Genomic DNA, 288,358 nt, shown 5'->3' with positions numbered 1-288,358 from the left:
CAGGAGTTTTGCCTCCAGGATTAACCCTTCCTCCATAGAAACCCCACCCACCTGTAGGGTAGAACAAGCATCAAACTCCAGACAACCCCACCTAACTGATAAGAAAGGAAGCTGAGAAACTTTTGAACTCCAATGGAAACAACTGTTCAATTTTTCAAGAACTTTTCCTTCTTTTTTCCCTCTCACATTTTTTACAATTTTTTAAACCAATTATTTTTCATGTATCAGTTTATTTAAGACTAAGATGTCTAAATACATTTCAGTTTTGTATACTTTTATTTATACTTTTTTCTATTTTTAATTTTTATTTTATATATATTTTCTCTCATTTATCTATTTTCCTTGATTCTCTTTATTTTCTTCTTTTAATAGCCAACTTCTATTATTCCATTTTTCACTCTTTCTATAATTTTTTACTTCTATATTCTTTCCTCCTTCCTCATAAACATCATATCCTACACCATTTCTTTGTCCACCATTTGAAATTGTAAACTCTTTTGCAAACTTACTGTTTTTATTGTAGGCAATAACTGAACACATCATTTCTGCTTATTACAACAAAAGTGTAGATGTCATAGTAGGAGCTACTTGGTTTAAGACTGTATATTGTTTGCTTTGGTTGCTGTTATTATTTCTCTCCCCCTTAAAGGTGAGGGAATGGAAGCCTTCAGGGACACTATAAGTCTACAGGGTAGAAACTCTACTGCCTCAAATCCATACAGCTACATGGGTAGACACACAAACAACATGAAAAAACAAGGGGGAAAAATCACCCAAAACAAATCAAGATGCACAGTAATAGAACCCATTGACACCACACTGGAAGAAATGTCAGAGAAGTTTAGAATATACATAGCTAAACTGATCCATGATGTAAGGTGTGAATAGAGATAAAAATTCAGGAGGTTAAAGATCACTTCAATAAAGAGGTAGAGATTCTGAAAAGAAATTAAGCAAAAAATCCTAAAAATAAAGGAATTAATAAACCAAATTTAAAATTCAATTCAAAGCATCACCAATAGACTAGAGCACTTGGAAGACAGAACTCCAGGCAATGAAGACAAAATATATAATCTTGGAAATAAAGTTGACAATGGAAAGAAGATGTTAAGAGAACATAAACAGAATTTCTAATAAATATGGAATAAAATGAAATGATCAAATTTAAGATTTATCAGTATAGATGAAGGCACAGAGACATAAACCAAAGGAATGCACAATCTTTTCAATGAAATAATATCAGAAAATTTCCCAACCCTTAAAAATGAAATGGAAAATCAAACATAGGAGTCTTATAGAACCCTGAATGTACAAAATTACAACACATCCACACCAATGCACATTATTATGAAAATGCCTAACATACAGAATAAGGAAGGAATTTTTAAAGGCTGCCAGAGAAAATAGCCAGATTACATTTAGGGGGAACCAAGCTTGATCTCAGCTGATTTCTCAACCCAGACCCTCAAAGCTAGGAGGTCTTAGAATAATATATTCCAAGCTCTAAAAGAAAATAGATGCCAACCAATAATTCTATACCCAGCAAAATTAAGCTTCAGATTTGAGGATGAAATAAAAACTTTCCATGAAAAGCTAAAGTTAAAAGAATTCACAACTAGAAAGCCTGTACCACAAAACATTCTCAGCAAAATATTCCATGAAGTTGGAATGAAAAAAAAAGTGAAAACAAGCAAAGGGAGGAACTACACTAAAGAAATAGTCAACCAAAGAAGAAGTTACAACAAATTAAAAACCATAAATAAATCAAAATGACTGGGAATACAAATCACATCTCAATAATAACCTTGAACAAAAATGGTCTAAACTCATCAATCAAAAGACAGACTGGCAGAATGGATTAAAAAATAAGACCCAACTATATACTGCCTCTAAGAGACTTACCTCATACGCAAAGAGATCCACAGACTAAAGGTGAAAGGATGGGGGAAAAAAACAAACATATCACTCATCTGGATATTTATGCCCCAAACAATGGAGCATCTATATATATTAAATCCTTTTCAATTTCAAGGATCAAATAGCCAACAACACAATAATATTGGTCCCTGGGTCCTGCCAGATCTGATATAAGTTCAGCACCCAACAAGGCCCTTTGAGTGACTTTAACACACCTCTCTTACCACAGGATAGATCCTCCAAACAGCAACTAAACAAATAAATTATAGAACTAAATAATACAATCAATAATTTAGACTTAACAGACATATATAGAGTATTTCATCCATCAATGATTGAATACACTTTTTACTCAGAAGCACGCAGATCATTCCCTAAAGTAGACCATATCTTATGCCACAAAGTAATTCTTAGCAAATGCAAAAAAAAAAATAGAGATACTACCCTGCATTCTATCAGATCAAAATGGAATGAAATTATAAATCAATGATAAAATAAAAAATAGAAGATACTCTAACATTTGGAGACTAAATAATACGCTACTGAATGACCAATAAATAGCAGAAGAAATTAAGGATGAAATAAAAAAAAATACTTAGAGGCAAATGAGAATAGTGATACAACACATCAAAATCTCTGGGACATATATGAAGGCAGTGCTAATAAGAAAGTTCATTGCACTGAGCTTATTCATTAAAAGAATAGAAAATAACCAAATAAGTAACCTAACAGTATACCTCAAAGTCCTAGAAAAAGAACAAATCAATACCAAAAGCAGAAGACAGAAAATAATTAAAATCAGAGCTTAAATTAATGAAATTGAACCAAAAGAAAGAATTCAAAAATTGACAAAACAAAAAGTTGGTTGTTTTAAAAAAAAATGAAATTTATAAACCCTTAGCCCTAATGAAGAGAGAAAGAAAACTCAAATTACTAAAATTTGCGATGAAAAAGGACATTACTGAAATACAGATGATAATTAGAAACTATTTTGAAAATTTATACTGCAACAAAACAGAAAATCTTGAAGACATCAGCAATTTTCTAGAGACATATGACCTACCCAAACTGAATCAAGAGGACATACACAATTTAAACAGATCAATATCAAGCAATGAAATAGAAGACACCATCAAAAGTCTAACAACCAAGAAAAGCTCAGGACCAGATGGATTCTCAGCTGAGTTCACAAGACCTTCAAAACAGAACTAACACCAATACTCCTCAATTATTCCCTGAAATAGAAAAGGAGGGAACCATTCCTAACTCATTCTATGAAGCTAGTATTACCCCAATACCAAAACCAGACAAAGAAACATCAAGGAAAGAAAACTTCAGACCAATATCCCTGATGAACATAAATGCAAAAATTCTCAATACAATTCTAGCGAATCACATACAAAAACATATTAAAAAGATAGAGCACTGTGATCGAGTAAGGTTCATCCCAGGGATGCAAGTTTGGTTCAACATATGGAAATCAATAGAAGTAATTCATCACATCAATAGACTTAAAGACAAGAATCATATAATTATCTCAATAGATGCAGAAAAAGCATTTGAGAAAATATAGCACCCCTTCATGCTCAAAACACTAGAAAAATTAGGGATAGTAGGAACATACCTCAACATTGTAAAAGCTATCTATGCTAAGCCCAACGTCAACATCATTTTAAATAGAGAAAAATTGAAAGCATTCCCTCTAAAAATGGGAACAAGACAGGAATGCCCTCTTTCACAACTTTTATTCAACACCGTCCTTGAAACTCTAGCCAGAGCAGTTATACATAAGAAAGAAATTACAAGGAAAAGGAAAACTCAAATTATCCCTATTTGCTGATGACATTAATCTAAATTTAAAAGACTGAAAAGTTTCTAACAGGAAACTTCTAGAGCTCATAAATAAATTCAGCAAAGTAACAGGATAACACCCATAAATCAAATGTGTTCCTATACATCAGTGATGAATCTACTGAAAAATAATTAGGAAAACTACCCCATTCACAATAGCTTAAAAAATATATTTGAAAAATCAATCTAACAAAAGAGGTGAAATACCTCTACAATGAAAACTACAGAACACTAAAGAAAGAAGTTGAAGACCTTGGAAGGTGAAAAGATCTCTCATGCTCTTGGATAGAAAGAATTAACATTATCAAAATGGCCATACTACCAAAAGGGCTATATAGATTTAATTCAATTTCTATTAAAATCCCAATGACATTCTTAATAGAAATAGAAAAAGCAGTCATTAAATTCATTTGGAAAAATAAAAGACCCAGAATAGTCAAAGTGATCCTTAGCAAGAAAAGTGAAGCAGGAGGCATCACACTACCAGACCTTAAATTATACTATAGAGCTAAACAAAATGGCATGGTATTGGCACCAAAACAGACACCTAGACCAATGGTTCAAAATAAAGGACACAGAGACAAACCCACATGAATAGTTATTGCATACTAGACAAAGGTGCCAAAAACATTCATTAGGGAAGACATAGCCTCTTCAACAAATAGTGCCAGGAAAACTAGAAACCCATACGTAGCAAAATTAAATTAAAGCTCCATTTCTCTTCCTGCACAAAACTCAATTCAAAGTGGATCAAAGACTTAGGCAATAGAACAGAGAACCTGCATCAACTAGAAGAAAAAGTAGGCCTAAATCTATATCATATTGGCTTAGGAACTGACTTCCTTAACAAGACTCTGAAAGCACAATAAGTAAAATCAAGAATTAATAAATGGAAAGAAATCAAACTAAAAAGCTTCTTCACAGCAAAGGAAACAATCCAGAACATGAAGAGAGAACCTACAGAATGAGAGAAAATCTTTGCACCTGCACCTCAGATAGAGCATAAATCTCCAGGATATATAAAGAACTCAAAAATCTAAACACCAAAAAGGAAAAAAAAGAAAAACCCAAAAGAACAAACAAACAAACAAAATAACTCAATCAATAAATGAGCAAAGGAACTGAACAAGTACTTCACAGAAGAAGAAATATGATCAATCAACAAATATATGAAAAAATGTTCAACATCACTGGCAATTAGAGAAATGCAGATTAAAACTACACTTAGATTTCATCTCACTCCAGTCAGAAGGGCAATTATCAAGAATACAAGTAACAATAATTGTTAGTGAGGATGTGGGGGAAAATGTTCACTCATATATTGCTGGTGGAACTGCAAATTGGCACAACAACTCTAGAAAGCAGTATGGAGATTCCTGAGAAAACTTGGAATAAAACCACCATTTGACTCAGTTATTCCATTCCTTGGTTTATATCCAAAGGACTTAAAAGCAGCATACTACAGTGATACAGACACATCAATGTTTATAGCAGCTCAACTTTAACAATAGCTAACCTATGGAATCAACCTAGGTGCCCTTCAACAGATGAATTCATAAAGAAAATGTGGTATATATATACAATAAAATATTACTCAGCCATAAAGAAGAACAAAATTATGGCATTTTGCCAGTAAGAATAACATGTTAAGTGAAATAAACTAATCCCCCCAAACCCAAAAGCCAAATGTTTTCTCTGATATGCAGATGCTAATTCACAATGGTGAGTGTAGAGAAGGATGGAATTACTTAGGATTAGTCAAAGAGGAATAAAGCAAAAGGAGGGGGAATGTGAGTAAGAAAGACAGTAGAATGAATTGAACATTTCTATCCTATGTGCATATATGATTACATGACCAATGTAATTCTACATCATGTACAACCAGAAGAATGAAAAATTATACACCATATATGTGTAATATGTCAAAATACATTCTACTATCATGTATAACTAATTAGAACAAATAAAAAAATTTTAAAAAGAAAACATCTGCTCATATGAGCCCTTGTACATGAAAGATCACAGTAGCCAGAACCTGGAAACTATCAAGTATCCATCATCTGGCAACTAGACCAACATATCATGTAGTATACACATAAACTGGAAACTGATTCAGCAATTTAAAAAAGGAAGGAATGTCATGAAACATCAATATATGCTTCAACATAGATAAACCTCAGTTTGTGCTAAGCTGAAGGAACCATGTGACTTCATTCATATGAAATATTCAGATCATTCAAATTTGTGGAAACCAAGCAGATATGTGGTTGCCTGTGCCTGCAGTGGAAGAAAACGTTAACTGAAAACAGCTTAAGGGACTTTGGGACTTATTCTAAAACTGGATTTTAGTGATGATGGCACCACTTTGTAGATGGCTAAAAATCACTGTACGAGACACTTTGTATGGATGAATTTTATGATATGTAAACTATACATTAATAAAGCTACAAATAAAAGGTTATGTATACTCGTGAGGAAGTATCATTGCTTACACATATTAAATATAATTTTAAATCATTAACTATTCTGATGGCTGCTTAATAGATTTAGCTATTTTGAAATCTTCCTGGTGGGCAGGCATTTGTATAATTTTGTGGAGCATTCTTATAAAGAGCTGAGAAGCAACAGCCCTCTATTATCACATTCATCCTCTAAGAAAAGCAACTTTGTTGCTATTTAGACTTGAGCCCTCTCCTCTGGGATAACAGCCTACTGTGAACATAATAACTAACTGAGTTCTGATCTCATTTACATATATTAGTTGTTTTCTTTTTCTTTCACAGCAACCTCTTAAGAACTTTCTATATCTAAATCTATCACAGAAATATTCACTTTAACTATCCTTGATTGTTGATGGAATTTCCTCTCAATGTTTGGATCTTCACCATTTAGATTGGTGCCAGCTATATTTATGTCTTCTTGGAATCATAACATCCCAGACAGAAGGATGAAGAGGTTTGGTTACTTGACAGAAAGCCTATAGCATAGAAACAATCATTTCTAGGCTGGAGACAATAAACCAGGGAGTAAATTGCATTCTCATACAACTAATTTATGATGAGTTTCATTTTTAAGAATATATATATATAAATCTTTTTTAAATTGTTGCTTTATTTCTCAATTGAAACACTGACCAACTTGGATCATAAATAATACACTCTTTCATTAACAAATATTGTTAAAACTTAAATCTTGTCTTCTATTTTCAGCAGAATCTCTTCATATACAACTTTAAGTTAACTGAATTGAGTCATAAAGCTTTAACAAAATAATAATTTTTAAAACTTAGAGTACTGTAAAAATATTCTTATGTATTAATGATACCTCCAGTTACCTTAATGAGTCTTGCTTCCCCCAGTGCTGTTCAGGCCAGTGTAGAGTAGAAAGTAAGAGGCCTTATTTAAAGGATAGTAGAACAGACTTCTCCCCTGGAGGAAGAAGGGGATCCTAAAGGTGAAAGGCAGAATCCACGGGTTGAGGAAGTCCCATCCCTTTTATATCTGAAGTTTTCTTTGTCCCTCTACATTCCTCTCCTTTATCTTGTTTATTTCCCTTCATCCTGCATGTGATGGGGGATGCAGGTGGGAAGGCCAAAAGCTGGGAAACAGGTGGGCTGATGGTGTGAGGAAGGAGTGATCTCAGGCAGGAAGTGGGTCCAGGGCAAGTTAATTAGCAATTCTCCATTTGCTAGGAGTTGCTCCATTAATAGTTCTTTAGGATGGGCAGAATAGGCCTGGCTTTGGAAACACTAACATTTCAATCTCCCAAATGCAGTTTCTGATTTCCCAGACTCAAATCATACTCAATTTTCTGTATTAAACCTGATATCAGACCTGATTTATCTAACTACCTATCTTTAAAGCTGGCTTCATTGATATACTTTACATTATCAGAGACATTTCACATGTGTATAGATGTGTATCTTTATGGATGTATTCCTCCTTCACGGACAATAGATTTTTTAAGCGTAATTTGGTTCTCTGTGTTCTGGGTTTTTTTCTTGCCTCAGCCACTGAAGAGTCTAGCCCCAAACACAGAGCAGAGACACAGCAAGGGCACATGACCAGGAAACCCTCCTCTGATTCCCCCTTCCCAAAGGGTCTCTGCGCACCAGTGCCCATTGGTCTTCTGCCACACGACCACCTCCCTAGGGGGCAGTCATTTCCTTCACACCTGCCTCCTCCTTATCCATGTTTTATTCATCCACATATCCCCAAGGCCTGCAGCAACTCTGGAACTCAATAAATATGGCCCTTGAATAGCAACTAGTCAGAATTCAGATTGTTTTAGGTCAACATTTATTGAACATCTGCTATTCAATAAATGTTCAGGTCAAGTATGGAACACAAAATAAGTGGACACAGCTCCACCGACCACAGGAACTTAAGTGTATCCCAATTTAAATAATGAAGAATGATCTTTTTTTTTTAAGAATGATCTTTTGTGGTTAGAAGATTTTTATGTTTTAACTCACCATCTCTAAGTAAATTGTGAATAACTTAGAAACTAAAAAATCTAAGTACCTATTTGTAATGCTTATTATGTGATTATATTTCTATAGTTCTGAAATATTAATAGTTTCTAACTCTTACCTGGGACCATCATAAGCACTTAACATATAATACTGTGCCATTTATACATAACAATTTTCATATACTACCATATATACACTATATACATATATGAGTTATGGATAATACTTTACCTACACTACTATATATAGCATTTACTCTCCACATCAATACTACTCTTTCCCCCATTTTATAGATGAGGAAAGTTAAGTAACTTGTACAGGGAACAACTTAGAAGATCACAGAGTCAGAATCTGAACTCACTCATTTTCTCCCCTGAGTTTTAGCATTAAATTTTTAGCTAATCTACAGTTAAAACCTCCACACCAGTACATGTTTAATGTCATCAAGTTCACTTGTGTCTAAATTCAGAAAAATCCATTTGTTCTGAATAGTGTAAATAGTAACACAAAGGCTTATAGCACAGTCTGATCCCACGCAATAATTGTGGTTACAAGGGATTTGCTGATAGCTGTCAAAATTGAATTGCAGCTTCCTATTGAAAAAGAGAAGTCCTCCAACAATCAGATTCAAAGCTGGGATCAAGCTCCGCAGTCAGCCTAGGTCGACAGCTTCTTTCATCCAAACATAAAATTACCAGACAATTACTGTGGGTTCCATGAACTCACCACATACTCATTCAAGCAAATGAGGTCACTGTTTACAGGTGTGAATAAAAAGTGGAATTCGTCCAAATAAATTCACATTTATGTAGTAGATTATGAAATAGATTAAGATGGTGAATAAGTACTCACATGGGGGAGCAAATTAAATGTGCCTTTGGTGTAAGCTCCAAGTTTTCCCCCATGTGGATAATTGTTTGTATTAGTGATGCAATGATCATTTTTACTTTACCTGCTTTCCATAAGCAATTGAGAAAATTGCCTCAAGTGTATTTATGTTCATGTGTGTGAGTATATATACACACACACACATATATATACACACATATCTATATATGAATGTGTATTCTGTATATATAGTGTATATACATTCTTATGTATCTATTCTGTGTAAATATATTTGTGTGTGTATATATATACATATGTTATATAGTATGTGTGTGTATATATATATGTATATGTGTGTGTGTGTGTATATATATATATATATATATATATATATATATATATATATATATTTTGCAAGAACCAGAAAGAGGAGGGAGAAATTTATATCAGTAAACACTGAGAAGGTAGGTTAATGCAATTCAGAGGTACATTTGGCATTGACCTTTTATTAGGTAATCAGGACTAAACGAGAAACATTATAAATTACATAGTTTGTATTATTTGATACAATAATGTAGTGTATTCTTTATGACCCACAATGGTTTTGCTAACATTACATTCTAACAGGAACTTCTTCCCAGAATATATCAGTAAGGAACAATAGTAAATTAACAGATGGATAGAAGTCTTATTAAAAAATGAACTTACAGACATGGCGGCTCCGCTGGGTGGTATGTTCTCCGGGCAGCCGCCGGGCCCCCCGCAACCCGCGCCGGGACTCCCGGGCCAGGCTTTGCTTCTTCAGGCAGCGCCCGGCGCGCCGAGGACTTCTGGCAGCACCTTGGTGGACGAGCTGGAGTCGTCGTTCGAGGCTTGCTTTGCTTCTCTCGTGAGTCAAGATTATGTCAATGGCACCGATCAGGAAGAAATTCGAACTGGTGTTGATCAGTGTATCCAGAAGTTTCTGGATATTGCAAGACAGACAGAATGCTTTTTTCTACAAAAAAGATTGCAGTTGTCTGTTCAGAAACCTGAGCAAGTTATAAAAGAGGACGTCTCAGAACTAAGAAATGAGTTGCAGCGGAAAGATGCGCTGGTGCAGAAGCACTTGACAAAGCTGAGGCATTGGCAGCAGGTGCTGGAGGACATCAATGTGCAGCACAAAAAGCCAGCTGAGGTCCCTCAGGGCTCCTTGGCCTACCTGGAGCAGGCATCTGCCAACATCCCTGCGCCTATGAAGCAGACCTGAGAGAGGTCTGGCCTACAAGGTAGCCTCCTGCAGACAGTTCCTCCAGACCTCTCTGTGTGGACGTGGCATTTTAGAACAGCTATTTGCTAGAGAATGAGTTGGTGTTAATTTTACCTCCACCTAAAAATTTCCCCAATTTTTATGAGCTGTTAATTACTTAGTACTTTATAAAGTGCTTGGTAGACAAAGTGAGGTTTCATTTTGTTTGTTTTGTCTGTAGCAAAGTTTAGACTATTAGTTTTCCACAGATTTTTTTTTCTTGGCTTTTTGCTTGTTTTAAAAATTTTATGTAGTTTATATATAGTTTTTTCCCCCCAGTTGTTAGTTTGCTATGATCCGAGGGGGAAAATTAAAGTACTCCTAGAATGAGGGGAGAAGGAATTTGGTTTTTGGTCTTTTATGATTACTACACATCCATGGTAGTACAGAAAAATACGTAAATTTGCTATCTCAAGACTTTGAACTACCTCAAGAAGAGGAATCTAATGCAACATTTGTAATGCTTCCATAGCAGTACAGAGTGCAGATATTTTGTAAATATGTCAGAAAAAAGGGTTCAAGTATGCTAGGTTAGCAGAGATCCTTAAGTTGATGCTGCCTTTTGTTTGGGTGAGTGTATGTGTTATGCGGTGTTTGCTGTGTTGAGGGAGCTGTGTTGGGAGCATGACATGCTGGAGGCCTCATAGTAATGAACCAGTGTGAGTAACAGCAGACCCAGTCTCCCTAGCATGACACTGGGACACAAGTGATGGACAAGGGGTCAAAGCTTGGTCTGATTCTTTTTCTTTTGAGTTTTGTTTGCTTGTGTTTTTATTTTACTTTTTGGAGAAAAGGCAGTTTACATGAAGGAAGGTTCTTGTTCAGTGGATTTGATTCCAAGAACCTAGGGCTTTGGGGTGGAGGTGACCTGCAGAGTGATCCCCAGCTCCTTCACCTCCACCGAGAGCATGTGGATCCTCTGTGGGGAAGGTATTTTGCCCTCTTGTCAGAAGAGGTTTTCTATTTTCTGTTTTACGCAACTCTTAGATTATATCCCTCAGGCAGTACAAACACTCCTCTGTCTTCTGAATAGTCAGTAGGTCTGTGGCTGTGTCTTGGTTCATTTTGTCCTTTCCAACCCTGAAGATCCCTTCCCATGCGCCTTGATATCCACTCATGTTCCTGGTGTGGCCTGGATGCCACCTGGTCCACAAAGCCTCCACTCCATTCCAGGGCACAGGGCTTTTTTTCCTTCCACTGTCTTGTGGGTTAGTGAATGGTATCTTTTTTTTGTGCTCCTTGCTGCATTGTATGCTCATGGGAAATGGGCATTACTCCCCTGGAATATACAGGAACATGTATTTTGTACTCATTTTGTGTATACATATTACTCATTTTGTTTGTGACCTGTGAGGATGATACTTGGTTTGTGGACCTATGACCTGTGATGACTAGCCTGAGGCCAGTGTATCTCCCCTTGGTTGGAGTGTATAAGTCAAAACTTAAAAGTTATTTTTTACTCTTAGGGTTTTAACCTGGTCATCTCATGCCAGATAGAAGCTCTGATTGGCAGTTTTAGGTTTCTTGATTAAAAACCTAAATAAACGCCCAGTGTGATGGTTATGATTACATACCTGTAATCCCAGTGGCTCAGGAGGCTGAGGCAGGAGGATTGCAAGTTCAAAGCCAGCTTCAGCAAAAGCCAGGTGCTAAGCAATTCAGTGAGATCCTGTCTCTAAATAAAATACAAAATAGGGCTGGGGATGTGGCTTGAATGTCCCTGAGTTCAATCCTTGGTATCCCTGCCCCCCCCATCCCCCACAAAATAAACTAAGTTTGAGGCAATCTTTCAATGATAAAAGTGTTTTTGGTGAAAAGATCAGAAACTATTCTACTTGGTGCTTAATGAAAATGTTTTGAATGAATGTAAATACAAGTTACTGTCATTTCTTTATATTAATTCAGAAGTTATCCGTCAAATAAATAATGATTTTCCAATATTGAAAAAAAAATGAACTTACACTTTTTTTTCTTCTGAATTATTCCCCTTTGCCCCACATATTTGCTTGCATTTTTGTAGAATTGGACCCCTCTCCTCACAAAGAGTCCAATATGACCATTGCATAGTGTCCAATAATTAGGGAAGGTTTTTCCTCCTACAGAATTACCTCAAAAATCATATGAATAGAATCTAAGCCAGATCTACATTTCTGTTCCCATGTTTAAGGTAAGTGAAATTTCTAAATGAGTAGAGTTTAGAATGCCATTGGTATTTCAAGGAAAAGGACTCAGTCGTGACTGATGTCCCAAATAAATAAATGCACATGAAACCAAAATTTTCCAAAAAACGTTGTGCTGACTGCTAGGGGAACTACTTTTTAGACTTTAGAATTTTATGGAGGAATGTAATTCCTCACATTTGGGGAAATTAATATAGACTTGATGATTTTTCAACTTCAACAAGTAAAGATTTCAGAAAACCCTACAATCTATTTTTACTATAATTCTAAAAGAAGCATGTTGACTCAATGAGAGTATAAAGAGCTCAAAATAAAAGGGCAGTCCTCTAATTAGAATGTGTTGGCTCTTTAAAAACCTGGCTATGTAACCTTTTGCTGTAGGCTGGTGACAGCATTGCTCATAGCCTGTCACCAGTGCTCTAGAGACACTACCACAGAGAATGTGCAGAAGTACAAGGACATAGCTCTGACTTCAAGTGGTCCTACAATCAGCTGGGGAGAATAAAATATACACATTGAAAAGCTAATGATAACCATAAATGATGATACAACATTATGAGAGATCCTAGAGTATAAATTGTTCATTGTATGAAGGGGAGATCTCCAGGGGCTAGGGAGCTCACTGCAGGGCTTCGTGGAAGCATAGTGGCCTGTGTCACATTTTGAAACCAGAAAGAGACTGGAAGCTTTAGAGGAGGAATATCAGAAGTATCATGTATAGTAGAGAAAACACAAATGCAGTGGATCTGCTGGGTCAGTGGCATAAGAAGCTCAAAATTTCTAGGTGGTAGTAATATTGTCCTGTCCAATGGTGGGAATATTCCCTGCTTCTCCCCACACTCACCCATGGAGACTAAGACCTCTAAAAGAGTAAAAGCTCAAAGTTGCTAGGATAAGCAGAATTTCTGTGAGTGAGTTATTAGGTGTAAAAAGAGAAGAGCCACATCTACTTCTATCCCTTGATTCCTGGACCCCTGTATTCTGATGATAAGGACAACAGTATATAAAGGTTCTTGAGTCAAGGGGTACTCTGTGTCCTATATAATAGAACCCTTCTTTTCTGTTGTTATCAGCTGCATCATGACTGAGTCTTCGCTAAGCTATTCTTCCTTTTAATTGGCTAGCTGCTTCTGGGAATGTGGGATATGTAATAAGGAAATTATTCAATGAACATGAAGCCAGGGCACTTTTTTTTCAATAAATGAGTCTTTGATCAGATTTGATTCTGTGCAGAATAACATGATGGTGGATGAGACATTCTGAGAGTCTCAGATGGGCTGCTGGCAGAAGCACTGCAAACAGGGAAGGCAAAAATCATACCCAGAATATTTGTGATTCCTGGAGAGATGAATCTGACACCTCCATGATAGAAGAGGTCTAATGGAATCAACCTGCCACCAGGGGGCTGTCCAGTTCCCACAGGGAATTGGAGACCTGTGTAGGACTCCACCTTGGTATCTCTGCTCTTGGCAGATTAGGTACTCAACAATAACATTAAGCAGGTCACTCTTCATCAAGGGAAGTTCGTGTTGTCCAGCCCATGTAGAGCCTCCCTCCCTGCCACCATAACCACCTTATTTGTGGTCTCATTAAGCACTGGGTATAGAGGGCAGCAGCTGACACTAAAGAGAAAGATATTTTGTCCCTAAAGATTATTTTTAAGAGTCTCCTTTTCAGAGGATGCCTTTTGATGAGCATTCATATGGACACAGTTTGTGTCCATTCAGAGAGATCCAACAACATTATTCTTCTACTGACTTTCTCTTCACCAACATTACAATTCCATTCAATGCCCTCCGTGGACTTCAATGTGAACTTCAAGGGCAAAACATTTTTTTTTTCTTAGAGAGAGAGAGAGAGAATTTTTTTTTAATATTTATTTTTTTTAGTTTTCGGCAGACACAACATCTTTGTTTGTATCTGGTGCTGAGGATTGAACCAGGGCCGCACGCATGCCAGGCAAGCGCGCTACCGCTTGAGCCACATCCCCAGCTGGGGCAAAACATTTTAAAGGGCTCAAATTCAATTACATAGAACAGGCAAACAGGAAAGATTCAACAAATGTATGACCAGCATATTATCCTATCTATATGCCCTTCCCTCCATGCATCATCTCCTTCTTATCCTTCCATTGCCCTTTGAACCCATCAGGTAGGTGCCTGACTCAAGGTATTTGCCTTGCTCTTCTTTTGCCCAGAATGCTCCTCTCCCAGGGAGACACACCCTTCACATGCTTCAGGTCTTTGCTCTCAAATTCCACCCTCTTACTGATAGCACCCTGGCTACCCACACTCTCTGTTCCTTTCTCTGCCTTATTTTACTCTATAACATAATGCACTATGCCTTTTTCTTTATTATCTTTATTTTTTGTGCCCTCTCTAGAAAGTAACCTCCACAAAAACAGAGAATCTAACTATATTGTTCATTATCTTATCCTTGGCATTTAGAACAGTGCTTAGTTCAGAGCAGGAACTTGAACTTGAAAAATATGCATTTAGTGAATGGTCCTTAAAATAATTGTGTTATTTGTGCCCACTTAAGTCAAAAGTGATAAGAAAGAGTATAGTTTAAAAAAAAATGTAAGCATATGTACAGAAAATGCTTTTACAATAATATTTATTACTTCATTCACAATAGCTAAAAACTACAAACTCTCCACCAATGGGAGAATTAATGTATATTTTTTTATTAAAATACTATTCATCAATAAAAAGGTATTAACTGATAAGCTCAGCAACATAGGTAACTCTGGAAAACATGTTGAGCAAAAGAAACTCATTACAAAATGTGTATACTCTATGATTCCATTTATATAAAGTTCCAGAACTGGTAAAACTAATTTGTTTTGTTAGGGATAAAAATAATGTTTGCGTAAATGAAATCAGCAAATCAACGAGATGCTTGCATTCTCATGTTTATTGCAGTACTATTTCCAATTGCCAAGACATGGAATCAACTAAGACATCCTCTAGCAGATGAATGGATAAAGAAAATGTGATGTAAGTATATATACTTATCCATAAAAAGAATGAAATTCTATCATTTGTGCAAAAGGGGTCATTATGTTAAGTGAATTAAGCCAGACATAGATAAATGCTGTATGTATTCTCTCATATGTAGAAGCGAAAGATGTTGATCTCAAAAAAAGAGTATAATTGCGACTTGTGGAGGCTGGGAAGGGTGAGGCCAGAAGGGGTAGAAGAAAGCTTAATAACAGTTGCAAAAACATAGATAGAAAGGGTTTTAGTGTTCTATAGCACAGTCAACATATATATATTTTATGAAGAACTGGAAGAGAGGAGTTTGAAGACTCCAAAGAACTGATAAAGAGGTAAAAATGCCAATTATCCTGATTTGATCATTATACATTATTTACATGGATTGCATTGTTACACTATATCACAAAATTCTGTACAATTATTATGTGTCAATCAAAACAGAAAATAAAATTTTAAAGAATAGTTTTTGTATATGGAGAGAAGACAGGAACTAAGGGTGTTTTCCAAGGTGGTAGAAATGTTCTAACTTGGAGAGAAGGAAGATGGCGGCGAGGGGAGTGCATTGCCCCCGTGTGCTGCTTCACTGTGTGGGAGTATGACAAGTCAGGACGGCTAAAGGATATCTTGTTAGGAATTTCCAGCAATAGTGGGGTGCTCCGGAACCTGGAGGAAGGATTTCCATCACACGAGGATCGGCTACGGGGACTCAAACGCTAGAGGTTTGTCGCACAGAGGGTAACACTGCTTATTCAGCAAATCGCCCCGCGGCTAGAGTCTGCAGCGCGCGCTGGGAAACGAGGAGATAGCGACGCAGGGATACAGCGCTGCAGTTTCTGCCAGCCGTGCAAGCACCGTACTCAGGGCTGAATTCTGGGTTCAAGACGGGGGAAGGAAGCAGTCCATCTCGGTTCTCCACACCGGTCAGACCACAGAGGAGGCCAGCAGCCACCATATTGGAAAGCTGACGTCACCATCCCTGTTTTCGACTGACCGCAGCTCATTCAGCCATAGAACAGGTAATTTTAGGCTGCCATTCGCCTGCGGCTTGCAGACAGATTGCTAGGGTTCAGTGCCTGGGTGCTTCTTAGAACCTGATCTTATCGGAGCGAACACCGAGAGCGGGGCGGCCGAGTTCCGGCTCCCGGAACCGTCCCGGACCCGTCCCGGAACCATCCCGGAACCACCCTAGCCCAGGGCTGCGGAGCTTGCAGAGGCTGCTTCTTGGACCCTGCTCCTATCAGAGCATACACCAAGCACTAAGCGGCCGAATTCCGGCTCCCGGAACTGAGTCCGCGGGGACTGCTTCTTGGAGCCTACACTTATAGGAGCTTACACCGAGCACGGAGCGGCCGAGTTCCGGCTCCCGGAACTTCCCTGGCCCGGGGCTAGGAGCCCGCGGAAACTGCTTCTCGGTCCGGGTCCTGCTGAGGGCCGGTCAGGACTTACCCGTTGCTTTGGTTGCCCGGCAAGGGGAACGAAATGCTGCCATTCGCATAGGATATCAACATGGCAGAGATCTGATGTCATCAGAAAGCGGCGGAGGAGAGAACTTCATCAATACCAGCGGCAACATAAACAGTTGGTCTCCTGGTAGGGGGGGTGAGGCACAGACACCCGAGTCTCCTCAATTTGTCGTCGAGCCAGAGGGGAGGAGACGGGCCGCCGCCAGCGCCTGGAGCAGGCCCAGCGGCTCGCCAGCGTGGTGACCACGTGACCCAATTGGAGAGGGGGCAGAGCGGAGCCGCCACCCGCACCCGCAAGGTGGGCAGACCCGCGACCCAGTGGTACATGGGCGTGGTAGGAGGGGCAGGGCAGAGCCGCCGTTCACGCTTGCAAGGTAAACAGACCTGTGACAGCCTGGCGGGTCAGGCCCAGTGGCCTGCCAGTGTGGTACACACGTCACCCCAACTTGAGTAGGGGCAGAGCAGATCCTTCTCCCACGCCCGGATCAGGCCCTGCCGGTGTGGTGGTCACGTGACCCCAATTGGAGTGGGGGCGGAGCGGAACCGCCACCCGTGCCCGCAGGGTGAGCAGACCTGTGACCAACCTGCAGATCAGGCCCAGGGGTCCGCAGGCATGGTAGGAGGGGCAGGGCAGATCCGCCGCCCGCGCCTCCAAGGTAGGCAGACCTGCAACAGACCGGCGGATCAGGCCCAGGAGGCTGCCGGCGTGGTACACACACCACCCTAATTGGAGTAGGGGCAGAGCAGAGTCGCCGCCCGTGCCAGGAACAGGCCCAGCGTCCTGCAGGCGGGGTAGTCACGACACCCCAATTGGAGTAGGGGCAGAGCAGAGCCTCCACCCGTGCCCGAAAGGTGGGCACATCTGCGACTGACCAGCGGGACAGGCCCAGTGGCCTGCCGGTACGACAGACACGTCACCCCATTTGGAGTAGGGGCAGAGTAGAGCCGCCGCCCGCGCCTGCAGGGTAGGCAAACCTGCAACCGACCGGCGGATCAGGCCCAGTGGCCTGCCGGCGTGGAACACTTGTCACCCCAATTGGAGTAGCAGCAGAACAGAGCCGCTGCCAGCGCCCAGAACAGGCCCAGTGACCTGCCGGCGTGGTAGCCACGACACCCCAATTGGAATAAGGAGAGAGCAGAGCCGCCGCCCGCACCTGCAGGAAAGATACGCAAGCAGTATGAAAAGACAAGGAAAGAAAGGACCACAAGCAATGCAGGTCAACGCAACTTTAGAAGAGGTAACAGCTGCAGCAGATGGAATGTCAGATAAAGAATTCAGGATATACATGCTTCAGATGATCTGGAGTATCAAGGAAGACATTAAACAGCAAAATCAGACAATGAAAGATCACTTCGACAATGAATTACGCAAACAAATCCAGGAAGCAAAGGATCAACTATACAGGGAGATAAAGGTTATAAAAAACAAACAAACAGAAATCCTAGAAATGCAGGAAGCAATAAACCAACTTAAAAACTCAATGGAGAATACTACCAGCAGAGTAGAACACTTAGAAGATAGAATGTCAGACAATGAAGACAAAGTATTTCAACTGGAAAAGAACATAGACAGCTCAGCAAGACTGTTAAGAAACCATGAGCAGAACATCCAAGAAATATGGGATAACATTAAGAGACCAAACTTAAGAGTCATTGGGATACAGGAAGGTACAGAGATCCAAACCAAAGGAATGAGCACTCTATTCAATGAAATAATACGAGAAAACTTCCCAGACTTGAAGAATGAGACAGAATCCCAAATCCTAGAAGCCTACAGGACGCCAAATGTGCAAAATCATAAGAGATCCACACCTAGACACATTATAATGAAGATGCCCAACATACAGAATAAGGAGAGAATTTTAAAAGCTAAAAGAGAAAGGAAGCAGATTACATTTAGGGGTAAGCCAATCAGGATAACAGCTGATCTTTCAACACAGACTCTGAAAGCTAGAAGATCCTGGAATAACATATTTCAAACACTGAAAGAAAATGGGTTCCAACCAAGAATTGTGTATCCAGCGAAATTAAGCTTCAGGATGGAAGATGAAATTAAAACCTTCCACGATAAACAAAAGTTTAAAGAATTCGCAGCTAGAAAACCATCTCTTCAAAACATCCTCGCCAAAGCATTACAGGAAGAGGAAATGGAAAATAACAATGAAAACCAACAGTGGGAGGTAGGACAGTAAAGGGGGGGAAAATAATCAAAGAGGAAAACAAACCATGTTTAGTAACAGAAATAAACAAATATGGCTGGAAGAACAACCCATATCTCAATAATAACCCTAAATGTTAATGGCTTAAACTCACCAATTAAGAGACACAGGCTAGTAGAATGGATCACAAAACAAGACCCAACAATATGCTGCCTACAGGAGACGCATTTGATAGGAAAAGACATACATAGGCTGAAGGTGAAAGGTTGGGAAAAATCATATCACTCATATGGACTTCGGAAACAAGCAGGAGTGTCCATACTCATATCAAATAAAATAGATTTCAAGCCAAAGTTAATCAAAAGGGATAAAGAGGGACACTACATACTGCTTAAGGGAACCATACACCAACAAGACATAACAATCATAAATATTTATGCCCCAAACAATGGTGCAGCTATGTTCGTCAAACAAACTCTTCTCAATTTCAAGAGTCTAATAGACCACCATACCATTATCATGGGAGACTTCAACACACCTCTCTCGCCACTGGACAGATCTTCCAAACAAACGGTGAATAAGGAAACTATACAACTCAATAACACAATTAATAACCTAGACCTAATTGACATATATAGAGTATACCACCCAACATCAAGCAGTTACACTTTTTTCTCAGCAGCACATGGATCCTTCTCAAAAATAGATCATATATTATGTCACAGGGCAACTCTTAGACAATATAAAGGAGTAGAGATAATACCATGCATCTTATCTGATCATAATGGAATGAAACTGAAAATCAATGATAAAAGAAGGAAGGAAAAAGCATACATCACTTGGAGAATGAACGATAGGTTACTGAATGATCAATGGGTTATAGAAGACATCAAGGAGGAAATTAAAAAATTCTTAGAGATAAATGAAAACACAGACACAGCATATCGGAATCTATGGGACACATTGAAAGCAGTTTTAAGAGGAAAATTCATTGCTTGGAGTTCATTCCTTAAAAAAAGAAAAAAACAACAAATAAATGATCTCATACTTCATCTCAAAATCCTTGAAAAAGAAGAGCAAAACAACAGCAAAAGAAGTAGAAGGCAAGAAATAATTAAAATCAGAGCTGAAATTAATGAAATCGAAACAAAAGAAACAATTGAAAAAAATTGACAAAACTAAAAGTTGGTTCTTTGAAAAAATAAACGAAATCGACAGACCCTTAGCCATGCTAGCGAAGAGAAGAAGAGAGAGAACTCAAATTAGTAGCATACGGGATGAAAAAGGCAATATCACAACAGTTCATAGCAGCACAGTTCACAATAGCAAGACTGTGGAACCAACCTAGATGCCCTTCAATAGACGAATGGATAAAAAAAATGTGGCATTTATACACAATGGAGTATTACTCTGCATTAAAAAATTACAAAATCATAGAATTTACAGGGAAATGGATGGCATTAGAGCAGATTATGCTAAGTGAAGCTAGCCAATCCCTAAAAAACAAATGCCAAATGTCTTCTTTGATATAAGGAGAGTAACTAAGATCAGAGTAGGGACGAAGAGCAGGAGAAGAAGATTAACATTTAACAGGGATGAGAGGTGGGAGGGAAAGGGAGAGAGAAGGGAAATTGCATGGCAATGGAAGGAGACCCTCAGGGTTATACAGTGGAGGGGGTAGAGAGAGAGGAGGGGAGGGGAGGGGAGAGGTGGGGAGGGGGGAGGGGGGAGGATGGGAAAGGCAGCGGAGCACAACAGATACTAGTATGGCAATATGTAAATCAATGGATGTGTAACTGATGTGATTCTGCAATCTGTGTATGGGGTGAAGGTGGGAGTTCATAACCCACTTGAATCAAAGTGTGGAATATGATATGTCAAGAAATTTGTAATGTTTTGAACAACCCACAATAAAAAATTAAAAATATAAAAAAAAAGAAAGAAATGTTCTAACTCTTAACTGGGATGGAGGTTACACAGTGATATACATTTATGAAGGCTCATTGGACAACACACTGAATATTAGTACATTTTATCATGTGTAAATTTGGCCTCAATGAAAAACTTGTAATAATTTTGATACAAAATAAATGTAAAGTCTAGAAAACCATCTGCAATTCCAATTTGATGATAATCTGCTCATTAAACCAGGGCAACAATTCATGTCTTTCTCATTCACCAAAAAGACTAAAGTAAAAAACACAAGTTTTGACCATATGGACAGGAGGATTTGAGCTAATTCCCCAGAAATAAGGCAAAAAGGAGAAAAGAAAAAGAAAAGTTCATCTATAGTTAAACAGAGACCTGGGAAGTTCAATTCAAAATTAAAAGGGCTATAGATATTTTTTCCTTTTCAGTATGTCTCTTTTAGTTTTGTTATTCTTGATGATGGCTACTGCTGTTCAAGGCTGGGAACTGGTTTAATTCTAGAAAGAATTATAGGTGTAATGATAGTAAATGATTGCAGGAAACTACCTAGGGAAGTTGTAGTGTTTACCTCCATTATTTCTGAGGAAAGGCTGCATAGCTGTAGCATAGAGACTACAGCTAACCTATATGGAGACTAATAAGTAAGGGTCCTGGAATTGCAAATCCCAACTCTCTTTTAGGTTCCCATGACTTGGGGTCCCATGATTTTGCCATTTAGAAGATGACATACTACATACTACAATTTCTTGTAATTATTGCTAGATTCCTGCTGTGTTTTGGAAACCGAAGGGAAAACTTTCACCAAATGTATTCCTAAATTCCTGATCTTTCTTCATCAATTTTAACCAGGCTGGACTTCAACTCATACTTCTTTCAGACAACTGTGATTATTGTTCATCTCTTATACAAAAAAAGTGTGATTCTGCTTGAGTTATTTTATCAATCCACTACACAACTGAGTGTTTCAGGTAGTTTCAAAAATAAAGGGAGAAATAGAATCCATACCATACTGGCCTAATAGCATTACCTGGGTAGGGAAGGAAGCACTGTGCCATCACACCCATGGAAATATCTCTATCTCTGAGCATGATGTAAAAACAGAAATGGCAACAAGAAAGAGGAAAATTTAGATGGCAGTCCTCAGATAATTGATGATGAAATAAACAGGTGAGGCTCTTTGAAATCAATAAGAAGTCTGCACTTATTTGCACCACCTATTTGGCATAAGACAGTAGTTCTGAATGTAGGCTTTAATCTCTTTTTCTTTCACGCATCAGGAAAAGATGAAATAGATATAGGCTTGGTTGTTACTAAGTCTGTATTTGACCAGTGTAGAAATCCTACACTAAATGTCATGTTTACTTTCATTTACCTCTATATTTCCAAGCTTAGTGGACCATTGATATTTTTTGTATTTTTTTAACATCCTGATGAATTAGTATTGCACAGAACTCACTCTGGAAATTTCCACACAACAAGCCTGGGATGACCATTTTAACCAAATCTGTTATTAAGCACTTGTTTGAATGACTCATACTGAGCCTAAACAAGTGTGAAAAGGGTCTGTGTATAGAATGATAATGTTCCTCTGACACAAATTGGAGTAGCTAATAGTTTAACTCTGATGGCATAGATTTGAGGCTGCCTATTTAACTTCTAAATGGTACAGAGTTTCTGGTTACAGCTGGAATATTTTCGTCACGTGAACAACATCCCTGACCCTGCTTTCGCACTTCAGCAATGGATTGTGACAGTGAGTGAGACAGGGCAGACAGGCATAGGTAGGATCTAAATCTCACTGCTAAAAATTGAATTTCAAACAAAAAAAAGAAAACAAAACAAATATCTGAGTGCCGCTGGATCAACAATGTTATCTGTTCCATTATGCTAGAATATTTTTAGTTTGGTATGTATCACGGGCAAAATGTTTGCTTCTAGAATTGCTAACATTTTTATTGTGTACATTTTTCTATTCTAATTTTAGCAAGAAAGAGCAATTATGATTTGAATGGCGTATCTCGTCTCTAAATGGTTTCTTTATTTGGAAATCAATAACTTTGTTTCAGAAGGAAAATAAATATTTGGCATGTTGATGGTTGGAGATTTTTTTTTCCTTGCTACCAGAAGTCTTTGTCTCTTTCTTTTCCATTTTTTGTCTTGTGAACCACTGAATAAATTTTAAGACAATATTATGTCTTCTTAATTAGAAATCATTTTAGAAATTCAGTTGGGGAAATTAAAAAAAATCTATGAATCAAATGTAATTGTGAATCTAATGACATTTGTAGCATGACAATTGTTTAAGCTGATTTGATTTCAAGTTTATTTGGGGACATTCTTGAAAAAGCATGTTTATTTTTTTCTCCACATTTCAACATAACTTAGAAGTAGCTTTATATTATGGTCTAGTAAAAGGGAGGCATTTTAGAGAGAAAGGATAGTTAGAGAGTAAGAGGAGTGGAGAATTTTTAAATAAGCAATAAAAACAATGGATTTGCTTTTAACTCAGACATGCGGGAAACACGCATGACAAGGAGGCCATGAGTGGGTCCCCTCCCCAGCCATCCAGACTAGAATACATTAGTATATTTTGTGCACTAACTATAGCCGGTGACCATAATCCTTGAGTCAGTGGTTTGAATGGCAGTGACCCCTCCAGAGTTCAAGGTGAAGCTTAGTCCCCAGGGCAACAATATTAGGAGAAGTGACCTGTGGGAGGTGGGTAAGTCATGAGGACTCCACCTTCACAAATGATTAAGCACCCTTATAAGTTGGCTGAAGTTGAAAGGAGCATTCTCCTGCGCTCTGTTACTTCCACCATGTAAAGACCCTGCAATGGTCTCCAGGGGATATAGCAATAAGATGCCATCTTAGAAGCAGAAAGCAGCCCTCACCAGGTACCAGTCTTATCAGCACTTAACTTGTGGACAATCCAGCTGTGACAAATAAATATCTATTGTTTATAAATTACCAAGTCTCAGGTATCATGTAACAGCAGCACTAACAAATTGAGCTAATCAGGCAAATGCCATTCCTTCAATATCCTCTCCTAGGTGCCTTAGCTAATGGGCAATGCTGAATCTTTGGAGTATAATGTCCACTAAGGAAAGGGCAGGAGTCTGGAATCTACCAGATGACTCAGCACACTGTAGAGCTTCTCAAATTATCCTTGTGGGGTCCTGCTGTCCACTAGAGTGGATGATTCCTGGGCGACTGGACAGTTTCATTTCATCCTGAGATACCCTAATATAGTTGGGAGTTCAAGTTTCAAATGAATGATTTCTAAGAGTCAGCTTTCTGGCTTGTAAAAGGTTGCTACATTGTTGTGAGAATCCAGTGAACCAATGCATGTCAAATTCAGCACCAAATCTCATAGCAAATAAACTCATAGATCATGTTATTATAAAAATACATTAATTAATATAAAAGACCTCAGATGCTTGAGGAATTCTCAAAATAAACTTACTTTTTCTGGGGCAATGACATATCAGAAACAAAACACAATATGCCCCAGAGAAGTGCCTTAGAACTTTGCTTGAAAGCTATAAGAAAGACTCCTCCATCATAGACCTTCTCTCTCATCACTCATCTGCCACATCCCCTGGTTCAATCTTACTCCAAGTAAGATTAAAAAAAAAAGAAAAGAAAGAAAAAGAAAGATAGATAGATAGATTGAGACTGTATAAAATCTATATTCTGAGAAATCTGAATCGTAAGAAATAAAAAGGAAAAGAATAATTATACTAACAGAATTAAAGAAAAAATGTTATAATTTTCTTTTAAAAAGAGGAAAAAGGAAAAAAGACCTGAGTTTTCTAATGGTCAAAACAAAGTAGTAAAAATTGAAGATTTCTCTACTTACCAGGCATTGACCAAATCAACAGTAGAATCAGCATTTTCCTGATTTTATAAAACAGGAGATTCAGCCGGGCACAGTGACACACTCCTGTAATACCAGCAGCTCTGCAGGCTGAGGCAGGAGGATCTTGAGTTCAAGATCAGCCTCAGCAAAAGTGAATCAGTGAGAACCTGTCTCTAAATAAAAGTCAAAATAGGGTTGGGGATGTGGCTCAGTGGTCAAACACCCCTGAGTAAAATCCCTGATACAAAAAAAAAAGGAGGTTCACTTAGGAGGAAAATGTCTAAATAAGAAAATATTGAGCACAAGATATATCGGCCCTCACTATCAACTTTGTTGTTTCTTTTTTCGTAATGAAATGATATTCTTCATTGGACATATAACCCTTTCTTTCCCTATTCAGTCCTCATTAAAAGCAAAATACAATGTCATAAATTTTAATTCTATAATATTAGTATTAGAGATGGGTTTCAGATTCAGAAGCAGATGGTAAAAAAAAAAAGAGCAGGAGTTCATGGTCTTGCAGAAGACAAAGCTGTTTAGGACTAAGGTAATTAAAATAGCATTAAAGAATTATGAAGCCAAGGGATTGGAGAGGCCATCAATTTGAAAGATGAAATATCTTACCAATTTTTGAGTGTTTGCAACATGCCAGACCCTCTGCTAAATGCTCTTTACTAAATGAATCATTTAATCTTCACGATCACCCAAGATAGTCTTCTCATCTCTCATTGGAGGGGGCCAGTGTCAGGCACTTCTATGCTCCAAACTACTCTCTTTTCCTCTTTAGGTGAGCCATGTAAGGGACTCCAACAGCATGTACAGGAGGAGAGCTATAAGGAAGCAAAGATGACCAAGAATTTTGCAAATTCTCATCTTCTATGAGTTTCAGTATATGAAGAAGCATAAGCTCTACTATGACAGTTTTACAGAAAAGTCAGATTTCAGTTCTTGTGAAGAGACCAAAAGAGTCTGAGAAAAGGGTTAAGGATGAAAAAAAAAAAGAGTAGGTAAAGAACATGGGGTAAGGGATCAGGCAGTGAGGGGATTAGTTGGCAGTGGAGGGTTGCTGGTGTTCATTCGTGATCTAGGCAGGCAATTGCTGGATTTGTTAAATAGATAGCAAATACAACTTTGGGATGGAGCAGCAGACCCTTCCCTTTCCTCACCTTCCTGTCATCCAACAGTAAAGCATCTGGTAGTGAGTGACCTGCCACAGATATACCCCTTTAGGTAATCCACTATCTTATAAGAGTTGTTCATTCTTTAAAATGTTTTGCAGCCATTCAATCTGTCCACTTCAACCATATTTTAACTTGTTTTTAAAACTTGGTTGGGAAAACTATGGACAGAAACAGGATATGATTTACCCAGTCCCAATATGAATCTAGATATGAGCCCCTTTTGTTCACGACTTTACATCAAAATCACTATGCAAACAACCCCATTTTCTACTTTGAAAAAATATTTAGTTTGTACCATTTGAACTTTTTGTACATCAAAATATAATCATTATATTATTAAAAGATAGTGATAGTTATCATAAAACAAGCTGGGATTATTAAAAATTAACTTTTGCTGCTTTTGTCATGAAGTCTCTCAGGAGGACAGTTGGACAGCGGAAGGGCAGGTACATGTGGGAATTATTCAGATGAGACTTAGACTGCAGGAGAAAAAAGGGCATCAGCTGGTGGAAAGAGTCTAGATTTGTATTGTTCATGGATGATTCCAGAATTTCTGGCATCCTCTAGGGAAGGATGCTTAACCATCAACAGGACATTTTAAAGTAGACGGCTTCTGTTCACCAAGCTAATAAGCAGGAAGGATATCTCTAAGGGACAGGAGTGAGAAACTAAAAAAAATCCTCCTATTCCCTTGCCTGTAAAGACAGCAATTTAAGAGGAGCTTTTGATTTGTCCATTTGTTGTTGAGGGTGGGGAGAGATAAAGGGAAGGAAAACAAAAACACCACTTAAACATGAAGGTAGAAAGTAAGCCTTAGTTTACAGACATGTCCAGAAATGTCAAAATGAACAAAAATAGACATCTTAGAATAAGGAAATATGGTAATAAAACTAACAAGACCATTTTGAAATTACAACTTGTATTTATTCTTTCTTCATGGTCATTTGAATCCATCAAACAAGGAAACAAAGTTCCAGTAACTTTTTAGCAACGTGGATTAGCAATCTCAGGAAGAAAGCATTCATTTGAATTTAAAGAGTTTCTAAAATGTTCATCCAAGACACCTTAGGTCTACAGCAATGGCACAGTGGGGCGTGGAAGTAAACCACTAACTTGACTAAAATCTTGAACCTGATTATAGTTTCCTATACTAATCTGGTCCAGGTGCATCGTGGGACCAGACAGAAGAAAGCTGATGCAGAGTCCACTCCTCATTCAACCCACACAACTCATTGACTGTGGTGTGTGTGTCTGTGTCCCTCAGCTTGTGGTTTTGTGATGAATTAGAAAGATGAAAAAAGTTGCCCTGTGTGTTAACAAAATGGCATGAGACTGAGTTTAGGGAGTGAGAAGTCTTTGTCCAATTTCGCAGACCTCTGGATGCCAAGAGAAAGAACAGAAAAAGGAGAGAATCAAGAAGAGGAAAGCTGAGAAAAAGTGAGAAGAAAGAACGGCTCCTAGGATTCACATAGAGAACCAGGAGAGGATTTGCAGGGGACCACACTCCCAGGGGTTCCACCGTCTGCTTAGATCTCTCTCCACCCTTGCTGGGGTCAGAATGTTTATGTTTGCTTTGCATTCAAGGCAGGTATTTTTCTCTTAATAATTTCCCACTCTCTGAGCATTTAAATTATTCATTCAAAGTCATGTGAGTATTTAATAGAAATATTTCAATAAAAATAATGAGAAAAAAATAACAAAAACAATGGAGGCAATTCAGACTTCAATGGGCAGACGTCTGGAGAGATTTCTAGGCAGAAGACCAGCCAGAATCACCTTTGGGAGTTTTTCCATGTGCCTCTCCCAGGAGGGTCTCTGCCCAAGATTAAGTTTGCTTCTTAAAAATACGGATTGTTCAGACATCGTGATTACCATGAGCAAAATAACGACTTTATCAGCTGCCTATGCAAAGAAATGATCCGTCCTAGTGCAAGAGACAAAATCTGGTTGTTCTGCATTTATTGTGGACAGGATGTGAGACTCCAGCTGGGCAAGTTTCACCTTCTATGCTGAATTTAGATCCTACACCCTGAACCAGATGAGTCTACACACGTATCACACCACAGCCTAGCTTGTACCCTAGTTAGGAACGTGTCCACAGCCCTCCAGTAAGGTACAAGCTTTTTATTCACAGGGACCCTTTGTTCCCTGCCTGGGTCTGGTCTGTTCCTACCTGGCACTTAGTTGGCACTTACTGAGAATTCATAAATTTACATTTCAGGCAAAATAAAAGCAGAGACTCTAATGCTAGATCTTGAATTTTCTATTGCAATAAAAGACATTATTGACACAATGAACAAGGACTATTAGATAATGGAGTTGAAATGATGTTAATTTTCTGACTGAAAAATTGCACTGTGGCTATGTAGAAAATTCTTTAATTTCAGAAAACACACATTGAAATGTTTAGAAGTAAAAAGACATTGGGCCTGTATCTTGGCTTAGAGAGTTCAGAAAAAAGTGTATATATGTTAATACATACACACCACACACACGTACACACACCCACACACCCACATATACATACATACACACAAATATCAGCACTTGGGCAATCTTGATAAAGTATTCAGATATTCTCTGTCTTTGTACTATTCTTGCAACTTTTATGTAAATCTAATGAAATGAAAAAGAAAAAAGTCATAAGGAGCAGAAGTTCTTTTGGAGACTGAGCAAGCATATGCCTGAGGTCCCCATCCTACCCTTTCCTTAGTCTCAATATATCAGAAAGCTTTTCAAATGGAACTTCTCAAGTAAAATGAACACAAAACCCAAAAGCAAGGAAACCCTAATGTGGGCAGCTACCATGGATTTGGATTATGATTGGCCTAAAAATTCTGTCAGGTTTCTTTCTCATCTATGTCCATGAATACAGGTTCCTCCAAGGTAACCTTCAATTTTCTCAACTTCTTTCTAAGAGAATTCCAGAAGATCTGAAGGATAGCAGTAACAATAATGACAACTAATATTTATTGACTGCTTACCATGTGCCAGGAGTAGAATTTTTATCTTCTATAATTTTTCATCCATGATCCAGTTTTATCCTCATAAAACTTAAATGCTATTATTTTACTCTTGTTACTGTTGAGGTAGTCCATATTTTTAAAGATGAAATAACTCATCCAAGCTAAGGAGTGGTATGATAGTCCAGGTCTTCTAAGAATGAGATACCAAGAAGAAACTAACTGTATGTATTAGTCCATTTTCCATTGCTACAAAAAAATGCATGGTGCTAGGCACTTCATAAAGAAAAGAAGTTTATTTAGTTCTAGAGGTTTTGAAGAGCATGGCACTAGCATCTGCTCGGTTCTGGGGAGGTCCTCATGGCAGATGGCATCTGAATGGCAGGAGCACAAGCAGGAGAAATCATGTGGCAACACAGGAAACCAGAGAGATTCAGGGGCTCTTACAACAACTTGCTCACACAAGAACAACTCACTCAGAGAGAAGAGCATTAATCTCTTCCAATGCCCCAATGACCTAATGACCTTGCACTAGGCTCGCCTCCCCATTTCCACCACACCTTAATACCAACACATTGGGGACCAAGCCTCCTGCACATGAACCCTCAGAGGGCAACCACATCCAAACCATAGCAAAGTGGAAGAGATTTTGTTGGAGGTAATTTCTGTAAAAAGAAAAGGGAAGAGAAACAGGAATGGGCAGGGTGAGCCTTCAGACTGTGATGCACCTCTGACTCTTTTTTTTTTAAGAGAGAAAGAGAGAGAGAGAGAGAATTTTTTAATATTTATTTTTCAGTTTTCAGCAGACACAACATCTTTGTTTGTATGTGGTGCTGAGGATCAACCCGGGCCGCACGCATGCCAGGCGAGCGCGCTACCACTTGAGCCACACACATCCCCAGCCCAAACACCTCTGAATCTTGAGAAAGAGAAAACAGCCCCCCCCCCCCCCCGCTCCTCCAATTAGTGGAGAAAGATTCTGTGAATGTGAATGATGTAAATTAAACAAGCTTTTAATTTTACTGAATTAAGGAACTAGTATGTGATGGTACCCTTCCTCAAACTGGTGAGCACCCCCTTCTATCCTGCATTGCAGTTCTTACAAATAACACTTTTTTTTTAATTTTACCTTGTGGTCTTAATTTCTTTAAGTCTATATTATCATATAATTTCATAGATACTGCAAAGTGGGCCGTAGATTAGCAGATTATCTAATTAATCAGCCCTGAAATTCTTCCTATCCAATTCCTCAATGCTATAAGCATCAATCTTAAATCATAACTTTGGGATAAACAGTATCATTCCATCAATGATATATCTTTCAATCCTCATGAGACTACACACACACACACACACACAAATAAAAACAAACAAAAAAAACAGGCATCTGGTGGGGGCTTGGGGTAGAGGTGATGAGACCAGAATAAGTAATGATCCCTGAAAGAAGAAATTTTACATAAAGCTCTCATGGACTTTAGTCAAGGAATACTTTTCATAAAAACTCAAATGTTTGCCTCTCATCAATATATATATATATATATATTTTAATCTCAGTCAATACTTTCTAGTCTGTAGGTGACAAGCCTTTGAAGAGTCTATAAGTTAATTTGCAGGCCAAACATCATTGGCATAGATGTCCCTTGTACTTTGCATGCTACTGCTGTAATGATTGAATAGCAAGCAAATGTATCTTAAAGCATTGCTAGACTCAGAACAGTTGTGATCATTAGGTTATTTCTCAATCAATAGATACTTATAGTACATCTCCCAGCATACAGCTACTGATGATACATGACTCGAGTTACAAAATGGGTGTTATGTTCCAAAAGTTTGGGAGCCTGCTACAGAAATGATCCCGTGTACCATTAAGGTCATTAATGGTCATTAGACACTAAAATAAAGTCTCCCAGCATCTTAGGCTGGTGTTTCCTTAAAGTTGATATCACATTCTCAATATGTTTTGGGGGTTACTTACAAGTCTATACCCAAAATACAAAAAGTAAATCCATTAATAATCTGTAAGATGAATGGCAATATGGAGTATCATTATCTGTATGCTAATTAATGAAACAAAACAAAGTGACTATTTATTTGTATATTCTAGATGCAGAATCTAGATTACAAATTCTCAGATCAAATTTCATTTTGGGAATCAAACTTGATCTCCTTCCTGCACCCCAGATTTATCTCCATTCTTTTCTGTTTCCCAGTTCTCAATTTGACCTGTACAGTAAAAATTAGAACCACTCCGAGAGATACACAAGTGTGAGCAGTTGACTTGGTCTTTTCCACACCAATTTGTCTACAATAGCAAATGCAAAAAAAAATGTATTTCCAAAGCAAGCCAAAACTGTTCAGAGAGTACCAAATATTTAAATGAATAGAAGAATTTTTCAAAAAATATAACATTTTCAAAAAATTATTTTGATTACTCATTGAAGACCTCTTTATAGAAACATGAGACTGGGGTATAAAGTATGCCAGCTTTCTTAATGTTGCAGAAAGCATAATGCCATATATAAGTTTTTTTATGGGATATAGTGAGACCGAGTAGATTTGCGAGCAAAAGTAGGTTGACCTCGCATGATTTGAAGAATTCAAGCCTTCTTCTGTTTCATATGGATCTCAGCATATGCACATATGCACACACACACACACACACATGCAGAATCCTGAGTTACCTTTACCACCGCAGTCTGGCTGGGCACAATTCAGGAGCCACTTGTCAAAAGAAACGAACTTTATTTTTAGAACCACACACCCCAAACAAAACAGCTCCTCAGGAAAAACCCTCAGAGCCCAACTGCCACCACTGGCTTCCCACAAGCCTCTCAACCTCCCCCACTCCTCCTGCTCTTGAGGCCAATTGGCTGGGTCGTGTGGGCGGAGCCAAAAAAGTCCCCCAATGAGCAGCTCCATGGTCTGAAAGGGCAGGGAAACAGCCCAATGAGCATCACCGCAGAGGAGCCAATCAGCTAGAAGTTGCTGGGGCCGCTGTGAGCCAATCATCAGCTGGCAGTCTGAAAGTTTGCTGGGGCCCCTTCGGCTGTGGCTCTCAACACTTTACCATTAATTCACTGTCTCATATATCATCCTGATGATAGTTAAGAAATAGTTTTTTTTTCTGTTATACATCACTTATAAAGTCCTTTGCTCTTTATTTTGAAGTAAATTTTAGGTCATAGCAGGTTCATCACATGAAGATGAAGTCCTTCCCAGATTAGAAATTCTGATTCTCTGCTTTCTTCTCCAGCTAAATTAGGACTGGTGAGAACATGGAGCCCCTTATAGGATATCATGAATCACTTAACAATGGAGTCATGCTCTAAGAAATAGTGTCATTAAGTGATTTTGTTGTGTGCACATAATAGAACGTGCCTACACAAACCTAGATGGTACACACCAGTCTCAACATGGCCTCTTTGTTACACTCCAGGGATGTGGTAAATGCAAGATGTACGAGTTGCTGGCGTGACACAAAACTGTTTTATAATTGCTTTGTTCGTTTCTATTGGAAATACTTATTTTAAAAATAGAAAGAATTCTCTAAAATAACAAAAAGTACAGTATAGTAAATATATACACCAGTAACATAGTCATTTGCTATCATCAAATATTATATACTTCTCATAATGATACATGCTATGCTTTTATATTACCAGTAGCACAGTAGGTCTGTTTACATCACAGGAAATTTTTAGCTCCATTATAACTCTAAGATCACTATCATACACACAGTCCATTGTTGATCAAAACATTAAATGACATGCAACTACACACACACACACACACTAATATTTATCTAATAATTACTTTATCTAAATTCAACCTACTTTTTATTGGCTATTTATCCATTGTCAGTTTGAAATGGTCAGGCTAAAACCAACACAAGTGGGGTTCTCAGGCATAATTCATTATAGTTGTTCTGCCACTTCTATGGATGCATTTATGGAATGATATAAGCCAGCACACTGAAGCAGAGATTAAGAGTGATGCTAACCATCCTTTTGATATATTAAGCCTCAGAAAGCACGGTGTTTCCTGGACTATTATTTTGAGACTATGTAATTTGAACATCTACAATGTAAGGGAGCTGCTGCTCCTCCAAACTCTGTACATCAGATGTGAAATTGTTATAATGCTGCTCATCACAAACTACTCCAAATGATTGCATTTGCTCATTTTCATTCATTCACTCCAAAATACTTATTGTGTGTCACTATGCTAAATGCTGGTGGTAACATTATGGTGTAGCAGAGATAGGTAGCTGCCACTAAAAAGTCATGGTCTCCCTTTCACAGTGTTGAATTGCCCCTAGGAAGTATGCCCAGCCAGAGGTGACACTCCCCAAACCCCCTTGCATCTTAGGTGGGCCTTGTGAATAATTCTTGCCATCAGAATGCATTTGAAGATGATGTATATCAGTGCCAGTCAAGGAGATTAGGAATGGGTGCTGTCTCTATTTCCTTTTTGTCCTGTTGGAGGACCCTGAAGTCCAAGGGGATAGTAGAACTACAAAGCCCAAAGAGCTTGGTCTCTGAACAATCATGTGGAGGAAAACCACTTACCAACCAGGTCAGGATGAGGAGAATTTAACAATGCCAAGAAGAGGAAGAAAGACAGAAGGGAAGAGCACACACAGAGTATTTCCAGAAAGAAAGTGCATTCATAAGGAACTAGGAGACCAGCATGATTCTGTTGATTGCAGCAGCTGGTCACCATAACCATACAAGTCTGAGAAAAGTCATCAAAGCATTGGGAAATAACATATTCTGATTAAGATTTTTTAAAAATGAATAATATCACCTATCTCAATATGGAAGTTAAGGGAAACACTGTGTTTCATTGCCCGTTACATTAGACACCAGTGCTGTGTATATTTCATGTTTTATGATCCAGCATATTTTTATGAACTTAAGATGTTGAAAAACAAATTGTTCAAAAGTAGATATTTATCCTGAGAGATACATAAGCTCCTAATTGTTTATAAAATGTTTGAATCCATATATATATATATATATATATATATATACACACACACACATGTATATACATGTATATACATATATACATAAATGGTGTGTGTGTGTCAGAAAAAGTATCAAATGTGTTATCTTTCCTTTAATTTAGGAGTCTGTTAATCTCCTGAAACTTCAGGCAAATATTTTTGGTTTTATGCATAGATGAATTTTTCTAGGGATAAGTTCTGCAACATATCTCTGATCCTACAAATGAAGAATTAAATGAATTAGTGTCTAGAAATACTTTTAAAAGGAAATAAGAGAATTGAGCACCCTAAATGATGCAAAAATATTAATAAAGTGCTGAATTTTAAGTGAACTGGTAATAAAACAAGAATGGATTTTAGGAAAAATTTCCCAGAGCTCATGCAATGAACTCAGTATCTTTCCAGTTATTATTTCATTAGCACAAGCAATATATCCCCAAAGGTCATATTTTATTTTTCATAATGGAGTCAAAGAAGAAGAAATGAAAGTGAAAAAAAATTAAGTGCTGTATTCAGAATTTTCAGGAGAATCCCAAGGACCTCTTGAGTCACTATTTTTTTTCTCTCTTAATCATCTGATTATTCCCCTAAAATTGAAATGGGTTACAAGAGGGCTCTTACTCTCAGAATTTATACCTCTTCTGTGTGTTAGGGCCCAATGTTTTCAGTGACTAACTTAATAGGAAAGTTCTTTCAGATTAGCTAAAATCTATAATTCTGCTCTACCTTCAGAAGGAGCAAACATTTTTTATAACCCCCAAATTGCAAGCCAATCAGTCTGAGGAATAGTCTTTTGGAATTTTCTGAGTTTCATTTTCAGCAATTTCAGAACCACATTTTCCATCTGCTTATCTGACATAAAGAGAAAGAAGTTTTCACATTTGGTCTTTCTAATGTTCATCACAGATATGCTTTATTATTATTTTCTGTTAGAAATTACAGTATCACTTGCAAGATTTTTTTGGGGGGTGGGTGGGTACCAGGATTGAACCCAGAGGTGCTTAAACACTGAGCAACATCCACTGAATTAGACTATACAAGCCTGGAAAAAGGTTGCTGACTATACAAGGGATGCCTAATATCTAAATGTTGACAGTACTTTAGCAAGAATGCCATAAAAAAATATATCAAATCATAGTAGGTCAAGAAACTGTCATTTTTATCCAGCACAAAGTGGGTTCAAGAAGACTGGTTTATCATGAAGAGTATGATAGGGTATGAGATTGATTTTGATTATTTTCCTTAATCAATATAACTGCCAGATAAATTGATAGATTTATATCTGTTGATTAGCACATTCCAAGTTTCTAAGGAAAGCTAAATGACTACTCCGGGTTGTTTGGTGAGCAACAAGGGGGGTTGGATGATTTTGATAGCTTGAGGTAATCAAATGATAGTTGCTCTATGAGCTTCTATAATTCAGAGGTGCTCTGGCAACACATAGCCCCTGTATGAGGAAGACCAATCTCTCTCCCACCCTGAACCCCTAACTGCCTTCTGCCTCCCTCTTTGGGATAGTGTTAGTTGTTAACCCAAACACCCATTCTTCATCTTTCCTAAGTTCAGAATACTGGTTTTCAGTAGAGTACATTACAATTCATGGGGGAAAAAAATATTTTCCCTGGGTGAGGTATGACCAAATAGTTAAGTCTGGACAATGAAATATTGGTAGGTATGATGATGGCTTACAGTTGACCAACTTCCCCACTGAGAACAGTTAGAAAAGCCAAATAAAAACACAGAACAAGTGAACAACAAGTATATTTAAAGTCATTCAAGAACTGCTAAAGCAGACAGAGCTAGAGAACTCTTTTAGTCCTCAGGCTGCTGTAACACAACAACAGAGTAGCTTGTAAACAACAGAAATTCCTCTTGGTTTTGGAGTTTGAGAATTTCAAGATCCAGGCACTGCAGAGTCAGTGTCTGGTGAGGGCCCTATTCCTTGTTGGTGGAAATGACACCTCCCTGAGTCCTTACATGGTTTAAGGGGATAGCCAACTCTTAATGGTCCCATGACGAGACACGTATCTCATTCATGAGGGATCCACTCTCATGGCCTAATTACATCCCAAAGGTCCCACCTCCAAATACTACCATTCTGGGAAGTAAGCGTCAACCCATAAATTTGGGAGGGGATGGGGAGTGGGGACCAGGATTTTGGAAATGGAAACAACAGAAAAGTGAACTGATTATTTGCAACTGCTTTTTATTCTGAGCCAGGGTTAGAGGCTGGGAGTCCAGGCTTTGCACATCCAGAGGGCTTATTCCAGGGCACAAGGAAACCAGCAGAGATTTTGATGCTTTCATGGGACTTAGAGAGTCAAAAATCAGAGATATCTTGGACCAAGACCATAAATCTGACAAGTAGCTGGTTTTTCCTTTAACCATTTAACAAATTCTGAAACTACAAAGATCATGTAGCTAAAAAGCCAAGTAGAACATTCTGATAAACAGAAGAGTTTTCAGCAGGGAGGCAAGGATTAGAGGTTTGGATTTTGCAGGTAGAGGAGCTCAGAGAATAATACATTGGGCTCTTGGTTGGAAGCCCTGTAAAGGTATACCCTGCAAGGAGCAGAGGACAGAGATAGGCAGAGACTTAATAAAACTGCACAGATAAGTAGAAAGAGAATGAGTTAGCATAGTGGGATATGTGGGTGCACCCTCTTTCTTCTTGGTTACAAAGGTGTGTACTGCTGATGATCTTTGAGACTCATGTCCAGCTGTGACTATTAGAGCTGATCAGTTCTTTGTGTTCTTAATGTAGTTCCTATTTTTTTCTGAAACTGTTTGGCTTAATTATAGTTCCCTGTGTTCTTTCTTATTTAACACATACTTTTTTAAAAAACTAGATTTTTAAAAAGACAATTTATTAATAGATTAAATAAAATACCTCCATATATGAACCTCATTTGCTCCATCAAGTGACTCAGTCTCATGCGCTGAGGTCCCTCTATTCTGACCATCCAAATTTCCTGTGGCTGGGAATCTACTATTTGAGATACTACCTTGCCTAGGCCTTCTTTAGAATGTTGTCCTTATGCAAGACTCAATTTCTCCTTGTTGCATCCTAGGGTTCTAGCCAGCAGTCTAGGCTCTACGCCCCAGAGACTAGATCAAAGTTTCTTAGTCTGTAAAATATTCCACAGGCTGTTGATTGGTATGCTAAGAATAATCTTCAACCAAGTATGTAAGTTTTTAAAATACTTAACATTTGAAATTTTTTATTTTCTTTTTACTCAATTACATCTCATAGCATTTAACCTGTTCCTATGTGGTAGGAAAATTCAACGGGGTTGGAATATTATTACATTTCGATCTGCAATATCTGCCAAACACTCATATGGTGAAAGCATTAATCTCAATGCAATGAGGTTTAGAGGTGGGCCTTTTAGGCAACAATTGGATCTTGGGGGCTCTGACCTGATCAAATGATAGAAGGATGAACTACTGGGAGATGAAATTTTGTTGGAAAAAGAGGTCAGTGGGAGGATGGCTGGAAGGATCTCTCGGTTGGTTGGTCTCTCTCTCTCTCTCTCTCTCTCTCTCTTTCTTTTCTAGCTGTCATAAGCTGAACAGCTTTCCTCCACCATGTCCTTCCACCATGATGTTTCTGCCTTGAAGCAAGCTGACAATGAACCAAATCCTCTGAAACTGTGAGCCAAAATAAATCTTCCCTGCTTTTTGGTCATAGCAACAAAAAGCCAACTAACGCGTGGGTGTATTGCCTTGTTTTCTAAATAGATTGATGATGGATTTTTTTTTTCAACTATAGTGATGTTAGGTCTTTAGGCCAATGTAACTCCATTTTGAAAATCAGCACCCACCATTTTAAGAAGCCCACCCAGGAATGACCTTCTCATTAAGCCCACCCCAAAGAGTCCCTAACTATCAATCAAAACCACAACAAAGACACCAAGTAATAATCACAAGACCAGATGGTTAACTACAAGATTGAACATGACGATACAATTACGAAGTTTTTCCAGGCTGCTGCTGCGTCTTGCAGAAGGGCAGTCTGGCAGATATTCTCTGTCAATAAACGTTTGCTTGACTCAGAGAGATGTGTCTCTCATGGATATTTGCACCAGCTACCCTAACAAGAGCGGTATAAAGAAGGGGAGGCTAACCCATCAATCATTCCACTACCCAGATAACTCCTGCATATATTTTTTTTAAATTGAAGTAACACACATTCATAATTAGAAAGTTAATAGCAAAAGAACAAAACAAACATGGAAAGATATATTTGTTAATCAGTTTGTAAATATGTAACCAGGGATCTTGACTAGACCAGATGTGAGACTCGGATGCTCCAGTCTTGGATACTGAGGCAAGGGCCCATCCTGAATAAGTTTTCATTGTGGTCTAGACAGAATAGCCTTCTTAAATAATCATAAAATGCTAATTCCCCACACTTTTATTTAAAAAAAAAGAAAACCCTTTTGTTCTTACACTGTTAATCAAAATCAAAATGAAGTATTTTTCAGGTAAATGACAGCAATTTCTTTCATGTAATATAAAGTGGGTGTTATGGTTTTGATATTAGGCATCCCCAAGAGCTCATGCATAGTTTAGAGGTGAAATGATTGAGTTATGAGTCCTTAACCTAATAAGTGCATTAATCCTCTGACAGGGACTAACTCTAGGCAGAAGGGATGTGGCTGGAGGAGGTGGGTCATTAGGGGCTTGCTTTGGGGGGTTATATGTCCCTGGTGAGGAGAACACATTCTCTCTCTCTCTCTCTCTCTCTCTCTCTCTCTCTCTCTCTCTCTCTCTCTCTCTCTCTCTCCTTCCTGGTGCCATGTTCTCAGCTGTTTTCCTTCACCACATTATTCTGCCACGATGCCTTACCTTGGGCCCCTAGCAATAGAGTCAGCCATTTATGGAGTGAAACCATGAGCCCCAAAATAAACTTTTTCTCCTCTAAAATTTTTCTTGTCAGGTCTTTTGTTCTCAGTAGCAATAAAGCTGACTAAAACAGTGGGTTCTAATTTTATTACTTACATTCTTTTTAAGCAGAATCCATACATATCTTTTAAAGTATCAGAGAGAAAATACTGCGGTAAACTCAAGTACTTCTTTGTCATCTGGTAATGCTGACACAATCATGGTAGTTTTATTTCAGGCACCTTCCAGCACAATCTATACTTAACTACAAGGAACAGTGGCTAGTTCTTAGGAGACTGAAACAAGATCTGGAAAGAACCCATGCAAATCATTCAGTCTAACTCCTGATCTATGGGAGTCCTTGGGAAACAGTACCCAAATTTGAGTTGCCCCCACAATGCCTTACTTTTAGAACTTGTTCTATAATTGTTCTCTGAATTGACTAACACTCAGAAGGGATAATTTATACCTTAAAGATTTTTCAAATAGATCAGCATTCTTTTTCCTCATCACAAAAACAAAACAAAACAAAACAAAAAACAAACAAACATAACGGGAAGGTCCTGAGCCTCTGACTGAACAAACTAAGAATCCGAGTCACACACAATGTTGGAACTGATGTAATGTAGTCCTTCAACAAAGGAACTCAGAATACTTTTCAATTTCACAGGGCAGTAGTTTTGTTTAAAGTAAATTCTACCCAGAAGCTATGAAGTACAAGAAGAGGTGGGGGGACCCTCTGCAGTTTGAAATGACAGACTTCCTCCAATTGCAATTAGCATTTAAAAGACTTTCATATCCATTTTTATTCAAATATACCGCCTTTGTAGTCATAGTAACCCTTTTATATTTAGATTTGGTTGCAGCTACACATCTACTTGAACCATTCATTTTATGCTTCTTCTAATAGGTACCTGTTTTCTTTTCCCTTTGGTCTTTCTAACAAAATCCACTGTGGTACTTTTTCTTCTACAATTTAGTTCTTGCTAAAGGATGTGAGAAAAAGCAAAGTAAGTAATCATATTGAATAACAAAACTCGGAAACTGTCTCTGCTACAGGAGGAGTTCCCAGAGAGGGGAACTTGACTCAGGACAAGTGCAGTCCTTGGAAAATAATTTCAGCATGCACCAGTCAGAGACACAGATTTGTGGAAGCAGATACATCTTTGAAGGAGAATGTAGACTATCTGGAGAGTGAGAAGCTTTGGGGGTAAAGCAAGAAATACACATTCAAGGGAGAATGCTGTTTGTCTCCTGCAAGAGAGACAGAAACACCTTGGTCTGGGGTTTGAATACTTACAGAGGGACAGTAGAAAGGGGCTGAACTTGAGCGGAGTTACACAGTCTTGGATGTCTTTCCCTCTTCTTGCTCAGTTGCCCTCATATCCTGTTACCCAATGAAAGACTAGGACTTGGGCTAAGGACCTGGGCTGGGCTGGGCTGCTCCTGAGTTGCTTGTTTTGCATTTCAAAGGTTCCTGGCATTTCCTGTGTGTCCATGGCTCCTGGATGTTTCTCTGTTGAGACTCTCAGTGTCTTTCCTTTTCTATATCCCCAAATTCCTATTCATCTCCTGCACTGTAAGGGAAGGAAGGACATTGTTGTGTTCAGACATATGACAGAAGCAAAGCTCTTACATAAATTTCTAATCAATGCTTCCTTTTTGATCTCCCTTACCATAATAATATACCACTTTACTGACTTAAGTTCTTGGGATCTTTAAAGGATCCCACTGGGGTTATAAAATTCAAGGGTCAGGTCAGCAAGATTGCTTCCTAAAAAAGAACAGGCTCCAAACATGGGAGAGAATTTAAATTCATGTTCTGTTTCTTTTTATTTATAAAGGAAAATCTCAAATGAGATATATAAGACATAATATCAAATTTGCATTTTCTCCTATGTTTTCTCTTTTAGTGTCTGTTTCGACATCTGATTTTTTGATTACAGACATGAGTTTTTAAATCCATTCTATTTAGAACTTCAGAGCAGAAGGAATTTCAGAGTTTGTCTAGTCCGAAGCTCTTTCCCCCCCCCCCCAAGTGAGAAAACTGAGACTGCAAGGAAATGAGAGACCTGATCTGCTCACATGTCTAGTTAATGGCTAGAAGTCTAACTCCTGATCCCGGAGCACATTGTTTTTTTTATGATTTTCTTCAAGCCATGCTGGTTCCACCAAGCAGGAGCAGAAGGAATGTCACCTTTTCTTACCTGGCATCAGAATTCACAGTTGACACTTGTAACAAAAGACAGGTGAAGAAGAAGAAAGCATAGCAAATGAATTTAATCATAATTTTACATGACATGGGAGCTTTCATAATGAAAAGCCAAAAACCCAGGTAAAACTTTCTATACTTAGGTTGGATGAAGAATGGTGTTATGCCAGATTCGTGGGACCCCAATAGACCTCCAGGAGCCGAGTCCGATGCAATCACACAAGAGTCTTTATTGCAAAGTGGAGCCTGGACTCACAACCGTTCCCGACGCAGCAGTCCCAGGGAATGAGTCCCGGTCCTTTGTTCAGTGAGATCTTATAGGTTATGGGGGGATACTCTATGCGTCACAACATCACACAGCAAATCATTCCATACCGCAGGAAAGTCAAACAACTCTTAACATTGATTAGCACATTCAATGGCGGGAACAAATTGGGTAGGGGTGATTGATTAGTACAAAAGGGGGATTTGTTTGAACTGATTGGTTTAGGCCACGAGGGGTGTACTTGCTAAACTACATGGTTTCCCAACATGTTATCAACCACCATAAACTATTTGGGGGTCCTCTGGCATTCCAGGTATTTTCCCTGTCTCATGCTGATTGGAGGTTGCTGGGGGGTTGCTATGGGTCCTCACCTAGCCTAACTGAGTCAGGGACACCTGGCGCCTCAGACCTCTCCTGTTATTTACAGACAAACAGCTCAGCAGGGTGGGTATGTGCTTAGGAGTGCTCTGTGGGTTTTTCCAAGGACAAGGGTCATGCCCCCTTCTTTAGGACAGGCCTTGAGGTAGAAACTGCTGTTATTCATTTATTTTTTAAAATGGAGTCACATTAGTTTCTCAATGGATGGCCATGTGGAAATATGATTTGACAAAAGGGTACTACCTTGAGCTGGGAAAGCCTATCCAGATTCTTATCAGCCTCTCTGTGTAGCTTTCCTCTTTCCTGGGTAGGAAGCAGGACCCCTCTGGAGTGAAGGTCTTAGAGGGAGAAGGGAGAGAGTGACTTTTCTAGGTTTGACAGATTGCTTTGGGAGAGGAAGAGAAGGAGGAGTCAGAGGACAGAGGAAGATTAGAGACCATGCTTTTGAGGCCTTTCCAAGCTCTGTTCAAAGCACTCAGCATACCAACGTACTGTTATGGCAGAAGAAATGTCTCCAAAGAAAGGTCCAAGGAGTTCCTGGAGGGGAAAGGGGAACTTGACTCAGGAACAGTGGAGGCCTTAGTTTATGTGCAGAGAATAATTTCAGCACTAGCCAGACAGAGACATAGGTAGAAGTTCATATAGGAATCATCTAGCTGATTGGCTCCTCTGCGGTGATGCTCATTGGGCTGTTTCCCCGCCCTTTCAGACTACGGAGCTGCTCATTGGGGGACTTTTTTGGCTCCGCCCACGAGACCCAGCCAATCGGCCTCAAGAGCAGGAGGAGTGGGGGAGGTGGAGAGGCTTGTGGGAAGCCGGTGGTGGCAGTTGGGCTCTGAGGGTTTTTCCTGAGGAGCTGTTCTGTTTGGCGTGTGTGGTTCTAAAAATAAAGTTCGTTTCTTTTGACAAGTGGCTCCTGAATTGTGCCCAGCCAGACTGTGGCAGTAGAGAACACTGGGAAGTTCCCTAAATTATAGGTTTCTCAAAATATCATCTCTGTCTTTGCTTCATTTGTCTATTGGGGGATTAATGAACAGTGCACAGGACAATTTATAAATTATCTAGGACTTTTAGAGTCACTGTACTGAGAAAAAAAAACTGGCTTAGGGAATGACAGGCCTGGAAAAGTATGAGGGACTTTTGAATTAAAATATTATTTCCTTGTAGTTTATCTTAGGTCTCCTTTCTACCTAATTCTTATTTATTATATCATACCTCAATACCATATTTTTAGGTATCATGTTTTGAGCTCCAACAACTATATCCCTTATAACCTTAAATTTCTGGATTTTATTCTAGACCATAATTTTCCAAGCAATTAAATTTTTAAAATAAAATTAAATAACACTCTTTAGTCTGAATTATCTGAATCCTTGAGTAATAGTGTGCTTATTCAAATTTCTTCTGGTTTAGGATGCATACTGTTGAATGTAAAAAGCTTTGCTGTAAATTTTAGGAGGAAAAGCAATTTCATTCATTCATTTATTCAACATGCATTAATCCACAGTGACATTTTACTAGGGAGGTAATAAAGCTTAAGACTCAGGCCCTTTCTATTAAACTGCATTCTTTTAGTTAGGCCTACAAAAGTGTTTGAACTTCATTCCACACAAATGAAATTCATCTAAGAGTAGAAAAAAATTGTCAAGACTCTCACCAGGATGCATCTGAAGGCATGGGTTCACCAAAAACTAATCATGGCAACTTTTAATTTCTTTCTGTTTTGACTGTTTACTAGGCTAGTACACCAAGGGGTTGGTTGAATTCATTCAATCATGTAACAAATGTTTGCTAAGAGCCTCTCTGTGGCAGACACTATTCAAGGGTTTGGAGCTACCACACTGACATAGTACCTATATTCTCAGAGCATGATCCTATGGAATCAACCACAAATATCTTCATTTTGAGTAAGTCTCCTAAGATGAATTTTGAAAGATGAGATAATGTTGCTCTGTTTAATAGTATTGTTAGGTGGACTTGTTTTTAGATGAATAAACAAAAAATAAAGCTTGATTAATGGATTGATGTCAACCTGGACAATAGTCCCTGGAAGAATGCTATGAGAAAGGTCTATCTACAGCATTACCTTGTCCAATTAGTATACTAACAACCCAAGTGTCAAATGCGATCATCCTGGTCTGGATCTGAAATGTCCCCTCAAATTTTATGTGTTAAAGACAGAGTCCCTAATAAAGCATTGTCCAGAGGTTGGTCTTTGGGAAGCAATTGGGTGAGATGGCTATAATCTCATCATAAGATTAGACCATTTGATAGATTAATAATCTGAATGGACTACTGAGAAGAGGTAGAAACTATATGCAGAAGGAGCATGGTTGGAAAAACTGGGCTACAGGGGGACATGCCCTTGGGGACTATATTTTGTTTCTGACTTTTCTCCCCCGCCTCACTTTGTTTCTGTCTGTGTCTCTCTCCTTTCCAGTGGCAATTAGGGGAGAGGTGAGCAGCTTTCCTCCCATACTCTCTTCTGCCATGATGTTCTGCCTCACCTCACAGTGGAGCTGGTCATGGTCTGAAACCTCTGAAATCATGAGTCAAAATAAATCTTTCCTCCTGTAAGTTGTTCTTATCAGATATTTTAGTCACAGGGACAAAAAGATAACTAACATATATTCTTACTAAACATACAGCTAAAAGAGAAAGTCAATATTACACATCACAAAGTCAAGACTCAACAATATTTTTTATGAATCGTAGGTGGGCTTTCATGTAAGTCTACTCCATTATTAACACAATTATATCACATATCATGTTGTGTTGACATGTGTTGAGAATATGTTAGTATCACCTGTTCAATCACTATGATAGCTTTGCCAAATTAATATGTCAGCTTTAATAATGAAATTTCTTTCTTATAAAGTTTAAAGAAAGTACAGACATCTTTGATAACACACCACTTATTAAAACTAAATCTCCAAACATCTGAATTAATATTCCATATTATTAGAAAAAAAAGGACAAAAACTGCAGGATCACCTTGATATGTGCAGAAAAAGCATTGACAAAATTAAATGTTTTCGTGATAAAAATATTCAATAACCTAGAAATAAGAGGGAACTTCCTCAACCTGACAAAAGCCATCTATGAAAAATTTACAAGCATTATCGTACTTAATAGAAGATCAAACGTTTTCCTTCCTGAACAAAAAGAAAATTAAGTAAAAGTTACCCTCATCAGGAAGAACTAAACTCTCTATTTACAAATGGTATGGTCTCCTACATAGGAAATCCTAAGAAACCCTCTAGAATGTATTAGAATAAATAAATGCTAAATAAATAAATGCTAAACTGCAAGGTTGCACAATGTAAGATAATATACAAAAACCAATTGCTTTTCTGTATGTTAGCAATGGGCTATCCAAAAAAGAAAATTAAGAAAGGCATTCCATTTACAATAGCTTTGAAAAGAAGAAAATACTTAGGATTATATTTTGCAAAGAGGTACAAAATATATACTTTGGAAAGCAACAAAATATTATTGAAAGAAACTAAAGAAGACCTAAATAAATTGAAAAATTCCTTTGCTTGTGGATTGAAAGGTTATATATTGTTAAGGTATCAATTCTCCCCAAATTGATCTACCAGTTTAACACAATCCCTACCAAAATTCCAGCCAGTTTCTTTGCAGAATTAGAGAAGCTGGTCTTATATTTCATATGGAAATGTAAAAGGCCCAGAATGGCCAAATCAATATTGCAAAACAGGACTGTTGGAGAAGTCACTCCATCAGAAGATTTTTTTTTTCACATCAGAAGATTTTACAGACCAAAGTTCATTGTCAATATCATATATTCTTCACTAAATCTTATTTCTTCTCCATAAAAAACAATTCAATTTATGAATTTAATGGTGTGTAATTTATCTTAATATTTTAATACCTTAGTTCTCTAAAAAAGTTTCCTTCTCAAACTATCTTCTTTTATGATTTTTAATAATAGCATGATTTCCAAACTGCTCTGTAAACTGCCAAGTAAGGTCCAAATACAGTATTTCTCTATTTTTTTCATTTCTCATATCTTCAGAAATATTGGGTAATTTTCTCTTATGCTTATTTGATGAATAGCAGTAAATATTAAGTTATCAAGAAAACTTGTATATTTTATGTATTTGTTGCATCATCTAGAAGTGATTCAATCTGATGGTTTTGGTGGTGGTGAAATAAAATATTCAGAACTTTTAAAGTCATAGGTAAAACTCCAAACTTTCTGTCATATCTATATAAAATTCAGTGAAGTTTTTTATGTCAATATATTTCACTGAAACCATTTTACTCACGAATCACCAACAAAAATCCGTACATCAATTCAGTTCTTATTGATGTCAGCTTCCCAAGATTAAAGAGAAAAAAACTTCCAACTCTCTTCAAAGTATTGAATTTTTTATTTAAGGGAAATTATTCCAGATATTTACACAGAGAAGTTGAAGTCTCATCAATAATTATTGGAATTTTACTGTCTTGATTCATGCTTTCTAAAAGTAGCATTTGCATTTCAGTAGATATGTTTTTTTAACAAGCCAAGACTACAAATACAGATTATAATTACATGTCCATATTGATATTATTCTCTTTTTGAGGTTCTATTAAATATTCATGCCTAGAGCTGTTCACTGTTCTCACAGATTTTCAAGTACCTTCACTTCTTTTTTCAAGAACTTGATTTGCAAACTTTTGAACATTTTTATTATTTCATTCATTCTTGATGGCTTTAAATGTTTTCCCTCACTAATTATATTTATGTTCCCATGGTCAAGACATGAAACTTTGAAGAACATGATTCCTAATCTAATTAAATGTTTATGTTTAATATTTTATCTTTTAATGATATAATTTTGTTATCATTTCTTCTTTATATTCTCACAGATGAAAATGATTCCTGTTTATTATATATAGTAAATGTTTAGAAATACCTCCAAACTTTATGATTCCTTCATTCTAGGTGTTTGTAATTAATATTTTGTTATAAATTCTTATGTTGTGAAATATTTAAATGTATACTTATATAAGAATTCTACCATAATAACTTAAAATTTTATGTCAAAACCCAAACTACTTAGATGCAATAGCAATTTAAAACTATAGGATGGAAATAAACTAGTAATTCACCCAAAGGATAAAATTTATAAAAAATTCACAGCACATCTGCACTGCTTAGTAGACACTGACTAACTAGCCACAGAGCTGTGACTTATCTTAGATGTCGTGTGACAGGTGGCTTGTTTATCAGGGGTTATTAAGATATTCTTTGTCATCTCACTTAAATCACTGAATTATAATACAGTTTATATGTATATATTATGTATTAATTTTATTATTTTTTACTATTATAATGAATTTCATCAAGTGGTATAGAAATATTTCAATACACGAACAACAAATCTGTATGTGAACTATTAGCCCTAAGTCGTGTGGATCTCTCCTTATATAACATATGAGAATTATTCTTAATAAAAGACTGTCTTATATTTTGATGTGTGCTTGGTTTATGGAGAACTAAAAGACAAGAAATACTTAAGGAAACAGCAACTCTTCCTCTGTACTTCTGTTAAGGTCTTTTACCAAGATAAAGCTGGAGGCCCATTGGTCCTTACTATGGATTAACAGTAAGGTGGACTCACTGGTGGTTATTGAAAGAAGTGGATCAAACCATGAAGAACATTGACAGTGAAGACTCTTCCTGCCTACCACACTCACGAAAGAGACACATGTAGATTCCCAGATCATTTCAAGCAGCAAGAAACAAACCTCAAGGCAAACAAGAGAGTCTTTCCAATCAGGTTATATGTACAATAATGTTCACTGCAGTATTGTTTGTAATTGAAAAGCAATAATAAGGTAATAAAGGAATTGTTAAATGAATTATGATCCACTTATATGATGGAATATTATGTAATCCTTAAAAATTAGTCTTTCAGCAAAGGCAATAGTATCATTCATCTCGTTTAAATGCCTCCAAATCAACAATCAACAAAATGACAACATTATATGGTGAAGGCAAATCCATCTAGAATAAACTCAGGAAATAGTCCTATCTCAAACTGATAATGACAAAGAATTTTTGCAAAATATAGTGTTATTTGGACAAATTAAGGGTGAATACAAAAAAATACTAATAGATACTATCCTAGAGTTCAATGTTATTCCCTCAAAATAAGTGATAAGATGTAAGAAATCTATTCTCTTGCTTAGAAAAATAAAAACTGAAGATGTAGGCTAACAGAGGAGATACACCTTGGGGCCTCAAGTTTCTCATCACAGATTGACAGGGATACAGGTTCAGAATGTGAGCAACCTTACTAGTTTTTCAACCTTGGCTTCCACCTGCACGTGCAGAATAATGTCCTTGAATTTGTGCCCACCTGCACTTCAGAATGTGATTTTTTTTTGGAAATAATGTCTGCAAAAAATTAGTTCAGTATCATTCCAGATTTTGAATGGACTCCAAAACCAGAGACTGATGTCTTTTAAAAAGAAGAGACAATAAAGAGACACCCACAGAAAAGAAAGTCACGAGGAAGTAGACAGAGATCAGAATAATGCAGTCTCAAAGAATGCCCAGCTGGAACATGCTAGAAGCCAAGAAGAATCAATGAAAAGTTCTCCTTGGAGCCTTTACCATGCCAATATCTTGATTTCAGATTTCTAGCTTCCATAACCGTGAAAGAATAAATTTTGGGTGTTTCAAATCATCAAATTTGTGGTAATTTGTTATGGCACCTGAGAAAATTAATATACCCCTCTGCCCACACACACAACTTAAGTGTGATTCAGGAGAATGGAGTATTATACAATTTTATAGGGCTGGGTAAAGTGGACTGCAAAGAAATAAACAGCAATTTACTAAGCAAAAAATACCTATATTTATTATCCTTTGTTATTAGCCACAAAGGGCTACTGAACCCAGAGTTCACCTAAATGAGCTTCCCACTGCAATTAAGAAAGTCAAAATGTCATGGAGATAGGTGGCTCAGGAAAATACATGTTCTTAAGTTGATTTTAAGCTTCCCGGTATCTCAGATGATGACTCTTCTGTCCTCACCTCCTATACCTCCCCCATGACACACATAAAGATTTATTACAAAGATTAATAATGAATAAAGAATACAACATGGACTCTATCATATACATACGTGTAGATGCTTGGAAAGGGGGAGTCATCCCATGCAAAAGGCAGATGAGTAATATACAGAAGAATTACTTTAAGAAACAAATATAATGCAAATATTTATCATACTCTCAAAGAAGTAAACATTGCAAGTTCTTTTTCTAAATGGATAAAAGAAATAAAGCTAAAAGTATGGGTAAAAGAGCAAATTGGAGAAATAAGATAATAGAAGATAAAAACATGAGGTAGAAGAGTTGAGAAAATGATCAAATATTTAAAAAAAACAATAGAAAGATTAGAAATAAAAGTCATAGAAGTAGGGAGAAGCAAAATCTACCAAAAAAAAAAATCAGTGAAATAGTAAAGGGGCTTTTTAAAAATCTTAGTTTGTTTTCTATTGATAATGAATCAATACTACAGACTGGATAAGTTAAGAAGAGCAGTTAGTTTGGCTCATGCTTCTGGAGGTCCAGTGTCAACGGGCTGCATCTGGTGATGGCCTTCTTACTGGCAGAGTCCCCAAGTAGTGCAGGACATCACATGGTAAGAGAGAGGGAGTGCCCAAGAGTCCTAGCACAACTGGCTATTGTAAAAGAGCCACTCTAGAAATAACCCATTAGTCCATTAATCCATTCATGAGGGCAGAGTCCCATTCACTTCTTCAAGGTCCCACCTGGCCCCACCTCTTAGTACCTCCTAATGGGGATTCAATCTCAATGTGAATTTCAGAGTTTCATACTCAAACCCTTGTTGCTTTTTTTTTTTTTGAGACTAAAATGCAACATAAAGACAAAAGGGAAGGAGGGGATAGTAGAGACAGAAGGCCAGAAACAATATGTACAAGTTGTAATTGTCGCCAAAGATGACAAGATGAGGAACAGAAAAATAATAAAATATATTTTTAACAAGAAATGAACACTTAAAAACAAAAGGCATATCTTATTACAGAAATGTGTGTGTGTGTGTGTGTGTGTGTATGTGAAAGAGAGAGAGAGACAGAGAAAGACAGAGAGAGAGGAGAGACAAAGAACGCACTGTAGCTACAAATCCTCACTGAGACTTGTCACATAAAAACAATGAGCGATCTGTGTTTCTCTATAGTAGCTACACTGGATGACAGAAAGGGGCGGTGGAGCAGTGTCTACAGGTAGGTAGTGTGTGTGTGTGCATGTGTGAGAAAAAGGATTTGATCAAATTTACTGTTTATTTATAAAGGCAACAAAAAGATTCATCAGGATAGAAGGCCTTACCATATGCTGTCCTTGAAAAAATGACTGGATAACTAAATCTAACATAAAAGTCATAGAAATAGAAAGTCATATTGTGAAAGGATTAGATGGAACATGCAACTTATTTGGCATAAAACTAAGGCTAAATATGGCTTTAGGAATCACTTTATTCTATTCAGTGGGGAAAAAAGTATGTGGAAATTTACATTTATAAATGTCCTTGTGTTTTTAACAACAAATCAATACTATCAAGCTGACAAATCAACAAATACAAATGTAATCATATTATATAAAAATAATACAAAAGAACTTGAGGAAATATTAAAAACAAATACATAATATCAAATGAAATGTCAAATTGAAAAACAAAACATTCCAAACAACCATAAGTGAAATGGATAAACGGAAATTTAATCTCAGATTGGATTTAAAAATAAAAGCTATTTATATGCTGTATAAATAAGACACAGTCTCAAGGAAAGATCTAGTATATATGGGACTTCTGACTTCCAGAACTGTAAGAACATAAATTCATGTTATTATAGGACACAAAGTTAGTAATAATTTGTTGCAGTTGTGATTGAAAACTAATAGAGAGCAATAGTGCAGGATGGAGCTGGAAATAGGAAGTTTGATTGAAAGTCTCAAATGAACAATTGAATCTCCAAGTAAATACCTTTCCCCATTCTGTGACACCCTGCCAGAAGACTGGACACTGTCTGACGAAGCTATACCAGAGTATTCCTGGGACATCCAGCAACGCTGAACCAGGGGTAAACTATCTTAAAATCTGCAAACTGAACAATAAAAATTTCTCAGTCTCTTTCGCTCAACTCCCATAATGCTGGCAGCCAAGCACAAATACTTCAGGCAGGAGTTGGAGCACATATCTCTGGGGAAACTGATCAACCTAAGAAAAATTATGTACAAAAGCTGACACTTATACTTTTGGGAGTGTAATGGTGAAGCCCTCACTCACCTAATTACCCTGTAGTAAAGGTCCCATCCAAGCAAGAGCTTTCCATTAGCATTTTGAGTGCCTCATTCTTAATTATTAACAGATACTAAAGATGACTAGGCACTTCAGAAAGTGCTGTGATATGAGCAACCAGGAAAACAGGAAAAAGGAATTTGTAGGAAATAGAAACTTCTGGGAGCAGAAGAAAATGTGTGATAAATAGTAAACATTCTCATTCATTCAAAGATATATATTGAACATTTACTATCCTAGGCACTCAGTGTTTTAGTGTAGAACATAAAGTAATGAATAAAGTGGATAAGGTCCATAGTTTTATGAAGCTTATTGTCTCAGAGACATAGAGAAGCTGCTAGACCTATGAAATAAAAAATTTGAAATTCTATATTGAAAATATGCAAAGAAGAACAAGACAGAGCATCTAAAAAATTAAGCCAATTCACCCAATTTGATCATTACTCTCTCTCTTTCTCTATATAAAATATTACATATTTATACAATATGTATTTAAAATTATATATAATACATAGAGCTATATTATATAATTTTAAATAGAAAAGCAAAAATTGTGATATCTGGAACTTTTTGTCACTAGAAATATTAGGTGATAAAGTTGAGAAACTCTCTCAAGAGATGGAAAGTGGAGAAAAAATAATCTTAATTGGGGAATTAGGGAAGCAAAATTGATATAAAAATAATAGAGATTCCAGAAATGAAAGAGAAAGTGAAGAAAATTATTTTTAAATACACAAAAATTTAATAATAAATCCCCAGAAACAAATGAATTTCCAGGACCGAAAATAATGAATGAGAAAACAGCCACTCCAAGACCCTCGAAGTTTTCACACACTCTGAATAAGAAAAGAAGATCTAAAAGTCTTCTTAAAAGAAAAATCTGGCACTGGGATGTTGGCTCAGCAGTGGAGCGCTTGCCTAGCACGGGCGAGGACGCAGGTTCGATCCTCAGCACCACATAAAAAAATAAAGGCATTGTGTTGTGTCCATCTACACCTAAATATTAAAAAAAAAAAAAAGGAAAAGAAAAATCTGATCCTATGGAAAAGGACCAGGAATCCATGTGGTAGCACACTTCTGCGCAGAAACAATGAAACATTAGAGTGAAGAAAGAGATACATTCAACATTTCAAGGGAAGAGGATTCTAACCCAGAAGTTTACGGGAAGCCAGATTTTGAATAGAGTAGGGGAGTAGAATAAAAATATTTAAGATTCATAAGGATTAAAATTTTCTCTTCTTACCCACTTTCTGAGGTTGACACTGGAAGCCTGCTCCAATAAACAAGGAAGAGTAGTTATTAAAAAGGAGGATTCAGGAAATAGAAGCTTTCAACAAATGAGTCCTCAAATGAGGACCATGTAGCCAACCTTGAGAGGTGCCAGTCAACATGGCAGCAGGACAGTTGGGGCTCCTGGAGAAACATCTTCTAAGAGGGAAACAAGAAACTGGTTGGTGGACAGATGTGTTTGAGAACAACCAGAAGAAATATGCAATCCAGTCAGAGAATTTGCGGTGAATACATAGCTGTATACTATGCAGCTCAACTCATGACTATATTTGCATAACTAAAAGAAGTAAGCAATGAATATTAATTTATTCAAATGGTACTATAACTATGTTGGACGGAGAGAGCCAGGAAGAGAAGCAGGGTATTGCACTCCTCTTCTATAATAGGAATTAAATAGTTAACATCCAAATCAGAAAAATCAAGAGAGAACAAAATAACCTTGGTATTTTGAAAACTGTGATAAATAACAGGAAACCAAAAAAGACTAAAAACTAAAAATAGCTATAAATTTTGAATATGGTTACTTCTACAGACCTGGAAGCAGGAATTATGGGGAAAAGAAATTGCAGTTTTTCAACAGAAGCATGTAATAATGTTTGGAGTATTTGAGAACCTTATTATGTATCACCTATCTTTCCAACTTGGTCTCCAATAAACTGAGAGACAGGCAGGAAGATTGGTAGGTAGAAGAGAAGCAAAGACTACTTGCGGGAGAGGATGAATTAAACACCAAACAGCCTCATTAATTGATCCCAAGGTTGAGTCAAGGAAAGCTGCTCACAGGGCATCGGGATGTTGAGACTCGCCCCCAATCACATCCCACACAGGGGTGGGAGGAGGGTGGCTCCAGTGTGGGACTTGACACCCTCCAGCTGGGAAAAATGATTAGGGATACATTCATTTCATTTTATGAACTGAAAAAAATGCTATTTTATTTCAGTAAGCAAAAACCAAAGACATACCCAGGTGTAGTAGTGCACTCCTATAATCCCAGTGGCTCAGGAGGCTGAGGCAGAAGGATCACAAGTTCAAAGCCAGCCTCAGCAAAAGTGAGGCACTAAGCAACTCAGTGAGACCCTGTCTCTAAATAAAATACAAAATAGGGCTGGGGATGTGGCCCTCAGTTCAATCCTTGGTATGCGCATCCCCCCCCCCCCACAAAAAAGACACAGTAGCATACTCCTGCTGGCTTGTCCTACATTTGAAATTCAAGGTGTGTGACTCCTTCCCAGTACTGTAAAATTTTGTGCTGAAATTCGGAACCAGAGTTGGGGAAAGAGAGAGTGTAGCCTATGAAAGAAGGCAACAGAAGCATGGCTTTTTTAAGCTCCCTGAAGGAAGTGCTTCTTGCTAGCCTTGCTGGAACTCTGCCCTCCACTCCAGAGCCTCCTTTGACCACTATTATTTATCCCTATTTCCATGCTGATGTGGCTCTGAGAGACAAAGGGGCACTCCTGTTGGAATCAGGAAGACAGGCAAGGTTTTAGCCTCCAAGTCCCTTGATGAAATCAATAAACCATGCTCTGCCCACCTCTGAGCCCTCACCTCAGCACTGTGCCCTATCTTGGCACTCAGGAGCAATGAGGCTGAGCTGATATTGCAAGGAGGAGCTTAAGATTTGTGCTTCCTGGGCATTAAAGTCCAAAGAAATTCCTGTTCCTAGTGTAAAAATAATAGATATTCATTGCTTCTCATCTTATAAATAGATAAGAAAAAGAAAAAAGCAATAATTTGTGTATGTGGCTTTAAGTACTGTTTGAAAAACCACTGTCAAGAGCAAAGAAAGCCTGTACTTATTGTCCCTCAGCCTCACAGATTTTTTTTTCTGCTTTTATGCTTCTTATTGAACTGGAAGGAAAAAGCCACTGTCCAAAAGGAATGAGCCAAATGCAAGAGAAAATAATGTCAGCCCAGGTTTGGAAGCCTGTGAAGAACATTTTTATAGAACCCCAGAATTTTATTTTGATATTTACACTTGTGGTTTTTAAATAAGCAAAGCAGTTGCTTTTAGGAAGAGTTATTCTAGGTGTAGATCAGCTACCAGTAGAAGCAAGTCATAGGAACCACCTAAGAATGTAATCTCAATAGCAAAATGCAACTAGTAATTAGGGAGGGAGTAAATACCTCAATCAAATTTGGTGAGAAATAATATAAAGAATCCAGGGTTTGGAACCAATCCTGGGTTCTAGTGAGAGCTGTCTCGTATTGGGCAAGCTACTTAACCTCTCAGAGCCCCAGTTCCTCATCTGGAAGATGGGAATAATCAAATAATTGTGGAAAAAGCTCATGACATTGAAAAGAGAAAAGTGAAATCTTTTTTCCTAGTGAAAAATTCTTTAGTTCCCTTTTCTTCTTTTGTTGCTCATTGTGGTAGTCATTGGTGTTGGCCACCAGATCTTTCCATTCTTCTCCCAAGCACAAAAGCAGTTGCATTTTTACTCCCTTAAATATAGACGTGGTCATGTGATTTGTTTCAGCCAATGAGAGCTAAGCTACAGTGATGCCTCGCTTCCAAGCTGAACTTTAAAAGCATACAAGATTTGCTCCATACTTGTATAATTTTATCAAAACAGATTCTACTGTCATGTATAACTAAGAAGAACCAATTAAAAAAAAAACTCAGATTAGATAAAAATATAATACCCAACTATATGTTGAATATAAGAAATACACCTAAAATGTAAGATACACATAGATGAAAGCCAAAAAAAAAATTATAGACAATGCTAGCTTTACTCAAATTCAAACTGAAATAGCTATAAATAGTATTAAAATTTTAAATTTTAGGCCAAATAACCTTTCCAGGAATAATATTACAGGAATTACAGTGCTAAATGTATTAATTTATCATTTCTGTTACAGGTTCAAATATTGAACTATCTTAGTGTCTTACACATACCTGTACCTTTACATTGTAGTACATATGATATCTCTTTATAAAATTAATTTTATTTATCTTTTAAATTAAGTATATACCTATGGATTTCATTTCATTAAAGAAATAGAGCTGGACAAAGTTTGGTATGGGCATAAGAACATGTATGAGTCTCCATGATATTATGCTAAAGAAAAAAAGTTGTGCCTCCTTCCAGAACAGAATATCACCTCATGATTTCATTTACACAAAATTCTAGAAAAGAGAAAAAGTATTATAGTGAAAGAAAGCAGATCAGAGGAACTTGGGAAAACAGATGTCAGAATGAACTGCAGTGAAGCAATAGGCAACTTTTTTAACCATTGCAAATAAAAATCTTTTTCTTCTTCTGGTGATTTGAAAGATATATACATATATTTGTCAAAAATCATTCAAATAAAAGTTTAAAATACTTTCATTTTCTTGTGGTTAATTACATCTCAATAAAATTTATTAAAACTTTTTTAAAGAAAAAATATTTGCTATGTACCTTTTATATGATGGTAACTAGAAATGTTCCAAATAATAACCAGCTTGGAGTCCAGAGTGAGAATACCAACAATATTCACGAAGGACAGGAAGTATAAGAAAGAAACAGAACTCTTTATTGTTTAAACCACTGTGACTTTTCAGCTTTCTATTACCACAGACTAACCTACAGACTCCCGATTGACTTTAAGTAACATTTGCTAGCATCTTATTAATTCATTAATTTTATTTATCTTTTAAATTAAGTATATACCTATGGATTTCATTTCATTAAAGAAATAGAGCTGGATAAAGTTTGGTATGGGCATAAGAACATGTAGGGCCAAGCATTGTGCCAAATGCTGAAAATGCATGTACTTCTTCTTGACATCAAGGTGCTCATAACAGGAAGAGTTAGGGTTGTGGTCAGGACTATTAAAAAATATCCCCATTTGGTTCACAAATTTAGCTAGCATCAAGGTTGACAACTAGTACTTTCATACATACTGAATGCTTTGCATGTATCCTGATTGCCTGCAGATTTTGATAACAGAGAGGCTAGAGACTAATATGAAAGACAGAAAGAAAGGTGATATATCCACATATATGAATGAAGAAAGAGGTGGTTAAACTGAAAAAGTAAAATCTGAACACTTCATCTTGTTCCTAAATTGCCCACAACATCCTGATTCAGCTGACTCTCTTTTACCTTCCCCTCGTCATAATTTACTAGTTTGCCTTTTCTTTTAGACCAACTGTCAAATCAAAAGCAATAAAAAATTGCTAATCATTATTATAACTCTTTATTAGCTTAAGTGTGATCCCATGATTTTTAAAGCTATTGAGTTTTGAAAATCCTCTCCAGAATTATGGAAAGAGCCTAGCATTCTTAACTGATAATTACCAATAACTCTCATAAACTCTAAGTTCAAACAAATCATCCATTTTATAGAAGGTAAGTATAATGCTACTAATGTTGATACTCATACAGCAACCTTATTTAGAAAAAAGCTAAAGAGGTGGCTCTTTAATAATTCATACAAAGAGGCCCAATGCTTGCACCATTGAATCTGTTAGGGAGGAGTTGGTCACTGTTACTGTTTTACTCATCTGTGGTGTTAGCAAATTTTCCCATGAAGTTCCCTTTTCTTCATGATCAGGCCATAAGTTCTGTGGATCTGGGAGACCTATATCAGCTACTCAGTTGTTCTTCCATGGCATGTGAGTTGGGTAGATGCCAAGCCATGTGTCTCTCCTTTACTACAGGGATGATCGCTCCAACCCTCTCAACAGTCATGGAAGTTGATTGCCAAGTTCTTGATCAACTGCAAAATCTTCAGTCCATTGTAGATCTCACTGAGATGCTTTGAAACTGTATGAATAATATTAGTTGCTCATTCAACATTTATTTCTCCCTTCTCTGTGATTAAGAGAACTTTAATTTTCTAGAAGGTGACTATAAGCAGCCAAGTGCAAATTCCAACCAATACAACCTGCAGATTCATGAGGTCTTTACTGGGTCTCATTCTCTTTTCCACAAAATGATGCAGAGTCATCTCAGGGCAGTGGTGGGAATGAGCAGAATGACATTCATAAAGATCTTGGTAAGAGAAGGTTTGATGTAGTTGAGAACAACAACAACAACAACAACAAAACCCATGAAAATATATAATAATAGTTGTATTTTAAGCAGAACCTGGTACAATATACCTCCACTCTTTCCCTATGTATTCAGAAGCATCTATTGCCTTAAAGGATTAGGATTGTTAAACCAGGAAAGGAAAGACAGAGGAAGGGTAACTTAAGTAAAACCTAATTGATTGCCCTCAAGTCTAGTTTGTATACAAAAGGCAGAATAAATGCCTGATTTGTTTTCTTTTTTCTGAAACCAATGAGTTGGTTCCTTCTTCACCATTAACAGTTATCAATCTGTTGAGTTGTTTGGGGGAAAACTATGAACTTATAAGATTTGATGTGTTTGAAACGATTGTAATTATCTTTGATGCTTGAATTGGCCCATCTTTGATCAATGGGAGCCTAGTTGGATGGTTTCTTTTTGATACACTGCTAATAGTAGTTGATAGCTCTGGTGCTTTCCATAAATATTTGACGTCTTTCAGTAAAATAATGACGTCTGAGATTTGTTTCAAGGTGTTGGCACAGGGATAGGTATAAAATACAGTCGACCACGAGTTGATAATTTTGCAAGGTTACCATGGCCCCATAAAGGTTCATTATATTTTCTAATATTTGAATAAGTTCGAAATTTTCCAAACTAAAGATACAAAAGTTTGGCCTATGACTTCTAGGATTTTGAAATCCATTGCAAAACCATACTATTGAATGCTTAATCTCAAGTTCTAAGTTTCTAAGGCTTCCCTCGATTTAGCAAGCCCACAGGTCTGAGGATAGTGGTAGTGAGTTTGGGGATTTTAACTGATGTCACCTCAGCCTGAGCTGAGCCCCCTAAAGAAACCTACTTTGATGTGAGTAGAAGGACGGAGGGCAAAGACAGTGGGCACAGTGCACAGAAGCCTCAAAATCTTCAGGCAGTGAGCATTACTTCCCAGGGCTGGGTAAAAGGGGTTTCCCTCAGCAGCAGGTGTGTATCATGCTCTACCACTCTTTGGCCCAAATTCCTGCCTCTAATCCCCAGCAAGACAGACTCAAGGGGATCTTGCTGTCCAGACAGGGCAGGAAAGAGCACTAGGCTGGGAGTCCAGAGGCAAAATCTGAACCCTCTCAGTGACTCAAAATGACACCATGTCTTGCCTCTTAGTCTCATCATGCACGTAATAAAGACCTTTCAGTGTCCCAACTATCCAAACCTAAGCCTCCAGACAACCTGGACCCAAATATCCTGCACTACAGCCTCTGTGCTTTTTTAATGGGCATCTTTCCCACCATTACATATTACATCGCCTCCTAAAGACAGACCCGACTCGTATCATATTTTTGCAGATAACTGGAGAGGAGGTGCCCAGCACAGATGACCCCAAAGTTGACAGCACTTTCAGGCTTTGGGAATCAGGCGCGCGTCACCGACCAAATGATCTCTCCTCTTTGCCCTTGCTTGCCTGCTAATCCTGACCCCCGTCCCCACTGCGGAGAAATCTCCTAAGAGACGGCTGCGGGCGTCGCCTCTGCGCCCAGGAGGCGTGGAGCAGGGACTCGGGAGGGAGCTGAGCGCGCTGAGGCCCGGCTCCAGCCGCACGGCCGAGAGGGAGGGGCCGCAGGGGGCCGGCAGTGCCAGACGCCTAGCGCCCGGCTCGCCGCGGCTCAGTCTCGTCGCGAGGCCAGCCACGGCTGCCAAGAGCGGCTACCAGAGCGAGCTGGAGCCCGGGCCTCGGAGAGGCTAGGTGGAGGACCAGAAGAGGCGGCGGACCGGTGAGGCGGGCCGCGCGCTCTGCCCCCGGCTTGTGGGAGTGCTCCAAACCGATCCCGGTAAGTGCGGGCGGCAGCGCCCTGCCAGCCTCCAGCCGCGGTGGCCGCGGTGGTGGTCCCCGGATCCCCATTGCGCGCATCCCTCTGCCTCGCCGCGGGCTCACAGGTGGCTCTGCGGTGGATGTGGGCGCCCCAGGCCCGGCTAGGAGTTAGCCAACTCTCTCCGCTCCGGGGCGTGGTTTCCGAGCCCCCTGCTTTTCCCATCCTCTGATTCCAGTTGGGGGCACCTGGTAGGGCCTGCCTTGGGGGAAAATGCGCAAAGGGACGCTCCTGCTTCCCATCCACCCACAAACAACCCGGAGAGATGCGGGTCAGGAGCCACTCCAAAATGCATCTCCCGGTTTGCAAGTGGAGCGTCTGCCCTTTAGTTTTATTTTCCTATTAACCCACCAGGGAAAGTTTGGGACCATGCAAGGCAAAGTTGGGGCACGGCTGGGGGCTCACTTCGCCTGTGGATAGATCCCAGCGAGCTGAGCGGTGGGTTTGCAGGGAAAGCCCAGAGAGGCTAGAGCTGATCGTGCGCCCCTGGAGTTGAGTCAGTCTCTGCCGGTAGCCCGGGCCGGGTATTGTGACAATCCCTGAAGCGCTGTGAGTCGCTTAATCATTGGTGCTAAGCATCCACAACCGCAGCTAGCCTGGAATCTGACGGGTTCGGGTTATCTCAGGAGGAGCAGCAAGTCAACCTGGATTGACTTGTACTTTTGCTCTGCTTTAAAAATCTGAGCTCCAGCTAATCCCAGTGTTTATGTGGCGTGTGTTTAATTATCTTATTTTACACCTGAGATGATCTCAGGGAATACCTCTAAAATTAAATCGTTGATGAGGGGTGGGGGTACTGCTTTTTAAAATAAAGAGGAACCTTCAGTATATTAGTGATTGTATCCAGGTATTTTACCCATCTCTTTAGTGGAATAGAGAATACAAACTCTTGAGTCGGATATCTAACCTATTACAGGGTCGGTGTTGGAATTATTTGTGGCAGATTTTTTTGGATGGAGGTATTGCTGCAACTTGCATGTTGTTTATGAAACACACATTTGGTCTCTCAAAATAGCCTACTTGTTATTTCACTGCGTTGGGATTTGTTTGATTAGGCTATTTTAAATACCACTAAAGGTTGCTTTTAAAAAAAAAAAAGAAAGCTTTATCTGTAAACCATATCTAGACGTTTTAAGAAAACAGCTTGTTCATGTCACCAAAACATTGCTTAAAATCTTAAAGGGCTACTTTTCTATATCTGATATAGAAGAGACTTTTCGTGAAAAACAAGATCCTGTGATCATTATGTATGCACGAAAAGAGTATTACCTTCTCCCAAACACAACCCTCTCCAGATGATAGATTAAATCAGGAAATGTACCTATAAGAGGGAATTATGTAATTGGACTAGAAGAAAATACAGTGAATAATTGTCAGTTGACAAGAACCTAGATAGTTCTGAAAGAAGTCTGATCTTTTTACTATTAGATGTTATTTGTTACATGATTTAAGGTGAATAAATTAATTTCCATGTATAAAATGTTTATACTTCTGTCTCCATTTTATACTTATGTCTCCTAACAACCGATTTACCAAAATGTTTATTTGGGTTCATGCTTACATAAACCCAAATAAGTGCCTACTATGTGACACTTTCTATTCTAAGTGCTATGTATTTTTTTAACTCTTCCTAAAGCAATCCCATGGGGCTGGGGATGTAGCTCAGTGTTAGAGCACTGGCCTAGCATATAGGAGGTCCTGGCTTTCCTCCCAAGCATCACAAAAAAAATAATAATAAATAAATAAATAAAAATAAAAACCATTACGAGTTATTGAAGCTATAATTATAATGAGGAAACTAAGGCACAGAGGAATTAGTAATTTATCCATGATCATATACTGCCAGACAGGGTTTTATCAGATCTGCAAAGTTCTTTTTTTTTTAAGACAAGGTTTTATAATATACTTATCTTTTTTTTTTAATTTAAGCATAAATGATGAAAACTTCTTGTGAAACCTAAGACTCCCTGATTGTGGAAGTGCCCCACAAGTACCATTAACTATAAAAGTAAAGAAAAGTATGACAAACATCTGGGAGAGTTTAAAGTTTTGAAGACCACCACATCCACCAGAAGACCCAGGATGGATTTGCACCAAAGCACCACTGTCACACTCCTTGAGAAATGGTGTTCCAACCAATCACCATCTGGCTACAGGAGACATTATAACGTCAGGAAAAAACTGAAGTTAATTCGAATTGTAGGCCTCCTCATGGGCCTGGTGGCCATTAGCACTGTCCCATTTTCAATCAGTGCCTTTTCTGAGACAGACACACAGAGCACAGGGGAAGCCAGTGTTGTCAGTGGCCCAAGGGTAGCACACAGTTACCCTCAAAGAACTCTCTTAGATTTAAATGACAAGATTCAGGATTACACTCCACAGCCACCTCTTTCTCAGGAAGGCACATCTGAGAACAGCACAGACCATGCCCAAGGAGACTACCCGAGAGACATCTTCTCCCTTGAGGATCGGAGAAAAGGCGCCATCATTCTCCACGTCATAGGAATGATCTACATGTTCATAGCCTTAGCCATTGTCTGTGATGAGTTCTTTGTTCCTTCTTTGACCGTCATCACCGAGAAGCTGGGCATCTCCGATGATGTGGCTGGAGCCACCTTTATGGCTGCAGGCGGTTCAGCCCCAGAACTTTTCACTTCTCTCATAGGGGTGTTCATTGCTCACAGCAATGTTGGCATAGGCACGATTGTAGGTTCAGCAGTGTTCAATATCCTCTTCGTTATTGGCATGTGTGCTCTGTTTTCTAGAGAAATCCTAAACCTGACATGGTGGCCGCTCTTTCGGGATGTGTCCTTCTACATCGTTGACTTGATCATGCTGATTATATTTTTTCTGGATAATTTTATCATGTGGTGGGAAAGCTTGCTCCTCTTGACAGCTTATTTTGGCTATGTGGTTTTCATGAAATTCAACGTCCAAGTGGAAACATGGGTGAAGCAAATGATAAATCGCAATAAAGTCGTCAAGGTGACAGCACCAGAGGCCCAAGCAAAGGTTGGTAATGGGATTTATTTAATGCTTTTCTTGACCATAATTATGTCTTTGAGATCTGCAACTTTTTTAATGTGATGGTGTTTGTGGTTGCAGTGGATCGCAGATTGCATTCTGCATTTTTGTGATATCCAGACTACCAGTGGCGTAAGAAAAAATAACTTGGCATTCTTCTAAATGTCTACCAAGTTCCTAAGCTACTTGCTTCACAGCAAAAACACTTGAACATATAGGTTAAGTAAGCATCCCATAGCCAGCTCAGCGTTTACTTGTCTTCTATTTTTAGGAAACTAGGCTTAATGATTTTGTGAGCGATTTAATTTTCATAGGAAAGTGTATACGTTCCTAACAAATTGTAGGGCTCTTGATTTTTAAATGGACAGGTGATATTCATCAAGAAGCATCTCTTTGAAAATGTTTAGGGCAGAAAGTTTGCTTCATCAAAGTTGTACCTTCAAATCAGCAGCCTGGGGCCCAGCAAGTATAGTCACTAGAGGGGTCATGGCTGTTTTTTTTTTTTCTTTTTAAATTTTATTTTTATTTTGTAGTGCTGGGGTTAAACCCAAGGCCTGCACGTGCTAGGCAAGCACTTTCCCATTGAACCCATCCCCAAACCCGTTATTTTTCTTGATCCATAGATAATATTTCAGATCACTTGATGGGGATCTGATCAGCATTCACCATCCAGAGAGCAAATAGACAGCCCTGCCCTGTGTCTGTATTGCAATGACCCTTTTTTGTATACCACAAGAAATGTGACTCAACATATTTTTACAGAATTTGAGGAAGTTTTAATGATGACAGTGCCAATCCTACTGCTTAGTTGGAAAGCAGATTGGTAAAGTGCTTAAGAAATTGATTATCAAAAATGTAAAATTAAAAAAAATAATGAATAAGCAGAGTCAATAAAATTTTATGTAGTGTTATAATGAAGCTTTGATTCATTTCCTAACAAAGAATGTCATCTCTGAACATGATTTTAAACAGAAAAACCCAGATTCATACACAGATTCTTTCTTACTAGCATCTGGGAAAATTCCCCTTTATGTACAAAACAGATACTTGCGTAAGAGGTAAGATATTTTTCCAAAAAGAAATTTTTAAAAATATATCATTATTTTAGCTAAATTTATATAATAGTCACTTTTAATGACCACCATTTTTGTAGCAGCTATGAAATGGAAGCAAAGTGCTGGAAATAAAACAAACAAGAACATGTAGGGAGAAATTATAGAAAGAAATAATATGGAAGTTATTTCTGTTTATTACATGCAAAGGAGACATGTTTTGTACTAACATTTTTTTCTAACATCTCAAATATTTAGCAAAATATCTGGCAAATATGCATTCAGATGTGCCATAAGGACATAAGATAGGGCCATCCCTGGGGCCTCTTTCCTCTCTCTATCTTGGTAACCAAGAGGAAGATCCCTCAAACCCTCTCCTAAAGCCCATTTAACTGGTTTGCAGAAGTAGTCTGGTTTTTTTTTTTCCAATCAGAGTACTGAACAGCTGTCAAAGAAAGGTATGTACTTTAGAGGCAAGGACATGATTTGGTGTATTATAAATGTCTTGGGCACATCAACAGTAGAAAGTCTTTTTGAGATCTCAGTACTTTTTTTGTTTTATTACACTACAGTGGAATTTCTTTTTTTTTTTTTTTTTTTTTTTTTTAATATTTGCCAACATTATTTATTTATTAACTACAGTGGAATTTCATTAACTTATATTAGCAACATTTGTGAGGAAGAAATTTGCAGAGCAATCCAGTGGTGTATACAGGATTGCAGGATTTTATGTTTTGTTTTTAGTAGAAGTGGGAGTGGGGAGCCAGTTTCATGAATTTGGGAAATAACTTTTTAAATAGAGGTTACAGGCTGTATTTAATCAATTCTATGTCATTCTTTAAAGTAGTTCTGGCAAGATCTTTAACTATTCAATTAGGTTGCTGTAGAGTCATTTTTCTGATAATTTACTCAGCAATTCAGACTGACATTCCTTAGCAGTTATACACAATCCATAATTTTCCACTATGCTCAATACTGTTTGTTTTTTAATTTGGAAATTTTGGACATCCCTAATCAAAAAAGAAAGCATGTTATATTCATAACTATTTCTCCTATTTATGCTTCCTCACCACCACCAGATGTGTTCACTATATTATTTCCCTTTCAGCCCCAAGTACTTGTTGTATAGTGTATATGGTGGAGAGACTCTGGAGCTTCAACTCAGGGAGGAAAGGATTTTAAGCCTAGCCATATAATAAGCCCAGAGGCCTTGGAGAAATCATTTGAACTGTCTGAGCCTCAATCTCCTAATATAGAAAATGAGAGTAATAATACCTACTTTATATGTTTGGGGAAACTATTAAATGAAGAGACATTATTGTTAAGTGTTTAACAAAGTCCTTGGCAAATATGGATTGTTCAATAAATATTAGTTCCTTACCTTTTATGTTCTGTTCTTAAATGAAAATGAATCAGAATCAATTACTTTAGATTTGAGATTATAAATCATTCCTTAAAGATTGAATTTACTGCAACAAATCACTGAGTTAAGCAGGCTGTCATACCCCATAGAGACATAAAATATCTGTCATATTACAATATTCACATGCCCTAGTTTACATGTGGTGAATATATGCAGTTTAAGTATTATTGTAAACTCCCAAGAAATCTCCAAATGACTTTTTTTGGTCCTGAAAGTTTTTTGTAGAATTTTACATGAAATAAGGAGGACATTGACTGGGGTTTAATAATATCTGTACTAATAGACTTGTTTTCAGGGTAGTTTATAAATGACTAGGACCCTCTTCTTAAAATCTATTATAGCTAACTAGGAATAAACTTGCATCTTGCAGGATGTAAAGCAGTTGAATTTCAGGACAGCCAAGCACATTTTGCTGAGTGCCTGGCCTGACTGCTGGGATCCCGTTGATCTGCTACCGTGCAAGGCTGTCATTGGCCTAGAAAGCAGCTGTCCATGGTATTTAACCTTGTAGACTTGGCACTGTAATCTGACAGCAAGTCGGCCAGGTTCTAATAAAGGGAATGATCTAAATAAAGATGCTAAAGCTGGATAGTTGGAGAAGCAGACTCCTTGGCAATTTAGGTGAACCTTTACTCAGTGTGTATGCTTAAAAAGTTGTAAACAGTTTTTGTGGTTTAAATTGTTATTGATATTCTTGAGAAAATCAGAATTAAAACAACCTAAATACTCCTTATATAAGTATTTAATGTATTAAATCATAAATAATGTTATAAATGCCCATGTGCAGCCCAAAGCTGGCTTAAGGTTCAAAATCTTATAAAACTCACCCCCAAGCCTAATTAATTAGTAAAATTAATGTTCAAACTTCAAGGAAGGCAAGATTGTCCTTATGAAAATAAGAGGATATGCTTGTTGATGAATGTGGAAACTAATTTCCTATCCTCAAAAGAAAGAGAATTTAGGCATTAAAATGCTTCACTGACTAGATGCCTATGAATATGATGTTTTTTTACATAGAGTTGCAGCATGGTGGTATTTTTCTTATTTTCTTTTCCTCTACTAACCCATCAGTTACTACATGTGTTTCAGAGGGTAAGTGAAGCATTTTAAGACCCAAAAGAGCCTAGGAGTTTTCAGGACATTAAATTCAAATTGCCTCTGGCTGTTCCCCTTACCGCTGAGGTTTCCTGTGGCAGGAGAGGACCTAAACTTGGTCAGTCCTTCAGGCAAGGGAGAAAAGCAGACACCACATCCTCCCTGTCAACTCTCCTCCCTCCCCTTTTCCTCTCCTCTCCTTACCTTTCCCTTCTACCCTCCCACCCCCAACCCCTGACGTACTGAGGTGTGTGTGTGTGTGTGTGTGTGTGTGTGTGTGTGTGTACAAATTATTTCAAATTTAGCAAAGATGGGATTGTTATATTAAGCTTCTCTCTGGCTACTGGGAACACAAGTACCTTTACAGTGTGAATTCGGCAGGTTTTATTTTTTTATTTTTAAAAAAAATTTCAACCTTCTTTTTAGGTAAATCTCTGGTGAACAGAATATACCTGAACTTTGTTTGAAATGTCAGATTGTCAGTCTCACAATCATTTTCTTTTAACTAGATTGTTTAGTTTGCTGATTGTGATTATTGTTATACTTGGATTCTTTTCTATCACTCTCTTTTTATGCTTTCAGTTTGTTCTTTCTGTTTATTTTTTATAGTTTTCCTTGTCTTTTTTTGTTGCTTTTTTTTCCCTAAATCTGTTTCTCTCTATAATATTTTAGAAATTAGACATTATATTCTTTTTAAAGTATTTACATTAGAAAATGTAATATTTATATTTAACTTAACACAGGACAAAATTAGTGTCTTTACATGTTAGCTAAGCAACCTGGTACTCTTAAAGTGTTTTAACTCAACCACCTCTTTTCTCTTATATAAGATTCAAAGTCCAGGATTTATGTTTTACCTTGATGTTTTGTGGTAGTTTTATTGAGGTATAGCTTTAATTTTTTTTTTAAATCCACAAATTCGGCATTGACACTATGTTGTCAATATGTTTAGATTTCCCCACAGTTTTACCAGTTTCCCTCCTCATTGCTTTTTTGTATATCAGATTTTTTCCTAATTTTTCCCTCTATTCCCGATGCATATTCTTTATAAATTCCTTAATCAAGATTCTATTAATAGTAAATGTCCCTAGTTTTTATTTGCTTAGAAATGTATTTTGCTTTTGTTCTTGAAAGGTAGTTTTGATGGGTAAAAAAATGATGTTCTCTTCCCATTTTGAAAAAAAACATTTCACTATGTATGAATTCCATTTTTACTGTTGAAAAGATAACTGTCGGGGTGAATTGTGATTCCTGGTAAGACTTTGTTTTCCTTGTTCAGCATTTTCCTTAAGCCATGTCAGGCATGTTTGCCTCACTTCTGGGTCCCCTACTTGTGACTCACTGGGCTTCCTGACTCTGAGGCTTCGTGTCTCTACCCTCTTGTTCTCACTGTGTTACCTTCTTGAATTCCCATTAGGTATTCCTGGGACCATCCTGAATGTTTTTCATTCATTTTCACTGTTCAACCTTTTGCTATCTCTGATCTTCATTCTAGTCATTTCTTTCTGTCTTCCAATTTCCCATTTTCTCTTCAGTTTTGTCTAACCTGCTGAAGTTCATCTATTGATTTTCATCATCATATTTTTTTATTTCTACAAATTCTTTGTGGCTCTTTTTCAAAGTGGCCAAATTGATTTTCATTGTTTCTTACTCTCATTTTGCTCTTAATGCCTACTTTCATTCCTCTAAACATATTAAATATACTTATTTTCTATTTCATGTTTGATAATTTCAGTGTCAATACAATCATGGGTCTAGTTTTTTGTTTTATTGAGTCTTGACTGTGTGGGGGTTGCTTCCTTATATTAAGTGATTTATTTTAAGACTCAATGATTTGATCTGGGACAAATGTTCATTACAACTTTACTTGTGGGAATTTATTGACAGGTTTTTAAGTGCATTCCTTCAGAGGTATTGCTCTTCTGCTAAGGGCCTGGGATTATTACTAACTTGGAACCATTCTAATATAAATGTTTGACTTTTTTCCTACCCAGGTAGTAGGTGAATCAGATCTCAAACCCACACAAATAAGCCTGTGTCTAGAAATTCTTAAGGAAGAGTCCCCCTTGCCAAAACCAAAATAGGCACATCCCACCAAAATAGGCAAATCCTACCTTTGCTAAGTAGATTTTCCTCCTTATCCACCCATCAAGAGTATGGCCCTCAACATTCCCAGCTTCCAGGGAAAGGATATCTTTGAACTATCTCCCCTCATCAGATCTCATGCTGGTAGCTTCTAATAGCCTATCTCTAGGCCACTGGGAAATGGCAGATACCTGGGAGTCAAAGCAACACAACAGATGCCTCTGGATTTATGCTTACAGTGTGTTCTGGAATTAGGGAATTAGATCCCTAATTCCTCACTAACATAATTGGGTATTTTAAAAGTATATTAAAACTATAACATCCAACATTTCAGGAAGTAATATATTGAAAAAGGCATCATGTTGCCAAAAATATATGTTTCAGACCATTGATTTATCAAAAGGTAATACATACAACAATGGCACTGACCTGAAAATTTGCTGCTATATGCTCAAAATGATTAACACAGTCTGACCATGGTAGTAACACTCCTCAACAAAAATCCTACCAACAGCAAAAATCTTAGTCAAATCAATTCTGAGGCAATTCTAATAAGAAATTTTTTATATGGGGCCACTTTAAATTTTAGATTTGCCTTTTAAATAACATTTTTTAATCCAGATATTAGGGCAATGTATTCATTGCACAAGATTATAAAAACATCAAAACTTTAAAAAGAAAATCTTAAATAGCTTATAATCTCTACATTGCACCATCCAAAAATAACTGTGCACCATCCAAAGACAACTCTTGCATATATTTTCCAGACTTCTCATATACACACATATACACATGTTTATATACATGTATCTATAACTATTTATTTCAATAAATTGAAGGTAGTATTGGATATGCACAATTTTAAAGTTATATAGAATATTTACAATTTTAATACAGTTTTTAAAAAATCTTAGCCTGTGATGAACATGTCATATGTCATTAAGAATTCTAGGGGCTGGGAATAGGCTCAAGTAGTAGCATGCTCGCCTGGCATGTGTGAGCTACTGGGTTCGATCTTCAGAACCACATAAAAATAAAATAAAGATATTGTGTCTACCTAAAGCTAAAAAATAAATATTTTAAAAAATGAAGGCTTTAAAAAAATTCTAAAATGTTATATGCTGTTTAGAATTATAATACAGAGAGCCTTTTTTGTGTTGTCATGTATTGTAATATTTTAGTGCCATAAGAAGTGCTACAATAAATTACCTTATACACGAATTTCTGATTTTGTAGAAGCAGAAATTCTAGACTAAAGTTTATGAGCTCTTTTAAGTTTCTGCCACTTTGCTACATACTTGATAGTGTTGAATATTATAATTTTCAATGTTTTCCAATTTGAAAGGTGAAATGTAGCATTTTAATTAGTTTCAATTTACATTTCTCTGATTAATTTGGGGGTTGAGCTTTGAAACATATGTTTATGACAAATTAAGTTTTTCTTTTATAGATTGCCTGTTTCCTATGTGTCTTTTGTGTCAATTTTAAAGTTCCCTGTGATGACTCATACAAAGATCTCTTACAAATCTATACTGAGACTCACTAACTTTAGTTCTCATCCTTCCCCACATTTCCCACCTAAATAAAACAGTTTTTGTTTTTGTTTTAATTGGTGAATTATTCTGAAGAGAAGGCCTGTAACAAAGGAGTTGGGAGATGCCCCAGGAACTGGGATCTGCTCCCTTGCTATATGACCTTGGGAAATTTTCTACCTCCCAGGATGCCAATATGCTCATCTGGAAAAAGGAGCTTTGACCTACATGACCTAATAGATTAAGAAGATCTAATACATTTGAGATGACCTAATATACTGAGATTTCAGTTTGTCATTTCTATACTCAGAAGCTCTAATACTTAATCTGTGAAATATCCCAACTGGGCCAAAATAGCAATCTAATATATTTACTCTAACAGAAGACCAGAGACTAGCCTTAACTTTTCTTTAATTGGTTTACAGGTAATATTTTCATTAAAATGCTTTAATTAATTAAATTAAAGCATTTTAATTAATTAAAGCATTTTATCAAACTATCATTTTAGCTTAAGCATGCTGTGCGAGATAGCTCTTCCAGACAGATGGGAAAACAATATGCATGGGGGAATGTCATTTAAAGTTTACTGCAGAACCCTAGACCTTCTCAGCATTTGTGGCTTCTGGCAGTGAAAACCTTCCTTGACGCTGCATGTGTGTCCCTAACCTGCTGGTGATTTTTGGACTCTGCTTGTCTCCCATAAGTCAAGAGCAGAAAGGGATCTGAAAACCAGGCATAGTGCCACACCAGGTACTTATTATGTCCACACTCTGAAAATGATATTATTATCTCTACCTGCAGATGAGGAATCTGAGGATCAGGAAACCAACGATTACCCAAGGCCCAGATTTAGTGGTATTTAAATTGCACTTGAACTTGAATCTGGCTGACTCCCAAAATGCATCTAATTAATTCTATATTAGTGCTTCTCATTGGGCAGTTCAGAGTAAAAACAAAGCAAGCCTTCAAATTAGATTCACTTTTTATATCAAGCTCTCTTTTAGTCAGTGGATTTCAAGTATTTTTGACCATGATCCACACTAAGAAATATATGTTACACTATTGGTAGAAGGGAGATGAATAAATAGAGGAGGAGAATCCAGAAGGAGGGAGAAGGAAGGGCATGGGAAGTTCTGAGAAACCATATCTACCAAATTATGCTATGTTCATGTTTGAATATACCTCAATGAATCATATATAATATGTACATATGTACACAAATATGCATGTATGTAATAAAGTATAATATATGTATGTTATATATTAATATATATATATAATATATTTTGTAATGTATAAAATTTTAATGCACTAATTGAAATAATAAAAATAATAATAGAAGGGAGATGAGTAGAGTAAGTTAATCAGGGGAGGAAAATGGAAGGCACTGAGGAATGAGATTGAGTAAATCATGTTATATGCATTTTGTGAATATGGTATAATGAATCTCATTATTATGAATAATTATAATGCACCAATTGAAAAAGAGAAAAATATTTTACATCTCAATCCAAAAGATATATGTGCATAGACCTCACTTACATATGTACATATTAGATATACATATAAAAGTAAAATCTAAGTGCAAGGCACTTATAGCTTTCTTACATTTTCCATTAATTAAAAATATTTTAACCTTCTAAAATAATTTTATGACCTTCCAATGGGTCATAATCCTAGTTTTTGAAAGTACATGTTAGGAAATTTCTTTTTTCTCATACTTCCTCTCAGCAGGGCTACCCTACCCAAGCTGTGCTAGAAGTATATTGCTCAAGGGTATCCATCTGATCAAAGGGATGAGTAGGAGCAGAAATGCAGTGTGCTTTGGTATGGGACTGTGGCTACCTAGAGGAAGGGCCACCTTTTCTTATTTAATTAAGGTGCCCTTTGGGCTGGTGCTACCCTTGTTTCTTATCTTCAACTTCTTTTTATAGTTTAGAGTTTCAGAGCCATGAAACCCAAGGGACTTTTAAGTACATGTAATTGGGACTCTTTCAGTTATTTAGAACTGGATCTACGTGTCATTGCAGCTTCCTCCCCAAGCATACAAACTATTTGTGTCCGGTTGAGTAACTCTGGCTCTCTGGCCAATGTAGATGCCTGTGGAGTTCTGAGAGGCTGACATGCACCAAACTTTGTATTGCCATCTTGCTTTGAAATAGGCTGATTGCAGGGTAAGGAGAGTATAGATTGCAGCATGAGTTTGCTAAGCCTCAACATATCCATGGTTCCCAGTGAGCTTGTCATCAGGTGGAAAATAAACGTGGGTGAAGAGAAAGGTTATGAAATCACAGAGAACAGAACCTCAACAGGAAGGCTGAAGCTGCATTTCAATTAGATTGGTTTCCTTTTTATGAAGTGTTGGATTTGTAAACCAAATGATATAGACATGATTTTAATACTGGTAAAATTGGTGGTTTTGGAAAAGGTCTGGGCATGAGGCCATATTTAATGCTGTGTTCACAGCTTTAAAGGATGCACTCAGAATTGTGCATTGGCAGGGACTAAACCTGGATAAATGGAGTTTCTTTTATCCAACAAAATGGCTGCATATCGATGGACCAAGCATGTAAACCAGTTTATATCTAAGGTCCCCAGACCTGGTAACTCTGTACTTCTGATAACTCTGTACTTCTCTATGAATGGGAAAGAAACAATTATAGTCATGCCTCTGTATCCATGGAGAATCAGTTCCATTGACCCACAAGGGTACCAAAATCTGAGGATGCTCAGGTCCCCTACATAAAATGGTCTAGTATTGCAAATAACCTATATATCTCCTCCTATATATTTTAAATTTTCTCTAGATTACCTGTATCTAACACAGCATATGCTGCATTGGTAGGCTGTATTGTTTAGAAAATAATAACAAGGAAAAATACTGTATGAATGTATGTATGTTCAATACAGACACAATTTCTTTTTTAATATTTTCACTCCACCATTGGTTGAATCCATGGGCACAAAGGGCCAACTGTATACTTGTGTGTAATGATGGATTGACAATTCATTACCTAGCCAAGCCCTGAATTTACCTTGATAGGAGGAGTGTTTTTCAACTAAGAATTCTAATTAAAGAAAATAAGTTCCTTTGGAAAGGTGAGCTAGTGGTGTTCTTCAAGTAGCTTTCTCTTTTACTGCTTGATGGACATGGAACTGGGCAAGCCCACTGCAGGAAGAACTGCAGGCTCATCTTGGGCTCCTCTTCTTCTCACTCACTACCTGTTATCTGTTGCACCAACACTCAAGAAGGCTCATTTGAACTTAGGTTCATTTTTCTCTGCAACTGATAACAATCAAGTTATGTGTTGAACTACTTCTATTATTTTTAGCCTGTGGAGAGCACTGACCATTGGTATATTCTAGAAAGCTATTACTTTGTTTTCTGAGAAGAAGTGTGCTGGTTAAGCATTAACACCGTGGAATTGTGTGTTATTGATAGAATGGAGCTTCCTAGTTGTGTGATTTTTGACCTATTACTTAACCCTCTTTGGGCTTATATTATTAGCTTATCCCTAAGTTAAGAAAATACTAGAATTTTCTTCATAGGCAAACTGTGAATTTTGAGTTAGATTGAATAGGAAAAATATTTACCAGCACCCCTCCATACCCCCACCACCATCACCATCACCATCCAAGATGTTCTACTTAAGATGTTCTACTCCCAGCCTCTTTTGCTCTGATTTTCTTCCCTCTCTGATCTGGTGTGCTCTCAGTCTTGTCTCTCTCCCCACAATGTTTTCCTCCCAACATTTCAGGCCCTTGCTTTATTTTGCATGCTCCCCATCTCTGCCCCTCCTTTGAAGTCATATGAATATGCAGTTCCCTCAACTAACCCCTGCTAGTCAAACCCTCAATGTTTGGACCTCAACTTGCTCTCCCTTTACTCTTGCACAGGATTAAGAGAGTAGCAGTTTTCCTATCTGTGAAACTGAACCTCTCTCAACCATGAAATTATCTTGAGCCCTCCTATTGCTGCCCTAAAATTGTATTTACTTTTTTTCTTATATATGTCATCAGTATTTAATCTTAGTTATTCACATGTTCATCTCATCATCGCTATACTTTGTGTTGGTTTGCTAGCATCTGTGTTTTCTGTCTCAGATTGAACCTCCCCTTGATTTGGTAACTAACTGGGCCCCTGCAGTAGAGGGTGCTGGGCTCACTGTCATGGGTAGAAGAGCAAAGAGCATTTAATGCTTCAAGAAGTTGATCATGGTAGTGATGAAATGATAAATGTCTGGAGGGATCAGTCATAAAATGTTGTGGCGTATGTATTAAAGTCAAATGCAAATAATAAATTCCTATTTAAAAAGAAAAAAACAGAAGGGATTAGAAATACTCCAGTGCTCTCAGGTTTTAAATTGGGTGTGAGGGAAGATAAGGGCCTTCAATTTCCAAAAGCCAGATTATTCCAGCTGTGGTCCTAAATAGTTTTCCTTGTCTTCTAGCATTATATAGTGTTTCTCTATTAGTTTTTCTATAAGAGCTCTTTTGAGATTTAATTCATTTACTACAACATTCACCTCAGGTATACAGTACAGTGCTTTTTTAGTATATTCAAAATTATATAACTATCACCACTAATTTTAGAACATTTTAATCATCCTTCAAAGAAACCTGATACCCACTAGGAGTCCCTCCCCCATCCTCCCTCTCCCCGTTCCCCAGTAGCCACTAATCTACTTTGTCACTAAAGATTTGTCTATTCTGCGCATGTCATCTAAATAAAACCTCATAATATTTGACTTTTTTGTGTTTGGCTTCTTTTATTTAGCATAAAACTTTTGAGGTTTACTCATGTTATACCTTTTTATAGTCAAATAGTATCCCATTACATGGATATAAACATTTTAATCCATTTATCGGTTGAGGGCCATTTGGATTGTTTATCCTATTGTATCATTGTAAATAATGTTGCAATGGGTATTTGTTTAAAATCTCTTGTGTGGATATATATTTTCAATATTCTTTGTTATATACTTAGGAATAGAAATGCTGGGCCATATGCTAACTCCGAGTTTAACATTTTAAGGAACTGCCAAACTGTTTTCTCAAAGTCCCAGCGCCATTTTGCATTCCCACCAATGGTATATGAGAGTTCCAATTTCTCTATATTTTTGCTAACATTTCATATTATCTTTTTTGGCTCCTCTCATCCTTATGGGTATGAAGTGGCACCTCAGTGTGATTTTGATTTGCATTTCCCTGATGGATGAATGATGTCAAGCATCTTTTTATGAGCATTTGGAGAAAAGTCTATTCAAATCCTTTGGCTATTTTTAAATTGGGCTATTTGCTTTAGTGTTGAGTTTTAGAATTCTTTATATATTCTGGTTACCAGTCCCTTATCAGATATATGACTTACAAATACTTCCTGCCATTCTGTGGGCTTTTAGAAAAGATGCTCTACTGATGGAGCAGCTCCAAGGCTGGGAACCTTTAGGGATCTAAGCTGATTCATATTACGCTAGAGACATATTTAGATCAACCCTGAAGTTCCCTCCTCCCTGGGAGCTTTGGGGGAAAGTTGGTCATGGGGGAAAAAATGAACCCCTTGAAGCTAAGGACTGGGGGAGGATCCCAGAGTCACTTGGCATCCAGGACCACCTGATTATGGAGAGCCCAGAAATGCAAATCTACTTGCACACTGAACCCAGGATGTTGGTCATCTGGTTGCCGTATCACCCTTCTTTGCCCACTTGTTGTTTTCTCTGTCTCATCTAAGAATTTCTTACCATCAAATCTCCCTTCCCTATTTCTTGTCCAGAAGCCCTCTCAATAGAGCAATTGGCTACAGTTCTTCACTCCTCAGTGTGAACTTGGCCTAATTTGCCGTCTGACATTGGTACTTAACTTTATACATCTGGGTCATAGGCCAATCTGTTTGCCTACCTATTCTCTCCAAATACATACAACCCCTCCCATTCCAGGCCCTAGGAACATTTGCATTCATCTTGTACAAAGCTTTGTAAATGTATGGAGCTATATACTGTAAATAATAACAATACTAGTAATGATCTACTCCATCATTGTCTAGTATGAACACTAATCCTGCGAACCTGATTAATGTGCACATTCTGAGGGTAAACAGATGATTACGCTTTTAATGCACAATTGGTTCAAAGCTCTGGTGGTTTCCAAAGGGCCCAGGAAATATCCACTCCATTGCTTCTGGCTTGCATCAGCTGCATAGTAACTGGTGGCCTGGTGGATGGAATTTTGTGGCCCTGATCAAGAGGCTGATTTATTTAAATGGCATTCAGATGAGCTAGACTGCTTTTTTTATGCTTACGAAGAAGGACCATTACAAATCCACTATTTTCTGCTGCCTTTTATTTTAAGTCCAATTAAGTGGATAGCCACAAATAGCTCTGACCTTGAAAGTCTAAGTGAAGGTGAGATGTGAGAACAGGCTTAGGAAACATATGTTTTGATGTGCTAATGCTCTGCAAGTCACACATACTTAAGGAAAATAAATAGAACAAGACAAGATAGTGTTGTGCTGTAGGAGGAAGAATTTAGTGCTTTGGGAAGTAGCACCACATGCTCTACTGGTGGAAAATCATAAACTGGGCTAAAAATTAATCCAACTGTATCTCCACTTCACTAGTTGTTTCTGGGAGACTAGCCCCAAATAAGGGGTATTGCCAGCAACCTTCAGTCACCTCAGACTAGCACCTCTGCCCCATAACATGACCGAGCCATGCCCCCTTTGTCTCAGTGACCCCAATACATGCTTTTGGCTTTGTATTTTTAGTAAAACAACACCTAGAGTACATACCACCATTTCGGTTCAGTCTCTTAAAAAATGAGGAGCACAGGATGAACCTTCAGTAGTTGAACAGTTTGTTTGCTCTCTTTTTAACCTAATCAGTCCTGAGAAATAAATCCCTGTCTGAGAACTGTACTGATTCATTGAATGGTCAGGTTTTTAGTTTCTATATGTCATATTTTAAGATTATTTTTATATTTTTCCTATTTCATTAAAAGCTAAAAACATTTCATGTGTTATTTATTTATTGATATGTCTCCAGTTTTCTACATCAAGAAATCAGAGTGGATATTTTCCCCTTGCTTCGCAGAACAGTGGGATAATTCATGAAGCAATAGGAGTGAATCTCCAGCTAGGCAATGTTAGACCTAAACTGCAGACACCGAGACAGACCGGGTGCTAAGGGGGGATACTAGGAAATAGGATTAGAATGACTTCAATCACATTTTAGTGTAGGGTTCAAGTAGTCTTTATAGAAAAGGTTGCTCTGATATGAATATGCTTTTTAAAAGGTTGGGTAATGATCTTGAGAAATTAATATATTTGGGTATAATTTCAAGCCCATAAACTTCCATTTCTCTAGTAGTTTCTTATCCAGAATCAAGATCCCAAGCAAAAGAGATTCTTGAAGAGCAAGATTGAAAACATAGATGCTTAACCACTGAGCCACATCCCAGACCATATTTTAAAATTTTTATATTGATACAGGGTCTTAGTGAGTTTCTTAGGTCCTTGCTAATTTGATGAGACTGGCTTTGAACTTGCAATCCTCCTGCCTCAGTCTCCCGAGCCGCTGGGATTACAGGCATGGGCACCCAACAGCTACATCACTCCTTAGGCCTCTTTGTTAGTGTCTGTTTACTTTCATCATATCCAGAATTCAAACAAGTTAGTTTGCTTGGCTTTCCAGCCAATAAGGAATCTTAAGTAGTAAATGCAGTTTGTATGGGGTGGGAATTGGAAGGGTATTGAGACAAGTAGACTTCTTCATGCACATTGAGAGCCAGGCCTGCTACTGAACTCTTCAGTTTCTTCAAACAGACTTTAAAAGCCACCTGTTCTGAGCAGTCCAATTAGACACACCCACAAGTGTAGACAGACATGTAAGTGCAGGACATGACGGGCATCTAGCATCTTTGTGCAAAGAGAAAGGAACCCTCTCCTCTGGATAAGCAGATGCAGTGTCCACAGTGGCTCACAGCTTAGAGTGTAGAACATGAGGTTTTCTCCATCCTTAACCATGTACCCATGGGCCTCACATATGCCACAGCTATGCTGTCCCCATCAGTAGGACAGCCCATGGAAACAAGAATCAGAAGAACTTTAACAATACACAGAAATATATCTGTCTGGGGTCAGAAAGTATAAAATCAAGTCATAGTACTTTATTTTTTCACGGTACCTGTGGCATGAGAGTGATATATAGTCATTAATGCTGGTAATACCCACAGAAACTTTGAGAAAATCTGAATCATGTTCAGTGTGGCCTGTATTAGAGACAGTTAAGCTGTTGAGACAGCCCATAATGTTAAGGGCAGCAGCAGAGAGACTCTCTTATTCAGACACAGGTGCCATCATCTAGGGACTGATGATGGTGGCCTGGCCAGGGTGGTGCCAACAGAGGCAAAGAGAAGTGGTCAAATTCTGGACATATCTTGAAAGTAGAGTTAACAGCATCTACCAGTGGATTAGATGTGTTAGGTATAGAGGGCAACAAAAAGACAGAAATCAGGATGACACTAAGTTTTTTGGGCCATGTAACAAGACAAATGGAATTGTTGTTAATTGAGATAGAGAAGACTCCAGGACAAGTAGGTTTCCAGTGGGAGATAAGCTTGTTCAATTTTGGCTTTAAGTTGGAGATCTCAATGGTTAAATATTTAAATGGAGATACAGTGTAGGAATATCCTGAATTCAAACCAAAATGACTCAGGAGTAACCTTAAAGGAAAACTGAAAAATGATTGCAATGATTCAATAAAAATATAATTGTCTCCATTGTACTCTGTTATGGAAATACAGTGTGACACCATGGCTGGAACTATAGCAAGAGTCAGACTTGGCCAAGTCAGCTCATGGGTAGAGGAAACCCTGGCTGAGCAAATGCTCCTTTCTCCTCAGTGAGGTCATCCTTGCTGTGGGTAAGAATCTGTCGAGCTATTTTAGCAAAGTCACACTTCTTAAGTCCATCAAAATGCCATCATTTGGCTCCCCATTTTTTCATCCAGAATAAAAATTAAAAAAAAATCTCAACATGCTGGTCAGACCTGTCAACTTGACAGTTTAATTTCTTGTAAATTAATAGATTGTCATCCTGATTATCATAATATTGCTTCCCACGTACTTGCCTACAGACATATAAGACACTGATATTAGTTTTCCATTCAGTTTTAGAGATGTAGCTATTATTGTGTTTTAATGGGTCCTAATTGGATTTGTATTAATATATAGCAGTCATAATGAGCTTGGTTAATAGAAGTCCATCTCTAAGAGAATCTCTTTCCAGTGAGCCACAGCACAGGCTTTTGATCCCACTGGGCTGAGAGCCAGGCTTCTGACCATGGCAAAGTCACCAAGTTGCCTGCTACCTGCCTTCAGTGCTCTATGTGACCATATTTAACCTTCAGACTTGAGTATCCAAACTGTACACAATGATCTGTTTTTGTGTCTGTGAATTCTTGATGTGCAGTGAGCATTTTTTAGTCTGATTTTACCTCCTAATGCCCAACTGAGTGCCAGACACATACATAGTTGATATATAATAAATATTTGATGAAGGAATCCATAAACAAATGGATGTGTCCTTTTGCAGAGGAGTTAAAAAAAACTGTAGAAACAAAGAGGAAAATGAAACAATTCCAAAGGGACTCCAAAAAGAGGTGAACAATAGGCTTAAATATTCTATGATGATTCTTGAAAAATACTCAAAGCTTAACTATTGGCATTCTAACATTTTGGGATAGTTTTTTTATACATTGGTATCATTGATGCATGAGTTTTTAATTGCAGCTCTAACATATCACTACTAACCTTGAAGCTTATAACAACATCCATTTATTTTTTTTACAGTTTCCATAGGTAAGAAGTTCAGGCACTGCATGGCTCAGCATGGTGTGTGCTTGGATAATCATGTTATATGACAACTAATTCAGCCTTGGAAGGCTCTAAAGATTATCTTAGAGTTCCAGATTATTCTGGAACTAAAACCCCACATTTTATCTGGTCCTGTTTCTGGGTAGATTCTTTGAAAGGAATCTTAAGTCTGTTCACTTCGCTCAGGAAAAGATCACATTTCTGTAGTCCTTCTAGTAAATGCACAAATTCAGGGAAGATTATAGGAGGTAAGGGTGTGTGTGTGTGTGTAATCTGGGATATATAAAACTAGAGCTTGGAATCCATGTTCCAGGCTTCTACTGTAGCTTCTTAAAAACAGAAATGTCTACTTGAAAATTATAGAGTCATTTCATTCAATTTTCCAACTCATAATTGAAACAACTCATTGGCTGAATGATGCCAGATTATAAATTCCTTGAGGGGAAGGGCACATCTTTCTTATCTCTGAACCTCAAGAGCTGAGCATGGGGTATGTCATGTATTGAGCATAATGAATGTGTGAGATATTTGAGAGTTTTGGATAAAAATAAACATGGCAGTAAAACACAGGACTGTATAAAAACAATTGTTAATAATTAAAAATGTCACTGGTTCATGCTTATTTGAAAAAAAGAAAGAAAAAATTTAAAGCAATTCATTTTATTGTATGTTTGCCCTTTTTTTCTCTTCTCCTTTCTCCTTTTGCTTTAAATAATGTTAACCTAAAATGCTAGGAGGTTATTTTTTTTCCTTTGTTAGCAAAAAAAAAAAATGTGAAATAGAACTATTGCCTCAATTGTTATAAAGTAGCTTAAGGAAAAAGTTAAACCCAGAATTGAAATTAAAAACAAATCTCAAATATTCACAATGTGTCAATAGAATTTCCTAGATTTTGAAATACATGCAATTTAGTTAATATCTTGACAAAGATCTGGACATACCAATAGATAGACTGAAGAGATTTGACCATTGAGTCTATGTTAGGATAATCTTAATGTCAAGCAAGAAACTTATAGAGCATGAAGGAAAATAACTTGTGACCTGTGTGAACTACTCTGGTGAAGAAGACCAACACAAGAGGATCCATGGACCCCTAGATTCCCTTCCTATCACTCTTCTTTGCTTGTCTGCCTAAATAAGTCTTCAGCCCTCCTCTGGAAGAGGGAGGAAGACACACCCATAAATAACCTGTTTGTGGGGTCAGAAAATTGCACTTTACAATTGGAATCATTCCTTATGGATTTTTGACCTTTCCTTGTTTGCTTCCATTACGACTTTAATTTAAAAGCACACATAAGATTTAGAACAGAAGGTCGAAAATAAATTCCTCTTGCTATAAAGGAACAAGAGCTCATGGTTTCCTTCTGTTTGCCCACAGAACCAGGAAGTCTCACAGGAGAAGTGTATATCGTACAGGCTATTAAATGGGGTTAGGTTGTGCAGGTGAGAGGGCCCAAGGGGAGGAGGACCTTGCCAAGTTTGGCTTGTTTTTTAATAAGGCTGATTCCTTTAAACAGCACTAAATCCAACACCTTAATTAAAGAAGTTCGTTTACTCCAAATTCATCACTGGTGTCTGTCAATAACTCCTGCTAAACAGGTAAGCTGGGGCTAAAATCCGCCCTGTCCTTCTTCTAAGGAAAAGTCACCTGTCCTCCTTGACTCAGGAGCTCATCCCATACCGCAATGCACCTCTCCTGAGGCTCTGAGAGAGTGCAAAAGTGCTTGCACAGCCCTTGTGTGGGAAGATGGCACAGCAGTGTGCAGCGTATGGATCGATGTGAGGACATTCCTTGCCAAGCAAAGGAAAATAAAGAACAATTAGCTTACTCCGGGATCCTGCTGTTTACAAAGAAGATCAAACAAAAGACAATGACAAAGAGGCCCCTAGACCCGGAATACAAAGCATAGCACTTCTACTTAGCTTCTGATTGCCATATGGTAGCAAGTTGGCATAACTTAAATACCAGAGGACCTTGTTTTGAATCTCCATAACCATATCTGGTCTCTCAGTGTAGGTGTCCAACTCACCAGCAGATGGTGGCCGGCATTTTACCCATTAAACATTATGATCTCCATCACCATTTAATAATGAGATTGGGCCAGATAAGATTAGAGAGCCGATTTAGATTCTGCACAGCGATTCTGCCAGCTTTTCAACTACAAAGTGAATTTATGGATTGAAGCCTCTGAAATTATCCCATAAAAGCAGAGCCATAAGCAATATTCTTTAGTCACTTCACAGGAACAAAGTGTTTGGAGGAAAATGGCAGCACTGTGGCCATATGGACACTTTTGCTTAAATGGTGAAAAATTGAGAATTTAGAAACAGATCATTTAAAATAATTTCTGTATCCTTTTAAGTGAAGCATACTCTGGTTTCCCTTGGCTTTGATGTCAATCATTCAATAATTATCTACCGAGCACCTATTACTTTGCACATACTCTTAGGCATTAGGGATTCATGTGTGAATCAAAAGAAATTTCTGCCCTGATGACTGTTGTACTTCAGTAACTTCTATGTTTCTACGATAAACCACGTATTGCCTAACAGAGGCTCCTGAGGGAGTGAGGGAGTCATCCTTTAGGTCTATCAACCTGCATATAAATGCTTTGCTATATCCTATGGTCTTTTTTTTAACAAAGTAAGTTAATATCATTCTGCTTCTTGGCTTCCCAAAATGTATAGATTTTTTTGCAACTCAATCTGACCCATGTAACTTTATTTTGATGAATGTTGGTATGATTGACAGATGAGTTTTATTATTCATCAATCATTTTTCAAGTTTGGGGAATCTGTTGCTTCCTATTTTAATGAGAAAATAGAAATAAAAAGGACCTCCACAAGTCCCACCGATGCACACACCACTGACCTGCAGCTCTGAAGTTACCAGGCTTTCCTCCTCCTGTGCAGTGCTCACCAGGCCCAGCCCCTCTACTTGTGTGTGGGATCTCCCACCCTCCCCACTTACTCAAGAACACTGTGCCAGCAATTCACCCTTCAACCTCTGCATGGATGAATCTCCTTCTACTCTCTTCAGTCCCATTCCTACATAGATGTGTTATTATTTTTTCCACTTAAAAAAAAAAATCTCTAGACCTTCTGTTTTCTCCCAGCTTCTAGGATTTGATTGTTCCCCCTCTATAAATGCCTCCTATTATTCTTGAACTGGCCTCACCAGTGTTTCACCCCATCACTTCACCAATATTGTTTTTGCCAAGTTACCAATGACCTCCTCATTCAAACGCTAAATCCAGGGCACAATTTTCTGTCCTCATCCTCATTAGTCACCACTTGATACAATCACTTGCTTTTCTTTGAGATACTTTCTTCCTTCGGTTTCCTCATCCATTCCATTGGGTCTCTCCTTCCTCGGTAGCGGCTGCTGGCCAGGTTCCTTTGCTAGCCCCTCCTTGTTTCCCTGTCACAGTGCTGTGAGCCTCACAAGCCAGTTTTTAACCTCTTTACTAGCTCCTGGGTGATTGTATTCAGGTCCATGGCTTGATGGACTACCTGTGGTTCCTAGATTTATATACTATCTCATAATTTCTGAAGTTGTATTTTTATTCTGAATCCCAGACTTACATCCCACTGCATCTCCATTTAAATGTTTAACCATTGAGATCTCCAACTTAAAGCCAAAATTGAACAAGCTTATCTTCCACTGGAAACCTACTTGTCCTGGAGTCTTCTCCATCTCAATTAACAACAATTCCATTTGTCTAGGTACATGGCCCAAAAAACTTAGTGTCATCCTTATTTCTGTCTTTTTGTTGCCCTCTATACCTAACACATCTAATCCACTGGTAGATGCTGTTAACTCTACTTTCAAGATATGTCCAGAATCTGACCACTTCTCTTTGCCTCTGTTGGCACCACCCTGGCCAGGCCACCATCATCAGTCCCTAGATGATGGCACCTGTGTCTGAATAAGAGAGTCTCTCTGTTGCTGCCCTTAACATATGGGCTGTCTCAACAGCCTAACTGTCTCTAATACAGGCCACACTGAACATGATTCAGATTTTCTCAAAGTTTCTGTGGGTATTACCAGTATTAATGACTATATATCACTCTCATGCCACAGGTACCGTGAGAAGATGAAGTACTGTGATTTGACTTTATACTTTCTGACCCCAGACAGATATATTCCTGTGTATTGTTAAAGTTCTTCTGATTCTTGTTTCCATGGGCTGTCCTACTGATGGGGACAGCATAGCTGTGGCATATGTGAGGCCCATGGGTACATGGTTAAGGATGGAGAAAACCTCATGTTCTACACTCTAAGCTGTGAGCCACTGTGGACACTGCATCTGCTCATCCAGAGGAGAGGGTTTCTTTCTCTTTGCACAAAGATGCTAGATGCCCATCATGTCCTGCACTTACATGTCTGTCTACACTTGTGTGTGTGTGTCTAATTGGACTGCTCGGAACAGGGGGGATTTTTAAAGTCTGTTTGAAGAAACTGAAGAGTTCAGTAGCAGGCCTGGCTCTCATTGTACATGAAGAAGCCTACCTATCTCAATACCCTTCCAAGTCCCACGCCATACAAACTGCTAGTTATGATTTCTTATTGGCTGGAAAGCCAAGCAAACTAACTTGTTTGAATTCTGGATATGATAAAAGTAAACAGACACTAACAAAGAGGCCTAAGGAGTGATGTAACTGTTGGGTGCCCATGCCTGTAATCCCAGCGGCTTTGGAGGATGAGGCAGGAGCATTTTTTACTTGCACATTACAGACAGGGTTTGTGCTCACAGAAGACCAATGGATACAATATGACATACAGTACTGTAACAGAAGTATTCAGAGCCTCTGTGAGAACTAACATTTATTGAATTCATACTAGGAACCAAGCATTGGGATGAGGATTCTCCATATATTATCTCATGTAATCCTATAATAACCCCATCATGTAGGAACCAGAGATTAAAGAACTTGCCCAGGGTTACAAAGCAAGAAAAAGGCAGGACCAGGATTTAAGCCCAGGCCATCTGAGCCCAGAGCTTATGTTCTTAACTGCTTTGCTCTGCTGCCTCTCCTGAGTCTTTTGGTCCTTATACCCACTCTGAAGAATGGAGATGTGTATCAGTCTAGACTCAGTTTCAGAAAATAAAAAGCTTTCTTTAAAATAAGAGAGAAAGAGGCTTAATAAGGAACTGCAAACTTGAAAACTCATTGGGAGATTTTGAGACCATTCTGTAAGACTGGCCTTCCTGAAGGGCTGTTGCTTCTGCCTTAGTCAGGAATGTTAGGAATCAGGAAGTTTCCATTGGAACAATTGCATTCTGGAACAAACCATCAGTACCTTGCTTCTCAGTGTTTATGATCCTAATTAGTAAGTGCAATAGATTAACAAAATTTTAAGAATAAAATAAACTCTTTCCCATGATTTCCAGAAGAAAGAGCATAAACACTACCCTGATTCCTTCTTCTAAAACTACCTTGAAAGTATAAAATGACTAAACCTACATAATACCTTATGCCCTAGCTGCAAGGGAGGCTGGAAAATGCCATGTATAGTTAGTTTTTCATTACCGTAATGAAATACCTGACATAGGAGAGTTCAAAGAAAAGAGGTTTATTTACCTCAGTTTTGGAGGTTCATGGGCATGGCACTTGAACCAGATAAATTCCAGTGAAGGTACATGCCAGATGGTGGATGGTGGAACACATGTTGGAACAAGCAAGTGATTATAACTTGAACTAGGAGCACAGAGAAAGAGACTTGGGTCCTACAGTCTCTTCCAAGGACACACTTGAAGTGAACTAGTTTCTGCCATCTCCAAATAGCACCACTCTGAAGACCAAGCCTTTAATTGCAGTAGAGCCTTGAGAATCGCAAATCATATTTAAACCATATTCATCTATTCAAGGAGTAGATGCTGAACACCAGTTTGTCTTTCACTGAAGAGGAGGTCAAGGTTTGGAGGCTGAAATGCCCAAGGCTGGGCTGACCCAGTTTCTGGGACAGGATTGAGCTCTTTGTCCCTTCATGAATCCCCATCATTGTCCCACATGATTCTTCCTAAAACTTATTTAGTAATGCACCTTTCCTAGGTATTTTACATCTTCCATGAAAAACATACTTCCAATTTTTCCCCATCCAGGATCAAGTACTTATTCTCTCTGCATCTAGTCTCTCCAGTTTCTGTTCTTGCTTCTTCTTCCTCCCTGAAAAAGCAGCTAGCATTGCTGCCACATAAGCAAATGCCTGTCAGACACTCATCAAGTGAGCATTTTTAAGGTCAAATGCTGGCATTTGACAACTTTTTGACTACATGGAAAGTGGTTACTGTGCTATTCTTTCTAACTTAGGGGAGGAAATAGATTTCTTTTTTTTTTTGCAAAGAAGCAGCTGGTGCACAGAGAGGAGCAGGACCTGTTCTGTCTCTGGAGAAGATTAGGAGGAAACAATCTATGTGCTCAGAAATGTCTAATTCAGCCTGAGCCTCCCTCTGCCTCCCAGGTTAGAAAGGAGCTATCTCCACCTCACTTCCAACAGCTGGTGCTGAAGCCCAAGTGTGGGATAGGGGAAGCTCTGAGATCCTATCTGCAGTGTTCAGAGGGAGACAGAGTGGCATGTCCTGAATGCCTGGCACACTGCTCTCTACAGGGTCTCCTGCTTGATGGGACCTGAAGGACCATGGTTGCAAAGCTCCTGAACTCTTAGCTGCCAGTGTTTGGGTCTCTTTTTACACTCCCATCCCACCCCACCTAAGTTCTCTAGATCCTTTTTTCCCCTCTTCTGAACAAGTTGAAGTTTCTTAAAAGGAAATAAGTAGACCTGTGGTTCTCAACACTAGGTGCACATGAAAACCCCCTGGAAAGTTTTCATAAGATCCTCTAGGTCCCAGCCCACCAGAGTTTCTCTTTCAGTGGTTCCTGAGCAGACCTGAGTCCATATTTTTTAAAAAAGTATCTCTGGTACTTCTACGTTGTAGCTGAGTTGAAAACAGCAGTTTGCTAGCTGTGTTATTTGCCCAATCCTTCACATTTTTCCCTCTTTTTTTTTTCTGCTGTCAAATGGAGATAATAATAGCCCTGGACTCATAAGGTTGTTGCCAATATTATAGAGTCAAAATGGAAAAAGGGCTGTAGAAAATTGCCCAGCACAGAAGCACTTGGCCAGTATTTGCCATAATTTTTATTGCTATAATTATTGCAGTCGATGCTTATGTAGAGCCCTGAAGATGAAGGTGAGTAAATCATAGTCTCCACCTCAAGCTCATAATCCCATGGAGTCACAGACTCAGTATGAAGTGGTAAGCCCCGTTGTGGAGGCAGGGACAGTGTACTGTGGGGATAAACCAGGGAGTGGCTGCATCTCCATTGGAGAAAGAAGTACAGGGCTGACCCTTTAAAAAAAAAAAAACATTTTTAGTGTAGATGGACACAATACTTTTATTTATTTATTTGTATGGTGCTGAGGATCAAACCCAGTGCCTCACATGTGCTAGGCAAGCACTCTACTATTGAGCTACAACCCCAGCCCTAGGGCTGACTCTTGTGCAGGCTCTTGAATTTAGTTTGCCAGACACAGACTGAGTAGGTGGAGGGCATCCCAGCTAAAGAAAAGGTCTGTGCAAAGTTATCAAGACCCTGAGATCATCAGATGGCAGACAACCAGCTGATAGTTTGGCGCTGTCTATAGTTGGGAAAAGTAATGGTCAGGGGGCTGGAAAGAAAGACTAAAACCAAACCTTGAAGGACCTGTGTACTTTCCCAGAGGCAATTTGGATTTTATCCTCTAAGCAAAAGCTGCTTTGGTTTTTAATAATTGGAAAAACATTCCCAAATTGCATTTTAGAAAGGTATCTCATGTGGTAACGAAAAGAGTAGTTAGAAAAGGAAATGGATGGGCAGTGGGATCTCAGTCCAGACCCTCTTGCCACTATAGAAGTCAAAGAGGTTGCCACCTTCAGCTAAGAAAGGGGCAGGCTCAAAAGAAACTGGCATTTGATTTCTTGCCAGGATGACTATAGGCTTCCAGCCTGAGCTGTTGGAGTCTGTGTAACTGAGGCAGGATTATAGGAGAAGAGCAGGTGGGCGAGAAAAAGAAGAAATTAAGGGATGAATATGTTGAGTTTGAGATCCCTAATGCCTGTGAAGGTGGAGGATGTTTAGGTTAAGATGTTCCTTAAGCAGATAGGGAGAACAAAGGGATGGCTATGCCCCTAGGTCTTCCCAGTGAATCTTCCTGCATTCTGGACCTTGGTGAAACATTATTCTTCAACCAGCCTCACATGCAAGAAATTCGTTGGTGCTGCATAACCTTGAACCCCACAGTTCCCTCACTAATTAAGATTGCTGAAAAAGTTTGAATTTCTAATAAACACTGAGTATATTTTTAGTATGTCTCAAATATTGCATGGGACAAACATACTAAAAAATGGTTCATTGTTTTTCCATAACGCAAACTTAACTGAGCATCTTGAATCTTTGTTTACTAAATCTGGCTACCCTAAACATTAACTATCTTGACCCTTTCATGTAATGCATAGAATCTCTTCTGTTTTGCACTGGAAGACCATAAACCATAAACTGGGAGGCCAGCTGCATTAGTTCCCTGAATGATGTGGCTCTGACAATCTCTCATCCTACAAGGAATAAACTCATCTTTGCTGGTCTCCTTCTCCTCCTCCTCCCCCTCCTCCCCCTCCTCCTCCCCTCCTCCCCCTCCTCCTCCCCCTCCTCCTCCCCCTCCTCCTCCCCCTCCTCCTCCTCCCCCTCCTCCTCCTCCTCCTCCTCCTCCTCCTCCTCCTCTTCCTTCTCTTCTTTCTCCTCCTCTGCTTCTTCTATGTCCTTCTTCTCTCTTTTTAAATCTCTGGTGGTATTTATTTTATCCTTCAAAAATACAGATATACCATTAAAAATGGATGAACGGTGCATGCCTGTAATCCCGGGAGGCTGAGGCAGGAGGATTGCCAGTTCAGAACTAGCCTCAGCAATGGCAAAATACTAAGCAACTCAGTGAGATCCTGTCTCTAAATAAAATGCAAAATAGGGCTGGGGATGTGGCTCAGTGGTCAAGTGCCCCTGAGTTCAACCCCCAGTACCACCCACCCAGTAGATCTGTGTTAGCTTTCCAAATACCTGAGAAAAATCAACTTAAAGGAGAAAAGTTTGATTTTGACTCCTGGTTCCAGTCCATGGCAGCTGGTCTCGGTTGCCTTTGGGCCTGTGGCAGCAGAGTATATCATGTCAGGGAACTTGTGGGATTGAAGTACTCTTCTCATGGCAGTGGAGAAGCAAAGAGAGAGACAACAAGCAGCCAAAGGCCCCATATTTCCCTCAAGGGACTTAATTTCCTTCTACTAGACGCCACCTCTTAGAGTTTCCAATACTTCCCAGTCACACCTCAGGCTGGTGACCTTTAACACATGAGCCTTTTGGGGCAGGGGGCATTTCCAAACCATAATAGAACATCTAACTCAATGTGAAAATACAACCAACAAAGATTTTGGGTGGTTTCTTAACATTCATACAGGAAACAGGCCAAAAGATATGTGTCCTGTGTGCCTCTTTTACTATGAATTAGTGAATACTTGTGGCTTGTTGAAGATTTGGGGGATCTGGAGTATGAACCTTTTCACTGTTCATTCTACCATTTCTCACTTAAGCAACCTGAGCTGAGAAAAACAAAGTAAGGTGACCTGGGTCAGTGTCTGTAAAGCACACATCGATTTTGCTGATTCATGGGAATTTAGAGGCTTATTGATGGCATCTGGAAATAGCTCTAGAAGTCGGTTGTGCTGATCAGATATGTTTTATCCTGTACCTCAAGGTCTCTAGAGAGACGGACATTGCATAATCTGGTGCAGCAACCTGCTTGAGATAGGAGCAGAATCTTGTTATTTCTAATTTAAACAAACCCATTTCCTCCTGGGCTCTCTCCACTGAAAATGGAGAAGGGTTTTTATAGTCCTCTCCTGGGGCTGAACTAAACCTTGTGATTCACCTTTCCTTCTGCACCTAGAGATAATTTGTCCCCTCTGGTCAGGCCAGTGCTATCGGGAAGCTGGGAGGATTTCTTGAACTATATTGTAAAAACTAAGTAAAAACATGAACAACAAAAAAATAATTGAACCTAGTCTAGCTAGATGAAAGTTTCTGTCCAGTATGGATGAACATTTATTATCTGGTTCAGTTACAAAGATGGTAATTTTGACACTATCTAGCCACATCCTACAAAATCCTTCACTCATCATCTGTGGCTACACAGAAGTTTAATTAAACCTACTCACCAAGGTACCACAATAATTTTTTTCATCACTTACCCACTGTATCAATGGAAAGCCAGTCCTAGAACTTCTCATGTCATTTCCTGCTATAATTTCAAAGGAAAGAGGTTGTTTTGCTATTTTATTGAGCATAAAGAAACCAGCCTGGTGGTAAAGAGGGAAACAGGTCTGCTAGCTTAGAGGTACTAATGGGATTCGGATAACTGTACCTGTGGATCTGCTGTCTTGCACAATATCTTCATATCTGCTCCATCTGAGCTGAGTATGAGCCACTGTCCGATGCAAATGGATTTTAGGCATTTGTTTTTAGTAAATAATTCAGTAAGTACATGGGAACCCAACGTGATATTTACTGTCCTATATCTCTTTTATGAATTTGTAGCTTTTGCAAAACCAGAAAAAAGAAAAACCTGTATAGGCAAAGAGGTCGAGAGGCAGCAAGTGTCAGTCTAGGCTTGGGCTCAGCAGCAAGATGACTTGCACCAAGCATCCTGTTGTGACACCCCTCGTTAGCTTTGTGATCTTGGGCAATTTATTAGTCTCTTTGTGCCTCAGTTTCCTCATCTCTAAAATAGAAATAAAAATACTCACCTCATAGAGTTGAATGAAATGGTGTAACAGAGCAGTTTTAGTGAGATTCTGGCACGCAGACTTTGTGTGTGTTATGTGCATGTGTGTGTCTGTGCCATCACAAGGGTCCCAGTAGTCTATGGTGCTATACTCACATTTGGTGACTATACTTGAACTTATCAAAGACAGTCAAAGTGAAAGTGACTTCTAGATAAGGCAAGAAGAAATCCCTTTGGCAAATCTCTTGAAAGGCAGAGTGATGTGTCAGATGGTAACTTTCAGAGTGGCAAAGGAAGGGAGAGCAGGGAATGGGATGGACAGGGAGCCACAAAGGAGTTTCAACTTTATTAGTAATATTTCTTTCAAATAAATGTTATTACTGGGAAATGTTAAAATTTGAAGGTCAGGCCATAGTTTCAAAGTTGATTATTATATTCTTTTCTATATCTTTTTGAATGTTTAAAATATTGAATAATTTTTTTTTGACTGGTGCACTGGCACATACCTATAATCCCAGCAGCTCAGGAGGCTGAGGCAGGAGGATTCAAAGTTCAAAGCCAGTCTCAGCAATTTAGGCCCTAAGCAACTTAGCAATACCCTGTCTCAAAAAATAAAAAGGACTTGGGATGTATAGGTTAAGTGCTCCTGGGTTCAAACCATGGTACCAAAATAAAATAAAATATTTCATAATTGTAGAAAGAGGTCATTTCATAGTGCTTTGGAGAGCCCCAACATGTATGTACTGGCACATAATTGACACTCAACAAAAGGAATTGTTCTTATTAGTGGAATTTCCCCCATCTAAACAGTACTGTAAAGTAAAACTGTTTATTTTGGTCTTGGAACTGCATTTGAAGAGAAGATCCAGCAGATTACAATAAAACAAAAAGAACTCAGGACACCCATGGGAATGATCTTGCCAGTAGTTAGGTAAAACAACTAGACAGACAAGTGTGGCTAAAAGTAAGCATCTGTAAGTACACTCAAGTAATGTTATTTGTCAGAAACAGCACTCAGCTGGGCCTTCCAGTGAATTTTACTTAGGCTCTTCAGCCTTAGCTTTTTAAATATGTGAGTTAATGAAGTGAGAAAAGCAATACTGGATTTTAGAGTAATGCCAGAATCAAGGAAAAATAATTCTCTCGATCAATAAATAAAAATTAAAAGCTTCCATTGCTTGCCCTTGGATGTATTTTATATATTTTTTTCTCTTATTCTGGAAGAAGTATCAGTTTTATTGACACACTATTTTGGTAATGGAAGTTTATTATTATTATTGAATTCTATTACAGCTAGTCATATTAAACATACACATGCTATCTGCAGTTCTTTCAGGCATCCCTCATACTGTAAGAGATATTGAATATTTTCCTATCAGATTTAGCAATTTCTCTTGTCGGTCATGGCTACCAGAAAAGTAGGCAAAGCTGATTTCATTTTATTTAGATTTCACATCTACTTTTAGAGTTACTTCAAAACTTGATGAACAAAAGATAATTAAATACTAACATTTCTCAAGTATGGTCCCAGGGGGAAGTCAACATAGGCTCTGAGAACAAGGAAGCTGTTTACCTCCTGAAAATGTTGTGTTATGCAATTGAAAAAAGGATTGCACCTACACTAGTGTGCATTCCTGCATTAAAAAAAAAAAAGGAAATCCATAATAATGGATGGTGGAATTTTGAATGATTTCTATTTGCTTTCTTCTGTAGTCTTTTCTATATTTTCAGCTTTTTTTGCAACTAATATAATTGATTCCTACAAGTTGGAAAAATACTGTTTCTAAAACGAAATACTTATGTCAGGAAATCAGGTTGATATTTATTCTGAGACTTTGATAACTACTTAATCTCTTATTGCTGATTTTCACATTTATAAGATGGTCAGAATGGAGGAAATAAACTTTTTACTGTTTGCCTAATATTTGGATTTTTATATGCAAAAATCAGTAATAAAATAGGAAAACCCAGGCTGAGGTTGTGGCTCAGTGGTAGAGCGCTAGCCTAAAAATGTATGGGGCCCTGGATTTGATCCTCAGGACCACGTAAAAATAAATAAACAAAATAAAGGTATTTGCCCATCTACAACTAATAATAATAATAATAATAATAGGAAAACCCTTCAACAAAAAGTGCTACATGAATCCATCCTTTCCCTAGGATACAAGAGAAGTACTGAAGTTGTAGGGCGAAATCCAGAGAAGTAGCTTAGTTCCTTTCAGACAGAAGTTCCACTCCCCAAACTCCTTGTGTTCTCACAAGCAGGGTTTTTTTTTGGGGGGGTGGGGGGGTGGGGGGAGTGAGGTACTAGGGATTGAACTCAGGGGCACTCAGCCACTGAGCCACATCGACAGCCCTATTTTGTATTTTATTTAGAGACAGGGTCTGACTGAGTTACTTAGTGCCTCACTAAGTTGCTGAGGCTGGCTTTGAAATTGGGATCCTCCCTGTCTCAGCCTCTGGAGCCACTGGGATTACTGGGGTGTGCCACGGCACCTGGCCCACAAGCAGGTTTATTTAGGGAAGTGATTATCAGACTTGCAGCCATCAAAATTTCCTGGAGGGCTTGTCAACACATAGCTTGCTGGGTCCACCCCAGTATGATTTGGTAGGTCTTGGGAGGGGTATAAAACTCTGTAGAACTAGGAGATTCCCAGGCTGCCCATCTTGCTCCTACTGGGATCATTCCAGGTGTGCGCCACCGAATACCTCTGAGCTTCATTTTATTGCTGGTTTATTTTAAAGGAGGGCAGCAGTTAAATAATTTACCTAAAGAATAATTCAAAATTTTTTTATGTTATACAAACAAGATCATATTATGGAATGCAGAATACCTCTGTCTCTGTTGACTACAAAATCAGGTACAAAGAAATTGTACTTCCCAGCCACTACTTTGGCCTGTACAGCCCTGCCGTGCCCCCAATGTCATACCTACTCTGTCCTTTGCCCCAGGACAATAGCAATTTGAGAAGTGACACTAAAGGAAGATATTCATTCTTCAAAGTTAAACTTACAGTGCAATAAAATAATCATTGTTTTAAAAATGCAGAAAATCAGGCCAGCTGTATTTAAGAGTTTCACTCAAAAGTAGCTTATTAAAATGCTGTATAATTTATAAGTTGAATTACAAATGAGTACATGATCAAGTTCGCTATGAACAGAAGTGATAAACTGATTGACCTATAACATAACCTCAGCAGTAATTATCTAGCCCAGACATAACTACTTCCTTAGCCTAACCCCTTAATGCTGGACGGAGGAATGGGAAACCAATTTTTACTTTTTAAATTTTTACAGGCTGTTGTTTCATGAAAGAATTGTTGAGCACAACTCAAAATTCCTCTATTGCTCAAAAGAAATTTTTTTCAGACTTTAGGAAAAAAATGAGACATTTAAATGATTTAAGTCTTTCATTGAAGACTCTTATGTTAGTGAACATAAGAGTACTCTGATTTTAATGGGAAATTCTCCTTTCCCTTTGAGATTTTCATCTGTTGGTAAATGGTCTCCCTGTTTCTCTCCAAACAAGTCAATGTGGTTCCATCAGCTGTCATGCATTCCCAAGGCAGTGCCACTTCCTCACGGGTATATTTGTAACCCACGGAAGCCAATTGATTCCTGAGACATCCTGAGGACAGGTGTGTGGGGAGATGGGAGATAAGTTTATTGATTCTCTTCATAGGTCCCTTTTTAATTGGTCTTGCTCCTAAAGGAGACACATTCTTATGCTGGCCAGAGAGTCTTTATGGAAGAAGGTCTAGGCTACAAATCTGAAGACCAGGATCTAGCCCCTCTTTTGCCACTTATTATATAAACTTGAACTTCCTATACTTAAAAAAAAACAAAACAGTGAATACGAGGGAGATAGTGTGGAGAAAGGTAGTGATAATCCAGCTGTATTCCATAAGAGTGATGCGTAAATCCAATGGGGTCATACTAGTGAATGCTCCTTGGGGAGGAATCTTGCTATATATAAATATCATCTATTATTTAGTAGAATAACAAAAATGTCTGTATTTAGACTTTTATTCAGAGAGAATTTGTTTTAATGTGATTACACCAAGATCTAATGAAAACAAAGAAATGGGTTTTCCTCCCTAAAGTTTCTAACTTAAGGGAATAGATATCCATTGGTTTAAGACTCTAGAATAATTTGCACACTATTGGGGGCCTCATTTCTTGTCTTCACACCTTCTGAAAGGATGGGCCCATAAGAATAGTCTGCTAACATGAAAGAGATGAGCTAACAATATCTTGCCTTTAATCTAATCCAGGTGAATTCATTAGCATTTATTGAATCTTGTTCTGAGGACAATAATTACCCATCTTTCCCACAGCACATTTTAGCTAAATTCCCAAGATGGAGCTCGTTGTTTGGGGCAGTATTCATTCATGTAATATGCAACTTCTGCTCATCTGCTTTGAAATTAAGCAGCTACCTCATAGCTTCAATATACTTAATGACATCCACATTTTCATGGAAACTGTTTCTGAGATGGTGTTATGGTTTGGATATGAGGTGTCCCTCTCCCAAAACTCGTGTGTTAATGTAGAATATTCAGAAGTGAAATGTTTGGATTGTGAGAACTATAACCTGTTCAGTCCTTCCTAGTTTGTACTGACTGGGTGATAACTGTAGGCAGATGGGACATATCTGGAGAAGATGGGATTCTGGGGGAAGAGGGTGCCCTGGAAGAGTGTATCTTCCCTGTGGCCCCTTTTCCCTTCGTTCTCTCTCCCTTGCATGCATTCATTTTCTCTCTCTCTCTCTCTCTCTCTCTCTCTCTCTCTCTCTCTCTCTCTCTCTCTCTCTCCTTCCCAACTGCCATGAGGAAAGCAGGTTCACTCTGCCATGCCCTTTCCCCCATGATACACTGATTTTAATGGGAAATTAAAATCACTTGATTTGTCTCACTTGATCTCAAAGCCATGAGTCAGAAGTCTATAGACTGAGACCACTGAAACCATGAGCCCCCAATAAACTTTTCTTCCTCTAAGTTGTTCTTATCAGGTATTTTGGTCACAGAAATGTAAAAACTGACTTACAACAGATGAAATGTGGCTTTTTGATCTCTGAATTTCAAATATTGCCCTATCAATCTTACTCACAATGGGAAGCTTAAAGAGAAATAGTGAAAATGTGAAAGATGTGTGGCTTAGAGCTCAGATGACTTTGTCAAAATTTCTCCCACTACATACCATGCTAAAGATCACACTTAATGATTTAATTTTCAATACATCATTTTTAAAAATACAAATTGAGATAGTTGAATTTCCCAATAGATGAAATTGTTGTTCTTCTTGCCTGGGGTGAGTGCAGGAAGGAGACAAGGGCATTGACTTTTTACCCAAATGTGTGCCCAGTATGAGAAAATAATCCATAATTTGATGACAAGTCACAGAAGTAGCAAGGACAGGCTCTTGAAGTTCCTGTCGGTCAGGATCCAATCAGGAGGCAGCAATTAAACCTCATATTTGAACAGAACATGTTTAATATAAAGAATTGTTAACTATGTAGAAAGGTGTTAATTACCTAAAGTGTAAAGAACTTTCAGGTATCAAGAAGGTAGAATTGTAGGGGAACAGCTGCCACTCCAGGGACTCAAGAGAAGAGGCTAGAATTATTAAATCTTAGAAATTTAGAGAAGGGAGTTTCTCAGCTGGTGCTTAGAATAGAGGGTGAAGCAAGTGTTTAGGAGTGTTGCAAAAGGGGTATTCAATTCAGGTGCTGTGAAGAGAAGGCACTGTCACCCCTGGGGTGGAACTCAAAGGATCTGGAAACAGAAAATGCACAAGAAGTAAAAAGAAAAAAGCCGATCTCTTCTTCTTACAGCTTCCTGTCTCCCTCAAAATTCCCTTTGTCACAGATCCGAAAGACCAAACAACAAATTGGAAACAAGGTTTGCTGAGTCCTCTCCAATTTCCCAGAATATGGAAGGACAAACATGGGGCTGAGAGGCAATCGCCTGGTGGGTGGCACAGAAGGTTTCAGGCTCTGTTAACATGGCAGCAGCAGAGACCAACCTGTGAGCGCCTGTGAAGGGTGAGACAGCATCCTGGTGCCAGGAAGAGCCCACAGAATGTGGCAGCATCTTAATCAGTGTCCTCAAATGACATTCCATCTTCACAGTATTTATTTACCTTCAAATAAAGCCAGTGTAACTGTGATTCAGTAAAAGAGGGCGGTAAAAAACATCACAAGGCTCTCATAGGTCTCTGTGAATAGTTTTTTTTTTTGAGGGGGCGGGGAGGGGTCTGTTATCTAATGGAAATTTTCAAATGTACATGAAATAGAAAGAATAGTACAGTGAACCCTCATGTCCTGTAACCCAGCTGGAACAAGCATTTGGTCATGCTTGTTTTCCTAATGTCCCCACATCTCCTACCTATCCTTCCAGCTTCTCATTGAACTAGATAATTTCACTCAAAAAACAATTCAGTGTGTTTCGTTATGGCTCAATTAATTTTCACAAAGCAAACATGCTCATGTAAAGCCCACTAGATTAGGAAATGCAATACTGCAAGCACCTGGAGTCCCCTTTATAGAACTGTCTTAAGTCCTCCTGATATTCTCTCAGAGGAGTAACCACTTCACTTGTTGTGAATTTTGGATATATAGACTCACAGAGTATGTGCTTTCTTGACTTCGGCTTCATTTGCTCAACATTGTTGATGAGATTTATCTGTGTTGCATGTAGCCTTAATTCATTTCTTCCCATTGCGCTATAGTAGTTTAGTGTATGGACATGCTACAATTTATCATTCATTGTACCATTGAAAGTTTAGTTGTTTTCTTATTGTTTTAGCTACCACACAAAAAAAAATGCTTCTCTGAACATTCTTATACATGTATTTTGGTACACACTTCTATGGATCTCTTTTGGGTATCAAGAAAAGTATTACTGTGCGTTAAAATATGACTATATTCAACTTTAATACTGCAAGGTAGTTACACCAGTTTACCTTCCATTGATTCCATTTGTATGTCAACACTTAACACTACATTTTTAATTTTAACTATTCTAATAGGTGTGTCATGATTTCTCATTTTCAAGTTATTTTGCATTTCCTTGATGAGTACATTTTTCTGATGCTTAATTGACTATTTGGATATATTTTGAAACTGTTCAAGTCTTTTGCATGTTTTTATAACATTGTATTTTCTTACTGATTTGTAGAAGTTCTTCATATATTTTGAGTATTATTCCTTTTTCAGACATAAACATTGCAGATATCTTCTTGCATACCAACTCATCCTTTTATTCTTTTAATGGAACTTTGATTTTTAAAAAAGTTAGTAATTTTAATATAATCCAGTTTGTCAGATCTTTTCTTTGTAAATATAGTCTTGCTTAAGAAAATTTTGCCTACCCCAGTGTCATAAAAATATTCTCTTATGTTCTAGAAGCTTTTTTTTTTTTCAATCTTTCACATTTAGGTCTGAAATTCACCTGCAGTTGAACTTTCTGAGATGAGATAGGGGTCAAGATTCTTTTCTATTTCCCACATGGGAAAAAAACTACCCGGTATTAAAAAGACTGTCATTTCCTCGTCACATTATAGTTTCACCTTCATCATAAATCAAGTGATGATATGAGTCTCTTTTTGGTTTCTATATTTGTACACCTTTGTTTGAATACCAGATTATGTTAATTGTAGTAAGAATTGACATATCGAACAGTGTGCATTCTTTTTTTATTGTTTTTTTTTTTGAACTGGGGATTGAATCCAGGGGTGCTTAACCACTAAGCCACATCCACAGACCTTTTTTAAATATTCTGTTTAGACACAGGTTCTCACTAAATTGCTTAGGGCCTTGCTAAATTGCTGAGGCTGGCTTTGAGCTCACAATCTCCTATCTCAGCCTCCTGAGTCACAGGAATTATAGGCATGCACCACCACCACGCCCAGCTCTGACAGTATATATTCCTAAGATTTGTTTTATCTTCAGAACTTTCTTGACCTTTTTCATTTTCATTAAAATTTTAAATTAGCTTATCATTTTTAAAATTACCTAATAGAACTTATTAGGGCTGAGATTATGGCTGAGTGGTAGAGTACTTGCCTACCATGTGTGAGGCACTGGGTTCAATTCTCAGCACTGCATATAAATAAATAAATAAATAAGTCCATTGACAACTAAAAAAAATTTTTAAAAAAAGAATTTATTAGAATTTCTTTCAACCTACAATTTAAATAGAAATGACTTCTTTGTAATATAGAATCATTCTGTCCATAAAACTTTTTTCTTTTTTGTTTTCCCACAAAATTTTTATTGGTGCATTACAGTTGGACATAATGGTGGGATTTATTGTTACATATTAGTACATGCACACAATATAACAATATAATTTGACCAACATTTGCCCTTTCATTGATGTAGACTTCTTTATTTCAGTCAGTAATGGAATTTTCTTTGCAGAGATCACAAAAGAAATCCACTCTTAAATTGAGTTTATTTCTATATTTGTGATTTTTATGCTATTTTAAAAGGAATAACTTTAAACATTTTTTGCTAGCATATGGAAATATAATTTATTAGCTAAATTTCGTTATTAATTCAAATGGTTTATTTGAAAATAATTTTATTTTTTTATATACTCAATCACGTTTTCTACAAAATATAACATTTTATTTCTGCCTGTCCAGTCCTTTTACCTTTCATTTCTCTCTTTTTTTATTGCATTGATAAAAATCAATACCACTTTGAGACCTGCACATCACAAATGCACATACTGACCACAAAAAATTCATTAAAGAACATGTGGACATTCTCACTTGGGAGCTATTATTCCGAATGCACATTTTTGTACTAACATCATCCAACCTCCAGAAAAAAATGGTTTCCCATATCTGTCTCCCTACATCTTTGAAATAAAAGGTAATGGCATCCAGATTCCAAGACAGTTTGTGAGTTGTGTTTTCATATTGGTAGTGGAGACAAACACTGCTTTTCAGTGAAGGGAGATCATAATGGCAGAAGCACTAAGATAAAAGACAAATTAACTTGATACCTATTATCCTAGAGAGCATGAATGCGCACATTCCTTACATCATGTCTACAACATGTGACTTGTGATAATTTCTGCCTTTCCAACCCTTATATTTCACATTTCTTTCTCTTATTTTATTGAACTAGTTAAAACCAATTGTTTCCCAGTGGATCTGAAATTGTATTTTCTTACTTGTCCTTGTGACATTACTTTTAATTCAGGATCAGTACATTATTTATAAATTAGAAATATATTTGCAGTTGTTATGCACTCCAGCTGAGAAACATTTTACAGTACAAAACAATTCATATTTCTCTTAAATTTGCATATGTTTAGGGTCTAGACCTATCATACTAATTATTTTCATTCCTATATAGAGGGACATTGCATGCTAGAATTGACAATATTTCATTTTTTATAAACATATTAAATTGATTAAATTTTCAGAAATTAAATTTAAAATGTAAGGTTTACTTAAACAATTTTGATCTAAAATTTTGAGACTCATAAATTCATTTGTATCTTGATTTTAATTTTATTATTGAGTCTTTGAGAAGGAAGAAATCACATTTTTAAAATCACAAAAAAGCTTTTTTGATATTTTATATTTTTTAAAAGAATAAATCAAAACTTGGCTGGGCAAAATGGTGTATACCTGTACTCCCAGATACTCAGGAGGCTGAGACAGAAGAATCACAAGTTCAAGGCCAGACTTCAACATCATGAAACTCATCTCAAAATAAAAAATAAAAAGGGCTGGAATTTAGCTCTTAGTACAGTGCTTGTCTAGTATGCACAAGGCCCTGGGTTCAATCCCAGCAACTACCCTGCCCACACGCCAAAATATAAACTTATATACTCTGAATGCTGTGCATTTTATTTTTTAAATCTTTTATTATTATCCATAGTTACAGATTATATGAAAATCTTTTTAACATGAGAAGTTTGCTAAAATAGAAGCATTAAAAAATTTATGGAATAAATATATAATTATTGTTGGATCATTTCTTCATTTTGTGATTTATTCAAACATGGCTGGCCCATCAACAGAACACCTGGAGGGGTACCATTAATAATTCAATGTAATCGTGTTTCATATTTGCCAATTTTTAGTCACATATAAATGATAGTTTTTTACTTTAATTTATCATAAAAAAGGTATATTTGTCAGTGTAGGAGAGAAGAACATATTTCAAGAGTTTCTTACCTTGATTTATTATGTTAACATAGTTAGATATGTAGAACACAGACCTCCATTCGTCTTCTCTGTCCTCACAATGAGGCTGGGTGAGTCTGGCACAGATTTTGACGCAGTGTTGTCACAAGGAGAAAAATATATGGGACATCCTTTTTCATCACGTTATTTAAATGTTCAGTTAGTTTAATGATGATTCCTTTTTTCTTTTTTGTCTGCTTTCTCAATTTCTGGAAGAAGTGTATTATAATCTCCCATTAGAATTATAGATTGTCTATTCCACCATTTACTTTTGCTAATTTTTGCTTTGTGTACGTATGAATATATATATATATATATATATATATATATATATATATATATATATATACATTTAATTGATATACTACTGACAATAATGATTTAAAAGATTAAGAAGCAAAACACAGGCATTTGAGGTGTATAAGTTTTCATATATGCATATGAAAATATATATACATATGTATGTATAAATACATACAAACATATACATCCATGTATATGTGTCTGTGTATATATATTTACAAAATTGTGAAATGGCCTCTTGGTTTCCAGTAATTCTTCTGGCTTTAAAGTATACTTTTTAATATTGCAAAACCTCTCTTCTTTTGGTTAATGTTTGTCTCGAATTTTCTACCCTTTATTTTCGACTTTTTCATGCCCTTATATTCAAACATTTTTCTTATAAGCTATGTATAAGTTTTGTTTACAATATTTTTCTTTAAGTGAAGTATTTAGTCCTCTTACATTTGATGTAGTTATGGGTATCTGTGGGGTTTAAATCCATCATCTTATTTGTTTTCGAGGTGTTTTTATTGAGTCTTGTTCTTCTCTCCTTCTTTCCCTGTATTTTTTGAATTAATCAAGTATTATTTCATTTTTTTCTTTCTTTATTTTATTATTCTTCTATTAAAGTTGTAGAGACTATGCAATGCATGGTTAACTTACTAAAGTCCAATATTAAGGAGTATTTTTACCACTTTCTAGGCAACAGGTACTAAAAACATAGGATATTTCAATTTATTTAATCCCCTCCACTTTTTAATCTACCATTACCAGATATTTTATTTCTAATAGCATCTTTTCATGACTTAAACTGGTCTCTGCTTGATTGTTTCTTCCTCAGAGAGCCTTGCCTGTCTTAATTCTAATAACCTCATCTCTACCTCTTTCCTCTCCCACCTCCTTATTCTGTTTTGTTTTCCTCCATGGATTTATCACATGAAATAGGAGTGTTTTGTTTGTTTGCTTGCTTGTTTGTTTCCAGCTCTCCCTTAGAATGTAATCTTCATGAGGGCAGGCTTTTGTCTACCTTGTTCACAAGGGTGTGGCCCAGCAGGCACTTGGAAAATATTTGTTAAATCACAAATGTAGGTCAGTGGTGCCAAAAAAAGAGAACACAATCACTAATTCTCCAGAATTAGGGAAATCAGGGACACATATGGCATTGGAGATGCTGCAAGTGGGAGGATTCTTATGTCAAGAAAACTTGGGAGGGATACTGAGATGGCTCCAGAAATAACTAAGTGGGCAGATTTCCTCTATTCATGCCTTTGCATTCATTCAACACTTCCTGAACACCTGTGCAGATATGGGCTCTGAGCGAGCTGCTGGTGCCATGCTAGACTTCATGCTGCCATCTCTGTAAGGGTCCCTCACAGGTCACCCTGGAAACAACACCTGGCTAATGTGTGCCATGTGAGGAGGGCATGAGCTGGATGACTAAAGAGAACATTGTAATAAAAGGAATGGAAATCATCGTGCTGGTGAGGCATTCTTGGGCCAAAGGAAATCTGGTGCCTTTTGGTCATCAGTGTTGAGACAGTCTCAAAATGATTTTAAGGAGCATTCACACAGAAAGATGCTAAGAACGGGGCTGGGGTTGTGGCTCGGTGGTAGAGCGCTTGCCTAGCAAGTGTGAGGCCCTGGGTTCGATCCTCAGCATCACATAAAAATAAATAAATAAGTAAAATAAAGGTATTGTGTCCAACTACAACTAAAAAATAAATAATAAAAAAAGAAAGATGCTAAGAACGAATCTAAGAAAATTCCAAATCCAGAACCCTGGATTTATATTGAGTGTGCTGTTTTCCTCATTGCTAAGCCAGAGGTCACCATCCTTGCAAACTTGAACCAGGGCATTATCCAAAGATTAGCTCAGAGTTTGCTTGGAGCCATATTAGCCTTTAGGGGGAAAAGCAAAACAGTAACAACAAAAATAACAACATAAAACCTTCCAGTCACATCTTAAAACTTCCAAATGTTCTGTCCTTATGTGAAGTCACTATTTTCTTCCCTTGCAGCGGTTGGCTCAGATACTTCCCTCTGGCTTTAGTCAACTTCTGAAATAATAAAACAGAAAGGTCACAGGTTAATTCCTAGGTTCCATTCGCAGGATAGCAATTGAAAATTTGGGATTTCTTTCTTTATTTTTTTTTTACCTTAGGGATGCAGACAGATGGAAGAGCAGCTGGCTCTGCAATAAAAAGTGACCCTGGCAGCCAGTGTCTGTTTCTTGCTCTGCCCTGAGAGAGTTGGGCCTGGGGTCTACATATGGACTGTGATTGGCAGAGTGACAGCAGAAGAATCAGCACGGCTATGGGGAAGAAGTAGCCCTGGGGTTGTAGTGTGTGCAGCCTGGAGAGACTCCCGCCCTGATGGAGGTGCCTGGATGGTTATGCTCATGTTATATAACAGCCAGTATTTCTAGCATTCCTAAGAGGGGTGGTCTCAATGTGCTGTGTCATTCCAAGATGTAGCTCTGAGTTGTAACTTGGAGTTTTCCCTGAAAGCTAATCAAACTGTGGAAGTTAATCTTACATCCTTTGCCTTTTTGATGTCAGCAAATGGGGCTTAACCACTTGGAACGTTTAGGCAGTGGACATAAATGACTGAGTGTCCATGAGGCCTCAGGTTCTGGGCTAAGTGTAGCCAAGAAACAATCGACGCCTGCCTTCTTTTGGATATATCTAGAAAAGAGTTTTTCTTTTTTACCTAGCAAAGAACTCCTTAAGGTTTTATATTGGACATTTATAAAAGTGTGATAATAGGTATCACACTGAGTACCTTCAGTGTGCCAACACTACCTCAGTGTTTTTCTTTCATGTTTTCAAAACCCCACAATCCTGGTAGACACTGTTCTACCCATTTCATAGACCAGAGAGATAACGTCTGCTCAAATAGTTGAAGAAACTGATTTACGTGGTATGGGTTGCAAAACTCAGGTTCCTATCCAAGTCATTTAGGGACATAATGCACCTTTGAAAACTCTGTGTACGTGACAGTATCCATCACAGTTCCCCTTACTATTAATTTATGCTGCTATCTCTATAAGCAGTTATACAGTCAGGGTTTCCATATCTCTGGCCAGCTGAGGATGCAACTTGTATAAAGGGATCACCCCCCATCAGAACCTTCTCTCTCCTCTTTATATGTTATCACTCAAGCAATGTCAAGGTGATGATCAGTTTTCTTCTCAATAATACTCTCCTTCTCTTCAAAGCAAAAGATATAGAGTGCTAACACAATCACTTCAGCTAAGAGATGAATTTTCAGTCCTGTAGTTCCTCATTTTGAATAGGTACAGTAGCCAGGGACTTTAGTGTCCACTTATATCAAAAGCAATTTCATTTGAATAGATTGGTATCAACAATCCACAATCTTTTTTCTAGTTGTTATCACCATTATTACTATTTTTGGTAACATTTTTATTATTGTTATGAATTATATTAGCAATCAAATTATATCATTCTTATAAATATATTTTGAAAAGAATAAAAAGTATAGTTGTGATGTAGGAATATTATAATAAATATATCAATTCTAAGCATACAGGCAGTACTCACTTTGTATTTTTCTGAAGTAGCTTCTAGGCAAAGTGAGGACACAGTTCTAATATGCATGAGGTTCCACAAACAGGTTGCTATGCAAAGGATGGAATGCCCATATTCACCATTTATTTCGTGTCCTGTGTACCTGGTACTGTACTTGGTGTTTTGTCCATGATATATGTCTTAGCTCATATATGTGTCTCTGCTCTAAGAAACATACCACAGCCTGGGTAGCTTACACAACAGAAATGTCTTTCTCACAGTTCTAGTGGTTGGAAGTCCAAGATCAAGGTGCCAGTTGATTCAATGTCTTTTTGGCTTACAGGTGACCAGATTGCTATGTCTTTATGCAGGGGGTGGTGGGTGGGGAGAATATCTCTAGTATTTTTTGTATATTTAGATTAGGGTCCACCTTTATGATTTCATTTAATCTTAATCGCTTCCTTATAGTTCATATTTCCAAATACAGTCAGATTGTAGGGTAAGCTTCAATGGGTGAATTTGGGGAGTACACAAACATTCAGTCAATAATCCTTAAAGGAAACACATTTTGCAGATAGAGAAACTGAAGCTCAGAGAAGGTCAATCATATTGGTAGCTCCTGTCAGAAATAGGATACTGAGATCCAATTCCAAAATTTATACCTCTTCCACCAGCTAGACCACTTCCTAAACTTTACTTAGTGGCTTGATATCAAGACACTATAAATGAGGATAATAGTTAAACTTGATTTATCAGTTGACATACTCTGCTGGTTTGTTTTGTGCTGGCTTGTTTTGAAAGATGTACTCAATACAAATCAATATCACTTAGCATCCAAACAAAGTGACTATAAAGCAAAATGAACTGGAGAGTGTGACAGCTTTAAGTAAGATCAAGTGCTTGGAAAGCAAGTTATTTTTTTTCCATCACATAAAAAATAACCTATGAACTATAAAGTTTAAGTATAGAAAGGAGTAGGAGTGATGGTTTAAAACACTATTGAATGAGAAGAGCTAGGTACAGAGGTGCACACCTGTAATACCAGCAACTCGGGAGGCTCAGGCAGAAGGAATGCAAGTACAAAGCCAGCCTCAGCAACTTAGAGAGGCACTAAGTAACTTAGCGAGACCTTGTCTTAAATAAAAAAAATAAAAAAGGACTGGAGATGTGACTCAGTGGTTAAGCATCCCTGGGTTCAATCATTGGTATTAAAAAAAAAAAAACACTATTATAAATGTGAAATTAAATGTACTCATGGATGCTAAGAAAAGATATGCACCAAGTAATTTTTTATAAAAATCTTTAGGTGTACTTAACATTTAATGCAAAAGTGATATATTTATATGTTAGCCAATTCAAGCAATAGATAATTATAAAACCCAATATTAATACATGTATGTGTATTTTTAAACAAAAACTCTTAAAATAGACATTATATTCTGCAACTTGCCTTTTTTCTTTAATATTTAAGTTGGATACACTTTCATATTGCCTCTATGTATATTTGCCCCATTTTGTGAAATAGTGGTCCAGCATTCATCATTAGTTTAACTGTTCCCCTATTGGTGGACATTTAGGTATTTTCCTACAGTCGCAAAAGTGCGTATTCAAACATCTCTGTACTTTTACATATATATAAATAAACATAAATTCTGCAGAGTATACAATTATATTTATACAGCTATATATTCTACAATGTAATGATATAACTTATCTGTGAAATAAATGCAATTACTGCACCAAAAGCATGCACCTGCTAATGTTGCCAAATTACCTCTAAGTAAACTTTCACATTTACTATTTTCCAAAGACTTGTTCTACACTGAATGTGATAAGACATAGTCAAGGTCCTCACTGTATTCTTTCCCTTCTTATTGGTGATACTTGATGAGAGGCCTGAAGGAAGTAAGGAAGACAGCCATCTAGCTATTGTATGTGCTAGCAAAACCAGTAGCCCATTAAATTTACCTGTAGGCTGGTGTAAGGTAAACTGACATTGTTAAATATTGCCACAAATTCTTCACAGCAACTCCCATTAAGGATCTGGACTGACAGCATACTAGATATGATGCATGCATACTCATGTTTATAGCAGCACAATTCCCAGTAGTCAAGTTATGGAACCAGCCTAAGTATCCATCAGCAGATGAATAGATGAAGAAAATGTGATATATATATACACACACACATACACCATAGAGTTTTATTCAGCTATAAAGAAGAATGGAAATTATGTCATTTGCTGGAAAATGGATGGAACTATAGAACATAATGCTGAATGAAATAAGCCAAACTCAGAAAAAAAAAGTACTTCCCACTTCTCATTCTTCCAATTCACCCAGAAAACATGCACTAAGTCTTATTATACAGAAGTCAAGTGGTGGGTGCTAAGATTATTCCAGATGTAAGGCAAAGATGGCCACTCTTGTCCTTTATTTTTCTGTTTTGGTAGGTCATTATTTTATTTTTTTAACTTGCAGATAGTAAAATTTACTCATTTTAGTGTACTTCCTTTGTTTTAAATCCAAGCCTCAACTCAAGTAAAAATAACTGGTATTGAATATACTCTTTATCCTGTCAGTGAGTCAAATCAGCTAACCTAGAGTTCTTTGGGACTGTGGCTATGCAACCATCAAGAAGCTTTCCAATATCTGGAGTGTCCTAAAGCAAGAATCTCTATAATTTAATTTATTTTATATGTTTATTTTCTAAGTAAAATGTTGGTGACGGCTGTTAATTTTGTGGAAGTAAGCAGTATATGGTCTTTGAAAATCATACCTGCCTGTTCTGACCCTTTTCCCCCACAGTGGAAACATCCTACCATCATTACATGTGTGACAACTTTAAGATTTTTTTTTCATTATAACAAAGCATAAAGAATATGAGTCTTAATGAAAGGTGTGCTCTCCTGAGCTCAATTCACAGGACTGAACTGAAGCCCCAGAAAATGCTAATACTCAATATATTAAAAGAACAGCCAGCTTAGCCCCCTTAATGCCCATTGCCTGAATTTATGAGATATCATTCTTTTTCATTTTGGCATTTTTTGAAATTATTCAGCTGGGAATGAGTCAGGTTTTTTTTTTCTGTCACTAATTCATTAAAAATGCCAGCCACACAATGCAACTCAGGAGAGACCAGCTGCTTTTCTAAAAACCTCAACTACCCAAAGAACAAGAGGGATATCACTCCTCAGAACTGGGCTGGGACTGAGGTACTTAGGGCACAGCCTCTGCCCCCACACCCCTACCCTGCTCACAACTGCCCACTTCCTCACCTGGCCAACAGTTGAACCACTCTGAGCCTCAGCTGTTTCACTTGAAAAAAAAAAATCACTGACCTTCCCCCACCTTCCCCACCATCACCCTCCTGAGTTGTCAGGCCCTCAGGGCTAAGCCTCTTGTTCTTCTGAAGGCCTAGAGGCTTGCCATGAATACTGGAAGCAGCCCCTTTAGCCTCTGAGAAACAGATGGGAATGATCTGGGTTTACTGGTTTCTTATTTTTCTTATTCTTAATAGTAAATGACTGTGTTTTGAAGTAAATGTAAAATAAATAAGATCTTTGTCTAAAAGGATGTAAGGTAAATTATTATGGGGTATTTTTCCAGATAGTCTTCCATTCCATACTTACAATAAATATTTTTTTAAAAAATATTTTTTCTAGAAAAGGGTTTACAGCAAAATTAATTGAATACTTGAAAAAATAGTTAGAGAAGGAGTGAAAGATGCAGAATCCATCCATTCAACGAATAGGTACAAGAATCTACTAGAAGGAGCTCTCGTTCTAAGTGCTTGGGCTCCTGCAGGGAACACAACTAGCCGACATCCCTGCATCTTGAGCTTTTCTGTCTGTAGATGAGACAGACAATAAAAGATAACAAGCAGAAAGATGGCAACATGCTGTAGAGAAAGAACAGGGAAAGGATGGGGGAATCATAATTCAAACTCTAATGCAAAATGATCACATACCTAATGTGATGTACTTTATTGAAGGCCACTTTTCAAAACTTGAATGATATCAAATGCATTTTTGTTTTGTGAGGGATGGCAAAAATGTCACTATATAAAGATCTCACTTATTCTTTGGTTCCAAATTAAAATGTATAGTACTTATGCTAACCTAGGCTGAGACCATAGCATGAAATCTCAACAGATTTTCTTGATAAGAAGAATCTAGAAGTGATACAGAATTGCTGTTTTTATTTTCCTTTATAAATGAGGTGACACAATCTTTATTTCCTTATGGATGACAAATTTATATCCCAAATTATTTAGGTGCCTGAATGAAATGCGAACAAACAGTAAATCTGGGATTGACTTCATAGCAGCATTCGACACTGTGATGATCTGCCACATACTACCGAGCAATAAATAAATGCCATCATTCTGACATGGAAGGAAAGAAAGCAAATGTACCCAGGAGCATTTATTGTAACTTTAAAGTTAACTTTAAAACTTTTTTTTTAAGAAAAGCTCTCTATATCACATCGAGTTTACCTTGAGGTAAACAGATCAATTCTAGGGTGCAAAAATATTCTATAGAACATTTGGTAAACTGCAGATGAATTTAGCTGTGATAACCGTATGTGAAGAACGTCATCCTGTAATGATCCGAAGTGAGTCATCTGCATGGCAAGTAGAAGATATTTCATGCCAAATGGTTATATTAACCAACAGGCATTTGGTCATCTTTCTTAGAAAACACCCATTTCCACACTGTATGTACGGATGGGAGGGGGTTGCTCAGGTCTCTGAGGACTAAACATAGCCTTCTCCTGGGTCTCCCTTGCTGTTTTAGGGGCAGTGCTGTGACTTCTAATACTCTTTGGAACCACACTGCAATTTCATTTGCTTTCATATTAAAACAAAACAAGATGAACAAAACCAATGTACACAAAAATTAGCACAAATTTCCACTCATACATATAGGAAGATTATACCCTTGGCTATGGAACCGGATTTTGCCTTTTCCTTCTACCTTTCTGGTTGAATATAAGATATTTTTGAAGTTATATTATCTTCCAGGCAATTAGAATATAGTTTCTTTAACAAAGAGACTGACTGTTGAGAGGAAGTGGAATCCTAAGCAGTGTTTAACGGGAAATGTTCCTCTGCTGTGTAAAGGTCTCGACAAGGGTGGATGACTCCAACAGGATGAGTGTTTGAAGAGCTCCGACCCTGGAGAGAGAAATCTTGATCAGGGCACAAGGTCTTAACTCTACTCCTGTTTCTTGGGGAGAATGTGGCCTCCCTAGAGCTGAGTTTTCTTTAAGAAATTGGTGATCACAGTGTTTGTAGATATTCCTTATTAAGAAGCATGTATAGTGGATGCAAAAATTTTTTCCTCAGTGCCTATCTATGTCTGAATAAAGGGCCAGTACATAGTAGAAAGTGGACTTCTCTTTCAAGTCTGACACAGAGTAATATAGGCAGTGACTGTGTCCTGGGGATAAGAGAAATCTGCTCCAGAATATGCTATTTGCTGATTTGTGGATAACACTATCCCTATTCAGCTCTGCATTCAGGGCTGTGGAGTTCATGTAATCTATTTCCATGAAATTCTCACTATTGAAATGCTATAGTCACAGTAGCCTTCATATGTATTTTTAATGCTATACTCTTTATTCATAACCATCTCAACATATTCTTGTATTTCTTTTAAAACAGCAAAAAAAGTACCTAAAATAAAATATTGTAAAGAAAATAATAAAATAAAATGCTGTAGTGAGTATAAGTGAAGACCTGAGAAGATAGCTTATTTTGTAGACAGTTTACCTCTAAGTCTGAGTAATTTTATCAAAACATTCAACAGAAATTGTACATATTTCATCCCAAGCCAAAATAGAGTAAAAATAAAATGTTGAGTCAAATTCTCCTACCTAAACTGTTTACCCATTTTGAAAGAGGCACATTTGAATTGGCATTAGCTCTTTTAGCTCCTGAAAAAAACAACTGATTGAGTGTTGTAATTACAATGTTTAATATGAAGTAATCTACTTACCACATGTACAATGAACAAGGTATACACCGTGGTTTCTCAACCGGTCCCATTTCTCTGTTAGAGAGAACTATCCTAAGTACCTTAGCAGCATCCCTGGCTTCAACCCAGCAGATACGAATAGCACAATCACCCTCCAGGTGGGACAATGTCTCCAGACATTGCCTCCTAGTGGGCAAAATCACCCCACTGGTACACACCATAGTGGGTAAATATAACTACAGTTTAAAACAGAGGTTTTAAATGGTGCCGTCCAGGACTGTAAGAGTTGTGAAGTTGGACCATCTTCTCCAATAGGGAATCTTGGGGAGGCTATAGGGAAGCCTGTAGCTGACTGGCTCTCCAAGCACACATAGAATTTTGGATTAAACTGTAATTTGCTTATTTTCCTTCCTTTTAATCATATCTAATCCAACTGGTGTTTGAAACAAGCCCTGTTGGTTTTAAAGGTGTTAAAATTTGTAACTATGCCCACATTATTATTTTGTACATGAATCAGAAATTGGAAAAAATTAAATTATTTTTATCTCCCTTTTTAAACTAACAATAAATTATCTCTGAACTTAATATTGTGTGTCTTTTGGTATTAAAGATAATTGGATTGGGCATAGACTCAATGCTCTCCATTTATAAATGCCACGGAGACATTTGGCATTGTTTTACTGAAAAGGAAATAATATGTCCACTATTTCATTAGTAATGTTAGTGGCAGGACCTCCTCCTAACCTCTATACTACCTCTTAAAAAAAACCCAAATGCATATCATGTTGTTTAAGTATTCTATCCTATTCTAAACTCATCTTTTATAGATCAAAATTGTACACAGTTGTCTTTAGAACATTTGCCAAATCTTAAATTTGTTATTAACTTTGAATATATCACCTTTATCAAAGGAAGTGACTTGCTCAAATTTTGCCTTGTTTAAAAATCAGATATTGCTGTGTAGGAGTGTCGTTCTCTTCCTCTTCACCACAGTCAGCGATGCATTTAACCACATGTGTGATATTAATCATGATTCCATGTCCACCAAACTTTGTGGCTCTGAATTATTCAAAAAAGGGGTATTCTAGGAAGACACACTCTTAAATTCTTCTTTAATGTTTTCTTATTCTCTCCCAGGTGTGATAATTATTTCAAGTATTAATATGACTATGTAGTAAATTACATGAAAAGATTGTGGCAGAAGTTGCTTTGGGTACTGCCCTTACTATGGATCTACCATAAATTAGTTTATATCATAAATTAAGTAGAATTATAAATTTCAGCTACCTAAATATCAAATGTATCCAAATAACCATGAATTTGTGAATTGAAAATACTCAGTATGAGAAAAATACATCAGAGATGTACCTTGTACAGGACCCAATGTCTAGCAGACTTTTCATAATGTTTATTAAATTAAGCAATTTATGTTAATATAATGTCCATCCTGAAATACAAATAGAGAACACTTTCTAAACTGTGAATTTTGCCACAATGGTTTGTTCTCTGTTTGACTCTGACCCTGGACTTCTATTATTAATTATTAACAGAAATTCCCTTGAAGTTAGGTTTCAAGGAAAATTCCATGAATAGGAGAGTAAATGGCTGGTCTCTGCCTGACTCAACTCTATTGAGAGATAGATAATAGCCTCAAAAATGTCTTGGGGTCCCTTCTAGTGTTATAATAGACCTAAAGTCATATTGCAAAAACTTCTTATTTCAGAGAGACTATGTAAAAGTCACTATGAGATGAAAGATGCAATTTATGACATTACATGGAGCTTAAGGGGTACACCTTGACTGAATTAAATGCAAGGTAATATGACGTTTGAAATTAAAATACCTTTATTAAATATTATTTTAAATAATATTATTTTAAAATGAGCACCAGATGTTCTGTAGCTTATTCTTTTCAGGGGAGGTATTTTGTTTTTCTGTGTTGTTAGCTGAAATATGAAATAAGTTAAAACTCCTTCACATCTATAAAACAAAAACAGAGTAAGAAAGCAAAGTGACGTGGCTGCTAGATAAAGCACTATCTAAAATAATTGCATAAGCTATTTGGAGATTTATTGTGAATTAGATTGCAGGGATGTGCATGATAAAAGTGGCATCTGTCATTTTTAAAAACAATATAATTTATTTAAAAATGGATCCTTGAGCACTGCTTGGATTGACAGGTCTTTAAATTTTGATGATAATTTTATCACTTCCACCCCCAAGCCCCAGTATTTTATGTGCCGTTTGCTTTGGGATTTTCCTTGAATTAAAAATTGAACAATCTTATTGCAGTGCAGAAAGGATTTCATTACTTTCAGAGGTGACCTCCCATATTCTATTAGGACAAGAAAATAGCCTTTAACAATGTCACTCAAAACCTGTCTTCCCATTCGAGTTTTGCTTGATTCTAGCACCTCAAAATGCTCTAGAAACTCTTCCTTTGCATTTCTCCTTCTCCTTGCCCTTCCCAGCCTGAGTAATAGATATGTGTGAGGTTGTTTGGGAGTCAGCTTCTCTTTTGATCTGTTTGTATGATTCTGATACTTAAATTTTTGTTCCTCGGGCTCTTCAAGATGAGAGTTGGTCCCTTGAAGTGCTTTAAAGATAGGAATTGAATATCCCATTTTTTTTCATTACTTCTCAGAAATCCTAATTCACTTCCATGTACTTAATGGACATTGGTAATTTTATAATTTTTTTTTCTAATGAAATACTCCATGATTCCTTTAAAGACTATCTTAATTTATCTGTATTTTTAAGTATTTCCCAAGAAATACAGACTAAATATTTATAACTAGTTGCAACTTTAAAAGATATAATAGTGTTCTAAAGATGTAATAGTACCAAAGAAAGCAGGTATTGTTATTCACATTACTATATAACAAGTAATATTTTTTTAAATACCAAAATGTATGTTGAACCCAGCATTCTCAGCTCAGTGCAATTAGCTCCTATAAGGAGTTCTGTGTTTCATTGCTTCAAAAAGCAATAAATAAATATAAGGAATTATATTTTTAAATGTTTCAAAAGAGTCCCTACCTTCATAATCTTTTTCCAGGGAACATTCTTTCACCTGCTTCAAGATTCCTTAATTCAGATTAAAAAAAAATTTTCAGCTACAGAATCCACTCATACCTGCTGCCTACCATACATAAAACAAATACTGTTCTCTATAATTTCCATTTCAATTTAAGAATGACTGTTAAAGTAACAAGTACAAAAACTATAATAGCAGCTGATAGGCAGTTTCTGGAAGGCTTTCTCCTCTCACGAAAGATGATGTCACAAAGGGGGTATGAGGAATGTGGAAAAGTAACAGGGAAGACTAACCATATATTAGAATATGGAAAATAAAAGGTTCACGAAGTGAACCTATTTATCTGAAAAAAGTCATGAATTTTCTCCATGTTTAGTTACATGGAGAATAATGATCGATGTTTTATCTACAAATATGCGGACATCAAGGTGTAACAAAAATAAAATAAACTTGATATGATAAAGATTAAGTTCAAATGGGATGAAAATGTCCTCAAACTGAAAGCTGCTCAGCGTTGGAATGATTAATTCAGAAGGACTGTGGGATCACTGCGTTAGGAAATGATCAGAATGAAGAAGACACACGAGGGTCTCAGATGATGGGGATTAAACGACATTTTAAAGGGCCTCCTCTTTTAATGGGTTTTAAGATTTCTTCCCATTTATTATTTAATTTCTTTATTAACTTCTTTGATTTTGTCAGATTTATCATAATTTCATTATTAAAGCTTTTTTTAAAATTTCATGTGAAAAAGGGAGATGGCATTAATGTTTGGTTACTCTATTGGAACATATATTTTGGTCCTTTTTCTCTGTGTTTTTCTTATTTTGTTGATGGTGCTAGCTACACACACTACACACACACACACACACACACACACACCACTCCATATATATGCAAATGGTTTCAGAACTATAGAGAGGAAATCAAGAACATGAGTGTCTATTTAAGGGTTTGCTATTGCTTCACAGTTACAACGGATCCTCTTGGGCCACATTCAAGCGACTCCTTGGAATATTTTTGCTAGTTTCTTCTTGTTGCTGTTTTTAACATACATGTTGGATGTACAGGATCTCTGTACCACAGACTTTGAGCAGAGGCTCCAACCCCAAGGAGCCCTTGAGCACCCCAGGTGTCCAGTGTGCTTATTTTCTGCAGATCTAAAGTTTCATAACATGCAGGGCCAGTTAAGGATTCGTTCAGGGCTTATAATTCATGTGTTCTCTGTGAAATCCCACCCTTGAATTTTCCCACAAGGCTCTCTCAAGACAGCAGTTCATCTTCGCCCTGTTGTTGAACAGTTTGTGTAACATCTTCCCCACGTCCTTTCACTGTACCTGGTCCCTTACTGTAGATTCCCAGAATAAGTCAAATTGATGTTCCAAAAGCCCCTCATCCACCTGGGTTTGGTTTTATGCAGTACACCCAGAGGTTTTTAATATAGAAAATAGTATAGGTTTAATATAGCAAAGGTTGTATATAGGTTGTATTTCTGAGAATTCTTTATAATGTGTAAAACATATTATAAAGCTCTAAGAGGATCCAGAGGGACTTTAGGGTTGTCTCAGATAAAGACCAAGACCCTAAAGGCTGATGTAGCTTGCTTGAAATCACATAGCAGTGTAAATATTTCGTGAATGTATTGCTAACACAGTTTCTAGGTGTGATCAACTCGATTAAATGCATTAATGGAACCTAGAGAAAGAGCATAATCCAAAAAAGATAGATAACAACATAAGATAAAACCTTCTTAGTCATTGAGGTGGTTAGATGCAGTTTAGCTAAGTTTGAAATTTACTTCATCACTGAACTTGCTGATTTTCTTCTAAGTACTCAAGATTTGACCTTAATTGATAAATGAAACTTTCCATGAATGGCTAAACTCTACCAATCCATTCCTTCTTTCTCTGCTCTTCTTCTCATCTTCTGGATCCTTTCTCTTCTGCTATCAATGAGAGTTTTATGTGCAAACCTTCGAGCAACCCACTACTGTCATTTCTCAGCCTCAGCTCTCACCCTGAAGAGCCATGATCTAGAAAGCAAGATGGTTAAAGGCAGAACTCTCTTTGCCTAAGAGCATTATAATGAACTCAGGAAAAAAATAATAATAATAAAGTGGAACAGTCTAGGTGAGACATGAAAAAGAATCATAGTGTTAAAGAAACTAATACTGGGAAGTTAATTGTCTACAATGTTTTAGGCTCTTAAACACACTTCCTGATCCATTTTTGGAGACCAGAATGTGGCAGCAAGCCTCTGAAAAAATAGTGAGACTCCCTTACTCAAAGCTCTCCATGCCAGGAACCAAGGAAAAGAATATCTTGTTAAGTATGAGCAGCAGGCTAGCAAATGATGCCCCTGAAAACTCCTTCAGACCATAAAAATCTTAGTAGTTTATGCCCAGAAGGAAGATGCATTTGGAGCCTTCGCATTTGGGGTATTTTATGAAGTGTAGGCGGAAGAGAGTTGGGCAAGACCCACTTTGTGAAGGACTTTATTACTTTCTGCCAATATTCAGTTTAACAGTTTATTGCAGATGGGTCTCTCTTTCTCATGTAGTTTGAAATATGTCATGGGAAATGTGTCCCATTTTCTCAAACCAACTCTAAATTTTCAAAAGGCTAGAAGCCAATATATATTCCGAGAGTCATGGGGGAAATAAGTTGACACCACACTCTAAAGTTCTCAAAGTTGAAGAGGAGTGAAAATGGGTCACCTTTTGATGAACTAATAGAAAGGCATTCCTACAGCAGGAACTGTTGATCCAAGCTTTGCAATATGCAAGTGATCCATCGCCAGGTCTAGTCACTCCATGTTCTGGCTGGCAGCAAGGGTCACAGAGGCCTCCCCAAGAAACAGTGCTGCTGTAGCCATGTGAGGTCATCCGGCTGTCATCCTTGTCTTCAGGAATCCCAATCCATTTAGATCTTAACACATGCATGCATTTTCATCTTGTAGCTAAAGTTTTGAATGGAATTTTTATTTAATTGAGTCACTGAAAAGTTAATCTTTTGATGACTCTTTTATGGAAAAATCTACACCAGTCTAAGCACTGCAAGGGCCTTCAAAATTTCTTAATCATAGAAAAAGAGGTGAAGCTGCATAAGATAACTAAGAAAATAATTTAGTTATAATAATTATTCTAAAATAATTTAGAATTCAGAATCTCAAGCAAAATAGTGGTCCAGATCAGGTGGACATTATATATCTTTATGTTGAGTAATCTAATATCCAAATGCTTAGTGTAGACTCTTATTCTTCTTGAATCCAAACAAAAATCACACAGGTAGGGTTTTTTTGTTATGAAAATGTTCATAATGACCTCTGAGACCAATATTTTGACAGTAGCTTTTTATTTATAAGTGTATTTTGTGAATGAATGTGGCATACACATACACAATGGAATTTCACTCAGGATTAAAAAAGAACAAAATTATGGCATTTGCAGGTAAATGGATGGCGTTGGAGAAGATAATACTAAGTGAAATTAGCCAATCCCAAAAAAACAAATGCTGAATATTTTCTCTGTTATAAGGAGGTTGACTCATAGTGGGGTAGGGAGGGAGAGCATGGGAGGATTAGATGAATTCTAGATAGGGAAGAGGGGTAGAAGGGGAGGAGAGGGGGCAGGGGATTAGCAAGGATGGTGGAATGTGATGGACATCATTATACAAAGTACATGTATAAAGACTTGAATTGCATGTCAACATACTTTACATACAAACAGATATAAAAATTGTAGTATATATGTATATTAAGAATTGTAATGCGAAAAAAACAAAATACATGTATAAAGGCATAAATTGGCATGAACATACTTTATATACAGAGATATGAAAAATTGTGCTCTATATGTTTTATAAGAATTGTAATGCATTCCACTGCTGTCGTGTATTTTAAAAAATAAAATCAATAAAAGATAATAAAAAAGAAAAAAGAAATTGGAAAAAAAATGGAAATCCATATTCTGGGCATAGGACCATTTCTTAGTCAATAAAAGAATTAAATTGACCTAACCATTTCATTTCACCTCCATTTAGAAACAAACTGCTGTATACTGGGATACTCGTGCAGCATCTTTTTATCCCATGGAAGCTTATGTATCTCTTTGTGATTTAACAGTCCCATTTTCTTTTCTGAAACTGGAGAACCAGCGAGGCATCTTGAAAAGTTCAGGGTTTCAGGGAAATATACTGAGAAGCTCAGAGCTCTTTGGCCTGTTTTCTAGGGTGCTAGTCATTAGTTCTAATTCTGCCATTGCGTTTTATCAAATGATGTGAGTCACTGGTGTTTCAGGCGATGCTCTCACTGTCTCTGGCAAAGGGCACTGGAGTAGTTCATCCATCATCCAGAGCTCAGATATCAGATTGCAACAACTTCAAGCATCTGGAATATCACCAAACCAAGTTTGATGGGGGGGAAAATGGACAAGGGTGGAATAATAAAATTGGGGTATTTTAGTATAACTTTTTTTTTTTGAGATGGGATCTTGCTATGTTGCTCAGGCTGCACTCTCAATCCTCCACCTTGCAGTTTGACTTAGATACATGCCACGACACACAGTTAAATGTGTGTTTAAAGAATTCTTTGCATAGACTTTGAGCAAACAAAAATAACAATAGCATCTAGCAAGAATTTGATATCCAGGGGTCATAGTAGGACCACTGGCTGTCTGGATAGACTAAAAGCATGAAGACATGTCCAAGGCAAAAGAAGGAAGGCAACGGAAGCAGGGGATATGTGGCCAACAGAGGGCTAGGAAAAGAAGGGGCTCTGGAAGTAGCTATAAGCTGCAGAGGCTGATAGCCTGTAAGAAATGAACTACCAGGAAGGGAGGTGGGTCCAGCTATTGTAGAACTGAGTAGTCTCTCAAGACAAGGTCAAAAGCAGAATCAGATATCAGCCCTTACATAACACTACTGTAGTGGGGAGGGTTATAGTTAATGTAAAAATAAATAAAAAATCACCCCCAGGGTCACACAGGGGTGTCATAGTGTAAAAAATTTACTGAAGGCCTTCAGGCATGTAATTAACTAGTGATTATAAGCCCCAGGAAGCCAAAGACCTTGTTCTATCACTAGGACCTACACATGGGCTGCCACAAGAGCTATCCTGGATAAAATGATAAGTAAGCCATCATCATTGTCAGGTGGTGGAGCCTTTGGCTGTAGAATAACATAAACACATGCAGTTGAACGTGGAGGGGGTAGGTGTGTTGTACACAGTATCTTGCAGTACAGGTTGAGAAAGGGAATGGAGACAAGCTGAAGAACAGGAAACCCAAGGGTAATATAAAATGGGCAAGTCTGGAAAACTCAGTCTGATAAGTGTATTATTAATTTTCATATGTTCTGTAATAACTTGGCTAAAAAAATATGCTCTATTTAAAGCCCTCTGATTCTATAAGTTTTGATGTTGTAAAAGCTGCTGTTTAGCTAAATGAGTACATCTTTTGTCTGACTATTTCTCAATAAAAAGAGTACGTTTCCTTCCCCTTTTCCCCAATGACCTGCACCTTTAAACTGCTTGAAAAGACGAATTTTAAAGAATAAATTAGAAAAGTAATTGATTCTTAAGATTTGAATAACACACAGGTATTTTCTGCTAGGTGCTTTAACTCGTTTTAACTTTTGTAAGTAGCTAGCATACAATGCAGCTATATAAGAATTGTTAGTTGCTCCTTCCTTTCAAGAATTCATTTGTAAATTCTCTCCTACTCTCTGAGAAGTACATAAATATGTGTTTAGTCACATTTGCCAGCTTCCCTATGGACTGGGTTCAAACAAAATGAGGGCAGATTGACTATGCCTATGGGGACTGATCATGTAGATTCCTGAAAAATAAATAAGCCCTTTAATTTTTAAGAAAAAAAAATCTTTAGCACAGAGTTATCAGAGGAGTTATGGTGTTGAATCCAGAGGACAAGCTAATGCACAGAAGGATGCAGTATACTTCCCTAGAGGTTCCATCATCTTTGGGTACCTTCAGGGAAAGATTATTTCAGACCTGAGTCCTATGAGAGGATGCTCAGCTTCTCTCCAGGTAGGTGATTATGGGTCTAATCTGTAAGAGGTAGGGTTACTCTCTTTGATCATCTTTCTGCCTATTGGTGTATCAGCTGAGATTATGCAGAGAGCAAAATACAAGAGGTATTTAATATGTCCTTAAAATACTATGTAACATAACCAAACTCATTATCCATTAAAATGCATTTTATAGATCTGGGGAAATGCTTTGAGAACAATTGTAGTCTGGGATCATATGTCTGGAAGCCATTCTGTTCTGATGATAGTGATGATGTGGTGGTGGTGCTCATGGTGTTAGGCAGAGGCATCTTGAAGCAGATTTTCCACACTTCTTCTCATGTAAATTCTTGGACCACTTGGTATCCTTTGACCTACATTTCCCTATCTCCTCCCTCCTCACCTTCACCCATAAGCATCGTTTATTCTCTGTCTTCAATGATATCATACCTCATGAAATCATGCTATAAACCTTAAATATATATACAATACAATTTACTTTCTAAAAATCCTTGGAGCAATAATGAGAACTGTTCCTCCTCCATTCATAGAGTGAAAGGGTAAGAGATGGGAGCTGGAAGTTGCTAAAAGGACTATGAAAATCAGAAACAAGGTTTGAAGTTACTGAGAAGTTGATAAGACCAAAAAGTAGAAAAAAGAAGAAGTTGATACTAAAAAAAAAAAACTCGATAACACCAGGTGGGAAGGTGGGGTACTTCTCAGCCTTTGACTCAGAAGTCAGTTTCGTATCAGGCATCCGTGGCATAGTCTGGGTGGCTCTGTGTGTGTTGCACCTCTGAGAGGAGGCAGGTGTTAGGGTCACTCTTTGGGTCCTAATCCTGAGTCTGCACTCATCCTTAGTTGTGTTAATGTGCAGCTTCACAGGATGATCCTATGTCTTTAGCACATTTCTCACACACACACACACACACAGTTCCAGATATTCTATTAAGACAGAAAAAAAGAAGTATTATCTTGCTGTAGAAAAAGTTTCACCATTGAAAATTTGGAAAATGTGAAAACAGAATTGCTTAATCTTCAAAAGTTCTATTTAATGTATTCAGAAGTTCTTATTCCCTGGAGAGTCTCAGGAACTGAGGTGTTATGGAACTTCCTTTAATAGCTAGCTACATTCAGGTTTTATGAGCGTACTCGGACCACGCACAAGATCTGCCAACAGTTAAGAGATGCCCTTAACTTCATTTCCAAAGTGTGCAATTTACTTGGCATTTATAATTTCTCTTGAAGATTTGCTCTTCTTTCCAGAAAAAAAAAAAGCATCTTAGAAATGAAATTAGTCTTAGCACATTCAGAAAGACTGTATCAAATCTTCAAGGGGGAGAAAAACCTCAATTTTATAATTAAGTAAGGATTTTATTTCATGAAAACATTTACGAGGACTGAGTCCAGATGATAGTTACTGACTTAGTAGGATTATACAACAAGCCTAATAAAAACCATCAGAAACACATTTTCAACATATAAGCATAGAAGGAAATTTGAAGATCTTTAATCAGATGCTTTTCTAATTCTCAAAATGATTTTTGCTCAATAGCAAGCAGACATCAATGTTAAGATTGGATGAGAATGTCGTTTCTTTTTTTTTTAATTTTTTATTGTGGGTTGTTCAAAACATTACAAATTTCTTGACATATCATATTCCACACTTTGATTCAAGTGGGTTATGAACTCCCACCTTCACCCCATACACAGATTGCAGAATCACATCAGTTACACATCCATTGATTTACATTTTGCCATACTAGTGTCTGTTGTGCTCCGCTGCCTTTCCCATCCTCCACCCTTCCCCCTCCCCACCTCTCCCCTCCCCTCCCCTCCTCTCTCTCTACCCCCTCCACTGTATAACCCTGAGGGTCTCCTTCCATTACCATGCAATTTCCCTTCTCTCTCCCTTTCCCTCCCACCTCTCATCCCTGTTAAATGTTAATCTTCTTCTCCTGCTCTTCGTCCCTACTCTGATCTTAGTTACTCTCCTTATATCAAAGAAGACATTTGGCATTTGTTTTTTAGGGATTGGCTAGCTTCACTTAGCATAATCTGCTCTAATGCCATCCATTTCCCTGTAAATTCTATGATTTTGTCATTTTTTAATGCAGAGTAATACTCCATTGTGTATAAATGCCACATTTTTTTTATCCATTCGTCTATTGAAGGGCACCTAGGTTGGTTCCACAGTCTTGCTATTGTGAACTGTGCTGCTATGAACATCGATGTAGCAGTGTCCCTGTAGCATGCTCTTTTTAGGTCTTTAGGGAATAGACCAAGAAGGGGAATAGCTGGGTCAAATGGTGGCTCCATTCCCAGCTTTCCAAGAAATCTCCATACTGCTTTCCAAATTGGCTGCACCAATCTGCAGTCCCACCAGCAATGTACAAGTGTACCCTTTTCCCCACATCCTCGCCAGCACTTGTTGTTGTTTGACTTCATAATGGCTGCCAATCTTACTGGAGTGAGATGGTATCTTAGGGTGGTTTTGATTTGCATTTCTCTGACAGCTAGAGCTGGTGAGCATTTTTTCATGTACTTGTTGATTGACTGTATGTCCTCCTCTGAGAAGTGTCTGTTCAGGTCCTTGGCTCATTTGTTGATAGGGTTGTTTGTTCTCTTATTGTCTAATTTTTTGAGTTCTTTGTATACTCTGGATATTAGGGCTCTATCTGAAGTGTGAGGAGTAAAGATTTGTTCCCAGGGTGTAGGCTCCCTATTTACCTCTCTTATTGTTTCTTTTGCTGAGAAAAAACTTTTTAGTTTGAGTAAGTCCCATTTGTTGATTCTAGTTATTAACTTTTGTGCTATGGGTGTCCTATTGAGGAATTTGGAGCCCGACCCCACCAACTTTTTTTGGTCGTAGCCAACTTTTTCTTCTATCAGACGGCGTGTCTCTGATTTGATATCCAGCTCCTTGATCCATTTTGAATTAACTTTTGTGCATGGCGAGAGAAAGGGATTCAGTTTCATTTTGTTGCATATGGATTTCCAGTTTTCCCAGCACCATTTGTTGAAGATGCTATCCTTCCTCCATTGCATGCTTTTAGCCCCTTTATCAAATATAAGATAGTTGTAGTTTTGTGGATTGGTTTCTGTGTCCTCTATTCTGTACCATTGGTCCACCCGCCTGTTTTGGTACCAGTACCATGCTGTTTTTGTTACTATTGCTCTGTAGTATAGTTTGAAGTCTGGTATCGCTATACCACCTGATTCACACTTCCTGCTTAGAGTTGTTTTTGCTATTCTGGGTCTTTTGTTTTTCCATATGAATTTCATGATTGCTTTCTCTATTTCTACAAGAAATGCCGTTGGGATTTTGATTGGCATTGCATTAAACCTATAGAGAACTTTTGGTAATATCGCCATTTTGATGATGTTAGTTCTGCCTATCCATGAACAGGGTATATTTTTCCATCTTCTAAGATCTTCTTCTATTTCTCTCTTTAGGGTTCTGTAGTTTTCATTGTATAAGTCTTTCACCTCTTTTGTTAGGTTGATTCCCAACTATTTTATTTTTTTTGAAGATGTTTTGAATGGAGTGGTTGTCCTCATTTCCATTTCAGAGGATTTGTCGCTGATATACAGGAATGCCTTTGATTTATGCGTGTTGATTTTATATCCTGCCACTTTGCTGAATTCATTTATTAGCTCTAATAGTTTCTTTGTAGAGCCTTTTGGGTCTGCTAGGTATAGAGTCATATCATCTGCAAATAGTGATAAATTAAGTTCTTCTTTTCCTATTTTTATGCCTTTAATTTCTTTTGTCTGTCTAATTGCTCTGGCCAGTGTTTCGAGAACTATGTTGAACAGAAGTGGAGAGAGAGGGCATCCCTGTCTTGTTCCAGATTTTAGAGGGAATGCCTTCAGTTTTTCTCCATTCAGAATGATGCTAGCCTGAGGCTTAGCATAGATTGCTTTTACAATATTGAGGTATGTTCCTGTTATCCCTAGTTTTTCTAGAGTTTTGAACATAAAGGGATGCTGTACTTTGTCGAATGCTTTTTCCGCATCTATCGAGATGATCATATGGTTCTTATTTTTAAGTCTATTGATGTGGTGAATAACATTTATTGATTTCCGTATATTGAACCAGCCTTGCATCCCAGGGATGAATCCTACTTGATCATGGTGTACAATTTTTTTGATATGTTTTTGTATCCGATTCGCCAGAATTTTATTGAGGATTTTTGCATCTAGGTTCATTAGAGATATTGGTCTGTAGTTTTCTTTCTTTGAAGTGTCTTTGTCTGGTTTAGTTATCAGGGTGATGTTGGCCTCATAGAATGAATTTGGAAGTTCTCCCTCTTTTTCTATTTCCTGAAGTAGCTTGAAAAGTATTGGTATTAGTTCTTCTTTAAAGGTTTTGTAAAATTCTGCTGTATACCCATCCGGTCCTGGGCTTTTCTTAGTTGGTAGTCTTTTGATGGTTTCTTCTATTTCCTCAATTGATATTGGTCTGTTTAGGTTTTCTATATCCTCCTGACTCAATCTGGGCAGATCATATGACTTAAGAAATTTATCAATGCCTTCACTATCTTCTAATTTATTGGAGTATAAGGATTCAAAATAGTTTTTGATTATCTTCTGTATTTCTGAAGTGTCTGTTGTGATATTGCCTTTTTCATCCCGTATGCTAGTAATTTGAGTTCTCTCTCTTCTTCTCTTCGCTAGCATGGCTAAGGGTCTGTCGATTTTGTTTATTTTTTCAAAGAACCAACTTTTAGTTTTGTCAATTTTTTCAATTGTTTCTTTTGTTTCGATTTCATTAATTTCAGCTCTGATTTTCATTATTTCTTGCCTTCTACTTCTTTTGCTGTTGTTTTGCTCTTCTTTTTCAAGGATTTTGAGATGAAGCATGAGCTCATTTATTTGTTGGTTTTTTCTTTTTTTAAGGAATGAACTCCAAGCTATGAATTTTCCTCTTAGAACTGCTTTCAATGTGTCCCATAGATTCCGATATGTTGTGTCTGTGTTTTCATTTATCTCTAAGAATTTTTTAATTTCCTCCTTGATGTCTTCTATAACCCATTGATCATTCAGTAACCTATTGTTCATTCTCCAAGTGATGTATGCTTTTTCCTTCCTTCTTTTATCGTTGATTTTCAGTTTCATTCCATTATGATCAGATAAGATGCATGGTATTATCTCTACTCCTTTATATTGTCTAAGAGTTGCCCTGTGACATAATATATGATCTATTTTTGAGAAGGATCCATGTGCTGCTGAGAAAAAAGTGTAACTGCTTGATGTTGGGTGGTATACTCTATATATGTCAATTAGGTCTAGGTTATTAATTGTGTTATTGAGTTCTATAGTTTCCTTATTCAACTTTTGTTTGGAAGATCTGTCCAGTGGCGAGAGAGGTGTGTTGAAGTCTCCCATGATTATGGTATGGTGGTCTATTAGACTCTTGAACTTGAGAAGAGTTTGTTTGAGGAACATAGCTGCACCATTGTTTGGGGCATAAATATTTATGATTGTTATGTCTTGTTGGTGTATGGTTCCCTTAAGCAGTATGTAGTGTCCCTCTTTATCCCTTTTGATTAACTTTGGCTTGAAATCTATTTTATTTGATATGAGTATGGACACTCCTGCTTGTTTCCGAAGTCCATATGAGTGATATGATTTTTCCCAACCTTTCACCTTCAGCCTATGTATGTCTTTTCCTATCAAATGCGTCTCCTGTAGGCAGCATATTGTTGGGTCTTGTTTTGTGATCCATTCTACTAGCCTGTGTCTCTTAATTGGTGAGTTTAAGCCATTAACATTTAGGGTTATTATTGAGATATGGGTTGTTCTTCCAGCCATATTTGTTTATTTCTGTTACTAAACATGGTTTGTTTTCCTCTTTGATTATTTTCCCCCCCTTTACTGTCCTACCTCCCACTGTTGGTTTTCATTGTTATTTTACATTTCCTCTTCCTGTAATGTTTTGGCGAGGATGTTTTGAAGAGATGGTTTTCTAGCTGCGAATTCTTTAAACTTTTGTTTATCGTGGAAGGTTTTAATTTCATCTTCCATCCTGAAGCTTAATTTCGCTGGATACACAATTCTTGGTTGGAACCCATTTTCTTTCAGTGTTTGAAATATGTTATTCCAGGATCTTCTAGCTTTCAGAGTCTGTGTTGAAAGATCAGCTGTTATCCTGATTGGCTTACCCCTAAATGTAATCTGCTTCCTTTCTCTTGTAGCTTTTAAAATTCTCTCCTTATTCTGTATGTTGGGCATCTTCATTATAATGTGTCTAGGTGTGGATCTCTTATGATTTTGCACATTCGGCGTCCTGTAGGCTTCTAGGATTTGGGATTCTGTCTCATTCTTCAAGTCTGGGAAGTTTTCTCGTATTATTTCATTGAATAGACTGCTCATTCCTTTGGTTTGGAGCTCTGTACCTTCCTGTATCCCAATGACTCTTAAGTTTGGTCTCTTAATGTTATCCCATATTTCTTGGATGTTCTGCTCATGGTTTCTTAACAGTCTTGCTGAGCTGTCTATGTTCTTTTCCAGTTGAAATACTTTGTCTTCATTGTCTGATGTTCTATCTTCTAAGTGTTCTACTCTGCTGGTAGTATTCTCCATTGAGTTTTTAAGTTGGTTTATTGCTTCCTGCATTTCTAGGATTTCTGTTTGTTTGTTTTTTATAACCTTTATCTCCCTGTATAGTTGATCCTTTGCTTCCTGGATTTGTTTGCGTAATTCATTGTCGAAGTGATCTTTCATTGTCTGATTTTGCTGTTTAATGTCTTCCTTGATACTCCAGATCGTCTGAAGCATGTATATCCTGAATTCTTTATCTGACATTCCATCTGCTGCAGCTGTTACCTCTTCTAAAGTTGCGTTGACCTGCATTGCTTGTGGTCCTTTCTTTCTTTGTCTTTTCATACTGCTTGTGTATCTTTCCTGCAGGCGCGGGCGGCGGCTCTGCTCTCTCCTTATTCCAATTGGGGTGTCGTGGCTACCACACCCGCAGGTCACTGGGCCTGTTCTGGGCGCTGGCGGCGGCTCTGTTCTGCCCCTACTCCAATTGGGGTGACGAGTGTACCATGCCGGCAGGCCACCAGGCCTGATCCGCAGGTGGGTTGCAGGTTTGCCTACCCTGCAGGTGCGGGCGGCGGCTCTACTCTGCCCCTACTCCCAATGGGGTGACGTGTCTGTCGTACCGGCAGGCCCTTGGGCCTGTCCCGCTGGTCGGTCGCAGATCTGCCCACCTTTCAGGCACAGGTGGAGGCTCTGCTCTGCCCCTACTCCAATTGGGGTGTCGTGACTACCCCGCCTGCAGGACGCTGGGCCTGTTCCTGGCACGGGCGGCGACTCTGCTCTGCCCCTACTCCAATTAGGGTGGTGTGTGTACCACGCCGCCAGGCTCCTGGGCCTGATCCGCCGGTCTGTTGCAGGTCTGCCTACCTTGGAGGCGCGCGCGGCGGATCTGCCCTGCCCCTCCTACCACGCCTGTGGACCCCTGGGCCTGATCTGCAGGTTGGTCACAGGTCTGCTCACCCTGCGGGCATGGGTGGCGGTTCCGCTCTGCCCCCACTCCAATTGGGGTCACGTGGCCACCACACCGGCAGGGCCTGATCCGGGCGTGGGAGAAGGATCTGCTCTGCCCCTACTCCAGTTGGAGTGACGTGTGTACCACACTGGCAGGCCACTGGGCCTGACCCGCCAGGCTGTCACAGGTCTGTTTACCTTGCAAGCGCGAACAGCGGCTCTGCCCTGCCCCTCCTACCACGCCCATGTACCACTGGGTCGCGGGTCTGCCCACCTTGTGGGTGCAGGTGGCGGCTCCGCTCTGCCCCCTCTCCAATTGGGGTCACGCGGTCACCACGCTGGCAAGCCGCTGGGCCTGCTCCGGGCGCTGGCGGCGGCCCGGCTCCTCCCCTCTGGCTCGATGACAAATTGAGGAGACTCGGGTGTCTGTGCCTCACCCCCCCTACCAGGAGACCAACTGTTTCTGTCGCCGCTGGTATTGATGAAGTTCTCTCCTCCGCCGCTTTCTGATGACATCAGATCTCTGCCATGTTGGTATCCTATGCGAATGGCAGCATTTCGTTCCCCTTGCCGGGCAACCAAAGCAACGGGTGAGTCCTGACCGGCCCTCAGCAGGACCCGGACAGAGAAGCAGTTTCCGCGGGCTCCTAGCCCCGGGCCAGGGAAGTTCCGGGAGCCGGAACTCGGCCGCCCCGCGCTCGGTGTTCGCTCCGATAAGATCAGGTTCTAAGAAGCACCCATGCACTGAACCCTAGCAATCTGTTTGCAAGCCGCAGGCGAATGGCAGCCTGAAATTACCTGTTCTATGGCTGAATGAGCTGCGGTCAGTCGAAAACAGGGATGGTGACGTCAGCTTTCCAACATGGTGGCTGCTGGCCTCCTCTGTGGTCTGACTGGTGTGGAGAACCGAGATGGACCGCTTCCTTCCCCCGTCTCGAACCCAGAATTCAGCGCTGAGTACGGTGCTTGCACGGCTGGCAGAAACTGCAGCGCTGTATCCCTGCGTCGCTATCTCCTCGTTTCCCAGCACGCGCTGCAGACTCTAGCCGCGGGGCGATTTGCTGAATAAGCAGTGTTACCCTCCGTGTGACAAACCTCTCGCGTTTGAGTCCCTGTAGCCGATCCTCGTGTGATGGAAATCCTTCCTCCAGGTTCCGGAGCACCCCACTATTGCTGGAAATTCCTAACAAGATATCCTTTAGCCGTCCTGACTTGTCATACTCCCACACAGTGAAGCAGCACACGGGGGCAATGCACTCCCCTCGCCGCCATCTTCCCTCCAACCTTTGAGAATGTCGTTTCTTGATGATAGGAAATGACGACAATTTGAGGTCTCCAAAGTGCATACCATTCATAAGTATAACTGGAAATGGGTTTAAAATTTATAATTTATTTCTACATTCAAAGTATCATTTTAGAAAAGGTGAGTAAAGTGTGTCCCCATTATTAGAAAATTCCCTAAAACCTTTTCATTGTTATGTATAACCACCACTACCATAAATCCAGGGGAAGCCTTTCTGTTGGTGCCAGGTCTCCATCCCCCTACAAATGGGAACTTCCTGTCTCTCTTCTGATTTTCTTTTTTTTTTTTTTTTTTGTTTCTTGCATGATTTATTACATTATAAATCAATCACCTTAAGATATATAGAACCCCACCCCCACAGGTCAAGTATTTCAAAATTATTTTTTTTTATTATTTTTTTAATTGGTTGTTCAAAACATTACAAAGCTCATGACATATCATCTTCCATACATTTGATTCAAGTGGGTTATGAACTCCCATTTTTTACCCCAAATACAAGTTGCAGATTCACATCGGTTACTCATCCACATTTTTACATAATACCATATTAGTGACTGTTGTATTCTGCTACCTTTCCTATCCCCTACTATCCCCCCTCCCCTTCCCTCTCATCTTCCCTCTCTACCCCATCTGCTGTTGTTTAATTCTCTCCCTTGTTTTTTTTCCCCTTTCCCCTCACAAACTCTTATATGTAATTTTGTGTAACAATGAGGGTCTCCTTCCATTTCATAGTTTCCCTTCTCTCTCCCTTTCTCTCCCCCCACTCCTCTCTGTTTAATGTTAATCTTTTCCTCATGCTCTTCTTCCCTGTTCTGATCTTAGTTGCTCTCTTTATATCAAAGAAGACATTTGGCATTTGTTTTTTAGGGATTGGCTAGCTTCACTTAGCATAATCTGCTCTAATGCCATCCATTTCCCTGCAAAATCCATGATTTTGTCATTTTTAGTGCTGCGTAATACTCCATTGTGTATAAATGCCACAGTTTTTTAATCCATTCATCTATTGAAGGGCATCTGGGTTGATTCCAAAGTCTAGCTATTGTGAATTGTGCTGCCATGATCATTGATGTGGCAGTATCCCTATAGTATGCTCTTTTAAGGTCCTCAGGGAATAGACCGAGAAGGGCAATAGCTGGGTCAAATGGTGGTTCCATTCCCAGCTTTCCCAGGAATCTCCATACTGCTTTCCATATTGGCCGCACCAGTTTGCAGTTCCACCAGCAATGTACAAGTGTACCCTTTTCCCCACATCCTCGCCAGCACTTATTGTTGCTTGACTACATAATGGCTGCCAATCTTACTGGAGTGAGATGGTATCTTAGGGTGGTTTTGATTTGCATTTCTCTGACTGCTAGAGATGGTGAGCATTTTTTCATGTACTTATTGATAGATTGTATGTCCTCCTCTGAGAAGTGTCTGTTCAGGTCCTTGGCCCATTTGTTGATAGGGTTGTTTGTTATCTTGTTGTTTAATTTTTTGAATTCTTTGTATATTCTGGATATTAGGGCTCTATCTGAAGTGTGAGGAGTAAAGATTTGTTCCCAGGATGTAGATTTCCTATTTACCTCTCTTATTGTTTCTCTTGCTGAGAAAAAACTTTTTAGTTTGAGTAAGTCCCATTTGTTGATTCTAGTTATTAACTTTTGTGCTATGGGTGTCCTATTAAGGAATTTGGAGCCCGACCCCACAGTATGTAGATCGTAGCCAACTTTTTCTTCTATCAGGTGCAGAGTCTCAGATTTGATATCTAGCTCCTTGATCCATTTTGAATTAACTTTTGTGCATGGCGAGAGAAAGGGATTCAGTTTCATTTTGTTGCATATGGATTTACAGTTTTCCCAGCACCATTTGTTGAAGATGCTATCCTTCCTCCATTGCATGCTTTTAGCGTCTTTATCAAATATAAGAAAGTTGTAATTTTGTGGATTGGTCTCTGTGTCCTCTATTCTCTCTTCTGATTTTCTAAAGCATGAGTGCCTCGTTCCTCCAAATATTTATAAGGCATCTACCAACTGTCTAGGTACTAAACACTAGAAGTACAGCCATGAACAAAACAGATAAATACAAAATAAAAAGTACCCCATATAATGTTAGCTCATGATTAAAAGTATGAGGAAAAAATAAGAGGAAAGGGGACAGAGAGAGACAGGTTTCTGTTTTAGACTGGGTTCTGAAAAAGTTTCCCTAGAGGTGACATTTGAGTACAAGACCTAAATTAAGTGCGGGAGTGAATCATGCAGATATCTAGGGCAGTGATTCTTAACCAGGGGTTACTTTGCCTCTCAAGGGACATATGGCATCTGGAGACATTTTTAACTGTCACAACTAGGGGTGGGAGTGCTACTGGCATCTGGTGGTGGAGGCCAGGGATGCTGCTAAAAACATCTTAAATACACTGGATGAGCCGCTGTAACAAAGAATTATTCATCCCCAAATGTCAGTAGCACCGAAGCTAAGAAATCCTGGTCTGGGGAAAGAGCGTTTCAGCTAAAAAGATAGAAAATACAGGACAGGCCTGAGATGGAAGCCCGCTTGGCGTGTTCGAGGAGGACCTAAGAGGCTTATGTGGCGGGAACACAATGACAAGGAGAAACACATCAGGAAACAGATTTGAAAGATAGCTCAGGCCTAGGTCATGTGGGGTAACAGTCAAGACCTCTGCCTCTCCGCTCTGCTCAGCTTCCCACTTGATTGAAGCTCCTACCCCACATCTCTAGTTGGCTTTGCCAGTGGACATCCTAGGAAGCTGACTCCAGGTTTTTGTGGGAGACAAGGGTTTCACTTGCTGGTTTATGTAAAGAGTGAATTCATACCCATCTTGCCCAGTGATGAGGATCTGAGTTGGCTCTGAAAAGATTAGGAAGATCATTTCGCTGATGTTCTGGAATAGAGTTCTGCAATAGTCTATTGGCTATTTGAATTTAAATTTTAAAAAATGAAACAAAAATTCAGTTCTTCAGATATAGTAGCCCCATTTTATTCCTAACATCCATGAATCCTAGCCTTCAGACTTGAACGTTAGTGCCCTTTTTCTCCAGGACGGTGTTCTATATTGTCCTTATTCTTTTTTTTTTATTGGTTGTTCAAAACATTACAAAGCTCTTGACATATCATATTTCATACATTAGATTCAAGTGGGTTATGAACTCCCATTTTTACCCCAAATACAGATTGCAGAATCACATCGAGGAAAGGTAGCAGAATACAACAGTTACTAATATGGCATTATGTAAAAATGTGGATGTGTAACCGATGTGTATATTGTCCTTATTCTGACCTTCCTCAGATTTTTCATGTTGAGATATCCAATGGCCTCTTGGTAAGCAGACACCAAAGTGTCGCTCAGGGACACAATAAAGTTTCCTCTACTGTCTCCAGACCATTTGGGATGCTGTGCAGGTTTGTGCTTGCTTATCTAGCTTGCTGCCCATGATTTTTCTTTTCTTTTTTTTTTTTAAGAATGATTCACAAGGGATCCTAAAGTCCTTCCAGGTTGGGAACTTGAGCTTAAGAGCTCCCATTCCGAGTCTCGTTTACATCATTTCTCCTCTCTGTGTTATTTTCCACTTGCCCACACTGCAGCTTCTATTTTGCTTTTCTTCCCACACAACAGAGATCTTTCTCTAAGCTATGAGTGTTACTCAGTGCCTCTGTTTTCTAACTTTAAAAATAAATTTAAAGAACAAAGCATCTTCAGAATCGCAGCTATAGATTTCATATTTGTACTTACTACACTGTATGTATGTATATGCTGTGATTTTTTTTTTAGTTAGATGTGATCTTCTATAAATGAAATCCCTAGCATTATCCTTGTACTGTGCAGGCAACAGCTCTGATTTGAAAGGACAACAAAACTCAGATAAGAATTGGCCCCTTCCATCAGTCGAGTTTACCCTCACACGTTCTCTACCCTACAGGTAGTGGCTGCCTTCAAAAGGCCTTTAAATGTTTATGGCCTTGGCTATCAAATGGTGTGGCCTCAGGTACCCTTACCCACTTCAATACTGAGACCCCCAAAAAAGCTTATGTTCATGGGGGTTATAGCTTTCCATTTTTACCATATTCAAATTAAGACAGACTGGGAAACATTTAAAGCTCAAGAAAATCCAAGCTCAGTGAGTATCAGCCATCAGAGCAATTGTGGCATCACACATCATGTGGCCTTTGGAAAATTCCACTGTGTGCTTCTGAAAGACTAAAAGCCAAAAAAGGCAAATATAGTTGTCCCTTGATATCTGAAGGATGTTGGGTTCCAGAACCCCCAAGGATACCAAAATCCTCAGATGCTCAAATCCTTTCTATAAAATGGTGTAGTATTTGTATATAACCTATGTACATTCTCCCATGTACTTTAAATCTTCTCTGTATTACTAATAACAGCTAATGCAATGTAAATTCTATATAAATATTTTGTAGACCGCATTGTTTGGAGAAGAATGACAAGAAAGAAATCTGTACATGTTCAGTATAGATGCAATTTTTTCCTAAATACTTTGGATCCTCATTTGGTTGAATCTATAGGTATGGACCATGGATATAAGGGGTGATGGTAATATTTTAGTATTATGAAAATAGTTTTGACTTCACACACTTCTTTCATGAAAGTGTAGTGACCCAAGAGGATCATTAGACCTTACATTGAGAAGTACCAAGGAGAGATGGGGCATTTTCTATTACCTCTGGGTTAACTTTCCCTTGGCCTAAAATTGTCAATAAATGCCCATGAAGAGAAAAGGATGGAAATTATCATGTATTGAGCACATAAGTAGTGCCTGTTCCATCATCTGCCTTCTTCTAGTCAGTCTCCAGTCGCATTCCATATACAGGCATTCCATATACAGGATCACCTCTCACCTGTGTTTGTGCAGCATTCTCCTATCTCTGATCCTCCTATTCTGCCTCTAGTCCTTTCTCCACACTGTGGCCAGAGGAATCTTTCTAAAACCCCAAGTAGAACACATCTGATGCTTGACCCTTCCCTTTGCTCTTTGGACATAGTTAATGATGAGGCACTTCTGACCCTTCCAGTATTGTTCTTCCTCTTTCTATTGCCCCCAGCTCTACTCCAAACTCATATCTGGTTTTGAGTTAGCTGAACCCCTGAACATTTCTGTTCTTTCTCACATTTGAGCCTTTCAGAATGTCAGTCCCACTATCTGGAGCCTTCTAACCACTCCTGAGCAACACCTGGCTCACCAGATCTCAGTTTAGAGGCTATTTTTTCCATTTGTTCTCTTTACCACCACTGCACTCAAGGTGATATCATTTGTCCCCAAGATACCTGGACCCCTCTCTGTTGTGGCATTTCTTGTGCTTCAGGATAGTTGTGTTTTTCTCCCTTATTTGAAAACAGTCGATGGGAAAGAATTTGTTTGGCATTGTTTGCATCCATATTCTGGCAAGGCATGAACACATGACCATAGCTGTTGAACGAGGAATGAATAAGTCAGTCAGTCAACTTCTTAACCACTTCCTTTTTGCTCCATTATAAATGCTATATGTGTGTTATTTCACTTAATCCTCTTAACTAAAGTAGACACAGCTTCTCCAATTTAAAGGAGTGTGAGGCCTTTACTTCCATTGCTTAAACATTCTAGCAGCCAGAAAATATTTAAGCTGGGATTCGAATCTCTTTTCTACCATCAGATGCTTTAGAAAGAAAAAAAGTTCACAAAATGAGGGACAACTGAAACACTAACATTTAAGGTAAATTTTCAAGGGAGGATGCAGGCAAAGAATCATTCCAACAAAGCAACTGGGTCCTTTTTTAAATTCTGAGTGACATTGTAGGAATACTCCCAACCAGACCTCAGAGTAAAGCCACTGAAAATACCTGTTAAGGGAAACTGAGTTGTTTCATCATAAAAGTACTTTCTCAGCTTGCGGTCTTGAAACTAGGCTCTGGAGCTTTATAGCTTTGCTTAAAAAAAAGTTTGAGATATACATATATAGAGAGATATATAGTATACATATATATGTGTAAGATATATATATATATATATATATATATATATATATATATATGCTTGATGGAGATAGATAGATACACAGATACACACACACACACACACACTTCAAGAGCTCCAGGGACATGAAGGTTACACAAACTTATTTCACACCTAGGGGAAAATTCTTATAATGGTTTCTTGCTATACTGATGAAACCCCTGTGAGTTATTTCCTTGTTGGTTAATGTTTATTTTTCTAGAAAGATCTCAGTGAAATTTGGAAAACAGAAAAATAATCTCAAATATGATTTTATAAACCTTTATTTCTTAAAGAGGCACGCTCATAGTAGAAAATACAGATAAGCAAGCAGAAAAAATGGAAATGATTTTTTATATTCAACCATTATTGGTATTTCAGTATGTATTCTTCTGTCTGTCTCATTCACTCTTTCTCTCATGTATGAGTTTATACAATTTCAAAATTTTACCAGTATAGCATCATAAAAATGAAGTCTTGTGAAACCAGCCCATTTTATTTAGATGCAAATATTTCTCCATGCAAATCTACTCCTCTACCTCTCCAAATCAAACTTTAATGCATGTGTGAAGCACTGGGGACCTTGTTAGAGATGCATAATGTAAGACCTTTTTCCAGACAACCACATTAGAAACTGCATTTTAAGAAGTTCCCAGCAAAAGTAATGATATTGGTCCAAGGGCCACATTTCAATTGCAAAGGTTGATATCTTTTATGATAAATGCAGCGCATCCTGGTGTTGATGTAGTTAAATGGTCAAGCCTTGGAATTCTTTCTAATTTCTATTTCAAGATGGGGCACTTCCTTGTACATATTAGCACACACCTATATCATCAGTTCCTTAAAATCAAAAACCTGTAAGGAGTTTGCTAGGTTATACATATTTTAAGGGAAGTAATGTATTAGTAAAGAATCCAATCCAAGTAGTTATTAACTTCACTTCATAACTTATAAGACAGTAAATGTAGCTGTGATATTTCCTGTCATATGTCTACTTCTTCCTCTATTTGCAGTGACCCAAAAAGAGTTTTCTTTGCTATGTTTGTTAATAGTGATCACAGTGTTGTTTTACTTAAAATGCTTTTCCCTCTGTCTTCATTTCATCTATTTTATCCACCCTGCAACATGCACTTTTAATCTCACTCTTCCAGAAGGTCACCTCCACAGTCCAATTTACAGTGAGCTCACTAGCAAAATATTACCATTATTCTCTGAGCCAACCATCTCAAAACACACTTACATACTTTACCTTGATGCCATTAGATACATCACTTGATGTATCTAAACATGAGCTAAGTTTTAGACATTTCATCCTCCTCTCACTTCCTTGACCTGATTATAAGTGTTTGAGGGAGGGATCCATCCCTTGGCATTTCATTAAGGTCCTCTACAACATCACTCAATATTGGTTTTGGAGTTATGATGGTGATGTGAAGTTAATTTTTTAAATAATCTTATTTAAGTAAAAAGAGACAGAAAAATTTAAATCACAAAGCTTGGTAAACAGTAAAGCATAAATTATAAAATTATGGCAAAATATCTTGCTGACATTATTAAAACAACTGAAGTTGGAGAAACATTTGCCTATAGGAAACCATCTGTAAAATCATATTCAGATATCAGTTGTTATTTTAGCTATTATCATGTAAACTACTGCAAGACCAGATCTATTGGTTGTTCTCCAGCAGAGCCCTGGACATCATAGATTCTCAATAAAAATTATCCAAGTGTGATTAAAGGTAGACCAAAAAGTCAAGAGTTCTGAGATTTGACAAGTGACTATCCATTATATCATCTTGCAGATATATCCAACATGCATAAAGAAGATAGTTTGGTTTTGATAAAGAAGTTAGATGTAAATGAGGTAAAGCTCTTTTATTAAAGTAACTAGGGTGGCTCAACATACACTGGTTCCAATTGGGAGAAAGTGGTGAATAGATGAGTTGACAACAAGATAGCTCTTTTCATTATCAAAAACAACAATTATTTGAGGAGCACCAATTGTACAGAGGATTATTTTCTGGGAAAGATTTGACTAAAACTTGCATTCATGGAAAAAACAAAAGGTTTACTGTGCTCCAAATCAACACAATTACCACTACTGTATTAGAACTCAAAGATGTTCACAGAGTTTCCATTTAACCCTATGAAATCTCCCAAAGAAGGGGCGTGTTTTAGTAATTCTACCTCCTCATGAAGAAATGAAGTCAGATTAAGTGATTGGTCTAAGATCGTATGGTTATTTATAGCCAGAATGATAAACAAGAGATTCTTTTTTATGCACTTTGTAATTCATTGACTCTCCCCGGCCCCTGACCCCAGCACAGGCTTCTGGAACTTAACTCTTCCTATCAGGGAGTGTTAGATGATTTAATTCAAGGGTTCTAGACTTGGGATGTGCAATGTGGGATTAAATTAAGTTGGGAGAATAAATTAAACTAAGTGAGATTACGATCATGCTTAATATTGTTTGTTTGAAGATAGTGGAGAGAAATGAGACTTTGCTTTGAAACTTGACTAAACTTCTGACACAAGTAGACCAAGCTGTGGATAACTTGTTTTCGTGAATTCTAAAGAAGGCTTCTTGAATTCCTCTTCTCTTAACCATCAAACCAAAGCAGAAGAATGTTGGGGGCAAAGTTTTCCGGCTCAGAGTTGCATCAGCTCAATTCCAAATCTGACTTCTACCATTGTCTATGGGATACTGGACAAGTTATTTAACCCCTCTGGATTTTTAGTTCAACTATTAAATGAGAATAGTAATACCCCATAGGATTATAATGAGGATTCAAAATGATCAAACAAAGAATGTGTTTGGAGCAGTGCCAGCCTATGATATGTAAAGTGCTCATGATCAAGATGAACACATGTTGTTGTTTTTTTTCTGAAAGGAAAACATGAGCTAAGTTTTAGACATTCCATGCTCCTATAGGACTTACAGTCCTGCCTCTGGAATAGAAATCATTCTCCTTCCTTCAAATGATAGCAGTATCCTTTATTTTTGGTTCTTTTTATTTATAAGCAATGCCATTTAGATATCATGTTTGTTTCATTAACAAACAGCTATTATATTTTTTTATTAAAAAAAGTTCTAAGTACGACCTTTTCCAACCCTCAGAGCCTCTGCCCATAAGAGACACTCTACTCCTCTAAGCACTATTTCAACTCTCTTTTCCAGTGGCCCCCCCAACTAAAATGGAACTCAATGCCATCTCCTCACAATCAGATTCCTTCGTAGCCTCCCATTGTTTCCTTATCCCACAATGGCCCAACCATATTTCTAGACTTCTTCCTCTCTCTAACATGGGCTTCTCCCCTTCACAAAGCTTGTCTCATGTGGTGTCCCAGAAACAGATCCTGAGACAAGGCTTTGAGCATAAGTGGTTTGCTTGATGGGCCCAGAAAACACAAGCAGGAGAGCTGAGAAGTAAGCAAAGAGGAGAAAGCAGACAAATAAACGTGAGATGCAAATCTACTGCCACTGGGGGTGACGAGTTTCCTTGGAAGGAAACTCTAGGAAACAGCATAAAATACCTATTCACTGGCCAAGGGAAGATATCCATGTCCTAATCCTTAGAGTCTGTGAACATGTTGCCTTGTTACTATTAAATTAAGGACCATGAGATGGGAAGATTATCTTGGGCTATCCAAGTAAACCCAAAGTAGTCTCAAGGGTCTATACTTATAAGGAAGAGACAACAGGTCAGACACAGAGAGGTTCAAAGTACTCCACTGTTCCCTTTGAAGATGAAGGAAGGGTCAAGAGCCAAGGAACATAGGCAACATCTAGATTCTGGAAAGACAAGGAAATAGATTCTCCCCGGAGTCTCCAAACAAAGGACAGCACTACCAATGCCTTGACGTAAGCCCAGTAAACCCATTTCAAATTCATGCCCTCCAGAACTATTAGACAATAAAATAGTTTCTTTAGCTCTCAGATTGGTGGTCATTTCCTACAGCAGTGATGAGAAACTTTTACAACACATCTCAGGGTTCTTGCACCCAAAGGACCAGGGAGCTGGCATGTTTACATATTGGCTCCTACTAGTCATTGGCTGAGAGCTGCTGGGCATGCGGGGGGGGGGTGCCAATTTCTTGGCACTGAGCTGGCTATTAGAAGCCAGCCAGGGGACACTGAAGATCCAGGACCCCAGGGAAATAGACTGGGCTCCAACAGAATCTGCTGCAATGTGCCCTTCATCTGCTGCTGCTCTTTTAATCTGTCCTCATAATCGCCTCACTTGCAGAACATCCTCTCCAGTCAACCACGGGCACGTACCGGGTTAATCTTCCCCAACCAGGGAGGGTCTTAAGTAGGTTGCTCCCCTTCTCAAAATTCTCCAATGCCCCTCCAGCCCTACAAAAGGTGTCCAGTCATTCAAGTGAGGACTGAATTCCCTGACAGGCTGAATCTTGATCTTTGAATATTTGACTTTGGGTATGCAGAAGGGACAGCGGATGTGCTGAGCTATCTATTTGTATACAAATTTCCAAGCTTGGCATATGAACCTTCAGAGCCTTGAAATGCTGGTCCCTTAGGTCTGCATTCCTTAGAATAGCAGTAACACCATGAGGAAGTGAGAAAATTGATTTGAAAATGAAGAAGGTTAATTAAAGGAAACATTTAAGACATGTGGTTGTCAATTGACACTAGAGAACAGAGCCTGAGAAATTCTGAGTTCTGCACATTTACAGAACATCACATGTATATTTAGGAGATCTAATAGCTGAAATATCATCAGCCCAGCAATGCCAGGGCATTCACAGAGCGAGGACCTTCACCTTCCCACTCTGCTCATCCTAATGGGAAGTACTTAACATTTCACAGCCATCATGTAGAAGATTTTCCAGGCTCAAATGACCCCTTCAAATTTGTCCACAGTCTTCACACTAATTTTCCCAAACTGTGCTGACTTTGTGCTTGCTATTGGTCCAAAACATAAAAGAAGAGAGAAATGAAAAAGAGAGTCTGCACATTTTTTAATGTATCAAAAAATTAAAACAAATATGCTTTAAAATTAAAACAGAAAGTGTGATGCTAGAGGGGTTTTTGTTTGTTCTGTTTGTTTGTTTTAATCCTTGTTTCAGAGTAAGGTGGAGCCATAAAAGGCAGAATATAAGATAAGAAGCAAACTGATGTTTACCAACACTGCATAAGGGGTTTAGTTATGCAATAATGCAGTAATAAACAGAGGCCCTCTAAAAAGGTCTTCTGCTTAGCAAATTACAAGGCTGAATTTCAACGAAGTTATGCAATTTGTTTGGTGTCATAAAACTAGGAAGTTAGACATTTTATATTGGAGCCTCTATTTGTTTCAGGAGCTCACATTCTCTTAGCTATCTCCTGTTTAAGATATACCTTTTATAGCAGTTTTCAAAGCATTTTTCTAAAGCTCTTTTTATTTCATCTGGGGGAAAAATATCAATGGCCACATTTTGCAGATTTAATTACAAAGGCTCAGAACTGTTTTGCCAAAGAGACACAGTCAGTAAGCAGTGAGACAAGCCCAGGTCATGGGGCTTAGGTCTCATGACCTTTCCTGCACACAGTCATGTCCAAACTGGAAGGGGCTGAGTCACCAGTCAGTAGAAAGCATTTCATTTGAGAAAATCATTCTGATAAGAAAAAAAAAATTGATAAAGATTCTCTAGGTTTCTTTCTTAATTATTAAAGGAGACTCCTTGCAAGCAATTTGGATATAAAAAGAGAGAAAACAAAAATCACTTGTATTATCACCATCCAAGAATAATCACAAGTATTAATTTGATACATTTCTTTCCAGTGCTTGTAATACAGACTTATATGCATGTTGTAATTTTAGAAAAGTAGGATCATGCTGTATATAGTTTGATGTGTTGGTTTTCTAATAACATTAGAGGATGAGTGTTTTTGCACACCATTAAATCATCTTAACAAACTGCCTCACATCCCATCAGATTGCAGGAATGCAAACTCAATTTATTGAAATCTTCACTTACTATTGGACATAATCATTCCTGGTTGTAAGCTATTACACACGATGCTGCAATTTTAGTATCTGAACATAAAAATTTACATTCCCAAAAGCAGCAGTTGAGAGGGCCAATTTCTCCATTTTAAATGATGTCATTTAAAACCTTTGCAAGATTGAAAGGTGAAAACAAATTCTTCAAATTCACATTTTATTAATTACAGTTTAACTGAATTTGTTCCCCATGTCTGCTTTCCAAGGTGTTCTGGTCCCCACACAATCCCAGAATTGTTTATGTGTTGCCAAAGTCCTCAGAGACCCAGCAGTGGGTACCAAGATTATCAAATGTTACAATAATTCCCAGAACTCCCAACCAGCCACTGCCAAGACCAGAGCATGAGCATCTCTGGGCCAGAACTGGGTCATTCATTATTCTTGTCACCATTCCTGGCTTTGAACCAAACACGTGGCAGGTTATCAATACACTTGTTGAAAACATTACAATAGGCCATATGTTCTGATTTTGGCCTTCTAAGTTGCTCTGTGACTTCCAACAAATTAGATCGCCTCTCTGTGTCTTCATGTCTTCAATTATAAATGAATAGAAACTTAGAGAACAAAGTGCTAAAAAAAAAAAAGGTACAACTTCCATTAAAAAAGGTCTTTATGTGTGTACATCACTTAGGCAGGATTTCCTTCCTTCCCCAATGCAGAGTGGAGAACTCCATGTGTCTTAAAGACTCGGGTTTGTCCCCTCCCACTTTTCAAGCTCATGTCCTATTTCTGGAGCAGATTCCATTTTGTTTCTTTTTTGCCTGCAACTGGCACAGTTCATGGCCCATAGAAAGTTCTTATAAGGAAGAAAGAATGAAACAAAGTCATTAATGATAAAAGGATGGATAATTAATCAGAGAGGAGGTCGCTCTTATAAAACTCATTTTAGGGGTTATTGATTGTCTGGGATGTTCTTTTCTTTCTGTAAACACAGCTATTCTGTGAGAACAAAGACACACCCTGCAAAAAGGGGAAATATGTAAATGAATTGTAGCTGCACCTGTATTTTTGATATTCTTAAGTCATTTCTTTCTACATTGGCTTGGATTCTGAGCCAAATCTTAGGTCCATGATGATTATAAACCAAGAATATATAAATCACCTTTTCTTATTCCTCTACATGACAAGAGGATCTTTTAAAACCCTTCTGGCATGCTTTTCTTAGAATAAAAGATGTCTTAGATTAAAAAAAAAAAACACAGCTATATTAGCATTTTCATCTTACAGGCACTTGCTGGAATAAAATTATTTAAATAAAATTAATTCCAATAACTAGCCAGGGAATTTAATTTAAAAAATGTATTTGAAAAAAACATTTTGTTCATTTTTGCTTTGCTTGTTTTCTTATTGGCCATGGCCTTAATACATATTTATAGATATTTAGAAGTATAGAGTTTTCACTTTTAGAGGAAGCACACCATGTAGGAATGATTATATTATAAATTTATCTTTTCCTGATGAACTTTGTTACCATATAAAAACAAATTGTAAAGTTACTTCAGTTTTCAAAGTTAAGTTATCTAGATTTGTGCTTATAAACCTAGTAGAAAATGGAAAGTATAAATTGCATCATCTTTGAGAATCTTTTTCTCCGACATAAAGAGCACGAATATTTTAACCTACAACGTATGTGTACTTTTTAAAGTTTCGCTACCTGGTATAATTATACAGTATTTTTAACTAGACAAAATGATAATTTTAGCTAAGCCAGTGTAAGGAGATTAAAATGTTTACTTATATAACACAACTTTTTGCATATCCCTGGCTTATAAAATTTAAAATGACAGAACTTTCATGCTTTTCTCAAATCCCAAGTGAGTTCTCTAGTCAGAGCAAATTCGTGCCAAAGAAAAAGGTACTTATTAAATAATCGCAGAAGTAGCAATATTTTATCTTTCTGAAGATGTTAAAGAGAAAGATTATTTAATATAATTTAAAACATACTCAAAATACGAAAGAACACTATAACAAGGACCAGTAAGCCCAAAATGTAGTATAAGAAATGCAATATGTTGCAGTTGAAGTTCTCTTATACCCCTGTCCTAGTCACATTTTCAAGTCAGCCTCCCAGAAGTAACTTCCTTCCTGACTTGCAGAGAGTGGGGATGCATTGTTTTGCAGACTTGGTAGATAGATATGAATCCTTAAAGGATATGTATTGAAGTTTCTGCAATATTCCTAAACTTTACATAAATTATATCTTCATCAATGTGATCTTCTGTGATCTCCTCCACCTCCTCCTGCTCCTTCCTATTTAGGACTACATTGTAACATTTCAATACAGGTATGCTTTTTAAATTCAACATTTTGTCTGTGAAGTTTATCTGTATTGAAATACTTAGCTCCTAAGCCAAAAAAGCAATGCTGGAGGTATCACAACACCTGACTTCAAATTATACTACAGAGCTATAGTAACAAAACTGCATGGTACTGGCATAAAAATAGACACATAAATTAGTGGTAAAGGATAGATGATACAGAGACAAATACACAAAGATTCAGAAATCTGATCCTTGATAAAGGAGCCAAAAACATATTGGAGAAAAGACAGACTTTTTAACAAATGGTGTTAGAAAAATTGGTAATCCATATATAGAAGAATGAGACTAGATCCTTATCTCTCATCCTGCACAAAAGTCAACTCAAAATGGATCAAAGATCTAGGAATTATACCAGAAACTTTGCAGCTCTAGAAGAAAACTTAAGGTCAACACTCCAACATGTAGGCACAGTCAACCACTTTCTCAGTAAGACTCCTAAAAGTTCAGGAAATAATGCCAAGAGTTAATAAATGGGATGGCATCAAACTAAAAACTTCTGTGCAGCAAAGAAAATAATTAGGAATGTGAAGAGGGAACTTAAAAAATGGGAGAAAAATCTTTGCTAGCTACTCTAGTGACAGAGGATTAATATCCAGAATATATGAAGAAATTTTAAAAACCCAATTAATAAATGGGCAAAATAATGAAACATACACTTCTCAAAAGAATAAATACAAATGGCCAACAAAAATATGAAATAAATATTTAACATCATTAGCATTTAGGGAAATGCAAATCAAAACCACACCGGGATTTCATCTCACTCCAGTCAGAATGGCAGTCTTGAAGAATACAAACAGTAATAAATGCTGAAAAGGATGGGGAGGATGTGGAGAAAAAGGAACACTTTTACACTGTTGGTGGGATTGTAAATTAGTACAATCACTATGGAAATCAGTATAAACTTTCCTCAGAAGACTAGGAATGGAACCATATGATTAAGCTACACCACTCCTCAGAATTTATTCTAAGGAATTAAAGTTAGCATACTATAGCAATACATGCATACCCATGTTTATAGTAGCACAATTCACAACAGCCAAATTATGGGACCAGCTTTGGTGTCTATCAATAGATGAATGGATAAAGAAAATGTGGTATATATACACAAAACAGTTTTATTCAGCCATAAAGAAAAATGAAATTTTGGCATTTGCAGGAAAATGGAGAAAACTTGAAAACATTATGTTAAGTGAAATAAGCTAAACTCAGAAAGTCAAGGGTTATATGTTTTCTGTCATAGGTGGAAGTGAAAAAGGAAAAGGGAAATGAAAGGTGAGGGGTCTCATGAAAATCAAAGGGAGATCCATAGAGTAGAGGAAAGTGGGGGAGGGCAGGGAAAGGGGAAACACTGGGGAATGATGGTAGCCAAATTCTATTGTTATATTGTGTGCACCTACAATTAGGTAGCAACAAATCCCACGGTTATGTACAACTATAATGTACCAATTTTAAAAAATATGGAAAAAAAATAGATAAAGGGATGGGGGGAAAGAGAGGTACTTAGTTCTATGTCATTTTAAGTGATTTATGGAATTGATTATATGAGTAGACTACAATTAATCTTTGCATTCTCTTTTTTTGGTGAACAATTAGATTGTTTCTAGGAGGGTTTTTTCTTTTGTTTTCCCTACTAACAATGCTGCTTTGAATGATCAGTACATGTCTCCTAGCATCGTGTGCAAAAATTTGAGATGAATCCCTTGTCTAGAATGCCTGAGATACAGGGTTGGTGTTTTTTTTTTTCAACTTTAAGCTTACTAGGCATTGCCAAATCACATTTCAGGTTTAGTTGTACCAATTAGAGTTTCCTTTTAAGTTTTTTCATGATCTCTGTTTCCTTCAATTCTTTTTTTTAATTCAGTTGTTTATCTTGGTAGGTTGTTTTAGTCTCTGACTCATTATAATGGCTTTCCTCAAATATTTGGTGGAAGGCCAGGAATTCATACTTAAGAGTGGAGCCCAAAAGAGCCTTTTGAAGTCCTGTGGGGAGGCGGGGACAAGGATAAGTGTTTGCTGTGGGCTACACTCTAAGACAAAGTTTCTTACAGTAGCACTTTTGGCTTAGGGACTGGATAATTCATGTTGCAGGGGCTGTTTAAGAGCCTACCTGGCCTCTGCCTATTGGATTCTGGCAACACTCCTCCCCGCAATCATGGCAACCAAAAATATCCACAAGTGTCTTCTGGAACCACCCCAGACCCCCACTTCCACTTGAGAGCCGCTGCTCTAGGATAAGTCTGTGTCTGGCTAACCATTTTATTTGCCCCAAATGTAAGACTCCAGAGCCTTCTCTTCAGATAAGTTCTTCCATCTCTTTTCCTTGGTGGAGGGAGAACAGGGAAGTCGACTTGATGAAGGAACTGATGTGGCTGTTCATCCAGGTCCTCTGTTTGCGCTCCATACTCCATATTGTCCTTCACTGTGTTTGGCATGCCTGACTCCAAAGTCTCAGGGGTTATTTTCTCTCCACCACCCAGCCTCCTGACTCCATAGAAGAATCCCCCGTGCCTGAATGGGGTGGGAAACATAGATAAGAATTTTTTTTACCTCTGTAACCAACATTGGCATGTCCTTTTATAGCATATCTTTATGCATATTTGAATTCTTTATGATAAATTCCTTAAAGTGGTATTTAAAAAACCTGTGCAATTTAAAATGTATTTCTCCTATACACATTTCAACCCCTGGTGCACACTGTGTGGGTTCATCTAATCACGGCTTTTGTTCTTTCCTTTGAATGGAGCATTGAGTTTTACCGTCTTTAGCCTATTACTTTCCCTGTAGCCCTCTCTAGCAGAGAATAAAATTAAAATAAATTGTAAGTCCTTGGGAGAATGAATATTAGAACATACATTCCCCAACCCCCATAACAAATCTGTTCTTTAGGGAAGCTATCAAAATAGAAGGAAAGTTCTCTACTGGTGAGGGGAACACATACTCGTGTAAATGTAATCTGTAAAAATCTGTCTATTGTAGTCCTTCCCTCATATAAAACATCTCTATCGACACATTTAAATTGAGTAGAAAGTGATTAGATCAATTGCTAAAATAACTTTCTGTAAGAATACTTATAATTTCCTGGTCGAAATTTCATCATTTATTATTTTCTTGTGCAAATATGCCATTATTTTCCTAATGTTTTAAAAAAAACTTTTTTAGAATGAACATTGAAATGATTCACATATATTTTTTAGAGTATCCTGGTTTACCCTGTTTTAATTGGCACCTCTGTTATAATTCAGCCATTTGTCTTAGTGGTGAGAAGTTGAAAATTCTAATTTGAAGAGGATTTATCTTTTGCATTCATGCATTCATCTTTTAGGAAAGGTTGTATTAACTATTTTTTTCCTCTTCCAATCTACCTATTTTTATATATTTATCTTAAGTGAGAAAGAAACAAAAGCATAAATTTAATTCTAGTTAAAACCACTCAAGGGAAAAAAAAAAGGAAGAAAAGAGGGAAGGAAGACGAGAGGGTGAGAAAGAGGAAGGGAGGTTAGTCTGAAAAAAACAGGAGTGCCTTGGAAATCACCTTTCTAAAAATCAAGTTCCTCCTCTCCATTCTGTACATGGGAAGCACCATAAAAACAGAATTGACCTTTCAGGAGGAACAAAAAACGAAGACTTTGGTGCTTATCCGTCTTGTCAATGCCCTGTTATTATTTTTGCCCTCTAAATGTACTTGACTGGTGAGAACACTGTGTTTTTAAACCTCTTCATCTTGTAGATATAGAAAGGGTAAGAGTTTAGATATATAAATGCTATGTTTTCACTTATTGATGTATTGTCCTTGGTTTAGTCGGGACATCAACAACTGGAAAACAACTAATTACATTCTGTACCAAAATGAGAGTAAAAAATGAATGAAGGGATTAGTAGCCATAGAGTGACTGCTATGGTTAGGTCCTGCATCAAAGGTTTCATTCACACACAGGTCTACAGATGGGTAGATACCTGGTTGCTTCTACAGAGAGGCATAAATGTTACCTCATTTTGTTCTTTCAAATGCTCTGTAAGTTGATGGTGTCCACCGCCCCCATTTCCACAGACAGAAAAAACAAACTGTTAGAGCTTATGTGATTGAACTACTTGTAACAAAGGTCAAATGGCTAAAACGTTTGTCTTTAGCAGATCTGGGAACCAGTGCATAGAGCTTGAAAAATGAGAGGATTTGCTCATTGTAAGTATCTAGTTATGGATCAACATTCATTCATTCAACAAGCTTTTATTGAGCACTACTTACTAGCTATCTTGCTAGATGCTGGGGAGACAATCCAATTCAATGTGTTAGGTGATGTCCACCTACCATTAGAAGAGCCTATCTGCATTACTTAATCCACCAATTCAAATGATAATCTTTTGCAGAAACACCCTCACAGACACCCAGAAATAATGTTTAACCAAATATCTGGTTGACACATAAAATCAACCAACTAAAAAGATCTTTCTAGACATTTGAGCTGCTGTTTCCAAAGACAAGGAGGGGTGGATGCTCCACACAGACTCAGCATAGAGAGAGCAGGCAGAGCCAGAAGTGGAAGCCATTGCTTATGGTGATCATGTTAGCTGTGCCACTGACAAGCCCTTCCCCAATTGTGTCACCTGGCCTGTGGCGTTTACTCCCTGAAAACCAGAATGAACATGATGTCATATATTACAATGCCCTACTTGGGGAAAGAATGAATATTCTGAGCATTAGTCAGATATGTTGAAGGAAGTGCCCAATAGTCCTTTCATCTAAAACTCTTTCACTAGCTTTCCTTACTAGTGAGGATATTAAATCATTCATCAGAGCTATTTCAAGCATACTGAAACTAAATTGAGAAAACTAAGTCGGCAAAATTGTAGAATAAATGGCTGATTTCATCGCTCTTTTTTCCTCTTTTGGGACTCATTACTGCACTTTCTTCTTTGGAGAAGGACACTGGCAAAGGAGCCAGGGAATCTATGCCATTTATGACATAAGCCACTTAAGTAGGCTTCACTGGGCCTTACCTACCTCATCTGTAAGGATCCATCATTGGCAATGATGATTTTTTAAAGTAGATTGTATTGAGTATGATGAAGTGATGTAAGTAAAACAACTAGGAAATAGCTGAAATTGAGGCAGTATATAAATATCAGGTCTTTTTCTCTCATTTCAATAGGGTATCTTTCATTATAAATTTCTAGTTTTGATAAAAGAACATTAATTTGTTTCATAGGATTTAAGATCTCAAATGTGTACAATATTTGTTTATTAAAACTCAGTGGTAGTAGTAACAATTTAAGCTTAATACTATGAGACTATGTATTGATTCAACTAAAAGACCAAAAGAATTTAAGAATTTAATGTCCTGTATGCTTCAGGACATGATTTGAGTAGATATACAAAATTAGAAATATTCTTCTGGCTTAGAGCAGACATGCTTGTTGGGAACAGATAAGAAACCCAGAATCATTGAAATGATAAAAATTTCTGCAGATGTATTCCTAGTGTAATTATTAAATGAAAGCTATTCACCAAGAACACATCTGATTTGCATTCTTAAGGTGAAGATAAGAACAAAACTCATTTTAAGGAAATATGATGCACTACTTGGAATCCTTTTTAAGAATTGCCTTCAATTTAGATTAACACAAATGTAATAAGTCTATCAAAGGGTCCCATGCATTTTATCAGCAAAATTTTCATGCATTCTCTCATTTTGCTTTTGCCATAATATTGAAAGGGAGATGTCATTCCACCATTTTGTAGTCAAAGAAACTTAGGTTCCAGAGAAGTTTTGTGATTTATCTGAAGCCATGCAGTCAGTAATCCATGAAGCCAGGATTATCAAGCCCTGATTTACCCTGCTTTAAATCCAGGGCTTTTTTCACAGAGTATTAGTAGCATACCCTAAACTAAATTTTTTTTATTTTGCACATTTAATAGCACCTTTTTTCATCAAGATTTCTACAAGCTGAACAAATTGATTTGTGAGTTATTTTTAGAAATCATTTCACCCATCACTGAGAGCAGCCTTTTCAGAGCTTTTCAAAAACCATACAAAAATATTGCCTGGCAGTTTAATGAAATTAAGAAAGGAGAGAGAGAAATTATTGAAAACTACAGAGTATTTATGCATAAACAGTTGAAGACATACAGGGGGCCAGAAGGATGATTCCCCACTGGCCTGTTTTGGTTGAATAAGTAACATTTAAGTAACATAAGCTTTATTGGTTATTGCCTGGGTTCTCTGGAGGGATCAGGGTACTGACTAGAACATTTGTCACTCAAGTTACAGGGTCCAAAATCAATCCTATAATTTGGGTGCTATTCAAGACAGCTGAAAGTATTATCTGGTGGGAACCTAAGTCAGACTCAGTGAGAGAAGCAAAGTTCAAAGTCAGAGAGCAAGTACCAAGGACAGGTGCAAGAGGTAAGGTAAAACCCCAAGCAGGAAAGCAAATCATGAGATCTAAAAGAAGCTCAGAAGAAACTGAGAAGCCCGGACTGGAACACACTGAAACAACTATTTTAGAATGCAGAATGTGAACTCCTTAAGGAAGTCAAAAGACCTTTATCTGTAACACCCACTGCCTGAGCTATAAAGGCCACCCAAGTGGGCTAAAGGAACTTATTTTTCTATGTGTTCACTAATTGATTCTACTTTCAAGTCTACCACATGAATTCCTAGTTTCATAACAGCTTATACAACTTACATAACATTAGGATTATCTATGCACAGAGCATAAATAACATGCCATTTTACATATTGTATACCCAAAACACAACACAATAAATTTGCTAATCACCCATCCAGGGGCCAGGTTACAAGTCAGCACTGCAAATGCTGCTATCTTGTATTATTCTGCAATGAGTCGACGGGCTTCCCGGGTTCTTTTATACCCACTCTCCTCATAATTGGACTTTCATAACAGAAAAACCTATATTCCAGAAATCAACAGTCCTAGAAGAAATTCACCACCATGAAGCCCCCAAAATGTTTGAAGGTCACCTTCACCTGTGAAATAAACTAGGATGTCTTATTTCTTAGTTACATGGCACAGTCATGCTCAGCTGTAGTGTGTGGGTCCACAAAGCACTATTACTCCAGCTACATATATGAACTGCTTCAGAAAAACACAGCATCTCTCCTTGGTCATCATGGAAACTGTTTTTGATTCTTTTGGCCAAACTGTTTTTGGTCAGAAAAGGCATTGCTAGACTTTCTGCACAGGAGTTTGCTCTAAAATGTTACTCTGGTGCTAGAAGAACTTCTTTGGGGAGGAGAGAGGATTCCTCCAGGGCAGCCTTCTACTTTCTATTGCAGAAAGGGCTCTCTGCCTCTTGTAGCACAAACCACATGGTCCAAGGATGAATCTCTACCTCTCTCCAGAAGATGAAAATTTAAAGGAAATGACACTCAAAACAGGAAGAGATGATTGGAGCTGATTGAAGAGATTGCCTTTCCATTCCTGCTACCTGCATTTCCAGAGAGCCCTATGCGTATTGCTTCAATTCAAAGAGTTCCCCCCTTTCTTTCCAACAGGTTCACTTTTCCATGTAAAAAGAGACCATTTCTGGCTGGGTTGTGGCTCAGTGGTGGAGTGTGCGCCTAGTGGGTGTGAGGCCCTGGTTCAATCCTCATCACCACCTAACTAAAAAATAGATATTATAAAAGAAAAGAAATTTATTTTAAAGAGAGAGAGAGAGAGAGAGAGAGAGAGAGAGACCAATTCTTTTGCTTATAACCTTAGAGTTCTCAGGGCTGCTCCCTAAGAGCGGAAATGGTGAGGAGCAAGAGACAAGTAGAAGAACTGTCAAAAAGGGAACAAACAAAAAAGGGTGTGGAGCTCTGTGCCCAAGACTGGTGGCTCCAAACCAGGTGTCCTGGACATCAGATCACATTTTTAAGTGTGTCTCCCCACCCCCACCCCCACCCCCGCCCCACCCCCAAAAAAAGTTTTAAAAATATCCACTCTAAACACAGGAAAGCTTCCTGGCTGCATAAAAATGTCAGATTTTATGCATAAAAGAGCTAGATTTTCCCCTCTCAGTGGAGTGGTCCTCACTAAACCAAAAGCTTTGGTTGAAGTTTCAGTTCAAAGAATTGAGAACATGAACTAAACATTGTTTAGTTATTGAAGTTTTTTGGTCATATCTGTCATAAAAAAGTAAAATGACATTTCTGGATGATTAAAAAAAACAAAAGTTAAGGGCATAATTTTCAGGCAGGATTCTGCTTCTAAGTATGAAATGCAGGCAGGTCCCTGGAACAGAATGGCTGCTGGTGGCCAGAACAAATGCCTGTCACTTTCTTCACACCTTGCCACCTCTAAAAGGACAGTGAACCCCTCCGCACCCTTCGAGATGCAGCTCACGTTCATGTTATCTCCCTGACCTATACCGAGGCTACCTGGCTATAGCTCCTTGCCCTTGCTCCAGCAGCTCTGCCAATGGAGCCCTGTATTTCCGGTTGCAGCTTTTGTAATTGCTCAGGTTCACCCATCTCTCCCACCAGCCTGCAATCTCCTAGCCTGTGGGGGCTTTGCCCTCGCTGTTTTACTGGAGCACGTATGCATGCATCTGGCACGCAGTGAGCACTCGGTAGTTAATTTACTGTCCTTTAAAAGGACTTTATAGTAAACCTTGCTGTCTCCTTCTTTGGCAAAAGCTCTGCACTAGAATTTTACATTATGCTAGGAATGAAGTTTGGAGCTGAATTTACATTCTGGGTTCAGAGATTTATTGCAATCTTAATTTGTACTGTTTTTTTACTATAAACCTTTCTTTTTTTCTTCCTCTTTTTTTTTTTTTGTTTTGGAAACAGGTACTTCCGGTTTTGTTTTTGTTTTCAATCAGTACAGCCAATTAATTGTGTAAAGTAAAAAGAATGTAAAGTGGACGTAAGCCATGACTTTTCCCCACAGACCCTCCTTCAGAACTCTTCCACATCTTTCACTTGCTTAGAATAAGTACAAATTAGTTTTGACAATTACACATTTTCAGATCAGCTATAAATGCATGTTTGGTCCCAAGTTAAAGATGCCATGCTATTTCTTATGGTGCACCCACGTGTTTAGAGGTGCTGAAGCTTATGATGTGCATCTCCTGCTCCCTGAATTGCTGTGTCACATTGTATAATGCAGTAGTTACACTTTGCCATGGAAACAGACCCTTCCTTTGGGGCTTTGTGCATTCCATGGCCACAGAGATTGAGTCTGTTCCACTTCTGCAGTTTGCTATTGATGCCCCCGCTTCACCATTTTAGTTAAAATTTATAAGAGGGAAATATCTCTAAGGGAGATGTTTTATTGCAGGAAACTGACATCTTTATTCCTGTTAGTATTCATTAGCAACTTAATTTCAGGTAACGTTTCTCCTAATTGGGTTTACAGAATGGTGCAGGTTTTGCACTCAGTAATCTCCATTCTATATGCAACTATCTACTATCAGCACCAAAAGGAATAATTAAATATAATTTCAGGTGTGCTGCCTTAGACACTGAAAATCTGAGTCCTGGCTCAGTGAACACTTCTGGATATTCATCACTGCAAGAAAGCATTGTTATAATTAGAATCTCACCCATGTCTAGTAAATGTTCACATAGAGCTCATCCATGATGCAGGATAATGAGTTTCAGAGGCCCTTATCTAATTCCCAGTTCCAATTAACCTGCGACAGAGAGAACTGCATGAGAAGTGTCAACAGCAAAATCAGGCTGGTGGATTTGGGCAGAAGAAATGATGATAAATCACCCTGATGGAACCCATCAGTCAGAGCCTATTTCCTTTCCATAAAGGAGTTGTTTTTGCAAACTCGTATTTGTCACTCCTCTCTCAAATATTCTGCAAATATAATACACTGATTTCCAGATGAAGGTTGACTGAATGAGTCCCTGGAGAATAAAAAGCAAATCAACTCCCTACTCATTAATTTACAGATCCTGGATATGTGTCTGAAATGCTCCTGTTAACTGAAAACAAAGATAACAGCCAACCCTGCTAATATTAGTAGGCTCTTTTATTGCCCATTGCTTGCTTGCTTGCTTGCTTTATTTATTTATTTATTCATTTATTTAATGATTGTGCTACTTATAAAGTATCTTGCCTCTAAAACTTTTGTTAGCTGAACAATAAAGTCCAGGGAAAACAAGATATGGAGTTACCACAATTCCAGAGAGACTCAGTTTTGCAGGAACACAGGTAGTTTGCTTTGTGCACTGCCTACCCCCAAACCTCAACTGGGTCAAGCTAGGGGAGGGATGCAGCAGTGAACAAAAGAGACAATAATCTAGACCCCTGCAGAGATTACATTCTAGAGGAGAGAGCCAGACAAGAAGCAAAATAAAATAAGTGAATTAGAACGATGCTAGAAGATGAGAAGGGCTATGGAGAAGCATGAAGCAGAGAAGGAAGAAATGTATGGAGCAGAGAAGCTATACTTTAAACCCAGTGTTCAGGGAAGGCCATCTAGGTGGGGGGAGCTTTGTTCTTCTAATTTTATAAATAAGGCAAATAAAGTACATAGGGGCAAGGTAATATTTGAGCACAAATCAGAAGGCAAGGAGGGAGATCTTTCTAGATACCTGGGGTAAGAAGTTTACAGGGAGGAATACCAAAGTATCTTGAGGTATAGCTGAATGTGAGCAATGCAGGTGGGTGGAGGGGAGCTGGAGAGCTGGAATTCTGCAAGGGCTTCCATTTCTGCTCTGAGGTAGGGGTTTTCAGAGGGCCATGTTCTGACATTTTGTACAGGGCCACTCTGGCTGCTGTGTTGAGAGTCTGTGTCTGTTCATTATCAAGAGGTCTTTTAGATATCTTCTCAACCTGCTATGGTAGAGCCTGTGACTTTCTTTGGGGTCTGTTCTCTGCAAGTAATAAACTTGCAGAAGTGAGGACAATGAAAAGATCCTACAAGGCTTTATTTCTATTAAATAAATATAAAGTGTCACACAAGATCACTAGAGAGAAATCAAAAGGTAGGTGCTTGATTTTTCTGCCTCCATCATAGAATTCCCAGCCCAGGTTGCTTAGGAGGCATGGAACCCCACAAATGCAAGTCAATGCATACTCCAATTTGGAAATCCTCCTGCTGGTGAGGTAGTTGCAGAATGGGGTGCAAATCTTCTTACTGGGTATAAATATAGGAGAGAGTACTGAGAGCTATGTAAATTAGAGCCTTGGGTGGTGTGGCAGAAAGAACACAGAAGCTGATGTCAGAATAACAAAGGAAAGCAGCAGCCATGATAGGTGCTCAATACTTAGTACCTACTGTGTGCTGGGCTTGCTACTGAATCATCTCAGAAGACTTCCTGGAAGAAGTATTATCAAAACTAGTGATAAGCATAAGGATCATTTTCTAGGGTTCTAAGGTGGAGAAAAACATTTCCAGACAGAAGGAGCCGCAAAATATGGTTGAGAGGCCGCGGGCAGCTCGGAACAGCTAGAATATCAAGTACAGGTTGGAGCAGGGAGGAGCTAAGCATGTGGCTCTGCAGGAAGACAATATTATTCTGGCAAGCCTGTCAGCTATTCCAAGGATCTAGCATTCTAGTCTGTAGGTCTTGCAGCTAGAGTTTCACCCAGGGAGAAGAGCCATTTAGAAAGCTTTCTGGGGTCACAATGGAAAATTCTGGAAGAACTTCAAGATTAGAGGCAAGAAGACCTCTACAGGCTCTTATGAAATTGCACGATTGCTGGTCCAGGAGTAAACATGGGGAAGGAGGGAAGGAAGGAGGTGACACAATGTTCAGGAAGTGGAACCATCAGGATACAGTGACCTATAGCACTTGGGTAGTGAGAATGAAAGTGTTCAGGACTCCAGGACTCAGGTCAGTCACTACTATGAGGGGAAATGTGGGAGGAAGAACAGATCTAGGTGGGAGAGTAGAAAGGATAAACCACAGTTCATTCACATTTGAATATTTATCTTGGGACATCTAAAAAATTAAGTGGAGAAAATTAAGGGGGAAATAACCAGGTTGAAACAGGAAGCGCTTTGGCAAGATTTCTATCATTGTTTTAGCAACTTCTCTCTTTCGTTATTATAATTTTAACTCAAGACTTTATTTTTTCTTTTAATATAATAAATCATTTAAGTTATGTTTTTAAATGACAAGGAAATTGAATTACTTCTAATAGTGGCATCTAGATTTATTAGTATCTCAACTGAAAGAACAGACCCCAATTATACAAATATGATAGTGCCTGATCTTCATTAATTTGTACTGAGTGTTTTATCTTAAACATTTCAAGAGAAGAGTGAGAGTTATTGTTTGTGTAGCTCTGAGAATGTGCACATAAATAGCACCTGTCACGATGGACACACTGTGCTGTAGAAAAGATAAAATATCCTGGATAAAGAACAGAGTTCTGCTCAGGAAGCAGTTTACTGTCTGAAACCATGAAAAGCACCAAGTACTATACCCTCAGGGAAAAGGACAAGATGTCCTGCATTGAACAAAACCTAATGGTTTTAGTAGCCCTTCAGAGGGTGGGGGGAAATCTGCTAGGAAAGAGAAAGCACTATTTTATGCCTGGTACATGCTGTTCTCGTGAATTGTTGGAAATAAAGAATGTATATTCTACACTGCTGGCCTTCAATTCACTTACATTCCATTTCTACTCAAAAATTTAAAACTCTGCAAAATATGATGATACTGTACATTCGGACAAACAGAGTTAGAAAATAAATTTTATTTTCTTCAAACATTACAGAGAGCTAGCCGTGATCTTGAACCACTGAATACCAGTCTCCCACATTTTTCTCACATTTAATAGAGAAAATAAAAAGAAATTTCTCTCTACCTCATTTGGAAATAAAAATAATCAGTAGATGCATCATCAAAGGTTCTAGGAAGAATTAGATTGGTTATACAATATTTTATAAAAGCTAACCATTGATTATTTGATCGTCATGTGCTCTTTACATATATTAACTTGTATTATCTTCACTTTTAAAGATGAAGGCCCTGAAACCCTGTGAGTTCAATGATTTGCCCAGTTGCAATATTAAGGGTCATTCCTACTTTGGTCTAATTTGAAAGCCTGCTCCCTTAAAACTCTGCAACTAAACCATTTAAATTAAAGTCTATCAGGTTTAGATCAACCATAATAAACTGTTCTCTTGTGCTCACAATGTCATAACCCACTTCGGATAAATCATCTCGTTCTCCTGCCTAATACCTTTCACTGGCTTTCCTTAGAAGCAAGCAGATCAGGTATTGGCAAGAATGAGGGCTTATGTTGTCAGAAACCAACCGCGCACCAGGCAGCCTAGATATTCTATGAGGAGGAGGATGGACCATTAGAAACAATGGTTTTTGAATCCCAGATGTCCTAGTGCTAGGGCTGCCATGATAAACTCCCACAAATATGTGGCTTAAGATAACAGAAATGTTTTCTCTCCTGGAGGCTAGAAGCCTAAAGTCAAGATGGCAGCAGGGCCATGCTCCCTCTGAAGGAGGTAGGGGAAACTCCCTCCCTGCCTAATCCTAGCATCTAGTGGTCGCTGGCAATCTTTGGTGTCCTTTGGCTGGCAGCTGTATCTTTCTATCTGCCTCCATCATCTCATGTGGCCTTCTTCTCTGTGTGTACCCTCTGTGCCTAAGTCTCTCTCTCTCTGTCCTTGTAAGGACATGAGTCCCTAAATTTAGTGCCCACCCAGGTTCAGTATGAGCTCATCTTCACTTGACTAAATCTGCAAAAAAATTAAATAATAAGTAAATCTGCAAACACCCTGTACCAAATAAGGTCACATTCACAAGTACCAGGAGCTGGGACTTCAATATATCTTTTGAGGGGACACAATTGAGCCCACTTCACCAGGTTTGCCCCATGACTCTGTACTCCTTTAAACCTTGGACTTCTCATTAATATAAGAGGAATGCTAATATTCCATTTCCAGGGTTACTGTGAGCAATAATTGAGTTAATGCATGCAAAGTGTTTATCCCCAGGCCTGTCTCACAGAAACCACTCAGTAAATGGCAGCTTTGACTTCCTGTCAGACTTTTTCCTTTAAAAAAATAATCTGTAAGCTAACCTCTATTCTAAATGCACCGTTACCATTTAAAGAAACTCTGCCCCAACTCTCTCTTGAAACAAAGCAAATATGTGTCCCTAATTTATGTTTTCATTCTGATTTCTATATGCTGAGTCTCCGAATAGTAGGATACTTACATAGACTGTCATAAAACCAATCAAAATCCAAACTCGGAAGTTAAATTTACCCAAGGATGCTAATTTGGATTAAGCTCACAGAGAAACCCATCCATCATCCCTCAGGGTCACCACCATTTTTTTTTTTTGTAGCAGGGATTGAACCCAGGGGTACTTAACCACTAAGCCACATCCCCAGCCCTTTTTATTTTTTTATTTTGAAACAAGTTCTCACTATGTTGCTTGGGGTCTTGCTAAATTGCTGAGGCTGGCTTTGAACTTGTGATCCTCAATCTCCCAGGGTCACAACCATTTCAAGGGGAGGTACCAGGAGGTACCACAGCACTGAGATGGCAGGCACATCCAAGGGCAGCCCTGCCAATCTCTTCTGCTTCCAGATGTCCAGCTGCTTATCACCTGGAAAGAGGAGAGATATGAAGGAAAGTCTTTCCTGTTGGCAAATTCAGATCCTTACCCTGGTGCCCTGCCACCACCAGGTTTGTTATCAGCCGTCTTAGCAGATATTGTCGGTCTTCGCAGACCGGGGATCCAGGTGATGGCATCAACCACAGATCAACCACAGTCCAGGAACACTTAATCAGTTACATTAGGTGATGGCTAGGCACCCTCCAGTAGGGAGTGGTGAAAGTGCTTAATGAGAGAGGAAACGAGGGCCTCCTTGAATAACCAACATAACACAGCAAAGATTTTCTTGTACTCAGAAGCTGGTGTTGACCTCTGCTTTCTGACAGCCTGAGTGCCTGTGTTATGTGGATCTAGGAGTTTACAGCTGTTTTGATTCATCTCATGTCTCCAAGACTCTATTCTCTTGCCAGTTCAGGAAGCACCTCTGTTACTACCTTTTGTGATTGACAGTATGGCGGGCAGAGAGGTCTGTGGCTGTGAATTATGCTGTCCACTATATAAAGAAACCCCTCAACTAGGGTTTGTTTGAAGCAATCAGAGACTTCTTCTCTAGAACTTTGTTGAAACTGGACCCTCTACACAAAGATTGACTTTAGAGACCAAAAATCTGGAACTCTCGTTTCTTTTGCGGCACTCACTAGCTGTGTGGCCTTGAACAAGTCTCTTGAGGTCTCTGAGACCCTTTTTCCTCATATGTGAAATGGAGTAATGATACCTCCTTTGCAGGGTTGTCATGAGGCTTAAAAAAGTTCTAGCTTTCCATTTCTCATTCCCAAGAATGAATGGCCAATATATTGAACATTTGGCCACTTATATATTTACAGATGATAAATACAGAATATATTTTGTCATAAACTTTGTTTTCAAAATTACGATGACCAGTGTTTTACTTAGCATATACAATGTTCTGTTGTTGCTGGATTAATTTTACAGGTTTGGTGTCAGCTATTAGTGGTCTGAAACCAGAAAAATATGGAAAACACACATTCTCTCTCTCTCTCTCTCTCTCTCTCTCTCTCTCTCTCTCTCACACACACACACACACACACACACACACACACACACCAGGCAAGGAACAAGACCAATAAACAAATTAATTTTGATAGTACAACATATTCAGAAAGCAGACGGTAAATTAAATTGAGAGGGTACAGGAGACCAGGTGCTTTTTGAGAATAAATATTTGTTAAAGAGAAGCAGAGAGAATATTCCAAGCAGAAATAAGAACATACCCCAAGCAAGGAGGTCAGGAGTTCCACTAGGGTGGTAGTACTCATGTACTTTCTGCAGGACCTCTCTGGGGAATCTGAGCACAACCCTTATCTCCAATGCATTTGGCTACTGAGCCCTTGAAACTCAGCTAGTCCAAACTGAGATGTGCTTTAATAAAATGTGTTCTGGTTTTCAAAAAGTTGATGTAAAATAGCAAATATAAATCATCACTAAGTTGTATATGACTCACATAGATGAAATTATAATAATGTGCATATATTGGGTCAAGTAAAATATATGATGAAAACTAGTTTCACCATTTTCTTTAAATTTTTTAATGTGGCTACTGAAAAATTCACAGTGACATGTGTAGCTCACATTCTATTTCTGTTGGGCAGTAGGGTGGGTTTAGAGATCTAAATGTCTTGGCCTGCCGTGGCAAAGGACAGGGAGCTTGAACACTGTTGTGGAGAATGAGTAGGACTCAGGTGACAGAGGGAGAGGAAGGATTTGCCAGGAGACAGAATGATGAGTGTAAGCCCCAAGGCAGAATATGCACGATGTATTTAGGAAATCAAAAGTAGTCTGTCAGGATGGAATAAAAAAGTAGAAATCTCTCAGTGGTGTTTTGACAAAATAGCATATTTCAAGAATCTACACTCAAATATGTTATATGCTTCATGTGATCAGTAGACAGAAATGTCCATCACTGGCAGCAAAAGTAAAAGATTACAGAAAGAGGCTCCCTAACTTTACATTTTTGTTGATTTTGTAGTCATGGACTTCCTTAGACCAGTGGGATAACCAGAGGGATGACCAATGGGATAATAACACTGCCCACAAGAAGAAAAATGCTCTCTCGTAATTAAAGTTTTGATAAAATAAAGTTTGCTGATTCTTGTTATGCTTTATTTGGACTTCCTCAACCCAGTGACTTCTTGGAACTTTAAGTATATACGTGTGCCAGAAAGATTGGATGAAGGAACAGGTGGCAGATGCCCCATGAAATGAACGCCAGCCCTCTGTAAGCAAGAAATATTGAACCAAATTGTTCTAACATGATTTTTTTTTTATTTTTGTTTTTAAAGTACTTAGAAGAAAGATATCCCTTCACATGATTTACAGTTAATTCTGATTTTTCCTTGTCGGTCCAAAGGATGATAAAGCAAGACTCTATCTGGATACTGTGTTGGATCCTTTATGTAGTAATTCATATGGAACTGTCCCTGTCCATGGTATTTAGGGATTCACATTCTGCAATAGGCAACGGCAAGCGCTGATCTTTAGGGGTGTTTCATTTGAAACAAATACACAAAAATGCAAGTGTGTGTGATATAAATGTAAGTGTGTGTGTGTGTGTATTGGGTAAACTGTTGTGTTAGATAAGGAGAAATTACAAGAAAGGTTAAATCTAAGTGTTGGAGTTTCTCACAACAGAAGAAAGCAATACATTCCATATGGGAAGATCTGTAAAAATGTTCAAAAACTAGCTCTTGCAGCAGAATCTCTTGCTGTGGGCTCTGGTGTACTAGACACAGCTTACTGGACCAGAATTACTAGCTATCTTATCTCAGAGAGACCAGAGTTGCAAGCTTGACCTTGCCCTTTATTAGTACGCTACCCTTTCTTTTCTTTAAAATGAGATAATAACACTGCCCACAAGTGTCATGAAGATTACCTGAGATCATCCATGAAACCCTCTGCCCAGAGCTGGGGTATGTGCCCTTGTGGTGGAACTGGCTGGGCTGGGGATGCTACATGAGTTTTCCTTTGACAAGAGGAGACAGAAGCTCAAGATTTGTCCTTTCCCAGGGCTTCCCTGGCTACTCCAGAGGACAGCATCAGCATTCACAGGCAGAACCTCCTCTGTCTTTCTCTCACTCTCTCACTTCCAGTCCCTGCTGTCTCATTTCCGAGGAAGACTTGACCCCTTATGCTTCCTTACTTCCTCTTTCTTGCTCTCACTCTTACCTTTTTTAGAACTTTCCCATTCCCAAATCTCTGAATGGAGAACACGTTAAATTCTTTCAAAGGGAAATTTCTGTTTGCTTCAAGAGAAAGGATAGAAGGGATAGAGTATGAGGATGAGTGGGAGTGCACAGAAACATGGGGGGTTAAGTCATCACTAGGAAGCTCCTCCCCTATCCTCTGGGTGCCTACTTATATGAATGAGTCACTCCTACTAAAAATAGTGACATCCTTAAGAAAACATGGTAGAGCAATAATTACTCCAACAGCAGTTTCCTCTACCTGCCCGCCTGGGCAGGCAGTGGGATCCTAAAGACAGAGGCGCAGAGATGGTCCAGAGGGGAGAACAATCAGAAGGATGCTTTGTAGCAGAGAAAAACTTTCAGATCTATACCTTTCATCTGTTTCCTTTTTATTCCTTTTTCATCTGAAAGAATTGCAAGTTGCTGAGTAGCCAGCCTATTTGCATTTAAAAGGGGCCCCGGTTTCCTCACAATTTCCTGCCTGTTCACCTTAAAAATGAGGATACCATCCTGTAATTTCAAGCTTTGATGGTCATAGGGGTGGGATGACTACGGCATTCATGAGAAGCAAGCTCTGCAGCGTATTTGAAAGCCCTGACCCATGTGGACTCTGCTTCCACTTGAGCCATTCTTTGTGTTCGTGCCTCTTCAGGAAATTGGCTTTCTCAGGTGCTCACTCTTCCCTGAAGCTCTGCCAAGTTAACACAGACCCACCTGATTTGAGAACAAAAACAACAACAACCAAAGCAAGCAGGTCATCAACTTTGAATATATATATCTGCAATGCTTGTGCTCAGGCCAGATGGCTCAGGCAGTTAATATAAGCATGATATAAAATTTCCTATAGTCTCTTTAAATATTATTATAGAGAAGCACTTGAGTTTTTGCTAGATTCAGTTCCTGGGGACCCAGTGGAAAATATGCAGCACACTCAAAAGAATACTGAAGAGAATTAATGAAGGGATGGAACTATTGCAGGTGAGAGTACCTCTCCCACCACCCAGGGCTGCTGTAACAAAGGACCACACATAGAATGGCTTAAGGCAGTGCAAATTCATTGTCTCCTGCTGTTAGAGACTAATGTGAAATCAAGGTGCTAGAAGGGTTATGCTTCCTCTGAAGCTGGTGGGAACATCCTTCCTTGCCTCCTCTTTGATTCCAAGGTCCTAGCTATCTTTGGCCTTCCTGGCTTGCTGGTGATAATGAATCTGTGCCTTCATTTTCCCTCTGTGTATCTTTTTTATTTCCTTGTGGGGGAAGGGGGGCATCTTTTTTGTTGTTGTTTTACTTTCATTTTTCATTGACACATAATTGCACATATTTATAGAATGCAATATGATGTTTTAATCCATGTATACATTGTATAATGATCAAATCAAGATAATTAACATACCCTTATTATATGTTATATTTGTTGTGAGAACGCAAAAATCCTCTGCCAGCTATTTTGACATATATGTTGCATTGTTGTTAGCTGTGGTCACCCTGCTGCACAGTGGAACCTCTTTCTCCTATGTAATTGTAGCACTGTAACCATTGACCAATCTCTCCCCTCATTCCTCTTCCCCCATACATGTCATCTTCTTAAAAGGACACCAGTAATATTGCATTAGGACCTCCATACTCCTTATTTTAACTGGTTATATCTGCAATAACTCTGTTTCCAAATAAGGTCATATTTTGAGTTATTGTGGATTAGAATTTCAGCATATCTTTCTTGAATAGACCTAATCCAACCCCTAACAGTAGGGTTTAAGGAAACCAACAAGGATCCATGGTACACTTGTGTCCTTCTGTTGTTTGCAAGTACAAGGTGCAGAGCCTTATTGAAACCCTGTGTTACCCCTTGGCTGTAGAGCAGAAGCTGTGGCCTTGGGGAGAGAAACACAGCCACTGGTGATCCATCGAGGAGGGAGCCAGGGAAAGCAATGCTCTTATCTCTCTCCTCCTCACCTCAGATCTCCTGCTTGTGCCTCCCTTTGAGTCTGACAGAAAACTCAAGGGCTCATTGACACGGCATCTGAAAACTGGCCTCCTGAAGTATAGAGCCGGATAGAAGAGTAGTACTGGATATGGACAGGCAAACAGAATGAGGAGCATACCCTGTTAGCTTCTGTAAGCGTCAGTTTCCCTGGCTGTAAATTGGAGAGAATTTTTAATATTTATTTTTCAGTTCTCGGCGGACACAACATCTTTGTTTGTATGTGGTGCTGAGGATCGAACCCGGGCCGCACGCATGCCAGGCGAGCGCGCTACCACTTGAGCCACATCCCCAGCCCTTAAATTGGAGATAATAACAGTGCCTGTCTCAGGGTTGTTAGCTTGGTGCCTCACACATAGTAAAGATAAATGTTAACCATTATTTTGAGTTTTAGTTCTCTTCAAATGACCCAGCTTCCCTGCCATTACCTTATGGACCTGTTGCATGTGAGAGGAACAGATGTCATTTTTGTAAATGGACACAAGGATGTGCTCTGTCCATCTTTGTTCTCAGCTATGTTCTCTACTTTTTTTTTTTTTGGCAGGAGGGGAGGTGGGGTGGCAGTACTGGGTATTGAACTCAAGGCACTCAACCACTGAGCCACATCCCCAGCCCTATTTTGTATTTTATTGTAAGACTCTTCTTACTTAGTTGCTTAGGGCCTCACCTTTGCGGAGGCTGGCTTTAAACTTGCAATCCTCCTGCCTCAGCCTCCCAGGGCCACTGGGATTACAGGTATGTACCACCTTGCCTAGCCATTCTCTACTTTTTGACTAACCAACTCAAGTGAATATTCTTCAACATCTGGACAGAGGCAACTTGGGCAAAGACTGAGCAGTTTCTTCATAAGAATAAGAGTAACACAGTGCCTGATGTACATTGTATTGGGAGTGGGGATGTTATTGTTGGTGACTTCAGAAGCTCACAGTCTAGCAGGACACAAATAACTCTCACAACAAGTAGAAATCAGTGAAATTCTTAAGATTGAATAAGAAGACTGATAGTTCTGCAGTGGGACATCTGAGAGGGTTCTGTGGAAAAGGCCTTTAAAAGTAGGATTGGGGCACATGGAGATTGTGGGTAAGGGGAAATCTACAGCCAAAGCAATGACTTCAAAATGGGACTGTACAGAAAATGCCTGGGAACTGTGAGTAGATCTGATGGTATAACTGAGATTGTGAGATACAAGGCATGAGCCAACAAATAGGCTTATAGGGGAAGGAACACATAAAGCCATAATAGTGAAGGATCAGGAAGGCCTGGCTGAGTTTTCACCTCAAGCTCAACCCTCAATATATGATAGATACTATTCTCTAGGTCAGAGCAGTACATCTTTCATGTTCCACATGTAAACCGACTCCACTTTTCCTCTCCTGATTGCCCCATTTAAATATTTGTGGTTCTTTAAAGTCTCTTCTGTGACTGACTTGACATTGTAGCCTGGGATTTGAGAGGAGGCAATTCTTGCAATCCAGAGGTGGGCAGTTATTTGGCCACTGCAAAGGAAGGAGGCTTGAAGCCACCAGCCAACGAACTGCCAACATACCAAACACAGGCACTCAGGACAGAGGGAGAGTCACCCCGGTAGAAGGAAGCCTGGGGAGCAAAGATCCTCCCACAGACTGGTGTGGCCAGATCCTGAGAGGGGAGGGGATGGATGGCAGGAGGGATTCAGCTTCACCTGGTGGGTTAGGAACCAAGAGAATTGGACACCCAGAAGGTGGGGAGGGGGAGCAAAAGAGAATCTGAGGCATGTCAACTGTCATGGTTACAAAAGATGTAGGAAGAGAAGAGGGTGTGGGGCATAGGAAGCCACAGCTGTGCATCAGATTTCAAAAAAGGCAAAGGATCTGGGGGGGAATGTGGGGAGACAAGAACATGGAACAGGAATGGTGTGAATCTGGTCTGTGGGCTTCAAAGGTGGGGAATAAAAAAACCATGAATTTTCTAAACAGACAAAGTAAGAATCTGGGAAAGAGATTGAGGAAACTCAGTACATTAGGAGGAGTGGTAGGAAATGGAATTTAAAAAGGTGTCTGGAATCAAGAGCTAATAAGATGCATGAAAAAAGAGGGACTTGGGATTAAAGGGGATACGTTATAATAAAGATCATTAGATCATCCAAACGTAAAAGATAATCCTAGAATTCTGAAGGTCAAAATAAATATAGGTTTGATTGCTGCAGATAATAAGGGATAAAAATCAGACTGGGATAAATTCAACAGAATTAACCACGTATGGCAATCCAAACATCCCAGGTCTGAGTTTCTAGTATTTCTATTTTCATTTTTTTATACTGGTTGTAGTCTTGGCAACCACAAAGACTTTGTATTCTGTTCATTGTGGCATCTTACATAGCAATTTAACTTAAATGAAAGCTCTCTCTATGGAAATGATCCATTCCCTAGTTTCAGAGAGAAACACAATCTCGTTGACAGTATTGAAGCCGACAGTCTGAGGTCTTGCACAAACAATTCTGAAAGGGTCCACTTGTGGTAATTACTGACTAAGTTTCAGGAACCCAACCAGGAGAAAGTGATTCAGGCTCTGCAGGGGCAGTTAGAACTTGTAGTCACCTGTGATCGTTTTTCACAATCAAGTATGTCACCTTTGGACTGGGATGTTAAATGTGGTTTTCAAGCCACTATGCCCTCCCACCATGCCACTGGAAGACCTCACTTGTCAGCCTCAGCAGCCTCTCCCACTGAGCCCAGCCAGCTATGAACTCAGAATTGTTCTCAGCACAGCACTTCAGCCAACCTCCACCCACCAACTGTAATTGGCAAGGGAGCTGAAATCCATTTGCCACCAGCCTTCAGAGAGTCTTTCATGTGCTTTCTTAGAGAAACTTCATGTGACTGGAATTTATAATACTGGGCAACTCTAAAAATCCGTCACAAAGAAAATCCTTCACTTAGAAGTAAAGGATTACTAAGACTTATTTATCCAGGCTCATCATCAAATAAGAATTATAAATGGGTGAATTTCCAGAAAACTGAAACTTGTTCGCTTCAAGTGCCATTTGTGATGGAAGTCTAAGAGTACTCATTATATACTTCCCTGCTTGGGAAATGGAGTGTATTAGGCATAATTTAACCTTCTCTTGATTTAGCCCTTCATTTTCAACATACTTGAAAATGTTTTGTGCACTTGTAAAGATGTCTCTGAAGACATCATCCTTGCTTCCAATTAGCTTCTCCATCTTTAGATGTCTGTAGACTACCAATGGGTCAGCTTCTGGTGGTCTCATCACCTCTTGCTCTTCTGTCTGGAGCTCCTTAAGCATGAGGAAATGTTACCAAAGACCTCAGGTAAATAAAACTATTAAATATCATCTCATTTTCTACATCAAAGTGACAGGTGAAAGGGTTCGGTGAAGAATATATTCATTCTATGGTGTTGGGCATTCTTTTATGTACTTCTGAATTTCAGGCTGTGTTACAAATGTGAGAGTTCCTATACTTATAATTTCAAGGTTAATGGGATAGTTGGACCTTGCTTGAAAATGGTTTTCTTCTATTTTATCTACATTACTTCTTTGTCTAAAACAAAGTCATAGATTTTAACTACATGGCAGACCATAAACAATGACTATCCACAGGAGAGTGGCCTTTCTAAACATAAGCCTGAGGAAAATGAGGGAACCACCATTCATCTGCAAGTTACAGAGATGGTCCCTAAGACCTCTCTCATTGTCTGCAGAGTGAAACCTCCTCCTTGTAGTACAGTGAGTCCAGACAAGTCTTGGCTGAGAAAAGCAATTAGACAGTAGAATCCTGGAACTTGGATGACAAGTCAGGTTGAGACAGTGAGGGCAGATCCAAAGGGTTCTCATAAGTAAATTAGAAAGGACATCTAGCCTCCAAGAACTCACAAAGAAGAGCAGGCAGCACAAAGTTCTCAGACTGCCAAGCAGATATTATTAGAAAAACAATTAATAACCATGTTTTGTCATGCCTTATTCCTTTACCTGGAATGAAATTCACAGAAAATATGTCCAAAGGAGAGGGAGATAGAAGATAACCTCTCAGTTCCTCCCTGGGACCACTGAGCAGGCAGAGAAGGAGCAAGTTTTCCAGGTGGTCAGCAGTTGTGGTCTCACACAGGATAAAAGGCCATGGTTTAGGAAAACCCATCTTCCTGAGAGCACACAGGTGCTGAAGGACAAAGCAGCCAGGTCAAATGTCAAGGATACACTAAGGTCAACAGCCTAGGCAAGACAGAGGATAAACTCCTGCACATGCAGAGAGCAGAACAGACATATCCAGAAACATGTGAAACAGCCAGACATCAAATACTTTATTCTATATGGTCTTATTATGTGAATATCTGGAAAAGGCAAAACTGTAGTAACCAAAAGCAGACACCTGGTGGCTTGGGACCAGGGATTGGGGAGGGACTTGACTACACAGAGGCATGAGGAAGCTTTTTGAAGTAATGGAAATGTTCTATATTGTGAAGGTGGTAGTTACATGGCCTTATCATTTGCCAAAGTTCATTGAACATAGATGGATTGTGTTGTATATAAATTATGTCTCAGTAGAGTTATTGAGGAAAATTAGGCATATCGTCTGACACAGAAGTGGAATCCCTCACAAAACACCTTGACACTGAGCCTGTATCTCTGAGGACCAACAGGAGAGGCTGAGGACAAGGCATCTGGGAGATCACAGCACCGGTGCCATGCCAACTGTTGGCCTGGGATATATGTTGTATACTTATTATGTGCTGGGCACATAGGCCCCAGGTATATGACGATGATAGTGGAAAAACAAAGTTTAAGTTGGAACTCCAAATAAAGGTCTAAACTCCAAGATTCTACTAATATTCTATCATTTTATATCAAGCTTGTCAGGAAGGAGATCAACTTTTCATATGGGAACAAATCTTTCAGAATGAATACCATTAATCAGTGTTGCTAAGTCATGTGAATATGGGTGCACATGACTTAGGCAGGGATCTTTATCCTCAGTGAGTACTCGCTTGTTGACATACTCATTCTGCTCACCTTTTGAACATTTGATAGAGCTCAAGCATCAAAGATGCACATGTGAATGAGTCTTCATTTTAAAGGGATTATTAGCAAGTGGCAGAAGACCATCTCACTACTCTGACCATAATCAAAGATGACGTGTGGACAAATGTCCTAAGAGCACATCAATGTGCTGCCATGATCAGGAGTGTGAACTCACTTCCTTGCCAGGCTGTTGAAATTTCAGTGATGACTCTTGTTTGCTCTGGTCTCTGTTATCTCAGGCTGGGTTCTGAGAGTAAAAGACCTCTATCCTTAAAGGAAGCAAGTTTACAACTTAGCCACATGTGTCCAAGATCTGGGGGTAGGCAGTGAGGCAGCATGAAGGGGTGCAGTTTATGATTAGACATATTTGACATCACAAATTGGTATACTGGAGGTGAACCAGAGCCAGATAAGGCGCCCTGTAAGATGGCTTGCCTTTTATCTGGCAGATATGGATCAGGACATAAATGACAGTGAGAAAAAGGCTGAAAAATGCCGGTCATGTCGTTCTGGTCACATAATCATGGTGCATGACACATTCTAGGAGCTTAGTAAATATTAGTGAAATTAAAGGATAAATGTTTATTGAATCTGGAAGAATAAACTATAAAGGAAACATTGAAATCAAGGGCACTAGTTTTGAACAAGCATAAAAATCTGAACTAGGGTGGTAGTTTTAGATTCCAATTGCTACTGCAACAAATTACCACAAATATTGCGGCTTAAGTCAACACATATTTAGTATGTTAAAATTCCAGAGTTCAGAAGTCTAAAATCAAGGTGTTGGCAAGGCTGTATTTCTTCTGGAAGCTTCAGAAGGAATCCTTTTGCCTTTTTCAATCTTCTCCAGGTGAGCTGCATTTTTTTGTTTGTTTGTTTGTTTGTGGTTCCTTCCTTTTTAATCTTCAAAGTGCTTCACTCAGACGTCTGGTTCCATGGTTACCTTCCTCTTGTCTCTAACTCCATTTATTCCCTTTTCCAAGGACCCTTGGATTACATTGGGCCCAATCAGATAATCCAGCATTCTTTCTCCCATTTTGAGATCCTTAATCATATCCAAAAAGTTCCTTTTGCCATATAAAGTAACATACTCAAAGGTTCCTGGAATTAGAGAAGGACATGGCAATCTTGGGGCGGGGGGGCTATTATTCTGTCTACCATGGTGATACAAGTCTAAATCTCTTCATTCACCAAAAATAGCCAAGGCCTAGAGGAAGTACCCTATCTCCAAAACAAACACAGGAAAGGAAGAGTATAGTAACCAACAACCTCTAACACCATACAGATGAAATGGAAAGAACTACCAGTTAGATTTAGCATGGGAGATTCAATTCTAGAAAGATTTGGAATTCCTCCATAAGCAGGAGGACATTTGGTGAATTTAATCCTAGGGAACACAGTATTGTGGGTATCTCCTATAATCAAGCAGTTTACTTGAGTAAGGGTTTGCTGACACCTCACAGAAGACTGACACCCGACATGGAAAGAAGGAAGGAGATGGGCAAGGGTAGGAACCCTGGCTGTCTTTAAAAAGAAATCACTGTAGCCAAGAATGAAAATTGAGTTGGAAGAATGCAGCTGAAGCCTGTGGATCACATCCTAGAAACCTGTAAGAACTAGGAGGGTGTAGGTAGTGCTGCAGCATACACTGTCATCAGTTTGAGGACCCAATAATTTTTGGACTCCTCAGTACTCATCTTAGATCCCTTGGTCTCAGCTACAAAATAAAGGTGTTGGTTAGATCATCTTCGGGGTTTCTGACAGCTCTGAACTTTTGTTTTGCTTTTTGACCTAGTTTTACAAAATAGTAGAAGTTTGCTTACTTGCCCTCATAAAGTAACACTCTAGGGAGAAAATGGAGGAAAACCTGCAGACTGGAGGTGGAGAAAGATTTCTCAGGAACAGAGTGTTTCTCAGTGCCTGTGTCAACTCTTCCCAGGAGCTTCAATGGCCACACTACACACTGGTGTATGATTTGTGGCTTCTGAGTTAGACTGCCTCCTCTTCGTCCTCACTCTGCTCATCGGGGACCTTCACAAGCTACCCAGTTTCTCTCTGTTTCATGTTTTGGGCCTATACAATAGGAATGCTAATTTTACCTTCGCCATTAGGTTGTTGCAAGATTAAACTAGGCACATATGTGTAGGTCCTTAAAACAGTGAGTAGGACCCAATAAGTACGTCTGTAAGTATTATAATTAGGTGCTATTATTGCTGACATGGCTCCTAGATGGAGCATTATAGCTCTACAAAGAGCATTTATTTTATATCATATTTTAATACAAAGGAGGTAATCCGGGCTTCAGATCTGTGCTACCTAATGCCATTAGGTCCCCATCTGAGATTGTTTCTGTTTTTCAATTTTCAAATTTTAGAAGGCAGCACATCATGTATCTATGAGACATACAGACATTCTGTCAATGCAAATTGAACACTTAGCTATGACATTTCTTCAAATGTAAACTACAGTGATAGTTCTCCACTTCAAAATCATCTCAACCCTGCCAATAAAACTGGCTTCTGCTGGCAAGTGGAGCCCAGCAGCTCAGGAGTCTGAGGCAGGAGGATCATGAGCTCAAAGAGAGCCTCAGCAATTTAGCAAGACCTTGTGTCAAAATAAAAATGGCTGGAAATGTGGCTTAGTGGTTAAGCACCCCTAGGCTCAATCCCTGGTTCCAAAAATAAAACTGACCTCATCGGAGGCTCTTGGATGCTGGCATGTAATGTACACACACACACACACACACACACACACACACACATAGGCACAGGCACACATACGAAATAAAAGCTGATTTGCAAAAATACCTGTGAATTAATTTTAAGTTTCATTTTGAATCTTGGTTGCTTGTTTGTTTATTTTTATGTGTCAATGTGTGCATGCCATGTTTTGTTTTTTTCTGCAGATGGCCTGGCTGTCTGTGAAAAAATGGTCCACCCAAGGACATTGCTGACTGTTTTTAATGAGGCCAAGGTCACAGCTTCAGTTCCCATTTGGCCACTTAGCTTTGCTCATAGCCACAGGCTAGGCTGCTCCCTAATTATTACATCCAAGCTGTCTCTGTGGGCTGGGAGGGTGGCGGGTAAAGCAGATTACCAGGGCTGGTATACAACTGCAGGTCAGGCATATGGTCAACCAGAGGCCTCGGGAAATGGTAGCTGTAGCCACTTACTGGCTTGACCCTCTTCATCTTCATGTGATGACTATTTACATTTCTTTGTTCCAGGTCCCTGCAGAAATCCATTTTGGGCTCTGTTTCTTGTCTCCAATAGACTAGATCATGTTAACATCCATCATGTCAACATCTCTTCTCTTTATTGTCAGTATGGAGTCCTGGAACCCAAAGAGTATCATTATTATTATTGTCTTCTGAAGTTATTTTGTTCTTGATTTCTTACATTTTTCAGTTCTCGAGTCTGCCCCCCAAAAATCTACTAATAACTTAAGACTTACTGCATACTTTAACCAGGTACCAAAACCCTCTATGTGAATTACTTCCCTTAATCTTCGAATCAGCTTATCTTCCTTTTTTCCTATGAAGACCAAGATTTAGAGCAGTTATGATGCCAAATGTTCTCAGAAGAGTCAGGGTTCAGCTGTGCATCCTACTTCCAGATCCATGCTCCTTAGCCTTGATCTACAAGACTTGCCCATGAACCCAACATGTTGGACAGAGTAGCTAGGGTGATAAGTACAGATTTGCCCTGCTTTGAATTCATACCTAATTTGGGGGGTGTTCCTATATTGTATCAGTCTTTTTGGAGCAAGATCTAAAATGACCACCTTGCAAACCGTGCTAATTGGACAAGCTCTTTCAACGCCAGTAGTTAAATCTTATTGCTATGCTCTGTCCACTTTTGCCACTGGGAACAAGTGGACAATTGCCTAGACCTAAGAAGCTTTTGATGGTACAGAGGTGCTTGAACATATGAGCCTTGGTCACCAAATGAAACTTGTGCTTGGGGAAATCGTTGATCCTGTTGTACTCTCTCCAAATGTCAGTGAGTACTAGACCATATTTTTAGCAGTGATTTTCAAAGGCTGAAAGGAAACCCACATCGAAGTCCAAACATTGTATTCTCACCAGCCCCTTTCCCCACGCCTTATCATAAGCATATGGTTCTAGCAGCTTAAAAATATCAGTATGGTTTACATCAGTGCTTTCTTTTGAAAACTGCACCAGTATTGCCTATCTTGCTTTCAATTTTGAAATACCCAACATGTTTTGCCCATGATTCAAGCCACACATCAACATATATTGCCTGGGGATAAAAAAAAAACAAATGAAAGAAAAGTTTGCTATTTCTCAATGTTTATTATAAAAGTAAATACAAATAAAATTGCCCCATCTCAAGAAACAAAGCTTTTTAATACCTTGATTATTAAAGCTAATTTTGTTTTAGCTCCAAATCTCTGAATACTTATAATCTTTACAAGCTGGCTCCAATATAAAATGGATTCTTTTCTAGTTTTTAAATTGGTCTGACTGATCCTTGACCTTGAACTTTTCTAAAACAGCTCCACATTTTCCATCACCCACATCTTCTGAGGAATTACTGGATTTTTGTTTTTAATTGACAATATAGAAATTGCTAAGCTCTCTTATTTTCGAATTAATATGTCTAGCCCCAGACAATTTATGTGAAATTAGCTTTATTGAATAACTTTGAGTCATTGCCTTCCCTGCTCTAGGGTTCCCAGCCTGCCAACACATGTAGATGATACACAGTCTGTGAAAATGAATACAGGTTGGCCCATTTTTAGATTATCTTACTTACATAAAACCCAATAATCTTAAAAATACCCTCTTTTATTAGATGTCCCTCCTTGCAGTGAAACAATGTCTACCTCAGTTCCTCTCTGCCTAAAAGAATTAAATAATGCTTTCCCTATTGCAACTAATTCCTGTTTAAAGATTATCTCCTATGCTAGGGTTTATTTCTACATGTGAATTCTATTTTCTTTACTTCTCCTTAATCGACCTAATTTAGTTTCCTGTTTTGTAGCATTGTGTGATGTTGATCCAGGTTCTAGTTGTAGCCCATCTCATTCTTTCTCTTTTTGAAATTTTCTCCATAAGTGGCATCTAACTTATTTGAGTGAATGGATTTTTTTTTAGATTTTGTTTTATTCAATTTCTTTATCGATTTTCCTGCTAGTTCTCTGAATTCATTCATTGTTTGTTTCCCCTTTGGGGATTAATACAAAAATTTTCTTCTTTGGTATTGGTATATGTTCATGTCATTCTGCTCTTAAATTGCCTTTGATCCCCCATGGCATTCATGAGCCAGTCATGTTGTTCTGGGCAATGCTTGCTGCTCCACCTTGTCTCAGAAACACCTGTCACTTGAAAACACAGCCGTGAACAGCCACATCATTCTCTTCCTTCTCTGCACTCCTTACTTATTCAGTTTTAGAGACTTATAGTCTTGTCTGCTTTGGCTGAATTTTCCAATAAAGACAATTTAGGAAACTCTAATACAGACCATCTGTAAGTTCCCTAAGATCAAAAAGATGGCTTTGAGAAGAGTTTTGACAGCTAAATTTTCCTGTAAAGATCTTTACTAAATATTAGTTTCTATGGGAGTTAGGAAGATGACCAGGACTCATGCCTTATCAAGAGAGAGTTCACAACAAAGGGGGAAAACAGGAATAAAAGTAAGTTTCTAATCAAGGGTATGAACACTGTGACTATAGAGGATTCTTTATGGTAAGAAGGAACAGGAAATTAATTCTACCTTGGAAGACATGAGAAGTCTTTGTGAAAGAGGTGAGAATTAAAGGACAGATGGAAATTTGACTGACTACTATAGGGAAATGAGTAAAAGAAAATATTCCAGAAAAGGAATCAACTATGTAAGCAGTGACCCCTTTTCCTCAGTGTGCAGGTGTAGGAGTGTGTGTGCCTGTGTGTGTGTACATGGGCTTGCATGCACATATTTGTGTTTGAGGATGAAGGAGGAACTGTGGTGGGAAACATCTGCCTGGAGAGATTTGTTTTAGCTGTATTTTTATGGCTGTAAAAGCCACAGAAACTTATTTTCACTCTAAACATGCCAAAGAAATAAGATTGTGGAGGTAGCAGATCGGGAAATGGTGTGTTTGTATTTTATCACTATCTGATTAAGCACACTCTGGAAAGAGGAAAGCTTGTTATTATCTATCAGCATCTTTCTGATGGACGGAGTGTCTGCTGATCTTATCCCACCCATTTTGAGTCCCTCTCACAGAGCCATCCCTCACAGCCGTGACCTTTCTTTGAAAGGCAAACCTGGCCTGAAATCACTGAATTTTTTTTTTAATCCAGCATTCAGAGCTTTAGAGGAATTTCTTTCTGAAGGAAAGAAAGTGTGTCAGCCCTAAACTGACAGCCCCCTGCTTGCTGCTGAGAAGGATACAGGTTTCTATGATAATCTGTGGCAAGGATAATTTCAGGGGAGAGAAATGATCTGTTGGGAGAAAGCCCAATTTCTCTTCAAATCTTCTTCAAGGGGAGCCTGAGAACAAGCAAGAAACTCAAATGGTGAGGAAGAGAAACTCTTTGTGGGGAAGAGAATGTATAGGAAAATTTATAGGCACTAGAATGTTTCTGTTTGACTACTAGTTACAAAATGGCCAGAATTCTTGGCATTGTGGTTGAAGTTCAGGTCCTGGTCATCTGTATGCCTAAAGTAAGTTACATCAGAGCAAGGGTGACATTGCTGTATATCATTTCCAGATTGATTTGATATATTTTATAATTGCTTTTAATCTTCCTAGAATTCATAGAAGGGATTTTCATAATGTATCACTGGGCAAGGTGTCATCAGAGAGGCTGATGTCACTCTCAAGATCACACAGGTAGGAAGACACAGAGAGAAGACTGGTCAAATCATCTAGCCCAGGTCCAGTGCTTTTTGCATTTCAAATTCACTTTTCTAGGGATCATTTTCTGCCTCTAAAAAGAGAAGACTAGACAAGGATACCTGGAAAGAATCCTGGAAAGTTTATATTTGAGATGCTCAAATACTCCCTATTTTTCTCTTACAGCTCTAAGTTTACAAATCAAAATATGCAAAAATCATAGTCCTGAATAACTCATTATAACCATACATCAGACTGTATGAAGAGGAAAGAAATTTTAAGTGAAAAAATAATGTAAATTTTCAATCAACTATAGTATAAGATATGCCTTATCAAGAGAGAGTTCACAACAAAGATATCTTGAATTTCCTAAAATGATGGAAATTCAAGATATCTTGATATTTACAGATGAATGTAAATAGAAATTGTATTAATATAAGTTAAAAGTAATTTCTGTGAATTGGATACATTGTAATATTCAAGCATTTTTTATGTCTGAGTAGCTTACCCCTTAGGTCTCTTTCTTTGCATTATGTAGCCTGAATACTCAGATTCTTCTTCTCATCAAAGGAGGTGAGGAACATCTAAAAAAGCTTTATAAAACAACATGTTATAGAATAAGGTATCTTTCCTCACCTCTAAGAACTGTATTTCTTATTCTGCTTGTTTAGTTTCATGCTTGTTTCAAAATTTGTTCTGAATATTCCAATCTATGGTTAATAACTTGAAAAAGACCCTATTTAGGTAGATGTACTTTTAGACTTAAGACATGACAGAATGAAAATTTATTAATATTATCATGCATATGGAAAATCTTCAGTGCAAACAAGTAGCATTAATGATGACAAATATCCCATAGGAAGGTTGCTATTTGCAGATATTTATAAGCATCCACTAAGTAAAACATTGAAAGATGGCACAGTTTTTAAAAAGCATAAACATGAACTTTTTATCTCGTAAGCATATTACTTATGTGAAAATACACATCAACTAAGGTCAAGTGAGGAAAACAATTAGGACTCTTATTTAAAATTAAACAAGCTAACATTGGAGATAGAGCAAGACTGCTGATTTAGAGCACTGGTTTTCTGCCAGGACTTCCTGGGTTCAAATCTCAGCTCTTACACTTGTTACTTGCTTTGGGCAAGTGATTTAACCGTGCCCTTCCTTAGTTTCCCCCATCTGCAACATGGGGATGAAAACAGAGCTTGTCTTACAGTCTTGTTATAAGTATTCAATGAGAGGATCTGTATAAAACACAAAGACCCTGCCTGGTGCTAGGAAGCGCTCCATAAATGGTCCCTTAAAAATTTACAAGCATGTCAGCTTAGGCCCAATATCCTATTTGTCAGAAGCTTATTGTCTTCTTACATTCATTTTAATCTAGCTGTCCTAAAACCCCTATTTGTCAATTTCCAGAAGAGACTAGAAAGCATCAATTTTGAGCACACCAATACTCCCATGGCATTTCCACTCCTGTACTTTATCCTCACTTCATGTAAATCTTTTTTCTTTGGGTAAGAGATGCCATTACTCACTAAGCTCTGAGTTCACAACTACAGGGTAGAACCCACTAATTTGTCCTTAGTTGTGAGATGTGTTATCAGTAATTTACTATTCACAATGACTTACCTATCCAAGTTCCTCAATTTACTTTGACAACTTTGTGTAGTTTTAAGGTTTTCTCAGTAACTTCAGCCCCAATCAAGTGAGTTCCAATATGCTTCCCACAGTAGGAAGGAAGCAAAGATGTAAAATTGTAGCAAACCCTACACCCTGTGAATTAAGTTTATAAGTGGGTTCACTGATAAACAAGTGTCACCCTGTCAATGTCATCCTCTTATGTGTGAAAAAAAAAAGGTAAAGTTGAGAACCCCTGTTCTAAGCGGAATGTTAACAGTGAGGTACTGCAAGGACTTTGCCAACTAGAACAGAATACACTGTCATTCAGTTCTTTTTTGGCCAATATGTTACAATGAAGGGCTCACACATGACAAGTATAACTCTTCTGAAAAGTAGAAGAGTGTTTGGGGCAATTGTCTGTGTCTCTGGCAACAAGCCCCTCTCCCCCATCCTCAGTTGCACATCTGGATTAGACTTACTTCTTGGACCACCAGCAATAAGCACTCCATACAGAGAAATATACCCCAAAGTGTCTATGCTCAATTTGCTACTGTTTCAGGGATGTTTCCACCCATTATTCAAATTTAAGTGTGTAGTAGCAGGGCCTGTCAACAAATAAGCTAGAGATACTTCATCCAGACAAGATTCACAAAAATATGACAACATCTGGCCTAAATAATTGGTGCTTAGATCTATGCAGACACTTCAGGGGCAAAGAGAGACTGAGGTAATATTTTTGTGCTACAGAGTCCAATGAATTTAGAAAACTGGCAGGTATAAGTAAAGCAGACATTTACAATTTTAAGTAGTTTGCATTTATATGAAAAATTCTTTATCTTAATAGGGTCATGACTGCTTACATTTTATATGCAGAGAGCATGCAAAATCAGAAACTACTAAATCAAATTCACCAATTTTTGTAAGTGGGCAGATGATTGGTAAATTTATTCAGTTCTGTAAAAAGATAAATGCCATCCCTAGAAGCAGGATCTTGCAATCACCAAGCATGAGAAGTAAGAGCATCACAACCCCCATGAAAGCCATCCTCAAAGCCCAAGCAAGTAATCAAACAAACTCTGTGGGAGTGGGACCTGTAAGGAATAATTGCTGGTTAAGTGGCTTCTATGTTATTGAACTTGGCTCCCTGAGAAATATACTGTTAGCTTAGAAAACTGACCCTGTGGTTTTAGTACCCTTCTACCTGGTGTCAGCCTTATGTCAGGCCATGGATGTTGAGCTCCAGGTGAGCTTTGTCACCAAGCCTCTCTACTCAGGCTGATAACTTGACATATCTTCATTGAGATCACCCTGTTCCCTCAACTAGCTGCATCACCAAGTTCTGCTGGGGGATTCCCTCCTATGGTCCCAGATCCACCTATGCACACCCAGCAAACAGGATGTTACAGAGCATGTACAGTAAGCCTAAAACTGGAACATCTTCTAGTCTCTGTCCCCACCTGGAGAGGCCTAGGCACATAAACCAGTTCTCTCCACCATGTGTTTCTGCTTCCCTAGAGTCAAGCCCATCTACTTATATCTTTTTTTTGGGGGGTGGGGTGGTACCGAGAATTGAACTCAGGGGTACTCTACCACTGAGCCACATCCCCAGCCCCATATTGTATTTTTATTTTAGAGACAGGGTCTCACCAAGTTATTTAGCGCCTTACTTTTGTTTAAGCTGGCTTTGAACTATCGATCCTCCTGCCTCAGCCTCCCAAGCCTCTGGGATTACAGGCATGCATTACCGTGCCTAGCTTTAACATCATTTTTAAATGCACATATTATAGCTCCATTCAGAGCATTAGTCTAACATATTGAAATCATACTATTGCTTCTGTCCAGCTATCTACTTATATCTTGACCTCAAAATTGAACACTCCTATTTATATACTCTGCCCTCTTCCCCAACCCCTGCTTCTCCATCTGGGACAGACACTACCCTAAATATGTGGAATGATACCCTTACTAGGCCTACTAAACTTGGTGCTGATTTTATTTGAAAAAAATTTTGAGAAAATTGGCAAAATTTTGGGTATTTGCTGATGGATTAGATGTGAAAGAAAGAGTAAAACTTATATCAAATCCCTAGCTTAATATTTGAACTTAGAATAAATTACAAACTTCCAGGACTAGGACAAGTTTGATATGAGTAAGATACTCAAACACAAAATTTAAGAAAACATTCAAAATCTTAGTGATCAAGATAAAAGATATTTTAAAACATGAATTGGCAAATTTTAAAACATGAATTGGCAAATATAGCTCATGGACTAGCTATTTGTTTTTATAAATGAAGTTTTATTGAAACCAGGACCAGGACTGGGGTTAAGGTGAGTGAGGGTCATACAAGTACAGAGGGGGAGCCCGCCTTTATTTAAAATCTTGAGGTTTGGTCAGTTGTTGCTTTTTTCTTAATCCCCATGGATTTTCATTTTTTGAAATATATCTTTATTGGAATATGACATTACAACATTTTTAAAAATATTACATTATTATCATTTCCCTATATTACTAAGATTTTTGGTGCCCACTTAAGTTTTGTGTTGGAGGCTAGTGAAGTTTCCCCTCACTCTTGTGTTGGCCCTACCAACCCTGTGTCAAGGCCTTTACTTTCCAGTTAACATGTTGCTTTTATTGTTAAAAATACACACTGCAATACAAGTTTTCAAAAATGTTTCAGCAACCTAAAATAAACCCAGAAAAATATGAAGTTGCTTTGCCCAGCAAAACAGAGAGAAAAGCACCTGACTTTAACGTCAAAACAGGTGACAATTCACCTTTTTATTTTCCCAATGGATCTGATCTTACTTATGCACTGAGTACCCAACGAGGAACATGGATTAATAACAGCAGGAGAGCCATTTTTAGACAGAACTGATGATGCTTTCATGGAACGGTTCCAGGCAGATTAAAGTTGTATAAGACATGATGCTTTTTGACTGCTTAAATATGTTAGGATGGTAATTTTATTTTGTGACTTCTTCAACAGAGGGAAAGGTTTTTCTTATTAACCAGGTTATCAACTGAAAGAACAAGGCAGCCTTAATATCTACTTTCATCTAATAAACTCAGATTATTATGCTAATGTATGAAAGATCTTGGAAATCCATTAACAAACATATTTTTAAGAAGACATATGGTTTGGAGTTTGATTAACAGAATAAATATTTGAAGGTTTTCCAAGTTAACAAGAAATGTTTTCTTTCTCTTAGTCTTCCCTCTCTCTTCCCCCGCTACTTTGCTTTATGTTTTTAAGGTTTGCTGGCTTCCTTCATGGGTAAATGGATCAAGCAAGACCTATAAACTACTGACTTTCCTCTTAGTTAAGCTATTATGTTAGATTAAGATATGTGTATCTCAGTTTCTCTGAGATTTGAGAATTGCTAATACAAACGACTGTCATTATTACAAGTGAGAATTGATTATCTGGATATTGTCAATATGATTCGGATGTCCAAAGTGTCTGCCTCGCTGCTGAGTTATAATTTCTGTCATCTGGCTGGATGGTTGGTATGATGAGGGTAGCCGGCCTGTTCACATAACAGCTGGACAGAGTTGTAAGGGACCATCTGGATGTATGCAAGGCCCCATGAGGCCTAGGCTAACAACTAGCATATGTCACTTCCACTGCATTCTGTTAGCTCAAGCAAGTCATAAGATCATCTCAGATCCAAGAGGGTGGAGAGCCAGGCCCAGTGGCACAGGCCTATAATCCCAGCTACTCCAGAGGCTGAGGCAGGAGAATCATGAGTTTGAGACCAGCCTGAGCAATATAGCCAGCCCTGTCTCAAAACAACAACAACAAATATTTTATACACACACACACACACACACACACATATGATATTAAAGGGAAATAAAATCCATCTCCTTTGCGGGAGAGGGCCTGCAAAGTCACTGCTGCAAAGGGACTCTGATCTACAGAAGAGAATAACTGCAGCCAATTTGCAAACTACCAACAGTAATCAAGTAGGACAACCGACAGGACTGCCTATGATAAAGTAGCACTTTTACCCAGCATAGACCAGGGTGAGAAGGGAATGGAGCACTATGGGAGAGAATCTGCTGTTGGTAAAACCACTTCCACATGCAGAATGGTGAATACCCAGGTGAAAGTGGGGAAAGAGAAGCAGGTCACATGTCTGTGTGGGATGATGACCACCAACTTGTCCAGTTCTCCATGGTTTTATGAAACTGAAAGTCTAGGCTAAAGCTTTTGGGAGATTCAGGAAACTCCAACCTGGCTACCTGCCATCTTGTTCTAGTTGGAGGTTCTTGTCATTTTTGATCCTCATATGTATGTTTATTGTCTATAGGGATCCAGGATCTTACATGTGTCATTTAACTAAAGAACCCTGTGAGATAGTTACTGGAGCCCTTTAGCAACCATCTGGAGGCCATGGATCTGGTAACTGGTAGAACCAGGACTCTGTGAAATGCCTGCTATTATTGTGCAGTATCATCCCACAGCCTTAGTCTTTTAAATTATATCCTGTGGGGGTTTTTGTTTGGTTAGTTGGTTTTTGTGTTTGTTTTTGTTTTTGATAACAAGGATTGAACCCAGGGACTCTTAACCACTAAGCCATATCCCCAGCCCTTTTTAAAAATATTTTTATTTACAGATAGGGTTTCACTGAGTTGCTTAAGGGCCTTACTAATTTGCTGAAGCCAGCTTCAGACTTGTAATCCTCCTGCCTCAGCCTCCTGAGCTGCTGGGATTATAGGCATGCACCACCACAGTGGGCTCCATGTTCATTTTTAACACCTAAAAATAAAAATACAAATGCAAAAATCAAACTCATTGGGAAATAATTATTCTATTTCTAAAATACAAACAAAATAGAGCCTCCCATATTTCCCAGTATGTTTAAATATCTACTTGAGGATATCCAGTTCAAGAGGGAGGGAAGGTAAAAGAAAAATATTAAGAGTCATCTGCCAAAGGTATATTCATGGACAATGAAGACAAATTCAATTTACTAAAATGTGATTTCCCACAAAACTTTTAATGTGATTTTGTGTATGTTGGATAAAATGGGGCTCATTTGGAGAAAAGAAACTTCTCTCATTTGAATGATCTGAGAGTCTGCGCCCTCCCAGGAGTTAACAGTTTCCTAATCCCACCTGTCCCATTGCCCCAAAGCTTCAGGGAGAGACAACACCAGCTTCCTGGCCACAGTCCTGGATGTGAAAGCCAGCTTTACCAGGGACCACATCTCTGACCTCAAGCTATTTCGTATTCCTTTCTGCACCTCTCTTTCTCCAGCTGTAAAATGGGATTAATAACACTCACCGAGCTATAAATATTAAATGAGATAATGCATTAAAATCAAGTTGTTCAAATACTAAGTGCTATTGATTTGTCTCCCACTGTACGTTTTTCAACAGAAACTAGCACAAAATAAAGCACAGTCAGCAAACTACCCCACAGACCGAGCTGACTCACTCGTTTGTTATACTTTGCATTTGTGTTTTCCACCTCTATCATCCTGCACTGCATACTTATACAACGACAAAGCCTGATGGGAAATGGAATTTAGCAGACACAAGTGCTAACCTCAGCTGCCCCTGTCTGCTGGGTAACTCTGTCCTTAAGGCACCCAGTGGCACCATCGCTTTGAGCTTTTTCCTCCAGCTGTAAAACAGAGATGCTAAGGAGAGATGGATCACTCTCTGGAAGCCATGAGAGAAACAACCAAGACAGAACCCTGAGCATGGTGCCTGGATTTTTTTTTCCCCTTCATTTTATATCCTTTGGTATTTAAAAGAGAAAGTGTGCCCATTTCCAAAATGTCCGGGCTGATGAAAAGGAAGCTTTTAACCTTTTCTCACTTGTTTATTTTGGGGTTTTTCTGCCTCCCCCTTGTGTTTTTTTTTTTTTTCAAGGTGAGTGAAATCACAGATGTCAGCTCCAAAGCACACAGAGGGGCAGCATTTAGAACAAACAGTGGGGCGAGAGGAGAGCCCGATGTGCCAGGCAGACCTTAGGCACTCTGCCTAGTCTTTGCCCACTGAATAGAGTCAGACCATCTGCAGTGACATTCGAGCTTTTTCCTGAAGAGTGTGAACTAATTGAGAACATGTCAGCGTGTGTAAAATGCTCTGTGCTGCCTTCTGCTCCCACTCGCCTCTGCCAGAACCCATTTCAGTGGCACTGGGCTATCTATCAATCAGGTGGACAGGATGGGTCCTTTCAGAATTCCTCCTTCCTGACAGTGAGCAGTTGACAATGTGTGCCCTTTGAAATAGTATCTACCAGTTTCCAAAGGGTAAGTAAGCATTTTGAAAGCATTAAATTAGTGATTCTTAACCTTTGTAGGGTCATGGACATTTTTTAGAATCTGACAAACTTTGAATGCTCTAATTTCTGCCCTCTGAAAATTCATATACATACATAACTTGGTGCAAAGTTTTAGAAATTTCACAAACTTCTTTCCCCTCAAATTTAGACTATAGACCCCCAAATAAGAAACCTGTCACACAGTAGCATTTGTATTTGTAAATGTGTGGTCAGTATTGTCCACCAGTAAGCTAATGCCAAACAGCAGTCAGCAAATGAGTCCTTGTGTCTAGAGCAATTTTTTTTTAATGAACTAAATAATTTGTTGATCTGTTCCCAAGGGTTAGTGGCAAAGTAGGGAAGAGAGTACGTATTAGCAAATAGCACAAATATTTTGTTTTTCATATCTGAATCACTAGACTTGGGGCAAAAGTTAAACACAAAATTGACCTTGTGGTTAAAAAAAAAAAGCAACCACTTTCTAAGACAACATGTCACCAATTAGTGTACATACATTACATAAATAGAAAACGCACACCCTCCCAGACTATGATCACATGGGAGAATGCTCACATCCTTAGAAGATGAATAAGAAAAATGTTAGGGGAAAGATGTTGTGATATCTGTAGTTTACTTTAAAATTAATCAGAATAGGTAGGGAGAGAGAGAGAGAGAGAGAGAGAGAGAGAGAGAGAGAGAGAGAGAGGAGAAAGAGAGAGAGAACAAGCACAGAAAATGTTAGAAATGATTGATTCTAAGTACTGAAAATATGACTATTCTTAACTTTTCCTGTTTGAAATTCTTCATTATAAACTCATGAGGAATGAACACCTACACATCATTTTTAGAGAAGTGTCAGCATGAGCACAATCTTTCACTTTGGGATTTTAATCAATGGACAAGTATCATTTTCCTATAGGTCAAATATATTTTTCATTGTAAATTGGAATCACATACAAAGAAGTCCATCTACTATTAACAAAAATGAGTAAACAGCAAACTTTCAATGCTAATATCATGCAACATTCTATGATTACTATTGGCATTTAAAATGTTCTCTAAGCGGTAAGCTTGGGCCATGAAGCCTGCTACAAAACAAACTTCCAGGACTATCTTAAGAAGTTCCCAATGGCCAAGCCTTCAGAGCAAGCAGTAATTGGTGGGGAGGGAAGAGCTTTCCTTCAGGATATTTCTCATGTCATTTTCCTCTAATTCTGATACAGATTTTTTAATTCCAACAACTGAAAATAGCACTGAATAAATATTCAAGAAGATGGTGTTGACTGTAATGTTGGTACCTCCTGGCTCCATTTGACAGTAATGCAGTTAGGATTTCCAGAGCACATCTTTTCCATTTCTATTACTGTGAAACTACATCTGTTTTCAATTGCACACAATTTCCGTTATGCTATTGACAGATAACAGATAAGATATGCCCTAGGAGACCACGGCTACTGTCTGGAACCAGAATTTTCATTTAAAGGCTGAATTTCCAACATTGTCAGTCCATTATTACTTCATCAGCAAAAAATGGATGCTACCCTTAATGACAGATCTCAATTTCATCTCTGTTTTCTGTTTTACACTTTATAAGATTAGATAATTCTTGTCTTCATAAGATTAGGAGGACTCATGACATTGAAAATAGTCATTTATTTTTTAAATCATGGACTTTTTGTCCAAATCAAAGCTAATGACTGAACTCCAGGTTTCCTTAAATAGCCCTATGAGGATTAAATGGCTGTCATTTTCTGAGTAAATGTTGTGCTGCAAGGAAGGTAAATTCAGAGTATGTTTATGTTTACTTGGGGAATGCAACAAGAGTGAGACCTTAGACCAGGGAAAAACAGGCATTAATAGCATCTGGTTTCAAGTTAGACTGCATACATTTCATCCCAGCATTTCTCATACTACCTCTGTGATTTGGAGTGAGTTAGTTCACAACCCCAAATCTTTAAAATGACTATAATAGCAACTGAATATCCATAAGAAGCAAAAAAATGGACCATGACCAAAAATCACCAAACGATAGATAAGCCAATTGTTCTGATGTGATTATTACACTTTATATACACATATTGAAATATAATACTGTACCCCATAAATATATGCAATTACTATGTGACAATTAAAAATTTTAAAGGCAGCCATTTAAAATTTGTGTCCCATGCCTGTGATCCCAACAACTCGGGAGGTTGAGGCAGGAGGATCACAAATTCAAGGCCAGCCTCAATAACCTAGCAAGGCCCTAAAACAACTTAGTGAGGTCTTGTCTCAAAATTTAAAAATAAATAAAAAGGGGTTGGGAATGTGACTCAGTGGTAAAGCACCCTGGGTTAAATTCCAGCACCAGCACCAAAAATAGAAATAAGAAATAGAAAAACATTTAAAGAAAAGAAATGCATTTCTCAACAATCCATAGATTAAAGACAACACTAAAATAGAAAAAAATCCAATGCCCTTGAATGAGTAGGTGATTAGACAAACTGTGATACATCCATACTTTATACAAAAATTAGTTCAAATTGAATCATAGTCTTACATGAATAACACAAAATTAAAATTCCAAGGGGAAAAAACAGGCAAAAATCATCAGCACCTAGGAAGAGTTGTAAGGCTTGCTACCATAAGCTGATCCATAAAAGGAAAGATTGATCCATTGAACCTCATACAAATAAAAATTTTGCTAAGTGAGAGGCTGTATTTTCAAGGATGAAAGACAAATTATAGACAGAGAGAAAATATTTACAAACTACATGTCAGACAAAAGAATTATATCTTGAGGGGTGGAGTTATGGCTCAATGGTAGAGCACTTGCCTAGCATGTGTGAAGCGTTGGGTTCGGTTCTCAGCACCACATATAAATAAATAGATAAATAAATAAATGTCCATCAACAACTAAATAAATATATATATGTGTGTGTGTGTATATATATATATATATATATATATATATATATATTTGTATATATGTGTGTATATATATATATATATATATGTGTGTGTGTATATATATATAAGAATTATATCTTAAGTGTATAGGAAATTTAGAAAACATAACCTGTCTTCCATCTTTTATTGGTGCATTATACTTATACATAATGGTGAGATCTGTTGTCACACACTCATACATGCACCTAATGTAACAATATAATTTGGCCAAGATCATTGCAAAACAGCTTTTTTGATATAAAAAGTCAATTGTTTTCATAGAAATTAATATCCGCAATGACAACTGGGATTTTAAATTATAAACGTGATATCCACTGTTACACTAGCACCTCAAAATTATGCAGTACAATGGGAATAAGTCTAACAAATAGGTACAAGATCCTTAGAGCTGCAAAATTCTTTTCTTTTTTATAATTTGTTCTAATTAGTAATACTTGGCAGTAGAATGCATTTTGACACATTGTACACAAATGGAGTACAAATTCTCCTTCCTTGGATTGAGCATGGTGCAGAATCACATCCGAGTGCAGAGGGGAATGAGGGGAGGAGAGTGATGTAGCCATAGTAAGAACGGTGGAATGAGGCAAAACATATCCTTTTTTAAAATCCAATTAACAAAATCGCAAATAATATGCATGAATATTTCACTGAAGAGAATCTACAAAGGACAAATAAGCACATGCAAAAAAAAGCTCAGTATCGTATACTATTAGAGAAATGTACGTGAATACCACAATGAGATGTCACCGCACCTATCAGAATAACTAAAATAAAAAACAATGATAGGGCTGGGGATATGACTCAAGTGGTAGCGCACTCGCCTGGCATGCGTGCGGCCCGGGTTCGATCCTCAGCACCACAAACAAAGATGTTGTGTCCGCCAAAAACTAAAAAAAATATAAATAAATATTAAAAAAAACAAAACAGAAAAAAAAAAACAATGATAATACCAAATGCTGGCAAGAATACCAAAAAACTTTCTGGTGGGAATGTAAAATGGCACAGCTACTCTGGAAAAGAGGTAACAATTTCTTCTAAAACTAAAAATGGTCTTATCATATGACCCAGAAATTGAACTTTGGAGCATACATCTAAGATAACTTGTATTTATGTAGAAATCTGTACATGAATGCTCAAAAGCAGCTTTATCAACTATAGCCCCAAACTGAAAACTATCCAAATGACCTTGAATGAGTGGGCAATTAAACAAACTGATACATCCATACCCTGGGATGCTACTAAACGATGAGTGATTTGGGGTAAGTTAATCAGCCACTCCAGATCTTTAAAGTGGCATAATACCAATTGAATATCCATAAAAGGCAAAGAATGGACCATGACCTAGAATGCTACTGAATGGTTAAAAAGGAACCAAATGTTGATACGTGAAACAACTTGGACGAACCTCAAAGAAATTACAGTGAATGGAAAAGGCCAATTTCCTTTTGGAAGAGGGCAGGTGCAGACATAAAGGGATAGTCAAGGGTGTCCTATGATGTACTGTTGAGGACCTGGGCTGCAGTGGTGGTTAAATGAAGCTACACAGGTGATTCAATGGCATAGAGCTGCACACACAAATATAAATGAGTGCACAGATAGCTGATGAGTGAGCTCCATAGATTGTACCAATGTCAACTTCCTAGTCTTGTACTGTACTATGGTTATGCAAGATATTACCATTGAGAAGACTGGGCAAAGGTGCATAGGATCTCGTGTTACATTTTTTTCAATTCCCTGTGAATCTATAATTACTAACCCTAACTCTAACCCTTTTAACTTCAAAACACAAAGGGTTTTTGTTTTATGTTTTCTAATAGCACCTGTCACTTAGGATTGCAGATGAGCATTCAGCATGGTATCTCAGGTACAGTTAATGCTCAATAAAGGTCTGTAAGAATCTTATATATTAACTGCTGCTGTTGCTATTAAATTAGAAGAACATGTCTTAGAAGATTTAAACTAGAATATAAGCTCCATGATAGCAAGGATTTGGTGTGTTTTGCTCCCTATTGTATCCCCATACTTAGAAGAATGTAACACCTATGAGATGTGCAGGAAGCCTGAGATGAAGAGTGACAGAGTGATCTTATGTCATGAGGCAGGATATTTGGCAAATACAGCAAAGGGAATGACATGGTGCTATCCAGGATGGAACACACATAAAGTGGCTAAAATTATAATTTGCCTAGACTGCCCATGAGAGCAAAGTTTTGGGGTAAATGCAGCTGGAGAAGATATTGAGGATAAGTTTGAACTTTAACAAGACCCTCCATAGCCTAGATTGCATCTGCTTTAGAGGGGTAATTGAGAAGTTAATCGTTCTCAGGGAAAGTCCCATTGGTAGAATCCCTAGACCCTACATTGAACTATACATTTCCAAGATGCCCAGTTGTACCATGATCAATGCCCACTGGAACTGTTCCTTATTGCCATGTTTTCCACTTCACTGCATGGTGGTCCTGCTCCATTCAACCCTTTTACCAATTGAAAGAGATGACACTGAAAGAACTCACCTCTCCCACCAGTATTACAGGTCCAATTGGGCCACCAGAAGGAAAACAGGCTCTCTCAGATTCAATGACTCATGCTATAATATCTGGGCACAGGATCCCAGGGACTAAGCCAGAGAAATTTTTTTTAATGATACCACTCTATACCAGTCAAATAGTTTTTGCTGACCATGACCTAAACCCCAACAGTGGATCCAAGCACTTCAACTCTTTTTGCCTCATTTTTAGTTTTCTGCCTGTTTGAGCAGCCTCCTTCCTTGCAACCTCTAATACCACTACTTATAACTAGCAGTGGAAACACCACTGTCTGCTGAGTATCTGTGGTGTGCCTGCATAATGACAGTCAAAATATGAAATATGAAGATGTGTTATCTATGACACCCTTGCTCAAGAGGTCTATAGTTCAAACAAAGGAGGAAAAATGACAAACACATGCAAGCAGAAATGCTGTGAAATGCTGATCTAACTCAAACAGGAGTTCAAAGAAAGGAGGTTTGATGCTGTATATCTATACATAGGAGGAAATAAGGCCCATTCAGAGTGCACATCCCAGTTACCTGGGAAGAGCATGATTAAAGAAGCAGTAGTTCATTAACAGTATCAGAAGTCAAGAGGAAAGGGACACAGATCAGTGTTGGACGGAGTAGAAGCCATTTGCCTCCAGCCTTATTATAGATGAGCATATGGGCTCATTAAAAAAATATAAGATCTGATTTAGTTTATTTATTATTAAACGTGCATTTGTTAAGCATCTAGCACCACTATGCTAGGTGCCATGGAATCCTATAAAGTGAAATAGGCATGGTCTGTGCCCTCAGAAGGATGCTCAATGGTGGAAAAGGAAGATGAGATAAATAATACAGAAGAATGAACTAGGGAGGAAATGGGGCTGGGTGGGGGCGGCACACAGAGTGAACACAATGTGAAAGCAGCCAAGCAGTGCTTGAAATGAAAGTGGCTGTGTCCCACTTTCGTAACTTACTTCTGTGATGTGAATGATTTTAGCTTCTTCTTGGCCTTGCTTGGGAACAGAAGAGCAGATTAAGGAGGGGACCAATTCTCAGTATCAGTATATTTCCAACACAAAATAATTTATTCTTGACATTTGTGACTTTTATTGTCTCTTGCATTTACTTACATTTTTCATTTGTGTTATTAAATATTTAAATTGACCTCAATAATATTCATTTGCCTCCTGGAAATTCTGAAGCAAAATTCAGCAAATCTAATATCTCGACTTTTCTGCATGTATGCTAATTGTGTCAAAATCTTACAGGAATTGGGTGTTGATAACAGTGCCAATAAAATTTCTAGGATCAGTTTTTAAAATGTAAATAATCAATATGTTGTATTAATGAGGATACATTTTTTAATCTAAAAATCTATAAATGTGAAAAGCTATATACTGAAAAAAAAAAGAAAAGCTATATACTGTATATCAAAATCGCTGCACTACATGACACTTGTAATCTTTTGTTCTCTTTGGAATTCAGAATGTCTCTCTCTTTTCTTAACTCTTGAATTCCATGAAAAATTTTTTTAAATGTTGGCAAAAGATTTGTTATTAATAATACTACCAAAACTTAAATCATACCTTCAATATTATCAGTTTCAACGTGTACTTGAAATATCTAGTTCCTTTTGCTCATTAAATTTTGCTATATTTTGGGCTGGGGCTATAGCTCAATGGTAGCGTACTTGCCTTGCATATGGGAGGCACTGAGTTCAATTCTCAGCATCGCATATAAATAAATTTTAAAAAGGTCTATCAACAAATAAAAAATATATTTTAAAAAATTTTGCTATATTTTGAATTTTTAATTGTGTAGACACAACCATGTTCTTCATATTTTTAATAGTCTTTACTACCTTCTCTTTAAACAAGAATACATAGTAAATCCAGAATCAATAGATTAATTATAAAATATGATTGCAAAATTGATGGTCAGACCTAGTTAATTCATTTAAGTATATCCTTAAACATAATACTTCATTTTCAGTAATCTGCTACCAACTTTTTCTGTCTAGATAATTTTATGATAATAAATATTCTGGAGTATGAGGTCCACAAAAACAGAGATTTTTGCTAGTTTTGTCACAACTAAATCCCTGAGACATAGAGGAGTGCCTGCTATATATTAAAGGTTCAATAAATATTATCAAATAAATATTGTTAAATAAATGATTTCCTTTGTTCAAAACTTGCTATTCAGAGTCTCCTATTGATGATCCAAACATTGATAATGATTCTTTCTTTCTTTCTTTTTTAGTTTATTGTTTCCTTGAAACATAAACCAGCACTCTTCCTTCAAATGTTAGAAAGTAATTGAAAACCTGGCACACCTTTGCTTTCAAATAAACCACATCCCAGAGCAGTCTGGTGGCCGCAGTAATAAATGAGGCCACCAGAGGGCCCCTCTCTTCCCCTCTCTTCAACACCTTAATACAAATCAACTTCAAATCAATTTGCATTGCTATTTGAATCTATGCCATTGTGAAGGTGATAAAAAGTCTCCTCCATGACCTTCAAGAGAGAAGTAATGAAAAATCATGACAACTGTGGGTGAATCTAAATAATAATTCTGGAGAGACAAAGGACAACAAAAATGTCTTCTATACTTCATTCCTGGGTACTAACTCACAAGTTCAAAAAAAAAAAAAAAAAAAGAATGCATATCCAATGAGCAAAAATCTTTTTTTTATTCTTTTTTTTATTATTAGTTGTTCAAAACATGACAAAGCTCTTGACATATCATATTTCATACATTTGATTCAAGCAGATTATGAACTCCCATTTTACCCCGTATACATATTGCAAATTCACATGGGTTCCACATCCATTGATTTACATATTGCCATACTAGTGTCTGTTGTATTCTGCTGCCCTTCCTATCCTCTACTATCCCCCCTCCCCTCCCCTCTCCTCCCATCTTCTCTCTCTACCCCATCTACTGTAATTCATTTCTCTCTCTTGTTTTTTTTCCCCTTTCCCCTCACTTCCTCTTGTATGTAATTTTGTATAACCATGAGGGTCTCCTTCCTTTACCATGCAATTTCCCTTCTCTCTCTCTTTCCCTCCCCCCTCTCTATCATTCTGAATTCACAACAATTGCTTGGCAGCTATTTTCTGGCTTCCATTGAAAGTAAGAGCTCATAAATAGTTATTAATATTTTTACTGTATTTGGAGTAGCATTGCCTTCTCCTCACAGGTCACTGCAAGGAAAATTCCACCATCTTGTTTCCCCAACACTTAAGAAAGCTCTGGAGCTCAGATGTCTGAATTCATATCTCAGTTCTGCCATTTACTGGCTATGTGGCTTTGTCCAATCTCCTTCAGCCTCAGGATCCTCATGTGTTAAAGGGGACAGGGGTGGTTTTAATACTTATTACTGTATGGATTCAATGAGATATAGTATATATATAAAACATTTGGCTATATTGAGCTTTTTATAAAATTACCTGTTATTACTAAAATCTGCTGGTTTGCTATAAATTATTCTTTAGTTTGTCCAGTTCCAACACTTGTTGGACTTTTCTAAAAATCACACCCTCTTATCATTCTTTCCTTAAAAGATGTAAGGTAATAAAAATGTAATACATGCATTAGTTGGAATGCATTTGGGGTTCATAACTAGTCAGAGGAAATCTGTGTGACTAATGCCAGAACATCACTAACAGATTGTGTTTGATTGGCATCTCAAAATTGTACATTATTAATTTTGAGAATTGCTCAAACAATATTATAAAATATATTAGCAACATCTGGATTTTTCTGGGGAAGGAATGAGATAACAGTGGTAGATGGGTTATTAACTCCTAAATTAAATGAATTAACACTGGTGCTTAGTGTCCTGAGTACAGAAATAGCCTGAAGCCCTTCTTGCCTCTCTCTCTCTCCATTTATAAAATGGGAATTACTGTCTTCTATGTGGCTACTTAATAAAAAAGATTAAAGAGTTCTTTAAGAAGTGGACTTAAATAATCACCATAACTATTAATTTAGCCAGTGGAATAGGCAGCTGGGGAGCTTTGTTTCCTCACACAGAAACAGAGTTCCCATTCTGTCTAGGTGACCTTACTCACCCAGGCCACCTGGTTGGTTACATTGTAAGTACCGACAGTCAGAGGCGATGGAAGGCACATAGCTGAATCCTGTCCTTAAGGATCTTACAACTTCTAGTATTCAGAAGAAGACTATCTGGGAAAACTGGGTACAGGATATACCCAATGTAGTTTACCAATTCTATGAGAAGCATTTAAAGAACTCCTATTTAAAAGCTTGTGCCATTTTCCCAGTAGAGTACACAAAAGAATTATTTGAGATGAAAGAAGAAATTTACTAGGACCTCTTTCTATTTATTTTTATCTTTCAAAAAACAGGAAAGAAATTAGCCCATGTTTAATTAATGGTTCATGGTAGCAAATAGATACAGAGATGATAATAAAAATTCACCTTATACCTATTGCTTGTCCAGAATGTTTCTGGTAATAGTATATGATGGATATAATTTGGAGACACTGGTTGAACACAATCATATAGGTTTAATTTGTCAGCTATGGTTTAGGTCTGCATCCTGATATTACCCTGGTATCCTTGCCTTACTGAGGATTCTCAAATTCTACCTTCTAATAATGTTAAAGGAGATCCCTCAGAGGAGATCCCTAAGATGAGATGCCTCTTCTTACCTGTATCTGCCCTTTCACAGGGTAAACTTTTTCAAAAGGGCCTTATTTCACTTTATCCAAATTGTGACTTTCAACAGGTACCTGGTGCTCCCAGGTGCTTACACTGGGAGTATTCACAGATCATCCCTATACTTAGCTTTCCTGAATACAGAAGCCTCTAATCCCCAATACACCCGAGGAAGGAAAACATTCCAGCAAACCTGAGTTTGTGACTGACCTGCGGCCTTTCTGCTCCAGATACTCCTCTTTTTTCAACATCCTATCAAGTGAAAGTATTCACAACAAACCCCAGAATTTCAGAGTTGGGGGGCTCCTTTCAGTTCAAGCCTGGGTTCTACCTTCTCTGAATCTTCCATGTCCAGAGAGCCTCCTGATCAAAGCCAGGCCCCCTAAGATCCAAGATGCCAACCTAGCCTTGCCAACCCCGTGTCCTTCAAATGGGACAATTCATGGGACCTGGTCAGAAGCCAGGTCAAAAAAATAGAATCTGTTGTGTCATCTCCTCCTGCCACAGCTGCCAAGCTAGGACTTGCCCAATTGACCAACTTCTGGTGTCCTACACAAATCACCTCTCACCATCCTCATCAATAAACTTGCCTTGCTTCCCAGAGAGGCCACCCTCTTCCCAAACCCAGTTCATGACCTGAATCTACTTTTGTGATGTAACTTGCCATTACTTTCCCTTTGGGTTCCTAATATTAATAAAGATGATAATAGTGCTAATATAGAGTGCTTATTGTATCTAAGCAATGTATTAACTCATTAGCTCTCACACAGCCCTCTAAGGTAAATACTCTCATTATCCACATTTCACAGACAGAGAACAAAAGCATGAAGAGATTAATTAACTTGCTCAAGGTCACACAGCTAAGAATCAACAAAAACAAGAAAATTAATCAAAGTAGCCTGGCCCTAAATTTCATGTGACACCACTTTTCAAAATTTATACCTTTATTTATTCTTATGTGGTGCTGAGGATCAAATCCAGGGCCTTGCACGTCTTGGGTGAGGGCTCTACCGCTGAGCCACAACCCAGCCCCCTTCTACTTTATTTTTTATCTTACACGAATCTTTAAAAAGCAAAATACTGTTTCTTATCTGTTTCTAGGCAATTTCTCTTCCATTCTCATTCTGGGAACGTCTGGTCTCAAGTTTCTTTCCACTATCCCAAAATATTTCCTGATAATGAATATTATTCCAACAAAGGGTTTGTCTTCTGAATGTGAGCTTCCATGACCCTCTTCTTACTTAGGTCATTTCTACTCTTTTTCTCCATTCTGATGTATCTCTTTAAAACATGCCTGTGAAATGTGTATTACTGCTTCCTGGGCTGCCAGCTTCAGCAATTCAATAATCTTTGAGATTCCTGAAGGAATCTTTTCTGAAGGACTAGGATTATGGGATAATTTCCCAGCAACCAGTGGTAATTTGAATTTGTATCTCTTAGTATTTCTGTCTTTAAGAACTTATTTAATCTCTTCTCCTTTAATGTTTTAGGGAATATACTAAGTCATAATAGAAGGAGAGGGAGATGAGTTTCCATATGATTGCGAGGTAGTCAGTTTCTTTTCCTTTTAGATTTCAAGTTTGAAGCTTTTGCCCTTTTTATCTTGTCTTCTCAGTAAGTTTTGAGATATTTTTATTTTTACCCAGGAGTGTCTTTGAGATATATTCATTTTTACCCAAGGAGTTTCTTTGTTTACTATAAATAAATGTATTGAAAGAAGAAGAAAACATCATTTTACACTTCATGTCATTTTTTTAAATGAAAATCATTCAATTCATCCCTCATATGCAAAATAAGTCAAGAAGAGATAGATAAGTATTTCATGCTTTCTCTCACATGTGGAGACTTAAAAATAAAAACTGAAAAATTCATTTTTTAAAAAAGATAATATGAAGGTAGAAGAAGGACAAATAGGGACTAGGAAGGGGGTTGGCGAGGCATGAGGAGGAGGATGAGAGTGGGTAGCAAGGAAGGTGGACACCATCATTGCAAAACATACGCATGTGTGGAAATGTTACAATAAAGCCCATTTATCTGTACAATTAACATATGTTCGTTATAATAATTTAAAACACCCTCATCCAATCTTTCTAATTCTAAGACATTAAAATTAATGTAAATTAAATACTGTATTGGTATTTCAATCACTGGCATATTTATTTTGGATTGCATTTATGACAAAATAATGCTTTTAAATTTATTTCCATAGGTTTCATAGTGCTTGTGAGTCTTTGGTATAATTAGGCACATTGAATTGGACTTGATAGAAAGTTATGGTGATCGAAGTTAATAGTTGTTGCTGGACTTTTCTGATAATTTTTTAAAATTTTTCCTCTGTGTCTGATGCCAAACCATTGGCCAGGAAAACTACCCCTTATTTTATATTTTTTTTTCTGCCTATGAAATCTTTGTAGTGACTCACTTGATTATGTGATTTGCAGGTGGCAATTATATGGTAAAATGATCCATGGGCTACTATTCTCTTATTGAGTGGTCTTGGGCAACAATATTTGCCTAGTGGTCTTAGGCTGTGCAATATTTGCCTAGTTTTGATGTGTGGGGAGTGAAAGTGGAGGCCTGTATTTGGATAAAGCACTGTACACAGTTACATCAAAACTACACTTTATATTCTGCAAAATTATTCTCAACCAGTGGCTTTCCAGAGTGGAAGAGAGACAATTTAAGGACTGGAGAATGATTTACATCACTAAAATGCTTCCAAATGTGTAACATGCTTTACTATCTGAAGAAAAATGCTTCCACATAGGTTAGATGTTTCCTTCTACTTTCAAAACAATTCTTGAATTTCAAGTGTGCAATTCCAGTATAGAATGGACAGCGGTTATGCTCAATTTAGGTACAGTTGCCACAGGACCAACTTGGAATAATTAGGAAGGGAGCTGATTTCAAATGAATAAAGATATGCATTACAGAATACTTTCTTGGAATTAAAAGATGCATTATGTACATCTTGCCCTGCTAGAAGTCCAATTGTCCTGAATAGATAGGGGTCCTGCCTTGGTGCACCAGTGTCCCAGCCTGAGACCTTTCAGGATGTGTTTAATGAATTCTCTAAGATAATCCTCAAGAAATGCTGTGTACACCACAGACTGGCCTAACAAATCTGTCCTATAGCTGGCATAGCCTTTGAATCAACCACCAGGATCTACACCTTCAAATTGGTCCAGCCCAAAATGATAGTATTTGGTGTATGATAATACACTGAGTAATAATGGCTGGTATTAAAATTGGATGGCATAATAATGGATGGTATTTAAATTACAGGGATTAAAAACAAAGCCCAATGTAAGAATGGCAAGATTAATTTTTAAAGTCTCATTAGTCTTTTCCTGAAGAAGTCATCTTCTGTTAAGTACATAGAATAAATTTGCCAAGAGGTAATAAATGGGACATCAAATTAAAAAGTTTCTGCACAGCAAAGGAAAAAATTAGGAATATGGAGAGGGGACCTACAAAATGGAAGAAAATATTTGCTCTCTACTCTTCTTATAGAGGGTTAATATCTAGAATAAAGAGCTCAAGAAACTTTACAACAAAAAAAATCAAATAACCCAATTAAAATTGGGCAAAGGAATTAAACAGACACTTCTCAGAAGAAGAAATACAACTGGTGAAGAAACACATGAGAAAATGTTCAACATCATTAGCAATTAGGGAAATGAAAATCAAAACTACATAGGGATTTCATCTCACACCAGTCAGAATGGCAACCATCAAGAATACAAATAATAATAACTGGGTGTGGTGGTGGACGCGTGTAATCCCAGCAATCTGGTAGGCTGAGACAGGAATTCAAAGCCAGCTTCAGCAATTTAGCAAAGCCCTAAGCAACTCAGCGAGTCCCTGTCTCTAAATAAAACATTAAAAAGGGATAGGGATATGGCCCAGTGGTTGAGCACCCCTGTGTTCAATCCTCAGTACCAATAATAATAATAATAATAATAATAATAATAATAATAATAATAATAAAGAATTCTAGAGAGGATGTGAAGAAAAAGAAATACTTTTACATTCTTGGTGGGACTTTAAATTACTGTAACCACTGTGGAAATCAGTATGGAGTTTCCTCGAAAGACTAAGCATGGAACCACCATATGACCCAGCTTTACCACTCCTTAGTATTTATTCTGAAGAATTAGTCATATTACTATAGTGATTCATGCATACCCATGTTTATAGCAGCACAATTCACAATAGCCAAACTATGGAACCATCCTAGGAGTCTATCAATGGATGATTGAATAAACAAAATATGGTATAGATACATAATGAAATTTTATTCAGTCATAAAGGAAAAAGAAATCATGTCTTTGCAGGAAAATGGATAGAACTAGAGACCGTCATATTAAGAGAAGGTCAAGTGTTATATATTTTCTCTCATATGTGGAAGCTAGAGAGGAAAAAGGAAAAGAAAGGTGGTAGTAGGTCTCCTAAAAACCAAAGGGAGATCATAGAGGAAAATACCAAGAAGTAGGAAATGGGGAGGGAAGGGGAAAGTGCTGGGGAATTATATTGGCCAAATTATATTATTGTATTGTGTGCATGTAAGAATATATAAAACAACCAAGTCCATCATTATGTACAACTATAATGCACCAATAAAAAATGTGCAAAACTTTTTTAAAAAAGAAAAATTTAGAAAGAATAAATTTGCCAGATCCTCAGTGGCCCATGACATCAACTGAGAACCTATTGGCTATACACATTAAGATCATTTCTTTGTCCCCATCGTTCATTTTTCCCAAAGTAGCTAAAACCTCCTAAAAGTGAATTCCCATCATCAGCAGCAGCACATTGCCAGGACAGTGCCTCAGGATGCAATTAAAGCAAGCCTACATAAGGTGAACACCAGGAACTATCAATAGATGTGGGCAAGCCCCTGAAAGTGGACAATTACCACCATGCCCTCTTTTGTAACAGGGCTACATAAAAGGAAAGTGCAGGGGTATTTTAAATGGCATTGACTCCCATTAGATTATCTACCTAAATTTACATGTTGCTGCGTGATGCATATCCATATCTGCAAAGCACACTTGAAAAAAAACTAAAGATGTCAACTTCTATTGACATTAAACAGTGGGAAATTTTATGTAGGCTTTCAGAACTTTCTATGCAATCCAGTTTTTTTTTCTTCATAGAATCTATGTACAGGGTATTTCCTTCCATTTATTGTGTTTTATGATCCTCCACGCTTGTGAGAGAAAAAGGAAGTCAGTGGGGTACTTTTTTCTCTCTTTCAGACCAAAAGACGGGTTTGGGTATTTTTCCTTCCTCAAACAATTGTATAAAATATATATTTTTTAAATCCAAACTCTCAGCTGGTGATATTTTTGCTCTTCTGAAGCCCATCCTTTTCTGTTTTATCCTGTTCCTTCATGTTCTGGGGTGTTCCTGGGATATCAATCTCAACTCACAATTATTTGTCTGCCATTTAGCCACAAGGTGTAAATTTGCTAACTGAAAAGGTGTTCTCTGACAGTTAATCTCAATGTATGTCCAAAGGCTGAGCTCACTGCACTGGAAAATTTCCCCAGAGGATTATTCTGTAGAATGGGGGCCATTTGTCGAGCTGTCTGATGTATATGGAGAGAAAATAAAAGGACCTGCCAGAGAGAAGCAGGCTCATATGGCCCCTTTCAGAGCCAAGAGAGAAATCAAAGGATAATTTCCTGTCCACTTTAGTTACCAAGCATGTTTTGGGGATCCAGGTCCTAGAGATATTTTCTTATTAGTGTTTTTAAAGATACCACCTAAACAGAGCCCCAAATCAAGGAATTTGGGCAAACTTAGTGATGCCCACAGGCTGTACTCAGAGATTACCACCAACTCAGAACCTTTTGTCTGTAGCTAAGACCCACGCAAGTTCTTCAAGGATCTATAAAAGTTTTTGGAACCAGAAGAAAAAAAAAATATATATATATATATATATATATAAATATATATATATATAAATATATATATATATAGAGAGAGAGAGAGAGTAGTGTTCCAAAGTCCAAAACCACATATCTATAAAAATCAATATTATTAAATATTTAATTGAATGTCTACAAAATACCTAATATTAACTTCGTTATCTAATTTACTTTTCTTAAAAATTACATGTGAATTCAAATCTGCATTCAGTTTTCTCACTTTCCAAGATTTTGAACACACTAATCATAAAAAATTACATATGGCCAATAATTTGAAATTCAAAATGTTAAGAACCCTCTTCATTTTTTACACAGGAATGTCTAATTTCAGGGGGTATATGGAAGCATTTAGTGTTCTTTATTTGATGCATGTGGTCAAACCTAAAAAACAAGAGTCTACAGCTCATGAAGGTTCTAAAACAGTTCTGCACCTGTCACCTCTTCTTGGTGTGTATGATTATTCCTGCAGATGCGTATCTGCTCAGATTCTAATAGGGAGGACCAGAAGGCAAGGTGGGGTGAGGGAGGTTCTGCTTTGCTGTTGCTGTAAGCACCCATAGTTGAGGTGAAGTGACAGGGCAGGGGTCTAAGTCACCTGTGTACCACTGGAGAAATCACAGGATGGTGCCCAGTTCTGCTTAAGACCAGGAGTTCACAGAGATGGAGAAGCACAGCCATCAGCTGGGTCATGTGGGAATTCTAGTGTCTCCTTGTCTAAACTGCGTTCTTTCTAAGAGGTGATCAGAGCCTCTTGTGCCCTCGTGTTCTAGCCAACCCTTCCCAACTAAACAGAACTCCATTTTAGAATAGAAAATTGCAAGTAGAGAGAACACGAGAAAAAATGGATTATCTAACTTCCAAGTATAGTTGATCCTGGTCTTTAATTCAGCAACGTAACTTCTTCAGGTCTTGTTTTATTAATGATATATGGGATAATGACTACTGACTCCCTCCAAAGATGGAAAGTGACCCTTCCATGTAATCCCATTCCCTCTAACAATAACCACTAACAATATTTTTTGCAGATTTTTTCCTTTACATATAATAAAGTATTAATAATTTATCCTATGATGTGATGTAGTAATGAATAAGGTTTTTACAATAAGTTTTCATTTAACAATATTTCTTAGATATTACCCATTTCCGTACCTGCAAATTCGCCTCATTCACTTTGATGATCACATGGTATTCCATTACATGTCTGGGCTGTATTTTAAGTGGCCTTTATTGCTGGACATTTGAGTTGGCCATTCAACTTTGACCTGTCAAGAGAATGGATGATGTACCTGAATATGCCACTGTATATCATCTACAAACATAAACGCTTTGCCCCCTGTTTTGTCTTAATTCATCCCAAGAGCAGCAAAAAATCAAATCTTTCTCTATAATGGCACTTATTATTAAATGTAAATCCTATATGTAATTTGTCTTTTATTTATTTATTTGTCTTTTGTTTTTGCCTTTTCCTCTTATGCAGTCATCTACAGCCAGGGACAAGGATGAACCAGCTCTACCGGTAGGGACCAGTGGCCCTGTCTGCCTGTCCTGTGCCTGTGGAGAGCGTGGGGCTGGGGTGGGAGGAAATCAAACTGTATGGTCAGCAAATCATCCTCTCCCTTGGAATACATATATGGTTTAATCCACTGGGTCAAGTGTACACTCTGTCCTACAATGAGTAACAACTGAATTGTGACATTTGCTGACAATTATTTTTGGTCCTAGGTTTCGAAAGTTTGAATTCTCTCTACCATTGGGCATGAACTTTTTCATGAAAAAGTTGAAAGAGAAATTTCCAAACTACATTCCAAGGGATGTTGAATTGATATTTGGTGGGGGACAGCGTGGAATCTAATGCTTGATAAGTGTCTTGTGTGTCGCATGCACATACTTTTTAATTTAAAATTTCTTTTGGTCTCATCAAAAGAAATGCTGCATGAAACTTATGTATTCAATATATACATAATGCCTGAAAGAATGTTTTAAGTTCTTCTGTAGATAGAATTCTATTCTATTGACGGATGCCCACAACAGAGTTCTTCCAGTTTGCCAGAATAAAGACACAGTAACAATAGTTATGAGAGATAATTAGCAACAGACACAATTTCCAGTCCCTGTCCAATTAACATATCCTACTTTGTATTGTGCATCCTGGCAAGGAGAAGACCTCTGAGTCCTTGTGTTTAGATATCAGTGGTTACATTTCAACTTTATTGAAGTCTCCTAACCTTAATACATGTTAAGATATATACTGAGGTATATGTATTAATATCATGAGCCCTAATCATCTGAACCCTCTATAACTTAATAGTTAATCAACACATTTAAAAGTGTTACAGATTTTCAAGGCTAAAATGACCAGTAATGAAAATATTTATGTCCCTCTCCTTCCTCCCTTAATGCTCAAAGCAAAGACATAAGATATTCATTGAGAGCCCAGAGCATTCTAGTTCCAGTCCCAGGCTACAGGCACAAACCTCAGTGTCTTCCATTGAGGAGTTCATGATCTCTTTCACTATTTAGGCACCTCTGATTCTTCTCTGAACCCTGTTGAGTTGGAAATATAATTTTAATAGAAAAAGCAATTATAATAAATCTTATGTCTACATGTACCTCACATTGAGATTTTATCCATATTTCAAGCTCACTACATGTTTCATATTTACCACCAAATGTTTGGACCCATGATCATTAATAAATATCTAACAAAATAAGGGACATGTTGGCAACAGTTTGGAAACACTACCAAAGTTACCAGATCTCATTAATGGAAGACTTAGTGGTCTAATGTGTGTCTTGAAACTCTAAAGATGACCTGGTTTAGCATTTTCTAAATATAGTTAATTACGGTGTCTCTTATGAAATTTTCTTAGAAAGCCCCCTTGAAGGTTTGGAATATAGTCAAATATTTTGGAAAACCCTACAATATGGAAGGTTGGAAGACTGTATTGAAAATAATATTTTATTTTTATTTGACTCCAGAAAAATTCCATATCAAGCTTTTGGACCAAAATTTCAATAAAAAGTTAATTCATTTGTATTATAATACCTCCTTCCCCCTTAAATCTGTCTATCTATAAAGCTTAGCTGCCTCTGAGCATCTTCTCCTGTGATAAGCAGCAAAAAAATCCATCAAGAGGAAGAAAGTAGTTTCTCTTCAAGAAAAAAATCTGTCAAAATATAGTGAATTTATGGTGAGATTTTTTTAGTCTATTTGCTTTTGTAGATAAAAGAAAAAGAGTGTGCTGGTAAACTCATCTCTAGAAGCTCATTCATCCTCTCACATCTCAGATCCATTATTTGGGCAAAGAATCACAACTAGTATGAGTTTGTGTAAAGAAAGAACCCTCTCTCCTCCTTGGGAGCCAGGAGGATTCTCCAGGGATCCAGGGTAGAAGGCCTTGTCTCTTCAGCTTTCACTAAAACAAAGCATAGTGCTTTCTGAATTAGAGCTGTGGTCCCCAGGGTTGAGACAAGGTCTCCCCAGAGACATGCAAGCTGATCCTTTGGGGATCAAGGATAAAGATATTAGCATCGTCTTCATTTACTTTCTGTATCATTCTTCTTAGTTTAAAAATAAAACATTGTATATGCTCATAATTTAGTGTGTTTATGTAGATAGGGATATTAATGTGAACATTGATATCAATATAGACTTATTATATAACTATAGTTTATTAATATGGATATTGATGTTGATATACACTCAAGAATTTTACCAATGGCATGCACCAATCCAAAATTTTAGAGATAATCCACTTCTTTAGTACCAGAAAAAACAGACTTGAAACCCACACCTCTGTCTCTCATTTATTGTCTGTGTGACTTGGACATTCATTGCACTTCTCTAAGAATGTTTCCTCCTCTATTTAGGACCAAGACTTAATAGTATCTACTTCATGGGGCTAACTTTGAGAATGAGATAAGCAAATGATGTGTTGCATGTAGCACGTTGCCTTGCATTCACTAAGCTCTAAAACAACTGGAAGCAATTAAGTCTTTTAATAGGAGAGGTTGTGAGAAAGGTATCCCCACAGGAGGTTAGAAATGTGCTCTCAAAATCTTTGGTTGAATGACATATGATCCTGTGATAGAAATGAGTGTCCACCAGGCCAGGTGAGGGTCTTATCTATAATGCATTTCTGAGAACTAACAATATCTTTGGTTTCTCTGCTCAGGCTAAGCCGCGCCTACAGCGAGGTGGAAGTTCTGCTTCCCTCCACAACAGTCTCATGAGGAATAGCATCTTCCAGCTCATGATACACACCCTGGACCCTTTGGCAGAAGGTAAACATCAGGCTTTGGTGTGGGAGCTTGTGGTGGGGGAAAGAGGATATCAAAGGATTTCCTTCACAAAACATATTGACGCCTGTCAAACTCCTCTTGGTTAGCATCTACCAGAGGAAGCCCTGCCCTCTGATGTGCTTTATGTGCCACAACTCAGTTCATGGTGGGTGGCATTGTACCAGGAGGAGGATGTGAGTTCCATGTGCTGTTTCTGTCTTTTGATACCTCCAGGATGAATACAGTTTATTATGAGGCAGAGGACAGAAAGGTTTCCCTCCCATCCAGCTACAGTAGCAGTTTTCCTTTATCATCCTAAGTTTCAAAACAGAATTGTTCATGCAGAGAAGTTGTGTACCTTAAAAAGGAGAGAGAAAAAGAACTCCAGAATTTAGGAGGGCCACGAGTAATTTGAAGAATTATGTTCACAGCAGAATATTGATATTGTACTGATTTTTTTTTTTTTTGGCAGTTGAAGGAGGGGTGGGGGGAGAGAAAGCATCTAAACATCCAAAGATCTTTAAGGTAACTGATAAGGAACAGTCATTGGAGACCCAAAGAGCCTGGGTCACCTCCCAGGGTAATTGTAAATACCATCACAAAAAATCCAGTGTGGATTTTCACAGGTTTGCTTGGTGCAATGAAGCCAAACACATTGTTTCTTCAGTTGCATTTCAGTTTCCTAAACAATTCATTTTTCCACTAGATAAATATCTGATGTGTCAAATAAATATCAGAGTTTTGCCAGTAGCAAGAAGTTCTGATATAACCAAGTCTGTTCTGCTTCACCCCGAACCTTGCAATGAGGCATAATGTTACACAGGCACTAATAGGGATCCTGGGGAAAATATGGCCTGAGAAACAGGTATGTGTATAGAACACACTCGCTCCAGTTGTCAGTCCTACCACATTCATCAGACATCTCAAACAGTTTCAAGCTTTGCTAAGTAATTTCAAGGACACAGGCAACCAAGAGTCTCACATGATGTTAAGAAAATTCTGGAACTCCAAAAAACAATTCCCTGGTTCTACCTTTTCTCAGTGGACACATGCCTATCCCCCAGAAGAATAGGACCACAAGGTCACCTCCCTCTGCAGAGCATGGAGCATTTCTGTTATGAAGCCTCTCCCTGTTACACCCCAAAGTGTTGTGCAGCTGATGAGGAGTCCCCCAGTACACCCTGCTGCATAGATTTCATTACTGTTTGCAAGTGATAATCCTTCCTTGGGGCATCCTGAATACCATTACTCTATTAACCCAGAGGTCTATTAACCCAGACTGGGGCTTTAGACCTGCTCACTAGCCTTCTTCTTTCCCTTGAGTACAATCACAGAGGAAAGAGTAAAGGAATCGCAGACCAACTGACACAAAGCAGTCTTTGCGTGACTTTGGGCTAGGCAGGATCCCTCTAGAACCTGGCTTCTTCATCTGCAGTAATATTTCTCATTGTCAGGCACTTTACAGTTGATAAAGCATGTTCATACTTGTAAACTTGTGCGTCACAATCATGCTGCCTAGCTAACATTATTCTCCTTTCATGAAATATTGGACCTCCACCCACCCCCGCACAGGCTCAAGTTTCTCTCCTGTGCTCCCTGTGCCTGCACTTTCTTCCAATCCATCCTCACCGCTTCCCCCAGAGGCTACCTAGTGGGTCTTCACTTCTTCTATTGCCTCCATCTACACACAGTTTCCACACAGCAGCCCAAGTCATCTTAAAAAGTAAATTGGATTATGTCCACTCCGGTTTATAATCTTCAGCGGTTATCAGGGCTCTTAGGAAAATTATGAAACCCTAGCCACGGTCTACATGATCTGCCTTTTGTTCCAAACTCAGTTGGGCCCACTTTGTTTTAACCACAAGGGGCTTGCCATCTTCAGACAGACGCCTCTTCTAGGCCTTGGGATCTTTACAGTAATCTGTTCCCACCACCAGGGCACTTTTCCCTCCCTCCACCCCCTCCCATTTCCTCCAGCTGTACTTCTTCCATTATTCCTGATCATCCGGTATAAATCAAGGCCCCAACCCTCTCCTCTCAGTGCACTCTTTAGTTTTACCTTATCGCACACTTTAGAATTGTGTGGTTATGTCTTTTGTTGCCTGGCTGCCAGGATACAATAAGTTTGCTGAGAGCAGGGGCTCTACATTATTCACCAGTTGTCACCAGATCCTAGCAGAGTGCGTAGTAGCTGCTAAGGCTACAAACCTAGCCAAAGTCATGACATTGAACTGATAGCCACATGCTTCTGAAGCCTGTAAAGCCATACCTTAAAACTGTAGGTGAATTATTTCCTGGTTATTTTGAGCTACCATCTTCTCTACCCCCATTTTCTTCTACCCCCATTGTTGAGAGAAGAGAGGAATCATTTTATCTGCCCCCAACTCAATCAAGAGCAAGTGACCGTTTATTTGGGGCAAGGCAGTGTTATGTAGTAATTAAGAGGAAAGACTCAAGTCCACACTCTGGATTCAGATCCCAGTTTTGCATTTACTAGTTGCTTGACCTTGAACAAGTTACTTCACTTCTCTATTCCTCAGCTTCCTCATCTGTAAAACCAGGACGATACATATCAATATCTGCACAGTAGGGTTACTGTAAGGATTATAGGAGTGAATATGTACACAGCTTTTAACATGTTGCCTAGCATACCATAAGTACTATAAACAGGCTTGGAATTATTTTACTTCATTATTTTGAAAAGTGATATTTTTTAAATTTTGTAATATTCAAAAATTATAGTGAAAAAAATGCCTTCCTCCTCCATCAACACCCAACCTCAATTTTCTCCATTTCTCTTGAAGAAACCACTGTTATTGTTATCAATTTCTTGGGACTCTTTCCAGAGATATGCTAACATATATAACTTTGTGTGTGTGTGTGTGTGTGTGTGTGTGTCCTTGCCCACAGGTCCCGGCCATCTATATTTCTCTTTTTGTTTGGAGGAATTCAGTTTGTGATAGGGCTTGTTTGTATTTTTCCTGTGTAGAGGGGAGGTTATGTTTTGTTTCTGTGAGATAAGAGGAAGTGAATCTGGGTTGTCTCGGAGTAGGGCCCTCAGTTATTTTCCAAAACACCTGGTCCTCGTGGAGCTATGCTGCAATTAAGCTGTTTATTCCTGCCGTGGTGAGCTGTGCCTCCAGAATCTGAGCTCCTATTTTCAAGGTGAACCCTCTCCCTGAAAGACATGGAGGGCTCCAGTCGTGAGAGTCTGAGAGATGCTGAGAGCTCTAATCAGTTCTGGACCTGAGTGATTAGAAAATATGGAAAGCACTTGAGTACTTTAAAATTGCTCCATAGCACATAGCCAAGAAAACAGATTGCTCTGGTATTTTTCCCCCAAAATTCACAATCATTTTCCATTCCAAGAACAGCCAAAAAAACATTAACCCACAGCTCTCAGAAATAGTCATCTCTCTTTTACTTTGCATCAAACCACTTGAATTCACACATCCTTGTGCCAAAATGCTACCTTTGAGTACCATAGAGCTTACAGGTTACAGCACCATGTTGATTCCAGGAACATTACAGTAGCTTCCCTTCTGTGCCCAAAGACAGTCCACTGATGTTTCTGACATTCATCTGAGTAATGCATAGGCACCACTGGTATCAGCAAGCATTCACAAAGGGACATATTCAACTGCATTTGAAAACATCATCTAGGACAGATGGCCTAGGAAAACACATTTCCCTTTGTCTCATCTCTGCAACTCAGGTATTTTTTGTCTTCTAAAATTCAGTGATTGAGTCCTTGCTAAAAGCTTTCATTAATGGTTGTTGGTTCGGCCTCTGAGTCTGAGGCCCAAGATCCAGCAGTGTTTGTGTTTCACTCATTTATTGAAATGTCACAAAGCACCCAACATTCAGTGGCTTAAAACCACTACCACGTTATTATTGCTCATGATTTTGTGCATCAGAAATTTGGACAGGGATCAGGTGGGTGATTTTCCTGTTCTATGTGGTATTGGTGGAGGTCATTTGGTGGTATCCAGCTGGTGGATAGGTAGGTTAGAAGGTCCAAGAGTGTCTCACTCACATGACTGGCACCTTTAAAAGTACAACTGGAAGGCTGGGTTTAGCCGGGTACCCACATAGCCAGACTTCTTACGTGGTATCTAAGTGTTCCAAGAACAAATCTTCCTGGAAGCCTAGGCAACAGGTACAAGGTTTGCATGACCAGGCCTGGGAAGTCCCAGAACATCACTTCTACTACATTCCATCAGTCAAGCAGTCACTAAAGCCAGCCTAGACCCAAGGAAAGATTTGCATCTCTACCCCCTCAATGGGAGGAATACAAAGAATTTGAAGCCACTTTAATTCAACCCAGACTTTTTCGGAGATCCACACCATGGATTGTGCATTGTTGTTTGACATGCCCTGGGCAGTCCACACTGTGTGGAAGGAATATGCCAGTCAGTCTGCCAAGCAAAGCTGAGCGGTGCCTTTTCAGGGACACAAAATTCTGAAAGGGACATTTTCATGAAAAAGAAGGAATCTGCCTACAGCTTTTAAGAATGGTTGGAATAAAGATTTTGGAATAAAGATATTACTTATATTCATAAGTAAGCCTTGGGGAACTAGATTTATCAGTCTTTGAGATTACACCATGATTCTCTGAAATGATCTTTCTAAAAAAATTCACTGTCCTGTGCTGATTTTAACATTTTCTCTGAACAAACTATCATGCTTTCCTAGGTATACATCTTTATGAACCTAAAACAAAGATGCTGGATGTAGCACTCTGGGAGTCAAGCAGCCTCTCCTGTCAATTTGTCTCATTTTAAAATACTAACATTTGCAGGGTGCTTACTGGCAGGCCAGGCACTCTGCTGAGTGTTGCATGTTAACCAACTTATCCTTAGCCCTGTCCCACTCCATCATATGCAGGAGGACACTGACGTGTCTTACCTCACTACTGAGGCACAGGAAGCCTGGCAGAGCTTGGCTTGAACTGATGTCTGCCTGACTCTAAGTTGTGTTGGTGCTTCTTATACTCTTGTGCCTCCTTGTACAGCCTCATGTCCAGCTCAGTGTTCCTTGAATTCTTGGTGTTGACAATGACCTAAATCCCACACACCTCAACCTATCCCTGGACCAGTTATGCATGACTCAATCCAAAAAGGTGTGGGTTTCCCACTGTAATCCCTACACAGAAAAAGGAACCCATAGCCAATTCTACTCTGAAAGGGTTTAATGACCTAATGATGACAACAGAGAGATTGATGTGGGGACATTTGCTCCCTCTCAGCATGTGCTCTAGAGTCAGAGTGCCTGGGTTCACATCACCTCCGTCTCTTGCCCTGAAATCTAGAGCTTTTCAGCCTTGTGGACCTTAATTTTCCACTTGTAAAACTGGATACTTACAGCAACACTGTTATAAGCATGATTGCTGTCACTCGAATTTTTATGTCCTGGTTTCTTCATTCATAAAGGGGGGAAAGATAGTTCCACTCTCCTAACTTTAGGATGAGGATTCAATGCATTAATACCCCCAAAAGCATGTAGAGAGAACCCCATGACTATTGGCAATTATTTTTCAGTTAAAATGATATTCTGTGTCATTTACCAGAATCCAACTGGCTTAACTTAGTAGTTTTTTAGAGCTTAATTATTCTTCTTCAACCGGAGTCCTGGAGTAAGCAGTACAAGGCTCTGCCATCAGGGACCCAGTCGCCTTCTGCTTTTTTTATTTTTCCATCCATAGCGTGTGTCCCTTATCTTCATCCTTGTAGGTGGCAGCTAGTCCCCTCTCCACACTCCCCAGCATCCAGCATCTGTAATCTGACAGGAGGAAGGGGAAGGGGAGGACAGGGAAGTTCTGTTTTTAATCAGAAGACCATCAGGATTCCTGGAAGTAGACTTCCACTTACATCACATGACACAGAACAACACGATGTGACCACCCCAGCTTCCAAAGGAGCCAGAAGCAGGCACACCGCCTCCGCACTCAGAAACTAGGCTGTGCTTGGTTAGGGAGAAGGGAGGGTGGACGTTAGGAAAGCAGCCCCAGTGTCTATCGCCTTGATATTACCATAGGGAAATTTCACTCCAGTTTCTCTTGTCGCTGTTGTTACCACTCCTACTTATGAAGACGTATGCTTCCTTTGTCAGAGTAGAAAAATCTCTCCTCTCCCCAGGTTTGAAGTAAGAGGAGAAAACATGCTGGGAATAAAGATGCTTAGGATTGGCCTTTTGCAGCAAAGACAAGCATAGGAGAAAATGGTGGAACTTCCCTCTCTCCAGCCTGCAAGCCCTGCTGGTGCTGTTTCACTAGCCAGGGTTCAGGAAAGGGAACACTGCACCATGTTGGGTCTTGTGATGCTCCTGAAAGCCCCTGCAACCCAGGCCCTGCTCCCTAGACTGGGAACTGGTAGCTTATGAGGCAGATGACTATCTATCCCAGAGACCTCAGAGTAAGGGGTACCACAGTCTTCTCTGGTGATCTGTCACCTTAAGAAAAAAAATAGAGATAACATTTGCCTAGTGAGCTATCATAGAGCTTATTTACCAACAGGGCTGAGAAAGTTTAGGACAGCAGCAGGTCCCCATGTAATTCCTCACAGGGAATTCTCTTGAGGCTCTTTTTCCTAATAAACCTTCAGAACCCTGTAATAAGATGTCTTAAAAGGACACTAGCCTCATATTACAATGCCTGCCTTATTTGCCATTAAAAAGACAGGCAAATTTCCCCACGGTAATTTCACATCATCAGAGCTAATCTCTGTGCTTCCCGGCCAACACACTGTCACCTTCCCTCAGAGCAGTTGGGGAGCTTCCCAGGACAGCTTTCTTCCCTCTCTGAAGTAACTGTGACATTCTGATGTCATTCTTCTCCTGGCTTTCAGTCTGGTTTAGGCAATGGGAAGAAAGCAGGTGGCTTCAGTGACCTCGATTCTCCAATGTCTTAATTGGAAAATGAGTAGCAAATACCTATTTTCTTTACCACCTTCCATGGTCCCTAGATCATGGATTTTCATTTTTATTTATTTTTTAACAGCAGGGCCCTTTTGTTCAAAGGAACTTCCACAGAGAAGAGTGAACACTTAATTTAAATGTTTAGCACTACGAGGAGTTTACTCATATCAGGTCCTTTTATCAGTGTGCCTAATTCAATAGCCTTCCTATAGATCAGCAATCACAAACTAAAAGAAAGAAAGAGTACACTCACAAATGTGACAGAGCCCCAAAGTACCTAGGACTTTTATGCAAAAATGATCACCATCACCATCCTTTCTGATAAACATAAAAGAAGAGCTAAATAAATGTTAATACATTACCAAGATAGCCATAGTTCTCAAACTCTAAGCGCGATGCAATCCTAATTGAACTTCCAAAAGATATTATTTTGGAACTTCATAATTTGATTTGTAAATTAATGAAGAATAAGATGAGCAAAGACATTTTTGATAAAAAGTGAAAAAGGAAGGTATGCCCACCAGACAGCGAGGCAGCATAAATCAGCAGTTTTGGGATGTTCTGGTTGAAGCATTAGAGAAGAAGGAGGAGAGGCTAGACCAGAGGCAGCCAGGGTCCTCCCTGAAGTGGCTTGAGGGGCCTGGAGGATGTGTAGACTGCTCTTGTTGAAACATGGTGGGCAGGAGAGGGAGGAGCTCCCCAGAGTAGCAGAATCGCCCATTTGAAGGACAAGGCCTCATTCCTGAAGCAGTGGAAGCACACATTTACAGGTGTGACCTCACATCATGACAAGGGGCCTGGTGGGCGTCCAGTGCAAGCATGGTAGCTGGCACAGAATAAGCACTCAACGCAGGTGAGCTCGGCTTGCCAGATCTTGAGGAAATCCACACAAATTCTGTGTGAACCTCGAGGAAGGACCATGGGGGAAGTGTTCCTGGAGACAGTGCATCTTGAGAGTGGGTTCTCGAAGAAGCAATGTGGGCAGCAGAGGAGCTGGCTGACTCAGGACGACTCAAACCTGTGGATTGTTGCCCATCCCCAAACCAGGGCTCCTTTGCCATGAGCTGGCATGTGGCTATGTGCCCACTGTGCAAACATTCGAATAGTCCCTCCTGTTGAGGGGTGCTGGGGATGTGTGTGTGTGTGTGTGTGTGTGTCCCCATGTGTGATTTAGGTGTAGGAAGCTAGGGGCTAAGAGATGATGAAAAAAAAAACAGGGAGTAGAACTGTGAGTACTTCTCAGCACCACGTAGTCACCTATGTGATTCTCTCAACAATGGCTGTGGGAATTCACATGCGATTGACCTCTGAGGAAACTGAGGTTCCGAGAGGTGGCATGACCAATTCACAGTCCCCAGCTGTAGGGTTTGACTTCAGAGCTAGAATGCCCCCACCCACAGAGGACTCTGATCTAGAGCCACATATGCCCATCTGCTGTACACAGAACCATATGTCTCTCTATTCTGTAAACTCATTCTAGTTCTGTAACATATACATTTAACGTCAACATGGAGCTGACACTAAGATTAAACTTTCACTTGCATGCTGTTTTTTTTTTGTTTTTTGTTTTTGGGGTTTTTTTTGCCTCTCACCAAAACTAGAGCTTGTTATTTCTCCCAGTTTCTGTTTTACCAAAAAAAAATGCTTAAAATGAGCTTTCATACATTTTCATTTGATCCCACAGAAAACCATTTCATGCCTGATTCATTCAAAATGTAGAGAAGTTGTCCCTGAAAAGCAATATTGTAACCTTTCTTTCTGTCCCAAGTTGTACATCAGTTTAAATTAGCAAGAAAGATGTTTGCATTCAGACTCAGCTCAGTAAGTGAATAGGAAACAGGAGAGAAAATCTTCATGGGAGAAGGAAAAAAATCCAATCTACTGGCCACAGTTTAATAAGGTGACAGTAGTAGAAATCCCTGGATAGAGGAAAGCAGGCTATTAATGCCTCTCACAGAGCAAACACAAGACAGGTTAAAAAGCTCCTCTCTGTAGGGAATAGTAGTGCATTATTCCCATATTTGAGCACCAAAGATGGTTGAAATTGAATCTGCCTTAGTTATAAATAAATATCATTTGGGACATAAAGAAATGTGAATAGTTTTACTGAAATAAATGCTTTTGAGCATGGGAATGAAAAAGACAATGAAGCATCCATAAAATTATGGTTTTGTGTTTGTTCTCTGGCACTTACCTTCAAAAAGTACTTTCTTCAGAAGGGAGGACTCATTCCCCAGAGATGAAAGGCAACTGTCACAGACATCATTCAATATGTAGGCGACCAAAGAATTAGGGCAATCCTGCAGGTGAAAAAGCACTTCATGTTACCCAAAACGACCCATTCAAAATTTAGATACATGAATGTCATCTGTGATATTGAATATTCATGGTGTTTTCTTCCATGAATACGAAAGGCATTTAAATGAAAGAGACTTCTGATCATCTACTAAATGGCAGGGCCTCACTTACTGAACTGCAGGTCAAATGATTTGCATTCAGCAAGTCACACAGCTCTTCCTAGTTGGCTTTTCTTTTCTTTTCTTTTTAATATTTATTTTTTAATTGTAGTTGGACACAATATTTTATTTATTTTTAATGTGGTGCTGAGGATTGAACCCAGGGCCTCGCACATGCTAGGTAAATAATCTACTGCTGAGCCACAATCCCAGCCCCTTCCTAGTTGGCTTTTCCATCTGGGGTTTGCACTGAGCAATGCATCAACTCCGGATGCAGAACACATTGTAAACAATGTTCAAGTGGCTGTCAGGGGACCGTTTCTCTCCTGACCTCACATGATCAGGTTTACCACATCAGGGCTCTTCACTTCAGCTATTAAAAAAACTCCCCCCAACACACACACACACACACACACACACACACACACACAGTTCTTTACAGGTTGTTTTGAACTTATTTTATACATGTGCACACACATGCATTTGCAAATAGTCAAACAGCATTGTTGTTTATATAAAGCTGTTGTTTATAGAGGTCTACATCAGATTGCTTTGTGTGTGTGTGCACATGCACACACACACACACACACACACACATATATATATATATATATATATATATATATATATACATTCACATATCCACCTACTTATTTACAAAACACTTTCCCATTGCAGGCCTTCATGAGAGGCAAACCCACTGGTAATGTTTCTCTTTATAAACCTCCACTATAGACAAGTTTCTGGGGCAACATCAACCAGTGCTTGCCCCAGACTTGTTAACTTGTAAGAAAACAGTTTAAATGCTGTAGCTGAATTTAACCTTTAGCAATGCAGTTGTAGTACCTATGCAGCTGCTTCTCTTTGTCACTTCTCAGAGTGGTAGCACTTAAGCCCAAGTAGTGAATATGGGTTTGCTTTAATTTTAAGGCCTCAAGTCCCCAACAATCATCATTGGCTAAATCCCATAATGAATCTAAATCCCATAGTGAATCAATCTCATGTCAGAAAACTATTTATAATGAAAATTTTCCTCTGCCATTTCTGAAATAAACAAACAAACCAACCCATGTAATTCTTTATCTTTTTTCTTGCATTGCATTTCTATGAATGATGTAATGGGTCCTGTGAAGCTTCCAATCTGGGAAAAGTTAAAAGTTCTCTTCTTAACCTCAGGACTACAACCCATCTGGTCAATGCTAGTGAGGTTTAGAAGTGAAAAGCTGATTCTAGCTCAAAGGAGACCTCCTGTGGTGTGGCCATTTAGATATACTCTCTATTTCAGTGTGGTACATGCATGGTAGCCTCTTCCTATACAGTTTTGGAGGAGCCGTGTAGATGTTTGAGCAAACACTATGGAGCCAGCCACCTGGGTTGGAATTCCCACTCTGCCACTTACTAGCTATGTGACATTGGGCAAGTTATGTAACTTATGTGTTATTCAGCTTCCTCTTTTATACAGTAGGGAAGAAAATAGTACCTATCTCTTAGGGTTGTGCAGAGTATTCAATGGAGTCTATGCACAGAGCACATAGAAGTCTATATGGAGTGCATCACCAGGTCTATATAGGTATCTGCCAAAAAATTATTTTCGGGTGTTATTTTTATTGCAACTATAATACTTTTAGATAGCTCTTAGTGGCTCAGTAATAAATCATTGAAATCTGTTTTCTATAAAAAGCAGCCTATTTACCATGTGCCAGTTATTCAGGTCCTGGTATACCTATCTATGACATGAGAACTGATTTCCTACTGATCAGCTTCTGTGGAAGTAAACATTATCCCAAAGCTATACAAATAGAATCTGTGTTCATAAAGTTCTCCTGTCTTTTGTGCCATGACAAGGAAATCCCTGGACATGATACTTAACTTGTTTTCTCCCACAAAGTCCGGATTTCATCCAGGAGCCACATATTCAACATGTTCAGCAGAGAAAATAAAATATTTTTCTCTTTTTGACATACATATAAAAATCTGAAAAAGCAATTACTGCATTAATTCTTTAATCCTGCCAAAACACATAGGCCATCATTTGAGGGAGCAAGAAGATAATTGCACACCCTGACTGCTACCTCATCAGATCTCTGTCTCACTGGCAGGCATTTGCTATTTAATCTCAGGTGCATAATTGATGATTTGTGAAACATCTTCTACCCTTTCTGTGCCTCCTGGATTTTAAACTCATTTACATAGTCCTACTTGTCCATACAGGATTTAAACAGGAGTAATGATAAATGGATTTACACTTAGAACATATGAAATTTAGAGGATCATGTAAATTGTCTTTCTCCTTTGAACTCAGTCCTTTAAGTTCTTCATCATTTTGAATTATCATTTCTATTGTGGTCAGGATCCAAGTATTGAATAAAATAGCATCCACAAAAATACCGTGGTATTGAATGCATAATTACAAGGATAGTTCTTACTCCTAATTATTTCCACATCAGTGACCTTAATTTCCTTTCTGTCCTCCAGTCTCTTTTCCTTCAATTTCATTCTGTTCTCAAATTCTCTTGCCTTCGCATACTTCTTACTTATACCTTGCTTTTCTTTTCCCTTGGATGACTAGCATTTTAATTTTTTTTTCATTTCATTGTTCTTCCTCTCCTCCCCTAGGACACTTTTCTTATTTGCTTTTCTAATATAGTTTGATGCTTCATGCACCAGAAAGTAGCTGTACTGACCCAATGGTTAGATATAATTTAGCTCTGAATCTCACTGCCTGGCAGAAACCACTGAGTCCAGCCAGACTGGGAGATAGGATCCAGGAGGACATGCAAGTTATTCTTTCACCAGCAAGCAGCACCCATTCTGTGCACCAATGTTTTCCATCTCACGGTCAAGGTGGTGCTGCCATTTTGTCTTTTGTGCTTAAGGTCTCTTCGGATGGCTCTTTTGCAAGGTGTAATTCCTCCTACTTTACAGAAGTAATGAAGAGGACACAAAGAATAGAGGCCAGATACATTTTCCCCTTCCTAGGCTTCTTCCCCACAGAGATGCTGAAGCAGAATGCCTGAATTTTCAGTGTTAAAACAACAAAATGGCCAGAAGTACCAAAGGCAACCAGCTAAAGAAGGGTAACAGAGCACTCTGAGAAGTGATTTAATTCAATTTAGTGGCATTTGTTGAACTCCTACAGAGTGCCAACAGCTCTGCCAAGTGATAAATTTAACAGAATGAGTATAATGATAGAAAACACATAGATTAGGGTACATTTGATGAGCACAGCAACAGAAGTGGATACTGGGCACAGGCAGGAGAACGACTTATACTAGAGGTAGAGGCATTCAGGAGTGCTGCCTAGACTAGGGAACTTCAAATTGGGGTTCCAGAAGATTCAGGAAGCTGGGAGAAGTCATAAAATTCCAACAAAAAACATAGTATACACAGGATTCAGAGGTGTTGATTTTCACTTTGTATTTTGAAAAGATTACCCTGATTTAAAAAAATATATATAAAAGAGCAGATGAGAAATGCTGGGAGTAGACATATGGTAAGAAAAATTCAGAAATGAGGGTTCAAATAAGACTAATACAGTAGTGTAGGTAAGGCCTCAGAGAAGGCAGGGGATAGAGCAGGAAGACAGAATTGAGGACTTTAGGTGGAATGACTAGGACTGGGGGTTGGATCATGGGTGTGGCTTATGGAAGAATCAGTCTTACCTTAGCTGACCAGTCCCCAACATGGATCTGGTTATGTGAAATATACCAAGCTCATTTCTCTAGGGAAAAAAAAAAGTTGACCTATCTGTACAGAACACCTTATAAGCACTATATTTAAAAAAAAAAAAAGAAAGAAAAAGAAAAGAAAGAAAGAAAGAAAAAAGGAAGAGAATGAAATATTTTGTTGCTTTTAAGACTGGGTAATAGTTGTGTTTGTAACTCTTACCTCAGATTTTATAGGATTTGGTCAGAAAGTGCTCTTTTCTTGATTTTGCAAACATAATCCTTCCATTTCCAGAGATGCAAAAATGTACTCAAGATGTGAGAAGATGTCATTAGTAAAAATGTCAGCTTCCCAGCCCCCTAAAAATTATTAAAAACATATTTTAGAAATGTGCTATTAGAAGAGCTCAGACAGATTTTCTGAAATAAAAAATGAATCCCAAATGTTGCATGGATGGTTTCAGATAGTCTATATTCTTTGCTATTCAAACTATATTTTTTCACTCTCTTTAATGAAACTATTTTATCTCTTGAAACTCCAGCTGAAAAAGAAAAGACTAGAGAAAATGTTGAACATTCAGCTACAACTCCAAATTGATACCATGGAGGCAATCATAATGAAAACAATAGCTAAAATTTATAAAGTACTTCCTATATTCCATACACTGTGTTGGGCACTTTACATGGGTTCATTTATTTATTTTTTACATCGATCCTATAAAATAGGAAATTTTGTTATAACCATTCAATAGATAAAGATGCCGAAGGTTAGAATAGTTAAATAATTTGCCCCAGAAACAAAGGGCAGTAAGTGGAGGAGTTAGGTTCAAATTCAGGTTCACTGAAGTCCACAACCCATCCTCTTACTCACTGCACAGTGCCACTTTCCTGAACAGCTCAAGTCCCTTCTGGATTTTCCTTTCAAAAACTAAACTTAGAGATCTTTCTTATCTCTTTCCCTGAGTTGCACATTCTTTTGATAATACCACAGTCCTTCTGTACTGAAAGACCTTATACAAAAGAATATGATGTTCAGGGACTTCCTTGGCATGACGTAGTTGGCCATTCTTTTTATCATTTTTCTCCTTTTACCTGTTTTCTTTTTTTCCCCTTGTGAAAAGAATGTTACAAACTTGTGAAAATAAGGTTTTGATCCTTATTTTCACTGGGCTTGGTCCCAGTGAGTGAATCATAGAGCCATATATATGAGCACTGCCAATGTTCCAGGAATCACAGAAAGAACTTTACAACAACATCATAAGGAAGGTCCAAGAGTTAGACCCACCTTACAGATGAGGATCCTAGGGCTTTGAAAGTTTAAATATTTACTACAAAGTCACCCAGCTGACAAGAAGTTAAGTCTGAATTAGAACTCAAACCTGTTGATTCCAAAACTTAGGCTGTGCTACAAGTTCTCCTTTTTCTGCACGGTTTTGATAGGCTCTGCTGATACCAGATTCACTCTGATGTTTGTGAAGATAAGAAGAATTCTATACATGTAAACTTCCTGATTAACTTGAGGTCAGAACTGATACCTACCATATATCTAGTGAATATTATATGTCAATTATGTATTGAGGACCTGTAATCTCACCACGGTCAACACAACTATGACAGTTCCCATTTATGTTAAGTGTTTAAAGTGAGTCTCAAAAAGATAAGGTAACCTGCCCAAGGTCTCTGGGTTAGTAAGTGGCAGACAGCAGGGCTCCAAACCTTACACATGGCTACCATGCTACACCATCACTTGTTTTTCTCCTTGATTCTGGAAAAAAAGAAAGAAAAAAAAAAACATATTCCAACAAAGAGTCAGTGTTGAAAATTATCTGAAGATTATTACTGAGGTTTTAAATTACACAGTTTAACTCAACTGTTGGGGTTGTTTCTCTTGCCTTGGTTACTCATTGTTTTTCTTAAAAACTCTTTCCAGAAACCTGCTTCTTCTATTCTGTACTCTTCCCTCCTCCCTAGTCCACTTCAAATGGGAAGCAGAACAGTACGTCCAGGTCCCATTTTTCTTGCTTGATCATCAAGAGCATGTAAAATATGGTGAGATATAGCCTGAGTCAGCTCCTCACCAGACTGACATCAGTAACCACTGATATTGCTAAGCAACACCACAGAGGAGCTGGCTGCGAATTAAGTGACAAATTTATAAGAAGTCAGAGTATCTGGGGACTCACTTGGACATTTTATTATGAACCATCTGGATGATCCACAGTAATGACCACACATTATTGTTCACTGTTCAAAAATGATAATTCTCACATAATTATATTGACACCTCCCTCTGTGATCCAAACCTACCTTTCGGAACTTTGCCTTGGACTTTCCAAGACTCCAGATATTTCCCTGCAAGATCATTTGGGATATTTACACTTAATAAGCAATTTCTATTCCTCTCAAATTAAAATTTAAAGCAAACAAAACAAAATCACTCTCTTGGCTTGCAAAATGGGGGAGTTGGATGGTCAGGACTAAAGATAATGAGGGGGATTAGTCACAGGCTCATCACAGCTCAGTCTGCCTAACATGAGCACAGTGGTGGTCCTAGAGGAATTTGAGGTCTGACACTCAGTCTAATCCAGAGGTGAGCAGATTATGGTATCCTAATAGGTGAGGGATATAAGCTTTGAGGGAGACAAAGAAATAAACCAGAGTCCTTGATCCTCTGAAGCAAGGTGCCTGGAAAGAATTCCTTCTAGTTCTAACAGTTGGTCTCATTCATTCATTCAACTATTATCTGTAAGAAAATTGGACCAAGCAACATGATTTTAAACTAAGGGCTACAGATTGATATCGCCATGTTATTGTTTTTGTAATTTGGAATTAGTTGGCAGCATTTAAAAAAAAATCAGGAGAGTTCACATAAAAATCCAAATATCTGGCTTTCATTGGATAATCAAAAGATCTGTCAATACACACCTGACTGCATTCCCGCATGGAGAGGAGAATTGGAGCTGAGTGACTGCTCTACTTTTTAGACATGTGCTAGTTTTCCATAATCCCCACTACTCCCTATTGTTTCCCCAACCTGCTTTGCACATCTGTGTGCCTGGCCCCTGTAGTTCATTGGTGCCTTATCAAGATGCCTACTATGCTGCAGTCACTAGGGATCTTTCTGACTCATCTTTTGTCCACCAATGTGGCATCAGCATTTCTTAGAGGTTGGGGCCTTAGAATAGTATCAACATAGGGACATAAACAAGGAAGTACATGAGAAGAGTGGGAAGATTAATCACAGCAATAACAAGTCAGTGTGTCTGAGTTTGCAGGAAACTTGACAAGGGAAGACTGAGGATTTCATGAAGGGGCTGGATTCAAAGGGCATGAAGTAAGATGACAACACTATATGACAGCTGTGTGTGTGTGTGTGTGTGTGTGGTTGTAGATCCTACTTGAAACTCATTCAATAGCTGATGCCTGATGACTATTTTAGTTCATTCTGTACTTCTGTAGCAGAATACCTAGACTGGATAATTTACAAAGCATAGAAATGTATTTCTCACCATTTTGGAGGCTGCAAAGGCCAAGATGAAGCACCAGTGGGTTTGGAGTCTGGTAAGGGCCCACTCTCTGCTTCCAAGATCTGAACACATGTCTCTGAAGGAGAAGAATGTTGCACAGTCCCACGTCAGAAGAGCAAGAAAGAGAACCCACTCCACAGCCCTTTCTTAGTGGCACTGATCAATTCTTGAGGGCTCCGTACCTCCCAAAAGCCACAACACTGTTGCATTGGAAATTAAGTTTCCAATTCATGAATTTGAGAGGATACGTTCAAATCATAGTAATTACCCACAAGCTCAGCTCTTTATTTTCCTTTGCAAAGTTCTTGCCTTCCTACCAAAAGCCTGAGAGGTTTGAATCTCATAGAACAAAAAGAAGTGCTCATTAGCATAGCCTGGGAAGAGTCAGATGTGAGAAGAACACCATAGGACAAAATCATCTCTGTTAACACCTCGCGTATGACATATATGTGCCACATATTGAGAGCAGCTGTCCCCAGGCAGTCGTGTACACATTTAAGAGCCTCTTAAGGAAGTTCAGTGCTCGAACATCGATCCCCCGCAGAATGTTAAGAAGAGCTTCTGCAATGAGTCAGTACTTTGAAAGCTTTTTTGAGTGAGGTTTAGAATTTGAAGGTTAAAATATTCCTTTCCTTCCAACTTGTGAAAGAAGTAAGGATTCTTGGTGGTTTCCTCATTTAACCTCCATCTCTTAAGGTGTGTGTGTGTGTTTTTTTTTTTTAAGTTTTAAAAAAAATCACTGAATAGGATTTAACCAGCTTGCACTAGATGTTCAAAGGACCTAATGAAGAGGGGTCCTATTATTAAAGATGCTGGCACCACCCCATAGACATGTCTCAAAGTCATTGCTCTTTTCCTCATTTTACAGAAGACACAGGTTCAAAGAGGTCACCCAGATCCTGAGTAGTAGAGCCTTTGCATTAGCTGTCTGCTCAGTGTCACTCAGACTCACTCTAGTTGTATAGTAATGCCCCGGTAGCCACAGAGGAAGAGCCACATCAGTGCCAGCCCTTCTTGACTTCGGCAAATCTGGGGAAGATCAACAAACCAAAGCCCCCTGAGCTGCACTGCCATTTGAAGTGTCCATTTGTACACCTTATTTAAGAAATGTAAGCAGAGTGTATAGTGTGAGAAAAGCACCTTTCTGTGTTCTGCTGGGACCCATCTAAGGAGGAATAGAGTCTCTCCACCTCCAACATAGGGACAACTTGTGGGAGAGACAGGCTCCCATGCAAACATTAAAAGAAAAAGTAGGAACACTGATGATTCCAGAAGTGGAGGGTCCACATCTGCTACCCAGGGATAGTCCATATTTAAGTTCCTTAGATCTGAAAGTAGCAAGCAGAATTCATGAAGAGACCTTTTTTAAATACTGGCCCTGACATTGTGGGATATCTTTCCTTGTTGAGCCACAATTCCTATTTTAAACCTCTATAAGGAGTGTTAGATTTGTTTTTAAAAGAGTGTACAATATGTGAAGCCCCTGAAATGCCCTGCTCCATATCCCCTGGATTCTCCTTCGCTCTTCCTGTGATGCTTGTAATATGATAGCTGCCATGTCAATCGATAGTTGTGTGTGTCCTCATCTCATCTAGACTTCACAGCTGTCTTAGGGTGAAAACAATCAAGTCCCTTTGGAGCTGAGTATTCTAAGGTTCAGAGAGGTGAAGCCATTTGCTCAAAGCCACACATCTCATATGTGGCAGATCTTAGGTCCAGACCTACACTCCTGAATTCATATTCTAACTTCCATGTACTAGTGAAAATAATCCTCCATGAATCTGGTGTGATCCAGTAGTTGTACACACCGTATAAGAGGGTTTTACCAAGAAACTACAGTCTGTGCTGAGAAAGCCTTAATTTTTAGGTCTTTGTACATAGGTCAGACCAAGACCAAAAAGAAACTAGATCTTTGAAAAAAATTAAGCAATCCTTATTTTTCCCATCATCTAATACTTAAATAATAAATACTTGCTCTCATTGATTTCTTTCATATAAAATGAATTAGCATAGGTCCTTCCATTGACTTTCCATTTTATATATCAACTTTCAAGTTCTCAAATGTAAGAAGTCATTTTTCTACTGTTCCCTGTTCTGGGATTTATGGTGGGGTAAGGGTCAAGAATGCCAGAAGCCTCAAAAGTAAAGCTAAGAACTACAATGTTGGGAGAGCTATGTCTGTGTACTTCTCAAAAAGGGAGGAAGTTAGGAGCCAGAAATGCTAATTCTAATTCACACATTCTTTAAGACTGATGGCAAAACTTTTACTTTGATTTTGGCAATCGTAAAGTGTAGACAAGAAGTCACAGGTACCTTACATCCTGGTAGTTAGATTCTGGCAAGATTGGAAGAAAGTGGATTAGTAAAGGTTCATACCTCAAAGATGCAAGAGCTTGGACACCTGTGTCCCCAGAGGGCCTGAAAGCAAGTACATGATCCGATTATAGGCTCAACTCAAACATCAGCCACTGGGTTCTGTAATGATTTTTTTCAGGCCATGTGGCCTTCTTAAAGAAATGTTTATAGAGAAGAGGTACCAGATGGGACCAGAATGATAGGACAGGTGAGCCACATGACTCTTCCAATCCTCATTGCCTCTTGCTCCATTGATACAATGAACGTTACTACATGGGATTAAGCAACACCCTCTTGAACCTCCTCCCTTCTACCCTAAAGAAACTCAGCTGGGATCAGGCCCAGTTTGAATCCTAATCCAAATAAGTTGAAGGTGCCTTGGCTTTTCATTATGGGGAGCGTGCTGATGAGAAGCCACGTTCCTGCACAGGTGAGTCTGTTCATTCCTTCCAGCTCCTCTCAGCCTGGCTAGGCCTGGCCACAGGCTGTCAGTAGTGGCTATTGGCCACTCTTCATGAGGCATCCTGGGCTGTAGGGCAACAGCCAGGTGCGTGATGAGCTCTGGCTTATGCGTGCATGTTGTGTTTGTCCTGGTCGCATGTCACACTCCTCAGCCTGCGCCTCTCAAGGCCTGGTTCAGGAAATAGGGCTGCCTGCCTGTTCCGCATGAGGCTGCTGCTCCCCATCTCACCATCCAGTGTGAAAGACTGTTTTCCAACAGGCTGGTTTCCTCCTCCAACCTTTACTGCCTTTTCCTTCCTAAGCTACAAACACCATTTCCTTCTCTCAGGCAGAAACTGCTCCCTCGACTCCTGCCTCCCGGTGCTTTGAGTTGTCCACCTACCACTGTTGTTCTGCAGCTTTTCACTACTCTTATTCCACCATTGTTAGCCTCATTTGTGGTATGTTGTGCCCAGTTCCTGTCCCTCTGTCATCATCTAAGGAAGCAGCTATCAATCTAGATATTGCCACCGTGGCAAGAATGTATGCATTTTATCAGACAGGAACAGTTTCACATTCTGACTATAAATATAAATATATAGTGATGATTAAATAATATGTTTGTATTTATTGATGTATACCTGGTTCCACAAGAGATGAAACTGAGAATAGTATCATCTGCCACAAATCGAGGTGTGACAATTTGGAACTGATACATGAAAACAGGTGTGCACATACAGAGAGGTTTGCATCAAAAATATGGATCCATAAAAATGCAATGGAATTTCGTCACCGTACAAAATATGGTTTACAGCCAACTTTGCAAACACAAAACCACCCAGGTTCTGTTTCCTGAGCAAATAATCATGAATGCCAGCTGCTTATTTCAGTATTTTACCTGGGAGAAGGAAGAAAGGCTACAAAAAATTAGTTGGATGATATAATTCATCAACTTACTACAAGATTACACACATACACACAACCACATCTATTATCTGTGAAGCCACTATGAATATGTTTAATATTTATGAAGGTATTTAGATCATTTGAGAATTCCAAACTTGTGCAATGTTGAATGTATAATAGACTATTGTTTCTAAAATACCAGAAAAAAAAAAAAATATATATATATATATATATATATATATATATATATATATCCCTCTGAAGGCAATTCCCAGAAGTCATAAAATATTTTCTTATTTACACAAAATTCATTTTCTTATTGAAGAACCTGCATTTTTTTTAAGGTTCTGGGAGGGAGAACTCAAAGTATTTCCAATAAAAGTCAAAATAGGCAGATTTTTGCAGAACATAAAAATGAGGTGATTTTTCTCCCCAAGACACAATTTGGTACTGGTATATCAAAATAGCTTTAGATAAAATTTTAGGCATGTGAAAAGGAATACATGGAAAATGTATAATATAATAATCCAAGAATATTTATTGTTGCATTTAAAGCTAGATCTTTTCTCTTGTACACAAACCCATTGATTAGAAATTGATTCATATGTGGATCTCCAACAGCTGCCCAAGTTAATGGGCCATAGAGCATTCTGCAGAATCACGGGAATATCTCTTGAGTCTAATTAATTTCTTGAAGTTTATTGGGAGAGTGTTGTCATGACCAAGAAAAATACATTTAACCTTCTCACAGTGTTGCTTAGAAGAATCTGGGATTTTCAGACAAGCAAGAATAAAGTTTCTATTTTAAAACCAAAGTAAGAAAAAAGAAGTGATGCATTCCCTCCTTTCGTCTCCCCCCATCCCACCGGCCACACCACCAGCTGACTGGGAACGAACTGTCTGCCAGTGGTTTCCCTTCCAGGCTAATCCAGTGGTGCCCTGCATACAGAAGAGGGGCTGTGGGTCCACCCATCCCTACTGTTCACACCACGGCAGGCCAGCAGGCGATGACGCCTTGATCTGTCACCTGTCTGCAACGGGCAGTGTTCCCTGGGAGTATGCCTCACTCTTGCTCCCTCTCAGAAGCACTCAACACCAGAAACAGCTCTTCCCAGCATGCTTTGCACACAGCAGAGTTTTCTGCCTGAAGTTTAAGAAGTTAAAGGAAAGTTTAAAACCTGGTTTTTCATTTTGGATTCTCCCAGGTAGCTTTCTTATTCTCTAGGAAGCACTTCTGTTGGAGAAAAACTGTGCAATGAACTCCTGGGGCTGCTGAACCAGGGCAAGAAATACCAGGGTCCACAAGCTTTCATGGACCTGGACATTGTCCTCGTCCAATCCTTCTTTTTTGCTGGAGGGTCACCTCTATAAAAATCATAGAGCTAGACTTGGCCGGGGTGAAGTATCTGTGCCAAGTATTCTGTTTCATTGGATGTTAACATATTCTGTAATGCAGGGCACATCCTACCCTCTGTAGAATAATATATTTTAAGTGATTTCTGAAAATGGGCTGTGAAAGCTGTCTGCCACATGGCCCATGTTTGCACATCTCCATATAGTTACGATCGCAGAATCTGACAGTGTAACTCTGAATCTGATTAATTAAGAATGTGTAAAAACAAAGTTCTTGCATTATAGCTCGTTCCTTATCTTTGTGTCTTTTACTGTGATATTGTAGAACTTGGATCATATGGAAAACTAAAATATTATGACACAATGACTGAAGAAGGTAAGAATGATTTTAGAATTGTATGCATTGGCTCTTTCTTTCCTTTTTCTTTTCTTTTCATTTATTGTGTCCGTTGCTTGCCCATTTCTTAAATCTTTCTTTTTTCCTTTTTGCATGACTTCAGTGACATTGTGTGATTTATTATTTGTTCTGCACTTTTGTCTAGTTTTTGCCATTGTATTTATTTGGAATTGGAGACGTGCAATACCATGGGTAATCATGTTATTCCATTCAAACAATCCAAACCATCCAGTTGTGTAACACACTCAGAGAAATGGTGTCGGCAGTTTAAAATACAAGTAAGCACTCACACATTCACAGCACTGATTAGAAACACTCATCTTATATGCCCTTGATTTCAGAGAGGGGTTATGTTCTGATGGGTTTCTGATTTATGCAAAGTAATGAGAGATCCAAAGTAACTCAACATCCCAAACCTGCTTGAAACTCAGTTCTGGTGCAGAAGGCTCATGTCCTCAGACTCAGACAAGAACTTTAGTCTTGGAGGCCAGGGACACCATTCTGGCCAGTGGAATTTTCTCTACGGGGACATAACTCTGTGAGATTGAGCATATCATTTGAGCCATTGTTCCTCAGATTTATTTTTAAATGTATTTGGTAATGGATTCCAGGCAGTACCCCCAGAGGACAGCATTGTTCCAAGCAGAATCGTTTTTTTCTGAATTAAGTTCAACATGGAACAGCAGTTCGAAATTTTTAAATTCTTGTAAAAGGAGTTGTTTTATGGACTTCTCCCCGGTAGTATTCATAAGTGATGAAAACATTTGAGGTCTTTACATGACTTTTACACTAACAATAAATCAAAGGGCACCCTGGTATGGGAATCAGCTAATTTTATCTTTCAACATGAGAGAGAAATTCCCAAATGTGTTGCATATCTTGCTTTCAGTTTCCAATATTTCTAAGTTGCCTTAGCTTGCCAAAGGTCTCCTAGTTGCTTTGCATGTAAGAAGTGAATCATCTGACAGCCCTGGGTAAGAGGAAGCCACTTCTCAGCCCCACCGCACTCTGGCTTCTGCACAACACCTGGTCCCTTCTCCATTACTATCCCGTGCTTTAAATTAACCACTGCGAAGCTTTTCAAAGCAGCAGGCCACTATTAGGATCTCAAACTGGGCCCTCTCAACCTCGTGGGGGAAATGTAATCCCTTGGATAGTGAAAAGTCCAAGGGCAGAATGCTACCTGCAGGAATAAGCATCCTATACCACAAGGGGACAGAAAGGACACTGCATATCTTTAAAGGAAGGATCCTGGACCAGTTATTATTTTATTCCTGGTTTGGGGAGAAGGGTTTGCTAACTTTTACCTGGCCCATCACATATCTTCACTGTACTTCTTTATACCACCTTGCCCACTGCCCTCCACCCTCAACTCCTATTGCCAATATGCCTTTGTCTCCTGGTCACCTCAGTGTCCCTTTCTTCCTTATTCTGTTCCTTTCCTTCCTTTTTTTCACATCCTCTGAGCAAATGTCACTGTCCAAGTTCTCCCTTCCTCTCTCCTCCCTGCCCTAGACAGTTCAAGATCACGTGGAGAGGCAAATGTGGCACTTCCAACCTGATGATAGCACGTAATAACGATTGGGCTTCTGAAGCAGGAAAGCAAATCAAATTAATACCTGGAATGTGAACCAAGGTCCTTAGCAGAACTGTCAGATTGTGTTTGGGGCCTCATAGGTTGGCTTTAACATTCACTATCCTTCTTGACTTTCCTGTCCCCTTGTGCATATCCCACTGGGTCCCATCATAGGTGAACATTCATCCCCATTACGGTCACAACTTATATAGCTAAGGCAGAATTTTAGAATGCGCTTCTATGAATGCAAGCTTCATATGATGTTACCAGTTATTTTGCAACAACCAAAAATAAATTAACTTCCTAGTTAAATAAGTTGGAAAGCTTCTGAGTTAAATAGATTTCTTTCCCACGTGATTTCTTGGAGCTTCAATATGCTGCTATACACAGCAGCTTATAGCACATCCTAAGGCGGAAGGAACACACAAGATTTCCCAGACTTCTTTGATCTGAGAACTGTAACAAGGAGCTTCTCATGGGACCAAGGACAGTGCTGGCTAAGGTTAATCCTTCTCCTGAAATAGGAACTTCTGAAAGATTAAAAAGTCTTCCTAACACATAGCAATCCCTCTCAGGTACCAGTGAAAATAAAATTTCAGAAAAGTGTTTAACCACCTTGAATCATATCCTTGGGCAGCTGATTCCCTAAAAGCCAAGTCTGGCTTAACCCTAATCCTGGGATTCCTTCAAAAAGACTCGGAGCCAACCAGGAACAGTGGGCACACCTGTGATGCCAGCCACTTAGGAGGCTGAAACAGGAAGATCCCACATTAGAGGCTAGCCCAGGCAACTTAGCAAGATCCTGTGTCAATATAAAATAAAAGTGTGTAGCTTGGCAGTAGAGCATTTGCCTAGAATGTGTGAGGCCCCAGCTCCATCCCCAATACTGGGAAAAAAAAAAAAGACTAAACTCAGTAACTTCAAATCTGGCAATTTCCAGGCATGACTTATTCATATTCTTAAGGGCCCTTCTCCTCTCTTTGAAAAACAGTAAGAATAACTCTGATAGATGTCATTTGCATGCTGTGCAATTTAAGAAAGTGTAATAAAAAGGAAGAAGTTGGGGGCAATTACTGTAAACTATCTAGCCTTTGGGAAATACTGCCCTCCAGCCAGGCATTTTCACAATTTCATAGCTGTAACTAACCCTTGAGCAGGACTTTATTATGATTGCTTATGTGACTAGTCACTATGTATAATATTCTGGACGTTGTGTGAGGCCAGCTACTTGGGATGAATCAATATCTCTCTCTCTCTCTCTCTCTCTCTCTCTCTCTTTTAACTCCCTAAGTGAATCAATGCAAAGATATGTTATATACAATACCCCATATCCAAAGAGGAATTGGGCAATGATTTCCAAAAATACAGCATTGTCCTGCACATATTTTGTTCATTATTTTTAAGCACCTACTGTGTACAAGTTACTCTGTAGGCGCTTTAGGGAAATAAGACTAAAAGGTGGGAGATTAGCTCCCGTGGGGCTTTCAGACCAGGGAGAGAAATAGCACACAGCTATCCTTGAGGTGCCAAGAAAAAGTGGTAAGTCCTGTAGGTGTCCAGAAGATGTGGATTGATGACAGGAGGAGGAAAGGTGGCTTCGATGAGCAAGGGAAAGAGATTTTGTGGAGAGATTTTATAGTCTTTGAACTTGGCCTTAAAAGATTAGGAAATACAGGATAAATTGGTAAAGAAAGGTGGAAGGGCTGACCCTCCAAGCGAGAGGGATGAAAGGGGTTGGGGGGACGCACCTGTGCTTCCTGGCTGCCTCCGACCTGCCAAATTCAGACTGGGGCTTTACAGATCATACATCATCTAGTCTTTATCATGACCACATAAGCATATTTCATTAACAATAAGAAAACCAAGGCTCCAAGAGGTATCTTGTTAGATGAAAAAAATGAAACTCAGAGTAGCAAAGTAATTTGCTCTGGGGATCCAGAGGTAGCAGGTAGGGACACAAGACCTGAACCTGGGACTATGTCACCTAGAGTCCCTGCCCTCTTCGTAGCCCTCAGATTACTGCACAAGGTGCATGTGAGGAACAGGGGCAGTGCAATTGGCTACAGTGTAGGGAATGGGGCGGAGGGGGGGGGTGCGGGAAGGACCAATGTAGACCATGGACCAAGAATAAGAATGTCAGAGTAGACAATGAGCTACATATTAAAAAAAAAATTTACCCTACTCAAACACTTTACTGTAAAAAGTTTATTTTAATAAAACAATATACCTACTCTCAGACACTGGGCAAAATTCCTGCATTTGCAAAGTTTGCCCTTGCCCTCGGAGCCCTTTCTTCCCCTCCCTTGGCATTCAGGTGAACTACCTGAACTGGAACAGCTCCCTGGGCCACACCCCCCTCCTCTCCCAGCCCAAGCCAATCAGACTCTTGTCCCCTCATTCAGTCACTCCTAGTGCATTCACTCATTGACACCCAGGAGAGGCCAGCCGCTAGATCGGGGGCAAGGCCTCTGGAGTTAAGACAATACTCCTAAGTGAATCAATGCAAAGATATGTTATATGTTATATACAATACCCCATATCCAAAGATATGTTATATGTTATATACAATACCCCATATCCAAAGAGGATATGGGGCATTGTATATAAAGGCAGAGAGAAGGGATCGATGCAGACCTAGGTGCCAGGGAGTCAGGTGGAAGGCATCTCGCTCAGCCTTGGGAAGCTAGACCACGAGAAACTGTAAAACCCACAGCCCTGCACCCAGCAGGCCTTGGCACCATTGCCTTATTCCTGCTTCACGAGTCGACATGCTACCCAACCAGCCACCTGTGCTAATATGTTCACTTCACAATCACGAGCTCCTGGGCTGTGAGACATTTCACTAGCCCTGATTGATCAGTGAGCTTCACTTTTCCCAGGGACTATATTTGCTTCTGTAATAAGACATTCCTGGAGAGACAAATGAATGACCCTCACTGTGGTCTTTTCGGGACCTAAACTCCCTCCATGGAAAGGCATGCCCTTATTCCCTTAGAAGAGAGGCTGTGTTTTCTTGGAAGAGTAATTTCAATTCTTAAAATTAATAATCCATAGCTTCTTTCTCATCTGCAGATACCCAAGTTTCATATTCTCACTCTGGAAAATTCTCAGTGAATTGAAATTGGCATCCTTTCCTAATACTACTGTAAATAAAAATGTGGAAACTTAGTTCAAAGAGAAACAAGTTTGCATGATGGAATAGATGAATTTACTGGAGAAGAGGTCTTTCTACCAGTGGCAATATTCAGAACTCATAATTTTTGCTCTTTGGAGTTAAACATTGCATGGAGCTATGAAAGTAGGTAACCAGACATCCTGACTAACACTTTCAAAGAAGTGTTGTACAGGGAAAGCCTCCTGAATTGTACTGTCCTAAAGTTATTACCACTGAACAGGAGCATGTCCAGAAAAAAGAGTTTTTACCACTATTTAAAAAAAATCAATCTTTGGTCATTGTGTAAGAAAAAAATAGGATAGAAAGAGTTTTGAAAAAGTCAAGGGCAAATATTATAACTTTTTCTTTAATGGCAGTAAGCCTATCAACAAACTGAGAATCATGGGATCCTAAATTAGGCATGTGGCTGAGTTTTGAAAATTCCAATTATTTCAAAGAAATAAAAGCACCTTAAGGTCACATTATCTCATCATTCGACATTCTTAACTGCAGTGACATAGTCCAGTCCTTTTTCAAAGAGAAAGGGTCTTTGGAGTACCAAAGTATTGTTTTCCAGTGTCCCCAACGGGTCCTCTAAAAATGTACTTCTAAACAAGTCCTTGCTGTGATCTTCTGCCTTCACAGTCCACTGTACTACTTGATCAAATGGATAGGACCATGTTATATACGCTAATATTTCAGGCTGGTTTGTTTCAGCTTTATATAACAGAAAGTCCAGAATAACAGTGGCAGATAGCAGTTTACTCAGATGGAAGTTCATTTTCCTCTCAAGTGTAAGAAGTCCAGAGCCAGTTAGGACATGGGATATCTGGAAGCTCTCTCATGTTCCAAACTCGGCCTCTTTCCACCATCCTTCTGCTCCACAACCTCAGCATAGGACTTTCAACCTCAAAAGCACCTAATGGTCCAAAATGGCTGCTGCTGGAGCTTCAGCCAGCACATCTATATTCCAAGAAGGAAAAAGAATCAAAGTGATTTTCCCTGTTTTTGTTTTCTTTGTTTATTTTTTTTTTGTTTTTGTCTCCTTTTCAAAGAGCCTTCCCTGAAGAACCTCTCAGTAAAATTTCCCCAAAACTCAGACATATAGATACACCTAGTTTCAAGGCAGCTTGGAAATGTAGTTTATTAAATTCAGTGAGTTACTAAAGAATAGACGCTACATAGCCAACTTGCAGTCTCTCCATGACAGGGAAATCTCAGTTTCATACATCTGCATAGTGATGAGGTAGACTGAGACTAAAACAAGCCATAGGAGAGATTCTGAGAGCTCATGGTAAGTTTGGGATGAACCCAAGACATCCAAGTAGAGATGTTGAAAAATGGTAGAGATGGGAGGTTGAAGCTTGAGAGAGAGGTCAGGCAGGGCTGCAGACACAAATTTGAAAGTCATAAAAGATAGATGTTCTTTAAAACCACAGACCTGGATGGCAATTCCTGGCTGACAGATAGGGAGGAGTTGACTGAGGATGATTCCCTGGAAGCTCCAAATTTGAGAGTCTGGGGAAAAGGGGAGACTAGGAAGAGAGCCAAGATGGAATGATGTCCCAGAAACTGCTTGAAAAACACGTTCCAAGGGAGAGCAGCCAAAAGATGAGAGCATCCATGAATTGACCAATGAAATCAAAGAATTGTTGTAGTAGAAAAGTTAAAAAGAATGATAGAAAGTGAGATGCTTCAGATCAAGATTGTGAAAGTCATGTGGTTATTGCTAGTGACAAGGTCTAGAGATTAAACAGGAGAGGGTGGATGCGTGAGCCGAGAGAACTGGATGTGGGTAGGGTGAGGCAGTGAGGAGCCAGGTGTCGCATGGCTCACCTGTGTAAATTACCACCATGGGGACAGGAGTAATGATGGAGAGGAAAACAGTGAACTAGGTTCTAAGATCTCCAGGAAATAAGGGAGGGAAATACAGCTTGTAAATTATGGGCTTGTGCTCCCAAGGAGGTAGGAAACCATCAAAAGCAGTGAGAAACAGGTGGGGGTGGGACATTCAGAGGTGTGGGCATCTGCCATCATCAAGGGCTGCAAGGAGAAAGGAGTATTCAGCCCACAGCTGAGTTTGGGATGTTACGAGAAGGCAAAGGGAATATTCAGAGAAGGGGTTAAAGATATAGGAGGTTTCCTGATGTAGGAGATGGGAGATTAAGTCAGGTATGTTCAGAGCCATCTGGAGCTGAGGGTCCAGGTGCTGACAGGTGACTGGGAAGGAGGGAGTGTGCTGTTAGGGAACACCCCACGGCAGCTTACAAGTTCTCGCTCCAGCCTCTTTCTTGGAATTAGTCCCATGGGTATTTTGCAGTGGGAAAGTAGGGTCTGTCTTACCAGGAAAGGGACGAAAAGGCCGCTGGGCTGAAGGTTTTCCTAGACAAGTCTTCCAGTGGGTGGTGCCTCGGTTATGGAGTTAAGTTACCTTCCTCCGTTCAGGGAGAGAAGGTTCAGCCTGGTGTAGAAAAACCTTCCTCACAGACATGTCCAAAGACAGAAGGGCCTTGCGCTGGAGAAGCCAAAGACCCCAACACTGGGATGTTCAGATAATGGACAGGATGGCCCCTCCAGTCCCATGTCCACAATTCTGTCCTGGTATCTTTCACTCAGAGTGATGGCAGACACAGGCTTGCAGTTGACCCTAACTCCTGAAAACTTGATTTTGCCCTTGGTTGGGCCACCACCAGGACTGTGGTAGTGCCTAGGTCACTATGTCTAAAGTAAAAGGATTGCTTTATTATTTGATCCAATCCATAGCCAAGTTCTCTTTTAATGTGGTTAAACATAGCAAACAATGCATTAGATATTTCCTATAGAATAGATCTTTTAAAAAATGGGAAAGATCGGGCACGGTGGCGCACACCTGTAATCCCAGCAGCTCAGGAGTCTGAGACAGAAGGATCACGGGAGTGAAGCCAGCCTCAGCAACTTAGCAAGGCTCTCAGCAACTTAGGCTCTAAGCAACTTAGTGAGACCACGTCTCAAAATAAAAAGGACCAGGAATATGGTTTCGTGGTTAAAAACCCTTGGGTTTGGAGCTGGGGTTGTGGCTCAGGGAGCTGGGGTTGTGTCTCAGTGGTAGAGCGCTTGCCTAGCATGTGTGAGGCACTGGGTTCAAGTCTCAGCACCACATATAAATAAAATAAAGCTTCATCAACAACTAAAAAAAAATTTTAAAAAACCCTTGAGTTCAATTCCCATTACCAAAGAAAAGGGGAAAAAAGTATATTTAGTTACAAATCCAAACTTTTATCACAGTAGAAGTTTTAAATCACAAATTAATTTTAACTATTCTTTTTTATTATAAAAACATTATGGGCACAAAGAAAAAAGAGACACTACTTAAGGAAAGGTAATAAAAAGTGAATCTCCTTTTTACCCCAGATTCTACCCATTTCTTAGAGATAACTTCTTTTATCAGTGTTTTAACAGATTCTCTTTTTTTAATGCAACCTGAGTATTGTTTATTAATTGTATCTTGAGATTTTTTCCACATGTGCACATTTAGGCCGTCCTCATTTTTTTTTGACAGCTGCATAGTATCCCATTCATTTCATGGCTGTTCCATAGTGGGTACGATCAGTCCTCTACTGATGAACACATAGAGTATTTTCATTTTTGTTTATTTATCTAGTTATTACAACAATGCTAAATGAGCATCTTCATAAGCATCCCCTATTGTAAACTTTGCTGAGTAGAGATATTTACACATAAAATAAATTCCTAGATATAGAAATGCCTGATCAAAATGCACATCAAGTTTTGAAAGACATTGCCATATTGATTGTACCAATTCGTATTCCCACTAACAGTGCCAAGAGAGCCTCAAACAGCAAGTTTAAATCCTTTGAAGAAAGATGCATTCTGACTTCATTACAAAGCAGATATTCCTTTGTAATGTAGCTACATTCTAATTTACCTATTTTAGAAACCTGAATATTTACTAAAGTTGAGCTGAAGCCAGGGTACAGTTACAATGAAAGTATTTGTCCTCTCTGAAGTGAGTGACCAGACTCTTCCTCCTACACAGAACATCAAGCTCCTGCTGCAGCACATGCCCCTATCATCTCCAGGCCACTCACTTCCTTTAGAGAGTCGAGACACACTGCAACTTAATCTTCTACCCCATAGTTACCAAAGCAAGAAACCCCTCTTGTGCATGGACACCATTTCCAATACGTGTTATGTTTCATTCATTCCAAGTTTATGGTTTAACTCATTCAGTTCAACCTTTCATGGCCAAGTGATGGTTCTGGGCACTTGAACAGTTGCTCTCTCAAGGCTGGGCTTTATCAAAAAAAAAAATAGATGTATTTTTTAACTCACCAGTTTTTAGTCACATGATGTCTTCAGAGATGTATTCTTTCAAGTTCGTCCCTGGGGCTGGATCTTAGGAAGACAGCAGCCTAGTGAATGTGCATAACCAACTAACCAGCTAGTAACCAACATTAGGTCTGCTGCAAGGACCAAACCAGCTGTGTGGGTAAAGCCCCAGTCTTCCTGAAAACCAGGACCAAGGAAGTCCTCTGATGTGAATACATCCGGCTTTGCAAACTTCATTGCATCTTATTTTCATGATCTAAACTGTCAGCAGTAAAAGCAGAAAGATTGGACTTGGCAAGTACAGGCAGATTTTGCCACATTGCATATGTAGAAGGTGTTAAATGGCAGCAGAAGGCAAATTGTGGATGCTTCTTTTTGTCTGTTTCTGACATCCCTAGAGCTGAAAATGCTAAGTTGCCTTCATCAGTCAAACTTGAATACTGTTATTATAAATGAATAATTCACACACACACACACACACACAGAGGCACACACACACATACATGCACACACACACAGCTTTCTCTTTTAAGGAAAAAAAAAGTGAGAGTTTGTTATACCAGGGGGCTGGCATGTTCAATTAAGCACGGTAAGTTTCTTATAGTTAAATCTGAAATGAATTGAATCATCTCATTTTTAGTCACGGGCCTCTAAGCCTTTGAGTTAAGAACTCTGAGTATGTGCTGACATTTCTGTTGCAACCCCACATTTCAAAGGTAATTTGTAGGTACCAGATTACAATGTAAACTTGAGGATTTAAAAAAAAATTAAGTGCCAATTTATAGACACATGAAATCCATGTGACAACAGATGATATATGTACACAAAAGAGTAGCTGTCACTATATAAATTTTTAGCCAAATCCAAAATTTTTCACTTCACTTAAAGATAAATAATTAGGTAATGTGTAGGCCAAGAATTGTTTTCTTAAGTTCTGCTTTTTTTACACATAGGTCATAGTAATTATTCAATGTACATTTATTTAGCATCTACTATTTTCTAGGTGCTGTGAACAAATCAAACTCTCCCCAGATGAATAGATTAATGTCACCACCCATTTGCAGAGAGATATACCCATGATCAATCCTTGACAACCTGACTTGGAAGAACTTTTTCCACCCATTAGGTTGAAGTTGGGTTAAATGTTGGCAGGTCTTCAAATATGAGATCTGCCTTATTAGTAAAGTGATTCATTTGTTTATATCTTAGATATCCACAGGGCTTGAGGGACAGAAACAAAAGGAAGATGTTTAAAGCTTATATCTGACTTCATGGCTTCATGGCTCAGAACTCCAAATCTGAGACTCAGACAAACCTGTTTGCAACTTTCTGTGAGACATTTGTGTCTCTGTAATACAAGATAGAAATGCTCAGAAAATTTAATAATAAAAGCAGGTGACCCAAAGGATAAAAAAACATCAGCTCTCCATCAGTGTCAGTCAGCCAAGTTGGCCCTTTACCTGAAACATTGTTCTCTGCAATCCTGTTACCTGCTTCGAGTTTTTTGGTTGTAAAGTTCCAGTTTTTACTGAGCTTGATTAGAGATCACTTTAAAAAAGAGCATCCAAACAGAAAATTATTAACTATACATGCTCTCAGACTTAGGAAATTTAACCAAAATATTAGCCAAGCAGAGAGACTGATGAGTTTCCTGGAATGTGCTTCTGAGTTCTTCTTCTTTCTCTATCCACCACCCAAAGGGGAAACTCAGAATAGTTTCATGTAGCAAGCAACTGAAGCACCTCCCCCACACCCACCCACTTACATCTCCTTCTTTATTTTTTGCATGAAGGTTGCTATTCTCATAAACAGAGAACCATCCTGGACAGCAAGAACTAGGAGGACAGATACTACAGCCTTGTGATCCAGGGCTCTGCATGTTAGCATGGGAGATATCTCTGAGGCTCTGTGACCACTGCCATGATAGGACAGGTATCAGGGTAATGTGATAGAAGAAGTTTTCCTAAAGCAGAAAATTGAAAGGCAGTAAGACAGGCATGTAAGTGGGAAGCACTCCAAGCCACAGGAAGGGTAAATTGGGGGAATGGAGGAGATGCAGTTGAGAACCAGGAGGCTAATTAAGGCTGGAAAAGTTGGAACAAAAGAATTCAAAGGTAGAGGAAAAAGGATTTGGCAACTCATTGGATAAAGGCAACAAGGAGATCTCTAGGATGGCTGGGAGAATTTTGGAGTGCAGAAATCACCAGTAGAAAATACAAGCAAAAGGCAGATTCCTAGGAAGGAGGACAATGTGTGAAATTTGGGCATGTTTAGCTTTTCTGTCAGAGGAACTTCCAAGAGAAGGTGTTCAAAGTCTGCAGAAGAGGAGGGTCTAGACACTCAGGTAATGGTCAAATGGGTCCTCTGCGGAGACAGTGAGGAATGGGGAAGAGAGCCAGGAGGGAACACTGAGGAATACCAACACTTAAAGAGAACTCTTGGGGGCTCTTGAAATAGAAGAGGAGAAGCGAGGAATACCAAATACCAATGAGAAATCAAGTCACATGCAAGCAAAAAGTGGCAGAAGGCAGGTCTCTTGGAGTAATGCTGGCAGATGCCAGATGCAGACTTACTATTATAACAATGGAGACAAAGAAAATAGAGGCACCAACAGAGATGGTTCTTTTGAGAGGCACAGCTGCAAAAGGCAGGTAAGAGAGGGAAATGCCAGCAGTAAATCTGAAGTCAAGAGAAAAACTCCCAAATTGAGAGATTTGATCATGATCATGCTGAGGGGAAAGGGAAGACTGCAGATTGAAGACTACTGATTCTACAAACTTTGTGGGGAGACAAGAAATTGGAAACATAAAGATAAAATATCAGTCTTTTGGATACCAGCCTTTGAAAAACATTGGAAACATTTCAAAATATTTACAAAAACAAGCTTGTATTCCCAATTACCACATGACCCTGCTAGGGAGTATGATAGAACTAACGCATATTTAGACAGATCCATTCTTTATATGTGGTCACAAATGTCATTCCTAAGGAACAACATTAAGGAGAGACTTAATGAGGAGATCCAGTTGCCTCCCGTCACTGTACAATGGGTTTGGCCACCACTTGAGATACAATTAATTAATTACAGAAACTACTCCTATGATTGTGTCTATGAATATAATGACAATCAAATTATGTTAATCATCTCTATTCTGTGTTTCATTCACTAAAGATGCTTTAAAAAATACTTTATCACAAGAGTAGCTTAATTTTCATTTATATCATTGTAGTATAATAAATCGTTTCCATGATGTTTCACAAAAATTAGAAAAAAATAATTTAGAAACTATATTTCAAAAACAGATTTAGGGCTAAATAAAATTCTATGTTCTTAGTGAGTTTTTTGTTTAAATTGAAATTATTATCATTGCTATTTTTCTTTTAAGAATAAAAATCAAGCTAGCCCCTATTAGATACATAAACTTCTCCACAAAGACAATTTATAGAATGGGAAGAGGATCCATTTCTCCCCCACCTCAGCTGCTAGGTAGCATCTCTTACAAAGAAGCTTTCAGTTTTATTCTCTGAGCATCCATACCCCTTCCAAGAAGGCCTCCACTGTCAGAGAACAAATCTGAAGTCCTTGTTACTTTTCTTTTTTCAATTCCAGGCTATGAACTCCACAAGGGCAGCAGCTGAATCTACCTTGTTCACCAAATTAGGTACCCAGTACAAAGCACAAGTTTGCTTAATATTTGCAGTGTGGAAGATTGTTTGTGACTTGTACGGGCTTGAAAGGAAGCTCAGCTTCCCGGGAGAGCTGATTATAGCAAGTTTCACTGCAGTCTGGGGGTGTGTGATGAGCCAGACATTATTCTAAGACACTTGTTGAAGGGTAAGATGGTGGGGAGAAAGTCCCTTCCCCAGAGAAGACTGCCCTCTGGTGGGCAAAGCAGACATGTGGGCAGTAAGCTAAAAGAGGCTGTGACTGGTGTATGAAGTGCCCTAAGAATATTGAATTTTCCACATCCTCTGATGAGAAAGAGGGGTGTGGGTATCCATAGAGAAGCCTTCAGCAAGGAGAGGGAGTGGGGATGAAATTGAGACAGCCAGGGTGAGCCTCATTGAATAGAATCTTGCAGGGCATTGTAAGGTCTTGACTTTCACTTTGACCTAGAGAGCCATTCCAGGATTGTGCACAGAGAAGAGAGAAACCTAGTCCACACTGCTGCCCCCTAAGTGTGCTGGGGTGAGTTGAGTCCTTGAGCCTGGGGGAAGAAGAGGTAAGGGTAGGAAGGATACACTCAGACTAGACAAATTGCTCCCGAGAGACTTGTTTCTGGTGGGGCCCAGGGATAACCGCCTGGGGAGGAAGAAGTGGGCAGAGTCTGAAATATCTTGAAAATAGAGGCACCAGAGTTGCTGATGGAAGGCACGTGGAGCATGGGAGAAAGAGGAGCCCAGGATGACCCCGCAGTGCCACATCAGTTGTGTCACCTTGTCAGGGTGATGATGGTCTGTCTGATGATGATCTGAGTCTGGAGAAAAGGCACAGAATAAATGGGAGGCAAATTCAGGTGCACTTCTGCCTTTGAAGCTACCTGCCAAGCCACAAACTTCAGAGAAAGACAGGACAGGCAGAGCTGCAAACACAAAAATAGATTTTAAAAGACTTATTTTCAAACTTTCCCTTCTGTTTCATTTTTTGCTTTTTTTTTTTTTCCCCAAACCACAGGCTGCTCACTGAGGGGTGTGTAGTAGCTCCTTTTGCATCTTATCTCTTTTGTCCCTTTTTTCTTTTTTTTTTCCCTCTGTTGCTGATGCGCAGAATGTTCCATGGCAGCCTGGAGTTAATCAGATTGCCAACCCAAAGGGTTCTTTTGGACTATTACAGGCTTGGTGGGAAAGATGTGGGAATGTGCAAGGGGCTGTTTTAATTAATTAACCAGCAGAACAGAAGCCAAATTATTTCCTTTGAGTGAACAGACCCTCCGATGGTTTTCTTTGCACTGCAGCGTGGGATTTCTGTTTCATCTCAGAGTGATTTGGTCAAAGATTTTGATTGCCGGATGTTTTTCTAAATTCATTCTTATTCACATTGGGCCTTTATGCTTTGATCTTTTCCTTCCATACTTCCTTACCACCCCCTCAACACACACTCCTCTGAGGACACTCAGCTGGTACTCTTGCAAATTTCAGACCAAGCTAATCTATATTAAAATTATACACTAGGTTTTGACGTAGGTGCCTCACGATTTGAGCAGAGTTTGCTATTTCTGAGATTTCTAAGTATACAAATATCTGTAGCTATATAAAAATTCAACACCTTAAGGTTTACGCCACAACAGAGTATATTTTTTAAGGTAGCCTTAAAACTGATAAAAATCGCTCATTCGTTGACCTTGAAAAGTACTGAAGAATACCTTCATTCTTTATCATCAAGCACAAAGTTGCACAATTGTTTCTTAGATCAGTTCCTCTGTGCCATCCCTTACAGCAATCTGTGCCTAAAAGTTGGAGCTGATTTTTTAAGGATTCTGTGAAACCAGAGCACCAATCCCACAAGGTCTTAGTATGTTACTAGGTCTGCATGTGACTGATTCTCCAGTCCTGCCTATGTGGATGTAAAGAAGAGAAAATAGCAATAGTCCTCCTAAAGCAACTTGGAGCCATATCACCGTTGTCCTTGAGCATTTTGTTGATTTGTTTGTCTTTTTCCTCTTATTGACAGAGTTTTTCCAATTCTTTACACTGTGAAGTGCCCTATACACAAATTTTCTTTTGTAAGGCTTACATTTAACTTGTGAGCCAATACCATTGGAATCCCCATGTAAGAGATGAGAAAACTGAAGACCAGAATTATGCAGGAATGTACCAAAAATCACCCAACAGAACTTGGGCTTGAGCTCAGACCCACCTGCCTCTAAATTGCTTCAATTTTTTAACCACAATACCCTGCTGTCCCCTTCACAAACGTTTTGCTTGTTCTCCCCAGCTGGTGACTTGAACCTGAACAGGTCCTCAAGGTGCCATGTCTTCCTACCCCATGGCAAAAGGGTCACTTTGAAAACCACAAGTTCTGTGCTGGTTTCTGCCCCAGAGATCTCATGGTCATTCTTGTCCTGGGAGCCTCATTTCTCAGAAGCTACTCTGGGGTGTCACTGGGGTGTCCACAGGTCTGGAATGGGCATACCTCCCTTTGTCAAGCCCCACCCATCACCCTCCAGGAGCATCCGTGTGTGCTTAATTCTGAAGGTCAGCCCTTCAAGAAACTAATCTTCAAGGGGAAATTCTTCCAGGCTATAGAGCAGCAGCAGCAGCAGCACTTAGAATGTACAATGGTTGTCAGGTCATGACAATGGGACGAACAATGGTCAGGAAAAGGTGAATGAAAGAAGTTGAAATCTGCAGAAAAGGTAGTTCACCAACCAGCCTCAGCTGCTTTACCTCCTGCCCAAAGGGCTAGATCCCAAGAGAAAGAAAACAAGGTGAATCCCTTCTACTTTTCAACAGCAGAGGAAATCAGAGGTGCTGCTCCAGTGGGAAAAAAAAAATACTAAGACAGTTCAGAAAACCCTCACTGGCATGTAAAATGTATGAGAAACTACAAAATCCCAGGTTGAGAATCATTTCCTACTGTGTCCACATAGTCCTCCTCCCTTGGAGAATTTAGGAAAACCCACCCTATGTGTTACCAATACTGTACTGAAGGATGCTTCCTGGCAGAGTAAATTGGCTATACCCTAACATATTTCAAGGTCCCTTTTTTAAGTATCTCTCTCTGGCACACACCTAATCTCTGGGAAGATTCTTGTAACCACAAACAATAGGCCATTCGCTGGTTTCTAGCTGGTTTCTCTGCCTTTATTCTTGATTTTAGGACCTTGTTTGGATTGGGTTATTATCTCGGGTTTTATTTCCACAATCTTATTTCCTCTTCTGAATTCTCTCCTACTTTATTATTTTATATATAATTTTAAAATAGCAAATATTGATCATCTTTATTTCACAGAGCTACAGCATGATCTATGCTCACAGAGAAATCCTGACACCACAAGGTTTGTGAGAAGCATCATCTCCAATGACATTTCAGAATCTCCTTTTTATTTTCTAGAGTAAAAAATCGTGCTTTGGGGACTTTTTTGGAATTGGATACTTTTGGGATACTTCCATGGAGAGTATCCCCTCTTTAGGCCTAAGGCTAGAGAGTTTCTGAAGATCGCTCTTATATTCTTGGGCCTCAGAAAACACTAGATCTGGCAGCCGGAAAGTGCCTGGCATCGGCACCCCCTGAGCAACCTCCAGGCAACCTCATCCCCTGCGTCCCACCTCCTTCTTGGTTCCTTCTTTTTCTCTTTTATTCTTTCCTTCCTTGCTCTCCTTGCTCCTCCTTTCCCTAGCCATGTTTCCTTTTCCTTTTTCTTCCTACAGTTTACCTGGGAGATTAAATAGAAACAACCAAATTCAAACCTCCTTCCAGGTTGTTGACCTCAGGCTGACCTTCAGCATCCCTCAAAGATGGATGCCATGCCCCCCTCCCCATCCTTCCTTCTCGTCCCTTCTGCAGCCCACACAGAAGACTGACCTGCATTTTTTTGTGTATGATATTTCCCTTGATGCTGCCTTTGAGAATACACCTTGGGCTGCACATTCTTTGCCTAGAGATTGCCTAGATGTAACAAGGTGTCTAAGGTCATGGCTAATGGAGCTGTGAGCAGAATGGCCTTAGCCCCTGCCACATTCACCAGTGGAGCTTACAGGTTCTGTTACTCCCAACCAGTCATACATGTCACCACTATGTCACCACATGCCATGATTTCCATCCATGGGAGGGGCAGGTGGATGCCAACCTGCCGTGTCCCATTCCAGAAGAGCCTCTCCAGGAGGAACATTTTAGTTTGGTTTGGTTCTAACTAGAAAAGTGGAATGGGAAGCCCTGTTAACATGCTGCTAGGAAACACAGCCAACAAAAACTGCCCGATGGTAGAATTACAAGGGTCATGGCATTTTGAAGAACTCATCAGATCTGAATGATCAGTTGGTTTAAAATGAGAATATTTGCACCTTGGGTGCTCCCAAGGAAGAAAATCAAAGATGAAAGAAGACCAAAGAAATGTGCTGTCTCCCCAATCTACATTTTTGCATGCTTATTTTCTGTGCTTGTTGCATGCCTTTACCCATTGTGTCATAATGAAGAAATGACGTGTTCCACTTGTGGCACAGCTGTTTTAAATGATTGCTTTGGGAAGGGTATTGTTCCAGCACCTTTCCTAAAGTATCTCAGCACCAGCATTACTTGCCATGCTCAGTTGATCATTCTTTGCTCTAGATCCCCAAATGGAACCAAGTGCCTTTTTAGAGCTTTAACTATAGCGAACTTGGCTGATCTGGAAAGCTCATGGATGCCCATTCCTAACTCATTTAGAAACTGTGATGTTAATTATGATAAAAGCTTAAAAGTCAAAGTCAATACAAAGGACTCCTGGGCTTGGCATTTCTTCCCAATCCATTGTCAACAGCCAATCTGGGATGGGCATTTAATTCCAGAGAAATGTCTGTGCCTCCAGAGCAGCTCTGTTTCTTTCAACCTGCTTTTGGATCTCAGCAGCAGGGAGAGTTTCAGTGATGCTTGATGCTTTGGATTATTTGTGAGCAACTGGGGAGGGGAGGGAAGAGGTCCAAGTCACGAACTTTTCATCTATGCTCCAGCAGCTTGAGGTTCTCAAACAGATTACCAGGCTAACGACCCCACACAGGTAAGAAATCACAGGTCCTGCAGGTTTTAGGGCATTAGGTTGGACAGGATGGTGTGGTCACTGCTACAGAGCAGCAGAACTGAAGAAGCCACATGCTTTTCCATGGCTCCTCCTTTGCCACCAGACTCGATCTTCCTCTCACTCTGTCTCCTTCCCACCACTCTCTCTTGCTTCAGGGAGGTTCAGAGAAAAGGCCTCAATTCTCCACAAGATTGCCAAGAAGAAATGCCAAGTGGATGAGAACGAGAGGCAGAATGGGGCTGCCAATCACGTGGGTGAGTGCATGGAGACCCCATCTCATGCCTTTCCTGGGAGCTGAGAGGCAGGGCACAGCATGGGCACCGCTCACTCAGTGCTAATACAGAACCCTGTAGGTCAGCCCTGACCTGGACATGGGTCTCTCTTCCCTACATGGATCCAAGGAAGAAAAGGACACAGATTTTCACCAATAACTCTAGGGGAAGTCCAAGGAGAGTAAAATGATTCTAGCCAACTCCCAGTCAGGCACGACCCTTCAGGAGTAGATAATGGCTTCATTTCAGGGATTCCACATAAAGGACACACACACACACACACACACATACACACATACACACATGTCATCTAATGTTTGACCAAAGGTAAGGGTACCCCTTCTGAAATAGCAACCAGATTTAATACCTAGGACATTGCTTGCAGCACATTCACTAAATTACCAATTGGCCACTCCCTGCATGGCCTAGTACCTTTGGGTCAAGGCTGCCTCTTCTTTCTCGAGAATTCAGTAGTACCAGCCCAGGTCTCTTTTGGCTGACTTTTCCAGAACTCCTGTGTGACCAGATTGTGACATTCAGGCATCTTATTTTAACTTGGAACATGATGTTCCTCCTCTCCTGTCTGTAACTATAATACAGTTCTCTAATTCTAAATTCAAACTAAATTTAACCTAATCTGGATCTATGCTATAAACGAAGCTATTGCCCAAGTAACTAAAATTATCTGCAGACAAAATTCAACAGTGTTGCACTCAAAATACATGACACTCTGTAGAAGAGTCTCTGCCTCTCCTGTTATCCTGACTTGTAGCTCAGAGAAATTTTTGGCCAAGAAACAGTCAAGATTCGATTGGGTATGAAAAGAAAAACTGAACAAAAATCAGTGAAAATATTAACAATGGTGATATCTTGAAGTCAGCACCAAGAACTGTGTGTTTTGTCTGCTTCTTTATGCTTCTGTGAACTTGGACACATTTTCTTCAGAATAAGCATGTTTCGCCTTTGTATTATAAAAATGTAAAACCATACCACAAAAATCTATTGTCCAGGTTAAGTTTGGCTTGTGATATTTAGGTTCAATTATACAATCTATTTTCTCTTCTCCACTTGATTTCTCTTTTGTGGAATGAAGTTGTCTGTAGTAAGATTTAAATGCCTGGGCTCCAGCTCTGCCCTCCTCCTATTGAACGATGACCTATGATAAGGTGGGACACAGAACTCCAAGGAGCCTTGCAAGTCGATTAGTCTGTGAATAACTTTGTAACTACAAGATAGAAGTGTGTCTAAAATCCAAGCTTTCGAAGTTAAGTCCAAGATTTATTTTTATCTTTTCCTTGGTGACAAAAACCTCAGCCTGCCATGCGAAAGTACTTCCTAAGCTAAAATGTGCATCCTCGAGTTAGGTGTTAGGCCTGGTGGGTGGTTTCGTGTCTATCCTTGGATGCTCTTATTCCCTTTGGGTACCCAGAATCCTGTGTCACTAGGAGCAAGCTTGGCAGATCCTGAGGGTTATCATTCCAGCCAGTACACTCTCCCAAATAGGGTTTTAATACTCTCCAAGGTACTTAGTAATCAAACATATCAAGATAAACTGGCAGAGCCCCACAAAACATCAACTCCTAATCACTGTCACTATTAAAAACATGGACAGATAAAGTAAAAATGAGTTTCTGTGGTTTTCCATATTTAAATCAATTTATATCTCTGTATGCCACAACTAAATGCACTTCCTGTGATTTCCGATATCAGGCAGCTTCAAGCACAACAATGTTTATATACCTTTCAAATTGTTTTCTTCTGTATGAATATCAGAAACCTTTAGTTCTTCTGAAGTTACTAGAAATAAAAACATTCTGATACTCCGTGAGCAACTTGATCCTGCTTATATCTGACACTGATGAGCCTTTGGAAGGTTCCAGCAGCCCTAATAGTGCACCATACAGCCTCATTCTCTCCTGAAGCCCGGGGCCTGACCCCACACAGCATGTCATTCCAATAGAAACCTTTTTATTTCCTTCCCACTGAAGTCCCACGTGACCCCAGCGGTGCCTGAACACTGATCACCTGGAGGTGCTCCTCTTAGCCCTAGAGAAAAAAATCTAGTAAAAGGCAGGCACTGTAACAGGGCTCACTATCTTTGTCTCTGCTTGCTTGTCCTGTACCAGGCACTATGCTAAGTGCTTTATATGCATTTTCTTATTTAATCTTTATTGAAGTGCCCTGTAGTCATGGTGGGGGTAGCAGTAGTGGTAATAATAATTGTAGTACTATTAACATTGCCTCAATTTCAAAGAGGTTGAGTCACTTACATAAGATGTAGAGTGAGATAAAGAACACAGGCCTGTCTGTGTCAGCGTCACAGAGTCCCAGTGTTCAATCATAGTCACTTCTCAACTCTCGGAAGAAAATTTGTCTTTGCACTTGCTGATCCAGGGCTCCACTTTAGCCAACCACTGCCTCATTCAGGACTTGGGCCTCTCTTGCTTGCCTGGTTCCTCTTTGCCTGGCCTGCAATGGGATGCCCTGGTGAGAAAAGTTCTCAGTAGCATTCCCCAGGCTCATGAGAAGGGCCAGCTTGCCAAGCCTGTCTTCCCAGTGAACACTGAGGCACTGGCAGAGTTTCTACTCACAAGCCTGAGAGAAGTAGCTGAAGGGAATAGGCCCTGGAGAGGCAGCAGTTGAAGAGCTCACTTCACAGGTAAGGTTGTCGAAACCCCAAGGAAGGAGGACACTTGCCTAAGACAACACCTTATAGTGGCAGAATGCCCAGGTACCAATACCCTCTGCAGAGTACAGTGTGCAAGACCCAGGATGAGAAAACACTGAGGGACAAGGTCCAGAGGGTAAACAGCAGTGCGTAGGTTGGGTGTGGCTTTGGGTTTTGAGTATCTACATTTGTGTTTTGAATGGCTAGTTTGCCTCTGTTGGAGAAGGACACGCCGTGGGACCTGAGGGCTGGGACATGGCTCAGTGGTGCAGCACTTGTCTAGCAGGTGCGTGGGCCTGGGTTCCATCCCCAGCACCATAGAAAAAGGAAAGGAAAGATAGTTCCACGGGGCTGAGGGGCACACAAGCTGATATCATGCCAGTGCAAGCCAGAGCCCTGTCAAAGGGCAGGAGGGCAGTATGCTAGAAGGCACAGGAAGGATGGTAAAGGCCCTTTGCCATTGGGCCAACACCAGCCCCAGGCCTCAGACACCACCATCTATCTTCTCTCTGGCCCAGCATTTTAGGTTGCACTTTCTTAATGTGACTCTTTGCCGCCATTGATTCCATTGTTTTCTTTGTGTGTGTGTGTGTGTGTGTGTGTTTAAATTATGTCACAGAAAAAATCGAACTCCCAAATAGCACGAGCACAGAAGTTGAAATGACACCTTCCAGCGATGCTTCGGAACCTGTACAAAATGGAAATCTCTCCCACAGCGTTGAAGCTGCAGAAGCCCAGGTAAGGCCTTTTTCCATTGCTCTTCTGGGCTTCGGCTCTTACTGATGTCGGGGCCTAGCAGCACAAGCCCTAAGTTCTCTTGGAGGCCCCCAGCTCTTAGTTGGGTGGACACCAGGTAGGGCCTGATTCATCCTCGTGTGTATGTCCCACCCCAGGGATCCACAGGTATCCAGCCCTACATGTGTGGAATGAATACATATATTCTCTAGGCCACTGTTTCTCAAGTTGGAAGACGTATATATCTGAAAGTCCTGCAGATGAAAATGCAGATCTTAATGTTTGAGAGTTTGACAGCTACTACCATATAATCCTTTTTCTTTGTCTTTAAGGTCAGAGTAAATATCAGAGAAACCACAGTCATTGTGCTTCATTAAGTGAACCCCTTTGGGTTTCCCTGTCCCTATATGTGAAATGAATACACTCTGACCCAATCCAATGTTCAATGGCATAACCAATTGGTATGTTCTTCCCATAAGAGCAATACCTAATGTTTATCAAGCACTTACTATAGGCTGCTGATTTGATATAAGCACTTTGTGTACATTATCCCCTTTACACTTCACAGCTGAAAGTGTGGACATTGTGTCTTGGTTTTACTAGTTAATGAAACTGTCACTTGGTGAGATGAAGTAATTAGTTGGGGTCACCTAGTTTGCAGGCAGTGAGCTGAGATCTGATCTCAGGAGCATCTAAATGCAACACTGCCTCTGAACCACAGTTGCACCAAAAATAGGCAGAATCAGAGTGGCACTTGTTAGATTTCTATACTGCCCAGTAAAGTCAAGCTGCTGTCCTAGGACCATGCTTTGAGTAGCATTAGCCTAACATTTGAAACCCACTCTCTTGACAGAATTTTCCCAAGGAGTGGAAAAGTTGCTCACAAATAGAACCAGATCACTGCCAAAATATTCCAACACTGTCTTCTCCTTTATGTTGGGAAGTGCTCTGCTATAGAAGGAGTCCATACTTCTGAGGAAAAATCATGTTGATTATTGTCTACTATTCTCATTCCCTGGTAGGATTTGTGAGAAAAATTTCTTCCTTTAAAGGAAAGAACAAAGAGACCACTGCTCCTTCTGCCCTTGTCTCCCCTGCCTTCTAGTCACCTGGCCCTCCTGCCCAGAGCCCCTATAGTCCCTCCGCATTAGCCCAAGAGTGAGCTGGCAGAGCAGCTTATGTCCACATGGATAAGCAGCATGTGGCAGCAGGAGGCAGGCCCCAAGGACATCTGGCTGCCCTTGGGGCTGGCACAGTCACAGGTGTGCAGAGGGCAGCCTCGTCATCATGCCTCTCCATCTGGCTGGCAGAGGGACATCTGTGCCCCTACAAGAGAGGACCTTGCTGCAGGGGAGGGAGAGAGTCTCAGTTGACTCCTCCCTGAGCAGAGCTAGGCCCCCAGGTCCCAGTGCAGGGACACAGGGCAGGTCTGTGGAACATGCTGGTGCCCTCAGACCTCTAGAGCAAACAGAACTTCAAAGAGCCATCCCACCATGGCTGGCTGCAAGAGGGCTTGGTGGTGAATTCCAAATCTGCCAGGGGTAACTTACAAACCTCATTGAGCTCTATTTTCCTCATTGAGGTTATTATAAGGGCTAAATGAGATCATGTGAGAAAGCACTTAGCCCAGGGATAGATGCTAAGTAGTACCATATGTGTTGATGCTTGCCATTTAAACCCCATTCAAGGTGGCCCTTACCTGAAGGAGTTTGTTGTAGCTATTGAAAAGGTTTTGTAGATATGCATGATGTTTGATATTCAAGATATATATAAATCAACCAGTAAGTATTTGTGATCAGTAACTATTTACAGCCGGGTGGGATCCTGAAGATCTGTACAAAGTGCTCTCAGAGCTAACAAAGAAGAAATTGACCCTAGCTCAGGAAGGTATAAAAACTCCATTCACCTGATCAGAAAATTCTGTTTGTTTATCCGAATCAGTCAACGTACTGGGCAGTGGGGTGTCCCTATGTCCTAGAGGAAACAGGACTGTAAAGATAAACCAGTATGATTACAGATGCTGTAATCTGTAATGCTGTACAGTGGACTGTGGAAAAAACAAAGTGGTGGGGGATGGGGAGCCATCCCTGGTGGGCAGGGGAGGCCTCTCTGAGTACAGGGCATCCAAACTGAGACTGCACCTCAGAAAGGAGCTATCCTGAAGAGCAGTACCCTCAAGGGCAGAAATGGATATGGCTAGTTTAAGGAACAGAAAAATTCATGCAGCTGGAGAGGATGGAAGAAAGGGAGGGAGGAGATGGGGAGTGGTGACGTCAGAGAACAGTCAGGCAGAGCTAGCAGACTCTGGGGACCAGAATAGGGGAGCTGTGAAGGGCTCACACAGTGCAGTGGCAGCCTCAGATGTTTTATAGGAAGTTTGCTGTCTTAGAATGGTCAAGAAGGAGCCAGGCCAGAAAACAAATGCGTACAGGGAGGCAAGGTAAAAACCTGGCAAGGTGAGAACCTGGCCCGTAGCCTGTCTTTGTATGACCCGTGAGTGGGTTTTATGTTTTTTAAAATGTCTTTTTAAGAAGGAAAGCAACAGCAGCATATGTGACAGAGACCATATGGAACTCAAAGCCTGAAATATTTACTGTCTGGCCCTTTATAGAAAAAGCTGTCCATTCCTAATATAGACCATCTGCAGTCTTTAAAGAAAGAGAGGGAAAAAAAATGAAGAAATGGGGAAACTCTTCATATACTGATTTGGAATGATCTTCAATACATGTTGTTAAGTGAAAAGGGCAACAAGCCAAATTGTATTCTAGACTATAGGAGAGTATATACTATGTTTGCATACCGTAAAAAAGGAGGGAACTAGCATATAGGCATTTGCTTGGGGTGCTATTGAAAAAACTAATCATGCAATACCTTCAGAGCAGGGACCTGTGCCACAGGGAACTTAAGTGAGAGGCTTCTCAATATATGCCCTCTGTGGCTTTGAATTTTGAACCAGATAACTGTGTTGCCTTCTCCAAAAGAGTAACGACAATAAAAAAATAATAATAATGAGTTAAAATAAAACAATTAATCATTGGAGCAGAGACTCTGGAGACACACCATTTGAGTTCAAATACTAGTTCTTCTCCTGACCAGCTGTATGACTTTGCACAAGTTACCTAATCTCTCAGTGCTCTATTTTTTCTCTGTGAAATAGACATAACAGCATCTATGGTAGCACTCTTGTGAGAATCAATTGCTCCTAGAACAGTTCTTCATACATAGTAAGCACGGTGTAGGTGTTTTCTATTATTAGCGGTACTTAGGAAAATCTTTTTTAAATGGCTATTAAGTAGCCCAGAGGACAGGGCTTTAGAAGAAGTATTGGTGGTAGAGTGAGTGGCAAGGGCAGATTTGAGAGCTATTTCTGAGTCAGAATTGAGAAGATCTGGTAATAAATTGGTCACAGTAGTCGACAAGAAAAGAAAGCTTTAGACAATGCTGAGGTTTCAAGGCAGAGACTGTGTGGTGGGCTGAATTAGGGCCAGGACTCCCGAGTTGGAAAAAAGATGTGCATCAGAAACATTCAGGCCACCTGAAGCACAGCGCCACAGAAGTGATTCAGTGCCTATATGTTCTGTTAGTTTTATTTATTTCCAAGTTGTATTTTTATCAAGCTACATGATGAATGAGGTGTGTATCTCGACTCTATTAATGGAAATGATGAGTCCCATACACCACAAGCTCATTGCTGGTATTCTCCTGAGAGTTTATCCCAACTTGTTAATTAACCTAGTGTTTTAAAACCCTATTTACAAGTGAACTCATTTCACATTGACGCCTCATCTCTGAAAGGTTTTTCTAGTACAGACTTTACATGGGCAATGAAGAGCGTTTTAAGAATATTCTCTCACAGAGGACCAAGCCCCCGTGCAGGAGGGAGGTTCCTCCATTAATATATTCTGTGGAACTAAAAAACAGTTTGACTTTTTAAACGTGCTAATTATCTTCTCCCAAACTGTAGGCATAATGTGTTGACTCCGGCACAGAGAAATTACCAACCTTCCCAAATTTTCAAAGTTGAGAACTTAGCCAGGTTTGAAAAGACACTTCAAAGAAATATGCTCTCCCCCCAGAACCCAGCATTTTCTTTTTTAATTTTGCCTATCTAGACAACAGACAGGTGATGGCTCTTGGCCCACATATGCCATGGGGCGGTCTCCCGGGCCACATCAGGATCCCCACTGCTGCGACACTTCAAAGCCCTTCAGATACCGCTCACAATGAGGTGTGGGAGGGAAGTGCCTTGCGAAGTTCTTTCGTTTCTGAATTCTGAAGAGCTTACTTTTTAAAATTGTGTCCTACATTTTCATGCATCATGAGAAAGCTTTTTATGTGTTGCTGCTTTTATTTCATTTCACCTCTAAGCTCTCTCTCTCTCCTTAGAAAAATCAAAATTGTCCCTGCTGGTTAAGAGTTGCCCAAGATGCACTAGTGGGCAAACAGATTTATATAAGAAATCACTTTCCTGGATAGATGGGTGGACGGGTGGCAGGCAGGTGGATAGAGAAAGAGACAAAGGTAGAGGATGTGTAAAATGCAAGCTTTGTTGTTGCTGTTATTTTCTCACTTTACATTTCAAATATCACCTGCAGTGTTAAGCCCTTGTTCCTTCTGTTGGGACACAGCTCTGATTTATTTCTCCCTAGTGTTGTCTTTTCCTAAACTCAGTAGTGTTTTAAGATCTGCTTTCATGAAGCCTCATGATGCTGATAAAAATGTTCAGGCATAGCTGGTGTGGTGGCACACCTGTGATCCCAATGACTGGGGAGGCTGAGGCAGTGCAGAGGAAGGAGGAATTGCAAATTCAAAGCCAGCCTCTGCAATATAGCGAGACCCGGTCTCAAAATAAAAAAAATAAAAAGAGCTGGGGATGTGGCTCAGTGGTTAAGAACTTTGGGTTAAATCTTCAGTACCAAAAAAAAAAGTAAACTACGAGACTCTCGAATTTCTGCTGTTAATGATATCATTTGTCATTGTGCTTTCTGCAGATTCTGAAGAATGTCTATTTATCATTCACATAAGATACATTAAGGGCTGACTACTTATTAAAAAGGAAAAAAAAAACTTCATTACCACCCTGGGAAAAAATACTAACATTAATGCCACTATTTCTTAGAGCATTCTAATCTGACTGATAATAAGAGGATAAAAATGATTTGGGGATTGTTTTTATAATTATCCAGTTAGCTTTTATGTTAACAAATATTTTATGAATTGTATCAGCAAGATTTACAAAGCCCATGAAAACTACACAAAAACCAATTTACAATAGCAATTTAGGAAGAAACCCCAGAATCATTTAAGCCAAATACAAAGTGAAGGAAAGTAATTGCCTTCTGCCAGACTCTCCGGGCGCCATTTTGCATTATTATGAAATGCTTTCTTGGCTTCTTGGAGAGCTTAGGCTCAGGCAGTTTCATCACTCACAGAAAAATATTTTGAAGGCTTGGTTTCAGTTCAAAGCCTTGTACAAGAAGATTAAGTTGTTTTCAGGTTGCCATTGCTCAGTGAGACCTCATTTTGTATTTAATGTGCTAAATTCTTGATACTAGAATTTTTCTATCTATATGTAAAACAAACCATATGATGGTATTATAAGGGGAGTGAGTTATTTCCTACCATCAGACAGGCAAAAATTTGTCACTTAAAAAAAAAATCTGTTCTCTACTTAAATGTTAGCTCTGTTGATTCAGGGTATCCACACAGAAGGCAAGACAAATGTCTCAGATGGAGCTCCCTTCCAAAAAGAGATGTTTTTTGACTTATCTCTTTTTGACTTATTTTGTGGATTAGAGATAGGAACATAGAAGATGAGAATGCAGAGAATGAAGGATGTTGATAGAAAACTTTGAATGTAAAGACACTGAGAAACTAAGAACAAAAATAGATTTTCCTACATCACAAAGCAAGGCTTAAAATTCATTAAAAATGAATCATACAAAGTAGACACAATTATTTATCTCAAAGTCATATTTATACTCAAAAATGAGATTTTTTTAAAAAGGGTCAATATCTATATGGTTACTGTATTAGTCTAGTCAGACCACCATAACAAAATACCATGGACTGAATAATTTAAACAACAGAAACTTGTTCCCTCACAGTTCTGGGGTTATAAGTTCAAGATCAAGTTCTAGCAGACTTGGTCTCTTCCTGCTGCAGATAACCACCTTCCTACTATGTCTTCTCATGGCTGGGAGGAGGGGAGGAGATACAGAAGCAAAGAGGAAGAGAGAGAGAGAGAGAGAGAGAGAGAGAGAGAGAGAGAGAGAGAGAGAGAGAGAGAGAGAATGAGAGAGAACAAGCACTCCATCTCTTCTTAAAGGAAACTAACCCTTTGGGTTCAGTACTTCATTTAACCTTAATTACTTCCTTAGGCATTCCATGCCATCCTGGGTGGGAGAGCTTCAAACATAACTCTCAGTCTTTTGTTAGTAAGGACTCAAATCTTAGCATTAAATAACTGAAGTTTTCCAAATATGGCTCCCTGGTTTTTCATCATCTGATCAGACAGTTTTTCTTCTTCAGGACTCTCCTGTTTTCACTGTCTTTCCACATTGGAAACGCAAATGAAGCTTTATCCTAGACTTGTGGTCTTTAGAAAAACCATCCCAGAACTCTGAATTTGCTTTAAAAGGGACTCATAGCACACCTGGTCTGGCAAGTTCAAGAACAAATTTTGTCCCAAAAATTCATTTTCTACATCTCACTTAAGAGATTTTAAATTCAGGTCTTCAGCCTATGTGACCAGAATGATCCATGACCCAGTAGTGAATATGTTTATGAGTCAGTTTTTTTCAGTAATATGATTTCAAGCATAATGTTCCAATTCTGAAGTTTGTTGAATATAATGAATGACGTAAAAATGACATAAGGCCATTTGTACATTTACCCCATTAATTGGCCAATACATATAGGGGGAAATAGAGATGAGAACAACTTACTGTCCCTGAGCCAGCCAGTATTCTAGGATGGGAGTTTGCAGGCATTTCCTTTGTTCCAAAGCATGCTGTGTTTGAAGCTTACAAAATGGAGGGGAGTCTATGAAATGTTTCCTAGAAGGCAACTTTTACTTGCCAGATAGTTGTTGACTTAACTGTTGATTTAAGTTGTTGTTAAGTATGACTGAGCATTTTTTGGTAATTTTACCGTTGAGAATCCCAACTCTACTATTGTTTTTAGTTCTGCCCAAAACACAGATTCAAGGTGTCACAATATTATGAGTCTTACCATCTGCTTAGAAGCTTTGTTTCTGATAGAAAGTCTACTGAAAGCCTACCTACTAGAATAAAATAGTATTTTCTCCTTGGGGCTGTGGAATTTTCCTTTTCATCTTACTTACAAAGGCCTTCAATTTATTCATGTTACCTAAGAGGAAAAGAAATTAGATTGTGGATATCAGTACAGTCAAAAATGCTCAATAAATATTGGATGAGTGGACAAATAGAGGAAGAAAATCATTGCGGTTTCCGTGTTTATGTCAAATAATTGAATTATAGAATTTTATTGCTGGAAATGTCATTACAGTTTACCTAGTCAGATTTTTTTCTCATAGATGTCTTTAAAGAAATTGTTTTCCTGAATATTTGTCCTTAATAATAATAACCAATTTTGTTTGAGTTTTTACTATGTGTCAAATCCTATTCTAAGTATCTTCTGTAAATTATCTCTTTTAACTGTATAACAACAGTGTTACAGAAGAACACTCTGGAACAGGATTCATATTTAAGACAACCTTGTGTCTGACTTCCTATCTACTAGGAAACCATATGAAAAGTGGGTCATCTTTGCTGATCCCTTATCCAACTGTCCCTTCATTAGATAAGGCATTGTCAAGATTTCTTCTCTCCCTAGGAGCCTCTCTTCCCACCCTCTGTACAGGCACACAAGCCTTTGGACCAGTTCCCACAGAAACCTAATTGAAGAAATGAAATGTGCTTTGTCAGAGGATTTTTAATGTTTCCATAATGAAAGAGAGGAGGGAAGGGAAAGGAGAAGCAGATACCCCATGTTTAAAGAAGATGTTTTATTAAGCACATTCTTCCCATGAGGCTTTATTGGCCTTCAAGCACTGAACTCTGGAGTCTGAAAATAACCACCCTTCTCCTATTTCAGCTCTTGCTCAAGTTTTCCCCAGGAAAGTTTATTATTGTAAAGGCCTTAATCCATCTTCTACAATGGCCACAAGATATCCATTTTAGAAGTAGCCAGTACAGAATTATCCACAGTTATGGGAATCCAGGGTCACATCGAACAATGAAATGCCCATAAAATCTCAAGCCCTCACTCCAGCCATTAGTGTGCTTCGTTGCCAACTCCTCCTGCAGCAACCTGGACGAAAGCTCTGCATTTTTGTCTTGGGCACAAATGTAAAAGAATCAGTCTTTCTTCTTAAACCTATATTTGAAAGCCTGCTATTCCCTGGTGTCTTATCAGCCACACCTGTATTACATTTTTAAATGTGCACCTCAGAGATATCACTCAAAGAGCTGCAGGAAGAAAGAGGGCATCATCACAGCTCCTCCTATCCATAACCCCAAATCTGCCCTTTGTGTCACTTCAATGCTGCTGTGGATCCTACATGATGCTGAGGAAATGGAATAAATGCAATGTTCATGTGTTTCTTAACAGGTTTTTATAGAAATGTGGGCCCCCAAAACCACCAGAAATTAGTTTGAGGTTCAAAAAAAAAATGTCAATTCATTGCTTAGTGTTTACTCTAACTAACTTTAAAAAAAAATAGGTCAAGTTTATTGCAAAATAAACCTGGGAAGCCTGGTATAATTGAGCATAAAGCACATGCATACCGATTTTTTAGGGCTAAGGAAAAGAACCAGTTTGGAATAAGAAAGAAATGGGAGTTTGGAGCCACACAGGTCTGGCCTGGCACTGTGACCTTCTTCCCACATCCTTCTTCCCACGGTCTTCATCCATCAAATGGGATCTGCAATCTCAATGAGCCAGGGTCCTTCCTGTCCATGGGGTACAGAAAAGTCAAAAACTTCAATTCTGATCCAAATCAAACCCCAGTCAGGCTGGGCTCAGCAGGTCCAAGTGATCTCTGAGGCTGTGCCCTGTGAACAGGGAATGGGATACGATCACCCATCCTAAAATTGAATATGGAACGTGGCCTGTTTTCAGACATTTCCTGAATTTTCATTTGAATTATCTGATAGAAAGATCACATTAAAGTGGGCTCACCCTCCCACTGGAATCTTAAGGAGACAAAAAAAATGAGAAATGGAGTTGCTTCCTAGAAGTAGTTTTCTGGCTTTAGAGGCAAACTCTGAACTAATGAATCCAGTCCAGACCCCTCCACTGGAGACCTGAGGCCTATTCTGGGGCAAGACATCCACACCAGAGCATGAGATGCACAGGTAAAGAAGGTGGATAATAGATGCTCATGATCCTAGGCCACCCAGGCCCCTCCTGTTCACTAGACAAATACAAATAAAACAAATTTATCACTCTAGAGACCTCACAGAAGATTCTGACTGACACCAAGAACTATTCCATCTTCTGTAGGTGTTCTCATGCCACACCTCCAGACTTCAACCTTTAGGACTAACAAAATGTTTATTAGATCACTAAATAGTTTTATTATTTACTTAAGTCTGCCATACCACAACAATTCAAGGCTGCATGTAAAGCAACATCTGATGAAAAAGGGGAAAATGAATAGTTTTGAGAAAATACAGCAAAGGATGAAGATAAAAGAAAAATTGGGAAACTGGAGTAAAGGGGCACAGATTCCAATACTATGACTGTTGAGGGGGTTGCACATTTGTTCTGAACTCCCCAGTGGACAAAGCAAAGAAAGAATAGACTCAGTTGCCTAATGAACAGTATGTCTAAGATTTTTTAATGCTTCTCAAATGAAGCATGACTTTTCCTCATGCTGAGAAATGAGAGACTTTTCCCTTGAATCCTCACAAAAAGAATACTGGATCAGTTAGGATAAGGTTCCATTGTGACCTTATCCTAACCCTCAAAATGACAGGGGCTTAAATAAATAGTTTACTGTCTCTCTGAAGTCAATTTTCAGGACTATGGCTTTCTTTTTTAACCAGGAATTGAACCCCCAGGGGTGCTTAACCACTGAGCCAGCCCTTTTTATTCTTCATTTTGAAACAGAGTCTTACTAAGTAGCTTAGGACCTCACTAAGTTGCTGAGGCTGGCTTTGAACTTGTGATCCTCTTGCCTCCACCTCATGGTCCAAGATGGTTGCTCATTCACTGGCCAAAATGTCCCCATTCCAGCTAACAAAAAGGAGGAAGTAAGGACAGAACTGATCCTTTAAAGGAAGTTATGGAGGATACTGATTACATCCATTGGCCAGAACTTAATCACATATCCACAGCTTCACCTGGGAAGGCTGAGAAGCAAAGTCTGTCTTCCGGGCCTCAGTAGAGGTGGACTTTCTGCTTACCAAGCAGAAGGACAGTAGATTTGATTGCTCATGGCGGCCATAACAGAATACCACAGACTAAATAGTTTCAACAACACAGTTTCATTTTCTCACAATCAGGAGGCTGGAAGTCCAAGGTCAAGTTGCTGGGAGGACATGTTTCCTCTGAAGCTCTCTTCTTGGCTTGCAGATGCTGGTTTTCTTGCTGTGTCCTCCTCTTCATGTGGCCTTTCCTCATGTATACATACCCCAGATGTCTCTGTGTGTCCTAATCTCCTCTTCTTATAAAGACATCTGGTCTACACCCTCATTTAAATTTAGCCACCTCTTAAGACCTTATCTTCAAATACAGTTCTGAGGTACTGGAGGTTAGGGTTTCAACACATGAATTTGAATGGGGGACACAATTCAATTCATAGCAGACAGAAATAGATATTGGAGAACAATCCAAAGTATACTGCCTCATTTCCTGCCAGCAACCCTGTACTTATCAGTAATAAATTCTTAGGGGTTATATGTTTTTTTTTCTCCCCCTTCTAAATGCAAGACTCCTTAAAAGCAAGACTCCTGGAATTTGGCACACTGCTTTGCACCTAAATTCGTTTAGTGAAAGCTGACAGGTGATGTCAATAACTGCCCAAGAAACCACAGCCTGAGCAGAAACAGGAGTCCTGACTCTCTACCACCTGCTCTTCCCATCATGCTATAAGACCTGACAACAGCACAACACCCACCACGTGGGAATAAAAGGCCATGTGGTTTCATCTCAGATTTTCCATATCAGAGGTTACAAGGCCCTATAGCCATCATCACTGGCTCTGATTTTGCATAATTCTAGAGCTTCTGCAGAGATCCCAGCAGATATCAAACTATTTTAATCCCTTATATCAAAAGTCACTTGAATTTCTTCTGGATTGCAGTGGTATCCCTCTCCAGTTTGCTTTGTTTTGTTTTGGGGGACACTCTGCCAAAGCTAAAGGAAGTAAGACTGGGTCATCACAAGGTCAAAGCCCACAGGCTAGAACTCTGGGAAAAGCCAGAAAATCACTGATGAAACCTCAGTGGACTCCTCCACCAAGGGCTGAGACCAAGACCATGCTGGCATTGCAGGCTGGGCAAAGCAAAACAGGCCCCAAACTTAGTGTTTTTCTTCTACTTCTCCAGCCAGCTTGCAAGCTGTCACCCATGGAGCCAGAGTGAGGTTTCATTTGGCAAGAAGATGAAGACAATGTCTCCTAAAGGGTGCTCACAGCCTTGCTCCAGGGACACCTCCTCAGTCCACCATGGGATTCTAGGCATCTGCATCTCCCTGAAGCAGGTCTTGGTCCCCAAGAGGCTCACAGAAAGCTGTTTGCATGGCCTGAGGCACAGTCTCTTCTAGTTCATTTCTGCCCTAGTGATAGCCACCTCAAATGCAGTTTTTGGAAACTGTACAATATAGCTAATTGTTTGCATTGGACAGTAGTGTGTTTAGAGCTTATGCATCTAAACAGACAATTATTTTCTACTATTTTCTAGTGGCACTGCCTGCCTGGTGACTTTGGCAGATGGAGAAAGAAGCTAATCCGTAGGTTATAAGCAGAAGGGTTATTGATGAAATGTCACCATCTGTTGGTGTCATTAAAATGATATGAGTCATAAAGAGTTGCTTTTGTATTTTCTCAAAAAAAAAAAAAAAAAAAAAAGGTTAGCCTGGAGTTTAAAGAGAAGTTGCTAGATTGTGGATGGCAGTGGGGACAGGATGGGGAGAGGGAGGCCACCCAGGAAGGGGGAGGAGCTTGATGAACTCATCAGATCAGCTTGATGGGTCTTTAGGGCAGCCAATCCTCTGCTGGAGTAAAACCAGACAGGGCACTTATTAGGAAGGATGCATTTTCCCATGCTCATTTCTGGGGCATCTACCAGGGAAAAGGGGAAGGTCATTTATTTGGGTTAAGCCAGAAAGATCATATCTACATGGGACCAGTTAAAACCCACTGGTCTCCTATCCTAAACCCTCATTAATCCTGTGACACCCAGATTATTCTTGTAGCAAGCTGATGCCTTGAAGGATTTCACCTACCTGCTACATCTCCTCCGAGAGAATGGAGATTACAAGGAATAGGGTCAAGAGCCAGCACCCCAAAAATTCCATCAGGGATGGGAAGTCCTTGAATGGAGTAAAGACAACAGTGAATGGACCAGTAGTGAATTGCATTAGCAAAAGGATAGAGGGTCTGAAGTGTGTTAATGAGGATCAGGTGACCAAAATGCACACTGTTCCAATTCAACTTGTTTACCTAATCCCCATAACACTTTCACATTTGCAGTTTGCAGAATCTTTAACCCACAGCCAAGGTCACACACCAAAGCAGAAGAACTCTTTTTCATCAGGGCTTCAGATTCCTTTATTATCATTATTATTATTATTAATTTTAACGTCCAGAGAGAGATGAAATGGGGGTGATTGTGTAAATCACTCTGAAGCCTTTGGGACTCCCTGGCATTTGACAAATAAATAAATGTAACCTCTCATACCACAAACTGGACCTCCCACCCAGCCCTGACCTCTAGTTGAGTCCTAAGCCATCTGGCTGGAGCCTGCCCCACCTGCCACCCCCTTAGGGCCACAAATGCTGTAAGGTCACTACTACTGCTTGGATATTTTGTGATGCTGGAAGCGGGGCCACAGAGGGCAGGGGCTCTGTGAAGCCTGTGCAGGCTGTTTCTCTGGTCTCAAAAGGAAGCCTCAGTGGAAAAGTTCCTGCTGATATTTTTAGATCTAATGCTTGGTCCTACTGCTGCACTTTCATTTTTAAACAAGCGGGGAAGGGAGTGATGGATGGTGTCTGCAGTGCTGTTTTGGAGGCTCTGGGGCCCATCTGACAGGCTAATGGTCATCCTGCCGGGCGGATCTGCCTTTCATCTCTTCCAGCTCTGGGACTGCGGAAGCTGCTGACTGCAGTGGCTGCTGGCTGGCAAGTCAAACACTGGCTGTGCTCCCAAATCAGAGTGGGACCTTTACTGCCTGGCTCTGAGGCCCTGTGCAGGCCCAACGGCTTGCTTGACTTCTACCCTCTATTTCTCTGGGGCAGGAGGCATGTATCTGCACAATAAGCCTTTGGCTGCAAGTGAAATCATTTAGAATTCAACAGGTGATTAAGCAGGTTAACACACACAAGAATCACTGAGTTTAAGCAATCCTGGGCCAGCAGGAGGGATTTGAACCCCCTCAGTGTTATTACTGAACTGTTTCTTCAGTGACTTTCATGTGTCTGCCAAAAATTAGCACAAGGAAAAAAAAAAGGAGTTTTAATTTTTATCAGTGTTTTTCCTTCCAAGGATTCAGAATCCCCTGGCATAGCCCTCAAGGAGATGGGAAATGAGAGATAGAGGTTGTTGGTCTGTTGCTCTGCAAATATTTCTCATAAAAAAAGTTCCTGAACTGAAGCTGTAGCCCATGTTGAATAATCAGTTGACAAAAGTGAGAAGCTGAGGAATGTTTGAGGAGAAAAAAAAAGTTCTTAAATGCTCCTGGTTGAGTGATTTACTGTTTGTTCCTAGGACTCAGATTGGCACACAGGGTTCTCTTACAAACACAAAAAGTACGTGTATGAAGCAGCTGGGGCAGCTCAGGAAAAGTCCTAATGAGGTCTGGAACTTCCCTCCCTCACTGTGGACGTCTTTCTGTGGCCTGTGTCACTGTCCTCGTTGTTGCTTACATTTTATATCTCCTTCTACAGCAGACCACAGAGACAGCTGAGGAGGACGACGACCAGCCCCTGAGCCTTGCCTGGCCTTCCGAAACCCGCAAGCAGGTCACCTTCCTGATCGTCTTCCCCATAGTGTTTCCACTTTGGATTACCTTACCTGACGTTCGCAAACCTGTGAGTAAAGTATTTTTTTTTTTAAAAAAGTCCCTGGTCATAAGGAAGAGGAGAGGTGATGCAGATAAATGTGAATTCTTACATAGACCTGACATTTCTCTGGACAAGAAATGTGCAGAGACTGTTCAGATTACCAGACCTGCATAACCAACCACCCCGGAACTTATGAAACAAATACCATGTTGTTCGGCTCATGGACCCTGTGGATCAGGAATTGGAGTAGGACACACTGGAGAATGGTTGCCTCTGTGCCACAGTGTCTGGACCCTTAGCTGGGAAGGCTTGAGTGGCTGAGGTGACTCATAGCTGGGAGCTACAGTCACCTGGAGGCAAATTAGCTGATGTTTCTGGCACCTGGGCTGGGATGATTAAAAAACCAGGTTCAGCTGGGGTTGTTGACTGGCATGCCTCAACGTGGCCTCTTCATGTGACTTGGGCTTCCCCACAGCATGGAGGCTTCGGGATAGTCAAATATCTTACATAAGAGGTCAGTGCTCCAAGAGTGAGTGTTCCAGAAGCAAAAGGCAGCTTTGTGGTCTTTGATGTCCTAGTCTCAGAAGTTATATAGTAACTATACTCTACTGGCCAAAGCAGTCATCCTGTGGCGATTAAAGGGGTGGAGATTAAAAAAAAAAAAAAAAGTTTACCTAGAATATATCAGTCACATATAGCATATGACACTCTTGATAAGAGTGTCAAAGACCTTGCAACCATATTTTAAAATCACCATAGTGATTGCTTCTGAGAAGCACACCTATAGGTCTGGACAGAAGGGTGATTCACTTTTCCTAGAATTTTCTTTTGGCTATATACATGGACTATTCACTTAACTCAAAAAATAATTTAGAGAAATGCATTTGTGTAGTTAAAATGCCTTCATGTGTGATCCTCCCCATCCTTTATTATTATCATTTCTATAATCAAGATGATCTACCAGATACAGGGTGCTGTGAACACAACACTATCTTATGGTCAGCAAAGTACAATCTGAGTTCCTGGCCAATTAATGGTTCCTGGCCATTAGTGCATGTCCTAGAGGTGAAAGAACTAATGAGAAGTAAAGGAGAAACAGCTCTACTCTCTTTCATGACACTTCACACATATCCACTCAAGAAAAGCATATGCATGCAGCAGATTCTGCACTAGGTATTTTTAGTAAGTTATATTGTGGAATCTCAGAAAACCTCTAGGGTGGATATATATATATATATATATATATATATATATATATATATATATGAGAGAGAGAAAGTGACTTACCCCTACCCACTTTCTAGAGGATAGAACTGAGCTTCAGACCAAGGTCTGTGTGAACACATGACTTCTCTTCATATATCATGACATCAGAAAGTGGGAATCAGGGAAAAAAAATCATTTCTAAATTCATTTGGAATAGAATACTGTGGTAACATCAAGCATAATTTAGCATAAATCTTCAGGAGTCCCTTGATGATCCTACTTTCCTCATTTAAAGGAGAAAAAAAAAGGAGAAAAATCCCATCTCATTAGCTTGGATTAGCCAGGTGAGGTGGCACACACCTGTAATCCCAGCAGCTTGGGAGGCTGAGGCAGGAGGATCGTGAGTTCAAAGCCAGCTTCGACAATGGTGAGGTACTATGTAACTAAGTGAGACCCTGTCTCTAAATAAAATACAAAATAGGGCTGGGGATGTGGCTCAGTGGTTGAGTGTCCCGAGTTCAATCCCCAGTACCAAAAAAAAAAAAAAATCATTAGCCTGGACTTTAAATAACCCAGCCTGATAGAAAGCCATGTCTTATGCAGTATACACCAGGAAAGGATCCCCTTGTGGAAGAACTCAAAACCCAAATATTAAGGTGGCATTTAGGTTTCCTTATGCAAAACACAACTGCAGAGCATCTATCCTACGCAAAGGCCTGGCTTCCTGAAAACACAATCAAATAATTAGAGATGTTTGGGATTTGTTTTTTTTGTTTTTTGTTTGTTTGTTTGTTTTGTGTATATGGCTTTTTGGGTTTGTTTTTTTTTTATGTTTTTTTGAGGGAGTTGTTTTTTGTTTTGCCCTTGGTTTACATCACACTGATATTTTTTAAATCAGTCTCTCTCTCTCTCTCTCTCTCTCTCTCTCTCTCTCTCTCTCTCTCTCTCTCTCTCTCTCTCTCTCTCTCTCTCTCTCTCTCTCTCTCCATTTCTATGCTGTTCCAGAACTTCTGTTTGCCCCAGGGAGGGAAATCAGGGAGATAGCTATGGTTTTCTAAATCCCTCCAGATGGCCCAGTGTGCCATGGCCCTCACAGGAGAGAGGGCTGACTGGCTAAGAGGGTGTCAGCGCAAACCACAGAGGCAACCAGGAAGCTGTGTGGGAACAGGAAGAAGATGCCAATAACCGCAGGCCCTGGGCTCTCAGGGTTGGGCGGGACTCCTAGAGCAAAGGCAGGCAAAATGTTCATCCTGTATTGTGCCAAAGGGTCAAGGAAGCTTGTGAGAGAACATCAAAAACTCCCCAATAACAACTCCTGGAAAACAAACCAGAATTAACCAAGGCAGCAGTCACCTGGATCGTGACAATCGCTGTGGCCAATGCTGTGATACTGTGGAGAACGATCCAGGAAAATGGTGCACTGCTCTGCACCACAAACTTGTCCTTCCCTGTGCAGCCCACACTTGAGGGCCAGTCCCTGTCCCCTGGGCTCAGGTGGCCAATGGGCTTCTCCTCATTGTTCCCCAAGTGCCAACCATGGACCAACTAGAATGTTTGTGTGTTTTTCTGAGTATACATATTATGTGTTATTCCAAGCAGGAATAAGATTTTTATGAGGAATATTTGGTTGTTTTAAAACTTTTGCAGCAAATATTTGTTGAATACCTGTTATATTCTGAGCACTGGGCTTGGCCCTTTGAGAGATAGAAAGACACAAAATTCACAATTTCTATCTTTAAGGAACTCTAAGTTCAGTAGAAGAAACAAGGCATGCTCATATGCAGCTAATTACAAGGCAAGATTATTTCACTGCATTAGTAAAAGGAGCTGGACTTGTACCCAGGTCTCCTGACTGCCACATTCTACAGTGGGTGTTCCCTGTGTGTAGCCTTACAAAAGGCACTTTTCAACTCTGTCCATATTTTTCCTTTACTGTGAATAAAGGGTTGGAAAAATCTCAAGGCAAAATGTTAGCCAAACAGTCTGTGATTAAGGACAGCACAAATACAAAGATAACCATTGGTAAAATATTGCAAATTTAAGGTAACCTTATATCCCAAATTTCCCAGGATAGTCCCAGTTTATTGTCAAAACATACTGGTTTGGAAGTAGATTATTCTATATAACATGATATGCCAAGTGAAAGAAACCATGCCCGTTGATACAAAGGCCATTAAGATGCCTCTTGATCATGCTAGTGCAGAAGAGTCTTGTTAGATTTGATTGTTTATCACTTTCCTTCGGTGTATAACACAACACCCCAACCTTAAAACCACAAGCAATTTTAACCCACAATACTGAACTGGCAGATTGGTTTGGGCTCAGCTAGTCAGTTCTTCTGCTGCTGCCTGCTGGTTAGCATGAGAGTATTTGAGCAGGAAGTATATCCCTGCTCCATGTGGCCTCTAATCCTTGATCAGGCCAGCCTGGACTTAATCACAGGATGGTAAAGTGCCAAGAGCAGCAAGAATAAAAGCTTCAAAGCCCTTTTGAGATCTAGTTTGGAATTTACACACTGTTATTGGCACCATATTTTACTGATCAAAGCAAGTCATAAAGCCAGGCCAGACTCTAAGAGTGAGGAGATAGACCTGTCCTCCTGATGAGAGGAGCAGCCAAGTCTTGCGGTCATTTATGCAGTCCTACCATAGGCCTCAAATGCTTCCACAAAGAGATCCTGAGAAAATGTCCATGGACAGCAATAAGAGGAGAAACTTAAGAAGAGATATTTGGCAATCCTGAGGCCTGGCAGCTCTGCCTTTTCAGTGGTTTTTTTAATTACTCCTAGAGATAAGCATCCCAAACCTTAACAATAATTACAAGGAAAACATGATTGTATACTTCTAGTTTCAGTGTAAATAGTACTCCCACTTGTCTTTATTTCCACTTCATTTATATGCAAATTACCTGACAGTGTTTATTGGATCACGTACACATTCAGCTCACATAATTAATATGAGCTTCACATTTATAGTTTTCTTAAATTAGTGACTTTGTTTTAAAAGTAAAACAACTAAAATGTAAACTTTAATATGAACATATTTTTGGTGAAAAGTTGAAAATAAAAAGCAAAATAAAGACTCCCGAATTTCTCTTTTCTCATGGCCTAGCATGGATGTTCTTAGGAATGCATCTCATGATTTATGAAAACAGAATACACTACAGCTGAAAAGGAATCTGAGAACACAGCTAGATATTTGCAATGTCTATCATTTATTCAGTTGCCAGGTATTTATTGAATGCCTACTATGAGCCAACCACAGCTATAGCAAGAATGAAGTGATTGAGACCCAGAGAGGTTTAGTCAGCTTGTCCAAACACAATCAACCAAGTAAGAGGCAAAGCCAAGACTCTAGATCAGGTCTCCACAGTCACTGACACCTCCCCAAGTGTCAGTTTCCTCATTCCTTAAAAAATAAAATGAAGCTTTATAAATCTAATAACTGCTACAATTATTATGTGCCCGTCACTTTGCTAGACATTTTATGTATGTAAAATCTTCAGAACAACTAGATTTTTATATTTCTACCATTTTAAAAATAAAGAAATAAAAGCTTAAGAGGATTAAGTAATTGGTCTCAGGACACATCACTGGTAATTTGTGAGAAGAGATTTCAGAACCCAGTCATATTAATCCAGGGGCCACACTTTTAATCTTAATGGGATTTTTGTGGGGAACTTTGTTAAATATGTATATTCCAAGCTGGGTGTGGTAGATTACAGGCCCATAACCCCAGCTACTCAGGAAGCTGAGGCAGGAGAATCACTAGTTCAAGGTCAGTCTGGGCAACATAGCAAGACCCCCATTCACTCTTCCCAACCCCCACAAGGAAAAAACATATACTTTGGAACCTTGCACAGAGTAGATGCTGAATGAATGTTTGTTGAATTTAAATAGGTATGAATATGGCCAATTTATGCAGCCAGCTAATGTCCAGCAACTTTTTTCAAGCCAAGCTAATACCACTCTGGTGTACTAAAAGCTTCTAATGAGAACATTCACTGTCATTTGTATAAGTAAACCATTACATTGGAAACAGAATAGGCAGCACATGGACATAATTTGCTTATTTGCTAATTAGTACAAGGCCTATCCCAACAGATGTCAGGATGAGACTAAACATACATTGATGTGTTAGACTTTGGCTTGAAGGGATATTTTCTCCCTTCCGATGAGACTGGTAACTAAACAGCTTCACAGGTGCTACAGGGAAGTGCTGTCTGGAATGAAGTCATAGAGTCCAAAGAAAGGGAACGGTCCATAAAAATATGAAAGAGGAAGGAATGTCTGGGTTGTAAGATTGGGCACGGCAAGGTAGTTTGACAGGGAAACACTTAGGCAAACTGCTGATGCGTGAAGGGTCACAAAACTTCTGAAGCAGGAACAATATGGGAGGTTGGAGAGGCAGATGGCCATACAGCTGGAATGCTAGTCTCTGTTTCCCTGATGCTTTTTTTATTTTCCGACATTCAGAGCAGAGCCTAGTATTATGATGATCATCATCATTATGTCTATAGCTGGGTGTATTTTGAGCACGATTGGTTTTTCTTTAGAAAAGAATCAGTGTAACATACATGTTAGGAATACATGCAGTGTAGTCAGGCAGACCAAGTTTGAATTTTATCATTAGTTGGAGATCTAGGTGCAAAGTAAGTGCCCATCCTTTACTTACCCTTAGTTTATTATGAAGACCCTGAAAATTCACACATTTGATTTTAAACCTTTTTTAATGATGCCCTAATATAATATTAGGTACTTTCTGTTACCCATTAATTACTAATTGGTTTCTTGATTAATAATCACAGCATTAAATATTGAATGAGAGAAGTTCTTTTTTATATACATACCCAAAACACTGTCTAGACCATGAAGAAGAGATGAAAGTGACTTCACCTCAATTTACAATGGCCCAATTTTGTTTTATCCCATATGTATTGAATGAGAGAAGTTCTAACAGATTTGTTTCAATTTAGTTTCATTAAGTTCTTAGAGGGATATCTTGCTTTCTACCTTTTGCCTGGGATTATTCTGTAGTTCAGTGATGCCATTTTTCAGATGAGAAATCAATTCAAGTGATTTGATTCTGACTTGTGAAGTCACTTCAATGAGCAGAAGTGCAAAGGTAAAAAAAAATTAAATACGAAAATGAATACCAATTACACATTTAGTAAGTGAGCCAAATGAAAAGTGAGCAATCTATGAAATGAAGACTCTCCCAGGACATGCAGCACAGACGCTAAACCTTAAAGTAGGGAGAAGCTCTTCATTTCCCTCATGCAATGGTCAGAATCAAGCACTGTTTAATGCTTAAATCATGTGTGGCCCCACATGGCAAGAAGGGCCCTTCTGTTCCCTGTAACACAGGAGGACCCCGGATCAGAAACTTTGCAATACATAGAACCCTGAGACAGTGACTCATGACCAGATGGAAGAGGTGGGAGGTCCAATCAGCTAGATGCCTTGTTGGGAAAACTTGATCTCTTAGCCCAAGCTCAGGAAATTTGCTCTCCAGAATCCAGCTGTATTCCCAGCTTTAAAGAAATTTACCTTCAGAAATGAAGCTCTCATCAGGCATGATGGCACATGCCTGTAATCCCAGAAGCTCAGGAGACTGAGGCAGGAGGATCACAAGTTCAAAACCAGCCTCAGCAAAACCAAGGCACTAAGCAACTCAGTGAGACCCTGTCTCTAAATAAATACAAAATAGGGCTGTGTCTCAGTCTCCTTTAAAAAATATTTTTCCCCCATTATCCATAGAAGTGTTCCCAGGGACCTGAGTCCTTGCCCAAAATATTTTCCTTCTAAGAAATGGAAGGAACAAGGGAAGCACTTAAGGGGAAGGTTTTGGTTACTCGCTGTGGCCTGATGTCCTCCCACAATTTAATCAAGTCCTCTTGATCTTTCAGACATCCCAGGTAATGAATGGTCCAAAAAAGCAGCAGTCATTTAGAGAGAAAAACAATGATTATAAAATTTAAGGACTATGTGAGTGATAACAACATTTACTGAAAACTTGAAATTAATAGAGAACATAAACCTAGTTTGGAGCAATGGAGACTATTGGAGGGAGATACATGAAAAGGGAGGAACATGGAATGAAATTGACTAGGGGGAGAGACAAGGGAAGGAAACCAGGTAGTACTGAGGACTGCAGTGGAGCAGAGGGTGTTTAAGCATATATATTCCAGGCATGTATGATTATATCAAAATGAACCCTGCTATCATGTATAACTATAATGCAATAATTAAAACATTTTTTAAAAAAACCCATGGCAGAAAATGTTCTTTGTAACCACCCCAGGCCAGCCCTTCAGACAATTGAGTTACTTTTATCCAGGTCAACTCCAGGATTTGTTTTCTCTGGACAAAGCTAGATGACATTATCAAAGTGAAAAAAAAAGGAGGGGATTTTTTCTCAATATGGAAAGCTTTGAAATATATAAAAGTATTTTTATATATAAAAAGTATTTGATAATAATAGGTGAGAGACTTTCAGACAGCTTCCTGCTGTCTGAGCATGTTTTGAGAGATTCCAAATATTCCACAAAGGGCATCTACAGAACAGTTCAGTGCAAGCCTGGACGTCTATGTGGTGAGGCCAGGTATGAAACACTGCATTTGGGTATCTAATTTTTTATTGATGATCCTAGAAAACTTTCAAAGTGCTCAAAATAGAAGCCTGAGATTGTACAAAGTTCAAGGCAAGAAGCAGAACTAGACATAATATAGCTTGGGGTGAGAAAAAAACACTCCCAACAACAAGGTCTGACCTGCCCCTGCCCACCAGTGGAGATCAGCCCAGTTGGGCATCTCCACCTCTGTCCTCTCCAGCGGACACATGGAGTCCCATGTCTGGGAAACTGGCCATCACCAGGAATTTATATAAACTACTGTAGTGCCTCCTGGATGGCTTTCCTGATAATAAATGCGGACTGTAAGATGATCCAGTCTATTTTTAAACATACTAAGTCTTCCCATTTCTTGTTTAATGTAATTAATTGCATAGGTTTTCTGGCATATGGATTATTAGAATTCAACATTTGTAAGCAGTAGAAATTTATTCTGATGAACTTGTGAGCAATCTAAAAAGAGGGAAGGAGATGGAGGGAGAATATGATGTAGTTAACAGACGGAAGGAGAGACTGAGAAACCAGGCCTAAGACAGGGCAGGAGGAGAGGGTGTTTAAACATCTAACTGCAGGAACTAACACATATTCTTTTTAAGAGAGTTCCAACCCAGGAACCAGCATTGCAATCATTCCACTTCCACCAATTTCACATTTCCAAGAGAGAATTTTATGCAACTTGATGAGAGAGAGTTCAGGCCTTTTGACTGCCAGTCTTACCAAAATGCAGGAAATGTGGGGACAGTGTTTGCACAGGTGGTTTTAGCGTTAGACTGTCAAGTTCATCACAACTGGTAGCTCTGACTCTTGCCTCCTCTGGTTGTCTTTCAGTCATCAAGGAAATTTTTTCCCATCACATTCTTTGGCTCCATCACCTGGATCGCAGCCTTCTCTTATTTGATGGTCTGGTGGGCGCATCAGGTAAGACCTGGACAGCAATACCCATCTGCTTTATGTCCTCTCAGTCTTGGTTGCCACTTGGTTCATCAATGTGTTTGCTTTCTGAAACTGTCACAACAATATTGAGTGTGACACAGACAAGTTAAACATGGCAGGACTGAACTTTCCCTAGTCTCTGGACCTTTTCCTGTGGCCTAGAATCAAATTGGTATAGCCACTAGAAAGCCACATGAAGGAAGGCAAGCCTGAATGGGCTTCCTGCCGGAGGTCAGGCCAACCCAGGGCTGAGAGGAAGGTCACATTATACCTGACTCATGGTATTTATCTTGGGCAAGCCACTCAGCATGGCTCTCACCAGCTTTTCACAGCTGACTCTCAAGAAAGGACCTAGAGACTAAATGGCTTCCTTGGGCTTCAGCTAATAAAAAATAATATTTTTCAATGTTATCACTTTAAGCTCAGTGCAGTTGCAATGCTTATTACAAAATATGACCTCAGTAACTGTAGTTGAAAAACATGAATGAAAGAATAAAATACAAGGTTTCACATTCTTGAAGACCATTATTATATGATATGCTATAAGATGGGCAATTCACATCTCTTTGTCTTTATAATCTTTTTTTTTATTTTTTTGAGTTGTAGATGAACACACTACCTTTATTCTTCTGTGGTGCTAGGATCGAACCCAGTGCCTCACAGGTGCTAGGCAAGTGCTTTACCACTGAGCTACATCCCCAGCCCCAGTCTTTATAATCTTGACATTAACCCGTACACAGGTTCAAATCCTATGAAGGAGGTATTATTACTATATACACTGTACAGGTAAATGAGTTAAATTTAAAACTGATAAGAAAATTGGCCAAGGTCACATAGAGAGTAAATAGCAGTACTGAGATTCTAACCCAAGACACTCCAGAATTCATCCTTTTAATCTTGACTATATACTACATAAATTCCAAACTGCCCATTTATATTCTTTGCTTAATATAGTCTTAGAATTGTTAACATAAAATAAAACAGCAATTTGAAATAAAATGTGCCAAGAACATATATGACTAGACTCTTTTAACAAGTGGCACTGGAAAAATCTGATTTCCATGCACCAAAATTAATTGACTTTTATCCTTACCTCATATCATATGCAAATAGATCATGGTTCTAAGTGTAAAAGCAAAAACTATCAAATGTTTAGAAGAAAACATAGAAAATCTTCATGACCTGATTTGATCCATCCCTGTGACCATCCCTGTGACCTTCATCTTTCCTCTGGCTCTTCATAAGTCAGCTTCAGTGATGGGTACCCCAAACATGCTTATGAAGAACAATTCTTGCCAGGCAAACACCTATAATCCCAGCGGCTCAGGAGGCTGAAACAGGAGGATGGAGAGTTTGAAGCCAGCCTCAGCAATGGCGAGGTGCTAAGCAACTCAGTGAGACCCTGTCTCCAAATAAAATACAAAATAGGGCTGGGGACGTGGCTCAGTGGCTGAGTGCCCCTGAGTTCAATCCCCAGTGCCCCTAAAAAAAAATAGTTCTTCAGTGAAATTAGTTCTAGGGGTTTAATGTATAATGAAAATTCTTATTTGTTAAGAAAATGTCATTATTCACGTGACTTCACACACTGTGGCTGACCCCAGTAAACTAGCTCTTGTCCATGCTGGGAGAACCCTGATAGCTAGTCTCATAATTTGGAGAGTAAAATAAGTAATGTCTGAGTTATACTAGCTGATATTCATTGATCATTTACTTTATGCCTGACACCATATTGTTTACTTTGTAAGCATTATCACGCATAACCATCATAACAACTCTGAGTGATGCTATTAACACCATGTTACAGATGAAAAAAACTGAGACCAAGAGAAGGTGGCTCCTGTGCCCTAGAATTACAGTCTAAAATATGCACCCAGGACTTTCTCTGTCCCAGCATACTCCTCATCGATTTCTGGCCCTTCCTATCTATATTAGCACTCAAACTCCAAATATCAATGGTTTTTGAAGCCATCCCTGCTTTAGAATTCTCCCTAAGAATTTAAATTAAAATGTTAAATAAATTAGACCTTTCTTAGTACATCAGTCATTTAGTCAGCATCTTCATAGTCTTTGACATTTCACTCTGATTATAACAAAAATAAGACATCAAGGAGAACATTTTGCTCAAATAAGGTACTCTTGTGCAAAATTTTTATTTAACTTTTTCTAAAAGATTCAGTGGGGAAACGTGCTATGGAAATAACCTTCATATGTGAATTGATTTGTTCATTTAGCAAACAAGTCTTCGGAGCCTACTATTTACCAGGCTGTGCTCTATAAATTAGGGACATAGAGCCCAAGGATCCTATTGGCAAGGACCTTACTTTCTAATGGGAAGCAGTAAGTCTGTGTGCCACAAGTATATAGTAAACTAAGGCAGCTCACCAGTTTCTGAGCAGGCATGACCATTAAAATAAATAAAGCTCCCAACTATGCTTTTAAGCTAATAGGAGCCAAGAAGTTACTTATAAATGAAAAAAAGGAGATTCAGAAGTAAGTATTCTATGTATGTAGGGAAATCAGCTGAGACCAGATAAGAGCTAACTTTCTAACTAAATTAGAGATTGAACCCATGTCTATAAAGTGTTTTAATAACAAAAATTATTGTTGGGTTGCTAAAGGTAACTGACTTGCTATGGCTGGGAAAGCATAATGCAGTGAGACAGAAAAGCATATTTGGCACTAATTTTGTCTGGGGTGTACGTACCTAGCATATATTTCAAACCCCAGAGATGGTGTTCAAAATTCAATGACTATAAATTTCTGGACACATATTTTTAAAAGAGGCCATGTAAAAGAACTAGAAGCATTCTCATTGCACAGGTCAAGAAGCCAGAAGTAAGAGGTTTTGTGATTTTCCGCAAGTTACACAATTAGGAGTGCTAGAATTAAACACAGGTTTCATTTGTTATGGTTTGGATATGCAGTGTCCCCCAAGAACACTTGCATGAGACAATGCAAGAATGTTGAGAGGTGATAGACTATGAGAATTGGAACCTAAGCAATGGATGAATCCACTTGAATGGATTAACTGGGTGGTAATCATAGACAGGTAGGGTGTAGCTGGAAGAAATCGGTCACTGGGGGCATGACTTTGGGGTTTATATTTTGACCTTAGTGAGCAGAGCTCTCTCTGCTTTCTCACTGTCACATCCTGAGCTGCTTTCCTCTGCCATACCTTTCGGCCACAATATTCTCCATCACTTTGGGTGCAGAGCTATGGAATCAGCTGACCTTGAACAAAAACTCTGAAATTGTGAGCCAAAATAAACTTGAAAATTAAAAAAAAAATAGAAGAAGTGAGTATTCTAGTCCCTGAAGACCTTTATCATTATCCTTAAACTATTTCAAAAAACTCTAGATGTCATCAAGTAGACTGCTGGAGCCCAAATGGAAAGCATTATGTAGATTTTCAGAACTGCAACTCGTCAACACCAGAAAATACTTTCAATATTTTTATAAGTCCCAACAAGACAAGTTGCTCAAAAGAATGGAAGAGCTTCTGAGGCTATAACAACCCTCCCAACAGAAATATCAGTCTTAAAAGACAAAGACCATAAGAAAATGTAATTGCTGTGAACTCCATTTTACTTTTTGATAGTGATGTACTGCTTATGAAGGGATTTTCCACAGATTATCATTCAGTTCCCACAAACCCCTTGTTAAGGCAGATATTACCAACCCCACTTTATGGGTAAGAAAGCAAGAAAGGAAGACACTGTACAATGAAACAGTTAGCAGTGGATTAAGCACTTAACAGATACCAAACCAGACCTTGGGCCAAGGTCCTCTGATTCCTTGGCTGTTGCCTCTACTCAGCAGCTTTGCTTTTTCATATTACCAAACCTGAACGCACGCCAAATCAATTTTCCTGTGGAAATGGTGGAATCCAAAAATGTTTGAGTGGTACAGACAATAAGAGATATTAAAGGAAAACAAATGGAACACTGAGTGTCTGTCCCTAATCTTTGATGGTAAATTGAAGGGCACATTCCAGGACTTGGTGCTGTTTGCCCCTGGGTTCAATAGTCTAGTTGGCTTGTATAATTCAAATCTTGCAGAATCCCTGCCTTGGTTTTAGGAAACACCATATGGTGGCTGCACTCAAGCCCTCTGTGGCTCTTTTTTATTTGAGATTATCTGCTTAATCTTCACGTAAATTGCTGATCTCTTGGGTCTGAATGTCATAAAAATATAAACTCCTCTATGGCAATAGATTGTAGTTCATTCATCTTTGTTATCTCAGTCCTCAGCACAACACAGAGAAGAAACTCATTGAAAGGGGTTGTGGTGAATGTTTGTGGTTAGGATGGTTTTGTGACTTGCAACACTTACGTTTTCCCCTGTCCTGATATATAGGTTGGAGAGACCATCGGCATTAGTGAAGAGATTATGGGTCTGACCATCCTGGCTGCTGGGACCTCCATCCCTGATCTTATCACCAGTGTCATCGTGGCTCGGAAGGGGCTAGGAGACATGGCTGTGTCCAGCTCTGTTGGAAGTAATATTTTTGACATCACCGTAGGGTAAGTGAGAGCTACATAAAAGTACATACCATCTCCATCACTGGCTTTGTCTTCCAAGAGTCTGTAAAGATATGACCAGGCTCTCTGAGCCCAAAATTCAGCAGTACCAACAGAAAACAAAGGCTTGGGAGGACCATTCAGTTTCACCAACTCTATTTTTCAGAGAACTTAATGAAGAGTAAGGCATCCTAGATAAGCAGAAACACATACCTGCATTTAGAATTAATGTTTTAGAAAATATTTTAGGAGAATTCCACTTATTTAACTGCACTCACCACATATTATGAATCTTCAGAATTCAGACAAGACTTCGATGCTCTGATAGTTTCACGGTGGTTTTGTTCCATATTCTAGTTAATATCCCTGACCAGCCTCAGGCAAGATTTGGATTTTAAGACAGATTGGGATGAGCAGAGACAGCACAAACATCCCATTTCCTCGGAAAATGTTGGCAGCCTTGATGTTTTCATTGGTTTACCTGTGCCCGTGATGATAGTCTAGGTTTTTTGGAAGTAGGAAAATGAGGGTTTTTTTCCCTTACAATTAAGTGCACTGGAGTTCTAGGTATGAATAATCTCTATAGTAAGCCAAATTGAGAGGAGTGATATTATCTCTCCCATCACATTAACTTGTCAAAAGTAAAAGTAGGCTCACTCATGACCCTCATGAATGGCAGTCCCCCGAGAAAGAAAGACACAGGATTTTATCCTTGTGTTCCCAGAAGAGCAGGGCTCTTAACACTTGAGTTTGGAAATCCAATGAAATGCATCTATGTTCTCTTTAAGTATCTTGAATATTGTTGTCTTCTACCTTTTCATTACCAAACACATATTTATCATTTTTCATACAATGTTCACCATGTATACTGTACATACATTTTTTTCCATTTAAGACAATGATCATGGAGTTATATATTAGCATCCCCATTCCTCAGATATGGATACTGAAAGGCACAGAGTTCACACAACTGGTAAATGCAGTAGCTGGGATTTGAGGGGGAAAATCAATACTGTCAACCACACTGTCTGTGCATAAAACCCCACCCTGGGTTTCCACTGTCTGAAACTCCAGTGAGTCCCAATGTGCCCTCTCCTGTTAAATTTCCCTCGTCTGCCCACCCTGCTTCTCTGCCTGGAAAGCTCTCTTAACCTTTCCAGTATCAGCTCAAATCCTGATTTCTCTAATCCCTGTGGGTCTGAGCTAGGGCTCTTACTCCCATAGACCCTCCGCACATCGTACTGTTGTCAGGTCCTGTCTGCCCACAAGCCTACGGACTTCCCAAGGGCAAGCACTCACCAAAGCCTAGCACATCGCCGACTGCATGGTAGTGGCTTAACAAATGCTTGTGGAATGGACAGAAGGACTGACAGATGGATGCCTTCAAAGTTACATGCCTTAAAGGAAATTATCCTAATGTAAAGAATACCTCTTTGCTCTGTTGGCTACACATTCAGAATAGCCTTTTTGTCAATGTTTGTCTAAAAAAAAAAAATAAAAGGAAGGAGAGAAAGAGAAAGTTCTTTGTAGTGTAAAAAGAAAATCCTATAAGCTAAGAAAAGTTATGTATTCAGTTAGCATCTTTGCCATGTGTTTGAAAAATAACTATTCTAGTAAAGTTGTAAGACACTCCTTGTTCATTGGTCTAAAATTACATATAGATCATGACAACAAATGAGAGTCCAAAGAAAAATATCACCTAACCTACTAAAACACAGTTCATTTTTTTAATGTTCTTTCAAATATTTTGGTTTTCTTAGTGAAAACCAGTTTTTCTTAGTGAAAGTCAGTTTTGTCCTCCTATAGGGCTTTTATTTTTTTCATCCGAAGCCATGTGTACATACCAAAAAGAGGCATTTATTACTAAAAATTAGTAAATCACATGACTCATTTTCTAAGTGTTTTTAGACCTCCAAATATTCCATCCTGTTGCTTTTCAGCTTAACCATTATCCTTTAAAATAATCTTTTTATCTTTTTTTAGATTTTTTGTTATGCAGAAAATCTCTCTTTTAATTATTTTATTAGGATAAATTCCTTTAAGCCATATAATGGATTAAATATTTTTAACATTAAAATGACTATGATATATTTTATATATTTCTTTTCCAAAAGCTTCTTTCCTAAGGTTTATACCAATGTATGTCATTGCCAATATATTAAGTGATGTCATTAGCAAAAACATTGAGTGTAAAAGTTTCTGCATAGTATTGCCTGCATTTTCTATTTGCTCATAGAATAATGCATAAAGGATTTAGATATAAAGATCAGTGGAAATTCACCGACATTTTAAAATGTGTATATTTTATGCAAATAAAATTGCATTGCTATTTTTATGTAAATCTTTCATTCTAAATTTAAATTACACATAAGATTCTGAGTTTGATTGCTAGCACTGCAATTAATAAGTAAAACCTAAATTTAAAGTTATTTCATGAATATTTTCTATATCACTATAAACTTGTGATTTTAAATAGCCATATAATATTACATTGACTTACATTGATTTACTATTTGGCTAGTTTCCCATTGGAAGTTTTAAGATGATATCCTCAATTTCTTACTACTCAAATAACACTGAAATGATCATTTTTCTGAATCAAGTTGTATCTGCTTTTCAAATTATTATGAAAAATGCCATTTTCCCTTAAAGGGTGTTTACAAACTATTTATTGTGCTGTCAGCTCAACTTCATCAGAACTGGATGCCTCTGTGTGTGTGTGTGTGTGTGTGTGTATTTAAACATACATGTGTTTGTCTAGTGTGTTAGTCAACTTTCTGTCACTGTGAAAAATACCTAAGGTAATCAACTTAAAAGGAAGAAAGGTTTATTTTGTCCAACAGTTTTAGAGGTTTCAGTCCATGGTCTCTGTTGCTTGAGCCTGTAGCTACATGATTATGATATTCATTGGTCGGGAAACAAAAAGAAAAAGAGGGAAGGACTGGGTCCTCATATCCCCTTCAAGGGCCCACCCCGCCATGGTCTAAAACCCTTCTACAAGGTCCCTCCTCCTAAGGTTCCACCACCTCCCCCTAGTGTCATAGGCTTGGGAGCAAGCTTTCAACACAAGTGCTTTGGGGGTATAATTCAAGATTCAAACTACAACATCTGGTTTAATAAGAGTAAAATGGTTTGGGGTCTTTCTCTTTAAAAGGCATGGGAAATGTGGAAGAAGAACTCACCAGGGTGAGTTCACCAACATTGTCAGGCCCTCCCTCCCAGTTTCTGACTTTCCATTGCTGAACCCAGGATACCAAGACTGTCCTCTCCTGCCAAGTACTGGAATTTCACCTGGTTCCAGGCTGCCCCTGGGGAACCTCAACCCAACATGGTTCACTGAAGTGAGCACTCCTTGCCAGAGAAAAGTGCCTGTACTAATCACCACCAGGCCATCACATCAATCACTTCAGCATTACCCTGCTTAAGATATGCACCCAGGTGGGGGCCAGCTAGTGTCAAGCCCTGGTGATTCAAAGATGCAGTGCTTGGGCTCTGCTCTTACACACTCTCCAGCAGAAGAGGCAGATGCATAATTTGCATTTTCACCCTCACTATTTCTCTCACAAACTATTTGCTTTTTCTTTGGAGCACTTCATGTTTCAAAAGGGCAGCTCCTCTTCCATACCCCTGAGACCAGGTCAAAACTCAACTTTCTTTGGCCATACAGAAGGTACAGCCAGCTGAGTCAGTTTCTCCCCAGCCAACATTCCATCATTACTCTCAATGGGAAGAACCAGCTGCATTTCACCCAGCCACCTGCAGATACCCAGGCCACTTGGGTCTGATATTTTCAGCCATGTTCCCCTCCCAGAGAGTCCTACCATCAACAACCATAATTCCTAGCAATTGGTTTTCCTGATGTGTTTTAGAATCACCACTCAGGAAGGGAAACAAAAGATGTTATCAGATTTTAAAAATCAAATGTAAAGGTAGAAAACAGGTTTAGAAATACACAATAAAGTTTTTTAAACTTTATAAATGTAAGATAATTATATTCTTCAGATTTTTCAGAAAGACCATTTTTTTTAATATTTATTTTTTAGTTTTCGGTGGATCTTTGTTTGTATGTGGTGCTGAGGATCGAACCCGGGGCCGCACACATGCCAGGCAAGCGCACTACGGCTTGAGCCACATCCCCAGCCCGAAAGACCATTTTTTAAATCAAAAAGAATATCAGTATCTTTTCCAGGATAAACTTTAGAATTCTATATATACCCTATCATAGCCCCCACCATCATCATGGTTTTTTGTTGTTATTGTTTTGGTTTTTGTTTTTTATTGTTGTTATTTGGTTGGGTTTTGGTACCAGGGATTGAACCAGGGGTGTTTACCCACTGAGCCACATCTCCAGCCATTTTTATTTTTTATTTTGAGACAGGGTCTCGCTAAATTGCTTAGGGCCTCACTAAGTTGCTGAGGCTGGCTTTGAACTTGCAACCCTCCTGCCTGAAGCTTTGGGATTACAGGTGTGCACCACCACGCCCAGCATCATGTAATTTTACTTGCTTTTAAATTGTTAAGTCATTGTTATTCTTTATCTCCATTTTTTAAAAATAATGTTTTCCATTTTTTACCATCAATTTCTGTGCCTTCTCTACATTTGTTGCCTTCTCCCCTCACCCTGTACAAATCCTCCAGTTCACCTTTTTATGGCTGAGAGCAAAATTTTACTCTTCATTAGGAAGAAAACAAAAAAAATTTCAAATCAAATTCAGAAAACACCTACAAGAATCATGCCTTTGATATTGCTTCACTGTAGGACCAATCTCTGGTCTCCCTAATTTGATCAGGAAATAGATAAACATTTTCAAAGTTCACCTGATTTCCTTATGTGATCTCATGACACTCTTTTCAGGGGTAGATTTATCCATGAGCACCTTCTCAACATGCCTGACTGCCTGCTCTCCCCTGCTCTTCCTTTCTTCCTCCCAGGCTCCCACTGCCCTGGCTCCTGTACACCGTCATTCACAGATTCCAGCCAGTGGCTGTCAGCAGCAATGGCCTCTTCTGCGCCATTGTCCTCCTCTTCATCATGCTGCTCTTCGTCATTCTCTCCATTGCCCTCTGCAAATGGCGGATGAACAAAGTGCTGGGCTTCATCATGTTTGGCCTCTACTTCGTGTTCCTGGTGATCAGCGTCCTCCTAGAAGACAGAATTCTGATGTGTCCCGTCTCCATCTAGCGGAAAAGCCATATCGTGGACCAACAGCGTGGATGGTCCCTTCCTGCTCTGGGCTCTAGGCTCCTTGGCCTCCTGAGAAGAGGCAGCTGGCACACAGCCCCAGCCAAGTGTCCCTCCTTGGTGGATTGGAGGAGGGATGGATTCACATGGGACCCTTCACTTCACAGGCTCTTCACCCTTGCCTACAGAAATGACTCCACGTAAGAGACAAAAAGAACCGTGACCATGGGGCATCCCTCCATTCACCACTGACAGGTACTCCTCGCTGGCCGGAGGTACATTCGTTGTAAGGAAGCAAACAAGGACAGAGGCTATATATACACCTATAAAGTATACATATTATAAATATACACACACGAGCACACAAATCCTGCCTGATCCTGTATTATTCCTCTCTTTGCATACCTATAGATTAATACATAACTGTACACAAACACAAAGAAAGAAAAATTATATAAATATATATATATATATATACAGAGTCATATATATATATACATGTAAGTATAAATGCATCTTTTCAGGGATAGCTCTAGTATATTTATAGTACCTTTTTGAAGAGGGGCATCAACCTTCAACCTTCAGTCTGGACTTTACCTCTAGGTGCAAGAGGTGATCTAATGGAATCCACAGACAAAGGTGGTGTTGCTGTCACCTTCAGCCTATGTTCGATTTACCGGGATCCTGCCTAACAAGGTGGATGGTTTAGGAAAATTGCTTGTAGGGAGGAGGACTTAGCAGAGAGAGTCTGGAGGAGCATCGAGTTGAGCCCTCCAAACCATTGCACTAATCATACAGGGAAGACTGTTCTGCATACCCATACTGAGTACTTAAGACCGACAGAGATAAAACCAAGACTGGGTGAATACTGGTTTGGGGACAGGAGGGAGGTGACTAGGGTTGGGTTGTTTTGTTTTGTTGTTTTCTGATATTGCCCCAGCATGCAAGTAGAAAATATGACTGCAGACCAAATTAGTGCTTTTCTAGGACAGCAAAACTATATAAACTGAACTTATATTGTTCCAATGCATGTCCCATTATCATCGAAAGAAGGAGGGCAGTTTTAGCTGTGATTACCATTTAGACATATTTTGATGCTAAGGGCTCACATATAAGTCAAACACCTGCCAGGAGAGCCTTGATGTGTGATAAGAAACCCCATCCAGTAGAGGTGCTCAGTGGGATTTGCCACCTAATGGGAATGTAAGGGCATCATGGCTCCTTAAATCATTGTCCAATGTGATCATAAAGGGCTTCAGTGTCTAAGAATCATTATTCCCAATAGATCTAAATCAACTCTGATCAACACTACTTGGCTGGAGGCAGCTTTGAGATGTTTGCAAAGGCATTTGCACACTTGGTGCACCCCAGGTAGATTTCTGGGTCCTATTTCAAGGATTTGGTTAAAGCCTGTGCAATGTCCATGTCTCTCCTCCCATCAGGACCCCAGATGGGACTTTTTCTAGTTTTTAAAGTACACTGAAGACTATATTCCAAAGTTTCTTTGTGCTGGCTTCAACCCGGTCACCTCAAGTTTTTATTTTCTGATTTTGCTCAACTTTACATGGAATTTTTTTCATTTTGTTTATTCAATGCCCCCAAGTTCTATTTGCCACCTTGTATGATTTCTCAAGTTTATTTCAGTAGAAAATAAGACTAGTGGGGGGGATGGGGTTAAACTAAATTGATGAAAAAATATGTAGAATCTGTCATTTCCCCAAGTTGTGATTTCCTTAAAATCATTTGCAAAAGTAAACAGAGGATGGTCCATTATTCTGTGCCCAGCCTATATGAAAGTCGACAACATCATACATGGGGCTCTTCACCACACATGTTCATGTCTTCAGCTTGTGATGTGCCTGAGGCCTGCTCTGATTGTGTTGTGTTGACATAGGAAGATAGGATGCAGAACACATAGTTGAAGATAAAGGTCAAGTGACCTGAGAGTGCAGGCAAGGTCAGTCCTTTCTCCCCCAAAACCTTAGCTCACTCTGTAAAGCATCAGCAAGCAGTACCCATCATGGCTTTTCCCCCACAAGTAATAAGTACTGAAAAATGAAGCCCCCCTAAGAAAACAAGAATTCAAGGTGACTGCCCCCCAGGCTTGTTTTCAGATCTCTCCAGCTTTGCAAAGTGGAGTTTTCTAATGTGTGAAGGAAACCTGCATCTTGTTCAAGGGCAGGACTTTGTACTTAGAGTGAAAGAGAATGAGGAAGTAATTTTTCTTGTGTGTTACTTGACGGGAGCATAGGTGGTTATTGTGTGAATTCTGTACTATTGACCAATTTGTTGTTTGAAAGGCTTAAATAGGTGACCTTGACAAAATGACAGGTAGAATATACAAAATAAGAAAGGTTGCAGGAGGTCAGGTATAGCCCTGCTCTTATTCCAGTACTTCCTGATCCTTCCCTTCCTCCTCACTCTTCCCATTCATTCCCAGGTCACAGTGAAGACTTGTCCAAGCAACCAGGAAATACTTTACTCACCTAAGAGTTGGGAATGCACTTTACAGGGAGTATTGTAGTTTTTAATGAAAAGTTGCTTTTGAGAAGACAACATTTCCAAGCCTGGTTCCCACCTCAATGGCGTGTGCTGGGCATGACTATGACAGCAGTGTCCCCCTAAGTGGCACACAGGCACCTTCCAGTGCTTGCCCTGGCTTTCTCTTCATTGCTGCATCTGTGAATAAGTGGTTATATGTTGGCCTACACTCATTCACATAATTAGAAGAAAACTTTCCACATTATGATTTCCAGAGTAGGTCATCTCTAGCCCCTTTTCTGTATGCCTCTGTGTGTGTATGCATATGCATGAATGTGTGTGTGTGTGTGAGAGAGAGAGAGAGAGAGAGAGAGAGAGAGAGAGAGAGAGACCCAATCACATTAGAATTCAAAAGCAAGGAGTATCGAGTTTGCCAAAGTCAAAGTCAAAGAAAAGTACAGTCCCAACCAAAGGGAGCATTTCTTCCTGATCTCATAAGATGGTTTTCTTCTATGCATATATACATATAAACATACACATAAGCACCTGTATTTCCCCACCCCCAGAATATAGATGTTTCAGCCTTAAGAAACTGCCCAGTCTTATTCTTCCACCTTTGTTTTTTCTAGTACTGGGGATCAAGCCCAGAGCCTCTCATGCAGATACTCTACCATTTGAGCTATAGCCCCAGCCCTAGCCATATCTTTAATGCTGACATAGAAGCAAAGAATATACAACAGGAAGCACAGAAGAAAATGTTAGACTGCAGTACTCTCTTTGCTTCTTTGGAGCAGAGTATAAAATAGTATCCAAAGTTCAAGCCAACATTTTACTACTTGATTTAAAATAAATGAGTTGCACCCAAATGGTTCCATTTGGTTCATAGCACACCAAGCAGGTCTTGCTTGCTGTCACCTTCCCAATAGCCCTAGGCAGCCGAGAAGAACCCAGCAACTTGCATCAAACCAAAAGTTCAAAAACAGAAACTTCTGAATTGCATTTGACTATGCACATGACATATCCAGCTGCCCTCTGGACCTGACCAGTTCCTAGGGAACTGAAACACAAGATTAAACAGTGTCACTCAGAACCTAAACTGAGTCAGGCAATGACAGATGGGGAAGACAGAACACATGCACAGGGACCATCCAGTAGGATTGTTTATTAGCTCAGAAGATACAGAAGAATATCTTAAATCCTTGCTCAAAAGATCATAAAGAGAAGCAGGCGTTGTTTAATATTCAGAAAAAAAAAATGTTTTGTGAGGCATCACCTGACAGAGGCTATTATAATATCTTTTATACAGGAGACACAAATCAGGTGATTTGGAGCCATTTCAGTAAAACACAGCTGTCTCAGTGATTAGCCTTTTGATAATGCTAACATACACCCATCCCTGGGTAGACAGAGAGTTGGCAAACTCCTCAGCATTGTTCCCGTCTTTTAAATGCCTCTAAAACAGTGAGATTCTTATAAAGGGAAGCCCACCATCCCAGACCACCTTAACAGAAAGTTGATCAAGGAAAAGACAACCTTTAGAGCTGCTGGCCAGATAGTGTTGAAGAAAATAGGACTTGAGTTAAATGCTCTGTTGAAATTTCTACATTGAAAGTGTCTGTCATGGATCTGATGGCCTGTCTGAATGCAAACATTTCAGAAAATTCTAGTATGCTTTCTTCCCCGCATACACACACAAACATACACACACAGACACACACACACACACACACTATTACGTGGATGGTATGCTTCCTTGACCCCAGACAGATTGTTACTTTAATAAATAAGTGGTCATATCACCGGTGGCAGCTCTGTTCCAGAAAATAAATAAATAAATAAATAAATAAATAAATAAATAAAAGCTGTTCTTAGGGTGATTTCTGAGAAAGTGTGCTATAGAAGCTAATCCAGATCTTACATAACCACATGGCTTTTTAAAAGATACATCCTCAATCCCTATACAATATCATCTTCAATCAGCCGTAAGGCATTGGCAATGAGGTAGTTGGTTATCATATATAAGTTACACACACACACACACACACACACACTCACACGGGAGAAAGGAGAAATTAATCTACTTTTACTAGAATTCCTAAGAAAGAAAGCATCGCATTGAAACACATCCTTATGTGGTTTAAAATAACAAATATCAGGCTTTTTAAACAATTACAAGAGCCCTTATGTATACACAATTCTAGATTTTTTTAATCCCTTCTCAAGATGCCTTGGGAGAAGAAAGGTAATTGTATTTCTGATCCACTGTCCATTTAAGTTTAGCTCCTGTCTCTGTATCTTTGTGTTTTCTTTTTAATTTTGCAGGCTCATATTCTTTAAAATATATAGCAAACAGAAAAAGCAATAAAGGAAATACAGCCAGCTCAACTCCATTACTTCTTACTATACCATTGCAATATTTCTTTCGCCTCCCCAGGCGCTTTGGAAGTGCACAGGCTGCAATGCCTAATCAACAGGAGAACAGAGACCTACAAAAGCTATAGATGTGCTCCTGTTGGCTACAAACAGAAATAATGTGTTTTCCCCTTTTCCCAAAACAACTTGAGCACAGCCATTGTAGTTTCCTTCCTCACATGTGGATCATCAGCCTTGCTCCATACCACCTAGATTCCCAGAGGTCTCTAATCTGGTTAGTGACTTTTCTTAAGAAAGAGTGAGAGAGAGCCACAAAGAAGAAAAGAATCCATTACTCAGCCATGTTTAGAAAGACCAAGGTGGCCTTGCAATTCTGATAGGCTAGGTACTAAGTTCAAACTAGTGTACGAATGGTGAGTGACTGTATGGAGCACCATATGATCTGAGCCAATGCTCTTTCACTAAATGTTTGACAGACTGGAAAACCTAAAAGAGTTTATTTTTAAGCAGATAAATAAGTCTGAAAGAGTGCCATGGAGTTTGCACAGGCTCACACCAAAGATTTAATTCCATTTAAGAGAGTTTGTTCAGCCTATTGGCGTGACCCAAAGGACAGCAACCCCCCTACACAGACTCACACAGACCCCTAAGGGATCCTAGTAGAGATGTTCCTGGTGTGACCAAGCTCAATGTTAACAACCTTCAGTGTCAGAAAAGTCTCCTTCCAGGTTAACCCCGGCCCCTACAATTGATGACTTCATTTAGTTTTCTTTCTGGGAGAAAACTGCATATGGGAATTCTGCATTCTTTACCCCTGACATATTTGGAAGTCACCACTATGTGACCCTTTACCTCTTTTCATCAGAAGTCTCCTGAGTTTGATATTTCAGAGTCTTTTCAAAATGCTCTTAATCATTCCCACTTCATCTTTACTAAGACATTTTAAATGCTTTATATTGCTCTTGGATTATGGTACCTTATGACTAATCATGACATGAGTATAAGTCTGAACAGTGCTGACTTCCAGCCTGGAACTCAATGCCTTGCTCCCTTGTTATGCACACTCTGTTGTTCTTCCCTTTTAAAAAGTCATTCTTCATCGCTATTTCACATTAATCTTGTGTTCTCTGTGGCCTCCTATCTCTCTTCTGAGACATTTAGATGAAGCCAGTGGCATTTTTCAGCTTGCCCAAAGCATTTGCACAGGCCTTTGCCTACTGTGAGAGTCTCTAGTTGGCCTTATTAAGGTCTCAGCCTGCTTATTTCTAACCCCACTTTCAATTCTGAAGTCCAGGTTGGACACAGTGTTTATATCCCTGCAAGATTCTTACTACCAGCCTCCCAGTGCGCTTATGCCTGGCAAATTGGGCATTTTCTCCTCCTCCTCCACTTCATTGATAGGAAGATTCAAAAATGCTAGACCTCTGCTCCCAACCTTTTTTTCACATAATTGACTACTTGCTGGGGGGGGGGGGAAATCCTTTCTAATTGCTACTAAAATATGGATAGAATCCGCAACCACAGGAGAAGAGAGCAGTAAAAATAACTGTAGAGCACCAGAGAGTCTTGCTTACCACAAGCACAATAGGCAGTGGTTCTCCAGGGACTAGTCTGAGCACTGGGCATAGCTTACAAACTCTGCTTTCAAGCCCACAATCCCACACTCACAAAGAACTCAGCATAGGAGAGAGACCACTCAAGATTCCAAAACTCTGGGCTTGTGTTTACCTGCTTTGATTTTACAAGAGGAGTTAAAATTTTCATTCTAAATACTAAGTCAGAGCTTATCCACCTGTACTGCAGTGAGCCTACTTTCTCGTGTGGTAGAATGGATAAGAACTGTAAGGTCACTGATTGGTGTCCTGGCCTAGAAAAATGGTCTACAATTCACTGTAAGAATGGGACTATACTCCTGCAGTCTTATATTTTGGGTTGTGTATTTCTTCATAATGGATATATAAGTTACTAAGGCCTTGGGGATCAATGGTTCTCTCAAACTCTCAGCTAACCAAAAGAGAATGCTAATTTTCTAAAATAATGTCACATACACACACACACACACACACAAAAAAGAATAGAAAAGAAAAAAGTGAAATAAGTCTAAATCCCTGAATAATATAATTTAAAGAATGAAATTGCATGCACGAATTAAGAGTAGATAATCCTTTGCCATTTAATTAAACAAATCTCCAATTCTTCTCATCAGGATAAAACTGAAGGACAATGGATGCCTTTTGGGTTTTTTAATTTTTTTAATATTGCACTTTATGGTACTTCATAAGAGACAATTGTCTTAATTAAAGCCATAAAATAACAATAATACATATATTCAGGGCTTCTGAATATAGGCAATCAATAAGCAGTCCACGAGTCATTCCTGTTTTGTATTGTTTGTTGTAAATTGGAGTTTACCTGTTCTATTTTTTATTACCTACAATTATTGTTCTAGACAATTCTACTACTAAATTTTAAATATGTACTTTAATATAACTGTTAGAAAATCAAAGAAATTATTTATTTCACAGAAGCATTCTTCATTTCCAAAATAGCTTATGACACAGTTCCTTTAAATAACAAGTTCTGATACTACATTGAAAATTCTTCCTTTAAAAAAAATTACAGATTAACTGTTTTTCAGGAATCCATTTGCTATGTAAAGCCAGGTTCCTCCATATGGAGAGTGAAATTGATAATTAGCAAACATACCTGGGAAATTTAGGATATGTTTGAATTTTTATATACTATAGGATGGATCTAAGAGGTTCCCTTATAAAAATGGCATAGAGATATACAACTTGTCAATAATTTCTTATGCCTGAATTAGGAAAATTCCTTGGAAGAACATATAAAGTAGCAGACTTCATAAGGCACTGGGTGGTTCCCCCCACCTTTCTACCAAAACACACAGTTTCTGACCTAACATGGTAGACTGTGTGCATACGTATATACACAGACGTCCTGCAACTAAAACTAAATTTTTTACTTCATCATTATATATTTTGAGTGAAAACTAAAATATGACCAAAAGGCACTTAACAGCCTGGAAATATCCACCACAATTGGGTACCTAAATTATCTACGTAGAGTAAATACGTGTGTTAAATTGGACAACCCCATCAACTTGATGCTTCCATGTCCACCTCTCCCTAAAGAAAGGGTGTGTGGATGCAGAGCCAGTGGTATTCCTCTGTTAGAGGCTGTTTTATGACCTGAAGAGTCTCTCTAAAGGACAGAGACTGTTGGTCCATAAGGTGGCATTTTGCCTCATTGAATCCTGCACACAGAGTCCATTTGAACCCTGCATCTAGCCTTGACTTTTCTTCTGCTTGAGTCTGAAAAAATCTCCACAAGCAATAGTTGCCATCTTCAAAGTGCAGACTTGAAAAGCAATGCATTGAAAGCAAGAGTAGCAGAAGCTACCAGTCTGAGTTAATGAAGTTGCTGCTAGAGGAAAAATAGAATATACTTTTGTTTTCAAGACAGAGAAAATGTTTTCAATGTTGATTCCAACACAGATATTTGCTCTAAAACTTGTAAACTGTCTTTGGACAAATTATAGTAAAAACATGAGAATGCATTCAAAATCTTCTCTTCTAGCTCTTTTCAGATATACAACATACTGTTGTCAACTATATTCACCCTACTGTGCAACAGAACACCAGGCTTACTACTCTGATTTGATCATCACACAACAATACATGAATCCAAACACTACAGTGTACTCCTAAGTACATACAACTATTTATGTCAATCAAAAGAATACATTTTTTTAAATATTGCCATGAATATTTGGAAAAGATTTAAAAACATACCAAATGCCATTTTTGTAAAGGATCTTTTTAGAAACAGACATGGTCTCATCTTCCTTTGTTTGCCTCCATTTAAAAAACATCTAAACTCCCTATCTTTACCCCTTCAAGAATCCAGTGGATACACTTCTAAACGATATTTGTCATTTTGTGTGTGTTGTGTTTATCATGAGCAATTTTCACTGGATGACAAGATATACAGCGATATTGTGTCAGTTTATTCTCTGTGAATATGTCTATACATAACTGAAAGCTATATTTATTTGTACATAGGCTGTTTGGAGGAATGTGTTTCTGTCACACAGACTGCACTTTGACAAAAGACATTCCTTCCTGTTCCACTGTCCACATCTTTGTGCTTCTACTACTGATAATCAACTTATAGAATATGACTTTATGTAACTAAGTCTCCTCAGTGTGAAAACAATAGTAATAAAATTCTCAACTCAAAAAAGAGTGTGGTTTTTTGGAGTAATCTTTACCTGAAGTCAATCAGGACCCTCCAGGTCTCAAGAAATAGATGTGCAGTGGTAGAAGTTTTAATGCAAAGGTTCAAGAGCACAGGAGGACACACAGACATTTCCATTAATTATAACTATCATTTATGGAGTGCCTACTAATGTCATTTGAGCTATTAATTGTCTCCAGGAACTTTATGAAAGGTCTACTCCAAGGCAATTTGATTTTAATTAGTTAAATATGTAGAAGCATAAATTCAAAAGACTAGTGTTGCCCTATCCTTTAAGGTCAATTTAGAAGTCTTATTATAAATCTAATATTTTGATATAAAAATAGAAATCCATGATCACTTTTTTCTTTGATTATGCTCAATCAACTGATAAGTTTTAAAGACTAAATTTAAATTTTAAAATTGAGTTAATGAAATTCCTTTAGGCACTTTTTAAATTGTACATATTTAACACCTGATTCTTTCAAACACTCCAGAAGTCTAATAGACTTACAATACTAAAAAGCAAAATCTTCCGAAGCATATAAGCAATTCCTATTAAATTAACAAAACAAACTTAAAATGTAGTAAAGTGGGTTTTCATAAACATTTTTAAAACATTTAAAAACAATATAAGCCTACTATTCCTTTAAAATTAATGAATCTCATAAATTGAACATTTCAAATTGTAGTCAAATCATCTAATATGCCAGATTTCTTTCAAACACCTTAAAATAAACACATATGTAGAATATACCAGTAATTTATAAACCACACCAAAGTATGCAT

The 288,358-nt window shown here is 38.9% G+C and overlaps 2 protein-coding genes and 1 non-coding gene across 6 annotated transcripts; 2 read left to right on the top strand and 1 right to left on the bottom strand.

Annotated features, from left to right (window-relative positions):
• Positions 1–9,782: 9,782 nt before the first annotated feature.
• On the top strand, positions 9,783–10,507 carry LOC124108844 (mediator of RNA polymerase II transcription subunit 28-like). Its single transcript, XM_046467394.1, has one exon. The coding sequence runs from the start codon at positions 9,783–9,785 to the stop codon at positions 10,317–10,319; it is 537 nt and encodes a 178-aa protein (XP_046323350.1). The 3' UTR covers positions 10,320–10,507.
• Positions 10,508–59,041: 48,534 nt separating this feature from the next.
• On the top strand, positions 59,042–285,371 carry Slc24a2 (solute carrier family 24 member 2). 4 transcript variants are annotated; one of them, XM_058586376.1, is made up of 11 exons: positions 59,044–59,300; positions 61,269–62,351; positions 199,467–199,505; positions 202,165–202,273; positions 224,214–224,264; positions 242,217–242,315; positions 245,621–245,739; positions 259,871–260,014; positions 268,652–268,741; positions 273,113–273,279; positions 278,209–285,371. In XM_058586376.1, exons 2-11 carry the CDS (start codon positions 61,422–61,424, stop codon positions 278,456–278,458), a joined length of 1,998 nt encoding a protein of 665 aa, XP_058442359.1. In that variant the 5' UTR covers positions 59,044–59,300; positions 61,269–61,421; the 3' UTR covers positions 278,459–285,371. The 4 variants fall into 4 exon arrangements, with proteins under 4 accessions (XP_058442360.1, XP_058442362.1, XP_058442359.1 ...); XM_058586377.1 differs by lacking the exon at positions 199,467–199,505 and having other exon boundaries at positions 59,042–59,300; XM_058586378.1 differs by lacking the exon at positions 224,214–224,264.
• LOC124108878 (small nucleolar RNA SNORA20) lies at positions 266,048–266,140 on the bottom strand. Its single transcript, XR_006856808.1, has one exon. It is a non-coding gene; the product is annotated as a small nucleolar RNA SNORA20 (small nucleolar RNA).
• Positions 285,372–288,358: the final 2,987 nt, after the last annotated feature.

The sequence above is a fragment of the Marmota monax genome, unplaced genomic scaffold (assembly GCF_021218885.2).
Source record: "Marmota monax isolate L192 unplaced genomic scaffold, Marmota_monax_Labrador192_F-V1.1 WCK01_AAM20220418_F8-fsc00033, whole genome shotgun sequence".
NCBI classification, from domain to species: Eukaryota; Metazoa; Chordata; class Mammalia; order Rodentia; family Sciuridae; genus Marmota; species Marmota monax.
The sequence above is the reverse complement of the archived record's forward strand: the minus strand, read 5'-3'. Positions and strand labels throughout refer to the sequence as shown.

Excerpts from the sequence above, each read along its gene's own strand:
- Slc24a2 (XM_058586376.1), top strand. The coding sequence starts at position 61,422 with ATGGATTTGCACCAAAGCACCACTGTCACACTCCTTGAGAAATGGTGT. Across the intron at positions 202,274-224,213 it reads CCTGGACCCTTTGGCAGAAG|AACTTGGATCATATGGAAAA; the intron begins GTAAACATCAGG and ends GTGATATTGTAG. Across the intron at positions 268,742-273,112 it reads TGGTCTGGTGGGCGCATCAG|GTTGGAGAGACCATCGGCAT; the intron begins GTAAGACCTGGA and ends CCTGATATATAG.
- LOC124108844 (XM_046467394.1), top strand. The coding sequence starts at position 9,783 with ATGGCGGCTCCGCTGGGTGGTATGTTCTCCGGGCAGCCGCCGGGCCCC.